This window comes from Rhinoderma darwinii, chromosome 7 (assembly GCF_050947455.1).
Source record: "Rhinoderma darwinii isolate aRhiDar2 chromosome 7, aRhiDar2.hap1, whole genome shotgun sequence".
In the NCBI taxonomy this organism is placed as follows: Eukaryota; Metazoa; Chordata; class Amphibia; order Anura; family Rhinodermatidae; genus Rhinoderma; species Rhinoderma darwinii.
The window spans coordinates 34347982-34585634 of record NC_134693.1 but is presented as its reverse complement, the minus strand read 5'-3'; the positions used below and the strand labels follow the sequence as shown (position 1 = coordinate 34585634).

Genomic DNA, 237653 nt, shown 5'->3' with positions numbered 1-237653 from the left:
AAAAGCAAGTTATTAAGCTTATAACCTATGTAGTAAGGAAGAGGGTGTGTCATTTTTATTAAAATGTTTTAGTTCTTATTCCATCTTACAGTATAATGCCCACCGTAGCTGTCCCATAAAGTATAATGCCCCACACAGTATAATGCCCCCATAGCTGTCCCATACAGTATAATGCCCCCATAGCTATCCCATACAGTATAATGCCCCCATAACTGTCCCATACAGTATAATGCCCACTATAGCTGCCCCATACAGTATAATGCTCCCATAGCTGTCCCATAAAGTATAATGCCCCCTACAGTACAATGCCCTCCACAGCTGCAACATACAGTATAATGTCCCCATACAGTATAATGCCCCCATAGCTGTCCCATACAGTATAATGCTCCCATAGCTGTCCCATAAAGTATAATGCCCCCTACAGTACAATGCCCTCCACAGCTGCCACATACAGTATAATGTCCCCATACAGTATAATGTCCCCCATACCATACAGTATAATGCCCCCCATAGCTGTCCCATACAGTATAATGACCCCTCAGATGTCCTATACAGTATAATACCCCCCATATAGTATAATGCCCCCTCAGCAGCTACCATATGAGCTCCCCTCCCATACCCAGTATAATGCCACCATATGTACGTACCTAATAGAAAATATAAATATAAAACATAATTACTTACCTTTCCCCATTCCCATGACTGGTGGAGAATCCTTCTCCTCCGGTCTGTGCTGTGAGTGACTCTGTGCAGACAGGCGTGATGACGTCACTACATCGCGCCTGCCTGCGCCGAGCCGCTTGGCTCAACAGTGAATGCTGGAGCACGGCTCTAGCATTGAACTGAACTGTATTTGCGTGCTGTGGATGCAAATACAGTTGGAAGCAGGGTCAGCACTGTGTGACAATGGGGGTTTGTGGGCCCGGTCGAAACTGCGACTATTTTGACCCCTATAGCTACTGTACTGATACATATATAGGCACTTAGACACACAAGTACACACACAAAGACACACATACTGGAACTTATACACAAACACAGAGAGACAGACAAATAGAGGCACAAACAACAAACAGACTGAGCACTCACATCTCCTTCCTCAAGGCTTCTTGCAGGTCGTGTTGTGGGTGTAGCTAACTATGCCTCGGACACCACGTCCTTGCCAAATATATATATATATATATATATATATGATGATGCACCCCCCTCCTATTAAAACAGTTATGCTGTCATGGTGAAATAAAACTTCCTGTGCCTTTTTGATACCTTCAATACACGTGTGCTGCAGTTTTCCTTTCTTTGATTAAGGCTCTGTTCACATCTGTGTTGGGGTCCCGTTCTGACGTTCCGTCAGAGCTTTCTGTCAGAACGGGACCCTGAACTGACACAAACGGAAACCAGAGTTTTCCGTTTCCATCACCATTGATTTCAATGGTGACGGATCCGTTGCCCATGGTTTCCGTTTGTCTCTGTTGTGCACCGGATCCGTCGTTTTGCCGGAAGCAATAGCGTAGTCTTTATTTATTTTTTTTTTAAAACTGGTCAGATACAATTTGCAAGCGGAAACGCAAAATAAAAAGACATGCTGCACATTTTAAAATACGCACCCAAGGTCAGTTTATATGCAGAAAAAAACTGCGACGTGTAGATGATATTACATAATACGCATCATGTGCATTTGGCCTAGAAGAGTTTTTTTTAACTCACCCTAAGGCCCCGTTCACACGTGTTGGATTTGATATGGGTTTCATTGACATTCTGCATCCCATGCATATGAGGTTTCCACAACCCAGTTCACATGCTCCGAAAATTTTTCCACGTGTATTTTTGTCCGCACAATGAAAATAAATCCACAGCATGCTACTTATTTTTCATGGAAAGGCCAAGAATAAGCAACTTTGAATGACCGTGGGACTAACTCTTGTGCGGTTCTACTACACACCCGTGGCACATCTGCTTCAGAAATCCAAGGGAAAACTGATTTTTGCTGCGTAAAAACACATTGGACTTTAATGGCAATGTAAGAAAGTTGGTGCTCCTTATATCCTCGCTAGTGCTGCCCCCTCTCTTAACGCCCCCTTCACATCGTGTTGTTGTCTTACATTTATTTCTAGAGAAAATCTCCTAATGTAGACTATAAACAACATAGACGATAATTCACAGGGCTCCATTTGTCCTTTTAGCCTACGTCGGGCTGGTAGACGTTGGTTTACCTTATTTATGAAGGATGGAATAGCGTAGTAGATTTTGCTATTCCATCCTGAGAGATTCCACAAAAAGCCATATACCACCCCTGTCATTAGTATGTGGATAGTGACGTCGGAAGCTTCCCAATGCCGGAGTCCCCAGACAGAGCATCACAAGTGCACTACCCGTGGACTTTGTTCCTGAAAAAGCTCCGGACATTACTGTCCATATATGTACAGTGAGTATTATATGTGTGAACAGTATATAGTAGTATTATATGCGTGTACAGTATATAGTAGTATTATATGTATATACAGTATATTGTAGCAGTATACAGTGAAGGAAATAAGTATTTGATCCCTTGATGATTTTGTAAGTTTGCCCACTGTCAAAGACATGAACAGGCTAGAATTTTTAGGCTAGGTTCATTTTACCAGTGAGAGATAGATTATATAAAAAAAACACAGAAAACCACATAGTCAAAATTATATATTTATTTGCATTGTGCACAGAGAAATAAGTATTTGATCCTCTACAAACCATTAAGAGTTCAGCCTCCTCCAGACCAGTTACACGCTCCAAATCAACTTGTGCCTGCATTAAAGACAGCTGTCTTAAATGGTCACCTGTATAAAAGACTCCTGTCCACAGACTCAATTAATCAGTCTGACTCTAACCTCTACAACATGGGCAAGACCAAAGAGCTTTCTAAGGATGTCAGGGACAAGATCATAGACCTGCACAAGGCTGGAATGGGCTACAAAACCATAAGTAAGACGCTGGGTGAGAAGGAGACAACTGTTGGTGCAATAGTAAGAAAATGGAAGACATACAAAATGACTATCAATCGACATCGATCTGGGGCTCCATGCAAAATCTCACCTCGTGGGGTATCCTTGATCCTGAGGAAGGTGAGAGCTCAGCCGGAAACTACACGGGGGGAACTTGGTAATGATCTCAAGGCAGCTGGGACCACAGTCACCAAGAAAACCATTGGTAACACATTACGCCGTAATGGATTAAAATCCTGCAGTACCCGCAAGGTCCCCCTGCTCAAGAAGGCACATGTACAGGCCCATCTGAAGTTTGCAAATGAACATCTGGATGATTCTGAGAGTGATTGGGAGTGCTGTGGTCAGATGAGACTAAAATTGAGCTCTTTGGCATTAACTCAACTCGCCGTGTTTGGAGGAAGAGAAATGCTGCCTATGACCCAAAGAACACCGTCCCCACTGTCAAGCATGGAGGTGGAAACATTATGTTTTGGGGGTGTTTCTCTGCTAAGGGCACAGGACTACTTCACCGCATCAATGGGAGAATGGATGGAGCCATGTACCGTCAAATCCTGAGTGACAACCTCCTTCCCTCCACCAGGACATTAAAAATAGCTTGTGGCTGGGTCTTCCAGCACGACAATGACCCGAAACATACAGCCAAGGCAACAAAGGAGTGGCTCAAAAAGAAGCACATTAAGATCATGGAGTGGCCTAGCCAGTCTCCAGACCTTAATCCCATCAAAAACTTATGGAGGGAGCTGAAGATCCGAGTTGCCAAGCGACAGCCTCGAAATCTTAATGATTTACAGATGATCTGCAAAGAGGAGTGGGCCAAAATTCCATCTAACATGTGTGCAAACCTCATCATCAACTACAAAAAACGTCTGACTGCTGTGCTTGCCAACAAGGGTTTTTCCACCAAGTATTAAGTTTTGTTTGCCAAAGGGATCAAATACTTATTTCTCTGTGCACAATGCAAATAAATATATATAATTTTGACAATGTGATTTTCAGTTTTTTTTTAAAATATAATCTATCTCTCACTGGTAAAATTAACCTGCCAGATGCAGCAGCCTAGCATTACCAGGGGGGGAGGGTCACTGTTTTTGCCTTTCCCAGGCTGATATTACCAGCCTGTGGCTGACCCAGTATCCGACCATCACTACAGATCACTTCAGATGGTCGGGCGCTGGTTCGTACCCGGCTCTTCCCAGTACCACTGGTGGCGGTGGGTACTGGGGTTTATGGGGGTTAGTGTTAGCCTCTCTACCTGCTAACATTAAGCCTCGCCTTAGTAATGGATGTTGTAAATCAGCCAGCAGCTATTAATAAGGCGGTAATAGCAAAGTTTAAAAAAATACAAGGACATAGAAAGAATATTTTATTGAAATAAAAAAACAAACACAACCAGAATAAAAAAAACGCTGTCATTGAAGTAGTCCTCGAATCCGACGTAGTCCAACAACCGAACCTGTAAAATAACACAAACACACAAAAATAATTAGTAACACATAAAAAAGCAAAACAATGCTTATTCTTACCTTTTCTGGGTCCAGCACTGGAACCGCAATGTCAGCGAGCTGGTCCCTATATCTAATCCTATCATGTGTGATACTGTGTGCTGAGCCACTGTATCTAATCCTATCATGTCTGATACTGTCTGTTGACCTACTGTATGTAATCCTATATTGTGTGATACGGTCTGTTGAGCTACTGTATCTAATTCTATCATGTGTGATACTGTGCTGAGCGACTGTATCTAATCCATAGTTTATAGGGTCGTAGTGCTATAGATATGCTGTCTCCTATACACACATATACACAGACACACACACACACACACACACACACACACACACACATATATATACACTACCGTTCAAAAGTTTAGGGTCACTTAGAAATTTCCTTATTTTTGAAAGAAAAGCACAGTTTTCTTCAATGAAGATAACATTAAATTAATCAGAAATACACTCTTTACATTGCCAATGTGCTAAATGACTATTCTAGCTGCAAACGTCTGTTTTTGAATGCAATATCTACATAGGTGTATAGAGGCCCATTTCCAGCAACCATCACTCCAGTGTTCTAATGGTACATTGTGTTTGCTAACTGTTTTAGAAGGCTAATGGATGATTAGAAAACACTTGAAAACCCTTGTGCAATTATGTTAGCACCGCTGTAAACAGTTTTGCTGTTTAGAGGAGCTATAAAACTGACCTTCCTTTGAGATAGTTGAGAATCTGGAGCATTACATTTGTGGGTTCGATTAAACTCTCAAAATGGCTAGAAAAAGAGAGCTTTCATGTGAAACTCGACAGTCTATTCTTGTTCTTAGAAATGAAGGCTATTGCATGCGAGAAATTGCCAAGAAACTGAAGATCTTCTACAACGGTGTGTACTACTCCCTTCAGAGGACATCACACACAGGCTCTAACCAGAGTAGAAAGAGAAGTGGGAGGCCCCGCTGCTCACCTGAGCAACAAGACAAGTTCATTAGAGTCTCTAGTTTGAGAAATAGACGCCTCACAGGTCCTTAACTGGCAGCTTCATTAAATAGTACCCGCAAAACGCCAGTGTCAACGTCTACAGTGAAGAGGCGACTCCGGGATTCTGGCCTTCAGGGCAGAGTGGCAAAGAAAAAGCCATATCTGAGACTGGCTAATAAAAGAAAAAGATTAATATGGGCAAAAGCACACATACATTGGACAGTGGAAGATTGGAAAAAAGTGTTATGGACAGACGAATCGAAGTTTGAGGTGTTTGGATCACACAGAAGAACATTTGTGAGACGCAGAACAACTGAAAAGATGCTGGAAGAGTGCCTGACGCCATCTGTCAAGCATGGTGGAGGTAATGTGATGGTCTGGGGTTGCTTTGGTGCTGGTAAAGTGGGAGATTTGTACAAGGTAAAAGGGATTTTGAATAAGGAAGACTATCACTCCATTTTGCAACGCCATGCCATACCCTGTGGACAGCGCTTGATTGGAGCCAATTTCATCCTAGAACAGGACAATGACCCAAAGCACACTTCCAAATTATGCAAGAACTATTTAGGGAAGAAGCAGGCAGCTGGTATTCTATCTGTAATGGAGTGGCCAGCGCAGTCACCAGATCTCAACCCCATAGAGCTGTTGTGGGAGCAGCTTGACCGTATGGTACGCAAGAAGTGCCCATCAAGCCAATCCAACTTGTGGGAGGGCCTTCTGGAAGCATGGGGTGAAATTTCTCCCGATTACCTCAGCAAATGAACAGCTAGAATGCCAAAGGTCTGCAATGCTGTAAGTGCTGCAAATGGAGCATTCTTTGACGAAAGCAAAGTTTGAAGGAGAAAATTATTATTTGAAATAAAAATCATTATTTCTAACCTTGTCAATGTCTTGACTATATTTTCTAGTCATTTTGCAACTCATTTGATAAATATAAGTGTGAGTTTTCATGAAAAACACAAAATTGTCTGGGTGACCCCAAACTTTTGAACGGTAGTGTATATTCAGGGGTACGGTGTATAGTACTATTATATTCAGGAGAACAGTGTATAGTACTATTATATTCAGGAGTACAGTGTATAGTACTATTATATTCAGGAGCACAGTGTATAGTACTATTATATTCAGGAGTACAGTGTATAGTATTATTATATTCAGAAGTACAGTGTATAGTACTATTATATTTAGGAGGACAGTGTATAGTACTATTATATTCAGGAGTACAGTGTATAGTATTATTATATTCAGGAGTACAGAGTATAGTACTATTATATTCAGGGGCACAGTGTATAGTACTATTATATTCAGGAGCACAGTGTATAGTAATATTATATTCAGGAGTACAGTGTATAATATTATTATATTCAGGAGTACAGTGTATAATACTATTATATTCAGGAGTACAGTGTATAGTACTGTTATATTCATTGTATGATACTATTATATTTAGAAGCATAGAGTGTGGCATCATGAGAATTTTATCTTCGTTTAGAGGTGCGGAAATGTTGGAAAACTGAGGAGCCGAAGACATCTGAACTGTGAATTGCATAAATGGGCCGTGCTCGAGAGAAGTCATCAAAGAGGTCTAGACCGGATGGAGAAGAAAAGAGAAAAAGAATGAAAAATAATCTGAGACATCACCTGTGAGTCACTCAATGTAAATGTTTATTCTCCCTGTGACTGATCAGTACTGTAGTCACTGTATGATCTGCAGAGAGATGACGGATGGTAGCATTCTTTCTTTGTTAAACAGCAACTCCCAGCATATCCTAACCACTGTTCAGTCTATACTGGGAATTGTCATTTTATGTCGTACAAATTTATACAGCAGGGGTTAAACTGAATTTGCAAATGATCTCTGTACTGACCTGTAGTTGTTCTGGTGCTGTATATATGTACTGAGCTTGGTTCTGGTGCTGTATATATATATATATATATATATATATATATATATATATATATGCACCACGTTCCAAATTATTATGCAAATGTTATTTTTCGCTGATTTTCCTAAATAGTCGATGCAAATGACAGTCAGTATAATCTTCAAGCCATCAACCGTTGGAGTATAATGTGAATTTTATTGAACAAATCTCCTAATGATAACTGATTTTTTTTTAGAAGTAAAAAACTCAAAATCCACTGTTTCAAATTATTATGCACAACAGAGATCAAAACATTTTAAAGGTTGTAAAGAAAACTAAAATTATAATTTGTTGAATTTGCAGCATCAGGAGGTCATATTTACAGAAATCAAGAGCTCTTTCAATCAAAAAAAACTTAACAGGCCAAGTTACATGTTAACATAGGACCCCTTCTTTGATATCACCTTCACAATTATTGCATCCATTGAATTTGTGAGCATTTGGACAGTTTCTGCTTGAATATCTTTGCAGGTGGTCAGAATAGCCTCCCAGAGCTTCTGTTTTGATGTGAACTGCCTCCCACCCTCATAGATATTTTGCTTGAGGATGCTCCAAAGGTTCTCAATAGAGTTGAGGTCAGGTGAACATGGGGGCCACACCATGAGTTTCTCTCCTTTTATGCCCATAGCAGCCAATGACACAGAAGTATTCTTAGCAGCATGAGATGGTGCGTTGTCATGCATGAAGATAATTTTGCTACGGAAGGCACAGTTCTTCTTTTTGTACCACGGAAGAAAGTGGTCAGTCATAAACTCTACGTACTTTGCAGAGGTCATTTTCACACAATCAGGGACCCTAAAGGGGCCTACCAGCTCTCTCCCCATGATTCAAGCCCAAAACATGACTCCACCACCTCCTTGCTGACGTCGCAGCCTTGTTGGGACATGGTGGCCATTCACCAACCATCCACTACTCCATCTATCTGGACCATCCAGGGTTGCACGGCACTCAGCAGTAAACAACACGGTTTGAAAATTTGTCTTCATGTATTTCTGAGCCCACTGCAACCGTTTCTGCTTGTGAGCATTGTTTAGGGGTGGCCGAATAATAGCTTTATGCACACTTGCAAACCTCTGTAGGATCCTACACCTTGAGGTTCGCGGGAGTCCAGAGGCACCAGCGGCTTCAAATACCTGTTTGCTGCTTTCCAATGGCATTTTAGCAGTTGCTCTCATTATGCCTTTATCTGAACGAGTCCGTCTGTGCTCTGAATCAGCCACAAATCTTTTCACAGTACGATGATCACGCTTAAGTTTTCTTGAAATATCCAATGTTTTCATACCTTGTCCAAGGTATTGCACTATTTCACGCTTTTCGGCAGCAGAGAGATCCTTTTTCTTTCCCATATTGCTTGAAACCTGTGGACTGCTTAATAATGAACGTCCTTCTTAAGTAGTTTTCCTTTGATTGGCCACACCTTGCAAACTAATTATCACAGGTGTCTGAGATTGATTACAATGATCCAAAGAGCCCTAAGACACAATACCATCCATGAGTTTAATTGAAAAACCTAATAATTAAATGTTTATGTCACTTAAATCCAATGTGCATAATAATTTGGAACACGCTGTATATATATATATATATATATATATATATATATATATATATATATATATATACTGAGCTTGGTTCTGAAGTTATATATATGTACTGAGATTGATTCTGGGGATGTATATATGTACTGAGCTTGGTTCTGGTGCTGTATATATATACTGAGCTTGGGTCTGGAGTTATATATATGTACTGAACTTGGGTCTGGCGTTGTATATATGTACCGAGCTTGGTTCTAGTGCTGTATATATGTACTGAGCTTGTTCTGGTGCTGTTTTTATGTACTGAGCTTGGTTCTGGGGCTGTATTTATGTACTGAGCTTGGTTCTAGTGCTGTATATATGTACTGAGCTTTGTTCTGGTGTTGTATATATGTACTGAGCTTGGTTCTGGGTCTGTATATATTTACCTTCTCTTAAGGTAAAAGTATATATTAAATCTACTTTTACCTTAAGAGAAGGTACATATATATATAGTAAAAACTAAACCCAAAAAACCATGGAGGAATCTCTGTTTTTTCCAATTCACCCATTATATGGTACTTTACATGGTGCCAATAAAAACTATAACTCCTCCCGCAAAAAAAATAATTCTTCACACACCACTCCGTTGACTTAAAAATAAAAAAGTTATAAAGTTCCTGACCACTTCAGTGTCTCAAAGTATTCTGCTTTCTTTCTTCTATATGGCTCATTCTGCTTTTACAGCTAAATTAAAACCGTGCCAGATCTGTGGCCGTCTAAACAGAAATCTGCAAATATATACGGTACAGCATCTTCGGAGTTCAGGGTGGGGGGGGGGGGGCCAGACCTGAAAATGTGCCCAGGGCCCATGGTACCCTTAATCCGCGCTGAGTATATATATGTGCAGTATATAGTAGTATTATATGTGTGTACAGTGTATAGTAGTATATATTAAATGTAGTATTATATGTGTGTGATACTGTCTGCTGTTGCCATGTTTCTAAGCCTATCGTGTGTGACACTGTCTGCTGAGCCAAGTATCTAATCTTATTGTCAGGGATCATTACTATGTATATTGTTTGAAAAATATTATCCTCACACATATGTATATACATTTCAGTTCTTTGTGTAATATACTGACATATATAACAAGTTCTTTGTTCATGTCGGACACATCTATGGAAGACACCGCCCCCTGGAATGCAAGAAGAGGGAGTCTGAGAAACTGGTGGGGGCTTGGGCACTCCCACATCTCTGGGGAGGAGGCATGTGTCTCTTTCTGTGTTTCTTTGTTCTGAATAAAAAGTTTTCAGTCTTCCTCCTGACAGAGAGGGAAGCTGTACCAAACATCTGTGTGGTGTACTTCTCTCCTGGCATGCCTTCAGCTTTCAATTTACAGAGGTGGTTATTCGGTGTGAAATACGGACCTGACATTTGGCACCCCAGATGGGACCTCACTCGAGGAAATATCAAAATCCGGACAATCGACAATCACAGGGTGAAACAGATAACTCAAAGTTGCCCACTGAAGGAATTTGATCACCTCCGCAATAACACGGTAAGCGAATTGATTTTATAAATCTTCGTCTTATCTGTGTTAGTGGACAGTCTTGTGGCGATCTGTAGAACCCTTTTGTTGATTTCCTGGATTATCTCAGGCGACAGAGGTGATATTTTCCGCTGTGAGGTCAAAAACCTGTGAGTCCTTAGTCGCGCCCGACTAACCATCCTCTGGGTAATTAGGGACTAGATAGAAAATACGCGGACACAATATATATGTGTGATAAGTCGTGGATAGTATTATAACCTGTCTTATACAGGGGCACGCGGGCATAAGTACATGTGTGATAAGTCGTGGATAGGCACGCGGGCATAAGTACATGTGTGATAAGACGTGAGACGCGGGGTGCAATGCACTGATAAGACGTGTGATAAGACGTGAGACAGGTGCACGCGGGGTGCAGTGCAAAAACACTGATAAGTCATGCGATAAGGCGCATGCGGGGTGTATAAACTGAAAAGAAAAAAAAACACTGATAAGTCGTGTGATAAGGCATATGCGGGGTGTATAAACTGAAAAAAAAAACAAAAAACTGTTAAGTCGTGTATTAAATTGTAGGTAATATAGTGGCCAGACCAGAGAGTTGTAGACCGAAAATTGTTATATAAGTTATGTGTATAATATAGACTGTTAGAATGGATGGTTTACGGTCCATATTCAAATCATCAGGATCACCCGATCCTATTCATGATTTGGTGAAGTGAATGGAAGTTATTAATAAGAAAGGTATTGTATGTTATATGTATTAGAAAACACAGGACCAGCCGACGCCCGGTAATGGTGTCCGTACCTCATGTTGAGTGTGTCCTCATTGTGGGTGGGAAACCCCCCCCCTCACAGCTGCACAATGTGTTTCCAATGGGAGAGGCTGCCACCCCACCACCCACCCCTGATGTGGCCACGCCCGGCCCAACCAAATCAGTATGAAATAATCGCCTTGTTAATTTTGTCATTTGTAGTGTCTTCTATTTTTTAGGTTCCATGCTAGTGTTCAGAACGCTGTTCACTGATGAAGCAACACATCATCATAATATAGAGATGGTGGCCGACAGATTGTACATTGTTACAGATTATGTGGTTGATGTTTTGAACGTAGATAATTCCTATACAATGGTGTGATGAATGATTTCAGATACGTATGTTGTTTTGCCGGCATTGAAAGTGTTAAGATTGTGAGACTAGAAGCTGTGAGAAATGAGTGTGTGACCCCCCCCTCCCTCCCCCCTGTAGTGTGCTGTGTTTGGGTGGAGGAGGGGGGCTGACTGGGTGCGGAGACAAAGGGATTTCAATATGCACTGCTGATAGATATATATATATATATATATATCAGTAATGTCTACAAACCTAAATAAATTTCTTCTCTTTGCGCATGCGCTGTTGTTTATAAAAGTTCCGATATTTATGTGCTATGATGTGATCAGATTTCATGGGTTTTGATGTTAATTCAGATGTATTAAACTACAGATACTGTGAGACACGGGGTTTTGAAAATGTATGTGCCCCCACCGTTCCCTATTTTTATATACAGTTTATTGGTTTGCAGTAATTAATGTTATCAGAGATAATATTTTCTGTTTTATTGAATAACTAACTACAATTGTTTTGTTTTTGATTTCACACATAAATTATGTCATTGTAAAGATCAAATGTATTTGTCAGGAAAAAGTCATTTTTGTTTCAGGCTGTTGTACATTACAGGGGGTTAAACTAGTGTTATGTTGAGATGTAGTTTTGAACTCTGCTACATTACTTTCGCAGAGTCCACAAAGGGGGAATGGTGAAGGAACTGATCAGGTACAATTTTGGTTTGTTTTGAGTTAATTAATTTGGTTTCAGGGGATCTAAAAATGTGTAAGAAACTCCAATGAGTAATCCAGATTAAATGTGTATGAGAGTAACCTACATTTTGAGGTTTTTCTGTGTAGATGGTTCCAGATCTTTCCAGAACAGTAAATATGGCACTGGGTAAGCTGTGCTGTAGTCTCCACCCAATATGAGGTATTATGTAAGAGACCATCCCCCTCCAGCAAAGTTACACAGGAGGCAGAGGTGACGTCACTCACACGAGTCTTTATGGATTTAGATGAGGGAGAAGGCAAAACAAAAATTGTCTGGACTTTGTTAATTTGATGTAAAGTTTTTAGGAATGTTTTATTTTTATTTGTTTTTGTATTAATCAAGTATTTGCAGAACCTGATAAAAGAGAGATTCTCAAAGTATTCTGGATTATCAGATGAGTGTGGAGAAGTGTATAACATTTGTTTTTATTTTAGAGGATGAAGACGCCACCCCTTTGAGATGTTCTATCTATATGTGACATGGGTTTTTAATGTAAATTTGTAATAAAGAGATATTTTATTATACAATATGTACAAGACAGGATAAGAGGCACCAGGTAAATCATCCAGAAACCACTCTCACCTTCTTGTTCATCTCAAGGAGCGGAGTTGGAGGTGCTCGCTGAGGCTGTAACCTGGCAGAAGGTAAGACGGCCGACATCTACACTGACACTAGGTACGCTTTTGGCATCGCCCACAATTATGGGCCCATTGGTAGTAGGAACTTTATTGGATCATCGGGTAAGCCAATTGAGAGAGCGAGAGAAGACAACAAGGATATGTGCAGCCAGGTGTCAGTAAATTGGCTTGTCCCTGGATACAATAATGCCACCACTAGGTTTGTAGCAGCCGGCATGATGTGCGTACGGCATGACATAGGTAAAACAGCAAAGGTACCTGTGAAAAGTGCAGCCCGGCCAGATTAACAGTCCCAGTGACTGCAGAACATACAACTACCCGAGGTAGAAGTGTATGACAATGTGCTCGTGTGTGTAGATCTGTTCTCAGGGGGCCTGAAGCCCGGCCGGTATCTTCCCCACTGCAGACGTTGTGTGTAAGTGACAGGGGAACAGTGTTATTCCAAGTATTGACCTGATGTTTGTACAATGATAAGATGTTAGCAGTTTTATAGACATTGTCCCAAAGTTAGTTTGTTTAATAACTGTATTTAAGAAGTGTTGTGGGAATATTAAATTCTGAAGTTAAGTTTTATGTAAAGTTCTAGACCAGCCTTAGCATTGGACTATTAGAGTCATGCGTCAGATAAAAGGTACAGAAGCGGAATATTCCCATTAGAAAACATTTTTATTTGTTTATTTTTATTTTTGTTGTGAAAGAAAAATTTTAGAGCAGAGAATTCTGTGCAGTGTATATGTGTAAGTATAGATATGTATATAAAGAAGAAGAATCAGTTTGTAGGTATCAGTTTTAGTTACTGACCAGTGTGAACGTTTAACATAAATCTGTCATTGTTAATGTTTTTCTTCAAGTTAATTATCTGATTAAGATCAATTACTGATTAGGCTATGAAAAGCTTGTTCTCCACAGGAAGAGTCCAACTGGGAGCGGAAGGCGTGAGAACCAGATTCTGACAGAATGTGGACGGATAAAGGAAGGTAAACCGGTAACACCCAAGGCACTCTTGATGGAACTTGCATTGATGGTGTATGACCTCACATATGCCCCAAGACTGCAAGGATCGATTTGGTAAGATCTAATTGGTATGCCCCAGGTTCTACAGCTGTCGCTGCTAAATTCTGTTAGAGCTGTTTGATTTGCCTACAGAACAGTCCTGGCTGACCGGTGCCAACCTTATCATACCCGCCTCCCATGAAGAGAACCGACCTTGAGAGGCCTTCCCAGGTAGAACGAACCAGATTAGAGTAAGAAAAATTGGTTTGAGACACTTGTCAAATAAACATGTGGAATCTGTGTATGTTTCTGTGAGGTGGAGATGTTCTAGGCAATCAGCTGAGATCAAGGTACAAATCCTGCTGAAAGAGTATCACCAAGTGCAAATGAAGTACCCAATAATTACACATCTTCTAGGTGCACTGTCCATTGTAACAGAGAAGTTTTTCCTATATATATATATATATATATATATATATATATATATATATATATATATATATATATATATATATATAAAGGTGTTTGATGTCGTTTAAGGGCCTGACATTATTGTATGTACTTAGAACAGCGTTTATAGTGTATGCGGATGATGTTATCACCAGATTAGTATTTATTTTAACAATTGACAAGAGTTGAGGGTCCCCAGCAAGTGGCAGTAAATATGAACTAAAAGACTTTTAACACGATGAACTCCATCACTGAGATGCGGCAGGCGCAGCCTGAGCCACTACAACGCGTTTATCATGAACTGACGGCAGTGTCACAATTCTAAGCGGCCGCCCAGACAAGTAACTTACCAGAGGAAGAGTACAGATGCGGAGGGTTCACAATACAACTCCACTAATCCGCCTACGTGGGATCTCACCCCAGGCTCACAGCATGAGGTGCTATGTACAGCCTGATGACGTAAACTAAAGGAGACGGTGTCGGACAGATGAGAAGGACCAAACCAAGTCCTGATGACATCAGCAAAGATCAAAGTAAAGACCAAAAACCTGAGTGAATCTGTCAACAGGATCAAGTGTTTTGATAAGTAAGTGACTAGGAGGGGGTAATAATAACTCCCCCACTGGACACCAACGTAGTCTGACTCCACAATTGTGTGGGTTACCCTGAGGGTGACAGTCAGTGAAGAGCAGAAGACAGGAGAAGAAGAAGGCGATGGTGTACAGGACTGGCAATGAACTGATGGGACCCGAAACCTGAGGGTGATAGCATTATGATTATTAGTTGAGGCCCTATTGTTTATAATTATAATGTGTGTAAATATGCCACGGTGCTGCAAATTACAATCTGAGGAGTTTTATGTGAAGGTGTGAGGTGAGGGTCACTGTGCTGCCCATGACCTGTTATATCTGCAGGGGTAAAAGTCCCATTAGGACAGTAAGTGACAGTGCGACAATTGTTACCATTAATAAAATGTAGACCGGATTAATTATATATATATATATATATTACAACCAGCAGCGGTTTGTAGATTATATCAAGACAACCATCCTGTATCCTGAGGAGAATAGGGAAAGTTAGGACCACTCCGACACCTTGGAAGTTCAGGTACAAAGGGGGGTTACTCATCAGGAGTAGCTCGTCTCAAACAATCACCAGTAGTGCCGTTGGATTACTGGGGGAATGAATAGGTAAGTACTGCATTTTTTGTTTATTTATCTCATTTCCAGCCATTACCAAAAATTTCCACAACCCGGATAACCCCTTTAACTGCTCACTCACTTGTAAGTAAATCCGTATTCCGTGAGGCAGGGAGGATACGGTTGCTAAAATACACTGAGAGATCAGATTATAGCTGCCAATACAAGTCTATGGAGAGGGGAGGGGAGGCAGGAGAAGAGAGAAAGACACATGCATACATGCTGCCCATTGAAGTCTATGGAGAGGGGGCAGGAGGAGGGAGCTGAAGAGTGTAAGTGAGAGAAATTCACAGACGTGCAGCAGTTTATGGTTGTGTGTGAAAGTGATTAAAATAATGTTTAAATGATTTCATTTTGTGCAGCGGCCATCTTGTCTGGATGGAGTACCCATCTTGTTTCTTTTGTAATGAATAATAAAGTCTTTCAGACAGGTCTTTATGTTTCTAAGTTGAGCTGTGTTTGATGTTGGTTCCCATACAAGGCTTAGAAGAAAGAAACAGGGAGTGAGATAGGAGAGGGAGACATGCTCACATATGCATGTGAGTATTTCTCCGCTATCTTAATAGAACAATTTATTGTATGCCTGCCAGGAAAGATAAGGCCACCTACAAACCCTGATGTGTGAAGAATTATAATGATGCATTTGGAATGTATTGTGTGTCTGTAATTGGCTAAATTTGAAATATTAGCACATTGCCTCTGATTAGTTAACTTCAAGCCTACACCCCTTTTGAATGATATTATTGTAATTGAGTTTGGCAATAAATTTCAGAGGAGTATTTTGAACATACCAGCAGGGTCTGTGTGTTATTCCTCCCTCGATAGATCGACAAAACTTGATTTGTAACTGGATAAATCACTGGAGGTCAGGTATCGGTTGACATACCCATTACAAATTTCAGTTTAATACATTTTGGCCCATGATTGCGTTAACATTGTGTTACTGTCTCACCCCAGTGCTGGATTCTCAGCTACACTGTTCCTGACTGCTGTATAATCTCCTCCATGCTGCTGCTCCTAGTTAGTTTTAGATCTCTCCCCAGTGCTGGATACTCATCTACACTGCTTTTGCTGCTACATAATGAAATATCTCTGTATGCTGTGTAACTGAGAGTGATGGGCTGGGTTTTCATGTCGTGGTCAAAAAACGCATTTTGACCGCAACGTGAAATCCCAGCCTTACGATGTCTCTTGCTTCCTCCCCCTCACCACTCAATATACTTCTATGGGCAACTGTAACCTGATCTCTTTGTGAAGCTTCTATGAGTGAATTCTAAATGAGCGGGTGGGGTGGAATAGAGTTTGATAAGTGGAGAAAGAGGCATTTTTCTCTAATAAGATATATTACAATATTTTTTTTATATTTGCTTGGAATATTGATTTATGAAAAGTTGTTTTATAATTGGAGGTACGCTTTATGTCTATTATGTGTTGTTGTTTCTGCTGCGGCCCTGTGTCTAAGCCTATCTGCTGAGGCCCTGTATCTAAACCTATCATGTGTAATACTATCTGCTCTATCTAATCCTATTATGTGTGATACTGTCTGCTGGGGCCCTGTATCTAAGCCTATCATGTGTGATACTGTTGGCTGGGGTCCTGTATATAAGCATATCATGTGTTCATGAAATTAATAAATGAATAAACTCAACGGACAGCATGGGGTCACCCCACAAATCCTCAACTAGTGCCTTGCTGGAAAACCTGGTGTATCACACTGCCTCTGCCGGCTTGCCTTCTTCCCATGTGCATTTTGGTGTCATCACTTCCCCAGGTAAGGGACACACATACACCCGACCATCCACATGATGTAAAAGAAAACATTCATCAGATCAAGCCACCTTTTCCATTACTCCATGGTCTAGTTCTGATGCTCACATTCACATTGTAGGCGTTTAGGCGGTGGACAGGGGTCAGAATGCAAACTATGACCTGTCTGTGCCTGCACAGCCCCCAAACAGAAACTGTGATGCACTGTGTGTTTTGACTTCCTTCTATAAGGGTATAGAAGGAACACAGTGCAGGGAGCCGGGCTCCTAGCATCATAGTTATGTACGACGCTAGGAGTCCCTGCCTCTCCGTGGAACTACTGTCCTGTACTGAAAACATGATTACAGTACGGGACAGTTGTCCTGCAGAGAGGCAGGGACTCCTAGCATCGTACATAACTATGATGCTAGGAGCCCGGCTCCCTGCACTGTGTTCGGTCCGGTACTTGCGGCCGAAATCCGTCCGTCAATTACGGACGTAATTAGTGTGTGTGCACATACCCTAATAGTGACATAAATGGGCTGTGACTGCAATGTTATAGCAAACAATCCAAATAATACATTGAGTTGCATGCAGCCTTGTGGATTGCAGCTGTCACTTGATAGTTAAACATCAATCAGTAGTGTTACAAAAAGTCTATGTGTAGTATTAGGGTGCATGTAAAATACAATGGGGGGAGGACATAAGTGAAGGGGATGGAACAAGATTGTGAACATGATTCCAAAAGTGTCAACAAATTTATCATACACAATCACACAAAGTTTTTGATGGAACAGATCCCCAGTTTTTTTCTATATTAAATTTAGATATAAAGCAGACGATAACTATCTAAAGTGCGTAGAAGCAAGAGCGGATTGGATACTTATATACTGGAGGTGACCCAAGTTTCACATTTACTGGCTTGGGACAATATAAACCATGAATGATATCTATAAAACTAAATTAGACTTGAATTTATGGCTAGGTATCCTGGAGAAAAAAAAACTAATTTATTCCAATAGATTTTTTTTTACCCAAACCAGATACAGACCCTTGGTGTATTTCTACGTTTTCAAAAATAATACTCATGTGACATTGGTTTGCAGAAAATTTATTTGATAATCATTCCAGTGAAGAAAGTTTAGTTGAGAATTTAATCAAGATCTAAGCTAATATGATTATAATAGTTGATTTAATTTGAGATTGAAGATTTTCTTTGCATCCTGCATTCAGTCTGATGCCTCTGTAAAAAAAGAAAAATTATTATTACTCTTGAGCCTCTTGGTTGCTATAATTTTGTTACATCGTGACACGATTCAACTACATGTTTGAATACATTTGATGGCTATGGGTTGCATATGTCATGGGAAAATGTATTACTTGTTTTTGTTTTTTTATTCATTCTCTATTTGTTTTTAGAAATGATAAAATAATTAATCCAATTTATAAATCTAAACATCTTTCAGATTTTCCCTGTCAAATCACCCATTCCTTTTCTCTTTCTATATGCAGAAAACGATTATTTTTTTACATATAAGTGAATGTATTCAAAGGCTTGAGAGTGATAATCTAGTAAATTTTATACCATACTTCAACAATTCATCAATGTGTTATTCAGAGCACATATTGTCCATGTTTCAGATGCTAGGAAAATGTGGTATAGCAATAGGGACTCTAGAGGACACAATTACAACCAGAACCCTAGGCCTGCTGTATAAGAGAACAGCGGACCTTTGCTTCAGTCTGTCTGATCCCTGTTTACTATGTAGTTATACTTTACTGTTGGTCACATATAATGATGAATGCTAGAAGAGGCTATCTCACTACACCACTGACACATTTTCTGTATAGTTTATGCACATCCTCTACCACATGGGCTTTTAATGGTGCCAGGTGGTGTCTGTGCCGGGAACAGAATTTTAAACTATGTCTCTGTTTAGAGATAAGCAAGAACTGAGAGTGGGGTATGCAAACTGAAGCAAACAGGTAGCAACAGCGCTAAAGCTGGCCATACACTTTAGATACACTTTAGATATACACTTTAGATAGCTGTCGGCCGAACGTAATGGTAAGAAAATTCTAATGTCTGAAATTGCAGAAGCTGTGATTGGTGAGAGCTTGGATGCTGAGACCCCCACGCCTAAATTTTTTCTGAACACCCCGCACCATGGCTTCTTTCAACTTTCCTATTCTCACCCTTAAAAAAACATGTGTATTAGCCATAGACAGTATATTGCCTGTTTTCAACTCTTTAAAGGAGTTGTCTCAGTTGTGGTTCATAGAGGGGGTCCCGAGAATGGCTTCTCAGTCTTTTTCCACATTCCTGGGCCTCATCATTGGTTAAAGTACATTGCAAAATACAAAAATTATCTCAATTTCTAGCTCATTTGTCTCCTGTACCCAGTATACAATCAGGAGTCAGTTATTTTACTGCACCAGAGAGAGGACTGTGCAGTGTATAATTACATCTGTCAAAACTCAGTCCACAGCTGGGTCCCACCAAGAATTGGGGGGCACCTCACAGTTTGAATAGCACTGATATATAGTGTACTAAATACTTTTCTATTATTCTCTATTCTATCTATGAGGAGAGATTGCAAATTACTCTGAGAGAATGTAGGACTGTGCATTAGAAGAATGTTCACTTGGAAGTCATAATCAAGAACATACATATATACTTATACATATATACATATACATAATCAAGAACATACATATATACTTATACATATATACATATATACTTATTAATATATATATATGTATATATATATATATATATATATATATATATATATATATATATATATATAATATATGAACATAATTTAAATTTAATACATACATTTCTTTGTAGTCCTCTTTGTCAGCCAAGAACTTTGTTAACCACTTTATCCTAGTTGGCAAAAAAATAAAAATGTAATTTCATTAAGATTTAAGAGTGAGGAAAATAAACAAGCATAACTATATGTAACACTTTTTCCATAATGTATTTCACAGTAACAATGGCAACTATTTGATCCATATGATTTTATATTCCTATATATTCATTAATATACATGTACAGTAGTCCTGTAGCACAAGCTCATGAGCTGAACCCACGCCACCAGCAGCCGATGTCCGCTGTAACATACAATTGACACTGTGCTGCAACGACTGCGTTCAGAGCTAGCTCCTGAAGGCCAAATAGGCTGCATCTTTAATGGGTTAAACCTCTGACCAGCCCATACCCATGCCAGTTTCCACACTGACCCTTACAAAAAAGAAATTCTATGGGTTGCACTGCAAGTGCCATTTCTTCAATATGTTTAACAAAAAATAGGGAGGTCAGCTGTTTTCTGCTGCACCTATTGCTTGGGAATGAGAATGAAAGTAGTTTTGGATGAAACGAGTCTGAAAGAATAACCACTGTGCAATGGGAAAAAATATTGAAAAAATAAATATAGAAATGGTTTACATAGTTACAGAGAAATATCATTTACTTTCTTATATTAAAAGTTGTTCATGACAACTGTCATTTTATCTATATCTAGATATTGTTAATATCCAATATCTTATAAATCATGCTGTAAACCAGAAATTGTAATAACAATAATAATGAAAAATATTCATCATCATCATCATCATTATCATAATATCAGTGACAATTGCTTACTGTTACTCACATGAATGTAATTATATCTGTCAAAGTATATGCATACGTTTATAAGGGAGCACGTATGTTCTTAACAAGGAAATTTGTTAATTAACATTATTTTACAGTAAATGTTTCTCACACACGTATTAACAGCAGCATCAAACATACCATTCATGCAGACTGTGTTTTTTTTTAAAGTTTTGTCATTTCTAATGTAATGATGATATTTTTTATGTAAGGGCCTGTTCATATCAGCGTTTAGTTTCCATTTACTTGTTCCGTTCAACCTTTCCATCGGAGGAACTGATGAATGGAGATCCGAACAGAAACAATTTTTTCCATTTACATTACCATAGTTTCCATTTGGCTTTCCATCCATCAGTTCATGCGACGGAAAGGTTAAACAGAACCAATGAACGGAAACCAAACGCTGATGTGAACAGGCCCTTAGGAGCACCAACTTGCAAATTGATCCATGAAAGCATTTGTCCTGATACTACCACCTTTACTATATCAGTTATAGCAGGTTACATTTATGATTGCCATACTTCTATAAAATTGTGAGTAGCCAGAGCTTTAAGAAAAAGCAGCAGATATAATACAGTACAGCTTCCACTACCTACGTCTAGAACTGCATATCATGACTGGAGTGTTCTAGATTGGACAAGTCTATTTCAGATATTGTATAGAAGGAAGTCCAAGGAGGACCCCTCTTATATTAGCTCAACATGCCCTGTTAGGATATATATTTCCTATATAAGAGGTTGTCTACAGAACAAAACCCTTTGGCGTCAATGCACACGATGCGTATTACGTGCGGCAAAACCGCAACGTAATACAGTACCCGCATAGTCAATGAGATTCCAGGAAATCCCATGTACACACTACAGTATTTTTCCGCAGCATGTCCATTTATCTTGCGTTTCTGCTTGCGAATTATATCTGCCTAGTGCTGTGGAAAATCGCACCAAAACCTGCAGCATGAAAACACACCAAAAAACACATCAAAAGGTAAAAACCGCACCGAAAAACGCATTGAAAAAATGCACAATTAGGTGCGGTTTTTACCTGCCAATTTCCTTCGTGTTGCTGCGGTTTTGGTGCATATTTTCCACAGAAAAATACGCAACGTGTGCATATAGCCTTGTAATTAAATTGTAAATGTAAAATAATAAATAATATAAAATATGAAATAAGTTTTAATGTAAATAACACAAGAAGCTTATGTGGGAACTCTTCATCTTACCACTGCACAGACGACAGTCTTCAAAGTTTTATTAACATTTATATTATTCTGCAAGAAATAAAAGATAACATATTATTTTTTAATCCTAACAAACAATAGATATAGCAAATATTTAACTAAAGTAATTTTTAAATGTTATTATAGAAATCTGTAATTTGTGAAATCTGAATTTTATACATTTGTATTCCCAACATCAAATCTGTAATCACTCAAAGACAGCAGCCAAAATATATGGTTGTTTTCAATCTTTGAACAAGTTGCACTGACCTAAGGCAATTACAAAAAAATAAAGGTAAATTAAATGTCCAGGTTATTTTTAATTATTAGAATCTCATCACATTCCTGATTGCGGAAGGTCCTGGTACATTTGACAGGTCCCTTTTGATCAGGTATTTCTTTAAAGCGTACTTGTTGTTTTAGCTGACAGAATAAGCTGTCATGTGTGTGTGTACATGAGGAATAATACTATTTCTGACCATTATATGACTTGGCAATTTTTACATTTCCCCCTCTTCAGGCTCTATCTCTAATTCTGAGTTTTCCCTGAGCTAAGGGGCAGTGTAACTGCTATCATGTGTTCTATGCACTGACAAAAATCGCTCTCCTTATTCTCTGTATCAAACATATAGAAGCAATTGCAGCATGGCTGAAATTATACCGCAGTAATAAGCAGTGTAGCTGAGAATCCAGCACTGGGGTGAGACAGAAAATCTACTATAGATAATGCATCAAGTCATTTTTCTTATTGTAGTCATTTACAGTGATCCAAGGTTTCAATCCCTAGATAATTGATAGTTTGCACCGAAGCGCTTATGGTATACCTCCAAAGCATCCCAGATCCAGTGGGAGAGTCCCAGATTCAGGGCTGTGTCCCGCTGTCCCGGGCAGCCGGTGGTATGTCCCAGTGTCAACTACATCTGCTTCCTCATGACGCAGATACAGTTGAACCCAATGGTGGGGAAGAGAGCTATCAGTTCACTGCTCCACCATTTATTACGTAAAGCCAGCTGTGAGTGGCTTGGTGCAGACAAGCGTAATTCAGTGATGTCATTACGCCTGTCTATGGTGGGCCACACAGAGAACAGCCTGGAGGGGCAGAGGGATCTCGTCCAATCATTGTGAGAACATGGCTAGGTGAGTACTTTTTTTGAAAGCATTCTGAAGGCATTAAACTGGGAATAGGGCAGCTATAGGAACATTATACTGTGCGGGGGGAAGCTATGTGAGCATTATACTGTGTGGGGGCAGCTATAGGGGCATTATACTGTGTGGAGGCCACTATGTGGGCATTGTACTGTGCGGGGGCAGCTATGGGGCATTATAGTATGTGGAGGCAGCTATGGGGCATTATACTGTGGGGGGCAGCTATGGGGCGTTATACTTTGTGAAGGCCACTATAGGGCATTATACTGTATGTGGTCATGATAATGTGTGTGTAGGCACTATGGGGACATTATACTGTGTGGGAGACAACTATGAAGGCATCATACTGTATGGAGGCACTATGGGGGCATTATACTGTGTGGAAGCCACTATGAGTCTTTTATACTGTGTGGAGGCACTATGGGGGCATTATACTGTGTGGAAGCCACTATGAGGCTTTATACTGCGTGGAGGCACTATGGGGCATTATACTGTGTGGAGGCCACTATTGGGGGATTATACTGTGTGACGGCCACTATGGGGCATTATACTGTGCGGAAGTCACTATGGGGCCTTTATATTGTGTAGGAGCACTATGGGGAATTATACTGTATGGGGGGGCCCTATGGGGCATTATACTGTGTGGAGGCCACTATGGCGGCATTATACTGTGTAATACCATGGGAGCATTATACAGTGTGGGGCACTATGGGGCATTGTACTGTGTGTGTGTGGGGGCTCTATGGGGGCATTATACTGTGCGGAGGCATTATGAGCGCATGATACTGTGTGGTCTAAACGAAGTGTGTATGGGCGGGGATTAGGCGGGGTAAGAGGCATGACTTAACAAGAAAAAAAATGTACCCATTTTTACAATACTTGAAAGTTGGCAAGTGTGCGTATAAAGATTCGTATAAGCCTTTCAGTAAATACAGTGCAAAGTTGATTTTCAGGAATCGGAAATGAAAAGTATTTCAATAGCAGACTGATAGTAATGAAAATTTGTTGAAGTTCTTCTAAAATTCAATAGAAAATTATTTTAAATGACACTGAGAGAATGGAAGATGAAATATAAATGTGGAAAGTTTATCATAATTACCAGAAGGTGATTAATGAATTTCTTCAATGCGTTGTTAATTAACTCTTGAACAGTTTTAGGCGACCCTTCCTGAAAAAATTAATTATGAAACAAGTCCCGTCATTGGTTGTCTTAGTAACATATTTACATTTAAAAAGAAAAACAATATAAATATCAAATGTGCATGATATTTGTAGCTGCTCATAAACTGGATCTCATACAGTTATCCTACCGCGTTAAAAACTATTCAACCTTCAATAGTAGACTAATACCATACAAAAATATGATTTTCGCTACCCATCCCCCCCCCCAATGAATTTTTCATTCACCTTGAAAAGAGTTTGACTAATATATCTTGAGAATACAAAGACATGCAACCACGTAATTGTAAGAATACCCAGTGAAGTAGCTATAGAGCAGTGCCATGAACTGTATATGACAGCGGTGAGAGCTCTAGCACCTAATTTGCATGGAGGTTCAGGAGCTTTAAGCTACACCTCTGAATGTATAAATTCACCAGAGACCATTCAAGAGTCAATATACTGAAAATAAAGTGATAAATTATTACAGTATCTTACCAGTGCTTTAATTTCTATTTCTTTAAAGACAGTACACATTAGATTATCCTTAAAAATAAATAAAATAAAGATTTTAGTTGTTAATTGTATGGATATCAACAGTGTAAGTAGAAACTCATTTGGCTAGCTTCATGGCAAATTAATATATAGATCATTAACACAATACTATCTAATCTATATACATATATGAACGAAAACCTTACCAAAGCTGTTGTGACAGTTTTCAAATCCAGCTTAAATTTACGAGTCTGTAACAACACAATACATCTTATAACATGAATGTGAATAATATTTTCTCTTTGAAATAGATAGTAATTCATAGCAATTAGACTTTTTTTCAACTGATCTCGGATATTTATGGTCTGTGTGATCTGCATTACATTGGCTATGATTTTACTTTTAGGGCAATCTAACCGACTAACCTACATACATAGTTACATAGTTACATAGTTAGTATGGCTGAAAAAAGACACATGTCCATCAAGTTCAACCAAGGGATGGGAAATAGGAAGGAGGGACGGGAAATGGAAAGAACCTAAATTGATCTTTTATGTTCATGTACTGAGCAACACAAAGAAACACAAGAGGTGGATTGGGAAGTGTCGTTATATACTCAATTATTTTGTAACTGTTGTGTCCTGTGTATGTCAAATATAGTGAAAAAAATAGTCATCTTTAGTGCATAACTAGAACTATTCAGACCCTTCTCCTCATTGTCCGTTCTCTTGGAAAATAAAATGTTCAGTAGGTAGACACTAGTGCTAAAACGACACTTTCCTTCCTAAAGACACTTTAGTCTTTGATTTTGAGGAGGTCTTACTTAGATCTATTGAACACTGTCTTAAGGTGGGTAACTTTCTTGTGCTGAGCATCTATAGCCATAAATAGTCTTGTAGACATGACTGTAGGCAGTTTATAAGCATAGAATAGTGATAAATATATTGTAATTTTCACTTAAATGGTCTTGCTCATAACTTCAACTACCAAACTGGGAACATAAAAAATGAATTGTGTTCCTTACCTCACATGAAAGCGTCTCTAAAGAGGACAATATATTCTGAAAAAAATAATAGAAAAATTATAGTGGAGTGAAGGTTTTGTCTTCATGGCCCATTGCTTAGTTTTGCAATTGTGCTCCTGGACTCGGTAACAATCAGAAACAGAGAAATGTTTCTTACAATAGTGTAGACTATGAAATACAGCTCATGACCAGAATCTTAATACAACATTCCAACAAATTCATCACTTTATATTTTAATTACAGAATTAGAGCTACTGTATGGTTGATTCCCTTTACACAGCCTTATGACAATATCATAAATTCTAACTGACTAGAGTCACCACTAGAGGGAGCTAGACAGGAGTTTTATAAATCCATCTTCAGTACGCTGCCCCTAGTGTTGGCTGCAGCCAGAAAATTATTTAGAACTAAAAAACAAACAAAAAACAAAATGATATGTTCACTTTAAAAAGGGAATTTCTTCATATTGAGGAACCTGTAAAGACTTTTGGTCTTTACTACTGCTCTTTTATATTAATCCCATATAAAGCTAGCATCCATTGACAGCATCTGTCAGTCACATGGTTAGTTCAGTGGAGTTCTCTATAGCTTTAGATGCAGAAATGTGAACCAAGGTGGCATAAGGTGGATCTCAATTAGCTGGTACAACCATACCAGAGTATTATTTCCACTGTTTTAATATATAGGGAAAGATAGATATGCATGGTTCTTTACAATATAATACCTATGTATACAAGATGTTGTTTGTAGTTCTGTTCCATGGTAATATTTACTGTTGTGCTGGACCAAATGTTCAAGTAGTGCAAAGTACTGTTATCCTCTGCCAAATGGTTCTTCCATTGTACCTGCATGGTAATCTGTCATTACCCATGTTTAAGTAGCAATGGTTCTATACTACATTGTAAGCCTCTATTTTTAGTAAGACAATATTTAACCCTAATTTGTATTCTGTTTCAATAGATTGATCACCATAATAATATGTTAGTATGCTTGTGGACACCTTGAAAGAACACACAAGTGTTTAATATGTTTTTCTTAGCCCCTTTATGAATAGTGGCAAAACTTAGTGATTATATTACGTCTTGAATCTTTGACCTAACCTGTCAAGTACTTAAGTTTGGAAGCATTCGAATTAGCTGACTATGCTAACATTTACTACATCAAATAGAAATGGAAACCTGTAAAGTAGACATGTTGTTTGTGAATATTTACCTTCACTTTGGGGTCAAGTATATTCTGAAAGAGCATAAAGAAAAGACGGATGAGCTGAATAGTTACCATATAAAGATGTGTTCATTGCAAATAATCCTTCATTTAAAAATAGCAATGCAAATAACAAATGAATGCACAGAAGGATGGAACAATGATGGTAGACTGGCCCAACACCAGATGAACAATGCAGGGATTGTCCTGGGTGCATGAGGCATGAGAAAACTCTGAAACATTTTGGATTTATCTTCTGTGCTTCTCTACACAGTGAAATCTCTTTGAGACAAGCAGCCAAAATTGCATTGAAAAATTGGAGGATGCCCAGTATACATAGGATATAATGGAACTGAAAATCTATGACAGAATATATGGTCTAAATAAAATGGTGGTCTTCTTAAAGAGGTGGTCTTTGGAGTGGTTACACTGAATAATATTTATCAATTTTTAGGAGCTGAACTGTTCAAATCACAAATAAATAAAATGTTCTTGACAAATATGTTCTAGACAGGACGTAATGGAAATGTACAAATTTTTTTTGCTATGTGTTCACATCAGTTTTTCAATAATCTTTTTTGGATCTGGTTCTATTGAGTTTGAATGAAAGTATACCGTTTTTGAATCCCATAAAAAAAATTAAGACAAATGCTGGTGTAAACGCAGATTTACTGTGATAGTCAAAGACTAAGTGTACTTACGCCACAGTGGCAGAATTAGGCACATGGTATAAAATATTGTCAGTTGCTAATAATTTCTCTAAGTCATATTTCAGGTAAAGCGAATAAAAGCTCAATTAAACTGTGCCCACAAGACCTACCTGACCTTCTCATCCTTTTGAGGTCAGTTGCACCTTTTTTGTTTTTATTGGTAGACCATGCCAGTAATGTCATAACTAGAATATTCTCAAAGTCTTCACTCCCCCTCCCCCTGTGTAACCTCCTCCCCTGACACTCTTGTTGCATTACCCAATCATAATGTAGCATAAGTTAGGCGCCTGTTCCAGGATCTGTAAGTTCTGTATCTTGCTTCCCCCACGCAATGTTATATTAAAGGGATAATAAATCTTTCCTCTAAAACCTTTAGTCTGAGGAAGCACGGTGAGCGTTTTTGAGTGAAGAGATCTGGTTTTACAATGCAGGCGCAGTCTATGACATGGCTGGATGTGCACCACATCACTAAAGGTGATCATTTAGGTTAGGGCTGCACAGTGATTTTGGTCATGCGTCAAAAACTGTTTTTTTACTTGCTGTTGCACCGCTATTTTAGGATGTGATTTGGTTGTGTATCGCATTTCATTTAGGTTTTGCAACATTTAAAAAGCACCCGAAAAACAATAATTGCTGACAAGTCACAAATAAGTCGCAGTTGTACGCAACTTGCATTAAAGTCTATATAGACAAGTTTGGATTTTTTACGACTGTCGCGTCATGGTCGTGTTAAGTTGCATAGTCGTAACACAGCCACATTGACAATCATTACTTGCGACGTCGCATTACAACATGTTGTTTGCAGTTCTGTTCCATGGTAATATTTACTGTTGTGCTGGACCAAATGTTCAAGTAGTGCAAAGTACTGTTATCCTCTGCCAAATGGTTCTTCCATTGTACCTGCATGGTAATCTGTCATTACCCATGTTTAAGCAGCAATGGTTCTATACTACATTGTAAGCCTCTATTTTTAGTAAGACAATATTTAACCCTAATTTGTATTCTGTCCCAATAGATTGATCACCATAATAATATGTTAGTATGCTTGTGGACACCTTGAAATAACACACAAGTGTTTAATATGTTCTTCTTAGCCCCTATATGAAGAGTGGCAAAACTTAGTGATTATATTACGTCTTGAATCTTTGACCTAACCTGTCAAGTACTTAAAGGAACAGTGTCATGGCAAATAATTTTTTTATATGTTAAAGATGTTAGTGCTGTAATAAAAACGTTTATATTCATTTGTGTGTTTGTGTTTTACTGTTTCTTATTTTTACACTTTTTCTTCCCTATGGGGGCTGCCATTTTTTGTTCCATTTCTGTGTGTGTCGATTAACGACACACACAGACATGGAGTACGGCAGCCACAGTCCCATAGGGACTGTGAACGGCTCCCGTCCCATTCACGTCCGTGTACGGCGTCTGTGTGGGAACTGCGCATGCGCCGCTCCCACACAGTCCTATTCGAAATTGGCGCCGTCCGGCGCCATTTTCCAGTGGACCGGAAGTCGCGGCCGGACTGTAATATTACTACTTCCGGTCGCGGCTTCCGGACTTGTGCACATGGAACAGCGGCAGCAAAGGGAGCGGACGGGCCCGAGGGAGCCGCGGCGGCAGGAGCAGGTAAGACATTTCAATGTATGTTAGTGTTTGTGTGTGTTTACTACTGTATGTAAACCTACTACACTGTGGGTTACCTCAAAAAATGGCGACACACAGTGTAGGAGGTTAAACCTTTCAAACCCCTCGTTTATCCCGGCACTAGCCAGGATAAAGGAGGGGGGGATGCTGAGAGCTCACTAGAGCGAGGGCTTTTAACCCAATGTTGCAATGCTGCAACATTGGGAACAGCTCCATCTAGTGACCAAAAATGGGTAGTATTATAAATTAGAAATAATTTATAATATTTCCTGGACTCGTGCAAAAAAAAATAAAAAATTTGAACAATGTTTAATCACCCACACACTAAATGTTTAATTTTTTTTAAAAAAACATGTTTTTAGGGCAACACCATGCCTTTAAGTTTGGAAGCATTCGAATTAGCTGACTATGCTAACATTTACTACATCAAATAGAAATGGAAACCTGTAAAGTAGACATGTTGTTTGTGAATATTTACCTTCACTTCGGTGTCAGGTATATTCTGAAAGAGCATAAAGAAAAGACGGATGAGCTGAATAGTTACCATATAAAGATGTGTTCATTGCAAATAATCCTTCATTTAAAAATAGCAATGCAAATAACAAATGAATGCACAGAAGGATGGAACAATGATGGTAGACTGGCCCAACACCAGATGAACAATGCAGGGATTGTCCTGGGTGCATGAGGCATGAGAAAACTCTGAAAAATTTTGGATTTATCTTCTGTGCTTCTCTACACAGTGAAATCTCTTTGAGACAAGCAGCCAAAATTGCATTGAAAAATTGGAGGATGTCCAGTATACATAGGATATAATGGAACTGAAAATCTGTGACAGAATATATGGTCTAAATAAAATGGTGGTCTTCTTAAAGAGGTGGTCTTTGCAGTGGTTACACTGAATAATATTTATCAATTTTTATGAGCTGAACTGTTCAAATCACAAATAAATAAAATGTTCTTGACAAATATGTTCTAGACAGGACGTAATGGAAATGTACAATTTTTTTTGCTATGTGCTCACATCAGTTTTTCAATAATCTGTTTTGGATCTGGTTCTATTGAGTTGAATGAAAGTATACCGTTTTTAAATCCCATAAAAAAAAATTAAGACAAATGCTGGTGTAAACACAGATTTACTGTGATAGTCAAAGACTAAGTGTACTTACGCCACAGTGGCAGAATTAGGCACATGGTATAAAATATTGTCAGTTGCTAATAATTTCTCTAAGTCATATTTCAGGTAAAGCGAATAAAAGCTCAATTAAACTGTGCCCACAAGACCTACCTGACCTTCTCATCCTTGAGGTCAGTTGCACCTTTTTTGTTTTTATTGGTAGACCATGCCAGTAATGTCATAACTTAATATTCTCAAAGTCTTCACTCCCCCTCCCCCTGTGTAACCTCCTCCCCTGACACTCTTATTGCATTACCCAATCATAATGTAGCATAAGTTAGGCGCCTGTTCCAGGATCTGTAAGTTCTGTATCTTGCTTCCCCCACGCAATGTTATATTAAAGGGATAATAAATCTTTCCTCTAAAACCTTTAGTCTGAGGAAGCACGGTGAGCGTTTTTGAGTGAAGAGATCTGGTTTTACAATGCTGGTGCAGTCTATGACATGGCTGGATGTGCACCACATCACTAAAGGTGATCATTTAAGTTAGGGCTGCACAGTGATTTCAAAAAATGTTTTTTTACTTGCTGTTGCACCGCTATTTTAGGATGTGATTTGGTTGTGTATTGCATTTCATTTAGGTTTTACAACATTTAAAAGGCACCCGAAAAATAATGATTGCTGACAAGGCACAAATGAGTCGCAGTTGTACGCAACTTGCATTAAAGTCTATACAGACAAGTTTGGATTTTTTACGACTGTCGCGTCATGGTTGTGTTAAGTTGCATAGTCGTAACACAGCCACATTCACAATCATTACTTGCGACGTCGCATTGAAACATTGCAGTCATGTCGCACGACCAAAGTCAAGGTGTTGCCTTAGAACTCAATCGTATTTCCATAGTATCATTTAAATATTAAGGCGCAGTCACACATGGCGTATTTGCCTTGTATTTTTGAACGGTAAAATACACAATGTAAGCCTATGAGCAAAATATTCCTTGACAATTTCTTGCGTTGTGGAATATTTTTCCCATAGGCTTAAAAATATGCTGCGGAAATACAAAGCACAAGGTAAACCACATGTGACTGTGCCCTTATTTTGGCTTTATGAAGGATAATTCAGTTACCACATTCAGAGTACTGAGGTATATGTTCCTACCTCGTTTAATTGTCCCAAACATTCTGATTGTGAAACAGGACTTGTCTGTAAAACACAAAGAAATGAATGTAAAGAAGTTACAATAAAGAAAGAAGTGAACATGTACAAAGGGTACGTTCACTTTAAAATGACCTTATAAACACATTTGTGATATACTGGTAATGCCCTTTGAGCTTTGTTTTGGAGAAAATGGTGAATGGAAAATATAATTTCATTAATGTGCGGCTTTGTGTCTGTGTAGATTTGACCACTCCTAAGGTCACTTTCACACGACAGTATTTAGGTCAGTATTATGGATGAGTTTTTGGAAGCCAAAACCAAGAGTGAAACATAAACAGAAAATAGTTTAATGGAAAGATTTGTACTTCTTTCCATATTTTGGATCCACTCCTGGTTTTGTCTTACAAATACTGATGCAAAATACTGCCCAAAATACGTGTAAAAGAGAGACGGAGATGAGTGGGTGGTCTAAATTGAATAGTCAGATTTTTATGCTGCAACCAATGTCAACTACAATAATTTAATACAGGAGACAAACACAGCTCGAAAGATAATGGAAGCATATTACACATTTGCATAGTTAGAGTTTTATCAAAAAATAAAGCCACCAATAATCTAATAGTAAAGTGACAGCAGGCAGCCAAATTGCTGCTTACTAGAAGATGCCATACCTATGCCTCTACTATATAGCGCTTCCTCCTCTCCATGCAATTAATGAGGCATCTATTATTAGGTGGAGCAGGAAGCGCCATCCTGCCACTAAACTAGTCAGATTCCACTGGAGACCCTCCTACTAGGGGTCAAGGAACTTATGCAAGAACGTTGAAAAGGAAATTGGAGTAAGAAAAGAGGTATGTACATAAAGCAGCACAATTTAATATAACATATTTAATAATAAACTTACCAGTGTGCATAACAGACCAATGACAGTTTCGAGCAGTCCTAATGGTTCCTAGAGATATTGAAGAGATTATTATCAAATTTTTAAAACAGCATGCTACATAAGTCAGGGCAAACATAAAAGACAGACTCTTGCTTACTAACTACAATTCCTGTTTTTCATTTGCTTTTAGAAGATCATTGATTATTTGGTGTCTCCAGGAAATGGAAGACTTTGAATAGAAAATTTGACAATACATTCTAATGTCATCAATACAAAAGCCATAATTTATTATTGATGCGGTTTTCCATTTTGGACAACCCTTTCCAATTGTCTAGTTCCCTTGTTAGAAGGAGATTGTAAGAGGTCCTGTTTTTGGAGCCCCATGTCATCACCCAGCTGATATTGTTGAGGAGAAATGGTGGTTTTCTCTGTAACACTACAGCAGGGAATAACTGTATTGCTCAGTGTTCATAGAAATCAATGGGTGTCTATTGTTTCCATTGGATGCCTGTGTCCTCCAGAGCTGAAAACTGTTCTGGACTCATATCTCAGTCCTACCCAATAGTGTAGGATCCCCTCATTCATTATACATGCCCTAATAGAGAATGTAGGGGCTGTCTGAACCAGGCGTTCGTTTCAAATAGATTACAGAAGGAAATTATTCAGGCTGTGTAAATTGTTCAAATGTTTTAATAGTCAGTAGTGAGCAATATTATTAACCCGGATACATACATGTGCATTTACAAATATTAATAAATTATCTTTATAAAATTAGGAATCAGAACTTACTAAACATAGCTTCAAAAGATCATAAAGTTCTTGTGCTGTCTCAGCAGGAGATATGTTGCCCTAAAAAAATAAAGAAAGACTTTGATTACATAAGAGGGAAATATAAGGATATATGTATTTTTTTAAGCATCACAAATATACTAAATTACATTCAGTTCAGCAGCAGGACATGCTATTTTGGTGTCCAAAGAAAAGCTAGGAAAAATCCTTCATATAATGCTATCAACTACCGTCTGTCCAAAAGTGGCGCAATATATTAGTATTGCCAATTTTCTATAATAGTACTAGAACCAACTGTTTCCATATTAAAGCTCAAGCTATCTAACTGTGTAATAGCATCAATGTAATGCAATTGTACCAGTCACAGTACCCAAGTATAGCACCTATAGTATTTATATCTTAGTACTCGCTATTAGTAAGAGTGAAGAGCCACTGCAAAAAAAGCAAATCTCGCTCTGGGGGACTTATCACATTTCCCCTACAGCAGGGTATCAAATGCATTTGCCCCTACATATGAATAAGGAGTTGTTTTGATGAGAAAACATGTTTAATGGCATTGGTCACTGGGGCAGATATTTTATTTTATATGTTCGACTAGAAAATTATTTTATAATGTTTCATTAATGATATAACAAACACATTTTAATTTTATAAAAAAATATTTTCCATCCTTTATGAAGAAATAGTAAAACTTACAACAGGTGATTTCCCTCTGCATTGTGTATTTCCCTGTAAAATAAAAAGGAAGTATATGGCATTGTTATAATTTGACTTACTCTTATTATTTAATATAATCAAAAGTTTATTCTACTTAAAAGTTAAACAACATAAACAGGTTGCACTTAAATAAAATGACAACTTTTTCTTGCCATCTATATCGTAAATTAAAAAATTTAAAAAGTCCAAAAGTGAATTTCTTATGGCTATCAATCAATTATTTTGCTCATTCTCACTGCAAATAAATAATACTCTTCTGTGTGACACATAAATACTTAAGTATTCATTAAACGTTTAACCACACACAACCTAATGACTGGACAATCTCTTGCTGTGTTCACACTGGGTTTGGGCAGTACATTTGGCGCGAACGTTTGTTTCGCCGCTCATATGCCTCATTTGCATATGTCTGCCATTGACTCCCACTGCTTGGTATACTGTATTGTTTTTTTCCAATAGCACTTCAATATAGTTGAGTCAAAGGTATACTGACATATACCGACCAAACGTGTCAAAAGGACACTATTTGGAAATACATTTGGCCATTATATACAGTGTGAAGATATATTCCCGTTATATTTTATACTTGTAACGAATGAAATGGCGTCTTGGGGAGGCCCAATATATATAATTCTGACATTTAGGTGTATAAGTACGACTTATTTACAAGAAATTACTACCACTTTTTCACTATTAGGCTGGGTTCACACGTGGCGGAATTGCTCTTGAATTCCGCTGCGGACACTCCGCAGCGTTAATCCGCAGCGGAGCCGTTTCTCCATTGACTTCCACTTCTATTTAGCAGTGTTCGTCTAGACGATGCGTAAAATTCCGCTGCGGAGCATAGGCTGCGGTGCGGAATTTGGTGTCCGCAGCATGCTAGGGCTGTTGCAGAGTTGTGGCGGACTGGTTGCAGACTCATGGCGGAATTTCTCCATTGACTTCAATGGAGATTCGAATTTCCGCAATGAAGTCCGCAGCTGTCATGCACATGCTATGTGTGGTGCGGATGCGTCTTGCTTTTTTAACTTGACATTTCTTCATTCTGGCTGGACCTATGTATTTCTAGGTCTATAGCCAGACTGAGGAAGTCAATGGGGCTCCCGTAATGACGGGAGCGTTGCTAGGAGACGTCAGTAAATAGTCACTGTCCAGGGTGCTGAAAGAGTTAAGCGATCGGCAGTAACTGTTTCTGCACCCGGGACAGTGACTACCGATCCCAATATACAGCAACCTGTAAAAAAAATAGAAGTTCATACTTACCGAGAACTCCCTGCTTCTGTCTCCAGTCCGGCCTCCCAGGATGACGTTTCAGTCTAAGTGACGGCTGCAGCCAATCACAGGCTGCAGCCAATCACAGGCCAATAACAGGCTGCAGCGGTCACATGGACTGCCGCGTCATCCAGGGAGGTCGGGCTGGATGCAGAAAGAGGGACGCGTCACCAAGACAACGGCCGGTAAGTATGAAATTCTTTTACTTTCGCTAGGGAAAGTGCTGTCCCTTCTCTCTATCCTGCACTGATAGGGAGAAGGGAAGCACTTTTACCGCAGTCCGCAGCAGCTAGTCCGCATCAATTTACTGCACATTTTGGGCAGATCCGCCGCAGAATCTGCAACGCAAATTCTGTGCGGCATTGATGCGGACAGTTGCGGAGGAAATCCGCCATGTGTGGGCATGCCCTTAAAAGTGGAGATGAGCTAGTACAGGTAAGAGTCTGTAATAGGACAGGTGAACCTTTTGCACATCAGTAGTTTTTCATATTAATGAATATGGTATCGCTTGGCGACGCACCAGTATTAGTAAATAGCATCATTTTGTATTTCTCTACTACAACTTTTAACATTCTGTAACACATAACCTAAAACGAAACATATCTTACCAAAAAGTTTGTCATTCCACTGATAAACTTCTCCTGCGTATCTCCATTATTTGTTGACTATGGTATTAAAAATAAAATAAAATTTATAGTTAGACGTGTTATTTTGATTATTATGAAGTATTTATTAAAAAGTAGTTGCTGCGAAAATGGACATTTTAATTGTCCAGTTACTCTTTATAATTATATTGTCTGATCAAAGGAAAGCTAAGACACGGGTGCACATTCTGTAAGAGACAGGTTTAAGGTAGACTTTAGCAGAAAAGCATATCGTGACAATGCCGTGTGTATCATTTCTTTTTAGATTTTTCATTTAAAACAAGGGAATGATTATTATGTCTGCTGATCTTTTATTAAGCTTCGCACGTACAATTCAGGTACAGTATATTCTGCTTCAACACTCATTCTAATCATTGAAAACAAAGTATATAAAGCCTTACAGTAGAGAGTGGCTCAAAATGAATATTACAATTTTTAAACAATTATATATTTTTTGTCTTGTAGTGATAAACGTTAAATCATTTTTGTAAGGCCTATTTTATATCAATATATTTAATAAATACAGTAGTAATTATAAATAATTACCTGTCCTTCTTCACCCATGCAGAAAAGTTCACTAAGGTCTTTCATCATGCCTGGAGTCTTCTGTTAAAAGAAAGAAAAAAAATAAAGATTAGTATAACACTTTCTGAGCTTTAATGTGTAGTAATGTGAAGTCAATACATTTAGATTTTCTATGTATATATCTATATATACACAAACACAGCGATTTTCTATGTATATATCTATATATACACAAACACAGCGATTTTCATACAATTCCTAGTTGAATGATCTAAGTACTAGCCCTGCTTTAGCAAAAGACCATGTCATGTGAAAGCAAAGTTGAAGTCTTAGCAAAGTTGCAAACTCAGAGCTATCACTTTTTTTTTCTAGGTTTCCGTAATATGTGAATATTGTTCAGTAAAGTGGCTGTAAGAATTAGTTTAGTAGAAACATTTGACAACACTGGTCCTTGTAACTACCTTTTTTTTAATCCTATATAATCTTTAAAAACAATAAACTCATCTGTTTTATTAAAGATATAACATATCACAAACCAAAATGTTGGCTGTAGGCAATTTCTTTGCAAATTATAAGGTGAAATCTTGATAACGTTCAGTTACAGATCACGGTTTTCCTGTATGTAACCTCTCCTATCATATGCCTACCGTAATATTGGAATTTGGTGTTTTCTAATTTAAAAGTGAATACGTGCAAACAGAGCTTTGATACACAACCTTACCTCACGCCTATTATCCACTATACAAGGGCTCTTCTCATTTAAATGTCATTTTATGTTCATTAAGTATCTAGGGGCTAATCAATAGGATCTTTTTACAGACAATTTTCTTCATGTTTTATGGGAATATGAATAAGATCTGGAATCCTATGTCTTTATTCAAGGTTAGGCACAATTGCATCTGTCAAAATGGCTTTCCTTCAATGGATATATTTTTTTCCCAAACTGCACTGTTCCCTTTCTACAAACTATTCTTCAGTAAAATTAACTCTCCTAAATCGTTTATTTGGAAATTTCAGACACTTCATCTAGGAATTAGAATATTCAGTTATTATAAAAATAAAGGTTAGAGCTGCCTCCTGCATGTTCAACTGTAACTTCATCAGGCATCAATCTGCACGTGTCTTTTGGTCCAGGTATGGGGCCTGCTAGAATTTCAATTCTCTCCCTCATATCCCTCATCTCTGGCGTGGTTGGTCCTGCATTGAAGATGGGTACATATTTTTTCTGTCTTGTGGACATAATCTACTTATGCTGAGATCGATGAGAATTTTTTATGGCAGAGGCGCATTAGAGATAGACCCCTCACTCCAATATTTCACAGTCCTCTCAGAGACCTTTCTTTTATTTGATTAGCAGAGCCCACGACTTTCACAATCCACAACAGGTGCTTACAGGTTCCTATCAGAACTCACTCCTCATTCAGGCAGCAACTAGCTGGTATATAACCAGCTGATCCATTATGATGAATTCCTACATCTACAAATATTTGACCCCTTTTGAAAGATGGTATGTTAGATACCTCCTCAACCGTTCCGCAGTCTGCGGTTTGCTGAGGAACAAGGGAAGCTCTATTTAATCCCCATTTCCTAAAGCAATAAGAATTACAACCCGGGAAGATCTTCTCTGCAGAAGAAGCTCAAAATGTTCCAGTTTATACACAGAATGGGAACCATAAGGAAACAGAAGAACAAAATAATAGATAATATCTAGGTGGTATGAATGTCTTTACAAGTTTCATAGAAATTTTCCTTCTTTACCTGACATATTTGAAGGTGCGAGAGGTTTTACTAAGGATCAATTCAGAAACCTAATATGGAGTTGATTTTTCCCATCTAGTTCACTATTTAGAGTTATTTGTTTTAAATGAATACATACCTCAACAGCTGCCACCACACAGTGAGCTTGTTCTGATATTTTTACATTGCAGTATCCTGAAAAACATTACATGGGAGCCAATGAGTCAAATCAAGAAAGCAAGAGAGTGTATTCTGACTTATTACAATTATTATTTTTACATTTTTGCTCAATAGTCATTATATTATGACTTTTTTCATAACCAAATATTTGTCATTTGTAGCCTTAAAACATTTCCTGCCTTACCGAAAGTTTGTTACTTTCAAATTGGTGGTTTCCTTTAGGTTAGAAATATTTTGTCTCCTTCTCTTTATTCTTCTCTCATCCTTGTACTAATGGAAATAAGACCCCTATGCCTTGATCTACTGTCAGCCATATGGTGGTCTTATGATTTTACAGTAGGCAATCTGAACAAGCAAAGCTTCAGAATACAGCAGCCTGAGCCGCTGATGAGGAAGGAACTGGAGTTATTGTTCATAGCTATGTAATAATATATAAGAGCTAGAAAGCAGTCAAGCAACCAACCAAAAATAGCAAGTAAGCTCTACCTAAAGATAGCAAATATCATAACTTTCCAGACTACATATGGATATCTGCTTTAATTGTAGAGTCACTAATTCAGCACCTTAAAGTCTTAATCTAGTGTATGATATATCATGAAATAGTCATTAGTAGACCAATCAGGCAACTTACCATTACTGAAAAGGCTGAGACCAACCAGCATAAAGATAGCGATGCTCTTCATTGTTCAGATTGGTGAGTTCAACTCAAGCTATTGATGACAACTACTTACAGCTCCTATTTTATACTGTTCATGTCTGCTGACATCACCAAAGATAAAAAACTGCAGATAATGACATTGTCAGGTGCCAAAACCACAATTTCCTTTAACATTTAAAATTAAACATAACCATTGGCACTATAAAAAAAATTACACTTGGCAACTTTCCACTTTAGAACTTGTGTTCAAGGGATTAAAATCACATTGTTTTTTAACCACTAATCTCTTTGTTTGAGAGCCATCTCAAGCAGACTATTTCCAAGAAATGAGGAAATGATGGACACTATACTGGAATTGTTAATTGTGCACCCCATAGACTGCCCAATCCACAGTAAATGAAGAAATAAACATGGCACACTAGTTCTTTTCTGCTTCGTAGTTACTGAAGAAATTTTCACAAATTTATATAAAGAGAATTTTACAAACTGAGTCTGATGAAGAATTTAAGATGAAAATTAATTTCAAAATGTTTCGGTTTTGGTCCCAATGGATCAGAAATCACATCAATATAGATAAAGGCTCTAGTAGAATTGAAGTAACTATTTACCAGAGGAGGAGCGCCTCTCCTTTAGGTGCTTGCTTACTGTAATTCTACTAGCGATTTCTGATTAAGGTCCATACTGTATGTGGAAGTTTTTTTCAAAGTAAACACTGAACTACGAAGTATGAAATGACTGGTGTGAAATCATCTATTAGGCAAGAAACTTGAGAATTATCTCTGGATAACTAACCATAATAAATTTAGATACAAATCTGTTTTAAATCCTATTACATACCTCTGCGTAAAGACTCGCCACAGGATTAACAAGAAACGAAAAATTATTTCATATATTGGCACAGAGACACCCTTTTATTTCTCAATACCCAATAAATTTAGGAGCATTAAATTTCAAATATGAATTCATCCTAATTTAAACACATTTCTACTTAAAGAGGCTCTGTCACCACATTATAAGTGCCCTATCTCCTACATAATGTGATCGGCGCTGTAATGTAGATAACAACAGTGTTTTTTTATTTAGAAAAATGATAAATTTTTGACGGAGTTATGACCTATATTAGCTTTATGCTAATGACTTTCTTAATGGACAACTAGGCATGTTTTACTTTTGACCAAGTGAGCGTTGTGGAGAGAACTGTATGACGCTGACCAATCAGTGACCAATCAGCGTCATACACTTCTCTCCATTCATTTATTCAGCACATAGTGATCCTGTGTTGTTCACTAAGTGCAGCCACATACTCACACACTAACGTTACTGAAGTGTCCTGAGATTTAATAGACATTGCGTCCAACCAGGACGGGATGTCTATTCATCACTGCCGACACTTCGCTAACGTTAGTGTGGGAGTTAATGACAGCAAGCGTGATTTACAGCGTGATCTCGCGAGATTACGCTTGCTGTGCTGTAAGTTCCACACAAACATTACTGAAGTGTCGGCAGTGATGAATAGACATCTCGTCCTGGTTGGACGCGATGTCTATTAACTCTCAAGACACTTCAGTAACGTTTGTGTGTGAGTATGTGGCTGCACATAGTGAACAACACAGGATCACTATGTGCTGTGTAAATGAATGGAGAGAAGTGTATGACGCTGATTGGTAACTGATTGTTCAGCGCCATACACTACACTCCACAACGCCCACTTGGTCAAATGTAAAACATGCCCAGTTGTCCATTAAGAAAGTCATTAGCATAAAGCTAAAATCGCTCATAACTCCGTCAATAATTGATCGTTTTTCTAAATAAAAAACACTGTTGTTATCGACATTACAATGCCCACTTGGTCAAAAAGTTGTGCATTAAGAAAGTCATAATATTATTGCTGAGGACATTAGGTTAAACCTACCTGACATCCAATGTCCACAGAATGTTTAGAGTACACTGCAGGTTGTTACAGTTTCATTCACTTACATCGTACTGTATTTGTGCAGCCTAAAGCAAACCTTCTTTTAGTAAAAGAATGCATAGGTAGCTAAGAGTAATATCTTTACAGACTGCATAGAGAATTCAGCCCTGCATATATTACAGTGTTCACTTTTCAGGCAAGGAACAAACAGATTTAATTTACTTCTAAATCGGAAATATACTGGTCAGTGCTGGCACATAGAGCTCAATGTGATCATTATGAACACAGGGGAAGGTATATGGAAGAAATGTACAACTAGTCAGTATGCCCTATGCACTTCCATTTTCTGTCAAGCTGCACTTCATGGTCCTGATGACAGCGTAGAATTCCATTATGTACTGGATTTATTACTCACCATCCTGTTCTGAGTAGTCTACACAATATACATAATAATGCATTATTTTTGTAACTTATTTTGCCAATGATACTTCTAACATAAAAAAGGGCTTTGGAAAAAGGAGAGGTTTCATAAATGGAACTGTATGGAGCATCGATATTGCTGTTTACAATTTCTCAGTCAAGAAAGGTCTGTGGACCCACTGGGCCGTACCGCCTTGGCGGTAAGGCAGAAGCCAACAGGGCACAGGTGAAAGTCTATAGTTCGTATAGGTACCTGTGGCAGCTCAGACAGCAGCAGGGCATGCTCGGCTGGGACTAGGCAGCAGGTAGACGTTAGACGAGAAGAATCAGGTCAGACGTGGATACAGCACGACACGACTTTGGCAAAGCACAGAGCTCGACCAGGATGGTATGGAATGCTAGGAACAGGAACTGGAACAGGTACAGGAACTGGAACAGGAACACACTAGGAGGCCATCACATAGACAAACTAGGGAACAACAACAACGCTCAAGCATAGAAGCAGGGGGCTGGACCCCTCTTATAGTTCAGGGTACTCCCGGGTCAAAGTTCGTCAAAAGGTCTGGTGCACGCGCTGCCCCTTTAAGAGCGGGCACGAGTCTGCGCATTCACCCTCCGGGATCTGGCTGAGGTGAGTGGACGCGAGCGCTGGCTTCTCCTGAGGAAGAGGCTGGGGCTAGTGCTTGCCGACTCGTGGCTGCGGCTGTCAGGAGGGGATCGGAGCTGACAGCCCACAGCCACGGACATTACAGTATCCCCCCTCTTACACCCCCTCTTCTTGGAACCAGAGCGAGAGAGAAACTTCAGAAGAGCAGGAGCATTGAGGTTCTCCTCTGGCTCCCAAGACCTTTCTTCAGGACCAAACCCCCTCCAATCCACCAAATAAAAGGTCTTTCCTCTCACTTTTTTGGTGTCCAGGATCTCCTGAACCTCAAAGGTGTCTGAAGGGCTGCTGGAGGTAACCACAGGGCTAGGAGTCTTGGTGTAGCGGTTCAGGACCACCAGCTTCAGGAGGGAGACATGGAAGGAGTTGGAGATCTTGAGGGTAGGAGGCATCCAAAGATTATAGGTGACAGGGTTGATCTGCTGCAAGATCTCGAAGGGTCCGAGGAACCTGGGAGAAAATTTGCATGATGGCACCCTTAGTCGGATATTCCTGGCAGACAGCCAGATCCTCGTGCCAGGAAGAAACTGAGGAGGAGAAGTTTGGAATAAACTGCCTATAAAAATTAGCGAATACCACAAAGCGCTGTATGGCCCTCAAGCCTTGAAGGCGTGGCCATTCCAGAACAGACTTTACCTTCTCCGGATCCATCTCGAGACCTAGATTCGAGACGATGTAGCCCAGGAAGGATAGAGCATCTTTGTCAAAACGCACTTTTCCAGCTTGGCGTACAGACAATTCTCCCTTAATCGTAGCAGAACTTGACAAACATGTCTCTGGTGCGTTATAGGATCTGGAGAAAAAAAATCAAGATGTCATCAAGGTAGACTACTACACAAACATAGAGGAGGTCATGGAAAATGTCATTCACAAACTCCTGGAAGAACGCGGGAGCATTACACAGTCTGAAGGGCATTACTAGATACTTATAGTGTCCATCACGGGTGTTAAATGCAGTCTTCCATTCACCACCCTAGGTTGTAAGCCCCACGCAGGTCTAGTTTAGAAAAAATCCTGGCACCACGTATACGATTATACAGTTCAGAGATCAGTGGCAACGGATATTTATTCTTCACCGTGATCTGGTTGAGATCTCTGTAGTCAATACAAGGACGAAGAGAGCCATCTTTCTTTTTGACAAAGAAGAACCCGACTCCTGCCGTGGAGGAAGACTTTTGTATGCCGGGGAGGAAGACTTTTTGATTCAGCTCGATAGGACAGTCATATGCCCGATGTGGAGGCAATGCCTCCGACTCCCTCTTGCTGAAGATGTCCGAAAATGCAGCATAATGACTCGGCAATCCTGCCAATGACTAAGGCATCGAAGGCTGAGCCAACCGAATCTGCACCAGGCAACGACCTTGACAATCAGGGCCCCACTGGAGAACTTCTCCAGAATTCCAGTCCAAAACTGGGGCATGCAGTCGGAGCCAAGGCAGGCCCAGCAACACAGGGTTAACAGCTTTGGATAGCACATAGAAAGGCAGAAGTTCGGAGTGAAGGGCTCCCACTTGGAGCCTCAGCGGCTTGGTCACAGCTATAACTAGGTCTGGCAGAGGTAGTCCATTCACTGAAGCAACTGTCAACGGGTTCTCCAGAGGGGTGGTGGGTAATTGCAGAAGGTCCACAAGATCTCTACGGATGAAATTAGCAGCGGATCCAGAGTCTAGATACGCAGAGACCTGATGCGTTTTCTCGCCGGACACTATGGTCACAGGTATGGACAATCTAGATGGAAGTCCATTCTTACCCAAGGTTGTCACTCCTAGCAACCCTAGGTTTTGGGATCCTTGGGGACACAGGCGCACATGATGGCCACCGAGGCCGCAATAAAGACAGTCAAGATGTGCGCCTGCGTTGTCTCTCGTGGGTGGATAACTTACATTGGACCATTATCACAGACTCCTTAGGAGGATCGACATTTGAGGACAGCAGGGGTTGCTGCAAAGTAGGAGCCAAACTGGGAAGGGCTCCCTCACATCGAACCTCTTGGAGGCGTTCTCGGATCCGTATATCAATCCGGGCAGACAGAAGGATGAGGTCGTCCAGGGTAGACGGCAGATCTCGAGCGGCAAGTTTGTCCTTAATTCTAGAAGCCAGTCCATGTCAGAATGCAGCCACATTGTTCCATAACAGTTCTCCAGCCAGGGTGCGGAAGTGGATGGCATACTCACTCACGGAGGTGTCTCCTTGGCGTAGGTTAATCAAAGATGCCGCTGCAGATGAGACCCGTCAAGGCTCCTCAAACACCATGCGAAAAGTCTGGAGGAAGGCTTGGAAGTCACGGGTCTCTGGACCTTGTCTCTCCCAGATAGGGTTCGCCCATGCAAGAGCCTTGTCGGTGAAGAGAGAAATTATGAAAGCGACTCTTGCGCCATCAGATGAAAATGTCCTACTATACAGGCTGAAGTCGATCTGGCATTGATTAAGAAATCCACAACAGGTACTTGCTCTTCCATCATAGCGGTCAGGAAGTGGCAAAGAAACACGAGGGTCAACACTGCCAAGAGGTGTAATCTGAGGATCAACACTGCCAGGAGGTGTAGTAGGAGGAACAACAGCTTGTGCCTCCTGCCGACGTGCAAGGATGTTCAATGCCTGGAGGTGTTAGTCCTGTCGAGAGACGTCAGGCGAGGGGAAGCAGGTCAGACGTGGATACAGCACGACACGACTTTGGCACAGCACAGTGCTCGACCAGGATGGTATGGAATGCTAGGAACAGAAACTGGAACAGGTACAGGAACAGATACAGGAACAGGAACACCCTAGGAGGCCATCACATAGACACACTAGGGAACAACAACAACACTCAGGCATAGAAGCAGGGGGCTGGACCCCTCTTATAGTTCAGGTTACGCACGGGTCAAAGTTCATCAAAAGGTCTGGTGTGCGCCTTTAAGAGCGGGCACGAGTATGCGCGTGCACCCTACGGGATCCGGCTGAGGTGAGTGGACGCGAGCACTGGCGTCTCCTGAGGAGGAGGCTAGGGCCAGCGCTTGCCGACTCGTGGATGCGGCTGTCAGGAGGGGATCGGAGCTGACAGCCCGCAGCCACGGACATTAGAGTCTGTCAGGTTCTGTGGCACATTTTTAAACAGGTCTAAGATATTTTATATTAATAATGGTATCATAAATGCATAGTACAACAAAAATAAGGGGTGCACAAATTCTCACAGAGCATGGGACGTATCTCTGCATAAGTTTGATTTTCCATAATGCCAAATTTGGCAATGATATTTTTTTATGTATGACCCCAATCGCCACATTATTTCTCAATCACTTTAAATGTTATATTTATAAAGGGTGGCCATTGAAGATAAAATATTGTTGTTGTATTTACTCAAGAGATAAAAAGTTCCCATCATAGGAAGATTACTGTCATTGTAGCAATATAGGACAAAGAATGAAACACTTCTCAAAGGTTATACTGTTATCTTATATTCATAGAACAGTCGATCCCTGCCAATTTTTCCCAGTCTTAACTTTTTCCTTTACGTAGCTGTGTGATGTTTTTGAGAAGCAAATTGTAGTGTTTTTGGCACCATTTTGGGGTACATATACATTAGAAATTAATGTATGTTCATTTTATGTAGGAAATATTGGGAAATGCCAAAAGTAAAACTATTTATTTAATAATTTTGGTTTTATATACTAAATCAAGTTGTAATACCACTCAAAGTAAAATTAAAACGCTGTTACATTGCAGACAAGCAGAGAAATCAGTGCAAGAAAAAGAATGCATATGATGAAAATTCCACCGAGGGCAGACTCATTCCATATAGAAAAGGCCGGAGGGTCTCGGAATTAGAGACAAGGAGTCCATTGTGTCAGAAAGGCAGAATAAGATACAGTCTCTGTAGCTATCATATCTTCATTCGCATAATGCGATTAAATTAAGTGACCCAAGATGATTTCCAAGCTCTCAGAATTGTCAAGCAATTAAGTATTAAGAACTGACAGATCATGTTACGTTTGACCACCTTGATATGACCTGATATAACAGATAATAAAGCCATTTCTAGAAATAAATGTACATCCATAGAGAAAAGATAGTTAAAAAGGGACCAAACATCCACCCACAGCAATCAAATTTTAGTACAGTTCCACCAAATAAGTTCCATAGTGCCCCTACCATTTCCGCATCTCCAACATACATCAGGCTGGGAAGGGAAAACAAATGCAGCTAAATCGGGGTCTTGTACCACCTGGTAAGTATTTTGTAACAATTCTCCATAGACCATATCCCAGGCTGATGTGGAGATGTTCTACCAAGTTCACGCACCCATTAAGCTACATATGAAGGAGGCAGTCGCCTGACTACCAAGCACGAGGCCATAGACCACAGAGACCATATGAGATGGGACCAAAGCCTGAGTACACAATCCCTCATATACAGTAGGAGGTCTAGTTAAGGCTTTCAGTTTCATAGTAGCCTAATTGATAAAGGCTTGCAGCTAGAAATAGGAGAATCAAGCATCTCGTGGGACCAGGCTGCCACACAGAATGTCTGTTAGTGGCTAAAGAGACCCATCAGTCTGAACCTGAACCAACCTGACATCTTTCATCCTGCCTATATCCAAGAGGTCCTGCACCTCCTAACAAATGGGGAACATGGGATTACCAAAAACAGGGATAAACCCACCCGGGGGTCCTATTAGGTCCAACTTGCGAGCATTAGCATCTCAACATCTAAAAATGATGGGCAGAAGATAAGAGGACAATGTAAGATAATTTTGCTACGGAAGGCACGGTTCTTCTTTTTGTACCACGGTAGAAAGTGCTCAGTCATAAACGCTACGTACTTTGCAGAAGTCATTTTCACACCGTCAGGGACCCTAAAGGGGCCTACCAGCTCTCTCACCATGATTCCAGCCCAAAACATGACTCCGCCACCTCCTTGCTGACGTCGCCGCCTTGTTGGGACATGGTGGCCATTCACCAACCATCCACTACTCCATCCATCTGGACCATCCAGGGTTGCACGGCACTCATCAGTAAACAACACGGTTTGAAAATTAGTCTTCATGTATTTCTGAGCCCACTGCAACCGTTTCTGCTTGTGAGCATTGTTTAGGGGTGGCCGAATAATAGCTTTATGCACACTTGCAAACCTCTGGAGGATCCTACACCTTGAGGTTCGCGGGACTCCAGAGGCACCAGCGGCTTCAAATACATGTTTGGCATTTTAGCAGCTGCTCTCCTAATCCTATTAATTTGTCTGGCAGAATCCTTCCTCATTATGCTTTTATCTGAATCAGCCACAAATCTTTTCACAGTACGATGATCACGCTTAAGTATTCTTGAAACATCCAATGTTTTCATACCTTGTCCAAGGTATTGCACTATTTCACACTTTTCGGCAGCAGAGAGATCCTTTTTCTTTCCCTTATTGCTTGAAACCTGTGGACTGCTTAATAACGTGGAACGTCCTTCTTAAGTAGTTTTCCTTTGATTGGGCACACCTGGCAAACTAATTATCACAGGTGTCTGAGATTGATTACAATGATCCAAAGAGCCCTAAGACACAATACCATCCATGAGTTTAATTGAAAAACTAATAATTAAATGTTTATGACACTTAAATCCAATGTGCATAATAATTTGGAACACGGTGTAGAGTATCATGATCCCTCAAGTTACAATATTGGTTACGAGACGATTGTAAGTATAAAATATTGTAACTAGAGACCATAACGCTATGGAAAACTAGGAATTGGTTCCAAAGCACCAAAAATGTCAACCACAGATAAGAAAAAAAAAGGTGATTGAGCAGATACAGATAAAGCAAGTTCTCACATATAAAAGTCAGAAATACTGCAGCTGCTGGAAGCTGTAAATCACTTTCTACAATGAGAGCAGGAGCTTCTTCAGGAGCCTGTACAGTACACAGTGTACCAGAAATATAACATGGAGCTGCCCTCACCTGGTGTCCAAAGGAGCAACTCTTCCTGGCGCAGGTAAAGAGCAGCACAGGACCTGCAGTACTATGGAGAGGCGCTACAGCCAATTCAAGCACCTGTTTGTCCATCACATGACCATAGACAGAATTTTATCCACTGAAATTAAAGAATGAATGTTCCAACTGAATAAAAACAAGCAGAGATCTTAAAAACCAAGAGGAATTAATACAGGAAGTATATTAGAAAATTGTATATCTTCCAGTTATACAAAAGAATAACATTAATTTGCTAAAACCAGACAACCCATTTAAACATGTCAGAAAATATGGTGAACAGTTTGCACTACATATTTACTAACATATAACTTCACTTCCACCACTCCACTTTCACTTTAGGAACTGATAGCTCTAAGGCTGGATTCACACGACCATGTTACGTCCGTAATGGACGGAACGTATTTCTGCCGGAAGTCCCAGACCGAACACACTGCAGGGAGCCGGGCTTCTAGCATTATAGTAATGTACGATGCTAGGAGTCCCTGCCTCGCTGCAGGACAACTGTCCCATACTGAAAACATGATTACAGTACGGGACAGTTGTCCTGCAGCGAGGCAGGGACTCCTAGCATTGTACATAACTATGATGCTAGGAGCCCGGCTCCCTGCACTGTGTTCGGTGAGGGATTAGCGGCCGAAATACGTTCCGTCCATTACGGACGTATTATGGTTGTTTGAATCCAGCCTAACATTATCCAAAAAATTATGGTGTCAGAGAAAAGACACCGAAACATGCCTATGGCTTCATGGACACGACCGTGCCTGTAATTACGACCCGTAATCATGGGCATGGCCGACCGCGGACAGCCGGACGTTTTTACGGGCCGTGCTCCCATTATAAATTATAGGAGCAAGGTCCGTAAAATAAAAAAATAGGACATGTCCTATTTTTTTTGGCCGGTTTCTACGGCACGGACACCCTTCCATAGACATACGGGAAGGTGTCCGTCGGCCATAGAAATGAATGGGCCCATAATTATGGTCCGTAATTACGGGCGATTTTACAGTCGTGTGCACGAAGACTTAGATTGTGGTTTAAGTTAATGTAGACTCCACATGTATAACTTAGTTGCACGACATGAATATTGTTTAAAAGCTCTATAAAATTAGATATTAGTTACAAATATTACATGGGTTTTTGGGTGCCCATACACATTACTTGAAAGTCTGTCAAGCTGGCCGATTTCACCGAGTGGGTGTGAGTGTGGGTGTCCCGATCCTTCCCCAATGGCAAATGTCAGGGAAAAAAGTATCGGGCACGTTGATTTCAACATGTCTGATTCTTTTTTCCTGCGGGGGGTATCAAGGGATGGGTCCGGCAGTGGCTTATAAACCTGATCCCGTGTTTGGGCTGGCAGTTATTTATTCCATTTAAGAGGGCAAGATTTGGAAAAAAATTCTATACAATGTGTGAGACTTTAACAGGTTACATGACAGCTTTTCGTATTTGCAAAGGGAAAGAGAGGAAACTAAATACACCATGATGCCCCCCCCCCTCCACATTTTGGGACATGTGGAAAAAATTTGGGGAGCGGGTTTACCCATTCTTTTCAAAAAGCCAACATCCTGTATGCAGATAACTATTATACCAGCATACCCCTTTTTAAAAGTTTACTTGAAAATAATACAGTCGTTTGTGGGACCGTTTCCACAATCAATGGTGAATAGAAAGTTTAAAAAGGTGGAGTCAGGCGGTGTTCACAGTGGATTTCGGCTTGCCCTTGAGTACAAGGATAAAAGGGATATTTTCATTCTCTGTTCAGTCCACACAGATGCCACAAAAGCTGTTGTATTACAAGGTTCTACTAGTTCAAAACGAAAACCTGTTTCAATCAATGACTTCAACAAATACATAGTAGAGTGGACCTTTCAGACCAAGTTTTGCAAACATACCAGATATAAAGGAAATCCTATATATATTGGTACAAGAAATTAGTGATGTATCTGTTCGAATTGATCATATATAACTCCTTTATTTTATTTTTAAAAAAAATCAAGGAATTTCAGTTTTTGGGCCATCTTATGAATTTGTATCGGAAGATGTCAAATGGCTCACAGAGTGACATTTCATGACAGTAATCCCCTCGACTGAGTCAGGAAAGTACCCCCAAAAAAATGTTGGGTATGTTTTAAAATAGGAATGAGGCGTGATACACTTTGAAATGGCCCAGATTGCCCGTCATTGCCAGCCTTGTGCCTCAATAGCAGCTTTAAAATTTTACACACAGAGCCAGGTTTTTGAACAGTCTATCAAGTTGTGCCCTATCTGACATTCAAGCAGATCATTTACCATATTTTAATATGCCATCATTTTTATTTTTGTTTACTATTTATTGCCAAAAATAAATGATACATTCTGAGATTGGAAGATTCAGCTATTCATCCCAAACAATTAACCTTGGCCTAACTCCATGAAAAATGTCCTTAATTTTACATCATTTTCAAAATGAATGGAAAAAATACCAATTTACATGATATCCCTCATTGAATTCCCTGGGGACGTCTACTGTACATAATCTTTGTGTTTAGTTTATTATGACCTGTAGGACATTATATGCAAAAAATTATGCAGATATTGCTGAAGTCAAATATGACAAAGATCCTTGACTGGGATTGAAACGCATTGTTTTTATGAATCAGGCCCTATTCACATCACATTCTCTCATAATACTTACATTAGATGCTTTGATCACCCCTTTAGGTTCCATGCACATGACCGTATTTTCATCTATCAGTAAATACTGTCCGTAAATAAGGATCCGTAGGCATCCATAATTCATCGTATTTACGGAAGGGTGTCCGTAAATACGGTCCGTTTTGCATCTGTATTTGATCCGTATATGCGGATACATAAAAAAAGAGGGAGGTTGCAAATTATGTCCTCAACATGTTCCCTAGCAACACTTCCAAAAATATGGACGGTTTACGGGTGCACATCCGTAGCTGTCTGTATTTACCGAAGCTCCCATAGACTTCTATGGGAGAGTCCCTGCTGTGATTACTGACAAGAATAAGACAGGTTCATGGACACCCATCAGTAAAAATACTGAAAGGTGTCCGTGGCCAATAGAAATGAATGGGTCCGTAATTACTGTCAGGTAATACGGTCGGGTGCATGGGGCCTTATATGATCTTTTAGTTTGATTTTTAATCAGCTGGTCTAGTAGTTTCCTTGTTTTTTTCCCCTTTTGTGAACCATTTATAGGCTTTGGATGAGATATATGCCTTTTGTGTAAGATGTTCTTCTAAGACTTTTGGGGATTTCATCCATCGTTATTCTCTCTACTTATATATTACCTTTTCTTTTTCTATTTAAAATTTTGACTGCAATAAACCTCTTAAATGCATCTTCAATGCGGTCTCAGGGAAGAGGTGGGGGTTTATTATCTTTTGGTTTTAAAGTATGCTGTTGCATATAAAAAGGTAAAAATAAAAGTGATGAAATGTATGGCCACTGCCGTTTAGATGTCAGCACAGTGGTACCACTATAAAGGTACTGTGCAGCGCTCATGTGGAAAAATTATGCCAAGAGCATTATAATTTAAACAAATAAATTATAAACACTATGGCTATGTTCACACGCTTAACAAAAAACGTCTGTAAATACGGAGCTGCTTTCAAGGGAAAACAGCCCCTGATTTTCAGCCGTTTTTTTAAGCAACTAGCGGTTTTTACGGCCCTTTTTGGAGCTGTTTTTCTATTGAGTCAATGAAAAACAGCTCCAAAAATGGCTCAAGAAGAAACGCCCTGTGGGAATGGAACGCCGTTTTTATCATTGAAATCAATGGGCAGATGTTTGGAGGTGTTCAGCCAACGTATTTGTAGCCGTGTGTTTACAGCCCGAAAAATGGCTGAAAATAAGCTGTGTGAACATACCCTCTAAACAAATCAGGGGTGTCATTGACTCATTGGCATTACAACCGGTGTTGGCTTTAGACATCTGACTAGTGTGAGATTTAAGGCCCTTTTAGACCTTCTGCACACGACAGTAATAGTCTTGCGGGCCGCAAAACCACGGCTCCGTTGCGTGGACCGCAAAATGCTTTGGTTGTGCATCCATGTGTTATCAGGATTCACGGACCCACAAAAAAAGAAAAAAAGATTTCACCAGTAGTGTAAACATGCAAATCTGGACCGTTAAATTACTTGTCCTAAGATTTTGCGTGGGGCCATAAAATGAATGGGTCTGCAATTTTTCTGCATTTCACGGTCGTGTGCATGAGGCCTTACACAGACCAACCATCGGGCAAATGAGCGTTCATATGAACGCTCGTTCCTGATCATTGCCCTGTGGAAACAGGACAACGATCAGCAGATGGATGCGCAAACACTCATTCATCGGCTGATTACATCTTTTACACAGCACTAAATATTTTAGTTGTCGACAGCACATCTCCCATAAACAGGGAGATGTGCAGCTGACATGATGGAAATGTATGGGGACAGGCGATCATAGTAACGATCGGTCGTCCCCATAAATAACCAATCATTGTTTTTTGTGAAAGGAGAAAACAAGCGCCAATCAACGAGCTGTCGCGTCGATCAGTGCTCGTTTTCACAGCCCATATTAGTCCATGTTCACACTGGCTTTATTTCGTTTCCATTGGGGGGGGGGTTACAATTTTTCATGTCAAGAATAGATTTTCGTATTTTTCGTACTATAAGACGCACCTGACTATAAGACGCACCCAGGTTTTAGACAACAGAAAATAGGAAAAAAATTCATATTTTACAAAGAAAAAAATATAGGTTAAAAAAAATAATTTGTTCGGTTTCACCACATTCTGAGAGCCATAACATTTATATTTTTTCAACGTTTGAGCGGTGTGAGGGCTTATATTTTGCAGGACGAGCTGTAGTTTTTATTAGCACCATTTTTAAGTTCCATTAGTACCATTATTAGTTCCTGACATCATCACGCCAACTTCGCTGTTATGCGGGATGACTCTGCCTGGTGCCTGACCATTACTGTGTCACTGAAGGACAGCATGGGAACGGGGACAGGTGAGAATGTTTTTTTATTCTGTGGGCATCATTGGGAGCAATATCTACAGGGGGCGTTATCTACACTGGGCAATATTTACCCTGGGCAATATCTACTGGGGGCATTGTGACTGGCATTATCTACAAGGGGCATTGTGACTGGCGCTATCTACAGAGGTCATTGTGACTGGCGCTATCTACAGGAGGCATTCTGGCGTGCTATCTACAGGGGGGCATTTTGACTGACTTTATCTACAGGGGGCATTGTGACTGGCGCTATCTACAGGGGGCATTGTGACTCGCTTTATCTACAGGTGTCATTATGACTGGTGCTATCTATAGGTGTCATTATGATTGGTGCTATCTACAGGGGGCATTGCTACTGTGTGTGGTGTTTTACTTTACGGTGTTTGACTCAATTTACTTCATGGGGACAGTGTATGGTGCTAATATATTCAGGGGCACAGTGTGTGATACTATTAAATTCAGTGTCATAGGGTGTGGCACAATTTTTATCTTCGTTTATAGGTGCGGAAATGTTGGAAGAGTGAGGAGCCAAAGACATCTGATCGGCAAACTTCAGAAATGGGTCGTGGCCAGGAGAAGTCATCATAGAGGTTTGGACCAGAAGGAGAAGAATAGAGAAAAGGAACTAAAAATAATCTGAGGCATCCCCTGTGAGTCACTCAATGTAAATGTTTATTCTCCCTGTGACTGATCAGTACTGTAGTAACTGTATGATCTGCAGCAAGATGGCAGAAGGTAGCATTCATTTTTGGAAACAACAACCCCCAGCATATCCTAACCATTGTTTAGGCTATACTGGGAGCTGTCGTTTTTTTTTAGGTCGTCCAAACTTATATAGACAAAATAGACGAGGAGACAGCACTTCCAACATATGTCAGTTTTTTAATCACCCGTGCTTTTCTGCTTTGTACAAACTTATATGGCAAGGGTTAAACTTAATATGAAGTATACTGTATACATACTGAGCTTTGTTCTGGTGCTGTATATATGTAATGAGCTTTGTTCTGGGGCTGAATATATGTACTGAGCTTGGTTCTGGTGCTGTATATATGTAATGAGCTTGGTTCTGGTGCTGTATTTATGTACTGAGATTGGTTCTGGCATTGTATATATGTACTGAGCTTGGTTCTGGCACTATATAAATATGTACCAAGCTTGGGTCTGGTGCTGTATATATGTAATGAGCTTTGTTCTGGGGCTGAATATATGTACTGAGCTTGGTTCTGGTGCTGTATATATGTAATGAGCTTGGTTCTGGTGTTGTATTTATGTACTGAGAAGTGGAGTGCTTCTTTAAGAGGTCTAGGGTCTGTATTTAGGGGGTCTGTATTAGTTTAAGGGGTCTGAGGTGTGTATGTAGGGGTCTGGACAGGGGTCTGTATCAGTTTAAGGGGTCTGGGTCTGTATATTTAGGGTTTCTGGCTTGGTTTCTGTATTAGTTTAAGGGGTCTGTACTTAGGGTGTCTGTATTAGTTTAAGGGGTCTAGGGTCTGTATCTAGGGGTGTGGTCTGGGGTTTGTATTAGTTTATGGGGGCTGTATTTAGGGGGTCTGGTCTTCGGTCTGTATTAGTTTAGGGGTCTTTATTTAGGTGTATATATTTAGGGGTCTGGTCTGGGGTCTGTATTACTTAAGGGAGTCAGGTTTGGGGTCATTATTGGTGTAGGGGTTCAGGTTCGGGGTCTGTATTTAGGGGTCTGGTCCGATGTCTGTATTTATTTTGGGTGCTTGTTGTGGGGTCTGTATTTGTTTAGGAGGTCTGGTCTGGGGACTGCAATAGTTTAGAAGGTCGGGGGTCTGTATGTGTTCTATGATCTAGTCTGGGGTTCGAATTTATTAGTCTGAGTAAAAAGGGTTGTGGCACGTGGATAGGTCATCAGTATAAAAAACGCTCCGTGCCCGGACAACCCTTTTAATGTATGGTCCTGGACCATGGTGTCTGAATTTGTGTCTGAATTTGTGTGTTTCTATAGAGGCTGGAAATGGCTGCAGAAGCGAGGAGGAAAGATGCCTCATCAGGAGAAGTCGCCATAACGGTCTGTGTCAGATGGTGAAGAAAAGAGAACGACTCCCATCAGAGACGACATCACTTGTGAGTCACTGGATCTATAGAGGATCTGTCCCCTCTCCTGACATGTCTGTTGTAGGAAATCCTTGTATTCCACATAAAGTCTTTGTGTACCCAGGACTAATAGACAAATGTGTGTTACCATTCCTATTGCCCTTTGACAAGGAGAATCGTAGCACCCATTTGTCAATGCTCACACAGAAAGGTGGTGTTCACTATAGACACGGCACAGCAGCAGTGAGGAAGGGGGGCCCAAGTTTGTGGATCAGCCCAGGGCCTATGGTCTACTTAATCTGCCACTTTGTTCTGGTGTTGTATTTATGTATTGAGCTTGGTTCTGGGGCTGTATATATGTACTGAGACTTGTTCTGGTGCTGTATTTATGTACTGAGCCTGGTTCTGTTGCTGTATATTTATGTATTGAGCTTGGTTCTGGCACTGTATATATATATATCAGAAAAAGAATGGCGACAGCACACTGTGACACCAATGCCACCTAAACCACTAAATATAAATAAATATGCACTAAAGCCAAATCTACTTATAATAGGGAGGTTCTTAGTGCACATTTTGATCAAAAAGTGTTTTCCCACCTGCCACGACAAGGCGACCTCTGTAAGGTTGGAAACTACGCTGCACATACACCCAGAGCTGGGACTAAGCCTACATACAGTGAAGGAAATAAGTATTTGATCCCTTGCTGATTTTGTAAGTTTGCCCACTGTCAAAGACATGAACAGTCTAGAAATTTTAGGCTAGGTTAATTTTACCAGTGAGAGATAGATTATATAAAAATAAAAAAATCACATTGTCAAAATTATATATATTTATTTGCATTGTGCACAGAGAAATAAGTATTTGATCCCTTTGGCAAACAAGACTTAATACTTGGTGGCAAAACCCTTGTTGGCAAACACAGCAGTCAGACGTTTTTTGTAGTTGGTGATGAGGTTTGCATACATGTTAGATGGAATTTTGGCCCACTCCTCTTTGCAGATCATCTGTAAATCATTAAGATTTCGAGGCTGTCGCTTGGCAACTCGGATCTTCAGCTCCCTCCATAAGTTTTCAATGGGATTAAGGTCTGGAGACTGGCTAGGCCACTCCATGACCTTAATGTGCTTCTTTTTGAGCCACTCCTTTGTTGCCTTGGCTGTATGTTTCGGGTCATTGTCGTGCTGGAAGACCCAGTCACGAGCCATTTTTAATGTCCTGGTGGAGGGAAGGAGGTTGTCACTCAGGATTTGACAGTACATGGCTCCATCCATTCTCCCATTGATGTGGTGAAGTAGTCCTGTGCCCTTAGCAGAGAAACACCCCCAAAACATAATGTTTCCACCTCCAAGGTTGACAGTGGGGACGGTGTTCTTTGGGTCATAGGCAGCATTTCTCTTCCTCCAAACACGGCGAGTTGAGTTAATGCCAAAGAGCTAAATTTTAGTCTCATCTGACCACAGAACCTTCTCCCAATCACTCTCAGAATCATCCAGATGTTCATTTGCAAACTTCAGACGGGCCTGTACATGTGCCTTCTTGAGCAGGGGGACCTTGCGGGCACTGCAGGATTTTAATCCATTACGGCGTAATGTGTTACCAATGGTTTTCTTGGTGACTGTGGTCCCAGCTGCCTTGAGATCATTAACAAGTTCCCCCCGTGTAGTTTTCGGCTGAGCTCTCACCTTCCTCAGAATCAAGGATACCCCACGAGGTGAGATTTTGCATGGAGCCCCAGATCGATGTCGATTGACAGTCATTTTGTATGTTTTCCATTTTCTTACTATTGCACCAACAGTTGTCTCCTCACCCAGCGTCTTACTTATGGTTTTGTAGCCCATTCCAGCCTTGTGCAGGTCTATGATCTTGTCCCTGACATTCTTAGAAAGCTCTTTGGTCTTCCCAATGTTGTAGAGGTTAGAGTCAGACTGATTAATTGAGTCTGTGGACAGGAGTCTTTTATACAGGTGACCATTTAAGACAGCTGTCTTTAATGCAGGCACCAAGTTGATTTGGAGCGTGTAACTGGTCTGGAGGAGGCTGAACTCTTAATGGTTGGTAGGGGATCAAATACTTATTTCTCTGTGCACAATGCAAATAAATATATATAATTTTCTTTTTTTTTTAATATAATCTATCTCTCACTGGTAAAATTAACCTAGACTGTTCATGACTTTGACAGTGGGCAAACTTACAAAATCAGCAAGGGATCAAATACTTATTTCCTTCACTGTATATATACTGAGCTTTGTTCTGGGGCTGTATATATGTACTGAGCTTGCTGCTGGCACTGTATATATATATACACTACCGTTCAAAAGTTTAGGGTCACTTAGAAATTTCCTTATTTTTGAAAGAAAAGCACAATGAAGATAACATTAAATGGTAAATGACTATTCTAGCTGCAAACGTCTGTTTTTTAATGCAATATCTACATAGGTGTATAGAGGCCCATTTCCAGCAACCATCACTCCAGTGTTCTAATGGTACATTGTGTTTGCTAACTGTGTTAGAAGGCTAATGGATGATTAGAAAACACTTGAAAACCCTTGTGCAATTATGTTAGCACCGCTGTAAACAGTTTTGCTGTTTAGAGGAGCTATAAAACTGATTTTCCTTTGAGCTAGTTGAGAATCTGGAGAATTACATTTGTGGGTTCGATTAAACTCTCCAAATGGCTAGAAAAAGAGAGCTTTCATGTGAAACTCGACAGTCTATTCTTGTTCTTAGAAATGAAGGCTATTCCATGCGAGAAATTGCCAAGAAACTGAAGATTTCCTACAACGGTGTGTACTACTCCCTTCAGAGGACAGCACAAACAGGCTCTAACCAGAGTAAAAAGAGAAGTGGGAGGCCCCGCTGCACAACTGAGAAACAAGACAAGTACATTAGAGTCTCTAGATTGAGAAATAGACGCCTCACAGGTCCTCAACTGGCAGCTTCATTAAATAGTACCCACAAAACGCCAGTGTCAACGTCTACAGTGAAGAGGCGACTCCGCGATGCTGGCCTTCTGGGCAGAGTGGCAAAGAAAAAGCCATATCTGAGACTGGCTAATAAAAGGAAAAGATTAATATGGGCAAAAGCACACAGACATTGGACAGAGGAAGATTGGAAAAAAGTGTTATGGGCAGAGGAATCGAAGTTTGAGGTGTTTGGATCACACAGAAGAACATTTGTGAGACGCAGAACAACTGAAAAGACGCTGGAAGAGTGCCTGACGCCATCTGTCAAGCATGGTGGAGGTAATGTGATGGTCTGGGGTTGCTTTGGTGCTGGTAAAGTGGGAGATTTGTACAAGGTAAAAGGGATTTTGAATAAGGAAGGCTATCACTCCATTTTGCAACACCATGCCATACCCTGTGGACAGCGCTTGATTGGATCCAATTTCATCATACAACAGGACAATGACCCAAAGCACACCTCCAAATTATGCAAGAACTATTTAGGGAAGAAGCAGGCAGCTGGTATTCTATCTGTAATGGAGTGGCCAGCGCCGTCACCAGATCTCAACCCCATAGAGCTGTTGTGGGAGCAGCTTGACCGTATGGTACGCAAGAAGTGCCCATCAAGCCAATCCAACTTGTGGGAGGGGCTTCTGGAAGCATGGGGTGAAATTTCTCCCGATTACCTCAGCAAATTAACAGCTAGAATGCCAAAGGTCTGCAATGCTGTAATTGCTGCAAATGGAACATTCTTTGACGAAAGCAAAGTTTGAAGGAGAAAATTATTATTTCAAATAAAAATCATTATTTCTAACCTTGTCAATGTTTTGACTATATCTTCTAGTCATTTTGCAACTCATTTGATAAAAATAAGTGTGAGTTTTCATGGAATACACAAAATTGTCTGGGTGACGCCAAACTTTTGAACGGTAGTGTATATATATGTATATTAGTATATATATACTGAGCTTGGGTCTGGAATTGTATATATGTACTGAGCTTGGTTCTGGGGCTGTATATATGTACTGTGCTTGCTGCTGGCACTGTATATATGCACTGAGCTTGGTTCTGGTGCCGTATATTTATGTACTGAGCTTGGTTCTGGGGCTGTATATATTTACCTTATATTAAGGTAAAATTAGATGTTAAATCTACATTTACCATAAGATAAGGTAAATATATACATACAGTTAAAACTAAACCCCAAAAAACATTGAGGAATTCCAATTCACCCATTATATTGTACTTTAAACGGTGACAATAAAAACTACAACTCCTCCCGCAAAAAATAATCCTTCACACACCACTCCATTGATGTAAAGATAAAAAAGGTATGACTCTAGGAAGGCGGCAAGTGAAAATTTAAAAAAATATAAAAATAACTTGGACTTTAAGGGGTTAAACAAGAGGGACTGGTTCTTTATATTTACAGACACAGCAAATTTTTTTTACAGAAAGTGTCTCAGTATTCTGCTTTCTCTCTTCTTTATGGCTTATTTTGCTTTTACAGCAAATTCAAAAAGGAGCCGGATCTGCGGCTGCCTAAACTGAAATCTGCAAATATATACAGTAGAGCATCTTCAGAGTTCAGGGGGGGGGGCACACTTTGTGAACTGCCCGGGGCCCATGGTACCCCTAATCCGCCCCTGACCTCAAGTATGCAGTCTGTTGGTATAAACGCTACTGAATCCAAAAGTAGAAGTAAAATTCTGCGTATGTAGACCCTTTACTTATCTTACTACAGGCTTTCAACTAACATCAGGCCACAGCATTTTAGCCAAAAAAAAAAGCCAGAGACGTAAGCTCAGGGATGGTGGTTATCTTGCTGTCACATGGGCTGGTGCTATGCAACAAACCACAGGCCTTGTCAGTGCATTTATTGCCAAATAACAAAAAAAAGCTAAACTAGATGTCTAATATTACCTCATCATTTGAATCACTTCCCGCACCGTGCGATACATTTAACTCACAGCACCGTATATGTGCATCCATGTGATCATGTGGGTGCAATTTCTCTTGTTTGCTTAATAGCCATATAATTCCACTCCACCTGGTCAGAACTGAAGAAACCTCTGTCCCAGCATTATAACTCATTTATCACCATGGGCAGTACTGACCATGAAAAATCAATATTACGGTAGTTAAAAATCCTAGGTACATTTGTTAGTTAAAAAGTTTTCATTCCTTAAAGGGTTAATAAAAAAAATACACCACACATGATTTTCTTTATATTTCAGTAAATAAATAAATAAATATATATATATATATATATATATATATATATATATATATATATATAAAATAAAAATAAAAATAAAAAAAATATATATATATATAATTATTTTTTATGACTCTAGTGACCTAAACAATAAACTTAACCAGTTGTTTAGGGTGAATGGTGTAAAAGTAATTGATAAATACATTTTTACTTTTCGTATCTCCTTAAATTTCCTATGCGTATCCCAAAATGGCGCCAGAAACACTATGGCTGTCAAAAGTTGGCGGCGTCTTTAAGTGGATCAACTGTCCTATGAATATAAGATGACGGTATAACCTTTGAGAAGAGTTTCATTCTTTGTCCTTTATTGCTACAATGACAGTAATCTTCCTATGATGGGAACTTTTTATCTCTTGAATAAATACAACAACAATATTTTATCTTCAATGGCCACACTTTATAAATATAACATTTACAGGGATTAAGGAACAAAGTGGCAATTGGAGGTCATACAGACAATTGTTTCAATGCCAAATTCGGCAAAATGAAGAATCAAACAACTTATGCAGAGATGTGTCCCACACTGCGTGAAAATTGTGCACCCCTTATTTGTGTTGTACTTCGCATTTATGACACTAATATTAATACAAAATATCTTAGACCTGTTTAAAAATGTGCCACAGAACCTGACTGTGGAGTCAGAGGAGGGCATGCGAGGAAGTCATTGGCTCAAAAAGATTGTAAATGGATATTAACCCTTCTTTTCACTAAAATAATGTTGTGAGCTGCGGGCCCCCCCCCCCTCTCGTCATGGGGGCCGTCAAACACAAAGCGCCCGCCCCCCCCGCAGGAGTCCCTCAGTTGCCGTCTGCTCTTCATGATGATGCAATATTGTGTGGCAGCAAATTATTACTGGCTGCTGGTGGAGGGCATCTACCTGCACACCCTGCTGGTGCTGTCTGTGCTCTCCGAGCAGCGGCTCTTCAGCTTCTACCTGTGCATTGGATGGGGTGAGTACGGCCGGTGTGTTCATTGCCTTCAGGAAAAGTCTCCCTAGAAAACCTACGTAACACATATAAATTCCCTGCGAGTGGTGCAGCACCCCAGCCTACGTGTAAGGCTGGATTCACACGAACGTGGCGTTTTTGCGGACGCAAAAATGCGGCGTTTTGCGCTCTCAAAAACCACTTGACAGCTCCGTGTGTCATCCCTGTATGATGCGCGGCTGCGTGATTTTCGTGCAGCCGCCATCATAGAGATGAGGCTAGTCGACGTCAGTCACTGTCCAGGGTGCTGAAAGAGTTAACTGATCGGCAGTAACTCTTTCAGTACCCTCGACAGTGAATTCCGATCACAATATCAAGCAACCTGTTAAAAAAAAAAAAAGACATTCGTACTTACCGAGAACTTCCCTCCCGGCCGTTGCCTTGGTGACGCGTCCTTGGTGACGCGCCTCTCTTGACATCTGGCCCCACCTCCCTGGATGACGCGGCAGTCCATGTGACCGCTGCAGCCTGTGCTTGGCCTGTGATTGGCTGCAGCTGTCACTTGGACTGAATTGTCATCCCGGGAGGTCAGACTGGAGGAAGAAGCCGGGAGTTATCAGTAAGTCAGAACTTTTTTTTTTTACACGTTCATGTATATTGGGATCGGAAGTCACTGTCCAGGGTGCTGAAACAGTTTAACTCTTTCAGCACCCTGGACAGTGACTATCTCCTGACATCGCGTACCGGAATTTTTTTTCCCGGGTTCGCTCATCTCAAAGACACTCCGTTTGGATGTTTGTAAACAGAAAATCACGTGGTGCTTTTCTGTTTTCATTCATCCTTTTGACAGCTCTTGCGCGAATCACGCAGTTCGCACGGAAGTGCCTCCGTTCGGCATGCTTGGTTTTCACGCACCCATTGACTTCAATGGGTGCGTGATGCGCGAAAAACTCCGAAAGAATGGACATGTCGTGACTTTTTTTCAGCGGACTCACGCTGAGGAAAAATCACGGACATGTCAGCACGGCCCCATAGACAAATATAGGTCCGTGCAACGCGCGTGCAAATCACGCGCATTGCACGGACGTTTTTCCCGTTCGTCTGAATAAAGCCTAAGGCTATGTTCACACAGAGTATTTTGACAAGTTTTTTGATGCGGAAACCGCGTCACAAAACTCGTCAAAAACGGCCCGAAAATGCCTCCCATTGATTTCAATGGGAGGCGTCGGCTTCTTTTTCTCGCGAGCAGTAAAAGGGGGGCCCAGAAAATTTAGATGTATGGGGCCCTGAAATTCCTGATGGCGGCCCTGGGTGACGTCACGCTGTGTGTCTTTAGTGAAAGAAGCAGGGTGGGAACGATGAGAAGTGAATGATGCGGATTTGTCAGCGTCATACACTTCTATTCACAACGCCCAGTTAGTAAAACAAGTAAACATGCCCAGTTGGAAATACGAAAAAAACCACACCCAGTTGCCCATTTCAAAGCTCATTTGCATAAATATAAAATTGCTCATAACTTGGCCAAAAATGATCGTTTTAAAAAAAACAAAAACGTTACTGTTAGCTACATTTACAACCAATTTGTACACATGGAGCGCTAGTGGGCTATCTAAAAAAAAATATATATCTGGTATAGTGTGTCAGATAATACAATAAATTACGTCTCAATTTTTACACAATTGTAAATGAAGATAGCCTCGAAAATATATAACCAAGTGTGACTTGGTGTTTTTGACTGAAAATATACAGAGAACCTATAGAGAGAATAGTCAAAAAACTGATGTAACAAATAAATAGAAATTTGTTTTATTAACAGACAGATACAAACAAGATTAAAAATCATACAATGTTAAAAAGTGGCGTCAACCGATTATAGGACACAGAAATATAATGCAGGGTATGAATGACAAAGTGCAAGAAGGCATCCGCCGAAACGCGCGTCGGGTCTGGCGTCTCCTGCATGTGGGATCACTCATGAATTTGGGTATGAACCTCATTACTCCATATCGATGGTACACAATTTTGGATGATTAACAGCATTCTCCTCTCACAAGAACGAGTTTTACATTGTACTTATGTACTGGGTGTTATTGTATGTCCTGCCTTGCATCCATTTATTCTTACAAAAGTGCTTTGCATTTATATATCTCTTAGAGCACAGTAGCTTTACTAGTATATCATTACCTGCACATTGCACTTTATTATACATTTTCTTGTTTGCATATCAGGCATAACCAATACATCTCATGCTGTCATCCTATTTTCTTGCACTTTGTCATTCATACCCTGCATTATATTTCTGTGTCCTATAATCGGTTGACGCCACTTTTTAACATTGTATGACTCATAATTTTTAATCTTGTTTGTATCTGTCTGTTAATAAAACGAATTTCTATTTATTTGTTACATTTGTATCTGTTTTTTGACTATTCTCTCTATAGGTTCTCTGTTAGCTACATTGCAGCGCCGATCACATGCAATAGGAGATAGGGATTTGATAATCTGGTGACAGAGCCTCTTTAACATGTAGTTACTATCCGGTTTCTACCACCAGGGGGAGCTCGATAAGCTATATAAAATATCAACATGTAGTTACTATCCGGTTTCTACCACCAGGGGGAGCTCGATAAGCTATATAAAATATCAACATGTAGTTACTATCCGGTTTCTGCCAGCAGAGGGAGATCTATGAGCTACGTAAAATATTAACATGTAGTTACTATCGAGATTCTGCCAGGAGGTGGAGCCGTTTTGGCGGCATACAAAAATGCATTGCAAACTATATCTTATCTTACTGAAAGTACATACGGTTTTGCAATGTTTTTTTTTTTATTGACGTCACTTAGTGCACTTCTGTCTTGAGGTTTTAAATGTAGTTATATGAACTTTTCTGACGTACCTCCGTTCTGTATTCTGGGTGCTAGTGGGCTGATACACGGTTTTTGGAAGTAGTTCTGCATTAGAAATTCCAACATGCGGTTCAGCTAGTTGTGTGGCATAGGTCATGAAAATAATGAGGAAAATCCAGTTTACCGCATTGCGTCTCCTACCTTATTCTGTAGCAAATCTAGACCAGTTTCCACAGGGAATTCCGTACAAAAGTATACACCAAATCCTGTTTAATTTTTTGCCGATTTTCGGCTGGATCTACCACTGCGGATAACAGCAGAGGAGATTAAGAAAATCTGAACAAATACACAAATTTCCAGCAGTGAAATGGTTAAGTTGTAAACTTTGTGGCATGCAGCTGCATCTCTCCTATTTAGGGCTTATTTACACGAAAGTGATATACGTCCGTGCAACGCGTGTGATTTTCACGCGTGTCGTACGGACCTATGCTAGTCTATGGGGCCGTGCAGACTGTCAGTGAGTTTTGTGCAGCGTAAGTCCGCTGCGTAAAACTAACGACATGTTCTATATTTCTGCGTTGTTCGTGCATCACGCACCCATTGAAGTCAATGGGTGCGTGAAAATCACGCGCACCACACGGAAGCACTTCCGCGTGACGCGCGTGATTCGCGCAACAGAAGTCAAAAGTATGTTTGCAAACAGAAAAGCACCACCTGCTTTTCTGTTTACAAACATCCAAACGGAGTGTCATAATGATGGCGGCTGCGCAAAAATCACGCAGTCGCACATCATATGGTGATGACACACGGAGCTGTTAAGTGCCTTTTGCGCACGCAAAACGCTGTTTCTTGCGTGCGCAAAACGCACACGCTCGTGTAAATCCGCCCTTAGGCTGGGTTCACATGAGCGTGGCGTTTTTGCGCACGCAAAAACGCAGCGTTTTGCGTGCGCAAAAGCCACTTAACAGCTCCGTGTGGTTTTCGCGCAGCCGCCATCATAATGACACTCCGTTTGGATGTTTGTAAACAGAAAAGCACGTGGTGCTTTTCTGTTTTCATTCATCCTTTTGACAGCTGTTGCGCGAATCACGCTGGTCGCACGGAAGTGCTTCCGTGCGGCATGCGTTGTTTTCACGCACCCATTGACTTCAATGGGTGCGTGATTCACGCAAAACGCCCAAAGAACGGACATGTCGTGACTTTTTTTCAGCGGACTCACGCTGAGTAAAAATCACGGAAATGTCTGCACGGCCCCATAGACTAATATAGGTCCGTCCAACGCGCGTGCAAATCACGAGCGTTGCAAGGACGTTTTTCCCGTTCGTCTGAATAAAGCCTTAGAAAATCAGAGCTCCCACTTCTATAAAGATATATTAAGAAATTAATCAGCACAGAATTTTGAACCTGTTGAAATTAAAAACACAAATCGTATTCCAGGGCCTACATTCCCTTTAAATAATATTGGGAGTTGTAAAATCTGACAGAGAATTTAGAAAAGGTTGTGCCATGGACATATTTTTCTAACCTGACTCTCTGTGTTTTACATAGATTTAGTGCATGTTCAGGACAAATATACAAATGGTCTGGAACTTTCTCAGCCCCTATCTACATGTGAACAGAGCGACCTTATCCCAGATGAAATTCTTCAAGTTCTGGCCGCAACTGCACGAGGGGCCGAGAAGCCGGAACTGAGTCAAGGAAAGAAAACTAGACATCTTAGAGATGTAAAGGTGCCGACCGGCTTATTTACGTGATATTGTGCCGATATATTGCGCTGCTGTACAGAGGTCCTTCAAATATAGAAAAGAGCCTGGTCCTGGGGGTGCTCTTCAGGATTCTCCATTCTTTTGACATAATATTATTTCTTTAATCCTTTAACTACTGTAATGTCTTCTCTGGTCAGGAGGTTTGGGTTTCTGATCTTTGCTTTTGTGCAGTACAGAAATACAGAAGGTTTTTTTTTTCCCACTTCTGCCATTTTGATCACTATAAACGCATCACTAAATGAGTCCTGTATGTATAATGCAGTAAGTGACAATACAACCTTCTGTTTTTCCTTGGTGACCATGTTATTGATCACCCAATGTCCCTACATCAGGACCAATTAGGCCCCATTCACATCGCACTTATTTGCTGACGTTTGATGTATACGCCGGGAAAACTCCTGACGTTCACGTTAAACTTAGTATGTGACAGATGCCTTCCATAGGCTATAATGGTATCTGTTTAATGGATACCTCATGAAAGGGAGTCATGAGCATTCACAATGTGTCTGTTAAATGGATACCATTATGGCTATGGGTGACGGATGCCCGCCTTAGGCTTCGTTCACATCTGCGTCAGGGCTCCGTTCTGACATTCCCTCTGAGATTTCCGTCGGAACGGAGCCCTGACTGAAACAAACGGAAACCATAGGACAATAGTGTAGTCGACTACGGTACCATCAAAACGACGGAACTCTTGCACAACGGAGACAAACGGAAAGCATTGGTGCCGGATCCGTCACCATTGAAATCAATGGCGATGGAAACGTAAACCTATGATATTCGTTTGTTTCAGTTACGGTTCTGTTCTGACGGGAAACTCAGACGGAACGTCAGAACGAGACCCTGACACAGATGTGAACGAAGCCTTAGTGGCTGTACTAAACTACACATAGTTTAATTTCATGGGGGATACTTTCCAAAAGTGAACAGTAGGTGAGTGCACACCTACCAGTGCTGTAGAGGACACATTGTATACTGTACTGTATATAGTGCCATTTTATATCTTAAATGTTGGCTAAGGGTATGTGCACACGTAGTGACCAAAAACATCTGAAAATACAGAGCTGTTTTCAAGGGAAAACAGCCCCTGCTTTTCAGACGTTTTTTGAGCAACTCGCGTTTTTCGCTGCATTTTTCACGTCCGTTTTTGGAGCTGTTTTCATTGGAGTCTATGAGAAAACAGCTCCAAAAATGTCCAAAGAAGTGTCCTGCACTTCTTTTTACGAGGCGTAATTTTACGCGTCGTAATTGCCGTACGACGCGTAAAATTACGCGTCGTGGGAACAATACAGCATTATACCCATAGAAAGTAATGGGCAGATGTTTGACAACGTATTTGAGACGTATTTTCAGACGTAAAACGAGGCAAAAAACGCCTCGTATACGTCTGAAAATAGGTCGTGTGAGCCCAGCCTAATAGCACTTTACAGTACATGCTAGTCAAAAATAAAGCTGATTTGTATTTGCTTAAGGTTTGCCTCCGTGCCACAGACCAGGTCTGGCATCATCCTCTTCGCAGGAACAAGTTTAAACATCTGACTGACCAACCTGTTTGCTTGACAGGAGCAGGGAGGTAAGAAGCTGTTCTGTCATCTATTGTTTTATCGTTCTAGATTTTTAAACAAAAAATAAAATGTGGCCCCCTTGTCTGGTTCTTGATCATTCCACCACAATCCTTCTTGCACGCAGAACTGGTGGACAACCATTGGCATTAGACTAAATATTTATTTGTAGCATTGCAGCATTACATTCGGCCCAGATTGTGTCACTCCGTGAATATACAGTGAAGGAAATAAGTATTTGATCCCTTGCTGATTTTGTAAGTTTGCCCACTGTCAAATACATGAACAGTCTAGAATTTTTAGGCTAGGTTAATTTTCCAGTGAGAGATAGATTATATAAAAAAAAAAAAAGAAAATCACATAGTCAAAATTATATATATTTATTTGCATTGTGCACAGAGAAATAAGTATTTGATCCCCTACCAACCATTAAGAGTTCAGCCTCCTCCAGACCAGTTACACGCTCCAAATCAACTTGGTGCCTGTATTATAGACAGCTGTCTTACATGGTCACCTGTATAAAAGACTCCTGTCCACAGACTCAATTAATCAGTCTGACTCTAACCTCTACAACATGGGCAAGACCAAAGAGCTTTCTAAGGATGTCAGGGACAAGATCATAGACCTGCACAAGGCTGGAATGGGCTACAAAACCATAAGTAAGACGCTGGGTGAGAAGTAGACAACTGTTGGTGCAATAGTAAGAAAATGGAAGACATACAAAATGACTGTCAATCGACATCGATCTGGGGCTCCATGCAAAATCTCACCTCGTGGGGTATCCTTGATCCTGAGGAAGGTGAGAGCTCAGCCGAAAACTACACAGGGGGAACTTGTTAATGATCTCAAGGCAGCTGGGACCACAGTCACCAAGAAAACCATTGGTAACACATTACACCGTAATGGATTAAAATCCTGCAGTGCCCGCAAGGTCCCCCTGCTCAAGAAGGCACATGTACAGGCCCGTCTGAAGTTTGCAAATGAACATCTGGATGATTCTGAGAGTGATTGGGAGAAGGTGCTGTGGTCAGATGAGACTAAAATTGAGCTTTTTGGCATTAACTCAACTCGCCGTGTTTGGAGGAAGAGAAATGCTGCCTATGACCCAAAGAACACCGTCCCCACTGTCAAGCATGGAGGTGGAAACATTATGTTTTGGGGGTGTTTCTCTGCTAAGGGCACAGGACTACTTCACTGCATCAATCGGAGAATGGATGGAGCCATGTACCGTCAAATCCTGAGTGACAACCTCCTTTCCCTCCCTCCACCAGGACATTAAAAATGGCTCGTGGCTGGGTCTTCCAGCACAACAATGACCCGAAACATACAGCCAAGGCAACAAAGGAGTGGCTCAAAAAGAAGCACATTAAGGTCATGGAGTGGCCTAGCCAGTCTCCAGACCTTAATCCCATCGAAAACTTATGGAGGGAGCTGAAGATCGGAGTTGCCAAGCGACAGCCTCGAAATCTTAATGATTTACAGATGATCTGCAAAGAGGAGTGGGCCAAAATTCCATCTAACGTGTGCAAACCTCATCATCAACTACAAAAAACGTCTGACTGCTGTGCTTGCCAACAAGGGTTTTGCCACCAAGTATTAAGTCTTGTTTGCCAAAGGGATCAAATACTTATTTCTCTGTGCACAATGCAAATAAATATATATAATTTTGACAATGTGATTTTCAGTTTTTTTTTTATATAATCTATCTCTCACTGGTAAAATTAATCTAGCCTAAAAATTCTAGACTGTTCATGTCTTTGACAGTGGGCAAACTTACAAAATCAGTAAGGGATCAAATACTTATTTCCTTCACTGTATATATATATCTATACGCTGTTGCAGCTCTATCTCCCAATAGGGAACCCATGTATATATAAATGGCTTGTGTGAAGCAAATTTAAAGACAACCAATTGAGGAACAACACGAACTTTAAGCATAAAAATCAGATTCAGCTTTATTAATCAACAAGATAAAAAATACGAAAATATGATAAAATAGAGCATACAACCATCACAGAAAAAGAGGGAGAAAAAAAAGCACGGTGGGTGAAGTGGGTACGAGAGACTGTGTCAAGGTCCTTCATGTAAGACATACACTGATATAGTTAGTTAATGCATCCCAGCACAGGTAGATCGTGATGGATATATATAATCCAAATAGTAGCCAAATATCACGGTACACAGGCAAAAATGCATAATGTGCTAAACAGATACATATAATCAACCCTAAATGGGAAATGCATGCATAGTACAATGAAGGAAGGGGAAAAGATTACTGGCGCCAGAGAAGGACCAGACCTACGTACACCAACGCGCGTTTCGCCAAAGCTTCGTCAGGTTGACGAAGCTTTGGCGAAACGCGCCTTGGGTGTTGTCCCTCAATTGGTTGTCTTTGCTGTTGCTGCTCTGTGACAATTAGTCGTCTTCTCTCTCCGTCATCCTGGATCGCTGTGAGCAGAGAGTGAAAAGGGCTATAAGGCTATAATCACACGTTATGAGAAAAAGGGCAGTTAACAACGGATCAACTGTCAGTTTTCCATGACTGTTTTGCATCAGTGTGTCTTAAAATTTTAATCTATTTCCCGGCCGTCTGACCGTTTTAAACCACCATTTGCCATCCGTTTTTCAAGGACGTTAAATAAAAATGGATGAATTTTATTTGTTAGGGTTTTTTTGTCCCAGCCCCCTCAAAATCCCACAGTGCCCATGTAGATAGTAACGCAATACCACTGTAGATAGTGCCACATTGCCTACTGTAGATGGTGCCATTGCTCACATAGATAGTGCCCACTGTAAATAGTGCCACAGTGGCTACATAGTGCCACAGTTTCCACTGTAGATAGTGCCCACATAGTGCCACACATCCCACTGTAGATAGTGCCCACATAGCGCCACACACAGCGCCCATGTAGATAGCACCACAGTGTCCCCTGTAGGTAGTGCCCATATAATGCCATAGTGCCCATGTAGATAGCGCCACCCCCCCTGCAGATAGCACCACCCCCCTGCAGATAGCACCACCCCATAAATGGCACCCTCTTACTGTTGATAGCACCACTGTTGCTCCCTGTAGGAGCGGATTCCCTTTGGCCGGGGATTCCGCTTCTAGAGGGAGCCCCTGATGTCTCTGTCCATAGATTGACAGTGACGTCAGTGGCTAACTCTAAAAGCTAGAGCATCGGTAGCGCTCTGGCCGCGGATTCCGCTCCAGGAGTAGCCCCTGACATCACAGTCCATATATGGATAGTGACGCCAGAGGTTTCTCTAGTAGCAGAATCCGCAGCCAGAGCGTCGGCCGGGGATTCCGCTCCTAAAGAGAGCCCCGTGACATCACTGTCCAAATGGATCTGACCGGGGATTACGCTCCTAGAGGGAGCTTAGGTGGCGCTATCTACAGGGGGATGCGATGCTATCTACAGTGGGGTGGTTGGTATTTACAGGGGGTGGCGCTATCTGCAGGGGGATGGAGAGATGTTGAGGGCTCCCTCTAGGAGGGGATTCCGCTCCTAGAGAGAGATTTAGGTGGCGCAATCTACAGGGGGTTTTGCGCTATCTACAGGGGGTTGTATATGGCGCTATCTACAGTGTGGGGTGTATTCCGGGGCTCTCAAACCCTGGCAGACATGAGGGTGCAGCGCTGCTTACACTGAAGCAGCACTGCACTCATTAAACCATGTTCCAGGCTGCCAACGTTTATATACTTGACAACTGCACGGGACATCGGCAATTGGAACATATATAGTCGTATGGCAGTCGTGAAGGGGTTAAATATTTAATTTCATTTTGTGTCCACAGGTTCTATGCAGATCTATGTGTTTCCATGGTAACAGACTACAAACTAACCATGTGTAGTCTGATCTTGCAGTCATGCTCTCTTGGACCTATCACCTACTTCTTGCTAACTTAATGTATGTTAAAAATAAGCAGGTAACAGATGAAACGGATTATGAATGTAGGATCAGACTACATTATTTTTTTTCCGTCTGTTACTATGGAGATGCATTGCTGGTTATAGGAGCTGTAGATGCAAACAGCTTTAAATAATTTTTTTTGCAAAGTTGCTTTCATTTTGATTTTGAATCCATTGGGACGAAAAATAATAGTTGCAAAGGTAGACAGTGTCTTTAAGGCCTCATTTACACGAGCGTGATATACGTGCGTGCGACGCGCGTGCTTTTCATGCGTGTCGTACGCACCTATATTACTCTATGGGGGCAGTGCAGACAGTCCGAGAGTTTTGCTCAGCGTGAGTCCGCTGAAAAAACTCACGACATGTCCTATCTTTGTGCGCTGTTCGCGCATCACGCACCCATTGAAGTCAATGGGTGCGTGAAAATCACGCGCACCACACGGAAGTACTTCCGTGGGACGCGCGTGATTTGCGCAACAGCTGTCAAACTGTGAATGTAAACAGAAAAGCACCACGTGCTTTTCTGTTTACAAACATCCAAACGGAGTGTCATAATGATAGCGGCTGTGTGAAAATCACGCAGCCGCGCATCATACGCTGATGACACAAGGAGCTGTTAAGTGCCTTTTGCGCACGCAAAACGCCGCGTTTTTTGTGTGCGCAAAACGCAGACGCTCGTGTAAACCAGGCCTAAAAGTGTTTTCTCATCATGACAACCCTTGTTCATATGCCACTTGGGACTCCCATGTATAAGCCAGACTGTTGCGAGCCATTGAATGGCAACCATATAATACTACATTACCCCTGTGGCCTATGCAGGGCAAATATATTGCTGGCCAGAACTTCCCCCTGGCGATAACAACTGATCTCTAGAGGTTTATGAAACTGGACCTGTGGCAATCAGCTGATCACCGGGCAAGATTCAATATAGTAAGAAGTTGTCATGCTGAGACGAACCCCAAAGTCATGACATGGTCAAAACATGGTACAGTAATATTATAACGGATTAAGATGGTGTTTGGGACTATTCTTATTACATATTTCCACCAAAAAACCTTCCATGTCGATATTTCAGGGATATTTCATTCATCTGTGATGCTTTAGTTACGGAGAAAAAGAACACAGCAGTTACACAATCGACAAGCCAAAGTGATATGACACCAAGAACAAGGGTACGTCTTTGGCCGCACTCCACCTACAAAAGCACTAGTTTCAATTGACAGCACTATGGTCATTTCAATGGATCTTGTTAGCGGAAAGCCTTTGTTGACACCATTATTTCCACTGTTTCCAACCAAAAAATATATTAAATGTTATATATAGCTGGCGTCTTTCATTACCTCTTAGCTATACTACTTGACACCGTTGTTTTCTGGGACTTTGATCTTGATTACCTATTGTTACTGTGATCGCTGCAGCCCCTTTATTGCTTACCGGGCACAGATCTGTACATTCAGTAGTTGCTGTGCCTGGTACTGCAGATCAGTCTTATTCACTTAATTGAGACTGAGTTGCAAAGAGTTTCAGAACCAGGCACAGCAACTACTGAATGTACAAAGTTGTGCCTGGTTAGCAATGAAGAGGCGGCACTGCACACTGGAGCACCACGGCCTCTTCAATCAGCTGATCGGTGGGTTGCCGGTAGTCAAACCACCAGCGATCAGATATTGATGAAGTATCCTAAGCATAGGTCAATATCAAGGTCTTGGAAAACCCCTTTTAAAATGCACCTCCAGCTATATAATATAGCACATTGTATATATTTTATTGGGGATCTGTTGTGGTAATATGGAGCTCCAGTTACCCATTTAACATTACGAATAGCTAATATAATTCCAGAAGCTTGTATGCAGCTCCCATTGAGGTCTATGGAAACTAAATGTGGACATTCATGTTTTGTTTTTTTAACAACATAATAATTTAGAACATTATTCTAGGATCGAAGCATCGAGGAGAGTCTTGTTCCAAATGAGTTTTACATTGTGAAGAATAAAGGCGTTTTGGGACTTGAGTATTATGAAGAGTGAGTAGAATTATGCCCTTTGTAGGGGAGGGTCTGATTGTTATTGTGCCATTTGTATTATCTTACTAATATTGTTTTCAGACTTTAATTGCAGAATCAATTGGAAGGGTTGATCTGGAAATCTTAAATTCAATTCACCAAGCTGTTTTCAAAAGGATTGCAGACTATAGACTGTTGTGAAATAGCCTGTAGTTTGCTAAGAATTAATTTAGTCGAGGATTTAAATTTCACAAGGATTAACTTATTTTTACAGAAGGGATTTGATTAACATTTTATAAGGGGGTTAGTATCGCTAAGACACGCTGCAAACGTCATACTCCTCTGAGGCCTCCAAACTTCTGTGACCACATAAAAGCGCGAGGCTGCAAGCAGAGTACATTTATGAAGGCCATGGCTAATTTTTCACTGACATATCTGTAAATAATATGTTTGTGTGTGTGTGTGTGTGTGTGTGTGTGTGTGTGTGTGTGTGTGTGTGTGTGTGTGTATATATATATATATATATATATATATACATACATACACTAGTCCTTCTCAATGTATTTGAATAAAATGAAAAAGTTAATTTCAGTTATTCAATTCAAAAAGTGAAACTCATATATTATATAGATTCATTACACACAGAGTGATCTATTTCCAGCATTTTTTTTCTTTTAACGTTGAAGATTATGGCTAACAGTTAATGAAAACCCAAAATTTAGTCTCTCAGAAAATTTTAATATTATAGAAGCCCAATTTAAAAAATTATTTTTAAAGCTAAAATGTTGGCCTACTGAAAAGTATGTACAGTATCTGCCCTCAGTACTTGGTCGGGGCTCCTTTTGCATGAATCTCTGCATCAATACGGCGTGGCATGGAGGTGATCAGCCTGTGGCACTGCTGAGGTGTTATGGAGGCCCAGGTTTCTTTGATAGCGGCCTTCAGCTCGTCTGCATTGTTGGGTCTGGTGTCTCATCTTCCTCTTGACAATACCCCATAGATTCTCTATGGGGTTTAGGTTAGGCGAGTTTGCTGGCCAATCAAACACAGTGATACTGTGGTTATTAAACCAGGTATTGGTACTCTTGGCAGTGTGGGCAGGTGCCAAATCCTGCTGGAAAATGAAATCAGCATCTCCATAAAGCTTGTCAGCAGAGGGAAGCATAAAGTGCTCTAAATTTCCTGGTAGACGGCTGCGCTGACTCTGGACTTGATATAACACAGTGGACCAACAGCAGCAGATGACATGGCCCCCAAACCATCACGAACTGTGGAAACTTCACACTGGACCGCAAGCAACTTGGATTGATGCCTCTCCACTCTTCCTCCAGACTCTGGGACCTTGATTTCCAAATGAAATGCAAAATTTACTTTTATCTGAAAACAGGACTTTAGAGCACTGAGCAACAAACCAGTCCTTTTTCTCCTTAGCCCAGGTAAGACACTTCTGACGTTGTCTCAAGGAATGTGACAGTTGTAGCCCATGTCCTGAATACGTCTGGGTGTGTGTGGTGGCTCTTTAAGCACTGACTCCAGCCGCAGTCCACTCCTTGTGAATTTCCCCCAGATTCTTGAATGGCCTTTTCTTGACAATCCTTTCAAGGCTGCGGTTATTCCTGTTGCTTGTGCACCTTTTTCTACCACACTTTTTCCATCCTCCCAACTTTCCATTAATATGCTTGGATACAGCACTCTGTGAATGGCTAGATTCTTTAGCAATGTCCTTTTGTGGCTTCCCCTCCTTTTGGAGGGTGTCAATGACTGTCTTCTAGACAACTGTCAAGTCAGCATCTTCCCCATGATTGTGCAGCAAACTGAACGAGACTGTTGGACCATTTAAAGGCTTAGGAAACCTTTGCAGGTGTTTTGTGTTGATTAGCTGATTAGAGTGTGACACCATGAGTCTACAATCCTGAACTATTACCCAATATTCTAATTTTCTGAGACACAAAATTTGGGGTTTTCATTAACGGTTAGCCATAATCTTCAACATTAAAAGAAAAAAATGCTGGAAATAGATCACTCTGTGTGTAATGAATCTATATAATATATGAGTTTCACTTTTTGAATTGAATTACTGAAATAAATTTACTTTTTGATGATATTCTAAATCATTGAGGACTAGTGTATATATATATATATATATATATATATATATATATATATATCACATTCTGATGTCAGAACCTGACGGCGAACCAGAGGTGACTGGCGTTATATAGGCACTGTTTACCTCGTCCTGCAGTACAGGTCTGTCACGGATTGCTTTTGCAGGAAATAGTTTATTTTCCTATCAACCACTGATTGAAGTCCAAGACTAGATAAAGGGATGACAAAAATACCTTTATACACGCCAATGACCTGGAGAACGAGCGCTTGTAAGAACGCTTATTTCCGATCAATCATTGTCCTGTATAACCAGGGCAGTGATGAGCCGACAAACGAGCAAACTCTCGTTTGTCTGCTTATCGGATTTTAGATGCGGCCCAAAAAATTGTTGCTTGTCGGCAGCATATAACAGGGGATGTGCTGCCGACAATATGAAAATGGATGGGGACATTCGTTCGTCCTCATACATTACAATCATTGCTTCGTTTAAATTGAGTTAATGAGCGCTGGGCGACAAGCCGCATTGTCAATCAGTGATCGTATAGTAGGCAGAAAATCTGCCCATATAAAAGAGCCTTTAATCATTATTACCTTTATGAAACCTGTATGAAGGAAAGAGGGGTTTAGAGATCTATATAATAAATGTGTCTGCTGGACGAACAGTCCATCTCTTTTCAGTATTATCCACACGTAATTCTCCCTGTTCCCCCTGTAAAGATGTTTTATTCCATCTCGCTTCTTTTGTTGTGGGTTTTTTGTTTGTTTTTTTGCATGTCCGACTTGGGGATTAAACCTTTTTATGTCAGGCAGGATATGCATATGTTTGTATGTATTTGTATTTTGCTATCAGGAATATAAAAATACAGCTGCTGCAGACCTTTTTGATCAAGAGGATGGGGGTGTTTCATATCAATCAGTATACAAATGGTGGACAGAACTCCCCCCTTTTCTCTTCAAAGTGAGGTTCTGTGGGCAATCTGTTCAAATCTATAAATTTGGTCAGATTTGCTAATCCAATGTGACATGGCGGGGGGTGTCGTCTGCTTCCAAAACAATGGAACCTACAATCGAGCTGCGGCCAGTAAGCAATTTATACGATTTTTAATATATGTTGAACATTTGTGCTCTACCAGTAAACCCGTTTTGGGGGAATAGGGGACCATAACTTGTGTAATCTTCGAAATTTCATCACTATCAGACTTCCAGAATGGTTTCATCTCAGAGAATTCCCACCAGATATGGTGCAGAGATCCGGCATTACACTTACATCTCCAGCACAGTGGGTTAACATTAGGGAACATTTTATGCAATGGGGGTGTAATACCATCTCGTAATAAGCGTGTAATAGTTTTCTTGTGTTCTGACACAACGGGAGATTTTGGGGGTTAAGGATCTCAAAACCCTCATTTCCTCACTTGTAAATTTCATTTGTAAATCCTTTTCCCATGAGGTCAAAAATGAGAGGAGGACTGGTGTTTTAGGGTTAACTAGTAGAAGATTATATAGAAGTGAAAATTGTCTACGTGGATTATTAGTCGCCAGTAAAAGATTTTCAAAATCAGTATGGTCTCTGAAAACCGAGGATTTGTGGAGAACAGACATAATAGATTTATAAAGGAAATGGAATTGCACAAAACTTTTTGGACGCTAATTTTGATGTGGAAATATCGTCAGAATAAGCGTGAAAAAACAGCTGAAATCACCCCCCCCCCCCCCCCATAATTTCAATATGAGGCAGAGGCGTTTATTTCTCAGGCGGCTTTTGACCGTGGTTTCCACCTCTGACCTCCCATTGAGATCAATGGGAGGCAGAAAAAACCTGCGGCGCTTGTTTCTGAGCGTTTTTCACAACGTTTTTTTCCCACAGTCCTTGGATTAGCTTCACTGGCCGCAGGCAAAAAAAGCTGTGAAACAAAGGTAAAAAAAAATATGTGCAAGCAGTTCACAATCTACCTCAAAATTCCTGAAGGAATTCTGAGGCAGTTTTTTTCTGCCTGCAAAAAACTCTGTGTGAACAGGGCCTAAAGTCACCTCAAAGTTCTGTGACATGTATAAAGTGACTAAACCTTCGGCCTTGAGTTTTATATGATCACAGAACTCAGTGGTGACGGATAATATTATTATAAATCAGAATACATTTTCCCATATATAACCAAATTTATAATGAGATTTTATTGGCCTTCGCTAGTAGTGGCTTATTCAGTATTAACATCTACTTTACTTTCTTGTCATTTTTCCTTTAGTAAGTACACAACCCTGCTCGAAGATGACGAAAAGAAGCTCCGCTTATTCCCTTCTATGTAAGTATATACCTTGTACTCTGGTCACTTGCCAATTATTGTGCTGAAATGTTAATGAATAGTTGAAATAAAATTAATTCTGATATACTGACATATATTTTCTTGACTATAGGAAACCAAGTGGGAGAGCAGAGGTTATTCAACTAATGAAGGTGATGGACGCCATGTTAAAACAAGCAGGTGTGGATGAAGAAGATGTGAATTTGGAAGGGCCAACTCAGGTAGAAATATTACACTAGAGTATAATAAAGAACAATATATTTAAGGAGATTTATCAAAACTAGTGTAATGGAAAAGTGGAGCTGTTGCCAATAGCAACCAGCCTGTAAACTAGTGTTGGGTTTTTTAGACGCCATTTAAAACCGACTCTTCCCCTTCTCCCTTACACTAGTTTTCTCCCTAATTTCCTAATAAATCCTGCAATTCTTTTTTTCACCAAAATATATTACTACACTAAAAGAGGTAATGTATTAACACACATATAAAAAATGCATTCGTTCATATTGTTTCCTACCTGTAAAGGATCTGCCAGACACAACTTCTGTGTCGACGCCCATAGGTAATCAGTCTGCACCTGCTTCTATGTCTGTGAGACTGACTCCATCTTCCACCACCCAGGATGGCAGGCTTAGGAGTGGGAGAGCCTATCACAGCCTAGCCAGACGGAGCTAGCTCCCGCCCTCTGTCTATTTATACCTGCCTTTCCTGTTCCTCCTTTGCTTGTGATTCTTCTCTGTTGGTTTCCTGGCCCTGCTGCAGCTTCTTGAACTACTGATCCTCTGCTTGTGATTGACCTTGGCTTTACTGACCATTCTTCTGCTCTGCGTTTTTGTACCTCGCTCATCTCCTGGTTTGACTCGGCTCGTTCACCTCACTTGTTGCTCACGGTGTTCCCGTGGGCAACTTCCCCATTTCCCTGGCTTCTGTGTACCCTTGTCTGTTTGTCTGTTGTGCACCTATTGAGTGTAGGGACCGTCGCCCAGTTGTACCCCGTCGCCTAGGGCGGGTCGTTGCAAGTAGGCAGGGACTGAGTGGCGGGTAGATTAGGGCTCACTTGTCTGTTTCCCTACCCCGACATTACACTACCCCTATGGAGTACACACTCTAATTTCAATACTTGCACCAAACTGCTAATCTAGGATCTATCTTCTATTTTTTTTGTAGGTAGTACACAAAGTATTCATAAAAATCATGTCCAAACATAAAAATACAAACTCTGTTGAGATATAATACTGCTCAGCCATAACACCCATGGATCCAGAGTTTTAGGGCAGGTGGTAAGCCATAGTGCTTTCCAATATTCTATGGGTTTTTCATGGTGGTTTTTTTTTAGAATAAGAGGGATTTCCCATTGAATTAAAAAAATATATATGCCTGCCTTTCCTACGGTACCTATAGACCTGGGCGCCGCTGCATGTAAGCATTTCAGTGGCGCTCAGGTCCATTTATGCCCCCCCCCCGCCTCGCCATTTGTACAATGTAAGAGACAGACCTACATTGCACAGACAGTGTGTCCCCAACAGAAAACACCTTTAATAAAGATTGCTTCCCTTTAAGAACTTTACTAGTCAAGTTTTGAGCAGTTAAATATTGAAATTAGATGCTGCTCCAGGGTCCCCTTTTATGCTCCAAATAGTAATACTATGTATTATGTAATGGTTATATCAATGATTTCGTCTCTGGTTACTTAGATTCACAATCTGCTGGAATTGCTGAAGACAGAACAAAATATCTACAACATTGTGTTCCATGAGTTGATCCGACAGGTCAGCGTAGAGTGTATGGAGAGAGGAGAACTACTAGCTAAGCTCAGGTCAGAGCTACTATGAAAACATATCAGCCACAAATGCATTGTCTTAATGTGGGGATTTGCTGGGAGAGAATTACTGTGTTATTATGCCAGTTTTCTGTAAAAAAATAAAAATATATTTTTGATACCCTCTGATGAACTTTCCTACAGCAACAGGAATTTTAGCTTGTGTGGTGAAGAGATAGTGTAGTCTTTTGACCAATTTACTAAGATTTTTCATAACTCTTCAAAAAAGAAAAGTGGCAGTGAATGAAGCCAAGGTCTAACCTGATGTTGTTTGTTAGCTGCAGCATTTTCCCCAACACAGTGCATGCTACACTCAATTTTCATAAATGTGACTCGTCCATATGTATTTATGTGGTTTATATTCGTATTCAAATAAAAGTAAAATGCAAATGACAAAACTGTGTCTAACAATGCTTGCTACAGATCGAGTCTAGGACCAACTTACAACCTGGGTGGTCTATTCATGACCATCACTTGGTCTAAGGGTCCTTTTACACGTTCCTTCCCCTGTGACATTTACTATGCATTTCACTGTATTTGTATGTGCACACGAGAACTGGCTTTTACGTCTGAAAAGACAGACTGTTTTCAGGAGAAAACAACTGCGTCGTTTCAGACGTAAATGCTCCTCCTCGCATTATGCGAGGCGTCTTTGACGCCCGTAACCTTGAGCTGCTCTTCATTGACTGAATGAAGAACGGCTCAAATTACGTAGCAAAGAAGTGTCCTGCACTTCTTTGACGAGGCAGTAATTTTAAGCGTCGTCGTTTGACAGCTGTCAAACGACGACGCGTAAATAACAGGTCGTCTGCACAGTACGTCGGCAAACCCATTCAAATGAATGGGCAGATGTTTGCCGACGTATTGTAGCCCTATTTTCAGGCGTAAATCGAGGCATAATACGCCTCGTTTACGCTTGAAAATAGGTTGTGTGAACCCAGCCTATGCCTGCAACATAATTTATCAAGACAGTCCTCCCTAGGAAAAACAAAAACTTCAGGGTATTATTTGACTTACATTTTTTAATAAAAGTGACATAGCGGTACAACCAACAAACAAAATATATCTAGGACAAGAATTTGCAAACCTCTCTGTTACTTCTGTGTGTTCTCATCTGTTACTATTTTTTTTGCAGACATCGATATGTAATGTTATTGAATAAGATCCCACGGCAATTACTTAGTCTCTACAATGACTTGCTGGCTCAGCGGGCGTTGGACCGATGTCTTACTGAAGAAATAATTTATTTCAAGAATTCCATTGGAGAACTGACGGAGTGAGTACTTTTATATTTCAAAAAGAATATTCGGAGTGTCTTAAAGGAGGTGATGTATATCAAAGCTTACCATTTCCTTACCTATGCTTGAAAAATTAAAACTAAACATTGACTGACTATTATGAGTCTCAAAAGCCCCATAATAACACAGAACTTCCAAAGCACAGGAAAAAGAAGTGGTGAAATGGAAGACACAAGCCCAAAAGCTGTTCTCACAGGAAACCATTATCAGACAGAAATACAGTATTTCAATATTTTTTCAGCAAGTGTTCTTATATACATATTATGATCGTTCTCCTTTAAAACTATGCCATGGCAGAACAACTTGTATATAAGGTTATATACTAGGTCTTGCCTTTAACACCAGTGCTATTTGGAGCCACTCGATCTGGCACCCGATATGGAAAAGAATATCAAGTGATGGTGAAGGGTTGGTCTCTTGCAAATTAGCAAGGCTGGTTTCTCTTTTCAAACAAGTTGTCAGTCTTTGACAAATGAGCAAAAAAAAGTCTGTCATATATTGCAGCAATGGAGATTTCCTGCTTATGCAATAATCTGCTACTAGAGATTTTAAAAGTTAGGCCTCTGTCACACACAGAATTAAAAAACGCTTCTAAAAACACTAGCGTTATTAAAATGTAACATGCGTTTTGAAAGGCGTTTTTCATTTGGTGTAATTACGTACATGATTTTTTTTTCTGGCATTTTGTAGTCCTATAGAGAAGCCTGTAGGAAAAAAAAACCCTAAAAAGTCCACTACGCTATTCATTCCTCTAAAAAAAAAAAAAGGTATACTGACATATACCAGCCTGACAGAGGCCAAAAGGGCACTCTTATGGCATCCTTCAGGCAATTGGAGCCCTATGGACACATTTATCATGTACAGGAGTGTGTGGCATAGAAAAGGTTGGGAACGACTGCTTTAGAGAAATATTTGCATGAATCCTCAAGTAAAAGTGAGCTTATCCCGATGCTTTCTACTATATTTAAGGGAGTTTATTTTTTTTTGTTTCTGTTTTGACTATACTGTACAGTGCAATAGAAAGAGTTTGATTTATGTTCTTGCAGACAATGCCATATATACATTCTCTTGGTATCATGAGCTGTACCACCAGGTGGCACTTGGTTTAGAAGGTTCTTGATTGTCGTATGACATATATGTAGTAACCTAATTCACTGGAATTGTGACGACTGATTTTTGCTGCTCTCTGTATAATAATGTAATGTTGTTGTTCATTTCAGTGAGTTATATCAAGTAAGGGAACATGACTTGCGGGTGAGCAAAGATGCAAAACAAGCACAGGCTGAATTGGCTAAGGCCTTGAACAATGCAAAGAAGAATGCCAAGTAAGATACCAACCAGCATTCTGTATGCCATATAAATATACAGTCTAAATATAAAGCCTCTAAAAATAGTCCTACACCGCACAATTGCACTACCTAAACAATGGGGTCAATGATCTGGTCTTGTAAAAAGGAGACAAGAAGTTCTTCTGAGAATAGAAAGAGCTTCATATACCAATGGAATATTTCCTTGATATGAATGTAAAGGATACTGGGGCAAATTTACTAATACTAAGTTTTAGACAATGTAAACTTAGACCTGACAGTCGGAAGATGCACCAGATTTATCACAGAGGTGCACGCTGCATGATAAATTTGGTGTATCTAGCTTGACATATTAGACACTTTTCTCTTCTTTATACCATCTCTTTGTTGGCTTAGTTTACGCCAGTTTTCTTCTCCACAATTTTGGCGCATTACATCACATAATAAGTCACGCCTCCTTTCTACTAGACCACACTCCCATTCCCACTAATCCACCCTCACTTATCAGAAAATGCAGAGCACAGAATGTACGGCAGAATTCTGGCTCATTTTGAATGGTAAATCTGCCCCTCTGTTCACTGCACATATTGTCTTATAGGCTGATGTCTTCTATGGTGCCAGAAGTATAAAAGACACAGTCCCAGTGCCAAGATACATATATTAACCATTGTCCATACACTGGTTGGTTAAAGACTTGTACAGAATGAGCCTTAGTTAACAGTCAACCATGGACACTTCACAACTTAACTAATATAGATGGAATGTAGCATGTATAACTCCGTGCAAAAAATATTACATTCCTGCCCCAACAAGACAGTCATTGGGGGCAATTTATTAACGACTGATGTTTATTAAACTTGAAGTAAGATGCAGCACGTTTATAAAGAGGCGAACATCTCTTAATAAATTAGTTGCACTTTTTGGCCGCGACATCGCCACAATTGTGGGACAACGACCGCGGTCGTTTGCCATCTATTTCGCCCCATTAGACATAAATTTTTAAAAAACAACATACTCACCTCACTGTTCCTTTACTCACCTTCGGCTCCCTCCGCATTCGAGAGTGGCTCATACAAGGTCCTGCCGCCGAGCAGTGTCAAGGCCTTATCTGCGATACAGCACTTCAACGTCATGATTTCTACATCACATACAACATCCTGACGCTGCCTGTTATCAGGTTGTATGAGCTGTGTCATGCAGAGGGGACTCAGAGGGGATAAGAGGAGCGGTAAGGTGATCATTCATTTATTTTTATTTTATTTCATATTTTTTTTATTTAACCGTCCCATTAAAGGGGGTAGTCTGAGCATGGGGGGGGCAAGGTACAAGAACTAGCATGGGCCCCTACCTTGCTAATGTAGAGTTTAACTATAATTTACGCTAGTTTTTGGCGACCCCGCACCCATTTCTGAAGCCACGCCCCCTTTCCACAAAAGTTGCAAAGGTGGCACAAAAAGGCCAAAAGTCGTAAATTGCAACTTTTGGGTCCTTTTGCAACATTTCTGCGCCATAAAAAAGTTAATTCCCCTCATTGATCTTAGCTTCATAGAAAATAATTATTTTGTTTGCTTTTTTACATGAACAGTCATCATCATTCTGCCAAATGTAACTATTATAACTCACCTGTACAAATGAATAAAAAAAAAACAACATAAATCATACCATCACTATGTAAACAAATGTGCCTGTAAGGTAAATTATAAAATGTTTGATGGCTTGTTTAGTCTTTTAGAAGAGTATCGTGAGTTGTATGAATTACAAAGAAGTCGCCTGGAGAAACAATTACTTCACCTCACTGAAGAAATAGATCTTTGGAGTTCTGCCACCTATAGACTGGCAAGAAAGGTAATGTCTCCCAATGCCTGATGCAGATTGTTCGAAAACACAATAGGGGAGATTTTTTGGCGACTTGTTACAGTTTTCTGTAAAAAAAAAAAAGTAGCACATTTCAGTGAATTTTTGTGACTTTTTTTATTTTATGCTTCTTTTGCCACTTTTCTAAAAAAGTGGATGGGGCTTAGCGGGAGGGGTCTGTGAAACAACATAATTGTATCCAGGGATGCTTTCTAAGGAGCAAAAAAAGAGGCAATTTCCCTGGGGGCTCCATCACTTAGAGCCTCTACCATCTTGTTTCCTCTAGCCATTCCCAGGCACTGCAGGACAGCAAGACATGGAAGTCTTACTGCTCAGCAGAGTTAGTTGATTCAGAAGTGGTTTTGCTTTGTTAAAGGCATTGTCCCATTTAGAAAACCCATTTTCTTATAGCCTATTAGAGAATTCTGAATTAATATAGGGGGGTACTATAGAGAGGTCCTCTGTTCAGTATCCTCATCTCAGTGAAGAGTGGTTACAAAGTGTGTCTCTCATTTTGGAGGACTTGTACTGTCCACAGAAAACCCATTGATTTGAATAGGCACTGAGTTATACTTGATTTCTCCTGTTGGTGGCGCTGCAGGGAAATGTAACACTTTAACACTGCCAGGTTTCCCCACAAATTACCGCTGATTGCTGGGTGTCCCTGCAGGGGGACACTTTGTGATCTGCTTTGAGACCATTCTAACAAGTAGGGATTGTCCAAAGCGGACAACCCCTCAACCCCTTCACGACAACCACCACATATATACGGTGGAGCCCAGATGAGAGGTATGGAGCGGTATCACAGGCTAAGCCTGCTCCATAAGTTGAGCATGTGAGCTGTATGTTACAGCCGACACTTCAGTGCAGGGAGTGTGATCCCGATCATTTAACCCCTTAGATGTTGCAGTCAATAGCGACCTCAGTAATCTAAGCTGTTAGAAGCAGGGGGATGGCTCCCTCTGAAGCCCCATCAGCTCTCTCTGATGTCCCATCGGTGATCGCAGAGTGCCAATGTTTTTCATCGCAGCCTGGGGGCCTAATGAGGGCTTCCAGGTCCATCATCTTTGTGCTCCTATTTTTATATATATATATATATATATATATATATATATATATATATATATTAAAAGTTTTAAAAAAACAACATTTTCCCACTTTCCCCAAAAAGCATTGTAAAAAAATTGGTATCGCGCATCCGTACAATTACGATCTGTTACAATCTAACATTTTTAAATCTGCACAGTAAACGCAGTAAAAAAAAATCAAATGAGAGAATCACTGTATATTTTGATCACCTCATCTCCCACAAAAAATTTTATTAAAAAGGGATCAAATACACCTATGTACCCCAAAATTGTACCAATAAATCTACAGCTAGCCCCACAAAAGAAACAGGCCCTCAGATTTCTCAATTGACGAAAGAATAAAAAAGTTATGGCTCTCAAAATATTGTGACACAAAATGTTAATTTTAACAATTTGTTTTTTCCTTGTAAAAGTAGTAAAACATAAAAAAAAACATATAAATATAGGATCACCGTAATCATATTGACCTACGGTGGGGTATACGGCGGAGCAGACACTCTTTTACCTTCTGTTACACACATGGGTAAGTCCCTTGATTTGACCAGTCAACCCCATGCTATGCATTGTCTTTGATTATAACTGTGGGGTGGTCCATACAGCTAGGTGTACATGCTTGCCCATATATTATAGTGTGTGGCAGGTTGTGAGTGCGGCCTCCGTAACTTTACTAGAGTCATACTTGCTGGTTCATCTTTTAATTTATATATTGTTTGTCCTAATAAAATTTATAACTTTTTATATATTGATACATTGGCGTCAAAGGCTCTTTTGTCTCTTTGTGTTATAACTATCTGTGTATGGAGCTGCCTAGATGATTTTGGGGGGACAGTGGTGCTTTATGCAGTCTCCAGCCATTAATACAACTCTGTTTGGAGTCTATATATTTAATCATATTGACCTGTAGAATAAAGTTAAACCAACAGCCGTCACACGGACCTATGTAGATCAATGGGGCCATTCAGACATGCAGTGTTTTTCACGCAGTGTGTTTCCGTTGCGTGAAACTCACTGCATGTTCTATTCTTGTGCATTTTTTGCAGATCATGCACCTATTGAAGTCAAAGGGTGCGTGAAAATCACGGACACCACACGGACGCACATCCATGTACTGTCCGTAATTCACGCACCAGTGACTTGAAATGCAGAGAAAAAAAGAATAAAAATAAAGAAATGTGCACCAACACTGACAACCACAACTGATGCCACATGGAACAAACACCGATGGCACAAGGAACTGCAACGCATAAATAAAGTGTCAGTTTTTTTGCGGACGCAAAACGGAAACGCTCGTGTGAATCTAGTCTAACACATCATTATAATGTAGGAATATAATCCTGATAGGAGCGGTTAGTGCTATTCTGTAATAAATCTCATCACAACATTTTTCTTAGGTTATAGATGAGAATCAACTACAACTGTCTCGCAGGTTGTATATGAGTGAGAAGACCTGGACGAAGATTGTCCGGCATTTCATTGTACTCCTTGCATCAAATGTAAGTTACTGTCTAAGATAACATCAGATCAGTATATCTATAGGGGAGGTCATTTATCGCTTTCATAGAACGTGCAGAGCATATTGCAATGGATTTGTACTAGTACGAGCATCTGAGCCATTCGATGCACTTTAAGGGTATGTGCACACGCTAGCTACCTTTTACGTCTGAAAAGACAGACTGTTTTCAGGAGAAAACAGCTGCGTCGTTTCAGACGTAAAAGCTCCTCCTTGCATTATGCGAGGCGTCTTTGACGCCCGTAATCTTGAGCTGCTCTTCATTGACTTCAATGAAGAACGGCTCAAATTACGTTGCAAAGAAGTGTCCTGCACTTCTTTGCCGAGGCAGTCATTTTACGCGTCGTCGTTTGACAGCTGTCAAACGACGACGCGTAAATGACAGGTCGTCTGCACAGTATGTCGGCAAACCCATTCAAATGAATGGGCAGATGTTTGCCGACGTATTGTAGCACTATTTTCAGACGTAAAACGAGGCATAATACGCCTTGTTTACGTCTGAAAATAGGTCGTGTGAACCCAGCCTTAAGTTTACACTTGTCTGTGGACCTTGTGTCTGTTTTTCCACTTGCTTCTTTGAGAATTATCATATTTCTTTTCTCTTTCTTATTTGTCCATGTTGTTAGGCATTTTTCACACACACTTTTGTGAAGCGTTTTTTTGGCTAAAACAACGCATCTAAAAAACACAAGTTTTTTAGGAAAATGGTACATGCATTTTTATGCCTCAAGAATGTGTTTAAATACCTCCTGTTTTTTTAGGTGGCAAATCAGGTGATTCAAAGATTCCTCTTGGCAATACATGATTTCTACATGATTACGTTTTTTTGGATAAAAATGCCACAAAATGCTGAAAAAAACGCAAACGCCAACATACAGATGTAGCCATCTTTAACTTGCTTCTGATAACCAGCTGCAGCGTGATATCACACAACAAAAGCCATTGAAAAGTCATTGAAAAAGTCAGGATAAGAGATCTAGCCATTGTTTATTTAATGCGTTAAAAGTCAAGGTAAAGACGGCTACATCTGTAGTGGCGAGTTAAAAAAAGCCAAAAAAAACAAGAAACTTCATTGAATTCCAATATTCTTTTTTACTTTTCCATTCACATGCTGTGTTATATTTCTAGGCCTTGTTCACGCGGCGTATATTCGACACGTTTTTGCCATGTTAATCGCACCGAGAAACACATAAAAAAGCATGATGCAAGCTTCCCATTGACATCAATGGGAAAGCACATTGTAGTGCATACGACGCGTTTTTTTTACGCTCCCGTGTTTAAAAAATGTGTTGTGTAAAAAAAGAAGCGTCAGGTCATTTATTGTCACGTAAAATGTGCTGAAAAGGCGCCTAATTCCCCTAGTCAATTGGAGTCCTAATTAAGCGCCCAAAAAAACACATAAAAAATGCCTGTACTTTTAAAAAAAGCTTTGCAAAAACGCTAGCATTTTTTCATGCGTTTACACGTCGTTTTGTTTGAGCGCCGTGTGAACAAGGCCTTACTAGCAGGTGGGGTTTTAAAAAAACAAAAACAAAGAAGCTTTTAAAGATGTACGGAACAATTTGGTATAAGGGTATGTTCACACGTACGAAAAGAAGTGGCTCAAAATTACGGGGCTGTTTTCAAGAGGAAACAGACTGATTTCATGGCGTTTTTGAAGCTGAAAATGCAGCTTTTTTTAATTTGAAGCTTATTTTGAGGCTTTTTTTTCACGCTACTTCTTTTTATGTCGCTTTTTTACGAGGCGTTGTTTGATTTCAGCAGCGTAAAAATACACCTCATGTGAACAACACCGTGTATTTCCCATTGAAATAATGGGAAACCACAGGCTTATTTTAAGTTTATTTTGGAGCGTTAAGGCTTGCCCACACGTAACGGAATTGCTGCAGAAAATTTCTGCAGCAATTCCAAAGAAAATAGCAGCAAGACACAACATTTCCTGTGGTTTTAACTGCGTTTTTCTCAATGCTGGTAGACGGTGACATCTCCTCTGGAAAAACGCAGCAATTCAGTCCACTTTCCGCAGCAGGAATTGACATTCTGCAGTACGAAAAATACAGCAGATAAATTTTTGCAAGGAAATTTTACGCGTGTGGATGAGATTTATTAAATTTCACCCAGTTTGCTGCTACTGTACTCTGCTGCGTATTTTCTACCCACAATTCCGGGAAAAATGCAATTCCGCTACGTGTGGACAAGCCCTAATACAAGCCTTTTAGCCGCCAAAATAAGTCTGAAAATAAACCATGTGAAGATACGCTTAGACTCTCTCATTAAAGTAAATAGTAGAATTGCCTGTCACAGTCATGTAATAGAATGTATCACATCTGATCATGATCCCATTACAGGACACAAAAGACCTTTCCAAAATCCAGGAGATCACAGAGCGATGGAGAGATCACATGACCCGCTTTCATCTAGAGTTACAGCGCAGTGAAGAGTCCAGCAGAGAAAAGCTACAGATTATCTGTGGAAACTTGAAGAAGTGGCAGCAATATTTTCAGGAGAAAGTTTTGTATGATAAAGTTCCTTATACAATGTTATCAAGAAAACAAGTTATTTTTATATAAAGGTTCTTTTACCTCTAACACGTCACGCTAGTAAATGTGCTAAACTGCGCTATCAAATTCGGTCATTATTAAGTTATGTTGGTAATGCTGAGTTCACACATCGCAGACAAAATGTGTTTTTTGCCGCGAACCACAGCAAAACTGCCAAATTTTGCCACAATTTTTGCAAAATCACAGCAAAATGTTGCGGTTTTGCAGCGGTTCGCAATGTGTGAGGCCAGCCTTATATTATATATTTTACTAGAAAGGCTCCAAAAAACCCAATCTGCTCATGAATGCTGCATAATTATAGAGCATATTTGCTCAAATGACCTATGTAACCTGTCATAATTCTGTCAAGTTTGTTTGGAACAAAATTGCTGGGCTTCTTTTTCAAGCACTGATTTAATCCTACATAAGGTTAGAACTTTGTATCAAGAAGTAACCAGGTTGTCTATGGGCAACATAAGTACGCTTTCAATAGTTTAAAGGGGTTGTCTGGATTCCAAATGAATAGACATTGCCTCATTCAGGACCTCCATCAATCACATGGATCAGAGAAGCTACAAAGAGTGTCTCGCTTCCTCCAAGGATCAGACATATCCGTGCATTTCAAGGATAGTTCATTGGTTTCAATGGGCATTATGCAATGATCAGAGCAGAGATTGTTCCCCTGCAGTCCTACTACAGGGGAATTTACCTTGCGGTAGCACTACGGGGGAACAGTCTCTGCTCTGTCCCACACAAGATTACTGCTGATCGCTGTGGTTACAGCAACATGACAATTTTTCATCAGCTTATCTTCGGGACACGCTTTCAAGAAAAAGCGATTGTAAAACACAGACAACTCCTTTAACACTCAAATGCCCTAACTTTATATTTTAGACAAAATAATTGGCCCCTTTTCTAGTCTTTACACCAGGACAGCAACGCTTTACAATCTGTGGTAAACAAAAATGTAAGGTAAAAAAAGCCTTACCAAGTAATTAACTTCATAAATTTTTCCTCTTATTTGAACCAGTGTGGATTGGCGTTACCATGCGCTACAAGAAGAGGTGGCAATAGCGGTTCTACAAGATGTGAAGAACTGGGAAAATGTACGCAGGTTTCACAGTTGCACAAATTTTATCCTTTGCTCAGCCTGTCAATATAGCTTTTGCATTTTTGGATTGAGTGCCTTTTTAGTTGGTTCTATTCCTTGTTCCCAGGAACCCATATGAGTCATCATTCTCAATTAACAATGTATTTCAGATGTGAAGAAGTTCCATAAATAATATTAAAAAAATCCTTAAAACTCAGCAGAAATACTGCTCAGATAATTCTGATGGTACACGACATTTCTAGCACTAGTTACTGATATGTAGACTATGTTTTTGTGCAGATGGTGCTAGATACCAAATTCATGGCTAACTAAAGACTAGTTAAATCATAAAGGGCCTCTTTATAGGGTACCCAGCTACTGTTAATTGTGAGGTTTGTTTTCCTTGTAATATGTATAAAACATATCTAATAGAATTATAAAGGTTCTGTTTACTCAATATAGTATATCTGGACAAGTGTATTTTTATAACCTTAAGACCCTGGTCACACAATCAATTTTTGATGCAGCACGTTCCGCCGTAGATTTTCCTGAATCTCAAGATTTCAGCTGCAGAGTTGCTGCCTTCATTATTCTGCATTCATTTATCTCCGTAGCATATAAATGGGGAATTAAAAAGCCCATTTACATGGCTGCAGAATTGCAGTTGAATCTGTCCGGTTTTAGGCGCATAAATCTGGACAGAATATACAACATGTGAACATGGTACGTATGTAATGAAGCTTACAGCTCATGCACACTGACATGGCTCTACAGGCTCCGTACAGTGCCGTACAGGCTCCACCCGACTTCCTGTATATGGAGATATTCTCCCCAAGAAGCAAAGCATGAGCTGAAAGACAAGCTAAAGGCTATGTTTTTCCAATAAAGAAACAGTCTCTTGGGGGGTTTGAAAAGTATATCAAGTCAGCAGTCTAGGTAATGAGGACATAATAGAAAGGCTTGCCTAAAACTTTATTTAGCAGCTTATGAGCAAAGAATGAGATAAATCACAGTTTAGGTTTTTGCGTATTTAACCTCTCGTTGTTTTTAGACAAACAAGCAAATAACATGCAATAGCAAGATACATTACTTAACGCAATGGGGGATTTATTTTAAAATGTTGCTTTCAATATGCATGTAGATGCTGGTTGAAGAACAACAACGGTTTGAGGGGAATAATGTCCTAAGTGGTCAGGAGTCTCTAAAAGTTGCCTCTGAATTTCAAAAGGAATGGTCTCAATTAGGAGAGAAATTGCTAAAAAGACATCAAGGCTTGGATGGGAGCCCAGCTCCAGAGCAGGAGGCCATGGACGGCCTGAACAACACCATAGAGGAACTCAGTGAGCAATACAGAATAAGAGTGGAGGGGGAAAATGGTGAGTGACTCTATGATGCAGGTACAGTAATATTCTAATAATCCAACAGATGCTGGATAATCATATTGATTTAGAAAAGTAAAGTAAAATAGTAAATCTCCTCTAGTAGGTACGAGATAATGCAGCCTAGAATAAGATTATATAATCTAACATAAAACACCAAGCATTTATCTGTTGGATAGGTGCTTAAAGGGACATTACAGCAAGGGAATACATTTTTGTGTTTTTTGCCCACCACCTTGATCAACAGGAGTCGCCAAAGGCCTCACGTCTTTTTCAAGCAGCTTAGAGAGCTGGTCATTGCCAATGCAACCACTCAAACATAGTCCCAAAGAAATAAAAGAATCTGATTGGTCAAGCCTATATCATCTGCTTCCTGAGTGGATAACCTATGCAGAAAGAATATTGGAACTAACTGGAAACAAAGAATCAGAAGACACATCCGGTGCGATTACTGTTAAAAAGTAAGGGCAATGCACTAACATATTAAATATATATATATATATATATATATATATATATATATATATATATATATATATATATATATATATATATATATATATCACAAGCAGACAATAAGGGTTGACTGCTTTGCACAATGCCTTTTCAAGCTTCTCCATATAGTGGGGCATGTTGAACTAATAGGGGAGAGGTGTCAGACATTTGGGCCCTTCCCCTATTAGACTTGGCACAAGAACCGTGTCTACTGTGGCTCTTTGCTATTGAACTGCAAGTGTTAAAAGGTTATTCCCATCAAACATATTGATGGCATATCACTAGAATATGTCATCACTTTGCAATCGATTGGGGTTTGACTGCTGGGTCCTCCACCGATCATGAGATTGATCAGCGCTGCGGCCCCTTCACTGTTTTTCCCGGCCACCCGACTATGCAGGAAACAGCAGCCAGCCATATTCACTTGAATGGAACGGTGTTGTAGTTCCCTGCACAGCGACTAGGTGGGAGTACAGGGGCTACAGAGGCGAGGGTCATGGCAGTCGGATTCCCACTGATTGCAATGTGATGGCATATCCTTGCGATATGCCATCACCATGTGTGATGGGAATACCCCTTTTTGAAATGTTTCTAGTACCCACATGTCCTTATCAAGCAAAGCATACAGAATATAGCACATATCGGCTTATATACGCTACTTTTTTGTAGAAATGACACAATTATTGTTTAACTAAAAGTCATATTCCATTGTTATGTTAATGAATTATTTATAGAGTCATAATATTACCTGTCACTATGATGTCATACTGCTGGGGTCTAGCATCATGCCCCTCTCAAAACTGTCAGTTTTAGCATTTTGTCTTACAAGGAGTAATAATACAGAGTGTGCTGAATGTAAATTACAAGAGTAGAGTCTTTAGATGAGAACTGAGCATGTGCAGGAGGCCATCAGACTCATCTCAGGACTCTTCTCTGGTAAATTACATACAGTGCACGCTGTATTATAATGTCTTTTTAGACAAAATGCTAAAACGGACAGTTTAGGAAGCTAAACTATAGGCTTTATAATACATACAGTGGTATTTTCAGTGACTATGTTGAATATACAATGCTGCTATTGTGAATGCATATTGTAAATGCATCACTATAAGACAAGTTCTGCAGAAGTAACACTGCAGCTGGCTTGCTAAGCTTACACTCTTTTGTCCTTTCAATAGGTAAATAACTCAGGATAGATAAAATTTCGTTTTACAGCTTTGTAGAAATTATTAAGGAGATAAGAAGCCATTCTGGCCAGCAAGAGGGACCCATTCTTCTATGCACAAATAGAAGGGTTAATCCCGATATTTTAAAATACTGTAAATTTAAAATAAATGACAGCAGAAAAGGGACAGGTCTTCTTCAATTATAATGAAATAAACCAGCAAATCTAAAGTACAAAACTCTAAGGAATATTTTGGCATCGATTTTGATGCAGAAACCGTGTTGGACTCAGCACCAAAAAACGTCCGAAACATGCGGACGCATTTTTCTTCTGGGGCAACAATTAGCTGCTCATGGGGGAAAAAAAAAGCGGCATGCTATTTCTTGTCGCTGTTTTCCCTTTGACCTCCCATTGAAATCAATGGGAAGCAGAAAAAAAGGTTTTCACAGTGTATTTTCCCTTGGTTCTCAACAGCAATGGGCGAAATGCCACAAAAAACGCAGTGGAAAAAACAGCAAAGAAAGTGCAGGCAGGTCAAAATCTGCCTCAAAATTCCTGAAGGAATTTGAGGCAGATTTTTTTTCTGCCTTTAAAATACTCAGTGTGAACAGGGCCTTAACTAAAGTTTGCAAAAGTGTTCATATTTTTCACAACTGTAATTTCTGGAGGTTCCCAGTGTTTGAAATATGTTAAATAAAGTAGTGATGGGGGCGGTTAATCTGATTAAATAACACCACCCATCCTCATCCCATAAAGAACTGTCTGCCTATGTACCGCAATAGACTGCAACCATATTCAAATAAATGTTTCTGAACATTTGCCATTTATTTAGTTATTAAAATAGCAAATATATGAATAGTCAGCATGTCAGTGTGTTATATCATCTCTGTAGATGCATTTAGTCTGATATGCCTTTGACTAACTACAATAACTCGCATCTAATTAGAGTGGAACTGGAAGAGGTGTTGAAGATGTTGCAGCACTGGGTACTGACCACTACGAATGGAACGGAGAGAGATGATCTGCAGCTCACCCAGGAGGTTTGTAAGCATATGTGCTTAAATAAATACAACTTAAAGAAAGACAAATAACAGTTACTTTATTTCTAGTCAATCATTTAGGCCTAACGCAGACGATGCGTATTACATGTGGATATGCCGCGCATATTTTCAGGCGTCAAATCCGCAGTGTAATACAGTGCCAGCAAAGTAAATGAGATTTCAAGAAATCTCATCTACATGGTGCATATTTTTTCTGCACATAAATTGACCTGCGATGCGTATTTTGAAATCTGAAGCCTGTCAGTTTATCTCGCGTTTCCACATCAAACAACATGTAACAACTACATCTAAAAACACACTATTAGGAGAAGATTTTACATGCGGAATTACCTTCATTTACCTGCGGTTTTGATGTGGATTTACTGCATCGAATTCTGCAACGTGTGCATGTAGCCCTACAGTTCAACTTTAATTTTCTAAATTTCACATAATATATTGTATATAAAATTTAATCTAATAGGCCCGTCGTGTTACTTATAATGCCACTATTGTCACACCAATAAGTTATGCATATCCATTAGCTACATTATCATTTGTAAATTTCTGTCAGAAGAAGTGGGGGTACATTCAGTTACATAGATTCTGTATATAACACATTTATTAGAACAGGGATGTTTAACTGCAAGAGCATAAATGCACATTTATTGATTATCTATCCTGTTCTGCACTTCTTTTATGCATATTGTACTCACTTGCAGTCTGGCCTCTTGTTTGCGTCTGATTAGACACCATCTTGAATTTGAGATATGACCCTGCTTTCTTTCCCTCTGTTCTATGCTATCAATCCCATGATATCTCAGCACAGCCTCACAGAACAAGCTGGGAGTACAGTGTGATTATCCTTCCCTCCATATTCTACTAAATTAACTAAGAGCTTATAAATATAGTGCCAGGGAGGCTGAACTGTGATCCTCTTCATCATAACTGTGGGACAGGAATCTGTCTAATCATCAGCAGTAACTGTAATAGAAGATTGTGCTCCCCTGTGGAGAACTTGTATGGAATAGTCCGTGTAGTTTCATCATACAGGAAGTTCTGGTGTCTGTTTGCGTGACACGTAGATCCCCAAAGACTCAAGCAGAAAAAGCATGTAATCGAAATCTGATTCGGACGGTTGCAATGCAATGTTTCACTGCAACGCACTATTACGGAGCAGGGCGGGAAGGGGATTCAATATAAAATATTGCCTGCCTGCAGCCACCATTAGAAGGAGTTTGGGAGCTAAATGCATACTGTTACACATTGACTGTTGCTATGCAATGGCCCTATTGTGATATATAGTGATGGAAGCAGCAAGAAAAAAAAACTATTGAGAGACTGACACATGGAGTGGCATAATGTAAACACACAGGAAACATTAGTTTTGGGTGGAGGTTCCCTTTAATATAACTTTATAGTAGTCGTGGCTCTATTTATCTGATATAAAGCTCCAAGTCTCATTAATAGACATACATTTAAACATTAAAAATGCAGCTGCTACAGCAATCAATCAATAGAAAGTCTATGAGCCCGTACACCAACTGCTCGGATTTCCGAGGAAAGCCGATCAGAAACAAAGCAGCTCAGCGCTCACCCGAGCGCTTCTGCTGCTCCGTTTTAGCGATCGGTGGGGTCTCAGTGCTCAGACCCCCAATGATCAAAACTTCTGACATGTCACAAGTTTTCTGAAAGTTTAGTTACCCTTTAAACTTACGATAAAACAATATGGAGTAAGCTCTTATTTTTCCTCTAGTGATGACTGCAGAATACTGCAGTATGAAGTGAATCTGTCAGCATACTGTGCTGACTTGTTTAAGGTCCGTCTCCAATTAGCTCAAACAGCACAAAAAAAATATTGTGTAGTCTGGCTAATAACAGCTATTAAGGTATACAGTGGACTAGTTATGGGTCCTCTGCATTCCCACGCCTCATCAGTAATGAACTACGTGTATCTGCATAGGACTGTGGCATAATAAAATGTAGAGAGAAATCCACACAGCAAGAGAAGAGGACATGTGACCAGTGCTGAGGAACGCCCCTAGAGAAGAGTACATGTGACCAGTGCTGGGGAACACACCTAGAGAAGAGAAGATGTGACCAGTGCTGGGGAACACCCCTAGAGAGGAGAACATGTGACCAGTGCTGAGGAACGCCCCTAGAGAAGAGTACAAGTGACTAGTGCTGGGGAACGCCCCTAGAGAAGAGAATATGTGACCAGTGCTGGGGAACACCCCTAGAGAAGAGAAGATATGACCAGTGCTGGAGAACACCCCTAGAGAGGAGAACATGTGACCAGTGCTGGGGAACACCCCAAAAGAGGAGAACATGTGACCAGTGCTGGGGAACACCCCAAAAGAGGAGAACATGTGACCAGTGCTGGGGAACACCCCTAGAGAGGAGAACATGTGACCAGCGCTGGGGAACACGCCTAGGGAAGAGAACAGGTGACCAGTGCTGGGGAACGCCCCTAGGGAAGAGAACAGGTGACCAGTGCTGGGGAACGCCCCTAGGGAAGAGAACAGGTGACCAGTGCTGGGGAACACCCCTAGGGAAGAGAACATGTGACCAGTGCTGGGGAACGTCCCTAGAGAAGAGAACAGGTGACCAGTGCTGGGGAACGCCCCTAGGGAAGAGAACAGGTGACCAGTGCTGGGGAACACCCCTAGGGAAGAGAACATGTGACCAGTGCTGGGGAACGTCCCTAGAGAAGAGAACATGTGACCAGTGCTGGGGAACGTTCCTTGACTAAAAGTGAATGGACAAAAGGTTGCAAACTGGTTTTGACAGCTGCTGCAGCCATAGAAAGGAAAGCTCAATGCATAAAATAGATAAGTGAAACTTTTTTTTTCTGCAGGGAATTCTGCAGTAACATTCATGTATATTTTTTTTAAATCAAATAATTTCTTATTATGAGGGTGTATATAATATATGACAATATTCACAGAACAAAGTAGTGAAATCATCAATGAAATTAACAACAGAAATTATGACATAGAATGTGCGGACATTTGATACAATACAGGCCATAGGGATTACAATGTTGCATACGCTTCAGACCATGCAAGGTCAAATTCACAATATCAAAAAGAGAAGGAGAATACATGACAGCTCAACTACCTTCAATACCCATAAACTAAACAGGTTGACGCATAACTCGAGAATGTGAATTTTAATCCTTGTAGTACAAACTATGTGTCCAAAGATGCCAATTATATGTGAATTTGGAAGACTGATGATGTTGGGATGCAATCAATTTCTCGTATGCACACGTTACATTCATGTATATTGATTTTTCATGCACAAAGGTTTCCATAGCCTTTAACTTGTTACACACAATGCATCGCTAGCCACTACTCATACAACTTTATTACCCGTTGTACCAGGGCCGGCCTTAGTGGTGTGCGACCTGTGCCTTTGCACAGGGCTCATCACTCCAGCAGGTGGAAGGGGCGCTGCGCTGGCTCCCTTCCCCTGCTTGTTTAAGAAGCGCCCGGGCCTGGCGACTCGGTAGTCGCCTTTCTACCCGGGCGCTTCTTCACTCAGTAGCGTCGCTACTGCTGAAGCAGCCATAGCGGCTGCTAGTGGCGACCCCGGGCATAAGGGCGTCTGCGCCGCACCCCCCCCCCCATGGGCGGCGGCGCCGCTAGCAGCAGCTGCGGCTACAGCGGTAGCGACGACACTATAGCAGAGCAGGGAGGTATCTCCCGTGTGGCCAGGGATTTCGCTCCTGGAGCGCTCCGCTTGATGTCTTTGTCCATATATAGACAGTGACATCAGGGGAAACTCCTGAAGCGGAATCCCCGTCCACAGCGTTGCGGACTCTGTGACCGGGGATTCCACTCCAGGAGAAGCCAATAACATCACGGTCCATAAATGGACACAGACGACAGGAGCTTCTCCTGGAGTGGAATCCTCGGTCACAGCTTCGACAACACTGTGGACGGGGATTCCGCTTCAGGAGTTGCCCGTAATGTCAATGTCCATACCAGATCCACCTCACAGCGAGAAAGACATTAAATGAAGCGCCGGTCGAGCAGGCACGCTGCCGCTCCATTCACAGTTTCTGGGAATGATGGGAACAGCTAAGTACACAACTTGTCGCTTTCCGTCATTCTCACAGACAGTGAATGGAGCGGCGGGCGCATGCTTGACCACCGCTCCATTCAAGCTCCTCTTTATTCTGGGGAGTGCAGTGAAGAAGATCTGGGGGTGTGGGACCCCTGTTCTCATAATCGGTGGGGTCCCAGCGATCAGAAAATGATCACCTATCCTATAGTTAGGGGATAATTTATGATTTTGGGAATGCCCCTTTAAGTGTCTTGTTACTGTTCCCACAGGTAACAAATCTCCATACAGCAATGGTGCAGTACATGGTAAATGTTATTATGCTACTTTCACCGGATTACTATTCTGATTCTGATCCTTCGGATGCCACAATTGTTGCTGGGTTTGAAGAAGTGTTTCCAGATACAATTCCTTTGCAGCAAATGCAGGAAGAAGCTCTCTCCTTATCTGAAAAAGTGCACACTTTTTCTAGTTACATTATAAAGTGAGTGGAAATATAAAAAGCATACATTAGCTTTACATGTTTCCACCTGTGACAAAAAAATTTCTTCATGACAGATGTTGTCAGGAGATGGTGGAGAACAACAACAACCATATAGTGGATGATGAGGGTTATGAGTTGAGACAGCTGCAGTCAATCAAGGTAGGAGAATGGTGATAATGCCATTCTATACTACCCATACATTACTAAAGGCGAATTAGAAAATAATAATATGATTACTTTACTGTACAAGATTCTTTGTAGAGAATTTCTCAGATGTAAAGCTGTCAAGAGGTGGTCACAATCATCAATAGCTGAAACCAAGCAAAGTCACGAGACCACAGCATCTGTTCAAAGGGGGAGATTTATTAAAACTGGTGCAAAAGAAAATGTGAGTATTTGCCTATAGCATCCAATCAGGTTTAAGTGCTAATTTTTCAGAGGCCCTTTTGAAAATAAAAGAAGCAATCTGATTGGTTGCTGTAGACAACTACTCCACCTTTCCTTTTGCACCAGTTTTGATAAATCTTGCCCAAAGTGTTCCTTTTATTTGTCACCCATGTGTGATACTTCATCTGACTCACAGACTTTTTCAAACATGCTTGAAAAAGTCTGAAGCAACTGAAACCTTGCATATGGGTGACAAATTAACAGAACACTTTGAACAGATTCTACGCTCCCCTGACTTTACAATAGATCATAGATATCATTTTGATGCCACAAGGATCTTTATTTTGCTAAGAGCAAAACCGTCTTGTATCTATATATGTCTCTATATATTTATCATAGACTGTTTATTCGAACTGTGTGAACTGCAAAACTGTGTGATGAACATATATTTGAATTACTGTTTTTTATATTACTACAGTAGCTGTTATCAATAATTTTATACAATTTATCACCTTTCCCTTCATCGTCTCATATCATGGACCTTCAACAGTCAGTACCCTTGTTCATGCATCTACAAGTGATCCTACTAATATTATGTATCTACAAGTGATCCTACTAATATTATGTTTCTACAAGCGATCGTACTAATATTATGTATCTACAAGTGATCCTACTAGTATTATGTATCTACAAGTGATCCTACTAATGTTATGTATCTACAAGGGATCCTACTAATATTATGTATCTACAAGTGATCCTACTAATGTTATGTATCTACAAGGGATCCTACTAATGTTATGTATCTACAAGTGATCCTACTAATATTATGTATCTGCAAGCATCCCTAATATTTTATTTTGAACAGAATGTGAATTGTTTGCAGTTTATAAAGAAAGATAAGTGCAAAGTTTAAGGATCCTAAAGAATCTACACAATTATAGGCTCTCAAGTTCTACCGATTGGACAGGTTTAATTCCAAAACCATAATGTAATATTATTTTCTACTTTTTCTATTAGAGTTTATGTGGTGAATGGATTGAAACATGCCAGTTGCTTCTCTTAAAAGTTAAAGATTATGCTGCTTCCACAGAGACTTTCGAAGATTCACAAACCAAAGAAAAAACAGAGGTCACATCGTTTGTTGTTTAGAGACTACTAAGCAAATGAATACAGTATAAGAACTATATGGGGACAAATCACCAGTAGGGGAGTTTCAGGGGGATAGAAACCCCAGGTGCAAACTAAAACCACCCAGTGTTATTTAACAATGTATATTGGTATTATTTGGGAAGTGAATTTCTGTTTTATGCAGGAACTATATAGCCCAGTTGTCCAGGTTCTGTAGTACTTTCTTATCTTGGAAGAACCTAAAGCATCTGAGCCTCCTGGCTCATAAATGCATAAAGTGAGTGTAAAGTAAGTGAAGTGGGTTATATTTAAGAAAGAAGTTCATCACTCAAAATCTGTAACACTGTCATATGTATGACACATTTGAAGAAAAGATGACCAAAGAGCACTGTTGCACCACTTTGTCCAGGGCTCCAGACAAAAAAAATTAAAATAAAATAAATCTTTTGGCTGTCAAATGAAAAATTAACTTTATTACATGTAAAAGACTGTGGACTGACAAGCCCAGCTTTTACAACAGACTGTGGGCAGACCGGCCGCAGCGTTTACACTAGACTGTGGGCAGACCGGCCGCAGTATTTACACTATACTGTGGACAGACCGGCCGCAGTGTTTACACTAGACTGTGGACAGACCGGCCGCAGTGTTTACACTAGACTTTGGACAGACCGGCTGCAGTGTTTACACTACACTGTGAACAGACCGGCTGCAGCGTTTACACTAGACTGTGGACAGACCGGCTGCAGCGTTTACACTAGACTGTGGACAGACCGGCTGCAGCGTTTACACTAGACTGTGGACAGACCGGCTGCAGTGTTTACACTAGACTGTTGACAGACCGGCTGCAGTATTTACACTAGACTGTCGACAGACCGGCTGCAGTGTTTACACTAGACTGTCGACAGACCGGCTGCAGTGTTTACACTAGACTGTGGACAGACCGGCTGCAGTGTTTACACTAGACTGTGGACAGACCGGCTGCAGTGTTTACACTAGACTGTGGACAGACCGGCTGCAGTGTTTACACTAGACTCTGGACAGACCGGCTGCAGTGTTTACACTACACTGTGAACAGACCGGCTGCAGCGTTTACACTAGACTGTGGACAGACCGGCTGCAGCGTTTACACTAGACTGTGGACAGACCGGCTGCAGCGTTTACACTAGACTGTGGACAGACCGGCTGCAGTGTTTACACTAGACTGTGGACAGACCGGCTGCAGTGTTTAAACTAGACTGTGGACAGACCGGCTGCAGTGTTTACACTAGACCGTGGACAGACCGGCTGCAGTGTTTACACTAGACCGTGGACAGACCGGCTGCAGTGTTTACACTAGACTGTGGACAGACCGGCTGCAGTGTTTACACTAGACTGTGGACAGGCCGGCTGCAGTATTTATACTAGACTGTTGACAGACCGGCTGCAGTATTTACACTAGACTGTGAACAGACCAGCTGCAGTGTTTACACTAGACTGTGGACTCGCTGCAGCATTTACTGAAGGAGAATGGAGCTCCATAAGAAAACAGTTTTGTATAAATTCAACACAAAAAAATTACTGTACTGACAGGTCCCTAATTTGAGCAAAGTGTCACCTTTGTTTCATTATAATTACTATTTTTGATTTGTATACTACTGACACTTCAATATAACTAGGATGCCCAGATAATGCTCAATTAAATAAAACCCCAACAGGATGGCACAGACCATGCAGAGGATTCCCAAGAACAAGTTACCGAAAGAGAAAAACGTCCTCTCATCTCGGAGGTTAGATTATATGATTGTGTTTCTTCTGTTCCTCTGTCTGCTCTGTTCACATTACATTTGAGACTATCGTTAGAGGTATACGGGGGAGCTTTCCGGGGGTATATGGCAAACTTGACGTGATGTGAACAGAGCCCTACCTTGTTGTAGTCATCATTACAAATCAAAGTTACAATGACCATGCATTTTTATTTTCTAATGTCTCTATACTTTGTTTTAGGTTGGGATATGCAAAAGTAAGTCCCAAATTACAGAGACTTCTGCCCAGGACGTCATGAGGATCATCGGCTATGATGGCAACATTTGTAAGAAAACTTTAAAGGAAGAGGAAATTCCTGTTTTTCCACAGGCAAGGAATCCTTTTCATGAACATTTATTTTTTGAACCCTAGTAACAATAATATTATACATTCAGCATTGTATATGTTTTGCATGTCAACTTTATGGAATTAATAGACTATAACTGTTGTTCATACTGTAGGGTGTACTCACAGCTAGCCGGCCCAGCACCCCACGTTCCATACACGCATTTGAGTCCTTAAAATCTTTGGAGCAACTGGAAAAGCGTCTCCTGTAAGTATTCAGACTTGTTATATATAGATTCCATTGATTCAAGATTCGGTATATAGTTACATACATGTTTTACAAACATGTCACTCTTTTTATTCTTATGATCTATTTAATAAATTCTTGCATTTTCTGAAGGGAAATCAACAAGAGTATAACATGAAAAATTAGATTATTAACCCAACCCTGACTTAGCAGTTTCTTAGGTTCAACCACTTAGTCCACATAATAGACCCTTCTTCCACATCTCTGTATACATAATCTTTTCTGTCCACATCATAATAGGTAAAATAGGTTAAAAACTTAAAATATGACGTGATGACTGGATGTGCTTGGCATGCAAATGGTAGTATCAATAAAACCACAAGTTATGTGAGTGGTGTGAAAAACAAAGTATCGATGGATTTTGGAAACATACATAGATACATACATGTGGGCGGAGCTTCCTCATCTGCTCTCCTCCTCCGTGTGTGTAATGAGGAGCAGAGAATATAGAGTTGAAACGGCCTGCACAGTGGCGCCATGTGCACCCGCACATGTCGCACACCCCTAAGGCCAGCCCTGTGTGTATGTGTATAAATCCGACATAACCCAAGATGTATGGTGCAAGATGTTATGAAAAAAAACAACTTATTTAAACCTATACGTCACAGTCATCCGGTAAAAAAAGGTATTCTTATTTTTAACCTGTTAGTGACCGCCCCATAGTGTTTTTACGGCGGCCACTAACGTGCTTTATTCCTATGCAATAGACTTTTTACGGTGCTGCATTGGAATAAGTAAAAAGAGCAGGGAGCTGTCAATATTAGTATCGATCTCACCCGTTTAACCCCTCAGATGCAGCGCTCAATAGCGAGCGCCGCATCTGAGTGGTTATGCGATCAGATAATCGCATAGTGAAGTCCCCTAGTGGGGCTAGTAAAAAAGTAAAAAAAAAAGTTTAATAAAAAGTGAAAGAAAAAAAAACAAGTGAAAAAAAAACCCCACTTTTCTCTCTAAGGCTGGGTTCACACGAGCATGTTACGTCCGTAAAGGATGGAACGTATTTCGGCCGCAAGTCCCGGACCGAACACACTGCAGGGAGCCGGGCTCCTAGCATCATAGTTATGTATGATGCTAGGAGTCCCTGCCTCTCCGTGGAACTACTGTCCCGTACTGAAAACATGATTACAGTACGGGACAGTTGTCCTGCAGCGAGGCAGGGACTCCTAACGTTGTACGTAACTATGATGCTAGGAGCCCGGCTCCCTGCACTGTGTTCGGTCCGGGACTTGCGGCCGAAATACGTTCCGTCCTTTACGGACATAACATGCTTGTATGAATCCAGCCTTACAAACTGCTTTATTATTAAAAAACAAAATAAAGTAAAAAAGTTACACACATTTGGTATCGCCGCGTCCGTAACGACCCTAACTATAAACTTATTACATCATTTAACCCGCACGGTGAACGTCGTAAAAATAAAATACCATGCAAAAATTGCTGTTCTCTTTGAATCCAGCCTTAAAAAAATGTGATAAAAAGTGATCAAAAAGTCGCATCTACTCCAAAATGGTACCGATAAAACCTACAAGTCTTCCCATACATCTGCATCAGCGGAACAATAAAAAAAGTTATGGCTCTTCAAGTAGGGAGACACAGAAACAAATAATTTTGAAAAAAAAAGTGTTTTTACTATGTAAAAGTCGTAAAACATACAAAATCTATACAAATTTGGTATCGTTGCAATAAAGTTATTGTGTTATTTATACAACATGGTAAACGGTGTAGATTTAGGACGCAAAAAAAGAGTGGCAAAATTTCTGGGTTTTTTCTATTCCCCCTCCCAAAAAAAGTTAATAAGTTAATCAATAAATTCTATGTACCCCAAAATGGTGTTATTAAAAAATACAACTTGTCCCACAAAAAACAAGTCCTTATACAGCTATGTCGACGCAAAAATAAAAAAGTTATAGCTCTTGGAATGCGACGATGGAAAAACTTAAAAAATAGCTTGGTCATTAAGGTTTAAAATAGGCTGGTCATTAAGGGGTTAAACGGATACGTAACAGCGGAATCAGTCACCCATAGACTATAATGACATCCTTTTAACTGATACACCATGAACTTTCATGACCCATTTTTAATATTGTATCTGTTAAACTATTACCATAATATCCTATGGGTGACGGATGTCACTGTTAGGCATCTGTCACAGTCCGCATTTAACATTTAATATGTCGGGAGCTTCTCCCAGCGTATATGTCAAATGTAGGCAAAAAAACTTGATGTGAACATAGCCTTAAAGCAGATCAAGAGAAAATAAGGGAGGACACATCTTATAGGACCTAAATATAAAAAATAAAGGAGGACACATTTATAAAACCTAAATACAGTAGGTATCCACCTTCTATGGCTGATGTAAATAAAACAACAATCTTTCTGTACTGCAGCTGTCAGATCAGTAATCGGGGAATATAAGGAGATGCTTAATGTATGCCCTTATAAATTGAGTTTGTTTCAAGATTTACAGACTTTTTTCACCTGCTTTAGACATGCCGAACTAAGAGCTCAAAGAGCCGAAGAAAGGTCTGAAAGTCTGGAGGAACAAGTTAAAGCAGCAAGGCAAAAGATGCAAGAACTAGAGATAAAGTCCTCAGTCGAAGAAGAAAACAAAGAAGTATTTAATGGTAAGAAGATCACTAAATAACCTGGAGAGGTTACTATATTGTTTCGTCCGAGAGAGAGAGTTTACTATATAGCTTTTTTTGTACTAGCCAGTAGACAAAATAAAGACAAATTTTGCTGCAGTCAATGCATACATTGAGTTTTGACCCCACAGTAATTCCAGGCAGGATAGAGTTGAACAAGACTTCTATTCAGGGATCTGGTAAGCTATGTGTACTTTTTTTTTAAAAAATATAGAATTTTATTAGTGGACATCGGTCATTTAAAAACATTTTACCTTTGTGAACCCCTCCTGTCTCTGGGAACCAATTAGACTATTGCTAGCAAGTATTGTGGGGCAATTCATGAACTGGTGGCAAAAACAATGCTGTGAAGGAATCACTTTGACACAGGGCAGTCATCCTATCACCATGCCATACAACCTCAGAAGATCTAAAAGAGGGTCAAGTAAGTATATTTAAGTAACCTTCAAGTGCCTTAGCACTTTTAGATGCCATACCACACCCATTACAGCCATGTTTCCCCCTCAACAGTCTTAGCGCCACAATACAGATTCACACACAGTGCTGCCATAACAGGAACACTGATGCTTCAAAGTGACAGCTACAGCTTTTCTTTATGAAACAAAATGCTTCCATTATGGAGCAACCCAATTCGCCCCATATATAAATGCCAGACACAAAACATCTATAATAGCAACAGCCACAATGCAGAGGCGTATCTAGGTTCTCCAACACCCAGGGTAAAGATTCAGTTTGCCCCCCCCCCCCAACCTTTCTCGACATCTCCTTCCCCTCGCATGTTTGCTTTCTCTACCAATCAATGAGGTGTCATTCTTTTTTCCACATTTTTTTAATGTAACTCGAGCATAAAACCATTTGTACATTTTACAAGCAATATAGTTATATAAAGGGAGTTAACGTAACAATAAATTTAAAAGAAAATGAACGATTACAGTGCCACACTAAAACAGATGGTATAACCGAAGCTAATGAGACTATATAGTGACATAATGAACAGCCATCTCTTGTAGATACAGCCACATAGCCCCCCATTGTAGATAGTGCCACACCCCCCCATTGTAGATACTGCCGCACAGCCCCCTGTAGATAGTGCCACACAGCCCCCTGTAAATAGTGCCACACACCTCCCTTGTAGATACTGCCGCACAGCCCCCTGTAGATAGTGCCACACAGCCCTCCTGTACATAGTGCCACACAGCCCCCTGTAGTGTCACACCTCCCACTTGCAGATAGTGCCACACAGCCCCCCTTGTAGATAATGCCACACAGCCCCACTTGTAGTGCCACACAGCCCACCCCTTGTAGATAGTACTGCACAGCCCCTTGTAGATACTGCTACATGGCCCCCTGTAGATAGTGCCACACAGCTTACTGCAAATAGTGCAACACAACTCCACTTGTAGATAATGCCGCACAGCCCCCCTTGTAGATAGTGGCACACAGACCCCTTGCAGATACTGCCACACAGCCCCCCCTTATAGATAGTGCCACATACCCCCCTTGAAGATAGTGCAACACATACCCTCCCTTGTAGATACTGCCACACAGCCCCCCTTGTAGATATTGCCACACTCCCCCCCCACTAGAAGAAAGTAAACACACAACCATTGGGGCTCCCTCTAGGAGTGGAATGCCAGGCCAGAGAGTTGCAGAAGCTCTGGCTGGGGATTCCTCTCCTGGAGGAGACCTTGACGTCACTGCCCATATATGGACAGGCACATCAGGAGCTCCCTCCAGCAGCGGAATCCGACTGTTACCGACACTCTGACTGGAGATTCCTCTCCTGGAGGCGTCCCTGGCGTCAATATCCATATATGGACAGGGACGTCAGGGGGTCCCCCTAGAGTGCCGAGACTCGGGCCGGGGATTCTGCTCCCAGACAGAGCCCCTGACATCCTGACATCCTTGTCCATATATGGACAGTGACATCAGTGTCTCCTCCTGGAACGGAATCCCCGGCCAGAGCGGCTCTGGCCGGGGATTCCACTCCAGGAGGAGCCCTGCCTGTCTCTGTCCATATATGGCAGGGGGCGGTCAGGGGCTCCCTCTGGGAGCGGATACCCGGCCAGAGCGTCGGTACCCCCCCACCTTCCCTTTTAGTTGCCCCCTAGCTACGCCCCTGCACAATGCTTCCTATACTGTGGCCCTGTCATAATGAGAGTTCCTCCTCTATAAGAAGCTTAATGTACAAAACATACTAATAGCACTTGTGGAAAAATGCTTCAAATGGGCGAACTGGGCCATAAATCTCGGGAAGTAGTGCTGGCTAAGACTTTACATATTACCCATCTTTCTACAGCTGGTAGGTACATTTTTACATAAACTATGGTCCCTTAAATTTTGGTCACTTAGACCATTACAACTTTATTACCTATTAGTAAAAAAAAATTGTCCGTAGTTTTCACCAGTACTGTAGGCACAAGTTGGAGGAGGAGATGGTACAGTCACACAAACTATAATGATAACTTTTATATATGAACATCAATGATAACCAATACTTCTATCATTGACCGTTTTGTGCAGTTATTTATCGAGTTATACTGCGTTCCTATTATAAACCCCACATGGCTTACACCTTCTGTGAAAGGGGCAATACACGACAAAAAAAGGGCATTTAAAAAATACAAATCTGAGGGTACATCTGCAGCCTTTGTAAAATATAAAGAGCTTAATAAAATCTGTAAAAAGGTAATAAAATTAGCAAAAATACAAAATGAAAGGCAGGTGGCCAAGGATAGTAAAACAAATCCCAAAAAATTCTTCAAGTATATAAATGCTAAAAAGCCAAGGTCTGAACATGTAGGACCCCTAGATAATGGTAATGGGGAGTTGATCACAGGGGATCAAGAGAAGGCAGAGTTACTAAATGGGTTCTTTAGCTCTGTATATACAACAGAAGAAAGAGCAGCTGATGTAGCCGGTGCCAGTGCTGTTAATATATCAGTTGATATACTGAATTGGATGAATGTAGATATGGTCCAAGTTAAATTAAATAAAATAAATGTGCACAAGGCCCCGGGACCAGATGGGTTACACCCTAGAATTCTTAAAGAGCTTAGTTCAGTTATTTCTGTCCCCCTTTTCATAATATTCAGAGAATCTCTAGTGACTGGTATAGTGCCAAGGGACTGGCGCAGCGCAAATGTGGTGCCTATTTTCAAAAAGGGCTCTAGGTCTTCCCCGGATAATTATAGACCAGTAAGCTTAACATCCATCGTGGGGAAAATGTTTGAGGGGCTATTGAGGGACTATATACAGGATTATGTGACAATAAATAGCATTATAAGTGACAGCCAGCACGGTTTTACTAAGGACAGAAGTTGTCAAACTAACCTAATCTGTTTTTATGAAGAGGTGAGCAGAAGTCTAGACAGAGGGGCCGCTGTGGATTTAGTGTTTTTGGACTTTGCAAAGGCATTTGACACTGTCCCCCATAGACGCCTAATGGGTAAATTAAGGACTATAGGTTTAGAAAATATAGTTTGTAATTGAATTGAGAATTGGCTCAAGGACCGTATCCAGAGAGTTGTGGTCAATGATTCCTACTCTGAATGGTCCCCAGTTATAAGTGGTGTACCCCAGGGTTCAGTGCTGGGACCACTATTATTCAACTTATTTATTAATGATATAGAGGATGGGATTAATAGCACTATTTCTATTTTTGCAGATGACACCAAGCTATGTAATATAGTTCAGTCTATGGAAGATGTTCATGAATTGCAGGCAGATTTAAACAAACTAAGTGTTTGGGCGTCCACTTGGCAGATGAAGTTTAATGTAGATAAATGTAAAGTTATGCATCTGGGTACCAACAACCTGCATGCATCATATGTCCTAGGGGGAGCTACACTGGCGGATTCACTTGTTGAGAAGGATCTGGGTGTATTTGTAAATCATAAACTCAATAACAGCATGCAGTGTCAATCAGCTGCTTCAAAGGCCAGCAGGATATTGTCGTGTATTAAAAGAGGCATGGACTCGCGGGACAGGGATGTAATATTACCACTTTACAAAGCATTAGTGAGGCCTCATCTAGAATATGCAGTTCAGTTCTGGGCTCCAGTTCATAGAAAGGATGCCCTGGAGTTGGAAAAAATACAAAGAAGAGCAACGAAGCTAATTAGGGGCATGGAGAATTTAAGTTATGAGGAAAGATTTAAAGAATTAAACCTATTTAGCCTTGAAAAAAGACGACTAAGGGGGGACATGATTAACTTATATAAATATATTAATGGCACATACAAAAAATATGGTGAAATCCTGTTCCTTGTAAAACCCCCTCAAAAAACAAGGGGGCACTCCCTCCGTCTGGAGAAAAAAAAGGTTCAAGCTGCAGAGGCGACAAGGCTTCTTTACCGTGAGAACTGTGAGTCTATGGAATAGTCACCGCAGGAGCTGGTCACAGCAGAGACAGTAGATGGCTTTAAAAAAGGGTTAGATAATTTCCTAGAACTAAAAAAATATTAGCTCCTATGTGTAGAAATTTTTCCTTCCCTTTTCCCGTCCCTTGGTTGAACTTGATGGACATGTGTCTTTTTTCAGCCGTACTAACTATGTAACTATGTACTATATGTAACTATGTAACCTTGCTGCTTATACAAAGTATTCATCCCCTATCCCGGGACTTCTTTTACCATGTAATAGTCTTAAACCACAATGGTGTACAGTATTTAGGTTTTTCGCACTGATCAGCAACCAAGTGTTTTTAACTTTAATCCGTACAAAACCTAAAGGTCTCTAAAATGAATAATTACAATGGGAAACAACAGTTTTCACAGAAGTTTTCCTTTAAATGGGTTGTCAGCTGTGGTAACACATAACAGGTACTTTGACAATGAGTTGATTGCATGGGGTCATGCTGCTGAGAACTCCTACAATTCACTGTCCATTCCCCCAGGCAGGGGGGATCCCACTGGTATCCTATGGATATGCCATAAATGCATTTCTCTGGGATTCCCCCTTTTAGGAGACCCTGTCAGCTCTTCTGACATGTGTTTTAGTAATTAATTGTATTTACCATGAAATAACAATTACATTGTGCCATTCCTCTTAGTTGTTCATTTATTATTACATTTACAGGAGGAAAATTGAGTGTTACCATTCCCCTTGGGTGTATCAATTCATAACATGACACAGTATGACACGGTATGACACAATCAGCACCAATTAGACAGCATCAGAGTGTCTAAGGCTATGTTCACACGGGGTATTTTGCCGAGTTTTTTGACGCGGAAACCGCGTCGCAAAACTCGGCAGAAACGGCCCGAGAACGCCTCCCATTGATTTCAATGGGAGGCGTCGGCGTCTTTTTCCCGCGAGCAGTAAAACTGCCTCGCGGGAAAAAGAAGCGACATGCCCTATCTTCGGGCGCTTCCGCCTCCGACCTCCCATTGACTTCAATGGGAGGCAGGAGAAAGCGTATATCTCGCTGTTTTATGCCCGCGGCGCTCAATGGCCGCGGGCGAAAAACGGCGCGATAATTGCCGCGAAAATCGGCGTGCAGGGAGAGGAATATCTGCCTCAAAGTTCCAAACGGAATTTTGAGCCAGATATTCCTCCCCCAAAATACTCCGTGTGAACATAGCCTTAGGACACATTACATTGACTACTGGAATGGTAACACCCAGTTATCAATTCATTCATACGTCCTCAGGAGGAATAACGGAGGAACGACACAAAACAGAGTTCTAAGCAAAAGAAGTTCCAGAATTATTTTCTGGGTATGGTATTATGTCAGCAGAGCGGACAGAGCCTCTTTAAAACAATCCGGAGAGAAGAGGTATTTAGCACTTAGTGGTGCTACCTGATATAGACCTTAGAGCTGATTGTTTTTCAACAACATAATTAAAAACTTGCGCTTTGGAGGGTGGGGGTTATGTTTATTTAGTTCATTTGTTATAGGGTTCTATGAAACGAAATGAAGGTATGTCATCTATACTGAGATTGATATTCGACAATATGTATATTGTAACTCTGTACAGTGTATGACGATGTTAATGTAAATTGTCTTTCCTCATGTACCACTTTTGCTGTATTTCATCTTGCAAACGGAAATAGAGTTTTGAAAATCAATAAAAATTTGTTTAAAAAAAAAACAAAAAACAATCCGGAGAAGAACGAAAAGCTGGGGACATCCTCCCTCACCCCCTATCCATGGATGTTTTATTTTAAAGCAGGATGGTGAGTTGACACTGTTTGTTTTTCGTTCTTCTCTGGATTGTTGGATAGCTGGATGCTTATCTTTTAGCTCAGCACCACCGTAACCTGTATATATATATATATATATATATATATATATCTCAACCCCACGGAGACATACCCGCCCCCAGGATACGTGAGGACTGTGAGTAGTGCCGACCTGTTGACTTCTTTTTTTTTTAAGTATTTGTGATTGAAGCCTCTTTAAATTGTCTCAAAACCAAAACTCCAATATAATTATAAAATAGATAACGAACAGGGTTTTTTTTAAACAGAACTCCAAAACAACTGCATATATACTTAATTTTGTAAAAATGCACTTATTATTGTGTACCTGCTTCTTTTTTATTTCCTGATATCTGTTACATGTATGTGTTTTTCTTTCTTGAAACTTCAGCTCACATTGAAGTTAGAAGTGAACAACTGAGTCTCCCTATACCAACAAAAAAGAGGCCTAAATCAAGTAAAGCAAAGCAGCATAAATAACATAAGAGCTCCTGATGTCATCAGTCTGTGTGTGGTGTGTACACAATCCTTATCATTGTAAGATTCCACACAAGTGCTTTGACTTCACCTTGGTTCATTGTGTAAGATCATTGCAATAATCCTTTTTCCTGCATAATAGGATTACATGTTTTAATTGTTAATATTGTTTAATGTAATCCTACTGTCAAACCTTAATTAAACACTCAACGCTGTCCAGCTGCCTATAGGAGATGCGCTTCATATTTACCTGTGATTTTCTATTTCTATACATAATCTTATCTGATAATGTATAAAACTGTAATATTGTAAAGTACAAGGACTTCAGTCTAATAAAAAATTAAATACTCATTTTATAACAAAAGAGAAACAATGTATTAAAAAGTCAAATTTACATTATATTTACTGTTTTGTATTATTTTTAAATATAAAGTGATATAATGTGTACTTTTCAAGTTAATGAACATCTTGCATCACTCTATAGATCACTTCTTTGTTTCCCGTGAAAACTGGCAAAAAGATATAACATCTATCTCACAAGCTATATGGGATAGAGTACTGGATAACACCGTGGGGAGGCAGAGACTCCTAGGATCATAAATGTCTATGATGCCAGGAGCCCCGTTCACCTGTACCACGGTCGGGCCGGGAAACGTGGCCGACACTCGGACCGTTTTTAACGACCTGAACTCGGTCGTGTGCAAGAGGTGTAATTGTTTGAACATCACTTTTAATGCGTCTTGGAATCTTTCACATTGGTTCATAATACACAGATTACACTCAACACCATCTTTTTTATTTAAAATTAAAAGAAGAACTACAGATAAATATCCAAAATGTTTTGACAACAATGCTGATTTATACCATATGCTTTGGAAATGTCCAAACATCTATATGTACTGGAAGGATGTGATCGAAGCTGGACATCCGAATATCTCCAGTCTTGTGTATACTTGGTGATAGCTATGAATCGAGGACCTCTGTTCATAAAAAGAAATCTATCACTAAGGCCCTCCTTGTTGCAAAAATGTAGATTTTACGACTTTGGTTGTCAAGTAATATTCCATCATATGCAATATGGAAAAATTTGCTTAATCTTATGATATTTAGAGAGAGGTGGATATATAATAAGAAAAATCAGCAAGCTAATTTTTTGGCTGGATGGAATCCATGGTTACAATCGCTAACTAAGGACTAATACAGGACTATAACGGGTTAATGCATAAATGATGATACTTAAGATTTTCTCCTGGAACGTCCAAGGTCTTAATGATACACTGGAAAGGTTAGCAGTCTTGAACTTAATTTCCTGTCACCTTCCTGCAATAATTCGCCTGCAAGAAATACGTCTGGCATGATGATACATCGTGTTGTGAAATAATAGGTTGGCTAGAGGTATTTTTTCGAATTTTTCTAGAGGTTTTTGTATTCTGATTCATAAAAACCTACCATTTCAATTATATTCAAAGTCAATGAATGAGTGCCGCTACATATTTCTACATGGGAGAGTGTGAGGAACGGTTATGATAATAGCGAATATATATATCCCTCCCCCATACAACCCTGAAGCTTTATATAAGCTATATGAATATTGGTATGAGAAAAACTGCTGCCCTATATTGTCAATAGGAGACTATAATACTGTCACTGACCCTCAATTGGATAGATGGAATAAATCTGGGGTATTTAAATATCATAATTCTTCACTCTCTAGACTTATACATGTATTTGGGTGGGATGATGTATGGAGGGTATATAATCGTTCAATGAAACAATATCTTTGCTATTTAAAATTTTGTAACTAATTTTCCCATATAGATATGGCTCTAGTCGATAACACTTGTATAAGAATGATCCAAAAAGTAGAATATACAACTAGGAGGATTTCAGATCATTCACTTTTTAGTTGTTAAATTTTGTCATTCTTTCGGGGAATTTCCTACAAGCTTTAGGATACTTTGGAGCTCAAGGAACTCTCTTCTACAAATGTCGATATTTCAAGCATAGTTCCTCTTTTAAGCATCTTAGAGTGATGGTTTTCAGAAATGAAAATTTATCCTTATGATACATAAATTAAGGTTTTGATAAGCGGGTTGATTTATACCATATGCCTTGGAAATGTTCAAAAATATGTTTGTATTGGAACGAAGTGATTGAAAAGTTAAAACGTATGCACAAGCTGGATATCCAGATGTCTCCGATCCTACTATTTAGATTTGGTGATAGTTATGAATTGAGGACCTCTGTGTATAAAATTTAATTTACTACTAACGCCTTCTTCGGGGCAACATTTTTGACTATGACTTTGGTTGTCAAATAATATTCTATCAGATGTAACCTGGAACGATTTGCTTAATCCTGTGATATTTAGAGAGGTGGATATACAAAAAGAAAAATCAGCAGTTTTTTTCTTTTGTATCTGCCCGGAATCCAGGACCATAATGAGTTAGAGGTTTTTTTATTTCTGTTATTCTTCCCTCCTCCTCTTCAGTAATTCTCTCCTTCTAGGGTGGGTGGGTGGCTAATATAAATATGTAATGTTATTTTTATTTCTGTAATCATAAATTGAGGAAAAAAATAAAATTAACATCTTGCAGAGCTTAGCTTTCCCTTAAAGGGGTTTTCCAGTCCTAAGAAATTGATGGCCTAACCTCGACACCCCTGCAGATTAGCTGTTTTGAATAGGCCGAGCACTCCTTGGCCCCAATGCAATATCTCCGTAACAGGGTCGACCATCTACAGTGTGCCACTTATAATACTGGTGCTTGCATGGTTCATGGTTCATGGTTTTCCCATGAAGGAAATTTATTACATAACTGGATATGCCATAAATGTCAGATAGATGCGGGTCCCACCTCTGGCACCTGCACCTATCTCTAGAACAGTGCCCCTAACCCCCGTTCTAGCTTTTTGTTCTCACGATGCCTCCCGGCCACTTCCTGATTACATGGTCGGGACTTACGGAAAAACTGTAACACGCTGAGCTACGCTGTTTTTGCAACTCCCATAGAACAGTAGTTACGGAAACAGTGTAGCTCGCATGCTACTCTGCTTCCGTAACTGCCATTCACTACTATGGGAGTTACGGAAACAGCGTAGCTGTTTAGTGGGCCCCATTCTAGACATAAGTGGGTGCCCCAGAGGTGGGACCCACATCTATCTGACATTTATGACATATTCTGTGGATACTTTGTAAAGTATTGGTGTTCTCCTCACGCCTCCCGAGGAGAACTATGACGAAACGCACGTCGAGGCGGTCATACACGCTAGTCACTCTACTTAATTTTGTGTTCATCATGTCATGTAAGTAAAGCTGCCTTTCTTTGGTCTGTGTGTGAATCACTATTTTTACCTTCGATATTGTCATCTACAGGGAGATTATTTGTGTTAGCTATTGCGATTTACGCATAATATTCATGCTAATTTATACAATATCATTCTGCATAAATGTGATTGTATTCCATTCTTTTACTATTATTGTAACAATTTGAGTACGAATATATTTTCTAGTGGCACACCAATGTAATTATGTTCTTTTGATAGATAATATTAGTCTTTGAAAATAACTGGCAGCTATTGGATACATAGAAGCGTTGAATGTATGCTGTTGATAACAACATCTTTTTTTAACTCATTGTATGTTTCACCTTGTCTTTTTCATATTACTGTTTAATAAATTATATTATTTTTTAATTCTAACTAAAGGTATTCATGGTCTATATGCTCCCACATGTTTTTGAGTTAGTTTAGACTTTGTAAGGTATGGTTATGAAAAAAAAATGTGTCCTCAATATAAAATATGGCAATTCTCTGCTTGTAATAGCACCCCCTGGTGTTAAAATGTATAGGTCTCTGCACATCATTCTAATAAAGCTCTGTTAAATGTGCAGCTTCTGCTATTACCAGTGAAATAAACAGAGAGAAAGAAAGCCCAGCATGGGCAGTAAGAGATATACAGACTACAAGCAGTGAGCAAAAAAAAAATCCATGAAATAAGCACTTGCTGAACGATAGTTCTCACCTCCCTGATAAGGAGGAGAGCAGCACGGACTGGTGAGGAGGTTATCTAATGGCTTTTACCCTTACTGCTTAAAGACTGTGTACTCTGAGATGTAGGAGTAAGGAATTTGTCTAGCCTTAAAGATATGCCTGTTTCTTTAACTGAATTGTACTGTGCATGCACATCTGACATTCTCTAGAATGATGTGCAGAGACCAATACATTTAAACACCAGGGGGTGCTATTACAAGCAGATATTTCTGTGAGGAAATTTTTTTTTAATAACACTACTTTATAAAGTTACTTTAAAATGTATATTAAGTTTATATATTGCCATTTCCATTGATGGCACAGCCCCATTAATGATTGACAGCTATCTCGCTATTCACACTCATACAGGAAAGACTATGAATCACTAAGTAAGACCGCCTACTGGGCTCCAAAGCCAAAAATGAGCAGATGTTTAAATTAATAAATTACGAGTTATACTGAAACTCTTGCTACAAATATATAAATCAACCTGCTCTATAGCATGTTGCCAACAGATTAGACTACAGTATTAAGTGACAGTACCCCTTAAAAGACCAATTATAACAAACACACCCAACAGCACCTCAGTATTCAAAACATAAGTATAGAAAGATTACGTTTTCTGTGTCTGAATAACTTAATTACAAAACAACCCCAAAAAAACAACTGTTCATAAGATGAAAGAAAACAGGTGGAGGAATTATCCATAGCAATTAATTACTTTCATTTCTTAAACCGTGCTGGGAAATTGAAAGCAGAAATGTGATTTTTGTGGACGTTACCTCCACTTTTTGTCTGCTTTAGTTTTTATGAATGAGTCCCTAAATAGTCAATGTCTTTCCTGGATTAGAGCATTGGAGAATCATTCTTAGTATTCTGGTCTGCTTCAGTATCCAATTTAGGCATGTCTGTCTTTTTCTGTGAGTTTGACAGAATATCGAGCTTCATGAGGTCAAAAGGGAATGGCACAAGGAAGGTGGCGGGCTTCTCAGATGTCATACATTGTAAAGTGTGAAGATACCGGAGCTGAACTGCTGTGGGTGATCCTGATAAACTTTCTGCTGCGAGTTTGAGTGATTCTGACACCGTTTTTTCACATTCTGCTGCAAGAATCTGCCACACAAAAAGTTTATATTATAATATAAACAATCTGTGCTAAAAAAACGTGATTACCTCAATCTTAATCACCCCTACCTTCACTTTGGCATGTCTCTGTGCTTCAGCTTCAGCAGCCATCGACTGCTTAACTTCTTCGGGAAGATTAATATCTTTACTAAAAATGGATGCAAAGACACCACAATAGTATAGGTCAATAACATATATGCAACAGATAACCGCACAGTATTGAAAAATACATTGGTTCCAGAGAGCATTGGCGCAGTGACAAACCACTCATTCCGGGTGCATTATATGGTAATATTTGCTGTGAAATAAATAATACATGGCTAGTTTATGCTCTACATATCAACTAAACACAACTCATTTAAAGGTTTTTTTCATTCAATGTATACGTTTTTAAAACACAGATTTGAAAGCTTGTGGTGGATTTTCAAAAATGGGCTATATTTTTTTGCAATGCAAAAGAGGAAATCTGCTGCAAAATCATGTTACGTATGTGGGTCTTGTAGTGGATTTCTGTCAAAATCTTCAGACGCGAAGTGTCTAAACTTAGCATCATGGTGAAGCTCCTACATTTATTGAAACATCATATTATCCAAATACGAATTCCCTAATATAATTTTATAATTAGAAATGCTCCCTTTAGTTGTTGTTGGGGTCACACTACTATAAACTGCTATTTTACAAATTTTCTAATATATTCCATAAAGTGGCTTCAAAAGAAAAGGAACAAATTTCTCACTTGAACTCTCAGTCTAGTGCTCTGACGACACTGACCACGTTCTGGCTGATTTCATACTAAAAGCCAGGACTACAACTGGCAGGATTGGTGGAAGTCCCAATGTCCAGATCCCCACTGATCAGGGTTTTAGGACATGTACAATTGGCATCTAAGAATACAAATTGTAAGCAGCAACCCTACCTTCAGTATTAGGAATGATACATCATTCTCAGGGAATGACAATTCATGCAAAGAAGAAATATATATATATACGTATGTCAGCTTCCATCCAAATGTCTTCTTTATTATGCCAAACAACTACAATAGAAATGCTATCCTAGATGTTTGGCCCAATAAAGATTTTTTTTTTTGTAAACACTAAGGAATTATTATAATCTACAAGCAAATAACCACCATTGAGAAAAAGAAGATGATCAGATGACTGACTCATATGATCCTCAAAGAAGGGTAGCCTGTAATTTACTATTTATTTTTAATTCAGCATATGCTGCCCGTTATCCCATTATAGTTCCCTTGTTTTGTTCACACCTACATTTCTGTTCTTTCCACTTTGATCCCCCAATGACATGTCACAGCATCCAGTGCCACCTGTAAAGAGGAAACATTATGTATTTTCCAGCAAATATCTCCAGCTATTAAAACTTATATTGTTAACATGGTGCATGACAAAGTTGAACTTATTATTTCTCATTGTCACTGACATCCATTCCGGTTTTAAAATCGCATCTTTTATCTGCCAGCTCCATAAAATACCCTTAAGAGTAGGAATTTGTGGGTGTATCAGATTATTGATCAGATTATCAAGATTCAAATAGTGAGCTGCAAGCATTGTGACATTACATGTTGATTAGCACATGCAAGTTGTCTCAGCCAATCTAGCTTATGTGTTACCAACTTCTGCAGAAACTTCTGAAACATTTTGAAACAAGCGTATGTACAGGGAATATGCAGAAGCACCTAGTAACTCAATCTTCCTCATGCCCTAACGTCAAGCCCTTTGTCAGGTGAAATATGCGAAGGTGCTGTGCCAGGAATCTAAAGTGATAAACATTCTGATAATCAACAGAGCTCCTGAGAGATGGACTTGACCAATTAAACATTAATGGCCTATCCTAATGATAGGCTGTCAATGTTTTGGTCCTCTTTTTTTCCATAAACATTGGAATTACAGTATTATTAGCATGAAAACATACTTTCCTGTTGATACCAACATAAAATATATTTATATAAGCTATAGATGGTGGCCTTACCTTTACTTCCTCTCCAATGCTTTTTCTTTCCAGCAAAATATCTAAGAAAGACCTGTGTGCCAGGAGACGCTTTGTAGTACTTTGGATTAGCAACTGCAGAGCATTGGAGACATTGCTCACACTGGTTAGAAACAGAGCAGCGTTTTCTAAGCGGTAGTAACAAATTGCATCAACCTCCAGGGTAACTAGATCTTTAGTGACAATCTAATAAAAGAAAGGAAAAAAAAAACATTATAGGGATAAATTGTTTAGTATGTGTCAACCTAGCTTAGGCGGAACTGACGGAATCAGCTGAGAGAGAACGATACAGCTTCTATGTATACAGAATACATAGAAGCTGTATCGTAAAAAAATATGTATATTTTTTAAATAAAAGTAAGTTAGAAACGTTCTTAAAAACACAAAAAACATTAATTTAATAAAAAAATACATTCAAAAGTGTACATCGCATTTAAAGAAATATGTTAATAATTTAACAACCTGTTTATTTAGATTCTCTTTGCTTATCATTATCTTTATACCTTAATACTGAAGGTATTTTAAACCTTAAAGGGGTTGTCCACTACCGGATAACTGATGACCTATCCACTGGATAGGTCATCAGTATATCATTGGTGCGGGTCCGACTGCCGGACCCCGCACCGATCAGCCACTCCGGTGGCCTGCGGGCACCGAATATCATTGCCCATTAGTTGGCTCCGTCGCATTTCACAGTTGGCTCCGTACATAGCATAGTGGCCATGCTGCAGAACTGCAGCTCTGCTCCTATTCACTTGAATAAGAGCAGAGCTGCAGTACTGCAGCTCGGCCGCTATTCTGTGGATGGAGCCATGTGCTTCCGGCATGTACGTCCTTTGCCAGGAGCGGGTGACGAACCTCCAAAGATCATGTACTGATAACCTGGTTGATAATGACCAAGCAATTTTTTAACTTTTTCCATCGTCACATTCAAAGATCTATAACTACTTTATTTTTCAGTCAACATAGGTGTATAAGGACTTGTTTTTTGTGGGACAAGTTGTATTTTTTAATAGAACCATTTTGGGGTACTTATAATTTATTGATTAACTTTTATTTACTTTTTTGGTGGGGTAATAAGAAAAAAAACAGAAATTTTGCCACACTTTTTTTGTTTACATTTACGCCATTTACCGTGTGGTATAAATAACATAATAAGTTTATTCAGCGCATTGTTATGATTTCGGCGATACCAAATTTATCAATTTTTTTATGTTTTACACAGTAAAAACATTTTTTTTCTCTAAATTATTTGTTTTTGTTTTGCCATATTTTAAGAGCCAAAACTTTTTTATTTTTCTGCTGACATATCTGTATGGGGGCTTTTTTTTGCGGGACGACTTGTAGTTTTTATTGGTACCATTTTGGAGTACATGCGACTTTTTGATCACTTTTTATCAAATTATTTTGAAGGTAGGATGAACAGAAAACAGCAATTCTGACCTAATTTTTTTACGGAGCTTACTGTGCGGGTTAAATAATGCAATAATGCAATCGTTTTATAGTTGGGACCGTTGGGACCGTTACGGATGCGGCGATGCAAAATATGTGTAACTTTTTTTCATAATAAAGTATTTTGTAAGGGGAAAAAGTGTTTTTTTAATTTTTTCTACTTAAAGAGGCTCTGTCACCAGATTTTGCAACCCCTATCTGCTATTGCAGCAGATAGGCGCTGCAATGTAGATTACAGTAACGTTTTTATTTTTAAAAAACGAGCATTTTTGGCCAAGTTATGACCATTTTTGTATTTATGCAAATGAGGCTTGCAAAAGTACAACTGGGCGTGTTGAAAAGTAAAAGTACAACTGGGCGTGTATTATGTGCGTACATTGGGGCGTGTTTACTACTTTTACTAGCTGGGCTTTCTGACGAGAAGTATCATCCACTTCTCTTCAGAACGCCCAGCTTCTGGCAGTGCAGACACAGCCGTGTTCTCGAGAGATCACGCTGTGACGTCACTTCCCCAGGTCCTGCATCGTGTCAGACGAGCGAGGACACATCGGCACCAGAGGCTACAGATGATTCTGCAGCAGCATCGGCGTTTGCAGGTAAATCGATGTAGCTACTTACCTGCAAACGCTGATGCTGCTGCAGAATCAACTGTAGCCTCTGGTGCCGACACGATGCAGGACCTGTGAGTGACGTCACAGATCTGCACTGCCAGAAGCTGGGCGTTCTGAAGAGAAGTGGATGATACTTCTCATCAGAACGCCCAGCTAGTAAAAGTAGTAAACACGCCCCGATGTACGCACATAATACACGCCCACTTGGACTTTTACTTTTCAACACGCCCAGTTGTACTTTTGCAAGCCTCATTTGCATAAATACAAAAATGGTCATAACTTGGCCAAAAATGCTAGTTTTTTAAAAATAAAAACGTTACTGTAATCTACATTGCAGCGCCTATCTGCTGCAATAGCAGATAGGGGTTGCAAAATCTGGTGACAGAGCCTCTTTAAGACATTTATTTATTTATTACAAACTTTATAAGTCCTTTTTTAACTTTTTTTAGTCCCAATAGGAGACTTTACTATGCGATCTTTTGATCGCTCTTATAATACATTACAATACTTCTGTATTGTAGTGTATTATGCCTGTCAGTGTAAAACTGACAGGCATCTGTTAGGCCATGCCTCTGGCAGCCCGAGCACCCACCCTACCCTAAACGGCCACAGTAAAAACGTTTTTACACAGGCGTTAAAGATGAGAAACCATTCCGTGGGACAGATATGTAGTAAGGGTATGTTCACACTGAGTGATTTCGGGTCGTTCTTGGGCCGTAAACGCCCCGAAAAACGGCCGAAAAATCAGAAGCAGAACGACTCCAAACATCTGCCCATTGATTTCAATGGGAAAACGGCGTTCTGTTCCGACGGGGCATTTTTTCCGCGGCTGTTTTTCAAAACGGCCGCGTAAAAAAACGGCCGCGAAAAAGAAATGCATGTCACTTCTTCAACCGGTTTTGGTTAAAAACGCAGTGAAAAACGCGACTTTCATTAAAAAAACGTCTGAATATCAGGAGCTGTACATCTCCGTATTTTCAGATGTTTTTTTATTTTGTGTGTGCACATACCCAGATAGTTAAACTCAGAAGGGGGTAAATAATTTTTGAAAGCACTATATAAATGTAATTCTGTCATGACTGTCAGCTTTGGTAAAAAAGTTCCCGCTTACAAAAGATTGCCAAACTAAGCGAATAGGAATAAAAATGAAAACTTCCAGAAATATTGGCACAAGCAGCAATGTTTACATATCTCACACAAATCACAAACATACATTTACCTGGTGGAAAGGAACCTCAAATGTCTTTATACGGAAGTCTAATTTGATACATTTGTCCAAGAAAGGGAGATAAAAGAAGATCCCTGCAAACAAACACAGATGTAGTTTTATTGTTGTGAGGGTATGTTCACACGCTGTGTTTCAGTAGTTTTTGGGGCGTAAATACCTCGAAAAAACGCCTGAAAAAATGGAAGCTGAACGCCTGCAAATATTTGTCCTTTGATTTCAATTGGAAAAATGTTGTTTCGTTTAGACGGGGCGTTTTTTACGTGGCCGTTTGAAGAAACGGCGCGTAAAAAAACTCCCCTTAAAAAGAAGTGCATGTCACTTCTTGAGCCGTTTTTGGAGCCATTTTTCATTGTGTCAATAGAAAAACAGCTTAAAAAACGGCTCCAAAAAAACGCATCAAAAAAACGTTTGACGCTTTCAAAACGTCTGAAAATCAGAGGCGGTTTCCCTTGAAAGCAGCTCCGTATTTTACAGCCGTTTTTACTTTAGCGTGTGAACATAGCCTTACTCTTGTCAATCTGAGAATTGATCACTAAATAAAGTATCTTCAGAGTAGCATATCACAGTAATTTCGGGTATTATTGAACTGCAACAAAATAATGAATAAAAGGGTTTAACCACTTGCCGTCTGATGTCGAGTATATTCGCCATACAGATCGCGTAAGCACTGTCACTGAGATCAGCTAATAAACAGCTGCTGCCTTGCTCTACGTTAGACATCAATGATCCATTTTCTTAGTAAATAAACCAAAATGAAAAAAAATCAGGTTTATTACCAGGCCCTCTGGCCCGTCCTGGCAGCAGGCGTCCCAGGCGGAATATCACAGCACGTTCATATTCTCTCAAGATCTATAGGGGAAATAAACATAGAAACATTTATACAGGGCTGTACTTTAATAACTGTATTGTGCCGAGGCAATTAAATAAATAAATAAAAATTGGTACATCTTTGCAAACCAGCAGAACAAAGATTGCCGATTATGGCAATCTGTATTCTGCTTATGAACACCAGACAAACGGTTGTAAAACACTGCTGGCCTCTTCTATGAAAACGGAATTATTAACTAAGTATCATTGTTGTCTATAGCTACAAATCAGAGCTTCATCAACTGCACTGAAAAAAACCCACCTGAATATTGCTGTGGGCAAGAAGGCCACAATTTTTGAACAGTTTTGAGAATGGACACAGCTGTATGCACTTTTTTTTTTGCGGGCCAAGTTGTATTTTCTAGATATATAAGGAGTATTTATGGTAATCTATATCCATTTTATTTTGTTGGTGAAAGCAGAAAAAGGAAGCACCAATTATTTATATTTACCCCTTTTATCGCTAACCTAAACTAAATGTATAAATTTATAGTACCGGTATATGTGATGTAAGTCCTGGGGATACTAAATATGAGAGGATTACATGCTTTTTAGTAATAAAATACTGTATATTTTGTTTCTAAAATGTGTTTTTATGTTTATTTATTGACCTTTTTAAAAAAAAAATTGTAGTCCCATATGGGCACTTCAACTTTTTTCTTTCATTCTTCTGTATATTGTGCCTGTGCATAGAAATATACACAGGCGCCTATTAGGACATACTATAAGGTTTACAAAGGAGAGCCCTAGGAACATCTGGGCAGACTAAGGCATTTGCCGAAACACGCGTCGGGTGTTGGCGTTCCGACCTATGCGAGACCATGACTTCGGGTATGTTGTTTACTTTTAATGCTTGTTTGCATCTCATGTTGGTGGTCGGATGTCATTTTGTTCTATAGATCTTGGAGTATACTACCTACAGCCTCACCAATGATGTGTATACAGTGTGGCAACATGTGGCTATAGGCTTCATTACCTGCATTTTCTAGCACTTTATATTTGACCACAATCTCCATTCATAGTAACCACCTGATACATCTCTCATGTGGTATGGTTGTCCCTTCTGGACTCCAACACACATATCTTGTTATTTTACATAAACATGCCCATTGTATCTACTCTGTTTGGTCTTGCATAGGCTGATGCCTTCGAATACCAAAATCTCTCTATGGTGATGCAAGCCCCTCGAGATTAAGCTACCAGGACAGACAATCACTGCTATAAGAGGGCTCCCTCCCTTGTACAGTGCTGTGATCCGGTCCCTATCCCACCAGTTTATGATTTGCATTAGGATGAATTCACATACAGCAGATTTGTTGAAAATCAGTTCCATTCATCTGAATAGGGTTGTTTTGGCGGTAAGCACATGGATTTCCGTAAGCCTCATTCAGATGAATAGGACAGTCACAAAAATTTAATAAATTTGCCACTTGTGAATTCACCCTTACAGATGCACTCCAACCACTGACACTGGCACAAGATCGTAACGACAAAAATGACAAACATAAAATCATGGTGCTGCCACTGGCCGCCGCCAAGGACTTACATTTTCATCATGGGCGGGAAATAAATACATTGTAAATTCAATGTTGTTAAATGATAAATCATTAAAAGTCCACGCGCGGCAAAGTGCTTTTTGGAGGCACTGCCTGAGGAAATTCCTTGTAAGCATGATAGGCATGATGTGTATCTAATCATTACATTTACTTTTTATTCTCACCTCGATGCAAAACCAGATGGAGAAAGGGAAGGTAAGGATGACCAGCAGCATACAGCTTAAAGTGAGTAGCACTTCACAGACTCGGAGTCCTGTAGACTTCACTGCTGAGAATACAAAATTATCAGTAATATTAGCAGAAGTGTGTACAGTCCTAGCCAAAATCTTTGAGACTGACACAAATTATGGTTTTCACAAAGTTTCTGCTTTAGTTTTTATAGTGGTAATTTACATTAACTCTAGATTGTTATGAAAAGTGATCAGATAAATTGGCATGAAAATTATCTTAAATCACAAAAACACAATTTCAAATGCATTTTAGCCCTGCCACACAATAACCTGCTAACATTTCAGTCTTCTCCTCGTTAGCTCTGGAGAAGGTGTTAACAAGGACAAGGCAGGTGATATCACACGTCTTGCTGATTAAATGATAAGAGCAGACCGGTTGCTTTAAAAGGGGGATGGTGTTTGAAATCATTGTCTTCTTCTGTTAACCATGGTTACCTCCAAGGAAACATGCGCAGTCATCATTGCTTTTAATCAAAAGGGCTTTACAGGCAAGGACATTGCTGCTTGTAAGATTGCCCCTAAATCAACCATTTAACGGGTCATCAAGAACTTCAAGGAGAGTGGTTCAATTACTGTGAAGAAGGTTTCAGGGCACCCAAGAAAGTCCAGCAAGTGTCAGGACCGTCTCCTAAAGAGGATTCAGGTACGGGATTAGTGTCAGCGGGTCCTGCGTGCCTCTGACAGATCTGATCAAAAGATCTGTTTTGGAATTTCAAACTGTATTTTACTTAAATAAAATGTAAAAGTACAGCTGTAAAAAAATAATGTCATACAAGTGTGCTTTTCTTTACATGCCTATTATTTGTTATGGTTTTGATGCTTTTTTTGGCATTTATTTTTGTAATTGCAGCAATATCGTAACATTTTTGCAAATTGTTTTTACACAAATGTTGCAGTCTTGCTACAATTTGCTCCAAAAAACGACGTGTAAAAACAGCCTTAGGCCTCATGCACACGACTGTAAAAACACCCGTTATTGCGGGTCGTAATTACGACCCGCAATAACGGGCCCATAGACTTCTGTTAGTCACGGGTACCTTCCCGTTTTCTCACGGGAAGGTGCCCGTGTCGTTAAAAAAATAGAACATGTTCTATTTTTTCATTTTACGGGCCGTGCTGCTATACTTTATAAGCGGCCGGCTGCCCGTGAACGGCCGTGCTAGTAATTACGAGTCGTAATTACGAGCACGGTCGTGTGCATGAGGCCTTATACTGTAGGTCATAAAACACTCATTTTATATATATATATATATATATATAAATATATATATATATTTATATATATATATATATATATATATATATATACACTCTCAAGAACATTCAAAATGATCAAGTGCAATAATAACTCAAGAGGCGAAATAGACATTTATCTGACAATATGATTTGTCACTGCTGAGCCCTGATTGGCTGCAGCGGTCACATGATGCCCACATGTGAGCAATCCCAAGAAGGGCCGCCGAAGCGTCAGTGCTGGATTGCTGGGGAAAAAAATAGGTGAGCACTGGTTGTTTTTTGTATTTTAGGACATTTGCAGCCATAAAAATTTTTTTTTAAGAATCTGCATATCCCCTTTAATATGATTCATATAGTGGACGGCTTAATCATAATGAAAGGCAGAACCTCTAACTGATGGAAATTGAGTGCGAAATGTATCCCATGTGAAGGAAGAGCAAGTGATGCTTAAGGGTATGTTCACACACACTAATTACGGACGTAATTCGGGCGTTTTTTTTTAAAGCAATGGGCTGACGTTTGTTTGTTCACATGAAGCGTATATTTACGCGCCGCTGTCAAATGACGGCGCGTAAATAGACGCCCGCGTCAAAGAAGTGACCTGTCACTTCTTGGGGCGTAATTGGAGCCGTTATTCATTGACTCCAATGAAAATCAGCGCCAATTACGTCCGCAATGGACGCGGCGTTCAAGCGCCTGCACAGCCCCGTAATTTCGGCCGTTACGGACGCTGTAGTGTGAACATACCCTAATAATGACTGATGCCTACAATTCAACTATTACTATTTATATAGTCACACAGTTATTAACCCCGTAACTGCCTGTCATGGTGCGGGGGCTGAAGTATGAGCTCACGCCATACCTCGCACAAATGGCCGGAAACAGTGATCGCTCTAAGTTGCCGTTTAACCACTAAGACATCACGGTCAATAGCGACTACAGCATCTAAGATGTTAGAAAGTGAGGGGCGGCCACCTCTAACAACGCATCGCCCTTCCCTGCAATGTGATCGCAGGGTGCCAATGGTTGAAGGCCTCCACCTTTCTTCTTCTGCCGTTACGCCCTGACTGGTAAAAATGACAATACATTGTAATACATTAGTATTGCAGTGTATTATATCTCACGATCACTGATTCAAATCCCCTAGAGGGAATAAAAAAGTGTAAAAAAAAGATAAATTAAGTTTTCAGTAGTGACATTTTTTTTTTTTTGAAGTTCAAAAAAACCCCCCTTTTCCCATTTTCCTCTAATGTAATGTCAAAAATAAAAAAATTTACATAATTGTTATCGCCGCGACTGTAAAAGTCTAAACTATTATTTAACTCGCATGTGAACGTCATAAAGAAAAAAAGTAAAATCGCCAGAATCAATTTTCTTTGTAAAAGTAGTAAACGATTTAAGAAATATATATGAATTTGATATCACTGTAATTGTATTGACCAGGAAAATAAAGTTAAGTGGACGTTTTTACCGTACTGTGAAAGCCGTAAAACGAAACCCAAAAATCCATGGAGGAATCACAGTTTTTTCCAAATCCACCACATGAAGAATTTTTTTTTCAGTTTCCCAGTATATTATATGGTACTTTAAATGGTGCCAATAAAACCTACAACTCCTCCCGCAAAAAATAAGCCTTTATACTGGTCCATTGACGTAAAAATTCAAATGTTAGGGCTTTTATAGGGGGAGAGTGAAAAACAAAAAAACTAGCTAGGACTTTAAGGGGTTAATACTGATAGTAACAACAATAAAAAATAAAAAAATGATTCACACACTGATCTAGCAGTGGAAATTATTTATGTTGTAAAATTACAGTAAGTATGGATTTATACAGTTGTAATTGGCATATACTAGTCCTTCTCAATGAATTAGAATATCATCAAAAAGTTTATTTATTTCAGTAATTCAACTCAAAAAGTGAAACTCATATATTATATAGATTCATTACACGCAGGGTGATCTATTTCCAGCATGTTTTGCTTTTAATGTTGATGATTGTGGCCAACAGTTAATGAAAACCCAAAATGTAGTCTCTCAGAAAAAAAATAATATTATATAAGCCCAATTTCAAAAATGATTTTTAATACCGAAATGTTGGCCTACTGAAAAGTATGTCCAGTATATGCACTCAATACTTTGCTCCTTTTGCATGAATTACTGCAGCAAAGCAGCGTAGCATGGAGGCGATCAGCCTGTGGCACTGCTGAGGTGTTATCAATGCGGCGTGGCATGGATGCGATCAGCCTGTGGCACTGCTGAGGTGTTATCAATGCGGCGTGGCATGGATGCGATCAGCCTGTGGCACTGCTGAGGTGTTATGGAGGCCCAGGTTGCTTTGATAGTGGCCTTCAGCTCGTCTGCATTGTTGGGTCTGGTGTCTCTCATCCTCCTCTTGACAATACCCTATAGTTCTCTATGGGGTTTAGGTCAGGCGAGTTTGATGGTCAATCAAACACAGTGATACTGTAGTTATTACACCAGGTATTGGTAATTTTGGCAGTGTGGGCAGGTGCCAAGTCCTGCTGGAAAATGAAATCAGCATCTCCATAAAGCTTGTCAGCAGAGTGAAGCATGAAGTGCTCAAAAATTTCCTGTTAGACGGCTGCGCTGACTCTGGACTTGATATAACACAGTGGACCAACACCAGCAGATGACATGGCTCCCCAAACCATCACTGACTGTGGAAACTTCACACTGGACCGCAAGACACTTGTATTGACGCCTCTCCACTCTTCCTCCAGACTCTGGGACCTTGATTTCCCAATGAAATGCAAAATTTACTTTCATCTGAAAACAGGACTTTGGACACTGAGCAACAGACCAGTCCTTGTAAAGGCTTAGGAAACCTTTGCAAGTGTTTGTGTTGATTCCCAGATTAGAGTGTGACACCATGAGTCTATAATCTTCAACTTTTACCCAATATTCGAATTTTCTGAGAGACTAAATTTTGGGTTTTCATTAACTGTTAGCCATAATCTTCATCATTAAAAGAAAAAAAAAATGCTGGAAATAGATCACACTTTGTGTAATGAATCTATATAATATATGAGTTTCACTTTTTGAATTAAATTACTGAAATAAATTAACTTTTTGATGATATTATAATTAATTGAGAAGGACTAGTATAGTGAATTGTATTTATTTATGAACATGAAAAACTAAACATATCGGGCTGTTCATAATCCTTACCTTCATCCTTTTGCCCACCCTCCAGAAGAGCCATAATTTCTGTCTCCTCATCCGAAGCCACCACATCGTCCACATCAACCACAGCAGAAACCTTAGTATCATTCTTTGCGGGCTCTCTCACCCTCCCGCTTCTAGATCTTCCTGAGTCTTGATTTCCTTTCTTTTCTCTTTTAGACCCTTGACCAGTGGAGTCCCTCTGTCTCTGAGGAGGATCTCTGGAAGAACTGCGAGATCTTTTCTCCGTCATGGCTGTGATGTTAGTGAGGGGGCTGAACAGTGTACTTATGTGATACCAACACAACAGGTGGGACATGTCACAAGACAAGCTGTAATTAAGTATGTGAAATTAATTTACATTCCAAAGAGTTTGTGGGAGTTTTGTTATCATACCACACATTGAAGTTAAACAAATTCTTATGCAATTCTTCTTTTGCTACAATAAAAATATTTTAAACTTTTTGTTTTGTCTCATTAGTGCTTTATAATTATTAGTCCAATTACATGAAATGTTACATTTTACATCAAGGGTTTTTGTCATTGCATGTGAAAACTGAAAGGCCGACTCATAAGGACAGTGCACACAAATTATAGTATTTCAGTAGTCCTCCCATAATGGAGTCATTTATTAACCCTTTCATGAACAAGGGTCATTGATACCCCTGTGTCCAGGTCAAATTTTCCATTTTTGATATGGCACTATTTTAAACAATAATATCTTTGCAACCGCTTTGAATATCATAACTAGTTTTACTTAGTTTTTTACAAGACTGAATGAGGCTTTCATTTTCTAGATTAGTTTAATTAATTCCATGTTTTTAATTTTTATTCTGAGAATACAAATCACATAAAATATGAAAAACATGTTTTTTTAAATTTGTTATCTATATTATATGTATATACACTGTACAGCTCTGTAACAATTAGTCTTCTCTCTCCATCATCCTGGATCGCTGTAAGCGGAGAGTGAAGAGGGCTATAAGGCGATATTCACACAGAGTGAAAAAAAGGGCAATTTACAACGGATCAACTGTCAGTTTTTCATGGCTGTTTTGTATCAATGTGTCTCAAAATTTGAATCCATTTCCCGACCATCTGACCGTTTTTCAGCGCCATTTGCTATCCGTTTTTCATGGACGTTAAAAAAATTGATGAATTTTATTTGTTAGTTTTTTTTTGTCCCAGCCACCTGAAAACACCACAGTGCCCATGTAGATAGTGACGCAATACTACTGTAGATAGTGCCCACTGTAAATAGTGCCACAGTGCCCATAGTGCCACAGTTCCCACTGTAGATAGTGCCACACACAGTGCCCATGTAGATAGGGCCTGTAGGTAGTGCCATATAATGCCACAGTGCCCATGTAGATAGTGCCACACCCCCTGTATATAGCACCTCCTTGTAGACAGCAACACACCCCCTGTAGATAGCGCCACCCTCTTGTAGATAGCACCATCACCCTGCAGATAGCGCCACCCCCTGCAGATAGCCCCCCCTGCAGATTGAACCTTCCCCCCTGTAGATAGCGCCACCCCCTGTAGATAGCAAATCCCCTTGTAGATAGCGCCAGCCCCCTGCATATATCGCCACCCGTCCTGCAGATAGTGCCACTCCCCCTGTAGATAGCAGCACCAACCCCCCTGTAAATGGCACCCCTTTCCTGTAAATAGCACCACTGTAGCTCCCTGTAGGAGCGGAACCCCTCTGGCCGGGGATTCCGCTCCTAGAGGGAGCCCCTGATGTCTCTGTCCATACATGGACAGTGACATCAGGGGCTAACTCTAACAGCGGAATCCCCTGCCTGAGCATCGGCAGTGCTGTGGCTGGGGATTCCGATCCAGGAGTAGCCCCTGAGGTCGCTGTTCATATATGGATAGTGACGCCAGGGGCTTCTCCAGTAGCGGAATCCCCGGTCAGAGTGTCGGTCGGGGATTCCGCTCCTGTAGAGAGCCCCTGACATCATTGTGAAAATGGACAGTGACATCATGGGCGTTCTCTAGAAGCGGAATCTCCGGCACAGTGCAATCTGACACTGGGAATTCCGCTCCTAGAGAGAGCCGCTGACGCCACTGTCCATATATGGATAGTGATGCCAGGGGCTTCTCCAGTAGCAGAATCCCCGGTCAGAGTTTTGGCCGGGGATTCCGCTCCTGGCTCTCTCTAAAAGCGGACAGAGCGATCGGACACCGGGGATTTTAGGTGGCGCTATCTACAGGGAGAAAGGGGGTTCGATGCTATCTACAGCGGGGGGTTACTATCTACAGGGGGGCACTGTTTACAGTGGGGATGGTGGAACGTCGGGGGCTCTCCGGAAAGAGCGTTGGCCGGGGATTCCGTCCTAGAGGGAGCCTAGGTGGCGCTATCTCGTTGCTGAGGCCCGACTATTACCATGACTCATGCCACAACATCAATGTTTCCATATGGAAAAAAAAGTCATATAGTCAACATAGTCAAAAGATTGAAATTTTACCATGATTCATGAGCAATGTGTGGAGCCCTAGCCTAATATAAAACGTCCTATTTGCTATGAAAATTTTGCATGACTTCACCTTGAATGGGGAAATCAGTTGAATAGGGAAATCCGCACGTCATGTCCTAACTCCTATCTTATTGATAGGTCATGAAACATTGTGGTGGAAAACCCCTTTATATAAACTACTGCATAATTCTGTAGCTTGGAATACTTGTGCAGATCACTTCTCTGTCGATAATAATGTCCAGACAGGTCATCACTTTTGTAACGTGCTGATCGTGCATCATGTTTCCAGCCTTCATTAGTAATAAAGAAAATGTTTTTCTGTGTGGGAAGGACTGCAGGGGGAGTGTTGGTCATAACCTGCTCGGAAATTGGATATATACTCCTACATCCTAAAAAGGAGAGCAGTTTTTAAACGTACAGCACTGATATTCGACACTATTTCACATTTTTTTTTTTTTTCATGTTATGCGTGATGTGATTTAAATAATGTGTATTTTTTTTGTATGTGTTGATACGATTGTCGCAGTACCATATATACGGTAAATAGTTTGTTTTACTATATTTCTTTTTTTTATGAAAAAAAGGGTTTATTTTGGGGGGGGGGGGGGGGTGAAGCTGTTTTTTATTTCTATTAAACATTATTAAACTTTTGGATAGATAAGCTCTAAGCATATATTGGTTACAGGCTAGGTAAAGTTTGGAGAACCAACTTCCCCCCATATTACATCAAAATAGACTGCTCCAGAATTATAGAACCATACCGAAGAAAGAGAGCTATAGCGTCTGAGTATACAAGAATATATAAATTTTACCAAAGATAGCGAAACGCGCGTTGGGGTTGTACTGTGGACCTCTCAGCACGGACATATCGTGATATTCTCACTTTCTAATGGGTAAGACAGCATCACTATAACTGCTCACCATACATTTACTGATTTTTCCCTATGTCATTATATTTTGGCCAGGTATATATCCATTGTTGCCACATAAACATTAGGACATTGAGAACCATCAGTATATGATCCACTTGGATGAGATACTCTATATACTTTATTGTATGGGTAGTGAATATGGGTCTGCCCTAATATACCACTCTGCTATCTAATTTTGTCCTGTGCTGTATTGTGTACCACAGTATTAGTACTAGAGTCTTCTTATGATGTGTTTTTAAATGTATGTTATTTTCTATTAATAAAATTTATATATTCTTGTATACTCAGACGCTATAGCTCTCTTTCTTCGGTATGGTATTATTAAACTTTTGTTTTTGTCCTGCTAGGGGACTAGAAGCTGATCGCTGGTAAATTCGCTTAGTAATACTAAGGGTAAAACCCACATGGGGTGCATTGTTGCAGCCGCAATACATTTGAAAATTGCATCAGCACACGCAAGGGGGTAGGCCTCATGCACACGGCCGTGCCCATAATTACCGCCCGTGATTGCGGGCACGGCCAACAGCCACCTGCATTTTCGGCCCGTGCTCCCATACAAAGTATGAGAGACGGTCCGTAAAAACCAAACGATAGGACGTGAAATGCGTTTTTTCTGCTAATATTTCTGTGAAAATGCCTCATTTTTTCTGCAGCGGATTTACCAGCAGATTTAGTGTTAAACATTAGTTATAATGAAGTATATATGCACCTACGGATTTCCAGCAGTTTTTACTGCATTTCCGCTGCATAAATGCTGTAAAAACCGCAACAAAACCAATCTGTTGCGGAATCTCCACACAGAACACGCACCATAAATTGACATGCTGCGGAATTGAGGGTTGCACCGCAGAACACTTTCAGCGCCGTTTTTGACGGTATTCAAGTGGCACCCGATAGTCTTCACAGACCCATTCACTTTAGCGGGTGAATCAGGTCCGCGACGGCACAGTTGGTCGTGTGCACGAGGCGTTAGGCCATGTCTCTGGCATGGCCTAATAGGCAGTTGCGGAAGGCAGTCCTCGGGGCCTTTGTTAGGCCCCCGGCTGCTATGGAAACCCAACAGCGCCCCGCGATTTCTTTGCGGGGGCGCCAATAGAATGACAGAGGGAGGTCCCTCCCTCTGTCAAACACATTAGTTGCCGCTGTCGCTATTGACAGCGGCATCGAATGGGTTAAACTGCTGGAATCAAAGCACGCTTCGATTCCGGCCGTTGCCAGGCTGTGTATAACATCCGTGCTCCTGCCGCTGATCGCGTGGGTACCATGCAGTGCCCATGCGATCAGAGCGACAGATATGCCCGTCGCTATGCAGGAACTAACACCCGCTTGTGATGGATATATCCGTCGCTCGTTGTTAAGGGGTTAAACGGCATGAAAAAAATGCATTTTAAGGCTGGATTCACACGCACACACACACACACACACTTTGGCTTGTGGCATTTTTGAGGCAATTTTGCAGTCAATGGAGTTTTTTTTCCCCCAAACACAGCAAGCCCTGGGAATAGCATTCCGTTTGGGATTTTGAGGCAGATTTTGTCCTTCCTGCACGTCGTTTGCCGCGATTTTCGCTCGTGCCCATTGAGTGCTATGGGCAAAAAAACTCAGCGAAATACGCTCTCTCTGCCTCCCATTGATGTCAATGGGAGGTCAGAGGCGCAAACGCGCGAAGATAAGGCATGTCTCTCCTTTCTCCCGCGAGGCGGTTTTACCTCTCGCAGGAGAAAACCGCCCCGCCTCCCATTGAAATCAATGGGAGGCATTTTCGGCCGGTTTTTGCGGAGCGGTTTCCGCTCCAAAAAGCAAGTCAAAATACTCAGTGTGAACAGGGCCTAATCAAAATCGTCATACCAAGAGCATGCTGCATATGGAAAAAACAACACACTGACCATAAAATTGCTTCAAAAACGCCACAAACAAAAAGCACAGTTGTATGTAGTTCATTTTATATTTTACCATAGACTTTAATGTGACATCTGGCTGCACCAAATAAATGCTGATAAAAACACAGCAAAATGCGGTGTATGAATCCAGCCTTATACAGGCTGAATTAAGAGAAAAAACAAAACAACCACTGTTTTTAAACACTGTTGTAAGATGTCCCTTAAATACCAAATTAGAAGGGACTATCCAGTGAACACATGACAAGATTTCTGATAGTTACGAGGAGAGAGCAGATAGACGACGACACTGGTTTAAAAAAAAGTCCAGCCACGCAGTATGTGCGTCAACGCCATTACCCCCAGAGCAGAGCGATCCCTATCACACGGCCAGCAGCGGATTAATCTATCTGAAAATGAACGGAGTGGGCGGAGGGATCTGTTGTCTTCCGAGTACCGCGCTAGAGGATACCGCAGAGCTGGACGCGTTGCTCGTAGATATCTAATATTTGTGTCGCAGAGGAATCCCCGCAGTGTCCAGTAAGCGGAATTTGCGGGTTAAGTGTGAATTAGTTAATTAATTAATTTTTTTCCTCCCAGTCGTGTGTTTTTTTTCCTTTGGCGCAGGTGCCAGCGAACCGTTTACCAGGTGCATTGATAGGAATGCAGTGCGGCATGTTTACTGCTGGTGCACTGCTGTCATTGGAGTGCAGTGTGTGCCGCACTCCTCGTGTGGTGGTTTTTCCCTGTAGATTAGACTGCCGGTGACCTGGAAGTTGCATCATTTTGTTTCTGACATTTTGCAAGTGCCAGAAAAAATGGTGCGCAACATAAGTTCAACCCAAATGCCATTTTTTTCAATGCAATTGTAAGACCGTCATGTGTCCGTTTAACATATACGTGTTGATAGTACCCCCAGCAATTAATCCCCGTTTAAAGTATTTTTATTTTTTTTGGACTATAATATTGATGGCCTATATTTAAAATAGGTAATCCATATCCTATCGATATCCCATCTATCCGCTAACTGAAAAGTCTGCGGCGCTCCCCTTCAGTTTTTACCGGACACGGTGTCGTACATTTGGTAACGACTGGTCCTGGTACTGCAGCTCCGACCCATTCAAGGGAATGATTGCTGGGGGTTGCGGGAGTTGAACTAATCTCCTCATATTAATAGCCTATCCTAAAGACCGGTCATCAATATCTTCGCCCTGAAAAACCCCTTAAACTTCACATAAGCCGATAACGCCAGGCTACCACCTTCCTGGGTCTGCACATAACTTCGATTTATTGTCGGCTTAGTGCATAAATGCAATAAATTACTTCTATGATTCTTTATTTACACGTACATATTTTCAGAGTATCGTCCCGACCGTTGACGACACAACCTTTCGGGAAGAAAAATCGCATCGTCACTGGTTGGGGTATACCCGGATGGATACTTGCCAACTCTCCCAGAATACTTAGGGCTTATTCACATGACAGGGTCCCGCCCGAGTGTCGGCCGATTTGCATTCGTTTTGCATCCGTTCCGGGCCGGGCATATCTGGACAGCGACATCAGGGGCAACTCCTGAAGGGGAATCCCCATGTGTTCGGGGATTCCGCTTCAGGAGTTTCCCCTGATGTCACTGCCCAGATATGGACAGAGACATCAAGCGCTCTGTCCAGGAGCGGAATCCCCGAACACACAGGGATTCTGCTCCTTCAGGGAGCTAAAGTGGGGCTAGCACATAGCAGAGTGGGGAGATACCTCCCTGCTCTGCTATAGTGGCGTCGCTACAGTAGTAGTAGTAGTAGTAGCAGCCGCAGCAGCAGCTGCTAGCGGCGCCATCGGCCATGAAAGGTGTCGCCGGCCAGGGCGCTTTTAAAACAAGTAGGGGAAGGGAGCCATGCAGCGCCCCCTTCCACCTGCTGTACACCCCGGCCCTGCCACACAGTGTATCTCCAGCGTAGCCATTCGTCCGAATGGCATAAACTCCTCATCCTCACATGCACTCTGCTCTGTGAGGAGGGAGCGAGCGACGGAATACATGGCCATCACTTGGGACACATTCCAGTGATGGCCGTGTATTACCCGGCCCCATAGACTTCTATGGGGGCCGGGTAAACGGCCGAAAATAGGACATGACCCATTTTTTGACGGCCAGGTTTCCCGGGCCGTCAAAAAATCGGTCGTGTGAATAGCCCCATTAGGGGACTATTGTTCCTACAGCAGCCGGGTGACGGCCGATTTATGAACGGCCGTCACCCGGCCGGGAAACCCTGTCGTGTGAATAAGGGCTTACACAGAATTCTGTGTTTCTTCGTCCAGGCCGACCTCCTGGGATGACTTTTCATCCCATATGACCATTGCAGCCAAGCACAGGTTGCAGTGGTGACATGGAATTAAACGTCACCTCAGGAGGCCGGGCTGCAGGACGTCAGTATTTGTTTTTTGTTTTTTTTCTATCTAGTTTTCCGCAGCGCACATTCCGGCAGAAAAACGGCACCACAATTTGGTGCGGTTTTCTGTCCGGAATACCCTGCGGCGCCCAGGGTGGATACGTTGTGCGCTTTGATGCAGCGTATCAGCCCTTTTAGACTGGCCAATTATCGTGCAAACGAGCGTTCATCAGCTGATCGTATCGTTTTAAATGTGCAAAATATTATCGTTGTCGGCAGCACATCTCCCTGTGTAAACAGGGTCATGCGCTGTCGACATGATACAAATGTATGGGGCGAACGATCGGCGTAACGAGCGCTCATCCCCATACTAGCTCCTTGTGAAAGGTTCAAACGAGCGCCAATCAATGAACTGTATCGTGGATCGGTGCTCGTTGCCTCGGCCAAAATTGGCCGGTTTATAAGTACTTTTAGGGTTTAGGGTGAATCTCCCAGCAGTCTCTTCTCAAAAGTTGACAAGTATGCTCTGAAACTATGTATGTATATGCAAACTAAAATAGATTTTAAAACACTCTGCATTGAAATAGCAAAGAATCTTGCATGTAATATTTAGCATTATGCACTAAGCCATATGGACTATGATTTAAAGTTTGACATCTCCCATTTTGATTTTATTAGAATGTAACTCCTAGTAGGGTAAAATATCATACAAATTTGACCCTCAAATTCTGCTTAATTGGATTTCACACCTGGCTCCTGGGGTATATAGCTGGAGGATGGCTGTGGACAAACAGATACATTTAAATGAAATTATGTATCGGAATGGAGGTCTATCCCACAAATATAGAGAACTATGGGGTCATTGGATATAGAGAATGTAGCCTAATCTTAGGGCCTGTTCACATCACCGTTCGGGTTCCGTTCATTTGTTCCCATCAGGGGAACAGATGAACGGAAAGCCAAACGGAAACTATCGCTTCCGTTTGCATTATCATTGATTTCAGTGGTATTTTTTTTCTTTTAGTTGGTTTCAGTTTGCCTCCGTTCCGCTAGGTTACCAATTTTTTCGCGGAACAATAGCGTTGTCACTGAAGCAGTCAAGTCCGCAGAACTGACGGATTCAGTGAATAGCGCTAGATACAACTGCTCTGTATAGAGAATACAGAGCAGTTGTGTCTAAAAAAAGTAAAAACTATTTTTAATAAAAAGTATTTACAAAGTTACACAAAACACACTGATACACCTTTTTATAAAAATAGAATAATTTGCCTTTAGCCTTTAAGTTCCACTCTGACAGGTGCTGAGTTGGGACCCCCTGCACATGAGATGGGAATTCTGCTGTTTGTCTGTGCGGATTTGAGCACAGATAAACCTCAGCGGATTATATACACCAGTCATGTGGGTGAGACTTGAACAAATCTTATCCACGTGCTGCTGAACATTTCCAAATCTGTTGAATGCTCGTTCTGTTCCTGATGCTAACTGCGGATATCATCCTTTTTAAGGTAGAAGGGGTGAAATCGGCTGCAAATCCTCACCAAAATCCACATGCAAATTTAGCTGTGGAAAATTGACAAAAAAAATCCACTACGTGTGTGGGTACCCTTATACTTGCAATATTAGTAAGGGTACAGACATCTAAATTGTTTCGTCATAGAAACAGAAAAACTAAACTACCGGAAGTGCTGGATACGTCATGTGACAGACACCAATAGTGCCTAATGGAGCCAATTGATTTTAATGGGTTCCTTGGGTTTCCTTCATTTTACCAAAATGGCAGCTGTATGCTGCGCTTTTTTTTCTGAGTCTTTAGACGGAATTTGTGACGGAGGCTCCCAATAGAGCCTGAAATGCAATGGCTCCGCAATTTTGCAAAAAATAAAATAAAATAAAAATCTGGTGTGGCCATAAAGTGAAATCTCAGCAGAATCACCTCACATTGCTGACATGGGACTGGAAACTGCTTATATAAAGTGGATTCACATGCGGCAGATTTATTTGCAGAAATTTCTGCGACTGAAAATGAGTTGCATTCATCTGAATGAGGTTGTTTCTGGAGCAGGTGCATGGATTTCTGCAAGTTTTATTCAGATAAATTAAACTGATTTTCACTCGCAGAAATTTCTGCAACCAAATCTGCCGCGTGTAACTGCACCCTAGAGCCGGGTTCACACACAGCGTAAATACTGTGGATTTTCCACAACGGATTTAGTTCCTAAAAATCCACAGCATAATACAGTAGCAGTTGAGTGGATGAGTTTTGAACAAAGCTCATCTTCACGCTGCTTAAATGGTAAGCAAAAAAATACTCAGAAATTGACCTGCGGTGCAGTTTTTTAATCCACAGCATGTCCATTGTATTTGTGTAATCTCTGCTTTTTTCTTACTGGTTTCCCCCATTGAATTCAATCGGGAGGTAAATCCTGCAACAAATAGCAATGTTAAGATTTCTGCGGTGGAAAAGCTGCGATTCCGCAACTCAAAATTGCAACTCAGGAAAAAAAACTATATCTTATACATACCCAGAATTCTGTGCTTCTTCATCCAGGCCGACATCCTGGGAAGATGTTTTTTTACATTCAGTTTTCCGCAGTGGACGTCCTGGCCGAAAAACTGCATCACAATTTGGTGCAGTTTATTATTCGGAATTCCCTGCAGCAACCAGGGCGAATATGCTGTGAGAACATACCCTAACAGTTCATGCTACCCTACACACACACACACACACACACACACACACACACACACACACACACACACACACACACACACACACACACACACACACACACACACTACAGACGTGAACACAACATACATGCATTCATTCATACGTAAGTAAGTACGTACGTACTATGTACACACTTACATACACTACACGTAGGCACACTCATTACTGAAAGGTGTGCCTAGATGTGCCAACACATACAGTCTCACTACTAAATTCACACATACTCTCCACATACAGTCAAACCAAACATGTTTTTCTCATTTACTACCTACCTACATACACACGCACGCATGTTCACAACTTACAGACATGCACACAACTTACAGACATGCACACTCACAACACAGAGGAACACACATTAACATTCTACAAACATGCACACATGAACACTTACTACTTCGATGCACACACTCATTACATACAGTCAAATATACTTATGTACACATGGTCGATTTACATAATTTTGCACACATATTTACACTGACACACAGACATATAATAAACTCTTTCCTAATGGGGAAGAAAGATGGAGGTTTTTTCCTTTTTTGGGCAACTACTACTGCCGCAGCCACTGCCCTCTCTCCTGCCGCAGCCACTGCCCTCTCTCCTGCCGCAGCCACTGCCCCTTCTCCTGCCACTGCCCCTTCTCCTGCCGCAGCCACTGCCCCTTCTCCTGCCGCAGCCACTGCCCCTTCTCCTGCCGCAGCCACTGCCCCTTCTCCTGCCGCAGCCACTGCCCCTTCTCCTGCCGCAGCCACAGCCCCTTCTCCTGCCGCAGCCACTGCCCTCTCTCCTGCCGCAGCCACTGCCCTCTCTCCTGCCGCAGCCACTGCCCTCTCTCCTGCCGCAGCCACTGCCCTCTCTCCTGCCGCAGCCACTGCCCTCTCTCCTGCCGCAGCCACTGCCCTCTTTCCTGCCGCAGCCACTGCCCTCTCTCCTGCCACTGCCCTCTCTCCTGCCGCAGCCACTGCCCTCTCTCCTGCCGCAGCCACTGCCCTCTCTCCTGCCGCAGCCACTGCCCCTTCTCCTGCCGCAGCCACTTCCCTCTACTGCCAATGCTCTCATGTGAAAACCATGCCGATTTATGGTAAAACAGCATGGTCACAAACAGAGAGCTGCAATCTAGCTTTGGCCTTACATTTTTGTGAGTAGAATCTGCTGACAATATGATGATTATGGTGAGCATCAAGCCGTTGTTCGAGCAACCTGTTCCATACTACTTTTTCCCTGGAAGTTAGCACTTGTCCCTGCTTACACGATGAAAAGAACATACCAGTCCGGGTTGGACAGACAGGCATGCTTATGGTGGCATTGGTGGAGATTAGACAATTATCTCAGACAAAGAGTTAGGATAGGTGTGATGATTTTCGTTTAAGGCCTGTACACTTTTCCCTATTTGCCTGCGTTTACTATTTGACCAGCGGTTGCTTAAAGAGGCCCTGTCACCACATTATAAGTGCCGTATCTCCTACATAATGAGATTGGCGCTGTAATGTAGGTGACAGCAGTGTTTTTTATTTAGAAAAACAATAAATATTCACCAAGTTATGACCTATTTTAGCTTTATTCTAATGGCTTTCTTAATGCCCAACTGGGCGTGTTTTTACTTTTGACCAAGTGGGCGTTGTGGAGAGAAGTGCATGACGCTGACCAATCAGTGACTAATCCGTGTCATACACTTCTCTCCATTCATTCCATTTGTACTCCGCACAGCGTGATATGTCACTTACACCCACATAAACGTTACTGAAGTGTCGGGAGTGTTTAATAGACATCGCGTGATTCGCGTCCTGGCTGGAAGCGATGTCTATTTACTCTCAAAACCCTTCAGTAACGTTTATGTGGGTGTAAGTGACATATCACGCTGTGCGGAGTACAAATGGAATGAATTGAGAGAAGTGACAAATCTGTCACTTCAATCACTTTTTAGCTTTTTCCCCAGAGTGATTCAAGAAAGAGAAGTGGAAATGCTGCAGATTTTCCATCAGGATTTGTGGACAGGAAACCTGCATTGAAATACAGTACCAGCCATGTAGATTAATTTTCAACCATCTCGTTTACATGGCGCCCAATTTTGCTGCACGGAAATTGCTAAGCATTACAGATTTTAAAATCCACAGCATTTCAATTTCTCGTGCAAATTTTTACCACAGATTTAACCCCATTCAATGGCAGAGATAAAATCTGCATTTGTCAGCAAACTCTTCATGTGTACAATGTGAATTTGCCGCAGAATTTCATCATGTTTTTCCGATGCCTACCCTAAGCGTACCCACACACATGGGGGATTTTTTTTTTGATGTGTTACGTGCGTATTTTGCTGCATATTCACTGAGGATTTCACTGCTATTACATTGAAAATGATAAAAAAATGTTCTAAACATCCGCAGCATGCTCTGATTTCCATGTGGAAAATGTTCCACAGAATGTGGATGGAATTTATACAAATCTTATCTACATGGCTGGTGCTGTAATCCGCTGCAGATTTTCAGTGCACAAAATCACACAGAAAAAATCAGTAGGGTTTCTTTCTCAGGGTATGTTCACACGAGGGCGTCCGTTACGGCTGAAATTACGGAGATGTTTCAGCCTGAAAACATTGCCGTAATTTCAGCCGTAACGGCATGTGCAGGCGCTTGAACGCCGCGTCAATTACGGCCGTAATTAGCGCTGCTATTCATTGGAGTCAATGAGTAACGGCTCTAATTACGGCCAAAGAAGTGACAGGTCACTTCTTTGACGCGGGCGTCTATTTACGCGCCGTCATTTGACAGCGGCGCGTAAATGTACGCCTCGTGTGAACAGACAAACGTCTGCCCATTGCTTTCAATGGGCAGATGTTTGTCAGCGCTATTGAGGCGCTATTTTCGGGCGTAATTCGGGGCAAAAACGCCCGATTTACGTCCGTAAATAGGCCGTGTGAACATACCCTCATGGACCCAGACTTGTTGATTCATTTAAATTTTTTCTGTATTTAAGATCCACTCGTGGTATGCTTAAACAATACTGAAGTGAATGAGGCCTAAGGCCGTGTTCAGATATGGCAGATTCTGCATTTCAAATCCGCAACAATTTACAGTACAATACCGGTATACAGGGTTTTTAAAACCCCATTCACATGTACCAAACAAAATACACATGGGAGCATGCCTCGTACTTTTAAGGCTATGTTCACACTGAGTTTTTTGACATGGAAACCGCGCCGCAAAACTCGTCAAAAATGGCCCGAAAATGCCTCCCATTGACTTCAATGGGAGGCAGAGAAAGCGTATTTTGAGGTATTTTATTCCCGCGGCGATCAATGGCTGCGGGCGAAAAACGCAGTGAAAATCGACGTGCAGGCAGAGGAAAATCTGCCTCAGACTTAGGCTATGTTCACACGGGGTCTTTTGCCGAGTTTTTTGACGCGGAAACCGCGTCGCAAAACTCGGCAGAAACGGCCCGAGAACGCCTCCCATTGATTTCAATGGGAGGCGTCGGCGTCTTTTTCCCGCGAGCAGTAAAACTGCCTCGCGGGAAAAAGAAGCGACATGCCCTATCTTCGGGCGCTTCCGCCTCCGACCTCCCATTGACTTCAATGGGAGGCAGGAGAAAGCGTGTTTTCTGCCCGCGGCGCTCAATGGCCGCGGGCGAAAAACGGCGCGATAATTGCTATTCACACGGAGTATTTTGGGGGAGGAATATCTGCCTCAAAATTCCGTTTGGAGCTTTGAGGCAGATATTCCTCCCCCAAAATACTCCGTGTGAACATAGCCTTACAAACTGAATTTTGAGGCAGAAATTACGCCTGCAAAAAACTCTGTGTGAACATAGCCTAAGTCGGCAGCATTCTCATTCTTGCGTGAAAAAGATTTTCACCCTTTGCAACGGATAGGTTGAAATCCGTTTTGAATCCGCAGCATAGTCCTGCAAAATACTCATGTAAAACTTATATTAGATCTTAGGTCTCTTTCACACAGCAGTTGTATTTCGCATCAGTATTTGTAAACTAAATCTAGGAGTGGAGCTCCTGCTAACTGGGTCTAGTCCTGGACGGTGATTGTCGTGACCCACTTAGGAACCTGTACAGTAAATAACACTTTTTGGAACAAACCCAGGTCCAAATGCCCTATATCCAGGCATATGAGGTATTTATCCAGTATAAATGGGTAAATCAGTCCTGGTGACCAGGTTTTAGCTCATCTCCCTTATACATTCATCTGCCCGCTGCTTCCAGACATATGGCAACACTGTGTGCTCGTCTTGCATCGGTCACTGTTAACAGGCCGATTCAGGATGCTTTATATATCAGCTCATAATAGGCTACTGTATACAACGTCCTATCATCAGGGGAAGTATCCTGCTGTGACTACTGTGTGAGGGGAGGGCGTTGGGGGGGAAAGTCCAGCTATGACTACTAGGGGAGGGAGCTACAGATGGGGTGACCTGAAGGGACTTGTACGGTCAGCCTCTCACATCACCGTTTGATCTGTATTTACTGCATTTATTTTATGTGCAGCAATTGTTGTCAACCAAGTTGTGTGGACCCGCTCTACAAACTGTCATTGCTGGTTCCGCGACCTGGCTAATTTGTTAAGGCCTGCAATAATATAAGGGTATATTCACACGCGTCAGATTTGTTGCTGAATTTCTGCGACTGTCTAATTCATCCAAATGGGGCTTGCAGAAATCCATGATAATGCTGAAAATAAAACCCTATTCGGATGAATGGAACTGATTTTCAGTTGCAGAAATTTCTGCAGCACATCTGCGTGTTACTACACCTAAAGTTTTGGAAATCGTGAATGCTTAATTAAAATCTTAAATGGGTGTAGGGATAGTTGCGAGATAAAAAAAAAAAAATGATGATGGAATTAGGGGAGATAAGAAATGTATTTTCAGAAGGTTTTTTTTCCCTTTTTATTACACAGAAATGAACAAGGATCGGATCTTACGAACGTTGCAGAAGGATCTGCGCTCCTTGCTGATCGCATCCAAGCTTGGCCTCAGTATTCAGGAACTTGAGCATGATTACCGCATGATGATTGGTTCACCCATTCCACTCAAGTCATTAGACTACAGGTCAACCATGGAGCTTCTCCTGGATATGCCAGATGTGGTAAACCTCTGCACTCAAGCTGATGGCACTGTGCTGTTGTCAGGTGAGTATACTAGAGTAAATGTTTCCAAATAGCCTTCCTTTTTTTTTTCTAGATTAGGTTCTCTTTTTTGCATGACAATGGAGATTCCTGATATCGTTATTTTCTGGCAGGCACCCCTTTTTTCTGCAGCGACTGAATTCACCCTAACAAGCAAGTTTCTGTACTAAGCTTACATCTGTAATCTACTTAGACACAAGACTCAGTTGTTCGATACCTTTTTTTAATTAGCTATCTATGGATGGCTAACAAGGCACAACACTGTATTTACATTATATACCATAAACTGGCGTTAACTACGGAGGGTGTGAATGCATTTCTGGGCAGTGTTTTGGAATTAATTGGTAATAATTAGTTCTCAAGCCAACACAGATTATCCTATTTTTTTATGCCTCTTTTGCATTTTGAAATAACTGCCAGAAGTAAATGAAAAGGCCTTTTAAATGTACATTAATATGGGAAAAATATGTTTTTTGTTTTTTTTTTTTTACTTATTTTTCTATGCTGAGATATGATCACTTTGAATTACAAGTCTTGTCTCCTTTTGTTTCTGTCAGGTGTCATGGAGACTTTGTGGATCAAAATCACCAATTACAATAATAACCCCTTTCTACCTGACCTGGCAGTTGTGTGCATATGTGGGCACATCAATTTATTTGGTGGTTTGAATACATGAAAGGTCTCCATGTATTCATGCTCCTGACCGCAATCACAACATGCTATTCTTTAGGCCAGAACTACACGGTGACTGACTGTGACACATGTTGCGCGTCCAAAGATCGCTGTGTCGCGCCACACACAATGCAGTAATGTAACTGAATGTGGTCGATTTGAGACCTGCAAGTTACCCCGACACCACAGTCGCAAGAAGATCAGCGGGTTTGGATTCCTTGCAACTGTGGTGTCGAGTTCATCGTAACTTGCGGATCACAAAGCGGCAAACATTGACTTTCTTTATCTGCAATGCAAGCAGGGCAACATCGTGATCTTTTGGCCATGCAATCTGTGTTGTGGCCAAAGTCACCGTGTAGCCCTAGCCTTGAGCACTTAGTAGTGTTACTTTACCCCCTTCCCACAATTCTCAATGCATGGAGAGAATGTAGTTCCCACACCATTGCGTACTGCCACCCTGTTACAATGGCCAGTATCGGAAGTAACTCTGATCCTGGCCATTTAAGGGCTATGAAAACGATTGAAAGCCGTGTTATGTAATGTATGTATTTAGTTAAAGTGTAACTAAACGTTTGACAAACTTCTGAAATGTCATCGTGACATGTCAGAAGCTTTGATTGGTGAGGGTCCGAGCACTGAGACCCCCACCAATCGCCCAAACGAAGCGGCAGAAGCGCTCAGCCGCTGCGTTTCTGTTCAGAGTATGGGCTCATAGACTTTCTATTGAGCCCGTACTCAGATACATTGATTTCCAGAAAAGCCGAACAGACACGAAGGAGAGGGCTCCATCTGTAAGCCCATTGCCACCATTGTGACACTATTATGGGGTCCCGATGGGTTACCATGACAGCGAGGGGCCTAAATAATGCCTAGGTCTTTCATGTACATGAGCATATTAGGCCCTTATAAGCTGCCTATCAGTGTAACATAATACACTGCAATATAGGAGTATTACAGTGTATTATCTCAGCAAACACAATGTCAAGTCCCATAGAGGGACTAAAAAAATGTTTGAAAAAAAAATTATACAAAGTTTACGGAAAGGAAAAATAAAAAAACAAAACTTTTCCCTTTTACAAAATGTTTTACTTATGAAAAGAATTGTAAAAAGTAAAAAGACTTTACATTGACGTTGCCACATTAGTTATGACCCATACTATAAAATAATACATTATTTATCTTGCACAGTGAATGCTGCAAAAACTAAAACGAAAAAAAATTCAAGAATTGCTGTCGTGTGTTCATCCCTTCTCCCAAAAAAAGTAATAAAAGTAGTAAAACATAAAAAATTATACTGTAATGGAGAACGCTGTGAAAACAAATTCCAAAAACATTGGTTAAATGTACACTAATAGGCCTTTTTTTTTTTTTTTATCATGGTAGTTCCCTCTTCAAGATTTTTGCTTGGCTAAGAACTTTTCAAGTGCATCTGTCCGTTAAATACTCTTCCCTATGCAATGGCATCCTGATACAGCAACAGGTCCGCTCTTTTTTTTTTTTAGCCAAAATGTGCCATTTGGCTATCAGGATCAATGAAAGAATAGAGCAAACTTACTTATAGGTCTGCTGTAAAAGAGGAGCGTTCCTCCCACCCCTTCCTGCGGTGACTGACAGGCTGCTGTGTATTCACGCTTACTTAGCAGCCTGTCAACCACTGCCCGCTGTATTCTTTCCCAAAAATATTTTTATGCCGTTTTGTCGAATAGGACCTGCAGCTGTAATATGCTGCCCTTACGCTGGGTAGCATATTTAGCGAACATCTGCTTTTAATGTACACACGTGAAGATCTCCGGAACTATTTTTGCAGGGATCTATTTTATGTTTGCATGCCCTTATTGCCTATTTAGCTTACCAGGCTGATCAGTGCAGATGGGATGGGTGTAATGCATGCGTAGATATAACTTCCTGTATCTGTCATTGTTTTGTTATGGTAAGTGGAGTAAATGTGACCTACTTCTTTGTACACTTCTTCAAAACTTACATTTTCTTATTAATATTCGTATATTCTCATTTTGTAAATTTACCCTTTATCATTCTTCTCCTTTTTTTACTTACAATTAAGCTGTGGTTAATGAAGAAACAAAAAGTATGGCAGAGCTGGTGTCTAGACAGAAGACCACATGTAAAAAGAAAGGGGTTTATAAACGCCGCATGACAAGAACTGTGTCTCATATGGACTTGGTGAGGCGCGGTAGAGTCGCCCCTGTACTTCCTGCATCGGTGAAGAGTGAGTTACGGGACCTTCTCTCCATATCGTCATTACTGGTGTCCCAATTGGAAAATGCCTTCTATAAACGGTTTGGTCGGAGTTTCCAGTATACACGATATGGCTTCTATTCCCTAGTAGAAGTCCTTAGGTCAGTGGCTGACTTTGTGCAGGTACAACAGACTAGAGCTGGTTCATTACTGATGCTTAAGACTCCTGTTACGAACAGCACCTTAAAAGGTTAGTATCTTATTCTCATTGTATACTTCTCACGTGTAGGCAGCAACAGTATAAATACTCAGCATTTGTTGCTGTTAGCAGTATTATTACTGTTATGATCATGTATTTTATTATTGATTTGTTAATTTCTCACTTATTCTGTTCATGTCCTAGGCTCAAGTCTTCAATATTCAAATCCAGGCAATATATACAAAGGGCCTAGCATTTTGTCTGTGAATAAGGAACAAAATTCTACCAAGAGAACACTTGTTACGGACAGTCCGTTGCCATCTGCTGTTCCTCAATCTGAAGTTACTGCCTTGGATAGGCTCTTTCTAGATGCAGAGGCTCAATACTTTGCCAACAACCGATCTCCTAAGAGACTCAGTGCAGAGGAAACGCATTCTGAAATTGTTTGTTCTCATGTGACAACTAAAACTTCAGATTTAGAGAATAACATAACTACAAGCTCTCTCCCATCGGCTACAGCACAGGCAGAGAGCACTTCTAACGAGCCGGTCAATAAACTTACACCTCACGTTGAAACTGACATAACTTGGAGGCAAAGCTTGGACATAGGTACTATAAAGACAGATGTAGCACAACCTAGCACAGACTGCAGTCTACAGTGGCTAGAGGAGAAGGTATGTTTAACATGTTTTGAAGGGTGTTCTATAATTCTTAATTGATAGTTGGGACTCTCCATCAATTAGCTGGAAAAGGTGAGTGGCTACAAAGACCGGGGGCCTCATGCCCACTTCAGTTTTTTTTCCTCAGGGTGCTATCCGCTGTTTTAACTGATAGTACCCTGACACATTCATTTCAATGGGGCCATGCACACTTCACTTGCCATGCGGCCGTTCCATCAAAAGTAGTTCAGGTCCTACTCCTGCCCGTTTTTGACGGAACAGTCTCGGCCTTTGCATTGATTTGGTCCATGAAACAACGGACTGCACAATGAAGCCATCCGTGTGCGGTCCGTGATTCACGGAACAGTCATTAGCGGCCAACGGAGGTGTGCATGAGGCCTAAAGCTGGAAGACCCAGCATGCCGATGCATCACAAGTGTAATTTTGATTTTACCTTGTGGTTGTATTGCAGGAGACTTAAACACTTGCTGATCAATGAGGGTTTAACACCTTCAGGACCAAGCTAATTGGACTTCAGGACCAGCCCCATTTTTTCAAATCTAACATGTCACTTTATGTGGTACTAACTTTGGAATGCTTTTACGTATACAAGCGATTCTGAGATTGTTTTCTCGTGACATATTGGACTTTGTTAGTGGAAAAATGTGGTTGATCAATTCTTTGCTTATTTGTGAAAAACACCAACATTTTGAGAATATTTGCAACATTATGATTTTTCGAAATTTAAATGTATCTGCTTGTAAAACACATAGTAATACCACCCAAAATAGTTACTAATTAACATTTCCCATGTCTACTTTATGTTTGCATAGTTTTTTGAACATTCTTTTATTTTTCTAGGACGTTACAACGTTTAGAACTTTAGCAGCAATTTCTCACATTTTCAAGAAAATGTCAAAAGGCTATTTTTTCAGGGACCAGTTCAGTTCTTGAGTGGCTTTCAGGGACCCATATGTTTGAAACCTCCATAAAACACCCCATTTTAAAAACTGTACCCCTCAAAGTATTTACAACAGCATTCAGAAAGTGTTTTAACCCTTCAGGCGTTTCACAGGAATTAAAGCAAAGTAGAGGTGAAATTTAAATATAATTTTTTTTGCCGAAATTCAATTGTAATAAATTTTTTTCTGTAACACAGAAAGTTTTACCAGAGAAATGCAACTCAATATTTATTGCCCCGGTTCTGCAGTTTTTAGAAATATCCCACATATTGCCATAGTGTGGTAATGGACTGGAGCACCGGCCTCAGAAGCAATGGAGCACCTAATGGATTTTGGGGCCAACTTTTTTTTTTTTTTTTTTTTAAGAATATATTTTAGGCACCATGTCAGGTTTGAAGAGGTCTTGTAGTGCCAAAACAGTGGAAACACCCCACAAGTGACCCCATTTTGGAAACTACACCCCTCAAGGAATTTTTTTAGGGGTATAGTTATCATTTTGACCCCGCAGTTTTTTTTCTGAATTTGGAATTAGTCTGTGAAGATGAAAATCGACATTTTTTTTCTGAAAAAACATAGAATTTTCTAATTTTTACAAGGAATAAAGGAGAAAAAGCACCCGAACATTTGTAAAGCAATTTCTCCGGAGTACGGCAATACCCCATATGTGGTCATAAACTTCTGTTTGGACACACGGCAGCGGCTTAGAATGGCAGGAGCGCTACTTGGCATGCAGATTTTGCTTGATTGGCTTTTAGGCAGTACAGTAGAAACCCCTGAGAAGTGACTTAATTTTGGAAACTACACCTCTCAGGGCATTCATCTAGGGGTGTAGTGAGCATTTTTACCCCACAGGTGTTTAATAGATTTTATTCGAATTCGGCAGTGAAAATGAAAAATTAAATTTTTCCAAAAAACATGTCGTTTTAGCTCCCAATTTTTTTATTTTCACGAGGGGTAATGGAAGAAATTGAGTAACAAATTGTGTTGTGTTTTCTCCCGAGTACAGCAATTCCCCATGTGTGGCCCTAAACTGGCGTTTGGGCACATGGCAGAGCTCAAAATAGGAGCGGTATTTGGCTTTTAGAGCGCAGATTTTCCTGGATTGGTGTACGGGCGCCATGTCTCATTTGAAGAGCCCCTGAGGTACCAGAATGCAGTGGAAAACCCAGAGAATTGACCCCATTTTGGAAACTACACCCCTCAAGGCATTTATCATTTGCATGGAAATATGACAGGGCTTAGGAGTGATACAGCACCACACTCATTTGAGGCCTATTTTGGTGATTTTCGCATCATTGGCCCATGATTACAGGGCTCTGAGGTCAAATAGTAAAACAAACCCCCAAGTAGTGACCTTTATTTTGGAAACTGCGCACTCCTCAAGGGGTGTAGTGAGCATTTTGACCCTACCGGTTTTTTGTTTTTTTATTTATTCGAAATGAACGCTCAGCGGATGGTGCAATGTGAAAATTGCAATTTTCCACTGATATGCCATTTCAGTGTCCAATATGTGGTGCCCAGTTTGCGCAACGGCAGACATATCTCATAAACTGTTAAGCGGGTTCTCCCGGGTATGGCGATGCCATATATGTGGGCGTAAACGGCTGTTTGGGCACGCTGTAGGGTTTCTGAAGGGAGGGAGCGCCATTTGGCTTTTGGAGCGCAGATTTTGCTTGGTGGTAGTTCTGTTTGGGGTATTGCTGGTATTTCAGTTTATAATGTGGGCGCATATGTAATCAGTGCGGAATACACCAGGGCATAATGAGGGTATAATAATGCAGTAAATAAAAATCCGCAGATGTGTGGCCAGTGTCGCACTGATATTTGGTGCCCAATCTTATCCCCCTTTTTGAACGCTCTGCACATTTTGTGTCGCCATATTCTGAGAGCCAGAACGTTTTTATTTTTTCTCCACCAAAGCTGTGTGAGGGCTTATTTGTTGCGGGGCAATCTGTAGTTTTAATTGGTACCATTTTGGGGTAGATGCGATTTTTTATTTTTTGATTACTTTGTATTAAATTTTTTGGCGAGCAAGGTGACCAAAAACAAGCATCTGAGCCTGCTCCACCACCGTCACATACAGTTACGTGAGAAGGTGCTAACAAATTAGCGCTGACGACGTAACTGTACGTAATTGGGCGGGAAGGGGTTAAAAACAATACCTCTAAATGGAACAATCCTGTTTTAATTTGACAAATCAAGAGTGTTCAAAGCTATCTTGGGCCTCATTCACACTTCAGATTTGGTAAATTTTTTGCATGTTTACTTAAATCTAAAACTAGCTGTAGATCCTAAAGCTAGAAAAAGAATAGACGTATTCACTATTATAACTTTTAAAAATTAAATAAATAATTAAAGGATGCGGCATGCTGACCAAATACGGGGATATGGGACTTTTTTGGTGTTCGTGTTTATAACTTTGCAGCCCCTGTTGTTGGGCGTAAGCTGCCACTCTGCAATTTCTGCACCAGCTTTACCTTTTCAGATTTCTGTCAGTGTAAGTTTTCTTCTTTCATGATTAGGGCTGGGCAATTATGACCTAAATAAAATCACGATTAATTGAACATGTAACCTCGATTACTGAACAATTAGGCCACACCCCTTTTTGCATGCTACGCTATTGAATTAATATTTATCCCCTGAGCCTGCTGTATACTACTGTATATAATATACCCGACACTGCCCCCACACAGTGTATTGCCGCCATAGTGCTCCCCACACAGTATAATGCCCTTATAACTGCCTCCAAACAGTATAATGCCCCCATGGTGAACGGTAGCGCATGGACCTCACGGCCCTCTGCTCTACCATTGAATTCAACTGTATCTGCGTCCTGAAGATGAAGATACAGTTTAAACCGGGATAAAATTATTGATAAAACTGAAATTCACAATATGACGTCGATTTTTTTTTTTTTTTTAAATTTAGATTTGGATTATTTTTTGGTTAATTGCCCAGCCCTAGTCATGATTCTATTCAGCCATTTATTGGTGAAATCGGGTTAAACAACAAAACTGCTGCCACATGGGGTGTCATCCAGCTTTCTTGCAGTTTTTTTAAATGGCAATTATGACTAGTGCAGTGATTAAATCTGCCTCGTGTGTTGGTACATAACTTTTAGCACATATGCTATTTAAGACTATGAAAGCTGAATGGCAAACCCTGTGGGAGCTGAAATTCCGTTGTCGCTCAGCTATAGCATTGGCTATAACTGAGTAATGGCTTTTTTTTTGGCATCTTTACAAAATATGAAAACTCAAGGGTTCTTTACCAAATTTGTCTTGTTGATATCATTGGTAAACACAGCACCATGGGTATAGGTCCCTGCCACTACGAGGCAACACTAGGTAGGAAAGAGTCTTTGCTCCACCCAGGTAGGTCATACCTTTCCCACAGACATTGGCAAATTCAGTTTTTTGGTTTTATTTATCCACATTCTTTCCTTAGCTGCGGGTGGGTCGTCAGCCTTTTCTCAGCCAAGTCAGCTCCCTGTGGGTTCCGGGAAACTAGGTAGTCCTCTGCACTGAATTTTCCTCTCCGCCGGTTACGTAACTTGTTTTTTCTGCACCCGCGAGCAAAGTAGCAGTAAACGCCAAAATACGTACGAGGTGTACACCCGAAGACTCAAAGGGTGAGCAGGTTATTTCTCTCTACAACCCCCCCTCCCTCCCCAAATACACTAGTTTTTATCCCTAGGTATTGACACAATTTTTCACTTACTCCTGGGGCACATTTTCATGTTCCTTGGCGCTTCTGAAGTGGACGGCGTGTTTTTTGTGCAGTTTTTGCGCTAGCTGTCACGCCAGTTCTGCAGACTGTTTGTCTTCCAAATATGGTGCCCGGCTTTTTCCAGGCCTAGGCGGCAATCTTCTTTTTTTTTTTTTGTTTGTTTTTTTTGCTCCTCTTCCTGCCTGTTACATGTTGGGTTTTGACCTATCCCCTCCTATTTTCCTGGAGGCCAGTTATGGGGGCGAAGCGTATCTTTAAAAGGTCTGGTTTCAGCAACTTAATGTTACTTGTTGAATAATTAAGTTATACAATTTTCCAATCTACTTTCTGTATCAATTCCTCACAGGTGCTGGGATCGTTAGAAGACACAACTCTGATACACATACTGTAACTATAGCGATCCCAGCACCTGTTTGTCCATCACATGACCATGGACAGAATTTTATTCACTGTTCGACTTTAAGTAAACAATGAATGTTTGTACTAAATAACAAGAAGCAGAGATCTTGAAACCTGTAAAGAATTGATGCAGAAAGTATATTGTGAAAATTGTATGGCCTTTAATTATACAAAAAATAATTCATTTGCAGAAGCTGGACAGCCACTTTTAAAGAGGGCTCTGATCTCTTGGAGCCGGCACCTTTTCAAAAGATTTGTGGACTTGAGCTCTGCTATTAAGTTTCTTTTGGAACCATCTTCTTCTGCTTTCGTCTCCAGGGGTCTGGTAGGCCAGCCTTTTGGCTCTTTTGTTGTTTTTTTTTACTACTACCCCAGGAGTTTACTTTCCCTCAGACATTGATGTTTGTTTTCTCCTCCTTTTTCTCGATCACTTCTTTCATTTCTTCTCCTCCGTATGATTCTACCAAGCAGCCTATTCAGGTGGGCATGGCTATATGCTATGTCTGCTGTGTTTGTAATATATTCATGCGGGTAGTCTACCCAATACTGCCCTCAGTGCTTTCAGTCTAGGACCCCCCCAGAGGGCTCCTCCCCTCAGGATGTGGCACCCCTTGAATGGGCAATGTCTTTTGCTCATTTCCTAGTGGACATTTCTGGACTATCCTAGTCCATGGTTCAGTCTTTGGAGCATTTGCCTTCCCAATTTGCGGAACAGCTTAGGGGCCCACCTTTGAATAATGCTCAGTCTACCTCTCACATTGGATCCCATAAGAGGCATAGAAGTGCCAGAGACAGGTCCCATTCCTCGTTAGGCTCTACCTAGGGGTCTCCTATTAGTTTTTATTACTGATGTTGCTTCCAATATGGATCTGGGTCTCTCCGCCTATGTATTCTCTGACTTGGATTTAGAGTCAGAACAGGAATCACAATTGGCAGACGCAATGCAGACATTAAGGCTGTCAAAAATATCATTTATGGAAAGGATGACACCTTGTCAAGAAGAGGCACCCTTACAGATCCAGCGGCGCCAGAAGCAATGTTTGCCACACCATAGCATATTTGAGAAGTAGAAACATTCTGACCGACTACTTTCTTTTTCAAAAAGCGCAGATTCCTTTTCAGAAGTACTTAGTCTCAAAATAGTCTGTTTCTCCTTCTGTGGATCCGCCTATCTCAAGGCTATCAAGGACCAGGACCACTACAGTCCAACTGTCAGGCGGCATTACTCAGTGACCGTCTTGACAAAAAGCGCAGATTCTCAAGCTGAGTCCGCTTTAATGGCCGCAGGGTCAGCTTTGCGCCTGGCTTTTGCATCTGCCTGGGTGAGTAAAGCCTGTTTGGTGTGGGGAAAGCTGCTGCACTGCAGTATCCTGGAAGGAGTGCTGCAGCAGGACCAGATATAAGATACTGTTCTTAAGGATTCCTCCTGGAAGGTTTTTTCTGTCAACTCCACCTCGCGCACCTGATCGTGGTTCTGCTTTTTCCCAGGCTATTCGTTCCCTTCTATTGAAATGTATTGTTCCTTTTCCTCAGTCAGAACATTTTCAGGGTTTCTAGTCGAATCTATTCCATCCTTTTTGAGACTACGATCCCTTCGTCAAATCCTGGACTTGATTCTTAACTGCTTTGTTTGTATTCAGGGGGTTTCGGGTGGAATCTTTTAAGGTTGGTGGTTGCATAGCTGGAACAGGGAGAATTCCTCACTTCTATCGACATTCGCAATGCATATCCCCATTGCAAGGACCAACCAGCGGTTCCTTTATTTCACAGTAGGTTCTCTACATTTCCAATTTGCTACCGTCATTTTTGGGCTCTCCACTTTTCAGGTCTTCACCAAGGCCCTGGCAACTCTCATGGGGCTTCTCCGGCCACGGGAGCCTCTGTCGTCCTTTACCTAAACGACCTCTTGGTGAAGGCCCCCTCCAGAGTAGACCATCTTTCCAGTCTCTTCATCACTCTTGACACACTGAAGAGGTAATGGTAGATCATTAAAGAGGAGAAATAGTCATTGGTCCCAACTAAATTTTTGGGAATGATCAACACCGGCACAGCAGTCCTTCTTCTGGTGGACAAGGTAAGCTCCATGCGAGGTGAGGTGGCTCTCCACTGTCGAAAACCCCCTCTCCAATCTGTTTTTGCTTGCAGCTGCTGGGCAAGATGGTGTTGACCTTAGTCAGTTTTATATGCACAAGTCCACTCCAGGTCCCTTCAGGGGGTGATCCTCGCACTGAGAGAAATCTCAGGACTCACTGGACAAGTTGATACTCCTGCCTTCTCGGGTATGTAAGTAGTTGTGTTGGTGACAGACCTCACGGCATCATGATGGGTCGGTCTTTTCCTCCACTCCAGTGGCTGGTTGTCTCAACGGATGCCAGTCTATCCGGGTGGGGTGCAGTTCTTGGTCCCCACACAGAGCACTTGTTTGCAGGAGGAGACGTCCTTACAAATAAACCTAGGATTGAGGGCAATTTTCCTAGCCCTCTCCTGTTGGTTTTTTTTCAGGGTCAGCTGGTCAGGATCCTGACCGACTCCAGGGCGGTTGCTTATTGAATCACCAGGGTAGCACCAGGAGTAGAGCGACTCTAGGGCTGGGCGATTAATCAAATTAATTTGATTAATTTGCCCTCTAGGACTCTCACGATTCTGTTTTTTACCAGAATCGTAGAATCGATTCTTCAGTGGCGCCGTGCTTCAGGAGGATGCTCCGTCCCGCCACTCGTCGCTTCCTGGTCGGCCCGGTTCTGTCTTCTTCCCGTACGGAACTGCTGTTCTGTACTGAACAAAAGGATACAGCACGGAACAGCAGTTTCGCAGGGAAGCAGAGACTCCTAGTAAAAAGCCACACAGCCCTGCTGTAGATAGCACCCCCTTGCAGATCGCACCACCCCCCTCGTACCTTGTAGATCAAACCCCGCCCTTGTATCTTATAGATTGCATCATCACCCCTTGTAGATCGTACCATAACCCCCCCCCCCTCCTTATAGATCGCGCAGCTGTAGCTCCCGCTAGGAGCTGGATCGCCGGCCAAAGCGTCGGCAACCTCTAACCGGGGATTCAGCTCCTAGTGGCAGCTACAGCAGAAGGGGGGTATGGTCTACAAGGAGGGTGTGCTGCGATTTACAAGGGGTGGGGCTTCGATCTACAAGGGAGGCGGGTGGTGCTGCGATCTGCAAGGGGGTGGGGGTGCGATCTATAAGGGAAGGGGGTAGTTCTGTGATCTACATGTGGGGGTGCTACCTACAAGGGAGGGAGTGGGGTATGATCTACATGGGGGTGCTATCTACATGGGGGTGTGGCACTGTCTACATGGGCACTGTGGCACTAATTTAGGGGGGTGTCACTATATGTGGGCACTGTCACTATATGTGGGCACTGGGGCACTATCTACCCTGACAAATGAAATCCATCCTGATGCCAGGAGTCCCGTTCACATGTCCTGTGGTCGGGCCGGGAAATGCGGCTGACATACGGACCATTTTTCACGGTCCAATCACGGTCGTGTGAATCCAGCAATGTCGGAGACCGGCTAAGGTGGTAACGGGTAGAGAGGTATGTTAGTGCACGCAGTGTCTCATTGATTATAGATTATGTTAACCTGTTCACTGCTGGGGAACACAGAAGTTATAATCCATCTATTCCACCCCACTTTACCTCCGATGCATTTAACAGCGTGGCTGTTGAACCCGAGGTTCTAAGATCCCGGGGTCTCTCTGAGTCTATTATCTAATAATCAACAGAAAACCTCAATCAGCCAAGGTCTACCATCGTATGTGGAAGGCTTATTTCCACCGGTGTAAACAGAGTAAGCTCCATCCTATAAAATGTTCCACACCTAGAATTCTGTCCTTCCTGCAATCAGATATTCTACAAGGACTTGGCTTATCTTCCCTAAAGGGGTCAGTTCTCTGATCTGTACATTCTTTTTCAGAGAACTTCTCGTTCACCGGTGAAGGCTTTTTATTATTATTTTTTTTTCCAAGTGTTAGGTCATGCTGTCCCTCGTTTTAGACATCCAATTGAGCCTTATCATATTAGTATGGTTCTCAGGCCTCGTCAAGTGGCTCTTTTTGAGCCTGTAAGAGAAATTTAGTTGTGTCTCCTTTTTTTGGAAGGTGACTGTCAATTCCGTCACCTGCAAATCCCCCTTTTTGGTCATTTATACGGATAGCGTGGTGTACCGTCATACCGAATGTAGTCTAGTCTCTGCCTTTCATTTCAAACAAAATATTGATCTTTCTTCTTTTTGCCTGTTCCCACATCATCTGAGAGAGTGGGCTTTGCATTGTCTTGATTTGCTAAGAGCAAATAAGTCGATGTAGCTGCAACAGAGCCGTTTTGGCGCTCCGTTCTTTTTTTTTTGTTTGTTATTGCTGAAGGTCCACGGAAGGGTTTGGCAACATCCAAGGCCACCATTGCATGTTGGATCTGGTCTGTGATTTCAGAAACCTATCGGTGCAAGGGTAGAGTTCCACCCCTTTGTGTTACAAGGGCTGTTGTGCGTCCTGGCGGTCTATCATCAAGCTGGGTTGCAGGCAGCTTTGTGTTAGGTGGGTCGCATTGTTCTACTTTTACTTTTTTCTTCCCACCCTCTGTGACTGTTTTTGCATGTCCCATTGTGCTGTGTCACAATGATATTTTCAAAAACAAGATTTTAGTTTTCACTGGGATATCTATTTCTCATTAAATTCATTAGGGACACAGATCCGACCTTATTTTTGTTTGTTCTGGGCTCAGGATTTGTTTTGGTTACGTTTACTCTTGAGACCGTGGACTTACCTACTGATTTCTGAGATACAGCTGCTTTGTATACTGTATACAGAGCAGCTGTATCGTGCACGAAGTCCTGAATCTGTCAGGTACGCGGGACTGATGTGTTCAGTAAAAGTGTGTCCTGCGTTTCTGAAACGTAGGATCCATGTGTAATCGATCGCATCTAAGTTCATAACTTAGATGTGATCGGTAACAACTCCATCCTGCTTGTCAGAGACCCCCAGGATCTGCTGACACTGAATACGTCAGTCCCGCGGACCTGACTGATACAGGTTTCAGCCCTAGATACAGATGCTCTGTATACAGTATACAAAGCAGCTGTATCTCCGAAAGTAAAAATTATTTTTAATAAAAAATATTTTGGAAGTTCCTCCAATCACACTGATACACATTTTTATATATATATGAAAACTTGGCGGAACCTGATGGACCAAGTCAATGGGTCTGTCGTCTACCTTTTATTATTGGTCCATTGTAAAACGGAAACCACAATCCAGATGTTAACAGAACTATATTGCTGTATTTTTCTCTTTTAGTAATGCTGACTGCTTTAGTCTAACTATTTAGGTATTTGTATTTGAACTCAAACTGATTTCTTTCAGCTTAACAAGGATTTGAAACTTTGTTTATCACAGACAAGAGCTGGTTTTGTTATCAGCAATGACCTTCGACAAAATATAAAACATGTAAGTCTATTACCAATACTAATTTTATTTAATTGTTTGGTTTTGTAGTAAGTACAATTTAATAGCAGTCATAAATTATCTAAAAACCTGTTTCTAAACTCTTAGGCCTCCCACACACGAGCGTGCTTGGTCCTTGATATACGCTCCGTACGTCGGCCGCATTTCCCGGACAGAACACGCTGCAGGGAGCCGAGTTCCTAGCGTCATATTTATCTGACGCTAGGTGTCACTGCCTCGCTGCGGAAAAACTGTCCTGTATTGAAATCATGATTACAGTACGGGACAGTTGTCCCGCAGCGAGGCAGTGACACCTATTGTCATAGATAGCTATGATGATAGGAGCCCGGCTCCATTCAGTGTGTTCGGTCCGGGAAGTGCGGCAGACGTACAGAGCGTATATCACGGACCACACACACGACGTGTAACATGCGTATTTTGCTGTGAATTCACCTTTGCTACGTACATTGCAAGAGGCAAAATCTGCGGTGGAAATCAACAGCAGGAATTAACGTTCTACAGATTTTTAAATCTGCATCGCATGGCAGTTTACCCGTAAAAATGACCACAGCATGTGAATAAGATTTGTTAAAATCTCATCTACTTGCTTGGCAATGTATACTTGTATGGATTTTACCTGCACAAATTCGCAGGTAAAATCCACAGCAAGTCGGTTGTGTGGACCTGGCCTTAAAGAGGCTCTGTCACCAGATTTTGCAACCCCTATCTGCTATTGCAGCAGATAGGCGCTGCAATGTAGATTACAGTAACGTTTTTATTTTTAAAAAACTAGCATTTTTGGCCAAGTTATGACCATTTTTGTATTTATGCAAATGAGGCTTGCAAAAGTCCAAGTGGGCGTGTATTATGTGCGTACATCGGGGCGTTTTTACTACTTTTACTAGCTGGGCGTTCTGACGAGAAGTATCATCCACTTCTCTTCAGAACGCCCAGCTTCTGGCAGTGCAGATCTGTGACGTCACTCACAGGTCCTGCATCGTGTCGGCACCAGAGGCTACAGTTGATTCTGCAGCAGCATCAGCGTTTGCAGGTAAGTAGCTACATCGACTTACCTGCAAACGCCGATGCTGCTGCAGAATCAACTGTAGCCTCTGGTGCCGACACGATGCAGGACCTGTGAGTGACGTCACAGATCTGCACTGCCAGAAGCTGGGCGTTCTGAAGAGAAGTGGATGATACTTCTCGTCAGAACGCCCAGCTAGTAAAAGTATTAAAAACACCCCGATGTACGCACATAATACACGCCCACTTGGACTTTTACTTTTAAACACACCCACTTGGACTTTTGCAAGCCTCATTTGCATAACTACAAAAATGGTCATAACTTGGCCAAAAATGCTCGTTTTTTAAAAATAAAAACGTTACTGTAATCTACATTGCAGCGCCTATCTGCTGCAATAGCAGATAGGGTTTGCAAAATCTGGTGACAGAGCCTCTTTAAGCTGCTTCAGGAGATGTAAACTGTGTCAGGCATCCAATTGGAATGTCTTTGCCTGTCCATGGACAGAGGGGCACGCAGTACATTGCTTAATCCAGTATATTTCTCCTTTGTTGCTGCTGTTTGTGTGCATCTTGTGCTGTTAAGTAGTCTAAAAAACATTATGTTAACTTATGTATTACTGTGAGCTTCTAAACTGTTAGAGTACAGAATTGTTATCATTTTGTTAGAAATACATTTTTAGATCATAAACTGCGAGATCACCACAAACAACCAGCATTTATATATTATCTATGCACAGTTGTTAGTCACACTTAACATGTTGCATAGGTAATGTAGATATGAGTGTGTGATATAGATATATTATGTCGAAACAGTTTTATCATTGTTTGGTTACATGCCTCGATCTCTCAACACAGGACAGTGGCAAAAACAAGACCTGAGAGTAAACCTGTCGCTCTCTTTTTACGTTTTCAATAAAAATATTTGCCTATTGATTATAAGTTAACCTCTTGCCTGCGACATTTTTTTCTGTGGAAAAACGCTGGTGTTTTTTCTAATAAAAGCTGTATGTGAATCCTCCGTTATAAAGCCTTTGGAAGTGTTGTCCCACTATGCCGACCCTCGTCCATATTTCCCTTCTCTGTTAGCCAGAGTAGCAGATTGTGTTTTTGTTGTGTTTTTTTTTTCATATTAATTTGAAAATTTGTACTTTATTAAACAGATTGTTTGTAAGCATGCAGAAGGACTCCCAGTTTCACATCTGCTTCCTGCATTTAAGGTGAAATTCTGTGCTTTAAAGGTTTCTTTTTTTATTATTAACATTACTATAGTATTTGATAGACTTTGTGGGAATTATTTATTAAAAATAGGGCAGTCATGCATTTTGCATCTGAGACCATTTAGCTGATTCTGCAACGTTTCTAACAGTTTAGCGTGCATGTAGTAGGAGAGAAAATGTAGGAAAGTGGAATTGCACATGGTTTTCCTATCTACAGACAGATTGTTTAATAAAATAGCAAGGCTGCTGTAAATAGTAGCCTGTATTTTCTTTTGTTAATGTTTTTGCCATTTAATTCCTGCACAAAATGTGTCTTGTGAGTTACTTTTCTTGTAGATTCCTACTTGACCTTTGTTTCTGGTGTGAAATATATGCAGATGTGATGTATAACAGTGATGTTCTGGGGGAGCTGCCTTATTAAAGATTTTTTAATTTCTGTCTGTGTTCTTAGCAATACACCGGAAAGGAACTGCAATTTCAAGAGATGGGATTTATGTCTGTATTGGACCTTGTAGGATGCTTAGGTGACATGCTTTATTTAGAAGACACAAAAGATGGGCAAGATTGGCGTCTCTTTGACATTGAATCAAAAAGCAAGAAAAATGTAGATGGTGAGAGAATTGGTAAGCTTGCTTCTACACATCGGTGGTTTAGAATTTAAAGTAGCGTATGGACTTAAAAAATGAACCGTACTTAAGTCTGCCTTTTAATCATGCAATATTCGGTTTGGATGAAATTTGTACTGGTATCCTACCCTAATCATTATCATGAACTTAGGTATAGCTGCTTCATCTAGGAGGCAGACGCTAATTCAAAAAGTGACAAGTCTATTTAGGGGTCACTTTTTTCTCCATATCACATAGAGGGAAAATGTAAATAGCAAAGTCAAATAGATGTAATTTATCTTCTCCATTGGATTCTTTGATAGTAGAATGTCAGATAAATTCCATAAAGGGCCGCCCCTGTTATTTTTGCTCTTTATCAGTGTTCCCATGCTGGGTATGAAGCAGAGGACATAGACCATACTCAATGGGGTATATGCAAACTAGTCATTCTATATACTCACAATTTTCATAAAACATCGCTTATCAAAAGATAAAAACGTGGAACGCAGGACTCTGGGTTTCACCAAATGCGGCTTCTTTCCTTCAGGAATTTTGAGGCAGATTTTAAGCTGCCTCCACTTCCTTGCCACAGCGTTTCATGCAGCGTTTTTCAGGCTGCGGCCATTGCGCGCCATGGGCAAAAAAAAAAAAGCTTCTCTGCCTCCCATTGATTTCAATGGGATGTCAGAGACGGAACCGTGGGAATAAAGAGCATGTCGCTTTTTTCCCTGCGAGCGGCAAGAAAACTCTTCCGCCTCCCAGTTTTTTTTTCGGGCTCTGATTCTGATGCGGTTTCCGTGTCAAAATCGGCACCAAAAAACTCTGTGTGAACTGCCCCGAAGTGTACCTGGATTTCTGCATTGACTGCTAATAAAATGTGGTCTGAATGTTTTCCAAGTTACAATTATAGACCCACACAATCTAACTAAACTATTAATACTGTTGACACAATCCTGTGCAAAATATATTAGACTGAAGGTTTAGATGGGTGTGTCAACGACACCCTTCAGTCACTTGCCCAGATCCAATCCATTAGTTATATCGGAGAGAAGTAAGAGACCCACGGACATGCTTTGTATACCCAAAAATCCTTGTCTGGTTTATTGTTTGTTTGCAGTTACAATTGTCTCTGACAACTGGTGAGTTAGCTAGAGCTGAGCCAATCACAAGATAAGACCGGTTTCTCGCAAGAAATAATGAGCAAGACAATCTTACAGCTTCACGTCACCACGTCTATTTCTCATAACAGACTTTGATAAGAAATGGTAAACACCTGATTTCCCAGGTAGTTCCAGCATAAGTTTTGTCTTACAGAGAAAACAGATCTTTCAAACTATAACATGGATTCTTCATACAAAATAGAATCACTTAATCATATTTGACTCACTTTCACAAATACACAAACCGTTGTACACGTCTTTTATTGAGCACATTGAGTAAACATCCACAGTGCATGTAGTAAATAACGTAAAACCAATGAGCATCATGCAGGAAAATGACAAAACCATTTAATAAAAGTCAAGATTTTAATGGGTATTCATAGCTAAAACACATAATGTAAAAAGATGTAAGAAAACACACACAGACCTGCAAATACATAAAAAGAGAGGATGGATCACCCTGGTATGGTATGAACCTTATATAGGCAAAACCATAATATAGTCAAGGTATATAAAATACCAAAGAGTAATGTATACACTGAATATCAAGAAAAATATCAGTGAGATACCCCCACGTAAGTATAACTAGAGATAACCGCCAAGGTAAAACATATAGGCTGAAATATATCAAGACAGTGGGGGATAGTGACAGGAAATCTATTTCATTTTGGGGATTAGTTCATTGGGACCCAGTTCATTCAAAAGATTAGTTCATTGTGTCTCTAGCTCTGTGACACTGTTGAGAAGTGATTGGAAACATAGAATATACACGGGCACCTTGGAACGTTTAACTTTATATATATATATATATATATATATATATATATATATATATATATATACACACACATATATACTCGCATAACAAATTAAAATTAAACAATATGGTTCGAAAACAGGATTTGTCCCCCTTTGGATGTTGTGTGTCCTGTTTCTTCTCTCTATAACTACTTGCCCTGCTTTTGAAAATATTCTCTTACAGGGAACGGAAGATATCGTAATACACAATCGCCACTTTGCCAGTTAAAAAAGTCTAGGATATATTTATTTTCTCTCATTCCACTAGTATGTGCTGGGGAAGTTGATTGGGAATGTATCATGTGACTTGTGAACTAACTGAACTTAATGAACTAGTGAACTAATATGCTAGGAGAACGAATCATGACAGTCTAGTTCAGGGGTCCCAAACACGCGGCCCCCGAGACTGTCATCTGTGTCCCGCTGTGCACTGTAGCTCCCTCGTGAGAGGAGAGAGCAGTCTGAAGAAGGCGCACTCCTTCATGTTGTCACACAGCCCCTTGCAGATAGCTCCCCACACACCCCACCCTGTTGACCACACATTTATCTGCATTAAACTTAATTTGCCAAGTGGGTGCCCAAACACTTAGTTTGTTTACATCCGCTTGCAATTCACGAACATCTTCCGTAGACTGACCAATACTACATAGCTTGGTGTCATCTGCAAAAATAGAAATAGTGCTATTAATCCCATCCTCTATATGATTAATAAACAAGTTGAATAATAGTGGTCCCAGCACTGAACCCTGGGGTACACCACTTATAACCGGGGACCATTCAGAGTAGGAATCATAGACCACAACTCTCTGGATATGGTCCTTGAGCCAATACTCAATCCAATTACAAACTATACTTTCTAAACCTATAGTCCTTAATTTACCCATTAGATGTCTGAGGGACAGTGTCAAATGCCTTTGCAAAGTCCAAAAACATTATATCCACAGCGGCCCCTCTGTCTAGGCTTCTGCTCACCTCCTCGTAAAAACAGATCAGGTTAGTTTGACAACTTCTGTCCTTAGTAAAACCGTGCTGGCTGTCGCTTATAATACTATTTTTGTCACATAATCCTGTATATAGTCCCTCAATAGCCCCTCAAACATTTTCCCCACGATGGATGTTAAGCTTACTGGTCTATAATTATCCAGGGAAAACCTAGAGCCCTTTTTGAAAATAGGCACCACATTTGCCCTGCGCCAGTCCCTTGGCACTATTCCAGTCACTAGAGAATCTCTGAATATTATGGAGAGGGTGACAGAAATAACTGAACTAAGCAAGAACTCTAGGGTGTAACCCATCTGGTCCCAGGGCCTTGTGCACATTTATTTTATTTAGCTTGGACCATATCTGCACTCTGCCAATTCAGTATATCAACTGATATATTAACAGCACTAGCACCAGCCACATCAGCTGCTCCTTCTTCTGTTGTATATACAGAGCTAAAGAACCCATTTAGTAACTCTGCCTTCTCTTCATCCCCTGTGACCAACTCCCCATTACCACTATTTAGGGGTTCTACATGTTCGGACCTTGGCTTATTTACATTTACATACTTTAAGAAGAATTTTTTGGGATTTGTTTTACTATCCTTGGCCACCTGCCTTTCATTTTGTATTTTTGTTGATTTTTATTACCTTTTTACAGATTTTATTAAGCTCTTTATAATTTACAACGGCTACAGCTGTACCCTCAGATTTTAATTTTTCATATGCCCTTTTTTTTGTCATATATTGCCCTTTTTACAGAAGGTGTAAGCGATGTGGGGTTTAATTTTAGTTGTTTATACTTGTTACCTATAGGATTAAATGCACTATAATTCCCCAAAGTAGATTTTAAAATCTCCTGTTTATAATTTGTACCATTATTTGACATTAGTTCTTCCCAGTCTATATCCTGAATTGCAACCCTCGTCCTGCGGAAATTGGCCTTCTTAGAAATTAAGTGTTTTTGCCCCCCAGCTTGTGTTTGTGTTTTACAGAATAGGTAAAATATAACTATATTATGATCACTGTTACCAAGGTTTTCGCGAACATTAACGTTCTTAACAAGATCTGCATTATTAGAAATGACCAGATCCAACAGAGCTTCACCTCTAGTCGGGTCTTCCACAAACTGGCCCATAAAATTTTCCTGCAACAGGTTGAGGAAATTTCTTCCCTTTGCAGTTGAAGCCGAACCATGACACCAATTAATATTCCGGTAATTAAAATCTACCATTATCACTACAATACCAGCCTGTGCAGCCCGCTCCATCTGTTTATATAGCTGATCATCCATTTCCTCAGTTATATTGGGGGATCTATAGATTATACCAAATGTAATTTTTTCAGTGTATACCTCCCTTTGTAATTCCACCCACAAGGTTTCAATCTCCTCACAATGTTCATTCACTATTGTCTCTTTCACACTCACGTTCATATCACTTCTCACATACAGACATAACCACCGCCTTTCCTATTTGTCCTTTTTTTCCGAAACGGTGTAAAACCCTGTAGGTTTACAGCCCAGTCATGTAAAGAGTCTAGCCATGTTTTAGAAACACCAACTATATCTATATGTTCCTCCAGTACCAAGGCCTCCAGCTCCCCCATTTTGCTTGCTAGACTTCTGGCATTTGTGAACATACACTTTAACTTGCCTTTACATTTTTCAGTATCAGAAATGTGATTTGACGTCGTTTGGGCATTTTTGTTTTCGTTACTGTTTTGTAACAAGAGGATCTCATCCTGTTGTGTAGTCCTCTCCCCACAATTCATTATGTGCTGAGGAGAAGTCCTCCATTTTTCGCTCTAAATGATCAGTGCGGTCACCAATAGCATTGATGTTGGAGTTTACGCTGTAAGGAGGACACTCTGTAGTTGATACCATTTTGTAGAAGGACCGGCATTCCCTTCAATGTATCCACCGTGATAGGAGCATCAGAAGAAGGAATTGGGAAATGTCACATTGAGTATTTGTCTGGAGAAAGCAATATGTCCAGATCAACATTTGAGCACCTTTTATGTGCTGGGCCTTTACTAGTTGGAGAGGCTGTAACGGAAGGCTCCGAACGCAGTTTGGCATCTTTAGGGCACGTCCAGACGTGGCGGCGTTTTTCCGCTGCAAATGTTGGTGCAGATTTGGGGCAATTACTCAACGAATCTGCACCAACATTTACATATTTGACAGGTAATTCAGACGTTGCCGAAAAGACAGCGGACTTGCCACAGATTTTTGCATTGCAGAGGCTGAAATCCGCAGTGAAATTCCGCTTCTTCTCCGCAACAGTCAGTGCATGCTGCGGAGGGAAAATTGTGCACCGCATCAATTCTTTGTCGGTTGGATATTAATAAATTGCTGTTGTGTTCCAAATGTCGTTATACCCTTATTGTAAGAAAACCGGTAGAAAATGTTTGTTTTTATACGCTGTCCTTCTAGATGAGAGAGAACTTGCTGCCGATGACTCCACTTCAAGATGGAATTTCTCTACACAGAAATCTGAGAGGTTGAAACCACCAGTGATAATTTCTCCAGCAGATGTAAAGAGCTTGGTATGACTTTCTATTATGACATTCTAGTATTTAAAGGAAGAGTTTCCAGACATTTTTATAAACCTAATTCAACAGAACATCTAAAGCAGCCCATTTTCAAGTTTTAGCCATGTGCCAATTTAAAAGCGAATTGTTCTTCTATTACTCGTCAATCTACACGTATTTGGTCATTTTTTTTTTTTTTCAGAACATGTTAGGCTTCCATATTTTGTAAAAAAGTGAGTATGGGGAAGCGCCACCAATGGGGATAGTATTGTGATCATTGTGACAGGTTGTCACAATGATCACATGCCCAGAGACAAATCAGCAGAGCTCCGTGATGTCAGCTGTCTGGAGACCACTGTATCACAGAGCTAAATGCCGCCACAGAGCGAAAAAAAGTACAACTCTGCAGGACGTTCTAGAACGGCGCTGCAGATTTAATTGCGGACCACTCGGATGTTTATAGTCTATGCGTAGGGAATATTTAGGTAAAGAAATTTTATGCAGGAATCTTCCAGCTCACCATTCAGCAGGTTTCAACCGCAGACAGCGCCAGGATCGCCGCGACGGCGATATATTCTGAAAGTTGCCTACGCGTTTCAGACGTGTACTTCGTCCTTCCTCATAACTTGTCAAAGAATATATTTCAGAATATATCTCCTTGTACCTGGAAGCTCTTCCCTGTTTTAAGATTTTGGAATATTTAGGTACTAATCCACCATCTGCAAGATCCAGCCACTCAGCATGGACATTTCTCTGGTAAAACACCTGTATTACTGAAGTGCATACACTGATTTGCTGTCTAGTAGCGGTTATACTACATGCTCTGTGCTGCTCTTTACCTCTGCCATGATAGCTGCTCCAGGTGAGGGTGGCCAATTAATTTTTTTTTTGGTATATTGTGTAATATACAGGACTGAACCACTGTGTGTGTGTGTGTGTGTGTGTGTGTGTGTATGTGTGTGTGTGTGTGTACATATTGTTGGGATCTGTGCATATGCGGCGGTTGGCAATGAAAATATATATACAGTTCAAGTTTTAAAGGGGTTGTCTACTACCGGACAACTGATAACCTATCCACTAGATAGGTCATCGATATATTATCAGTGCTGGTGCCTCTAGAAAGATGGTTTTCGCACTTCCGTTTTGCCCAGGATTTCCTTTACGGCCCTGACCTGGTCCAAATAATTTCTAAAGAAACAGGAGGAAGGAGCACTTTACTGCCACAACCTCGTCAAATGCGCGGCCTAGTTGCCTCAGCCAGAAGATAAAGGTGGTTTTGTTCACTTTTGCACTCGACTCCACTTCAGAAACAAAACTCACGTGAGTCCTGCCGCTTCCGGACGCAGAGGTCCTCCTTCCGGTTTAGAAACTCCTGTCAGCCCCACAACAGACCTGCTCTGGCCCAGCGGGCTTCCACGGCCTGAAGGTTTTGCCTCACCCTAGCCGCCCCCTCGGGGGGGGGGGGGGGCGGCTGCTCTCCTGCCGGGAGACATGGCTCGAAAACATCAGATGCCTGGGTATGGGAGGTTGTGTCCAAAGGCTACATTTTAAGCGTTTTCTTCTCTCCCTCCCAGACGTTTTTTCCTGTTGACGCCTCTTCGGTGCCCCTCCAGGGCCCAAGCTTTTTCTCCAGCCATTTAAAGCCTTCTCCAACAAGGAATAATTGTTCCAGTGCTAACACCGGGACTGTTCATGGGGTTTTATTCAAATCTCTTCTCAGTACTAAAGAAGGATGGATCCCTTCGATCCATTTTGGATCTAAACTTCTCAACCGACATGTGAAGATCCAAAGGTTTTGCATAGAGTCCCTGCGATCGGTCGTGGCTTCGTTGGAGGTGGACGAGTTCCTGTCCTCAATAGGCATCAGGGATGCCTATCTCCATGTCCCCATTGCACAAGTACATCAGCATTTCTTGCACTTCGTGACGGGTTCCGAGCATTTCCAGTTTGTGGGTCTTTCATTCGGTCTGGCCACGACTCCAAGGGTCTTCACTAAGGTCATGGCGTTACCCATGGCTCTCGTCAGATTCAGGGGGAGAGCAGTTATCCCATACTTGGGCGACCTTCTGCTGAAGGCACCTTCCAAACAGGACAATTTTGGATAATCTCAACATTACCCTAGATTGTCTTCGTGGATTCAGATGGCTGATCAACTTCACCAAGTCCTATGGAGTTTTTAGGGATGGTCCTGGATAAACAGGCAGCCAAGATATACTTACCCAGGGACAAGATCACCACCCTCAGACAGGGAGTAACAGTACTCCACAGGAATGCTCCTTGTTACATCCACCTTTGCTTGAAAGTCCTGGGGACGATGGTCTCAACCTGCGAGGCAGTCCTATTTGCTCAGTTTCAATCCCAATATCTCTACAGCTGGCAATGCTATCATGTTGGGACAAGTCTCAGGACTCCTTGGATCTGGTGATCAGTCTGCCTTCCTCAGTCAAGAAGGAACTGCTGTGGTGGATGTCATCCTCCAACGTTTCTCAGGGAAAGCCCTTCACAACCCTCCACTGGGAGGGGGGCGATCTTCGTCCATTTCACAGTCCTGGGAACCTGATCCAACCCAGAAGCTCCGCTCCAGATCAATATCTTGGTTCTGAGGGCAATCTTCCTGGCAATGTCTCCTTGGACATCCAGGGTTTTCCCATGCGGGACAGGCTGACAACTACAGTGGCATACCTCAATCATCATGGAGGTACAAGAAGCAGGGCCGTATGAATTGAAGCCACGAAGATTCAATGCTGGGCGGAACAAAACGTCCCCGCAATCTCAGTAGTGCCTGAGACCGGAACGTCTGGACCCCGGAGAATGGTCTGAGATATTTTGCCGCATTTGCCTTCAGGTGGGGCTTTCCGGAAGTGGGTCTCTTTGCCCCTCACCTCAAACACAAATGTCCAGACTACGTCACCAGAACCAGGGATCCCAGAGCCATTGGAGCCGTCTATCTAGTTCTTCCCTAGTTGTCTTTCAGCCTCTTATCTCTTTCCACCTTTTCCATTATTGCCTCGAGTGCTGAAGAAATTCAAGGACGCAGGATTTCCAGCCATTCTATCGACGCCAGATTGGCCATCTCATGTTCCTGTTGGCATACGTCCCGTGGCTGCTTATTCAGCTGCGCAAACGCTTTTCCCAAGGTCTAATGTTGAAACCTGCTTTACATTGGCTGCGTTTGACGGCTTGGCTGTTGAGACAGCGGTTCTGAAGTTCAGAGGTTTCTCTGATCCGGTCATTCAGACCATGATTAAGGCCCAGAAGACTCAATCCCAAAGGATTTACCATCCTACGTGGTTGGCTTATTTTAAGGGGTGAGAATCCCACTTAAAATTCCACCCTCTCCGTTTTTCCATCCCACGTATTCTGGCTTTCCTCCAGATGGGTTTGGATCAGGGGCTCAGGTTGGCTACCCTAAAGGGGCTGGTCTCAGCCCTATCTTTTCTTTTCCAGCACACTTTGGCTTTCTGCTCTCCAATTAAGACTTTCTTGCAGGGAGTTGCACACTGTGCTCCGCCTTACTGGTCTCTGGAGCCTTGGGATCTCAACCTGGTCTTTGACACTTTTGAACCTTTTGCGGGAAGAGGTTTCTCTCAGGGTTTTATCCTGGGAGGTGGTTTTTCTTGTGATGATCACCTTTTATCTGTAGAGTTTCTGAGCTGGCAGTCTTGTCGTGCAAACCTCCGCTTACGGTTTTCCATTAGGACAAGGTGGTGCTGTGACTGGTGCCATCCTTCTTAAGGTGGTTTCTTCCTACCACCTTAATGAGGACATTGTCCTTCCCTCGTTTTGTCCAAAGCCTTCTCATCCGAGGGAACGTGCCTTACACTGTCAGGATGTTGTTCGAGCCCTTCAGGTCTACGTTGCAGCCACAGAGTCCTTCCAAAATACGGACTCCCTTTTTGTTGTTCCTGAGAATCCTCATAAGGGAGGCCCAGCTTCAAACGCCACCATTGCTAGCGGCATCCGTTTGTTTTTTCTTCCAGTTCACTACTCACTCTACTAGGGCAGTTGGGGCAACCTGGGCGGTGCAGTATCAGGCTTCTGCCCTTCAAGTCTGTAAGGCCGCCACCTGGGCATCGTTGCATACCTTTTTTAGGGGTTTTAACAGATCCATTCCTTGGCTTCCCCCGATGAAAGTTTGGGTCGGATGGTGTTGCACGCAGCCGTGAATACTTTAATGAGAAAATAGGATTTTTCTACTTGCCAGTAAATTCCCTTTTACTTTAAATTCACTGGGGGACACAGATCCCGCCCTATTTCTTTAATTTTATGTTTTTTGGTTTCTTGAGGTTGTTTTTCCCGTTGGAAACCTATTGTGTTGAACCTTTTCTTCTCTCCTACTGCTCTTGGTACAAATTGAGAAGCTGATTATAGCCCACTGGGCAGAGCCACACTTTTATATTAACCTAGTGTCAGTCTCCTAGTGACAGCGGCCTATACCAATGGTACTGTGTCCCTCCAGTGAATTCAATGAGAGAGGGATTTTACTGGTAAGTACAAAAATTCTATTATTGCAGTCCAAAATAAACAAGTGCTTATCCAGCATACAATACTTTCTGCATGTAAACAAAACAAACATCTTGCCCGTCTAGGCACTAATTAACCCCTTAATAACCGCCGATACGCCTTTTCACGGCGGTCATTAAGGGGCTTTATTCTAGACAGTCGCCTTTTCACGGCGGCCTGATCAACGACCTGCACGGTTATCCCGTGCAGACTGGAGCCGGGGCTCGGCTGTCTGATGACAGCTGGTTTCCTGCTCCAACGGTAGCCATCGAAGTTTACTTTGATCGCGGCCTTTTAACCCATCAAATGCCGCGGTCATTAGCAACCACTGCATTTGAGTTGTTTATAGAGGGAGGGTTCTCCCTCTGTCACCCATCGGCGGCCCGCCAATTCAATTGTGCATCTGATGGGTTGCCATGGCAGCCGGGGGCCTAACCAATGCCCCCAGGTTGGCCCTGGCAATATACCTATTAGGACGTGCTAGAGGCACATCCTAATAGATGCCTGTCGGTTTTATACTGACTGGCAGTAATGCTCTGGTATACGAAGTATACCAAAGCATTATATTTGCGATCTAAAGATCGCATAGTGAGGTCCCCTAGTGGGACAGAAAAAATGTGAAATAAAAATTTATAAAAAAGTACACATTAAAAAAAACTAAAAACATTACATTTATTTAGTAAAAGTGTAAAAATAATATAAAAACCTACACATATATGATTCCCCAAAATGGTAGAAATATAGTCCCGCAAAAAATAAGCCCTCGTATGGCGACATTGGCAGAAAAATAAAGTTATGGCTCTTGGAAAGCGGCGATGCAAAATAAAATTTATTTTAGTTCAAAAGTGATTTTATTCTGCAAAAGTAGTAAAGCATAAAAAAACTATACATATTTGATATCGCCGTAATCGTACTGACCCATCAAATAAAAGGTAGCATGTTATTTACACTGCACAGCAAACGGCATAAATGTAAAATGCATAGAACAATGGCTAAATTGCTAGTTTTTTGTTTTTTTTATATTCCCCCCCCCCCCCCCCCAAAAAAAAGTTACTAAAAAAAATTCTCTATACTCCAAAACGGTGCCATTGAAAAATACAACTCCTCCCGCAAAAAACAAGTCCTCATACAGCCATGTCCACGTGTAAATAAGAAAAGTTATATCTCTTTGAATGTGACAATAGAAAAACAAAAAAAGTTGCTTGGTCATCAGGGCCCACAAGGCATGCAGGGGGGAGGGGTTAAATCACAGGTTTCCCCACCTATTATTACAAATCCTGAGTACAGTGGTCCTTGAATCAGGCTTTGCACATCATCCCTGTGTGGATTCCCATGCTCTGACTTTCTGCACTAAATGCAGAGCTTTTATGGCTCAGCAACGAGCCGAATAGCTTTACTTGAGCTAACTGGGCTAGGGGTAATGCTGTACTGGAGTGGGAAAAGGAATGACTGGTGCTACTACCAAACCTACCTGCCACTCCATAGAAATCCAGTCCCAGAACACATTTAACAAAAGCCTCAGCAAACTGTGTTTGATGGGGAATCCCAGCTTTCCTAGCTTCCTTTATCTCACCCATCTTAGCAGACTGAGTGAGATATAGACCCCTCCAGTACTTAACCTAAAATAATTGGGACACCTACACATTGCACCTACATTCCATTCCAAATCCATAGTCATTAATATGAAATCCCCCCCCCCCCCCTCTTTGCAGCTAAAACAGCTTCTACTCTTCTGGGAAGGCTTTCTACAACATTTTGGAGTGTCTGCGTATTTTTGCTCATTCGTCCAGAAGAGCATTTATGAGGTCAGATACTGATGTTGGATGAGGGGGCCTGGTTCGCAATCTCTGTTCTAGTTCATCCCAAAGGTGTTAGTAGATACTTAATGCAATAATTTTTTTTTGTTATGTTTTACTTTTAGTGGAGTTTTCTGGATGTGTCCGTATTAGTCCCTCAACAAGAAATCCCTCCTGATGCAGTGAGAAAGCAAAAGCTTTGTAGTTTATCTCGTATGAAACGTGGCTTCATGATTGGAGTTTATGTGGAGAATGTGACTTCTCCAAGTAACTTTTACATCCGGTGTTATAGTAAAGACACCTCTCAGAAGCTAGAAGACCTGATGATAGAAATGAGGTAAGAAATCGAACAATAATTATTTTTTTTACATAATTGACAACTTCTGTAGATCTTTGAACGATTATACTGTTGATGCCTTCTTCAAGCTATACACAGTGTACTATGCTCTGAGGAACTGCTGCCCCATCTGGAGCGTTCAATCAGCCAATGATAACTCCTCCACCCTATGTTGCTGACATCAGTTTAGTTTAGTAGTATATTTAACGAGGATTTAATAATAATTTTTTTTATAATAATAAACTATTATTAAATATATGGTATATTTTATTTTTTCTTTTAGATTGTGTTATTCAAATGAATGTGTGTCTAGCCGGTATGTTGTGCCTGACGAATATGTTATCATTGGGGAAATCTATGCGCTTAGAGTAGATGGAGATGTATGGTGGTACAGAGTGATCGTTCATGCGGTTATCAGTTCTGAGGAAGTACAAGTGTTCCATCCTGACTTTGGGACTTTGGCCACAGTTAAAAGACGTTGGCTGCGATTTCTCAAGTAAGAACTTGCAATGTGACATGCTTGTGTGTAAATAAGATTTTCTACACAGCTATTTAATAAATTTTTCTCTCCATCCGTTTGTTTGTTTTTCTCTATGTAAGCCTAGTGCTGATTTATTCGTTTTCATTCTGTAATTCAATCTATTATGCTTTGCTTAAACAAGCTCACCTTATTGCTCTTGTGATTTTATTTTAATTTTACCAGAGCATGTTATATGACGTTACCAGCCCAGGCAGTGCCTTCTGCACTGGTTTACTTGAAGCCAGTTGAGGTAAATAATGTGACAAATAAGTTTGTAGTCCTTACACAGACCACTTTTATTTTTCTTTTATGTTTTTATTAATTAAAGGTCATCACTTTTCCTTGTAGGATCAATGGTCAATTGAAGCCATTAAGAGTTTCCAAAAGCAATGTGCACGTGGCCCTATGATTGGAGTGGTACTTCAGTATGTCTCGGACCAATTGTGCCTATTTCTTTGCGATACTTCAACTGATGAGGACATTTACCTCCACCAAGTCTTGATTGATGCCGGACTTGCAAGAGTTTCCCAAGAGCCTGGGTTTTACAAGGCAAGAGAAATTTTGGATAATTTATAAATAAATATTTTAGGGATGCTTTTATAGTTTTTGCGATGATGGTTTTAACATATTTCAATGATTACCCACTGTGTATGGGGGCCTCCCAACAACCTCAGAAGGCAATTATCGGGTGAAAGAAGAAATGGGCATTTTGTAGTTCAAAATGTACAATCCTTTGTTTTCCCCCTTCCCATTGAAATAAACATGCATGCTTTGTCCATTAAAATGGCGTGAATGTTTGATAAAGTCGGGTAAAATTGCTTTCAGCTGAAAGCTATTACATGTGTCTGGCTTTTGAGGTTTGAAAAGCTTCAAAGTGACATACTCCTGGGTCAGTGATCTAAAAATTCGTAACCAGCATTGAAACAAACAAAAAAACGTATGTATAGATTGAGGGAAGTTTGGTATTTTTAGTGGGGATACAAAACAATTTTCATATAAAGAGGTGAGAAACAAACTATCCGAATCCATCTCCTATAACTGTGCTGGATTAGTACCCAGGATTAGATTTCCACAAGTAAATAATATTGCTTTTTCGCTCTTTGCAGAATTTACAGTCGCGTAATCCATTTGTGCACTATCTAATCCAGTCATCGGAGCAGTCACAAGAAGCATCCCAAGATACTTCAGGGCAGAGTGAAAGTAATACAGCAGAATCTCTGCAAGTCCACCTGCAAGAACCTGTATTGCAGACTAGAGTATGTGTCCCATAATATATTCAGACAGATGTGATTCACGTTTGTTTTTAGGATGTGTTCTGTGGTGGGTTTTTTTTTTTAGTTTTTTTTTTAATGGTGTCCACTGACTTTCACATTTTATTGGGCAATTATATGACTTCATTTTTTTTAATTTTTTTGGAATGATTGTTTTTTTGGTATAACAGATCAACTTTATAAACATTTCAGAAAAAATAAGTAATGCAGGATTCTGCAGTTGTGTGTTTTGCAAACCAGTACGGTTAGAGATGGCAAATCTGGTGAAATAACAAAAGGACAAGCTTGTATTGTACAATAAATGTAATAAATTGTATAATTTCGTTTATTTACAGCAATTTTACAAAGACAAATAAATATGTAAACAATTGCATTCATAACATAGTGAGGGCTTGATATTTTCAATGCTGTGTGCTGCACTTCCTGTTATAAAAGAAAAACACTGGTCCTTCGTATTCATACTCCTGGTTGAATGTCTTGCTTTTAAGTGTTTGATGTTAAAATTCTGTGTATATACATCACTGAAAAAGGCTACGCTTTCTGATACAAGGAAACATTAAAACACCAGTTCCCAGCAGTATGCAGAAAAGCTCCAATCTATGTGGGTGTAATTAGAAGGTGCTGGGTAGCCTGCCTAATCTAATAGTATGGGCATAATTAATAAGTTGGTAGCCAGCATGGTGCAGTACACGTAATCATGTGACTGGCACCTTTTTAAAAAAAAAAAAAAAGCCTTATCTGTGTGCAATGATAATACTAAGCACCCAACCCCTCATGAGCGGGAGGTGTGTGAGTGGATGTTCGGCAGTATTTTGCTCTTGTGCAATCTCCCTCTATGTAGCATTGTGGCTTGTCTGCATCCTGCTGGGAACTGGTGTTTTAACCCACCTTTGTATCAGTATGTATCGCATTTTTGAGTGATATGTTGTAAATTTGATCTACTTTTCAGTGAATTGCTTTAAATTCTATATACATAAAAATTGAAATCTCTCCAAAAGACAACCACTGATCTAGACCAGATTTTTTTAGTTGATGATTTTTAATTGTTGTATAATTATATATACTAGTCCTTCTCAATTAATTAGAATATCATCAAAAAGTTAATTTATTTCAATATTCAATTCAAAAGTGAAACTCCTATATTATATAGATTCGTTACACATAGAGTGATCTATTTCCAGCATTTTTTTCTAATAATGTTGATTATGGCTAATGAAAACCTAAAATTTAGTGTCTCAGAAAATTAGAATATTTAAAAAGCCCAATTTCAAAAATGATTTTTTTAATACCGAAATGTTGCACTACTGAAAAGTATGTACAGTATATGCACTTCTTACTCTGTCGGGGCTCCTTTTGCTTGAATTACTGCATCAACGCGGCATGGCATGGAGGAGATCAGCCTGTGGCTCTGCTGAGGTGATATGGAAGCCCAGGTTGCTTTGATCGCGGCCTTCAGCTCGTCTGCATTGTTGGGTCTAGTGTCTCATCCTCCTCTTGACAATAAAGAGAATCTATGGGGTTTAGGTCAGGCGAGTTTGCTGGCCAATCAAGCACAGTGATACTGTGGTTATTAACCCTTTCATGACCAAGGGTCATTGTTGCCCCTGTGTCAAGGTTAAATTTTTGATATGCACTTTAAATGATAATATCTTTGGAACCGCTTTGTATATCACAACCATTTCCACTTTGGTTGTTTTTTACTAGACTTATGAGGCTTTCATTTTCTAGATTAGTTTAATTCAGTGTTTTTAATTTGTATTATAAGCAGACAAATCACTAAAAATTAAAAACACTTTTTGTAATTTTTATTTAAATATATATATATAATGTACTGTAGAGTTCTGTAACAATTAGTCCTCTTCTCTCTGTCACCCTGGATCGCTGTGAGGGGAGAGTGAAGAGGGCTATATACAAAGGACCATGAAAAAAATGTCAGTCAACAACGAATCAACTGTCAGTTTTTCGAGGCTGTTTTGCATCAATGTGTCTCAAAATTTGAATCCATTTCCCGGCCGTCTGACCGTTTTTAACTTTTTCATGGACGTTAAAAAAATGGATGAATTTTATTCGTTAGGGTTTTTTGTCCACCCTCCTGAAAACACCATAGTGCCCATGTAGATAGTGACGCAATACCACTGTAGATAGTGCCATATCGCCCACATAGACAGTGCCTTCCTAGTGCCACACACAGTGCCCATGTAGATAGCGCCACAGTGTGCCCTGTATATAGTGCCAATATAATGCCACAGTACCCATGTAGATAGCACCACACCCCCTGTAAATAGCGCCACCCCTCCTGTAGATAGCAACACCCCCCCTTTATTTAGCAATTTCCCTGCTGCAGATAGTGCCACCCCCCCTTCCCCATAAATGGCACTACCTTCCTGTAAATAGCACCACTGTAGCTCCCTGTAGGATCGCAATCCCTCTGGCCTAAGATTACGCTCCTACAAGAAGCCCCTGATGTCTCTGTCCATATATAGATAGTGACGCCAGGGGCTTCTCCAGTAGCGGAATTCCCGACACAGAGCGATCTAACATCGGGGATTCCACTCCTAGAGAGAGCCGCTGACGTCATTGTCCATATATGGATAGTGACACCAGGGGCTTCTCCAGTAGCAGAATCCCCTGCCAGTGCGATCAGACACCGGGGGATTCTGCTCCTAGAGCCAGTTCAGGTGGCACTGGCCGGGGATTCCGATGTTGCAGGGAGCTTAGGTGGCGCAATCTACAGAGGGTTTTACGCTGCCTACAGGGGATTGTGGGTGGCACTATCTACAGTTGGGGGTGTATACTGTGGCTCTCAAAGCCCCCGCTGATATGAGAGTGCAGTGCTGCTCAAACTGAAGCAGCACTGCACTCATTAAACCCGTTCCAGGCTGTCAACGTTTATACACGAGCTAACTGCACGGGGCATCGGCAATTAGAACGTATATAGCCGTATGGCAGTCGTGAAGGGGTTAAACCAGGTTTTTCTACTTCTGGTAGTGTGGGCAGGTGCCAATTCCTGCTGGAAAATGAAATCTGCATCTCCATAAAGCTTGTCAGCAGAGGGAAGCATGAAGTGCTCTAAATTTCCTGGTAGACGCTGCATTGACTCTGGACTTGATATAACACAGTGGACCAACACCAGCAGATGACATGGCCCCCAAACCATCACTGACTGTGGAAACTTCACACTGGACCGCAAGCAACTTGGATCGACGCCTCTCCGCTCTTCCTCCAGACTCTGGGACCGAGATTTTTCCAGCAGGATTTGGCACCTGCCCACACTGCCAAAAGTACCAATACCTGGTTTAATAACCACAGTATCACTGTGCTTGATTGGCCAGCAAACTCGCCTGACCTAAACCCCATAGAGAATCTATGGGGTATTGTCAAGAGGAAGATGAGACACCAGACCCAACAATGCAGACGAGCTGAAGCCGCTATCAAAGCAACCTGGGCATCCATAACACCTCAGCAGTGCCACAGGCTGATCGCCTCCATGCCACAAAGCATTTATGCGATAATTCATGCAAAAGGAGCCCCGACCAAGTATTGAGTGCATATATTGTACATGCTTTTGAGTAGTCCAACATTTCGGTATTAAAAATCATTTTTGAAATTGGCTTATTTAATATTCTAATCTTCAGAGACACTAAATTTTGGGGTTTTATTAACTGTTAGCCTTTTATCTAACTGGAAATAGATCACTCTGTGTGTAATGAATCTATATAATATGAGTTTCACTTTTTGAATTGAATTACTGATATAAATTAACACTTTGATGATTTTCCAATTCATTGATAAGGACTAGTGTGTCTGTATAGATCTGATTTGTATTTTTAAAAAAGCCTGCAAAGCCCTTTTAAAGAGGCTCTGTCACCACATTATAAGTGCCCTATCTTGTACATAATGTGATTGGTGCTGTAATGTAGATTACAGCAGTGTTAGTTATTTCAAAAAGTGATCTTTTTTGACGCAGTTATGACCTATTTTAGTTTTATGCTAATGAGTTTCTTAATGGACAACTGGGCGTGTTTTACTTTTTGACCAAGTGGGCGTTGTGGAGAGAAGTGTATGACGCTGACCAATCCGTGACCAATCAGCGTCATACACTTCTCCCCATTCATGTACATGACATATAGTGATCTTATTACATCACTATGTGCATCCACATAAACACACTATAACGTTACTCAAGTGTCCTGACAGGACATGATGTCTATTCACAATCCTGACACTTCTGTAGCGTTTCTGTGAGATATACAGCAAGGCAATCTCGTTTTAAATGACAGGTTACAGCGTAATCTCGCAAGATTATTCTTGCCTTGCTGTAAATATCACACAGACTCTACAGAAGTGTCAGGATTCTGAATACACATCACGTCCTGGCTGGAGGTAATGTATATTCACTGTCTGGACACTTCATTAACGTTATAGTGGGTTTATGTGGCTTCACATAGTGATGTAATAAGAACGCTATCTGCTGTGTAAATCAATGGGGAGAAGTGTATGATGCGGATTGGTCAGCGTCATACACTTTACAATGCTCACTTGGTCATATAGTAAAACACGCCCTGTTGTCCATTAAGAAACTCATTAGCATAAAGCTAAAATAGGTCATAAGTCCGGTCAAACTCAGGTAAAAAATGATCGTTTTTCTAAATAAAAAAAACACTGCTGTAATCTACATTACAGCGCCGATCACATCATGTACAAGATAGGCCACTTATAATGTGGTGACAGAGCCTCTTTAAGTCTCTGACTGTCGTTTAATTTTGGGATGTTATCTGGACGCTTGATAATGGCGATACCTTTGTTGTGTTGCAAAAGTCTACTAGTCATATAGGGTGTACCTACACTTTACACTTACTATAGCAAAGCCCTTTCTTACTACAAATAGCTCTTGTGAGAAATGTTCTGTATATCCGTACAGGATTGTTCTGGGTCTAAAAATAACTTCCCCTACTGAAGTACATATGTTGAGAGCGGAATAAAGTAGAGCGTAATGTTCAAGACTTTTGAAATGTCATATTTGTGATTTCATGTTTAAGCTCACATATTCAATCTAATAGAAATAATTATAGATACAATGTACATTTTATACAGGAGATTGACAATCCATGAAAGTGCATTAGTATTACTAGTAGAGATTAGCTAATTCAGTTTGTTTTTTGTTCCCCAGTTTTTGGATCAATTTTTTGAGCAAAAGCCAGAAGTAGATTCAAAAGGAAGGAAAGGCATACAGTAAAAACGGAAGCATCTCCTTTCTTTTGTGTATAAAGAAAAAACTGAGACTGAAACAGTGCGTGCGTGCGTGCGTGCGTGATCCTGGCCTAAAAGTAGTTCCTAATGTCAAATTTTATGGCATGGCAATTAGATATGAAACAATTTAATAATTGTATTCAATCTTCAACTTTATATGTATCTAAACATCCATAAAGTTGCAAGACATATTGCGCAATATGAGACAGGCAAAAAGTATAAGATAAATTTGGGGTTTACACCTCCATCATAATAGTACATACTATGTTCGTCCATCTAGTATCCATGTGGACACGAGGCTGAAGTCTGCTGTGCAGAAACACATGCTTGTCAGACACCAGCAGCACCTCCATGTGTTTACGTTTTGTTCTACTTCATACTGGCAGGGTGACAAGATCCCAATATGAGACCAAGAGAAAGAGGATGAGGGAAGGAACGTGAAGTTGAAAAAAGCAGTTGCTAAAATATATTTTAAATGCTTAATTGAAATAGAAGTAGTAGTGCATTACACTAACTAGCACACTGGCTGAACTGTGTGCAGTTCCCTCTCCACTCTGGGAGAGGGGCTCCAAGCTGAATCAGTCTTTTTCCCCCTCTGGCAGTTGACAAAGTCCCTTCTTACTTCCCCTGCAGATAGGTAACATGGGATCAGAATAGTGAAGATAAATACTGTGTATCATATCATTCACAGTATGCACTCCCTTAGAAACCAATAAGAATGTAATTAAAGTGTATCTAAACGTGTGAGCGCTCAACCGCTTCGTGTCTGTTCGGCTTTTTCCGGAAAGCCGATGTATCGAGTACGGGCTCATAGACTTTCTATTGAGTCCGTACACGATACATTTATTTCCGCAAAAAGCCGAACAGACACGAAGCGGCTGAGCGCTCACACGAGTGCTTCAGCGGCTTCGTTCCAGCGATTGTTGGGGGTCTCAGTGCTCGGACCCCCACCAATCCAAATGTCTGACATGTCATATTGACATGTCAGAAGTTTGTCAAACGTTTCGCTACACTTTAAATAAAACAATAAAAGCTGAGTGGGCATGTGCAGGTTTCATACCAGCTGTCACGATTCTGAGCTTCAGTCTTAACAAGCTGAGAATGAGTCGTCACTTCCTCTATATTGCCATGCTACTGCAGAGGCTCTGCTCCTTCCCTGACAAGCAGGGCAGAAATCTATTTTTATTGGGTGATCTGCAGTGAACAGAGGATCGCTATACAGAGACCGGGCTATAGGGAGAGTGACTGAACATGCTTGTCCACTAGCACTCTGCTCGTTAGGTGGACTTGCACATTGCTATACACTTTGAACACCAGGTGGCACCATACTACATAAGTAACTGTAATTTAATTGGATAATTTTTTAACAGCATGTTAATGGCAGACATTATTCAGTTTAATGCTCTTTACAATAAATATGATATTTAATGATGGGACAAAAGTTAGGATATGGTTATAGATCTGTCTTTATATATGTATTTATAGGTTAAAGAGGAGGTTGAGCCGGAGTTACCCTACTTAGAAGACTTTCCTATTGGTGAAGATATGTGGGATGAAAAGTGGACTTTCTCTGGGAGCACAGCTTCTCTTAATGATGCTCTAAAACTACCTTCAAAGAACTTAGGTAAAGATCAGGAGGAGGAGAAGCCCAAGCTAGAGGTTAGTATCTACAAATGTGGTATTTTGGGAGGTAGTAGGTGATCTAAACTTCACACTGAACTATACTATTTCACCTTTTTGTAGAAAACAAATGATGGAGAACTTATCTCTGAGCCTCTGGAGGAATTTTACATCTCCCTGATTGAATCTAGAAACATATTAGAGAAGTCTGCAATTCCACAATCTTCACCAACGAAATTTGAGTTTGAGAAGACTATTCAGCCTGCTGAAGATATTCATGGTAAAAAGCTGAAATAATTTACAGTGAAACATCTCCAAATTATCACCTCTCTGAGAAGGTGACAGGTTTTCAATTCCATTATATAAAAGACCAATTTTTTTTATGCGGTAGTTTTGGATGGTCATCTCAAAGAGGTTTTACTTTATATTCTAAGGCCTTGTGCACATGGCGCTCCAAAAAAAAGTCGTAAAAAATGCTAACGTTTCTGCAAAGTGCTTTTTAAAGTATAGGCTTTTTTTGGCCGCGTCTTTGTCTCGGTTTTTGGACGCGTCATTAGGACTCCCATTGACTATGGGAATTCAGCACGTTTTACGCGATGATAATTGACCTGATGCTGCTTTTATTTTAAACGGGCACATAAAAAAATGTGCCGTATGCACTACAATGGGTTTTCCCATTGATGTTGTCGAAGAAACCCCTTCCAGTTAGCACCTTTTGGGATGGGTGCTCTAATGGGCTCCCTCTGCTTTGTCAAGTGGTATTCCAATATGGTAATTGAAGTATCAGCAGTGCACCTGGAGATCAATAAAGACAATAGCAATCTGTTGTCTCAATCAATATTCTCATTTATTATCAAGATACATAAGTTAATATACCCTCAGGGCGTACCCTCTAATCAGGGTGTTACCTTTCATGGAACAACCACACGTAGACTGAAAATACGTCATAGGGTACCTTCCCACTGAGGTCACGTGATCTTTCTAGCACCTGCAAATCCTGCCCTACAAACAATAGAAATGTAGGAGGTCTTCATAAGTGTATGTGATGATTTCAAATATGTGTGTGAAATACTGAGATGAAGAGAATTAATTACAAACCTGTAGGTGGGTGCTGTAGTAGTGAACAGTAGATACGACACCGATGAACTTTTAATTTTACTGTAGAAAATCAGAATTGGATCTCTTTCTTCGGGTGGAACCTTGACTTCAGTTCACACAGATCTTCATAAATGGGTGCCGGTGCCCGGCATGTGATAGCCGTGGGCGGGAGGTTGGGACGTGGAAGTGTGCCGCTCAATGTCTATTTAGTCTTTTCCATGTGGGCAAGTCTCTGGTGCACGATTACGGGAATTGGGCTTCCTTGTCCTCGCCAGGGGAAAACAAATCCAGTACCTGTGCTCCTCAGCGTCGTCTCCCTCGTCCTTGGGGCTGATTCCAATGTCTGGCTGCTGCACCTCGGCACCGCTGGACAACTGACACGGCTGGACACTGCACGGCTGGACACCTGACACGGCTGGACACCCGGCAGGGCTGGACACCCGGCACGGCTGGACCTCTGCACGGCTGGACCTCTGCACGGCTGGACCTCTGCACGGCTGGACCTCTGCACGGCGGGACCTCTGCACGGCGGGACCTCTGCACGGCGGGATCTCTGCACGGCGGGACCTCTGCACGCCTCTGCGCGGCGGGACCTCTGCACGCCTCTGCGCGGCGGGACCTCTGCTTGGCTGGACACCTGGCACGGCTGAACCTTTGCACGACTGAACCTCAGACACAGCTGGACACCTGGCACGGCTGAACCTCTGACACGGCTGGACACCCGGCACGGCTGTACACCCGGCACTGCTGGACATCTGCACGGCTGGTGCGGGTGGCTGCTGGGCGACTTTTGCTGGTGGCTGCAGGGTTGGGGGCTGGGTACTCACTGCGGCCTCTCCCTGGACAAACTCGTCCTGACCGGGTCTCCTCCGCTTCCTTCTTCCTGACGCCGCTTCTCTCCACTGCCGATTCTCTCCGCCGCTCCTCTCTCCCTTCTCTTCTTCCCCTTTTCGCTCTCCTTCAGGTCGCGCGTCCCTCGCCCTGTCTCCTCGCGCCCTTCTGACCACTTCCGGTCGCGAGTCCCGACGCATGCGCGAGTGACTGCCAGCTGCCGACGCCATCCCACTGGGCTCCGGACAGGTAAGTCCCCGGTGGTGTTGACCACCCTTACAAACCTGATGATGATTATTTCAGGTCTAGGCGTTCTGCGAGACTTCCATCTACCAGTATATTGAAGTAACATATTTCTTTGTGATTCAAGCAGAACCAGAAAAAGGTCATTACAATATGGAGAATGCATATCTTCATAATCCGGCATCCTGCTTGATAATTCATAATGTAATTTAATACAGAGAATATAAGCAATTTGACCATCCATCACAATGTCAATGGGAAGCTTAAAGCATGCGTTTTCTGACGAGTAAAACGCATCATACACGCCATGTGAACAAGGCCTAACTCGGAGTATATTTTTATGAGCCTCTCAGAACTGGTAGTTTAAGAAAAAGGTTTCCTTCATCAGGGCAGACAGCAGAACAATCCTTTTGACTAAATTTTAGATGGAAAAACAGGAGACACATAGATCACCATATAACCTAAATCCTTAGGGTATGTTCACATGCTAAACTAAAAATGTCTGTAAAACATGAAGCTGTTTTCAAGAGAAAACCGCCTCTGATTTTCTGCCGTTTTTGATGCGGTTTTTTTAGCCCGTTTTTGGAGCTGTTTTTCTATTGACACAATGAAAAACGGCTCCAAAAATGGCTCAAGAAGTTATATGCACTTCATTTTACGAGGTGTTTTTTTACACGCAGTTTTTTCAAACGGCCGCGTGAAAAAAATGCCCCGTCGGAACGAAATTACGTTTTTCCCATTGAAATCAAAGGCCAGATGTTTAGAGACATTAAGTTTCAATTTTTTCAGCCGTTTTTTTGGACGTTTACGGCTCGAAAAACGGCTGAAAATAAGCCGTGTGAACATACCCTAAGGCTAGATGCACACGGGCGTTGCGCATCTCGGATGTGAAAAACTGCCATTTTCACGTCCGAGGTGCATCCGTGCTCTGCCCTGTGGGATGCGATATCACGCATTCCCCATAGACTAGAGTCTATGAAGGGATGCGTGAAGCGTGAAAAAAATAGGACATGTCATATTTTTAAACAGACCTGTCACACGATGCGTTAAAACAATGGCCGTGTGAACGGTCACATTGAATTATATAGGTCCGTGTGATGGCTGTTGTTTCAACTGCCGTCACACGGACATACTACACGTTCATCTGAATAAGGCCTTATACGGCGTTCAGTTCCAACGGGCCGTTTTTTTACGCGGCCGTTTTTAAAAACTGTTGCGTAAAAAAATGCCCGCGATTAAGAAGTGCATGCCACTTCTTGAGCCGTTTTCCATTGACTCTATAGAAAAAACTCCAAAACGTCCGGAAAAAGCGTTACGTCTGAAAATCAGGAGCTGTTTTCCCTTGAGAAATGCTCCATATTTTCAGACGTTTTTAGTAAGCGTGTGAACGTACCCTAATAGTCAAATAATGGGTGGGGGAGAGGGAAGCAGATTAATCCTTTCACTTTCAAGGAACACTGTTGAGGTTGATGCATCTGATTCTGCAGTATCGGCATTCCTGTCTCAGTGGTCAGGAGACCAGATGTTGGTGCATTCTTGTGCTTTATTCTTGTCGAATGTCTTCTGAAAAAACTATTAGGCCCTGTTCAGAGTTTTTTTTGCGCGTTTTTTTACCTGGAAACCGTGTTGAAAGCCATGCCAAAAACGTGGTGCAGCGCGAACGGGAAAAAATGCTTGCAGGGAAAAAAACGCGACTTGACCTATCTTGAGGCGTTTTCCGCCTCAAAAACCCCATTAAAATCAATGGCAGATGGAAAAAAAATGCCTTGAACGGCCACGGCGGTTTTTGGAAAAAACGCTCTCGGTTTTTTCCTTTGCATGTTGAAGAAAGAGGTCAAAATAATGCCTAACAAAACGCCTCAAAAACGCGTATGGTGCAAAGAAACTGTAGCTTATTTTTCCAGGCAGAATTTTCTGCCTGCAAAAAACTCAGTGTGAACTAGGCCTTATATCGTAAATAAAGAACTGCTATCGATTAAAAAATAATTTTCTTGGGGCTGTGTGGAGACCGCTATGGGGGCATTATACTGTGAGGTGGCAGCTATGGGGGGGGCTTTATACTGTGGATGGCAGCTATGGGGGTATTATACTGTGTGGGGACAACTATGGGGGTGCTTTATACTGCGTTTAGGGCGGTTATGGGGGCATTATACTGGTTGGAGGGCATTTATTGGGCCATCATACTGTGTGGAAGGCACTTATGGGGGCATTATACTGTGTGGAGAGCACTTCTGGGGCTATCATACGGTGTGCAATGCAGTTATGGGGGCATTATACTGTGTGCAAGGCAGTTATGGGGCATTATACTGTGGAGGGCAGTTATGGGGCATTATACTGTGGGGGGCTCTATTGTGAGGTGGCAGCTATGGGGGGGCTTTATACTGTGTGGGGGGCAGTGTCTGGCTATATTATGTACATCAGGCTCAAGGGATTTATATGAATTCAATGGCGTAGCATGCCAAAGGGTGTGGCCTAAGTTTTCGTTAACTAATCGTAATCGAGATTACGTGTTCAATTAATCATGATTTTGGTTTAGGTCCTAATCGCCCAGCCCTACCTGGTTCAAAAAATTGTAAAGCTGATGTCTTATCCAGGATGTGTGTGGACAAGTGTGACACACAATTTTGTCTGAAAATAACTTTGTAGAAGCTGCGGTACTTCTTTCTAATTCGAACTACTTAGCGTTTCTTACTCTACTTGAGGATGGATATGAAAAGGACTCATTTCTCAGTGATACTCCAAGGAATGTCCATCTCTTCTTCAAAGATGGATTCTGGATGTGACTTCATTGTTTTGTATGCACCAGAAATAGCACGACTTGAGGATGTATTAAAATTAGTCCATAATTATATTCTAGGCATTGAAAAGACTAAAGAACTTCTTTCCCATTTCTTTTGGTGGTCACTTCATGTGTGGTTGGTGCTCAATATAAAACTTCATGCTCTTCTCCTTTCCATGCCGCATTCCATCTTGCCCTTGGGTTACTTTTCCTATGGATTTTGTGGTTGCCCTACCTCCTTCCAAAGGAATGAATACCATCCTAGTTTCACAAAGATGGCCTGTTTTTTTCTTTTCAGATCAAGGGAATACCCACTGCATGAAAACTTTTGCAACCCACTTTTGCAACAATGCAGGTAAATTGTGTTTCCAAGAGGGAACAATTTTTCACATGGAAAATAGTTTTCATTAATAAAAAATAAATGTTGAAAAACTGACTGGGGGGGGGGGGGGGATATATTCCTATGTACAGCTAGCTGAAAGAAACCTCTTTACTTTACCCAAATCGTGAAAAACCTTTTTAAGATTCACTAATCTTTTTCTCTGAGCGAGTTTTCATAGAGTAGGACAAATAGATATTAGGGAGTTTTAGCATTAACCAAGTTTTGTTATTTTTAAAACCCATAAACTACAGTTGCATACTTAGCAGGTATGCCTTGCATATTATCACCTTGGCGCTCCATGACATAGAGTTATATCAGGAATATTGCACAAGCACAGAAGCCCCCCATGCCGTCAACGGGGGCCCAGCGGTAATTGACAGCAGGGCTTCCATTTTAATAGGCAGGATGAAATTTGCTCAGTCCTGAAGGCCCACAGTATGCCAGTCCTTAAGGGATTAAACGATACAAATTACAGATTTAGCAAAGGCCTTCTGTGTATGGCTGTTCTTAGAATCGCTGTCCTTGTCTATGACTTGTTGCAAAAAATGGGATTGATTTCCAGCAGAAAAAAGGATAAACTTTTTGATCTTCTGGTGAGATCCAATTTAGTGTGTTGGAATAAATACATAACTGCACGTCAGGGTCATCCAAATATTTCTTTGTACACTACCTTAACTAAAATCTAGATACTGTTTTTGGGGAGGAGCATGTGACATAGTAGGAATTATGCAATAATTAACATTTTATAGAATAGCTTTTTATTTGTTCTGCAGATCACTCTTTGCCTTTAACCCCAGAAGAAGAAAAATTGCAATACCTGGAAGATAACTGTTTGTTTAATAAATCCTCAAGTCTTAATCAAACAGCAAGAGGAGGTAATCCACTTATGGGATTTCAGAAATTTCAGATCCCAAGGAGTTCAGCAACCATAGCCCTGGGACCTGCAGCACGGTTAGCTGCCACTCCTGGAAGTCTCTTAAACTGGGTTACTGAACCAGGATACGTGTAATGGATCATTTATAATGGGAACATCTACATTCTAAGGCTTCTGAATGTAATGTTTCCAGTTTGTTCTGTTTTTTTTTTTTTTTTAATACTTTTCTAAATGATTGGCTGATTTCCTAAATGATTGTCTATAATTAAAGTTGGTTGTATATTTGTGAAGAAGTTTGACCTGAAATGGGATTAGTCTATAATTGAGTATGGTTGGTCTTGAAACACTATCAAAGAAACGGCAGACCTGCAAATTGTAATACTCTTGACTAGATAACACTGCCGTATTGTAACTGTCTGCTCATATACTCTAATGTATGAAGTGCAATGTATACAATTATTGCTATACAGACTATCATTTTTTTCCCTTGAAATACACTTGTTTGTTTTGCTTTTAGGCCATGTTAACAAGTTCCAGTGTTGTAGTATTTACCTGTGGCAAGATATTTCATTGTTTTAAATCACATTAAGAAACTTTAGAATATTAAAAAAAATGTTTCTTAACAAGGGATTGTGCTAAAACTGTGGGTAAAAACAGAATATGTTAGCACCTGCCATTTTTGCTGTGGTTTCTCACGGTGGCAGTGGACTACTTCTATTTATATATTTTGTATTTTCGTTAAGCAGCTTCCTAAAAATAAGATTTTTGAGGCCTTGTACAAGGCTGTGTTCACACTGAGTTTTTTTGCAGGAGGAAAAAACTCATCAAAACACTCGTCGAGGCGTTTTTTTTCCTCTTTCTGACTGATTGAAATGGGGTTTTGGAGGCGGAAATCGGCTCAAGATGGGTCATGACGCTTTTTTTTACCGCGACGTGTTTTTTTTACTCGCGGTAAAAAAAACTCGTCCAACTCCCATTGAAATCAATGGGAGGCATTTTCAGGCGGTTTTTGAGGAGTTTTGCGGCCCGGTTTCCTCGTCAAAAAACTTGTAAAAAAACTCAATGTGAACAGGGCCTAAAAAGAAACGTCATGACCCATCTTGAGGCGGTTTCCGCCTACAAAACCCCATTTCAATCAGTCAGAAAGAGGAAAAAACGCCTCGACGAGTGTTTTGACGAGTTTTTGTCAAACCGCTGTGCAAAAACCGTCTGGAGCCGTTTTTGCCAGAGGATTTTTCCTCCTGCAAAAAACTCCGTGTGAACAGAGCCTTATAGGGTTTAACATTTAGTGTAATTTTACTAAGTTCATGTTGCAATATGTAGGTTTTAAAAATAAACTCCAGGAGACCAGATCTTATTAGTTGATGCTGTATTAGCATACACTCCGATGTACAATTAATTCTATAGATGAGCTACATACTATGATCTCTATTTAGATCGCTCGTCTATAGAATAAGCTGTATGGGTGAGCTTGTGTTTAGAATACATTACAAAAAAGTGTTACTGGATAGGAAGGAAAATGATAAATACACAGTATGATGCTATTTTTTCTCCTCCTTTCTTAAGCATCATACTAATTCTTTTTTTTTTTTATTAGTTTTGGTGTGTACCTTTTTTTGTGTTTTTGGTTTTCTTTATTCAAAATTTAGAAAGTATTCATATTTGCAGCCACTAATCAAGCTCAGATTCACAGGTCAGTGCTTTAAAACAGATCTATCACTATAGTATTCTGCACTGCTTGTGGGCAGCATAGTATAGGGACAAGACCGCTCTCCTATTAGGCCAAAATATGCAGCAGACTCAGTTCTTGGTCTTTTGTATCCATGAGGGGAGTGCTACCCGTGTCTTCGCTGACCCTCTCAGCAGCAATTCATGACTGGCTGCCTGTATATACAGATAGACCTAAGCCGTTCAGTCACTGATGAGAGGGGCAGGGGGTGCGCTCCCCTCATTTAATATTTTTTCCTATTTTCTACTAGCCAAACAACGTAATATTTAGAGCAAATCTGTTCCTATACTATGGTGCCCATAATATAGTGACAGAGCCTCTAAGTCTTGTTCAGAACAGAATTACTTTTTTACAGCATAATAGCTACCCGCATGGTGGTTGTTACAAAAATGTTAAAATGAAACATTAGCATTAAAGAAATTTATTTTTTTATTCTTATTAAAAAAAATATATATTGTGTATTTTGTTTGCAGTGTGCGTATTGTATAAACTACATGGATTTACCAGGTCAGTGCTAGGCTTAGTTTCTTGCCACATGGCAGATGCAATCCATAAGAACTCATTCAGTTGTATAATTTAGGGTGCTTTTCACAAGTGCGAATGGAACCATTTTTGTGCTGCGTATCAAAACCATGCACATTTTATTGTTAGTTGCCACAGTTTTGCTCACACGACCTCTACAGGTGAAATAAGTTTAAAGTGCATTTTTCTTTTTTTTTTGGTTGTGTGGCAGTCATCACTTATTTAAAAACTCTTGCGCTGAGACCAATCATTGTTTTCAAAGGGGTTTTCTGGTAAGGGTGCTCTTTTTTTAAAATGAGGACCTATCCACAGTATAGGTCATCAGTATATGATAATTGGAGTCTGACACCCGGACCCAGCCGTTTCGGCTGCTTCCAGGCATCGGAGTTATACAGGGTTCGGAGCCGGAAGCAGAAGGCTCCGTACACTGTATAGCGCCGTCCTCGGTTTCTGCAACTGTGCTCCTATTCACTTGAATAGGAGCACGACCGCTATACAGTGTATGGAGCTGTCTGCTTTCGCCTCCGAACACTGTATAACTCCCAGTGCTGTAGGAGCTGATCAGTGAGCGGTCCTCGTGTCGGACCCCCACCAATTATATACTGATGACCTATCATTAAAACAAAACGCCCCCCTGATCAGAAAACTCCTTTAACCCCTTAATGACCGCCGATACGTCTTTTTACGGCGGTCATTAGTGGGCTTTATTCTAGAGCGCCGACAAACTACGTCGCTGCATTAGAATAAAGTAAACAGAGCAGGGAGCCGTGAAATCTCCCTGCTCTCAGCTGCCAGAAGCAGCTGAGGGCTGGGGGCGTCCCTGCTCTGCCGGGTGAGATCGATATTAGTATCGATCTCACCTGTTTAACCCTTCAGATGCGGTGCACAATAGCGAGCACCGCATCTGAATGGTTTTGGAGAGAGGGAGGGAGCTCCCTCTCATCTCACTGACACCCGGCGATAAAATCGCCGAGTGTCTGTGTCTTCTATGGCAGCCGGGGGTCTAATAAAGACCCCCAGGTCTGCCTGCAGCGAATGCCTGCTAGATCATGCCGCAGGCATGACCTAGCAGATGCCTGTCCGTTTTAAACGGACAGGAAGTAATACACTGCAATACAAAAGTATTGCAGTGTATTATAATAGCGATCGGAGGATAGTGAAGTCCCCTAGTGGGACTAGTAAAAAAGTAAAAAAAAGTTTAATAAAGTTAATTAAAAAAAAAAGTGAAAAAAAAAAATGAAAAACCCAGCTTTGCCCCTTACAAAATGCTTTACTATTAAAAAAAACTACAATAAAGCAAAAAAGTTACACATATTTGGTATCGCCGCGTCCGTAACGACCCCGACTATAAAGCTGTTACATTATTTAACCCGCACTGTGAACGCCGTAAAAAATAAAATAAAAAACAATGGAAAAATTGCTGTTTTCTGTTAGTCCTGACTTAAAAAAAATGTGATAGAAAGTGATCAAAAAGTCGCATCTACTCTCAAATGGTACCAATAAAAACTGCAAGTCGTCCCGCAAAAAACAAGACCTTATACAGCTATGCCGACGCAAAAATAAAAAAGTTACAGCTCTTCGAATGTGACAATGGAAAAATCTAAAAAATGGCTTGGACATTAGGGCCCAGAATGCCAGCAGGGGGAAGGGGTTAATGCTTGCTGTTTATTTTCTTTTCAAATGCAGCTTGTGCTTTCCATAGCCCCCCCCCCCCCCCCATAAACATCAATCAGGAAACCCACGGTTTAAAAAAAAAATAAAAAAAACAAACACATGCAAAAACTGCAATTCATACAACTTTTCAAGAGAAACTCGCTACAGCATGGGATATCTGTGACAGTGATGAAAAATAATTGGGTAGGTGCTAATGTGTTGTGATTACAATGGAAATCAAACAAACACAAAAATGCAGATGCATCCTGCAGGCGCTTAAAGAGGCTCTGTCACCAGATTATAAATGCCCTCTCTCCTACATAATCTGATAGGCGCTGTAATGTAGATAACAACAGTGGTTTTTATTTTGAAAAACGATCATTTTTGAGCAAGTTATGAGCAATTTTAGATTTAGTTTCTTAATGCCCAACTGGGCGTTTTTCTACTTTTGACCAAGTGGGTGTTGTAAAGAAGTTTGCATCCAGCAACCTGCTGCCAGCCTGGATCCAGCTGCCAGTTTGCCTCCTGATACCAGATGGTATCCTGTTACTGTCTACTGCCAGTCTGTGTCCAACTATCTGTGATGAGCCTAAAGCTTCCTGCCCGTTACGAACTGTCTTCTGATCTGCATATAACTGCCAAGGTACGAGCTGCGAGGGCCTGTAACCTCAGTGTACTACACCGTTTTATCCTGGTTCACTGGGCCAGCCACTACTCACACCAGGAGTAGTGACCCGGTAGTCTCCCTGCGTTTTACCCGTACGGGGGGGTTAAAGGGTGCCCTAAGTTAAACCGGTGAAGTTCACAACTTGCTGGTCATAACAGTTTGCTCAGGTCATGGACCCTGCTGGCAATCCAAAACCTATAGTGAACACTCTCTATGATGCCATCAAATGCTAGAATTTATGAATACTCTTGCTGCGCAGCGAATGGTTAATCCCGTCTCCAGGGGTTCACCTGCAGCTGCTATCTCGTTTTGATGGGGACTCCCAAGGCTTGCCATGGGTTCATCAACCAGTGCCAGATCGATTTCTGACTTTATGCCCACCACTTCCCCAGTCATCAGACCAAAATTGCATTTATGGTCTCTCTTCTGTCGGGCCTAGCATTGGCATGGGCCAATCCCATATGGGAGCGAGAGGGACCCAAGACCTCAGGTTTTCCTAGAGACCTTCAGGACCGTTTTTGAGGAGCCTGGTCAAACCTCGTCGGCATCAGCAGCCATCTTGGATATCTGCGAGTGCAGTTCTATGGTAGGTCAACACGCTGTTCAGTTCCGGACTCTTGCTGCAGACTTGGCTTGGAACAACCAGGCTTTGTTCGCAAACTTCTGGCAGGGGTTGGCTGGCCGATTAAAAGATGAGCTGTCAGGCCGTGATTTACCTTTCTCTCTGGATGCACCAATTTCTCTGGCCACTAGAATTGACATATATAGAGAACATACCCAAAATAGTTTCCAGGAAACTGTGCATGAGAGAAGGTTTCCCAGACTCTCTCTCTTCCTTACTCTTTACAGAGACCCCTGCTCACTCAGGTTTATGAAAAGCCTATGCAGGTCGGAGTACAGCTCTAGGATCAGGAATGCCAGCGAAGGTTTATGAACAATCTCTGCATATATTGTGGTGGAAAAGGCCAATATGTCCGCAACTGCCTGGTGAAATTGGTAAACTCCAGCACCTAGGGTTGGTAGGCGGGATGACCCTAGGTGGAGAAAACCTCTTTCCCGAGTTGACTTTGCCTGTGAAGTTGTCCTGTGGTAACACTTCTGCCGCCGTCCAAGCCTATTTCGACTCTGGTGCCAAAAGAAACTTTATTCATCAGAACCTGGTGACTTGTTTTAGCCTGCTGGTTGTTCATCTGGAAAAACTCTTGGCGGTGGCTTCCATTGGTTGCCAATGCCTTCCTGACCCAATTCTGTTTGCCACACAGCCTCTGGCTCTGTAAGTGAGGGTACTTAACTCGTAGCAGATCTCCTTCTTTGTATTACCAGTCTTCATTAACCCCTTAGTTCTGCTCCTACCCTGGCTACGGTAACATGCCCCAGTCCTTGATTGGAACTCTAGCCAAGTTCTTCAGTGGGGGTCAAGCTGTCGTACGTGTCTGGCATGGGTTGAACCTGCCTCTGTGTAAAGGAAAGTACTAAATCTGAACCCCCTTTTTTATATTTATGATTTTATTTTGTTACAATAGAATTGTGTTATACCGTAAATAAAGATAGGCAGAGAGGCGCGGACAGGTAACATATGTAGACAGTGAAGTGTTATGTTTTATTGTGCACCTAGACCTTGATTTTCGGACGGTTAGCACAATTTTATTTAAGGCTTAATACAGAATACAATTAAAAACAGCGAACCAAAGTTATTTTTTTTCTAATGTATTAACGGTTTTTTATTGGCCATTTAACAAATCTGTGTACTGTTCTATGGCGACGAATCGTCAGGCGAAGGAGCGACACAGCTCCAAGAGTACTCTGAAGCATCGACGTCTGTGTTTCTCGGATGAAGTCCAGCTCGTCGGGAAAAGGCGTAAAATAATAAAAAGGACCTTTTTCAAGCTGCGCAGAAGGGACTAGGACATCACTGACTAAGATTACTTCAGAAAGTGTTAGTATGGACTTCACACTCAAACACCTTGCAAAACGCAGCACATTCAACCCTGTACCACCCACTACATACAATGCAGCAGAAATTCTGTGGTCCACACTGCTGGACGAGGCTCATGCACATAAGATGTGTATTCGCAAAAGGAGTGTCTTTAACTGATCTGTGTTTATGGGGAGATGTTGTGGAAGCCTGAACACTCAGAAGTAAGTAGTGATTTCCCAAAATTTTCACTGCCAGTGTTGCGTCAATAATTTGAAGCGGGTTTGTGCTTTGCAGACACAACAGGCAGAAATGCCCAATGTAACATTGATAGAGATAAGCAAATCTGCATGTTCGAATCGCAGATGACTGAGTCTTATGCCGAGATCAATGCATCTAAAGATATGACCTTATACCTTGGATGTTATTCTTACCTATGCTCCCATACTGTTTTTTTTTTTTTTTACATCTTATACACTGTATTTATGCCATTTTTCGTGTGTGTGCTCTTATGTACTTTCTGTATACATTGTTCTGCACTTATGCGCTTATTATATTTAATAAACAGCAGCACACATACGTTAATATGCAGGAAATTTATTGTTTTGAAACATTATTAAGAGAGAGAGAATAAGGGCATCAATCAATTTGAAAAAATCTGTAAGGAGATGAAGAGAATTTTTAGAAAATCAGAATGATTGACAAATGATCCATTTCTTCCATGTCCGTTTCATCAGCTTGAGTCCCTGTGCATAATAAAGGAATATATATTTATTTACATAAACAACATTCTGTCAGAGAATAATGTATAAAGCTGAAAGTCTGAGCATACAGATATTTTATTATATAGAATAAGGTTTATAAATGCTGTGGACGCTGGACATTTTGATGACTGCAGATTATGTAATCTTTATACATACATTAGGAGGAACTATGTCTTTTTAAGTACTTTGCACCATGGCGCACTGGAATCCTGCAGTTAAAAGAAGGAACTAAAAATGCACAGCACAGTGATGACGCCGACACAGAAGCTGTGACTGTGCCAATGTTGTTGGGAGGACGACTGTGTTTGACAGCTGGCCTCTAGCGACAACTGCTAAGATTAAAAACAACTCCAATCCGGGCCGTTTTAACCCCTTAGGTTCCGTTGGCATCTAAGTGATGAAAATAAAGTGAGAGGGCGCCCTCAGTTTCCCCATTTCTGACTCCTACGACTCAATTAAATATGGTAGCCGGGGGACTGAGAATGGCAACATGGCTTTAAATAGAGCGGTATGTTAAAAGTAAAAGTTAGTAAAGTTTTGAAAAGTAGTTAAAAAAATAGATTTTTTTTTCCTTTGCATTACCAGCCAATAAAAGGTATAAAAGTTAAATGCCTAGTTTTATGTATACCAAAATGATTCTGTTAAATAATACAATTTGTGGATGTAAATTAAAAAATAACTTATGGCTGTTGAAACTGAAAATATTCCCTTCGTCCTAAAGGCCAGAATTGGCTGCTTCCTTAAGGGGTTGTTCAGTCATAAGAAATTTATTTGAATGGGAGAAGGCTGTAATACTGTGAACCGCCGCTACAATTGTCTGCAATTCACTGTACAAGCAGGTAGGAAATGAAGGGGAAGCAGCGCTTCTACGAGCACCCTGGCCCCTTCATAACAGCTGATCGGCGGCAGTGTCCAGATAGTCAACCCCCCACCAATCAGATGTTGATGGCCTATCCTGAGTAGAGGCCGATTTCTTATGACTGGACAACCCCCTTTTAGGCCCTGCTCACACAGTTTTTTTTAAGTGGAAACCGCGCCAAAAAACGGCCGAAAATGCGAGCGGTATAAAATGTCATGCCCTGTCTTCGGGTGTTTACGCCTGTGACCTCCCATTGACATCAATGGGAGGCAGAAAAAGCGTATTTCGCAGTGTTTTTGCCAGTGGCACTCAATGGGCGTGAGCGAAAATCGCAGCAAACCGCGTGCAGGCAGATCAAAATTCCAAACGGAATTTTGAGGCAGAGTTTTCCTCCTGCAAAAAACTCAGCCTAAGGAGTTTGAAGAGGTTTTCCATCTAAATGTATTTTTAGAATACTCTGATTAATATTTCAGCCTGTGATGAGATATAACATGGATGCTAATCAGCTGGGTTTTTTTTTTTACTTCTCTGCTTGCAGCACGGTGGCACCACAACAGTCTGGGTGGTAGGGACACACTTTCTAATATGCTGGTGAAGTGCTCTAACTAAAAACAAACTAAGGTTATGCCGTGTGCACGGACCCTGTATACTGTCACATGGAGTGCCTACATGTCTATAGGGAAATTGTGCAGTACAGAAACAATGTAGTATTAGTAAGTCTTTGTAAAAATGAAATACAAGGTGGAGAACCAATATTTAAAAGTAATAACATGGGACATCACACCATTGTTTGCCTACTTCCATTTAAAACGAATGCTAATAGTAGGCTATAATATTTCATTATTTGAACCACCAATTGTTCACCCACCACTGACATATTACTTTGTTTCATGCACACATAGTCTCTAGAAGCGTCGCTGAAATATTTACTTTAGAAACTAAACTGCTTGTTTTATACTTACCACAACTGTATTAAGTTTTTCTTTGTTTAACCAAGTAGTCCTTTAACAATACCTACAACAGGGTTATTGTTACCTCCATTCACTACATTATTCACAAGACCTGTCTGTTTAGGAAAGAACAATTTCAGTTAAATGAAGAAGAAAAAAAAAATGCTTTTATGTAAATACAATTCAATCATTGTATAAAGAAAATGCATGCCACTTGTCTAATATACTTGTGTTCCTATTTTTCACTTTGGATCACGTGATCCAATTGCGGACCAGAACGTAGTGGCTTCCCATGAAATAAAGCACCAGGTAAGCCAATACGCCGTACTACCTTGCTCTTCATAATTTTTTCAAATGGAGAGGGGGGGGGGGGGAATAGCAGGAGCACCTCTTTAAAGTAAATAAGGGAAACTACTGGAGAACAGGTACCTAAATCAACACCTGGACATGGACAAAATATCTGTTTAAATGCCTAGGTGAGACCGAATTTTTGTAGTGTGACAATTGCACTCCATTGGAATATATTGACTTGCATTTACATGAAATTTTCATGCAACTGCCGCATAACAAATATATCTATAAGAAAGTCATGTATTTTTAAAAAAAAAGTTGCTTTCAAATCACATGACCATAGCTATTGTATTTAAGTTGTGCAATAAAAATACAAAATTTCATGCACGGTGTAGAGAATGAATACTAATTTATAATTATGACTAATCTAAAAGTAAGTGCTACCAATCCACACCATAATGTACTGTGGCATGGGTAGTATCTTGCATGAACCGACCGTATAACATACTTACCACAGTACATAACACACCACTCACGACTGGACCAACTACAGGGAGTTCCTGTAATAGTATATGATATGGTTATAAAAATATAGTATTAGAGGTTGTAAGATTACACATACATTACTACTGGGAACCTTTGATAACTGTCATAAGATATACAAGTTAACCCCTTCCCACAAAATTACATGTCAGGTACATCATAGTGTGGGAGGTGATGTATGGGGCGTGCTATACGCTGTGGGCTGTTTTACAGCTGAAACCCGGGACTAACCCCTAACATGCAAGACTGTTTAACCCCTCAAATGCTACGGTCAATCGCGACTGCAGCATCTGAGACGTTGGAAAGAGGGGTGCGGCCCTCTCTGACAGCTCATCGCACCCCCCCCGCAACGGGATCGGGAGTGATGATGGTTGTCATGGCAGCCCAGGGGCCTAATGAAGGCCACCAGGTCTGCCTAACTCGGCCTCTGCTAAGCCCTGCCTGTGATAGGGCTTAAAAAAAGCCTGTAGAACTAACAATTTTACTGCAACATGTTAATATTGCAGTGTACTGTACCAGCAATCTAACGATTGCTGGTTCAAGTCCCCTAGAGGGACTAATGAAATGTGTAAAAAAAAAAGTGAAATAAAGTTTTTTGTAGTGAAAAAAAATATTAAAGGTTAAGAAAAAAAAACCTTTTCCCATTTTTCCCCTACAAAATTAGTATCCCTGCGTCTGTTGGGTTTTTTTGTTTGTTTTTTTTGTTAAAAAAAAAGTGAAATATAAAAAATAGCGAAATTTAAAAAATAAACCTATGAATTTGGTTTCACTTTGATCGTATTGAGCCACAGAATAAAGTTAAGTTGTCATTTTTACAGCACGGTGAAAGCCGTATTAATTAAACCCAAAAAACAATGTAGGAATAGCAACTTCATCCCGCAAACATTTTTTTTTCAGTTTATGGTACTTAAAATGCTACCAATAGAAACTGCAACTCCTCCCGCAAAAAATAAGCCCTCCCTCACACCACTCAACGAAAATAAAAAATGGCTTCGTCCTGAAGGGGTTAAAATGCCGTTTTCTGGCTTTTATTGGAAAAGTAGATTTCACTTCTATCAAGCTCAGAAATAGAAATGCACTGAATTCCTGTACTAAATAATTTTATATTGCTTCTTCTTTCATGTAACTTTATTTAAAAATATATATTAAATCAGTTATTAAACTGTTAGGAAACGTCTGTTCCTTTAAGATCACCATGACTACTAGTCTAGCTTCGATGGGTTCTGGTTTTACTTGTTGAGCATATCCCACTTCTCTGTCTTTCTTCCTGTCAGGTGGCGGGGTGGAGTATTTATACCTGGCTTCCTCCCCCTTTTCTTTGCTTGTGAATTTTCCTGTCTGCATGTGTTCTGATCAAGCTACTGACTATACCCTGTACCTTTTTGACTGCTTGGACTTTCTGGAACTGGACCTCGGCTTGTCTCTGGATTACCCTTTGTTTGCTGATTTGAACTTTTCTGCTTCTGAATGGTTCTGACCTCTGCTTTTCCTGACATCCACTTGCTTATTGATTTAGACTTTCTGTTTACCCTCTGACAGTCTTGTTACCTGTTCTGGTATAGCCTGCATTGCACCTCTTATCCAACACTGAACTCTGTTAAAACAACCCGGGTTCTATGCAGGAAAAACCAATCTGCCTTGCGATGGGCTCTGGCTAGCACCATAGAGTAGCCTTAGACTCTGTAGATCAGAGTTGTGATGAATTTGGGGTTGCAGATTTATTTGCACGCTCACTCCCGACCGTCTCCAGCAGCCTTTGGGGAATTGCTCATAACAAAAACGATAACATATTAATAATAATCTATTGAATAAGTTATAAAAACATAGAAAACATTACCGTAACTGCATCGACAGCCTTCGATAAAAGTGGAGCGAGTGATTTAGCAACGGGTGCAATGGCATTTTCCTGGAAAATTGTAATTTAAGTTGAAGATTACATTATATTCTCAAATTATATGAGCAGATAGATATGAATGAATTTTTCAAAATACAAATTCATAATTAGAATCCCTATATTTAAACTGACTTAGGGCGGATTTACACGAACGTGTAATACGTCCGTTGCACGGACCTATGTTAGCCTATGGGGCCGTACAGACAGTCCGTGATTTTCACGCAGCGTGTGTCCGCTGCGTGAAACGCACGACATGTCCTCTATTTCTGCGCTGTTCGCGCATCACGCACCCATTGAAGTTAATGGGTGTTTGAAAATCACGCGCACCACACGGAAGCACTTCCGTGGGACGCGCGTGATTCGCGCAACAGCAGAAAGAAGTATGATTGAAAACAGAAACGCACCACGTGCTTTTCTGTTTACAAACATACAAACTACAAACAGAGTGTCATAATGATGGCGGCTGCGCGAAAATCACGCAGCCGTGCATCATATGGTGATGACACACGGAGCTGTTAAGTGCCTTCTGCGCGCGCAAAATGCGGTGTTTTTTGCGCGCGTAAAACACACGCTCGTGTAAATCCGCCCTTAATGGGAGATAATTGATCTTCAATATAGATTCATAATGCAGTTCTATATTCCCTCATGGGTGTCAATGGACTCTGATTATCTTGTGAAGAATACTGATCTGTAGCTTCTCTACTCCCCAGCAAAGAATCAGAGGTTTTTGTTTTTTTAATGATTCTCCGAACACTGAGAAATATTTATTCATCTCTATGAACAAAACAGAAGTCAATATAGGTAATGTATAATTTTGTCATCTGCATTATTCTTTAATAGTCTTTATTTTTTTAAACAAAGGTTTTTAGGATATTGAGTATTTTATTTGGTTGAATTAAAAGAGTAGATTTATAATAATGCTAATATTACATATGCACAAGATAATATGATATTGCCATTATGCACATTGATAAAATGGCATTCTGTTCAATATTTCCTTTATTTAATATGCTATACTCATTCCATATGTTACATTGAAACATCTTACCACAGTATCTTCAAGGTACAGAGCGTCATCCACTACGCAGCCAATATCTATCTATCAAAAAACAGACGGCAAAGTTGACCATTAGTTTGTGTGACATAAAAATGTTGTCTCTGTTTAACCAGGTTTAAGTCACCAGTAAAGGAAACACTATTTACAGGTCCTTCTCAATAAATTAGAATATCAAAAAGTTACCGTAATTTATTTCAGTAATTCAATTCAAAAAGTGAAACTCCTATATTATATAGATTCATTACACACAGAGTGATCTATTTCCAACATATTTTTTTTTCTTTTAATGATGATGATTCATATATGTCTAAAATTCTTGTTATCGAATAGGTTTGAGGTCAGGCAAATGTAAGCAATATTTCCGATGCTTATTCTACACTACCTACCGTTTATATCTGAGGCTTTAAAAGTGGAATCTGCCCATCCTGCTACTCTGGTAGCTACAGTCATGTCTACTGATTATTATTGATGACAAACCTGTGCCCGCTATCTATTGCGTCAGCTGTTGTCAAATGCACTTTTATATTAATATAATTTGGAATCTGAACCTATTTAATTGCAGGTCATAATGGCAACATTGTTTATATTTTAACAAAAATCGGAGAAACATTTTCTTACCAAAATTTTTATAGTAAGTGTAACATTCAGTGAGTTTTCTTTTGCCTAGAACGAAAAGTTTAAAAAAAATAAATAAACCGTACCTAGCTGTAGTTGAAGAATATCTGCAAATTCACTTGACATAACATGCTACATTCATTGTGGTAATATGAAAACGAGTGATCTAATTGTATTGTTATGGGTAACTTCTTCAGTATTTGCATTAGTTTTCTTTAATGATGTCAAAATCGGAAATACTGGAGACTGCTATTATAGGAGCCCTCATTCTTTTACTCCTTCCTGACACATATAAATGGCTGCGATGGGACTGGGTTAATTCATGTGCCCTCTTGCTATTGCATTGCTTTTTCCATCTATTATGCTTGCATGTACTTATGCATTGTTTGTTCTAATACATCATATAAATTTTTGTGTCCTATGGTCTGTTGCTAAATTTTCTTCTTGTGGGGTTTGTTCTGTAACGCAAAGAGGGGTTAGGACTTGGGTCCTGCACATTATTGTGCATTTTGTATTGCTTTTAAGTGTTGTCTGTGCAGCTTTTTATTTATTTTTTACTACTTGATATTGTTAGAACAGTATGTTATTAGCTTTAGAAGCACAGTCAAGTATGTTTTCTTCTGCTAGTCTGTCTAGTATATCAATCTCCGTTTACATGTTGACTGTTTCTTTATATATGATAAGTAGTGCATGCTGTCCCTTGTGGTATAAAGAGCAGAGGTGTAACTTAAAGCTCCTGAGCCCCAATTCACATTTTGTAACATTTGCCCCCATTTACCTTGTGCCATATACAGTATAATACCTGTAGAGACGCCTTTAGGTCCCCTCAAGCACCAGGTCCTTGGTGAGACTTCTACCTCTACACCCCTTTTAGTTATGCCCCTGTCAAAGAGTACTTATCATCCTGAATAACCTCAAGAATCTGTTTTAAATTAGAAATCATTGGCCTCCCCCCAAAAATATATATTTTTTTCTAAATAGAAGTCATTGTCTAATTTTGTTTCATTTCCTAAATAGAAGTAAAAAATCTCTAAAATTTTCTCTAAAAAAAACAAACCTCTGTACAAGTCACGCACCTAGTATGCAAATGACGTGACTCCCCACGATAGTCGGGTTCAACCTTCTTAGTATGGGGATACCCGCATGCCTAGCATCTACCCAGAACTCCCCACAGCAGCATACAGCGCCAGGCTGCGAGATCTGGCTGGTCTTACTAAAAGAGTGATGTTCTATAGCATTAGTAAAGAAGTTATCAATCAATAACTGCTATATTAAAGGGGTTGGCCACTTCTAGTGTGATTTATAAAACGGCCTAAGTTGCTGTATTATGACACTGACAACCTCTACATACCCCCACTACCTACCGCTTCATTTCAGTGTCCCCCTTGCTACCGCTGGAACAGCATAGTAAACTGTGGATGGCGTAATTATCCTGTCAATAGCTTTAGGATGGCAGTAGTCATGTGATTTTCCCACGTGACCGTCTCCCGGGCAGCCTTCTCTTCTGCATCGGCGCTAAACACATTCACTACATGCACTGATACAGGCAGCAGAATCTTTGGTATCTGCGGATTCTCTAAAAGTAATCGGCACCAGGCAGCCGGGGAACTCCTTTAATGCTGTAGACAGTGCTCTTTTAGTCACATAGATACTCTTTGACTCTTGCCTCCTGCTACATCTGTTAATGTAGATTTGGATGCAATAAAGGAAAGCCGTTTTTTTTTTTTTTGTGTGGTATCATTCAGAAAAACAACAATTCTATCAGAAAATAATTTAATGGTTTCATGACTTATTTTTACCAGGCAGGAGAGATCTCGCAAGTTTTGGGTAACAGCAGGAATATCAGCCTAAAATAAAACAGGATCAGTTAAAGTGTAATATCTATTTTTTGGAAAAGTTAATTATCATTAAAATCTTATAATTACACACTGCCATTAATAACACAGATATCACATTCTTCCTTTCTCGCTCACATAAGGGTGGTCACCATTACTGAAGGGAACATCTGCCCTGTTTTAAACTCCTAACTCGAAGATGTTGCCATTCTACTGTCCCAGAAACTTTTAATTAAGAAACAGCTGAATAGAATTTTTAGCACCACACCTCCTTGATTTTTTGCTATACATAGCAACTTAAAGGGTAACTAAACTTTAAAAAAAAACTTCTGACATGTCATAGTGACATGTCAGAAATTTTGATAGGTTGTGGTCGAGCACTGAGACCCCCACAGATAGCTAAAACAAAGCGACAGAGGGCGCTTGGGTGAGCACTGAGCCGCTTTGTTTCTAATTCGCTTTTCTCAGAAAAGCAAATAATTGGTGTACGGGCTCATAGACCTTCTATTAAAGCCCTTACACAAATTGCTTGGTTATCCGAGAAATACCTATCAGAAACTAAGCAGATCAGCACTTACCTGTGCGCTTCTGCAGCTTTGTTTTAGTGATAGTGAGCGGTCTCATTGCTCGGACCCCCATCGATCAAAACTTCTGATGTGTCACTATGACATGTCAGAAGTTTTTTGAAAGTTTAGTTACCCTTTAATAAAAAAAGAAAATTCAAACATTCATATTTACTGTTTATCTTTGCATCTTCGGAGAAATGCTCTTTCAATACAGTGAAATAGAAATGCAGTTGTTACTTTATTACCGATGTAGAAAGTCTATCACGGAGTCTGCTGTAAAACACTTACCAAGTTCCTCAGAACATTACTATCTATAGTTACATCCGGTTGCGGTGTTTAATGTCCCATTTTATGTATTTAAAAAAGAATATTCAAAACAGATTAACTTTTACCATTTGTAATTGTAAAAAATTCTTTAGAATACACTTACATTGGTGATCTTTGCCACACATTCTGAGGTGAAAAGCCCACTTATCTGTTAGATAAAATAGATATTAATGAACATGCAACAAAACAAGGCCCTCGCTGCTTCTAGAGAATAGGGGAGATTTACTAAGTAAAATGCAGCACAATTTTGGCACATATTGCGGAAAAAAAGTGGCATATATAGGGTGCACCAAATTTAACATGCGTTTTAGATCCTTTTTTAATCTGCCGAGTTTTGAAAAGTGTCTAAAAAAAGAGGCGTGTGCCTTTTTGTTGGCGCAAACTATTCATGTAAATTATGAGCCAAGAGGTGGCATAAAGAAAAGTGTCTTTCGTTTAGCAACAAGCGGCAAATTTATCATACAATGTGCGGCAGGTGATAAATTTGGTGCAGTTTCTGCCTGTCTGGTCTAGTTTTATCCTGTCTACATTTAGGACAGATTTTTTTTTTTTTTTTTAAATAAATACATTTTATTTTATTCAAGCACAAAAGAGTAATGCAAATGAACACTACACACAATACCCTACAAATTCCAACCCCCCCCCACCCTCCATATCCAAGAGGGGAAAAAAAAGGGAAGCCCTCCCCCCTAATCTCCTCTCCATTTCACATCAATTCCAGATACCCCAAAGCCCCTCCCACTTATGTAATTGGTTCAGCTTTTTAGAGCTCTTATCTTCTCTTACATTTTGATTTTGAGAACAATATTTTTCCATTCCTGAAAAGAGGGAGGAGACTCTGCCATATGTTTCCTTTCAATAACCAATTTAGCAAGCAGTAAAACTCAGGGTGGGACGGATTTGTATTTGCGAAAACTTCGCCATTGGCGATTCTTCGGTGATATTCAAAAGTGCCAACTGAGCAGATTTCAGGATCTCCCAATTTTAGCTTAGATGCCACTTCTTTAAATATCAAAGACCAATATGAATCAATAGCAGGGCATTCCCATACCATATGCCAAAATTTTGCAACTGGATGTTGGGATCTTTGGCATTTTGTCTCCTCAATCAAACCCATTTTATAAAGTGAAGCAGGAGTATAGTACAAACAATACGTAATGTTGAACTCAACCATAAGATGATTTGCACAAACCGAAGTCTCCTTCCCATTCTTATACATATTCACCTATTTCTCCTGACTAATTGGGCCTAATTCCCTATTCCAGCCAGTTTGACTTGTGAAAACTGTTTTGTGAGTGTAAACATATAATTATTTTATATATACTTCAGAGAAAAGTCTTAGCTTCGTACATCTCAAGAATACAGTCTAAAGCAAAGTGCTTTTGAACCCTGAACACATTTTTGTCTGGGGTTTTAGTGCTAGTGTGCCATAATTGATAATGCCGATATCCAAATTTCTCATTTGCCCCCTATGTGGATTGTAAATTTTCAAAAGAAAGGCATTCTCCTTCTTTAAAAAACTTGACGTACCAGTTCAATACCAATTCTTTCCCAAAAACTATAATCGGGAATTGTCATAAATTCTTTATAATTGTGATTATTCCAAATCGGAGTAAAATATACTGTGCCCCTAATCCCATACAGTCTCTTAAATTCTGCCCAACTCTTAAAGATTAAACTACTAATATGGAGGGACTTAAACCACCCGTGGTTCATTTGTCCAGATTCCAGAAGTGCCAAAGTTTTACACACGTCTCAAACTGCATTATCAATTAAGATCTTGAAGGCGGTAGAGTTTTGCCAGCTCACCACAAATTAGAGTTGCGCGGCCAAAAAATAACCCTGCATCCAATGGAGAGCTAAATCTCCCTCTTTTACCTTAATCCATAAATACATCTGTTTAATCCTAACCCTTTTTCCTGCCCAAAATGAGGTCATTGATAATTACTTCTGTCAGTTTAAAGACCTTCCTATTGATCCATACCGGACAAGATGATAAGACATAAAAAATTGAGGAAGCAGCGCCACGCGCAATGTTCCTGAATGTTCTATAGCTGCCTATAGATTTACTGATCATACTAATTTATCAGACACAAGTGAACAACATGGAAATATATCAATAATGTTACTGTTATCAATATCAATACTTTTACTGATATATAAACAAGTTTTTGTAACTGGGTAATGTAGAGTCACCCTTCTTTCATTGCTGTCCATCTCCAGTTGGTATAGAGTTCCAACCATATAATAGTTCTATGCAAATCCATAATGCAATTCTCTTGTTTCCATCTTTGCTATCAAGGTTACTCCCTTATTAGAAACTCACAGAACACTAACTACTATTACACCAGTCAATTTTCCCTGTAGGAAATCAGTATATTTCATAGTCAGTGTCTTATAGACCTCTTTGTTGAAATGTGTTTATAAATAAATGTTTTGTGGAAAAAAATAAATTCTTACCAAATCACACAGCAAGTCTAAGACAGGTTCAGCTATTTTTATGCCATGCTTAAAAATAAATAAAGAAATACATTTTAAATGTTATACCCCTGTATATTATACGGCAAATAAATAATAAAATAAAATACAGGTGTCTAATAGCATTAACAGATAAGTGGTACAAAAATCTTTTTATAGACCAGATTTTTTTAATGTGAACAAAGACTGATGGCATCAGTGGGGTTACAGCCCCGAGACCAGACTAAGCAGAAATAACCAATAATGACACCTCTGTGATTATTAGTGCTTGTGGCATATTTCTAGCCATTGGATTTTGTCTTATGTTCTTGTAGGTTTTACCCTTACAGACAGTAATTCTGGGAATCATAGCAACATTTGTCGTAAGTCTCCTTTGGCCACAGCCATCAGCTTTAGTAAGTGAAGCTATGTTCACGTCACATTTGAGAAATAACTTTTGACATATACATTTGTACGGAAAATAATTATCCAATCATAGACTGTAAGGTTCCTAAAGGTTTATATGGGGTATTGGTATGACAAGAGTGTGGTTTTTTTGGAATGCATCTGACCGGTTTATGTCTGGCTGCAATGGTTTTAGAAACACAAAAAATATACTTTGAGGCATACTTTTTTTTTTATTCTTTAAAAAATTCAATTTAAAAAAAATGGCACACAGTTGCATAATCATATATATTATTTAAATAAAAATGGCAAATAAATACAGAATTCTAAAGCACAAATAACATTTAAAAAACAACTTTAAATTCACTGCCAGTGGCGTACCAACATAGAGGCAGATCATTCTACTTCTATAAGACTTGTAGTGAGGGGGCCAAGCATTGAACTGCTACCGCTGATTTCTCTTTTCACACAATTATTTAGCAAAATAATAACATTCTGCTTACCTGCAGCTGCCGCTAGGGAAAGCTCACTAGATTTTCACAGCTCTTTTTGAATTAAAAGTGTATAAATCTGTATCCAGTGAGCTCTGCAGATACAGAATTTTATCCTTCCACTCAATGATCATGTGAAGGGAAGCAGGGGGAGCAGTTCAGTGCTCTATTTGTGTCTGAAAAAGGTATGTATCTATATACACTATATGGCCAAAAGTATGTGGACACCCCTCCTAATGATTCAGTTCGGGTGTTTCAGCCGCACCCATTGCAAACAGGTGCATAGAATCAAGCACACAGCCATGCAATCTTTATGAATAAACATTGGTGGTAGTATGAAGAATTCAGTGACTTTAGACGTGACACTGTCATAGGATGCCACGTTTGCTACAAGTCAGATAGTGAAATGTCTGATCTGCTAAATCGTTCCCAGTCAACTCTAAGTGTTATTATTGTGGAGTGGAAGCGTCTAGAAGTAACAAAAGCTCAACAGAGCAGAACCACCAAGTGCTGAAGCGTGTGTCGTTTAAAAATCTCATTTCTGTTGCATCACTCACCACAGAGTTCCAAATTGCCTCTGGGAGGGACATCAGCACAAGAACTGTGCGCCGGGACCTACATGAAATGGGTTTTTATGGCCAAGCAGCTACAAACAAGCCGAAGATCATACACAATGCCAAGCATCGACTGGAGTGGTGTAAAGCACGCTGCCACTGGACTCTTGAGCAGAGGAAACGTGTTCTGTAGATTGATGAATCGTGTTTTACTATCTGCCATTCTACTGGACGAATATGGGTTTGCCGGATTTAACAGTAGGTACCATGCATACCTACTGAAATTCGTGGTGGCTACTGTTGCATTTGGTGGAGGAGGGATAATGGTCTGGGCTGTTTTTCAGCTATTTTTTATTCTTTATTTTATCCATTTATATAGTGCCAACATATTCCGCAGTTATGTACAGAGATTGTCATCACTCATGTCGGTACTTTTCCCCATTGTTACTCACAATTTAAATTAGAATGTCTGTCTATTTCAGCTAGGCCCTTTACTTCCACTGAATTGTAATGTTAATACTACAGCATATAAAGACATTTTGGACAATTGTATGCTTCCAACAATGTGGTAACCGTTTGAGCAAGGCCCCTTTCTATGCCAGCGTGACTTTACCTCTGTGCACAAAGCAAGGTCCATAAAGTAAATGGTCTGATGAGTTTGGTGTCAAGAAACTTAAATTGGCTGCACTAAGCTCTGACCTCAACCACAACAAACACATTTGGGATGAATTGGAACGCTATTGTGAGCCAGACATTGTCGTCCAACTTAAGTGCTTGACATACACTTTTGACTGAATGGACAGAAAGTCCCACTGACACACTCAAATGTCTTGTGGAAAGACTTCTTTGAAGAGTGGAGACTGGTAACGCCACAAAGGGGGTCCAACTCCATATTAATGGAAAGAGATTCCAATAAGCTCATATAGGTGTGATGGTAAGGTGTCCACATACGTTTGGCCATATGGTGTGTTTATATATAAAATCTATCTTCGTATAAATAAAAACAAAGCCACACTGCGACATATTTTGAGTTTTTTTTTCATTGGGTTCTGTTATTTTTGTGTGCGTCCCTGTTTACTGCTAGTCTAAATTGTTTTTGACTTTATTTACTTTGTCATATATAATAAAGTAATTAAAATATAAAGAACTTACAATAATTTCGCTAAGGAATTTAATAAGGTCTCCTGTAGCATTACCAAGTGCAGCTCCGACTTTTTCCTGGAATAAATGTAACATTAAAATTAACAACACTATTTTCATTTGATGAACCAGGAACATACCATTCTCTATGTGGCTTCTGTAAATGTTTATATATACCAATTTTGCTGTATCATTTAGCGTTGTGATATAAGGATTGCACATATTTTTTTACTTTGCTGTTGTATTTTGGGACCATAGAACTGTCCTGATAATCCTCTCATGTTAAAGAGCCATTAAGGATTTTTAAGATCCCATTATGGGTGATTGCTTTAAGGCCCTTTTACACGGGCCATTTATCGGGCAAACGAGTGTTCAGAGAACGCTCTTTCCCCATCATTGCCCTGTGTAAACAGGGCAACGATCAGCCGATGAGCGAGCAAACGCTCGTTTATCAACTGATTGTATTGTTTATGCTGCAAGAAATATTATCGTTGTCAGCGGCACATCTCCCTGTGTAAACAGGGAGACGTGTTGCCGACATGATGGAAATCTATAGGGATGAGCGATCGTAGTAACGAGCGCTCGTTCTCATACATTGTCTTGTGAAAGGAGAAAACGAGCGCCGTTCAAAGCGCTGTCTCCTTGATTGGCGCTCGTTTATACGGCCCATGTTGGGCTGTGTAAGAGGACCCTTAAATTCAGGGACTTTATTCTGCACATACCCAGCTTTAGGCCTTATTCACACGAGCGTGTCTGCTTTGCTTCCACAAAAAAGTTTTTCATCCATTTGAATGTTCGTGTTGCGAAAGTGTGGTTACCGTGTGTCATCTTTTCTCTTCTTTGCAAGCAATTCCTGGTTACACTTTTTGTTTTTGTTTTTTTCTGCATCCGTCAAAAAAAAACAGCACACAGTTGTCGTCCGCGTGCTGTCTGTTTTTTTTCATGCGCTCATATACTTCAATCAGCCAGTCTGGTCCGCAAAAACATCAGAATAGGCCAAGCTGTGAGTTTCTCGCAATAAACACACGCTCCGTTAAAACATGAATTTGTAAGTAGTCCAATTAACTTGTATTGTGTCCGTGATATACGTTTGTGTAAATAAGGCCTTAGAATTATCCTGAATTTGTATTTATAATAGCTTCTTATGTGTTTATGGAGATATGTGTATATTAATCTTTTATGAACTTACTAGTTCCTTCTCAAAACCAAGGATAATATCAGCAGCACAGCCAGCACATTTCTGCCAAGTGAATAGAAAGAAATACATCACCTTAACAGTCTTATTAATTTATCACCATAAATCACTATATCATATCGGGAAATCTCTCTTAATAAATTACATTGAAAAATTCAATAGTCTTGCAAGTTAGACTCTGGCTCTGGCTCTAGCCCTATTTCTCCCATCAAATCTAACATCAAATCTAACAGAATTGCTGATAGAGGCTCCGAATTGATCTTTCAACGCAACGGTTAACAGAGCATAAGACCTCAAATATGTAGCCTTCCTGTTTTCTCACTGAGCCTACAAAGAGCTACATAGATAGGACCTTCCAACTAGGAAGCATTTATGGACAGCAAATACACTTTTGTGAATGGGTTTTATTAGCATACCTGATACCAGTATCAGTTATTAGTAAACTTGATGTCTGCTCATTGATGTCTTTTTTTTCCACTACTTCTTTATTGTGTACCATGATTATACTCCTTTATTATTGTACCTCTCTCTCACTGTATGCAAACTTGTTCCCAAGTTTTAATATTATCGGCAGCCCATTGTGTATTCTAAATACAGTGTCTTGTACCATCTGACAGTGGCAGAGTCTTGTGACACCTTTTCATAGCCATGATATGTCCAATTAAAGTCGTCTCATGCCAAGGGTAAATATTGGACAATTCTACACTAACACTAAAACATCTCTTATTTTTAGTATGCAAAAGTTTGAAAGTAACCGTAACTATGTATTTGAAAATAATTCAGAATATTTATTATCTAGCTTCTTTTTTTTAAAAGAAAATATGTAACTTTTACGTGATAGCTAGAAAAATAAATGCTTCCATTCTGACTTTTTCTTAACAATCTATACTCAACGAAGACTGTTAAACCCTTCTAGATTCCCACCATATCACTTTGTTCACACCTGCGCTAGGGCTCCGTTCCATCTGAGTTTTCCATCAGAACGGAGCCCTGGCAGACACAAACGGAAACCATAGGTTTCCGTTTCCATCACCATTGATTTCAATGGTGACGGATCTGGTGCCAGTGGTTTCCGTTTGTCTCTGTTGTGCAAGGATTCCGTTGTTTTGACGGAATCAATAGCGTAGTCGACTATTCCTGATTGCTATTCTTACCAGTAAATGATTAAGATCAGTCTTGACAGCTTGGTAGTATTCCTCTTTCTTCGCCAACTGCAGGGTGAAAAAGGGAACTAAAAGTCACCTCAATAAGCGGACAACATTAAAATAACTCATTTATAACTTAATTCAAGTTTGGAAGAGAATATATTTCTATACACAATACAATAGGCTTTGCCATAATGCTTCTTTTCATGTCTTAAAGGTCTAGTTTGCTAGACAAGCCTCCTTTTTCTTAGAAAAATGTCTTTATTATAAGCCGATTAGTGTTATGCTGATGGGGCCCCCAGCGCACAGAAAGTGTTGTTTCCCTGCAGCACTGCCACAGGGGGCATGAAGTGTTACACAGTTTTCAATAAAATCAAGGGACTGTCTGGGTCCTCCAGAGTGAGAGAAGTTCTTTGCAGTTGCTCTCTGTTTTGGCTAATAGATAAGGATCCTAAACATGGTTATATGATGACCTCAGTTCGATTTAATGGAACTGCAGGAGGTTCGGGTCTTGCAGCCATAGCAGTTGTAAGTTGTGAATTAGCATCTCGGCAACAAAAATTAAAAATGACAAAAACCAAACCGTTCTGATTCTGTTTTCCCTGCTACATGTTTGAATAAATCATGGTGAGTGCCGTGTTGGACTTTCTACAAAAAAACACTAACAAAAAAATAAATAGGTATGGTATAAACAATATGGGAAAACCTTTAATGGGTAGCTAAACTTTTAAAAAACTTTTTGACAAGTCATAGTGACAAGTCAGAAGTTTTGATCCGTAGGGGTCCGTGCACTGAGATCCCCACCAATCGCTAAAATGAAGCTGCAGAAGTGCTTGGGTATTGCTTAATTTTTGCTTGCTATTCATTGGAAAGCCAAACAAACCCTGTACAGACTCGTAGACTTTCTATTGAGCCAGTACACCACTTGCTCGGATTTTTGAGGAAAACCGATCAGAAACTAAGCAGCACAGAACTCACACGCGCTTCTGCCACTTTGTTTTAGCAATCGGTGGGGGTCTCAGTGCTTGGACCCTCACCCATCAAAACTTATGACATGTCACTATGACATGTCAAATCTTTTAGAAACATTTTTTGTTGCCCTTTAAGGGATATGTACGCCTTTTTGAAGTCTAAAAAAAGTGTATTTTAGTGTATTTTGCAACAATTTATTTTTATTACATATTATTTTTACTTTTTTAGATACAGCTTCTATCTATCCTGGATACATAGAAGCTGTATCCTGTGCTGAATCAGTCAGGTCAGCTGGATTGGCCGCTTCAGTGACAGCAGATTTTTCTTGTCTAATCCTTTTGTTTTCCCATACTACCCTCTGCTCCAGTGCATAGGGCTCATAAGTTTCCGCAGAACAATCATTTTCATTTGGGCAACAGTTAGGGCTCACTCAGACGAGCGTAAAACTTGTCCGTGTGCTGTGCGTGAAAATCACGCACAGCACACGGACCCATTGATTTCAATGGGGCCATTCACACATGCAGGAGTTTTCACACAGCATGTGTCCGTTGCGTAAAACTCACTGCATGTCCTATATTGGTGCATGTCCTATATTGACGTCAATGGGTGCGTGAAAATCACGCACCGCACATGTGATCTACACACCAATTCAATTGAAAATAATAATAAATAAATAAAAAAATGTGCTTTGCGAGTGCGTGAATAACGCATGCCCCTCGCAAAGCACACTGATGCATAACGGACCAGATTCACACGCGTATTTCACACGCGTGAATCTGATACGCTCGTGTGAATGTAGCCTTAGTTTAACCGTGTGTACATGCGGAGGAGAAAGGAAATGATTGTTCTAATAACTAGCTTTTAAAGTGGCAGAAAACATATGCTGGTTTGTTGTATTACGCGTGCATGAGATCCAAATATCCATATAAGCCTGAGCTTATTACTGTCCTAATAGAATGTATTTTGCTGTCTACATTTCTTTTCTTACAGCCGGATCCAATAGATGAGTAAGTACCGGTATACCTACAATTAAATAACTGCTTATCATCATTTTAAGTATTGTATGCAAAATATTTGACTCATAAAAAGCAGTAAAATTAAACATTTACTGTACCTCATTCCTTTTATGTTTGCAAATCAATTTTTCAGAGCTGTGTAGAAGTATTGGGACATTCTGTTAAAATACAATCACATAAGTCACTGTTAATAGCACTGAGCAGCAAGTTACATTACAGTGTGGACAGTGAGCTTCCACATATTTTATATAATATTTTACATTTTAAGCATTAAATCAAATTTCAGATTTGTATGACATCTGGGGTTCCACCTTGACAAAAAGTTGCCCTAAAAACTTTTGCCGCTTTTACTTCTGTATTTGAACTGAAAATGATTGACATCTTGTGAATTCCAGATTAAGATTAAGTATATGGCTATTTTTAATAAATGCTGGACAACCATATAATGTACACCAGGGGTCCCAAACCCTTTTATTAGCTCGCTAGCCACTTTGAAATATGACAAGTATTGTTGTTTCAAACAAGGTATGTTTAAAGGGAATACGCCAATTAAAAATAAGACTGCTTCAAATGGCTTTTGCTCTAGTAATAACTGTTAGGCCCCATGCACACGTCCGTAGATTTCATCAATCTGTAAATACTGTCCGTAAATATGGATCCATAGTCATCTGTAAATCATCCGCATATATGGAGCGGTGTCTGTAAATACGGTCTGTAGTGCATCTGTAATGCATCCGTATTGTTTTAGATGATTTTTAAATTGACCTTTAGTAAAAAAATAAATGTTAATCAGTTGTCAGATGCAGCCTCTAAGTTCTTTGACGCTGATGCAGTCAATATTATGGTGATCCTTTGTGTTAGACACACATGGGACCTACTCACAGTTGAGTCGTCAGTTCAGGTGAACTGACCGATTTGGCTAATGGCTCTTAATGTAGCTTCTATGTATAGAGGATACATAGAAGCTGCATCTGAAAAACTATTGAAAATGTGTAATAAAAGTAAATTTTAAAACATGTACAAACACCTAAAACATACGTTTAATAATAATAAAAAAAAGCTTACAAAGATGTCCAGAGCCTTTAACACAGCAGGCTTTATAGACTTATATTTTTGTTCGTCAGATATTGAAAAGCATCTTTACCTCCAGTGCATGTTTCAAACACCTTTTGTCAGTAGCATAATCATTTTCATATGGGCAATCACACCGGAACGATGATTCAGTTGGACTATCTGGTGATGATGAATCGGGTGGCGTGCATCCGACTGGTGGCTGGCGTGGAGGGCTTTCATTGTCTAACACACACACAAAAATAGAAAGTTAACTAAATCCATACAAAACATGTAACACCTTAAATGTGCTAACTATACATACCCTGGCAGACAGTGACACTAGCCAGTGCCAAGAATATGATAATCTTCATTGTGTAGATTGAGTTTTGCACAAATGTGTATCCCAACCACTTGTACCCTTCCTTTTATAGTGTGAAAATCAGTGACATCAGTAACTGTCCAGTATGACTCCACATGCATTGAATCTTGTTTTAGCCTCTGGCAACTTTACTGTGGAAGGAGATCAAGATGTGACAGCAGAACAAATAGAATAGCCAATTTTCTTTACACCTCTCATTATGTGCAAACATTTATTTGCACAGCCGGAGTCATTTTGTACTTTTCATATTTAACTCTTTAGGATGCAGCTATTTGACTTGTTTTTCATCACCATTCCAAGGGTCATAACTTTTTAATTTTTCCATCGACATAGGCATATCAGTTCTTGTTTTTTTCGGGATGAGTTTTATTTTTTAATGTCACCATTGTGGGGTACATTTAATGTATTGAAAACTATTATTCAGTTTTTTGGGGAGTGGAAACAAACCGCAATTCTGCCATACATTTTTGGGTTTCTTTTTTACTGCATTCACTGTGCGGTATAAATTACATTTTATCTTTATTCTGCGGATCGTTTCAATTACGATGATGCTAAATTCATATACGTAGAGAAATAGAGTAACCCGCGCTGGAAGTGTTGTTGTTATTTTTAGTAATAAAATTTCGGGTTCCATTGAGTGCCGCGGGCATAAAACGCCGCGAAATACGCTTTCACGGCCTCCCATTGATGTCAATGGGAGGTCAGAGGCGTAAACGCCCGAAGATAGGGCATGTCCCTTATTTTTCCCGCGACCCGGTTTTTCCGCTAGTGGGAAAAAAACGCCTCTGCCTCCCATTGAAATCAATGGGAGGCATTTTCTGCCGGTTTTTTTACGCGTTTTGCGGCGCAGTTTCCGCGTCAAAAAACTCGTCAAAAAAATCTTTGTACTCTCCCTTAGACACTTTTTTCTAACTTTAGTGAGGTGCAGAAAGTGTCATACATGGCATGTGCGCCAATTTTTTGCTCAATTTGAGGCAGAATTCTGACGCACTATGAATAGTAAAGTTGCCCGTTTGTTTTCAATATCAGGGCCCCCAGGGAAGGTTTTATAACTCAGAAATAAAAGGCTGTGACATTTAAAGAAAGATGATTCATGTCCATCAACAACAGGTGGTGCTCTGTGGCATGTAGAATAAGACTCTTGAAATGCACAAAATGCACTCACCATAAAGTTAAAAATTTCTTATTTTATTCAGCAGTACAAGGCAAAATAGATGTGCAGCACAAGCCTACTGACCAAACAAACACATTATTTATCATGTATAGCCCTAAATCTAATAAATCTAAAATTAAATACATTCCCTTTAATGTATTTTTCTTCTATTTTATAGTTTCTCGTTAATAACACACTTTTTTTTTTTTTAAATAGGCTTTACTTGCAACCACGACCAAAAGTCTGGTTGCTGAAACATTGAATTAAGCATAGAGTTGGACATTTAATATAGCCGTTTTGGGTTAAGTGTTGTGTCATTTCCAATCACTAAATCAATATGAGAGAAAAGAAGATGTGCTTTCTTTGTGTACCCAAACCACACTCAAAATGTTAGAAACCTAAAGTTTTCAACAACCCATTTTTTTATGAATTGTGTACAATTTTGCCCTTCAATTCCCTGTGGGAATGATGTAAATCTAATGATTTCTGTCCTCCATCTCAATCCATTTTCTTTTCAGCTTTATTTTTTTATCTTATTTAATCTTTTAAATGTTTTAACATCTCTGCAGCTTAATCCTTTAAATCACTGATATGTTGCTCAGCATCTTTAACCCCTTCCCACTTTGGCCACTTTTGACCTTCCTGACAGAGCCTCATTTTTCAAATCTGACATGTTTCACTTTATGTGGTAATAACTCCGGAATGCTTGTACCTATCCAAGCGATTCTGAGATTGTTTTCTCGTGACTTATTGAACTTTATGTTACTGGCAAAATTTGCCCGATACATTCAGTATTTAATTGTGAAAAACCAAAATTTAGAGAAAAATTAGCAATTTTCTCAATTTAAATGTATCTGCTTGTAAGACAGGCAGATATACCACACAAAAATGTTGCTAATTAACATCCCCCACATGTCTACTTTAGTTTGGCATCGTTTTTTGAACATCCTTTTATTTTTCTAGGACGTTACAAGGCTTACAACTTTAGCAGCAATTTCTCACATTTTCAAGAAAATTTCAAAAGGCTATTTTTACAGGGGCCAGTCCAGTTCCAAAGTGGCTTTGAGGTTCTTAAATATTAGAAACCCCCAATAAGTCACCCCATTTTAAAAACTGCACCCCTCAAAGTATTCAAAACAGCATTTAGAAAGTTTCTAAAGCCTCCTTTTTATTAGAATAGATTTTAGGCACCATGTCAGCTTTGAAGAGGTCTTGTGGTACTAAAACAGTGGAAACCCTCCAAAAGTGACCCCATTTGGAAAACTACACCCCTCGAGAAATTTATTTAGGGGTGTAGCAAACATTTTGACCAGGCCAGTTTTTTTTAAACATTTTTGGAACTAGGCCATGAAAATGAAAATCTACATTTTTTCAAATAAAATGTAGGTTTAGCCAACTTATTTTCATTTCCAAAAGAACTAAAGTAGAAAAAGGACCACAAAATTTGTAGAGCAATTTCTCCCGAGTAAACAATACCCCACATTTGGTCATGAACGGCTGTTTGGACACATGGCGAGGCTGAGAAGGGAAAGAGTGCTATTTGGCTTTTGGAACTCAAATTTAGCAGGAATGGTTTGCGGTGGCCATGTCGCATTTGCAAAGCCCCTGAGGGGACAAGACTGTGGGAACCCCCAACAAGTGACCCGATTTTGGAAACTATACCCCTTGAGGAAATCATCTAGGGGTATCGTGAGCATTTTGACCCCACAGGTTTTTTGAAATATTTTTGGAACTAGGCCATGAAAATGAAAATCTGAATTTTTTTCAAATAAAATGTAGGTTTAGCTAATTTTTTTTCATTTCCACAAGTACTAAAGGAGAAAAAGCACCATGAAATTTGTAAATAAATTTCTCCCGAGTAAAACCATACCCCACGTGGTAATAAACGGCTGTTTGGACACACAGCTGAGGCTGAGAAGGGAAAGCGTGCCATTTGGCTTTTGGAACTCAAATTTAGCAGGAATAGTTTGCGGTGGTCATGTCGCATTTGCATAGCGACCCCATTTTAGAAACTACACCCTTTGAGGAAATTATCTAGGGGTACAGTGAGCATTTTGACCCCACAGGTGTTTTACAGAACTTATTAGAAGTAGGCCGTAAAAATGAAAATCCATATTTCTTCAAAGAAAATGTAGGTTTATCTAATTTTTTTTCATTTCCACAAGGACTGAAGGAGAAAAAGCACCACAACATTTGTAAAGCAATTTCTCCCGAGTAAAACAATACCCCACATGTGGTCATAAACGTCTGTTTGGACACACGGTAGGGCTCAGAATGGAAGGAGCACCATTTGGATTTTGGAATGATTTCTGGGCGACATGTCAAATTTGCTGAGCCCCTGTAGTACCAATGCAGTGGAAACACCCCAAAAGTGACTCCATTTGGGAAACTGCACACCCTGAGGAATCATCTAATGGTATAGTGAAAATTTTGATCCCAAAGGTCATTTGCTGAATTAATTAGAATTAAGCCATGAAAATGAAAAATATATATTTTTTTCCAATTAGATGTAGTTTTAGATCAATATTTTTCATGTTTACAAAGAATAGAGAAGAAAAAGCACCCCAACATTTGTAAAGCAATTTGTAAACATTTGTAACATTTGTAAAGAAGAGGAGAGGTATTTATCTTTTGGAGCGTAGATTTTGCTGGAACATTTGTAACATTTGTAAAGAAGAGGAGAGGTATTTATCTTTTGGAGCGTAGATTTTGCTGGAATGGTTTGCGGACAGCATGTTGCATTTTCAAAACCCCTGATGTACCAAACAAAAGTGACCCCGTTTTAGAAACTACACCCCTAAAGGCATTTATCAGGGGGTGTAGTCAGAATTTAGACTCTACAGGTGTTTTTCAGAAATGAATACGCAGTGGATGGTGCAAAGTGAAAATTGCAATTTTTCCACTGATCTGCCTATTCACCGAACGATATGTTGTGCCCCTGGAGAATCTTACCCCATAAATTGTTAAGCGGGTTTTTTCCAGGTATGGTAATGCCTTACTTGTGGACATAAATTTCTGTTTGGGCACACTGTAGGGCTAAGAAGGGAAAGACCACCATTTTGAACATGGATTTTGCTTGGTAGTTTTGTTTGAGTTTTGCTGGTATTTCAGTTTATAATGTTGGGGTATATGTAATCGGTGCGGAGTACATCAGGGCATAATAAGAGGGTATAATAATGGGGTAAATAATACAATTATCAATAGATGAGTGTTACGCTGTGAAGCGATCCATTATGCACAGGCCAGTGTCGCACTGATAAACAGTTTTCTTTCTTATCCCCCTTTTGTAAGACTTTTCACATTTTGGGGGCTTTTTCTCTTTCGTAGTTTGGGAAATTTTGCTGGGAAAGTTTTGCGCAGGTATAATACGGGTGCCCTCGCTTCCAGTGGATGCGCTATGTCCATTCCCTTTCCTAGTTCCTAAATACTAGGGCCCTGAAACTGAAGGAATGTTCCCCTCCGGCCTGCGCATTGAGATGTTTTTTTTCATCACCGCATTACTAGTGCCATAACTTTTTTTTTTTCCGTTGATTGAGCGCTGTGCGAGCTTGTTTTTTTGCGAGACGGGCTGTAGATTTTATTGGTACCATGCGCCATAAATTACATGATAACTTTATTCTGCGGGCCGATACGATTACGCCAATACCAAATTTATATATTTTTTTTATGTATTGCAGCTTTTGCACAATAAAATCACTTTTTTTATAAAAATCATTTGTTCTCTGTGTCGCCATATTCTAAGATCATTTTTTAATAGCATTTTTTGGGAGGAGATGTGACCTAAAAACAAAGATTGTGGCGTTTTTTTTCATAGTTTTTTTTACGGCGTTCACTGTGCGGGATAATTTACATAATAGTTTTGTAGTTTGGGTCGTTACGGACGCGGCGATACCAATTATGTATAGTTTTTTTTTAATATTTTACGTTTTTTCCCATAATAAGAGACTTACTATGTGAAAAAAGGCAGTTGAGCTTTTTTTTTTACTTGAAACTTGTGTGTTTTTATTGCTTTACGACATTTTTATTAACTTTTTTTACTTTTTTGACTTGTCCCACTAGGCCACTTGAGGGCCTGATGCCCCGATCGCTACTCTAATACACTGCACTACATACGTAGTGCAGTGTATTAGCGCTGTCATTTATTCACTGACAGCAAGTCTATGAGGACTCACCGCAGACGGGTCCTCATCGGCTCCCGTACAAAGCAGACTCGGATGCCATTATTTGACCTCCGATTGCCATAGCAACCCAGCAATTGCGTCGCTGGGTTGCCAGTCGGGTTAAAACCCATCAGATGCGCTCTATTGAGTGCAGCATCTGAGGGGTTAATCAACCGGATTGGAGAATAGCTCCGGTCCTGGCAGTTACAGGAGGGTGCCAACTGCATAATACAGCGGTCACCTCGCGGTGATGGTGTCGGCTCTGCTTCTGAGCTCGCACCATCACTGCGACGTAACTGTACTGCGGTTTGCGGGAACACCTTCCCGACAGCACCGTATATATACGGCGGATGTCGGGAAGGGGTTAACACGCAAACATTTTATTAATTTAGTTGTGTATGATACATATATCCGCTTTTGCTTCCTTCATCTGGGTGTATAATGTAGTCAGTGTCTCTTTGCTTTTATTGACCGCGGTCAGGATCTCAGTCAGCATTGTTTTGACGGAATCAATACCGTAGTTGACTGCGCTATTCATTCCATCACAACGACGGAACCCTTACACAGCGTTGACAAACGCAAACCATTTGCACCGGATCCATCACCATTGAAATCAAAGGTAATGCAAACGAAAACCTATGGTTCCGTTTGTTTCAGTTTGGTTTCCATTCATGGGTTCACCTGACGGAAATGTCAGACGGAACCCATGAAGGAGTCCCAACGCAGATGTTAACGAAGCCTTACGGGTGACTCTACATTGTTATTTTCAGTCATCTTCATGGCTCTCCTTCTTTTAACTGAAGATATTGGGAATGACCAATATTTATCTAGTTTAACTTTTTTCTATGCTTGCTTTAATTTGTTCAGTTTAAGAGGATAATCTTTTATTTGTAGGTGGCTGTTTTGAATCTTCTCTGTTTTTACCCATCATACTGTTGATCGCCTCCTATGTCACATCTAGAATATATCAGAACAGCACTCCTAAGTGTATTGTTTATTGTATATTTACATGGTTTAGTCTATAGAAAGTATGTAGACGTACAGCACAGTAAGCTCCTCTATACTATGGAGTAATTGAAAGCTGCATAGCAGTGACTAGGAGGAGTAGGTGTCGCTGGAGCCCGGAAAGGTACGTTTATTACAAAAGCAATAGTATCATAGAGTGCGTCTTGCCTCCAGATGCGCTGCCAGTTTATTTTTGCTTGAGTTTTTAGCTCACAAGTGTGTTGGTTCATTGTACTAAAACCATGTTTAAATGTACGTGTATAAATAATCACTGTTTCCATCCTGGCTTCTTTCTGTTAACCTACGTCTGCCTGTCTTCTATAAGAATATTATTAATACATCTAACTGCATCGTGTTCATGCTAGCATTGTAATAAGCATATGCCCTGGAAGTTTTTCTATGCAGAAGATGCAAGTGTCAAGATAAACATATGTCTTTAGCAGCAGAAACGTCCAAGTAATATTCTACTTCTCGTAATAAAAAAATAAAAAATAAAAGCAAAACCTGGAGGCACATGAGGTCTTGCATCTAGAAGGTTTTATCATTCTATTCATAATGACAATATTTTAATTTATTTTAACCTTTGTGAGCTTTGTTATGAAGCCTTAAAGGTAGATCCATTGGCAGATGAACCTTTGTTTAATGTCCTCAATTATATTTACTCATCTTCCATTTACCCTTATGAGGTGGGAAAAATTGCTTAATTAAACAGTAAGATGTTTCTGTTATTCAGGAACAAACAGCTCCCAGCAGTAAGGTGAGTCAGGAGCACACAGAGCGGCAGCCAAACGCGGCTAACACAAAGCCCACATGCAGTGGCGAATGGCTACACGATTTTGCGGGTATTACAACAGTTTTACCGAAAAAACTGCATGCCCATTCTTTACCGCATCAGGCTGTGGTTTCGGCCGTGTGTCGCTTCCACTTCGTGTATTCTCATCCTTATTTCTAAAAAAGGAAATTTAGTGCAATGAGGCAACATAATAATTGTTATTGTGATTGAGTGAAAATTGTGAGCTTAGTACATAGAATTTAGGAGGCACTTGGGCTTTTCCACTGACCTAAGCAACACTTGGGTCCAGTTTTTACACTCCTGCAAAAAAGTGAGGACTCCCCATGAACAATATATATGTTTTTAAATTAAAACATTTACACATATTAATATTTGAGCTTCGTGCAAGGTGATATAATCTAACACAACGCTAATAAATTCACGTTACAATAAGTTATTAAGCAAAAGATTTGCCACTTTCTTCTGTGGAAAAGTATTTAAAAGGGTTGTCCTGTCCCTAAAAATTGATGGCCTATCCTCAGGATAGACTAATAGGAGAAAAAACAACAAAGCGCACATAGTGCATGAAACGGTATAAAAGTTGGGTGTGTACTGGGTTCAAGTTATGCTGACCTTGTGCAGTTATGCTGGGAGCATAACATCCAGTGGAGCAGGATAAAAAAAAACCTCTAGCGTGTAGTAGTTTGGGTTCGGTTGCAGCCTGAGAACCGGTTTGAGAGTTTGGCAGAAGCCTCAATATTGAAGTAGCAAGAGTATGAGAACAAGACGGATGTCTCTCTGGCGCAGCCGATCAGTGAAGTGGTTTATTTGTCTCGGTCATGAAGACAAGGTAAGTGAATAAAATGGGTTTATTTCATTATTCATTTATTTCATTCAGTACAGGAAACAACAGGAGAGTGTTTCGAAACCGGACCGGTTTCTTCCTCAGGTAACATACGTACTGAATGAAATAAACCCGTTCTTCGGAGTTTAGAAATAGCCGCAAAATGCTCTAAATATGATGTCTGGACACTTAGCAGTGCCTGGAAGTGAAGAAGCACCACAAGGATTTTGAGGCCTTATTTTTACTTGGATGATTTTTAGCCACAAGCATAGGCCTGAAAAAATTGTGCAGATCATACACATTTGTTAGAGTATTAGGTATTCATCTAGGGGTATATTGAGGGGTTTTTAGTTTTTTTTAGAGTGTCCAAAAAACAAAAAAACAAAATTGGACCTATAACAACATCGAAGTATATAAATAAATATGTTTTATCAATAGATAGGCTACGCATTACGACATCGAACTGATGTCTTCATCAGGCCAAGAAAAATCACACTGATTATTGCAGCTTATATACAGCACATAGAATAAAGCAGGAGATTTTTTTTTTTTTAAAAATGGGTAAAAGACCAGAATGAAAAAGGGTGGGGGTTTTAAAAGTATAACATTTTTAATCCAGGGAGGTGTGGTAGATGCGGAAGCACTCCTTCATGCACAATCCGGGTTTAGATGGGCAAGTGTCGCACTGATATGTGGTATCCTTACGGATACCCCTTTTTGTGCAGACACGGCACCTTTTTTGTGCCCTGCCTTTTTTTCCCGTGCCAGGCACTTCACTAGGAAAGTGCTGCCCAGGAACAATTCGGCAAACATTACTTGGAGCAGCAGACGTTTCCCCCACCTCGTCTCCAAATAAAATAAATTTTCTAATTTTCTCTTGGTACTCCAAGTATGTACTCAGATTGCAAGCTTTCCTAAAAATTAAAAAGGAGTTATATAGTGCCAGCTTGACAAGGTACACTGCCAATTTCTTGTACCACATTTTACTCTTTCTCATGGCACTATATGGTTTCAACACCTGATCATTCAGGTCAACCCCCCCATGAATTTATTGTATGCCTGAATGCGCACAGTCTTCATTGTGGATGATGTGAATCCATGTGTGGGGACAAGGGTGCAGCTGGCGTCCTGTATAGATGTCCGCATACAGACCTGTTTTTTTGTCTCTAAATTTGAGACACAGGATCCCATCCTGCAGCAATGCCCTGCTTTCGCCAATTTGCAGGGATTGGCTGATGAGGTCTTGGAAAGGTGCCTCTGATTTTTTCGCACCGTCCCACATGGCACTGTTTTTTTGTCTTTTAGACATTTGAACAGGGGTACACTTGTGTACCAGTTGTCCAAGTACAAGTGGTACCCCTGATCAAGCAGTGGGTGCAGGAGCTCTCACACTATCTTCCCTGTTGTGGACAGGACGGGGGGACAATTTGGGGGCTGTATTGTCCTGTCCTTCCCCTCATAAATCCGGAAAGCGTGTGTGTATCCGGTGTCCGATTCACACAGCTTGTATATTTTTATCCCGTACCTGGCGAGCTTATTTGGTAAATATTGGCGAAACTTCAGCCTGTACTTGAAGTGCACCAGGGATTCATCTATAGATATTTCTTTTTGAGGGGTGTAGACTGATGAAAAATTTTGGGATAAAATGTTAATGAGGGGCCTAATTTAAAAAAGTCTATCAACGTTTAGGTCATCCGCAGGTGGGCATTGGGAATTGTCACTAAAGTGAAGAAATTTTTGGAGGGCCTCAAAGCGGGATCTGGTCATAGTATTGTGGTACAGCGGACAATGATAGAGAATGTCCGTGGACCAGTAGGATGTCACTTCGGGCTTTTTAGTGAGACCCATGTTGAGGACTAACCCCGAATAATTGTGCATTTCTTCACAATTAGTCAATTGGCCTGGGCATGAAAAGCGTTGGGGTGTTCTGAAATAAACTGCTGGGCGTAAATGTTAGTTTAATCAACCATGAGCTAGATCAAATTGTCTGTCAAAAATAATTAAAAAAATCCAATAATAGGCAGCACTTCTGTCTGTACGTGAATGCCTGCCGCAGCAGTAAATTCTGGGATTTGGGGGGTGTAATTGGTTGGGGTTGACCAATCACTGCTGACTGTACCAGGGTCAGGCAGATAGGCCGTTTCAGGGTCAGGCAGAACCTAGGCACTAACCCTCCTGCGACTACGAGGAGGATGAGAAAAAGAATTGTGGTTCCTCACCACTCGCTGAGTCCGTATCGAACGCGATCATGGCCTACCCCTCTTCAGCGGTGTAAAGTCTTGCTGCCATTTTGGGTGTGAGTGTGTGCATATATATATATATATATATATATATATATATATACACACACACGTAGCTCAGAGAGCTGTAACAAAGTCTAACAAAGATTTTTTTTTGTTTTATAGCACTTAGTAAAACTTACTACACTTACTAACGGACACTGAGGCTGACTGACACGGACGCTACGTATTGACACTGAGAATGGATTGACGCTGACTAACTGACGCTGACTAGCTGACACTTACTGACAAGTGACGCGACTGACAGTAATGGATTGACACTGACTGACACGGATGCTATGGACTAAATAAAATTATTATTTATGATACAAAAAGAGAAAAAATATCTCCCTTATACACTGGGAGGCGGTGGTGAACAGGGGAAGTGAAAATTAGGGGTTATTCACTATTTTAACTGACAACACGATACAGGCTCTGATCTCTCCAACTACTAAACACCAACTAAGAGATCAGGGCCTGTATTCTGCATTTTTCACCCGCCCTGCAAGAAAACGCACTGTGATTGGTGGATCTGAACAGACCCACCAATCACCGCTCTCGCCGGCTATGGACCAATAGCAGCAGTCTATTGCCGGTCACATGGGGGAGCACAGGAACAGTTTTTAAAACTTTTGATAACTTTTGCTAACTTTTAGGGAGGATCGGTGGATCTGTATAGATCCACTGATCACATCGATCGCCGGCATTGGACCGCTTTTACGGGTCCGTTGCCGGTGACTGAGATGTGTAAGCTATCGGGGGGGGGGCATTTTTTACCCCTCCCCGGCTAAAAGTGCACTGTGATTGGTGCGTCTGAACAGTCCCACCAATCACAGCTCTCGCCGGCAATGGACCAATAGCAGCAGTCCATTGTCGGTCACATGTGGCAGGGAGGGGGACCTTTGTAACCGTTCCTGGACTTAACTACAAGTCCCGGGAACGGTTTTTAAAACTTTTTACAGTAAAAACAATGTGATCGGTCGATCTGTACAAATCCACTGACCACATCGATCGCCAGCTTCAGACCACTAATCGGGGTCCGTTGCCGGTGACTTGGGAGTGTTGGCTGGGGACAGCTTCTATCCTGGTTCCCAGCACACACAGCCACCAGCTGTGTACACCGGGAGCAACTCGGTAACTATACGTCCTCGTGCGGGAAGTAACCTCCCGCAACGACATACAGTTACTTACTCGTGCGGGTAGGGGTTAATGTTGATGATTATGGCTAACAGTTAATGAAAACCCCAAATTTTGTGTCTTAGAAAGTTGGAATATTATATAAGCCCAATTTCAAAAATTATTTTTAATACTGAAATGTAGGCCTACTGAAAAGTATGTACAGTATATGCCCTCAATACTTGGTTTCGGCTCCTTTTGCATGAATTACTGCATCAATGCGGCGTGGCATGGATGCGATCAGCCTGTGGCACTGCTGAGGTCTTATGGAAGCAAAAAACCAGAGGAGATCCAGCGATGAAGATATTAATAGGAAAAACTAGGTTTCCATTTTATTGGAATGCAAGAACAATACTTGAAAAACACCAGGAGGAAAAGACAAGGTGGTGATATGCGGCAATAGATAGCCTACGCGTTTCAGGCACTGGCTGTGCCCTTAATCATGGCTAAGTCGAGTGACTTATGGAAGCCCAGGCTGCTTTGATATCGGCCTTCAGCTCGTCTGCATTGTTGGGTCTGGTTTCTCATCTTCCTCTTGACAATACCCTATAGATTCTCTATGGGGTTTAGGTCAGGCGAGTTTGCTGGCCAATCAAGCACAGTGATACTGTGGTTATTACACCAGGTATTAGTACTTTTAGCAGTGTGGGCAGGTGCCAAATCCTGCTGGAAAATGAAATCAGCATCTCCATAAAGCTTGTCAGCAGGGGGAAGCATGAAGTGCTCTAAAATTTCCTGATAGACGGTTACACTGACTCTGGACTTGATATAAGGCATTATTCACACGACCGTTTTATACGTCCGTGCTACACGCGTGATTTTCACGCTATCGCACGGACATATGTTAATGAAAGGGGCCGTTCAGACTGTCAGTGAATTTCATGCAGCGTATGTGCGCTGCGTGAAACTCATGACATATATTTGCCTGTGTTTCGCGCTGCACGCACCCATTGAAGTCAATGGGTGCGTGCAAATCGCGCTCGGCACACGGAAGCACTTCCAGGTGCCGCGCGCGATTCGCGCAACAGCAGTAAAATAAGCAAACAGAAAAGCACCACATGCTTTTCTGTTTGTAAACATAAAACCAGAGTGTCATTATGATGCCGACTGTGCGAAAATCACGCAGCCGTGCACCATATGCTGATGACACACGGACCTTTTGCACGCGCAAAACGCCACGTTTTTTGCGCGCGCCAAACGCACACGCTCGTGTGAATCTGGCCTAACACAGTGGACCAACACCAGCAGATGACATGGCTCCCTACTATACACCGTGTTCCAAATTATTATGCACATTGGATTTAAGTGTCATAAACACTTAATTATTAGTTTTTCAATTAAACGCATGGATGGTATTGTGTCTTAGGGCTCTTTGGATCATTATTATCAATCTCAGACACCTGTGATAATTAGTTTTCCAGGTGTGCCCAATCAAAAGAAAACTACTTAAGAAGGACGTTCCACATTATTAAGCAGGCCACAGGTTTCAAGCAATATGGGAAAGAAAAAGGATCTCTCTGCTGCCGAAAAGCGTGAAATAGTGCAATACCTTGGACAAGGTGTGAAAACATTGGATATTTCAAGAAAACTTAAGCGTGATCATCATACTGTGAAAAGATTTGTTGCTGATTCAGAGCACAGACAGGCTAGTTCAGATAAAGGCATAATGAGGAAGGTTTCTACCAGACAAATTAATAGGATTAGGAGAGCAGCTGCTAAAATTTCATTGCAAAGCAGCAAACAGGTATTTGAAGCCGCTGATACCTCTGGAGTCCCGCGAACCTCAAGGTGTAGGATCCTCCAGAGGTTTGCAAGTGTGCATAAAGCTATTATTCAGCCACCCGTAAACAATGCTCACAAGCAGAAACGGTTGCAGTGGGCTCAGAAATACATGAAGACTAATTTTCAAACCGTGTTGTTTACTGATGAGTGCCGTGCAACCCTGGATGGTCCAGATGGATGGAGTAGTGGATAGTTGGTGAATGGCCACCATGTCCCAACAAGGCTGCGATGTCAGCAAGGAGGTGGCGGAGTCATGTTTTGAGCTGGAATCATGGGGAGAAAGCTGGTAGGCCCCTTTAGGGTCCCTGACGGTGTGAAAATGACCTCTGCAAAGTACGTAGAGTTTATGACTGACCAATTTCTTACGTGGTATAAAAAGAAGAACCGTGCCTTCCGTAGCAAAATTATCTTCATGCATGACAATGCACCATCTCATGCTGCAAAGAATACCTCTGTGTCATTGGCTGCTATGGGCATAAAAGAGGAGAAACTCATGGTGTGGCCCCCATCTTCCCCTGACCTCAACCCTATTGAGAACCTTTGGAGCATCCTCAAGCAAAATATCTGAGGGTGGGAGGCAGTTCACATCAAAACAGAAGCTCTGGGAGGCTATTCTGACATCCTGCAAAGATATTCAAGCAGAAACTGTCCAAATACTCACAAATTCAATGGATGCAAGAATTGTGAAGGTGATAACAAAGAAGGGGTTCTATGTTAACATGTAACTTGGCCTGCTAAGTTTTTTTTGATTGAAAGAGCTTTTGATTTCTGTAAATATGACCTCCTGATGCTGCAAATTCAACAAATTACCATTTTAGTTCTCTTTACAACCTTTAAAATGTTTTGATCTCTGTTGTGCATAATAATTTGAAACAGTGCATTTTGAGTTTTTTTACTTCTAAAAAAAAAAATCTGTTATCATTAGGAGATTTGTTCAATAAAATTCACATTATACTCCAACGGTTGATGGCTTGAAGATTATACTGACTGTCATTTGTATCAACTATTTAGGAAAATCAGCGAAAAATAACATTTGCATAATAATTTGGAATGTGGTGTATAATAGGAGTTCCACTTTTTGAATTGAATTACTGAAATAAATTTACTTTTTGATGATATTTTAATTCAGTATGTATTCTAGTATGTATGAGATTTGTTCTGTTGCTGTATTTATGTACTGAGCTTGGTTCTGGTGCTGTAATTATATAGGATATATTTATAATAATAAACAAAATAATAATAACAATTGCAGGGCAGATGGAATTGTTTTCAATTCATTGTATATTTAATGGGAACCTGTCAGGTAGTTTTAACCCCTTGAACCGCCACTATGCAGTAATACATGACCTGACAATATTTCCAAATATTCCCCTGTATGTTTTTTTAAGATGCAGCAAAATCTATCAAATCAACTTTTAAAATGGTGCACACTATAAGCTAATTACTCATTAAGGGGTCATGGGGCGGTGCCGCTATCATGAAGAGTCACATATTCCTGGCTCCAAACCCACCTTTCCATGCTTGATTGACACCCCCTGGCTCTTCTACATAACTAGCAGCCTCCTCCAACTTTCTCAGATGCGCCATTGCCTTGTACTGCTTGGGCACGCACCATGCAGTGAGGTGTACTCTGCCCAGCTTCATCTCTGCACCTTGCATGCCAGGGGAGTACAATGCAACGGCGCATCCACAAGAGTTGGAGGTAGAACAGTCAGGAGGATGTCAATCAAGATCTGGGGGGCGCCATTTAAATTTTCGCCTCAGGCAGTAGAAAAGCTAGAATCGTCCCAGTATGTCGGCTAAATTAAAGCATGATAGAGACCTGAATTGGCCCCGTTGCTATTAAAGTTTCTGCTGCGTCTCCTCACCGCACCTTCCAACGTACGTTTCTCAATTCTGCTTTTGTTTTTTAACGGCAGCATGCACTTTCCATCCCCCCCATAAACTTGAACACATTGAAAAACACGTGAAAATTGTAACCACGGTCTTATGTGTGACCGCAACACATGGTTTCCATAGAGCCTTTCCTAAAACTACAGTTCTGACAAAATGATAGACTGTTTTACCATGGTTCATTCCACTGTAGTTATGATTTGTAGTGCAAATTCTAAACTCAGCCATAGAAGGAAAATCTGTCCCAATTATTTGTTAAGTGACACTAATTTAATCACCACCCCCGGACGTAGCATTCTCTGCCAAATGCTGGTTGGGTGTGGTGGGTCCTCGTGTCATCTTGCTTAGGTTTTCTTGCCATTTGTACATGTCTCATTACTGATTGTTGCACTTGCACTTTTTATTCTCCCCTGGGGCTCTTTTTCCATTTCGTATACTTTGTTTATTACTTTTTGCATGCATTTATACCAGTATTAGTCTGTTGATATTCTTTATATATTTTTTTTGTATATGCATTGGTAATGTGGCATTTCTCTGTTGGCTTCTGGAAATCCCACCATTTTCTTTCCAGTTTGTGTGGGCATTAACCTTTTATCTTTTGCATACAAAAAATAAAGAAATGAGTCATGCGCTATATATGGTTCAAAAATAGTAAAAATTGCAGGAGAACCAAACACAATTAACTGTATAAGGGCCATATAAAATATCAGAACATTAATACACCGTTGTATCAGTCATATATGAAAATACATGGCAAGTGATAGAGAATAAGGCCAAAGCCACACGTGGCGGAATTCCTCTTGAATTCCGCAGCGGACACGCCGCAGCGTTAATCCGCAGCGGAGCCGTTTGTCCATTGACTTCCACTTTTATTTAGCAGTGTTCGTTTAGACGATGCGTAAAATTCCGCTGCGGAGCATAGGCTGCGGAGCGGAATTTGGTGTCCGCAGCATGCTAGGGCTGTTGCGGAGTTGTGGCGGACTGGTTGCGGACTCATGGCGGAATTTCTCCATTGACTTCAATGGAGATTCTAATTTCCGCAATGAAGTCCGCAGCTGTCATGCACATGTTATGTGTGCTGCGGATGCGTCTTGCTTTTTTGACATGACATTTCTTCATTCTGGCTGGACCTATGTATCTCTAGGTCTACAGCCAGACTGAGGAAGTCAATGGGGCTCCCGTAATTACGGGAGCGTTGCTAGGAGACGTCAGTAAATAGTCACTGTCCAGGGTGCTGAAAGAGTTAAGCGATCGGCAGTAACTGTTTCTGCACCCTGGACAGTGACTACCGATCCCAATATACAGCAACCTGTAAAAAAAATAGAAGTTCATACTTACCGAGAACTCCCTGCTTCTGTCTCCAGTCCGGCTTCCCAGGATGACGTTTCAGTCTAAGTGACGGCTGCAGCCAATCACAGGCTGCAGCGGTCACATAGACTGCCGCGTCATCCAGGGAGGTCGGGCTGGATGCCGAAAGAGGGACGCGTCACCAAGACAACGGCCGGTAAATATGAAATTTGTTTACTTTCACTAGGGAAAGTGCTGTCCCTTCTCTCTATCCTGCACGGATAGAGAGAAGGGAAGCACTTTTCCTGCAGTCTGCAGCAGCTAGTCCGCATCAATTTACTGCACATTTTGGGCAGATCCGCCGCAGAATCTGCAACGCAGATTCTGTGCGGCATTGATGCGGACAGTTGCGGAGGAAATCCGCCACGTGTGGCCATGCCCTAATGATGTCACTGAACTAATACAATGGCTGTGGATTACCCTATAGGAGATACAAATGGCAGATCGTAATTACTACTTTTCGCTATATGTAAAATAAAATATCACTTATTGCATGATACCTTGGAGTGCTGAGTTCCAATTTTTTATACGTTGGAAGAGAATTTCAGTCACAGAAATGTCTGCAACAAATATGCAGCATGTGAATATAACCCTATGCTCATGCCACACACTTTATGTAGTGCAGCAGCTTCAATAGCGGAATTTGTGCCCAACATGCATTCAACTCTAGTCTGTCTGTACCATAGAGCACATTGTCCATCACTGCAAAGAATACCTCTGTAATACAATATTTGATTCATATGGAATCTATCAGCGGTATATAATGTATCCGTACCAAACTTAAGTGGAATAAATACATAAACCTACATAATGATGGGGCGAGGTACCAATGTTCTGAAGCATGTAGAAGGCCGTGCTGAAATGCGCATCAGGTTTGACGCCACCCCGGTTGTGTCATACATATGGGTGTGTTTTTAGGCATGTTATTTTTATATGCTGCGCCTTTTCCTGAACATGTTTCACATATATTTACATTTATTGCTTGCATTTAGCCTCTTGTCCATGTCCTTACCTGCCTGGCAATACTGGAAAGACAGTATTTATGGTATATATCTTTATGATCTAATAATCTGTTTAGTATTATGCACTTTAATACGTATGATGTATCCATATTGCTACGGGCATGAATTCAACCTGTGTATCTCACTCCGGTGATGTCGCCACATCCATTGTGTGACTCTTTTTACTAATTTGTGCTGCCTGTTTGATTAAGTTTTTGGATACTTTTTTCAGAGCATTGGTACTTTGTCCCATCATTATCTAGGGTTATATATTTGTTTTTTGTGGGATGCACCACTTTACCGGTCCTCATGCAGTAGCGTGATTTGGCTAATAATTGATGCTATATATAACATTATTGCATGATCTAGCCTTAATGTATCACCAAAATAAACAGCAGGAAACAAAAGTTAATATTCAGGAAATAATTTTTTTAAGGCATCATTAGAACATAAATTACGGAAATGATCAGTGGTAAACAATTTGAGACATCTATAAGAAAATTATGATGAAGAGACGTTTCAAAAATCAGACTGATTGACAAATGATCCATTTCTTCCCATCTTCGATTCATCAGCGTTGAAAGCTTGAGGCCCTGTGGGTAATAAAGGAATATATATTGAATTACATAAACAACATTCTGTCAGAGAATAATGTATAAAGCTGAAAGTCTAAACACATTGTTAATAGTTTGAGCATGCAGATATTTCATGATCTAGCATAAGGTTTTTAATTGCTGTAGGGCTATGTTCACACACACAATTAAAAACGTCTGAAAATTCCAGTGCTTTTTTAAGAGAAAACAGCCTCTGATTTCAAGACTTTTTTGAAGCCGAATATGAAGCTTCCTTTTTATTTTATTTTACAAAATAATTTTTATTGTGTTTTAAAGAAGTATTTTGAAACAGTACATAATAAATATTGTACAAAGGAGACATCAATGCCGTTATTGCCCAGGGACAATCCTAGCTTGAATATGAAGCTTCTTTGAGGGTATGTTCACATGGCTTATTTTCAACAGTTTTTAAGGAAAAATGGCTGAAATTACGGAAGCTGAACGCATCCAAACATCTGCCCATTGATTTCAATGGGAAAAACAGCATTTCGTACCCACGGGGCGTGTTTTTATGCGGCTGTTTTTATAAAACGGCCGGTAAAAAGAAGTGCATGTCACTTCTTGAGCCATTTTTGGGCTGTAAAAAAACGCATCAAAAAAAGCCTGATGCATAAAAAACGGCTGAAAATTAGAGGCTGTTTTTCCTTGAAAATAGCTCCGTATTTTACAGACAAAGGCCTCATGCACACGACCGTAGTCGTGTGCACGGACGTGATTTTCACGTCGGCCGGCTGTGGACTGTCAGCCGCGGGCTGCCCGCAAATCGTAGGACATGCACATGGCCGCCGTCATTGTTTTCAATGAGCCCGGACCGCAGAAGATGTCCGTAATAGGACATGCCCGTTCTTTCTGCGGTGCGGGTTCCCGGGCCATGCACGGACTGTAAAAACTACGGTCGTGTGCATGGCCCCATAGAAAAGAATGGGGCCGCAATTCTCCCGTGGATTTTCGGGGGAATTGCGGCCGCAAAAACACGTTCGTGTGCATGGGGCCAAAAACAAACAGATCCAGCAGCATCGGTAAAATGTGGGTGCAAGCCCTGGGGAACAGACCAAGGTCCCAGCTATACACTATTCAAATAATTGGCAGCACTCCGTAGTATATGTGAAAAAAAGTGGATACTTTATTGCCCCACGTGCAACGTTTCAGCTCTGTCCTCTAGAGCCTTTCTCAAGGCTTGAGAAAGGCTCTAGAGGGCAGAGCTGAAACGTTGCACATGGGGCAATAAAGTACCCACTTTTTTTCACATATACTACGGAGTGCTTCGTATTTTACAGCCGTATTTTGTTTAGTGTGTGAACATGCCCTGAGGGTTCTTACGGGGCGTTTTTTTACCTGCCATTTTTACAAACGGCTACGTAAAAGAACCCCGGTGGGAACGAAACGCCGTTTTTCCTATTGAGATCAATGAGCAAATGTTTGAAGGCGTTCAGCCCCCCGTATTTTCAGACGTTTTTCAGGGCATTTACGGCCCAAAAAACGGCTGAAAATAAGTCGTGTGATTATTCCCTCAATTTGAATAATCTTTTGATGCTTTTTTTGACGCGCTTTTCATAGTGTCAATGGAAAATCAGCTCCAGAAAATGCCTCTCGACATGCTACTTCTTTTTACGAGGCATTTTTTGAATTCAGTAGCGTAAAAATATGCCTCGTGAACAGCACAGGGTATTTCTCGTTGAAATCAATGGGAAACTGTTTGCAGGTTTATTTCAAGTGTATTTTGGTGCATAAAACGAGGCTTTTCTGCTCCAAAATCAGCCATAAAATAAACTGTGTGAACCGGAGAATATGTAATTTATACATATATATAGGAAGAAGTATAGAAATGCTATGACTTAAAAAAAAATAAACGTTTTCTCTAAAATTTCCTTTGAATGTATGTGAAACCGGAAAACCAATTATTGTTTTAGAATATTATTTTAGATAGTGTTGCCTTGTTATCCTGGCTTCCTCTATGTAAAGGTTATCTCTATCCATTGCTGTGTCACTCTACAGGGTACTCCAGACTGTGCTGCTTGTTGTACTGTATGTACAGTTTATCTAGAACTGAACTGTAATCTATTTATTTTTTTTTAAATAAAAAGGTCAATTATTTTATTCAAAATAATTTTTACTTTTTGAGATACAGCTGCTCTGTTTTCTGTATACAGAGCAGCTGTATCTTATGCAGAATCCTAAAAACAAAGACTATACCACTCTGATGGTTTCTGGAACGACAATCCAGTTGAAAATCCTTAGAGAATAGTATTTTCCCCAGCATGTATGCAGATAGGAAATAAAATAAGGGCCAAATGGTGCAGCTTCCTCCTGAGACCTGTAGTTCTACGAGGGCTATCACGGAACTTCTAAAACTTGCCCCTACAAGTAGTCTTCACAGGTTACAGAATCTATACTTCTATAGATTTAAAATAAAGTATAGTGCAACACCTTTGGACATATTATAACTCCACGCAATTTATTTCCATATTCACAAAAGATGAGAAATTTCAGGCATATCAAAAAAGTTATAAAATGCGGCACACCAAACCATGTCAGACCGACACCTGGGTTTCGCCCCTCCGGCTTCAGAGAAGTACTTTTAACAAAAAATAAACTGGCTATTGAACTTAAGGTAATCCATAGGGAATCTTTGCAGTATTGAAACACTTTTGTCTATTTCTGATAATTAATAGATTTTGTAAGAAGTGAAATATAGGTGGAGAACCAATATTTAAAAGTAATAACGTGTCATCACACCATTGTTTGTGTCTGTTTAAAACGAATGCTAATAGTAGGTTATAATATTTCACTATTTGAACCACCGATTGTTCGCTCACCATGGACATATTATATTCTGTTTCAGGCACAAATAGACTCTAGAAGCGTCGCTGAAATATTTACTTTAGGAGCTAAATTTAATGTTTTATACTTACCACAACTGCATTACGTTTTTCTTTGTCTAACCAACTAGTCCTTTAACAATATCTCCAACAGGGTTATCGTTGCCGCCATTCACTACATTATTCACAAGACCTGTCTATTTAGGAAAGAAAAAGAGTTAAATTAAAAATATTTTTTTTTTTGGTTTTATGTAAATACAATTCAATGATTGTATAATGAAAATGTATGCCACTGTATAATATACTTGTGTTTATATTCTTCAAAAAATTTTTATATCTTTGCTTGCTTCCCTGTGAATGGTAACGTTCTTGTTTCCATCCGG

The 237653-nt window shown here is 40.6% G+C and overlaps 4 protein-coding genes across 7 annotated transcripts; 2 read left to right on the top strand and 2 right to left on the bottom strand.

The window, feature by feature from the left end:
- Positions 1-18453: 18453 nt before the first annotated feature.
- LOC142657130 (uncharacterized) lies at positions 18454-64174 on the bottom strand. Its single transcript, XM_075832183.1, has 17 exons — positions 64154-64174; positions 38565-38620; positions 36710-36769; positions 36128-36184; positions 34227-34259; positions 33531-33590; positions 32763-32810; positions 31859-31903; positions 30059-30082; positions 27236-27259; positions 26024-26059; positions 25206-25250; positions 25003-25050; positions 24446-24514; positions 22204-22251; positions 20166-20216; positions 18454-18563 (listed from the first exon to the last, which is right to left on the bottom strand). Exons 3-16 carry the CDS (start codon positions 36755-36757, stop codon positions 20187-20189), a joined length of 615 nt encoding a protein of 204 aa, XP_075688298.1. The 5' UTR covers positions 36758-36769; positions 38565-38620; positions 64154-64174; the 3' UTR covers positions 18454-18563; positions 20166-20186.
- Positions 64175-64446: 272 nt separating this feature from the next.
- AXDND1 (axonemal dynein light chain domain containing 1) lies at positions 64447-115916 on the top strand. Its single transcript, XM_075832472.1, has 25 exons — positions 64447-64534; positions 65831-66006; positions 67521-67621; positions 72596-72692; positions 73458-73543; positions 77875-77931; positions 78044-78152; positions 79623-79744; positions 80883-81023; positions 82266-82370; positions 84077-84197; positions 86686-86787; positions 89153-89319; positions 90375-90450; positions 91576-91810; positions 92061-92274; positions 94420-94513; positions 98851-99062; positions 99137-99221; positions 100467-100577; positions 102272-102343; positions 102561-102689; positions 102821-102912; positions 105439-105575; positions 112192-115916. Exons 1-25 carry the CDS (start codon positions 64447-64449, stop codon positions 112278-112280), a joined length of 3018 nt encoding a protein of 1005 aa, XP_075688587.1. The 3' UTR covers positions 112281-115916.
- A 917-nt stretch (positions 115917-116833) lies between these two features.
- On the bottom strand, positions 116834-135677 carry NPHS2 (NPHS2 stomatin family member, podocin). 3 transcript variants are annotated; one of them, XM_075833153.1, is made up of 9 exons: positions 135375-135445; positions 129805-130130; positions 125314-125417; positions 123503-123575; positions 122718-122800; positions 119418-119621; positions 118700-118755; positions 117501-117579; positions 116834-117419 (listed from the first exon to the last, which is right to left on the bottom strand). In XM_075833153.1, the coding sequence occupies exons 2-9, from the start codon at positions 130115-130117 to the stop codon at positions 117153-117155; spliced, it is 1179 nt and encodes a 392-aa protein (XP_075689268.1). In that variant the 5' UTR covers positions 130118-130130; positions 135375-135445; the 3' UTR covers positions 116834-117152. The 3 variants fall into 3 exon arrangements, with proteins under 3 accessions (XP_075689268.1, XP_075689270.1, XP_075689267.1); XM_075833155.1 differs by lacking the exon at positions 135375-135445 and adding an exon at positions 135451-135677 and having other exon boundaries at positions 116835-117419; XM_075833152.1 differs by having other exon boundaries at positions 116836-117419; positions 135323-135442.
- Positions 135505-191621, top strand: TDRD5 (tudor domain containing 5). Of its 2 annotated transcripts, none has more exons than XM_075833151.1 (17): positions 135505-135630; positions 145116-145346; positions 148078-148461; positions 148615-149084; positions 159565-159615; positions 161796-161852; positions 162304-162475; positions 167830-167942; positions 174352-174563; positions 174847-175059; positions 175267-175333; positions 175432-175632; positions 176190-176339; positions 183090-183263; positions 183348-183504; positions 188474-188530; positions 189331-191621. In XM_075833151.1, exons 2-17 carry the CDS (start codon positions 145118-145120, stop codon positions 189564-189566), a joined length of 2943 nt encoding a protein of 980 aa, XP_075689266.1. In that variant the 5' UTR covers positions 135505-135630; positions 145116-145117; the 3' UTR covers positions 189567-191621. The 2 variants fall into 2 exon arrangements, with proteins under 2 accessions (XP_075689266.1, XP_075689265.1); XM_075833150.1 differs by having other exon boundaries at positions 135506-135630; positions 159532-159615.
- The last annotated feature ends 46032 nt before the right edge of the window (positions 191622-237653 follow it).

Bases quoted from the DNA above. Each gene is read 5' to 3' on its own strand.
- LOC142657130 (XM_075832183.1), bottom strand. From the start codon at position 36,757: ATGATGAAAGACCTTAGTGAACTTTTCTGCATGGGTGAAGAAGGACAG. The intron at 30,083-31,858 runs GTAGGAACATAT...ATGCTCTTTCAG, and splicing joins GTTTGGGACAATTAAACGAG to AATATACCTGACACCGAAGT. The intron at 20,217-22,203 runs GTAAGATGAAGA...TTTGCCAACTAG, and splicing joins AGACTGTCGTCTGTGCAGTG to GATAAAGTGGTTAACAAAGT.
- AXDND1 (XM_075832472.1), top strand. From the start codon at position 64,447: ATGAGGAAAATCCAGTTTACCGCATTGCGTCTCCTACCTTATTCTGTA. The intron at 84,198-86,685 runs GTAATGTCTCCC...CATTTTTCTTAG, and splicing joins CCTATAGACTGGCAAGAAAG to GTTATAGATGAGAATCAACT. The intron at 89,320-90,374 runs GTATGATAAAGT...TATTTGAACCAG, and splicing joins TATTTTCAGGAGAAAGTTTT to TGTGGATTGGCGTTACCATG.
- NPHS2 (XM_075833155.1), bottom strand. From the start codon at position 130,117: ATGTCCCACCTGTTGTGTTGGTATCACATAAGTACACTGTTCAGCCCC. The intron at 122,801-123,502 runs GTAATAAACCTG...GTTTGTTTGCAG, and splicing joins AGGACGGGCCAGAGGGCCTG to GGATCTTCTTTTATCTCCCT. The intron at 118,756-119,417 runs GTAAGGCCACCA...TCCTCTTTACAG, and splicing joins GCATTGGAGAGGAAGTAAAG to GTGGCACTGGATGCTGTGAC.
- TDRD5 (XM_075833150.1), top strand. From the start codon at position 145,118: ATGAACAAGGATCGGATCTTACGAACGTTGCAGAAGGATCTGCGCTCC. The intron at 175,633-176,189 runs GCAAGAGAAATT...CGCTCTTTGCAG, and splicing joins AAGAGCCTGGGTTTTACAAG to AATTTACAGTCGCGTAATCC. The intron at 183,505-188,473 runs GTAAAAAGCTGA...TTTTCTTTTCAG, and splicing joins GCCTGCTGAAGATATTCATG to ATCAAGGGAATACCCACTGC.